This window comes from Callorhinchus milii, unplaced genomic scaffold (genome assembly GCF_018977255.1).
Source record: "Callorhinchus milii isolate IMCB2004 unplaced genomic scaffold, IMCB_Cmil_1.0 Scaffold7, whole genome shotgun sequence".
NCBI lineage: Eukaryota > Metazoa > Chordata > Chondrichthyes > Chimaeriformes > Callorhinchidae > Callorhinchus > Callorhinchus milii.
This window is the reverse complement of record NW_024704748.1, coordinates 20,349,233-20,576,732: the sequence shown is the minus strand read 5'-3', so window position 1 is coordinate 20,576,732 and position 227,500 is coordinate 20,349,233. Positions and strand designations below refer to the sequence as shown.

Sequence of the window (227,500 nt, the reverse complement as noted above, 5' to 3'; positions counted from 1 at the left end):
AACTGGATACCTCAGATGTCTCAACAATGTTTGCCTTTGACTTGTGTCGAATTAAGAATGTGAATGGCTAATGAGTAATAGCAACAAAAGGTGCAAGTATGATGACGTTTGCTTCACTTCAGGAAATAAGTTGCAATATGTTGTACTTTGATGTCATGACCTGTGTCTTCAGAAAGTTTATGTATCATGATTTCTTCAATTATGTGTCCATTATCAAATTGAATACATTTTAAATGCAACATTTTGTTGTGTTATCCATATTTTGCATGTAACCTTAATCAACTCTTGAAATAATTTTTGTATTTTTTTTTAAACCACCACATTTAATCAATAACAAACTCCTTTACATTTCATTATCACACTTGGCAACACAACAATAGGACTACTCAGACCAAGGTTTATCTTTTTCCCTTTTTTGATTTCAAACGTGATGGTTTGTAACAACTATTATTTAATCGCATGCCAGAATTGTAATGGTTCAATGGTGCATCTAAATTACTTAATATTTTTCTCTTTTGTTCAATGGTGCATCTAAATTACTTTTTTCCTTGTCTGGAATATTTAAGACTCTTTAAAGCTCATTGTCTTACAGTTTTAAAATGGTGTGCTCTGTTTTCTACTTTTTACAAAGCCTTCTGTTGATTTCTAAAATTACTGCTTTCTTACCAGTCCCTGAACAATTCTGAAATTCCACCTTACTTGAAATGTTAAGCATTAAACACTAAATTAAAATACTGTTTCTATAAAAAGTAGCAAAACATTCTAATCTGCTCATTCTAATCTAGTATTTATAAGGCATACTGTTCAATGCCAAAGACTCAAAATAATACAAAATGCTACACTTTTCTTGTTACTTACACAACAGATTGTTTGCATACTCAAATGGCAACAGATTATTTTATTAGCTGCACCACAAGTTGCTAAAAATTGAACTTTTGGAAGTTGTCAATAGTTTTTAAATCAAACTTTCCACTAATTATTTTGATTTGTTTATTCTAATTTATAATTAGTGTATTGAGGTATTCAAGTATTTCAAGCTATCAATGCAGGAAAAGCAAAATATTCAAATTAAATAAACCATTTACTGTTAATTGGTTTAAGGACACTGTTGGCTTTATACTAATTAAACTTAAATGTACAATTTAGGATTCCTTTTGACAGTCGTTTAGTACATTTTTAGGAAACTACTATGCCATAAAATGTTACCAGTTCCTATAGCATTAATTTCTGGTCTTAAACATGCCATCAAGGAGAGGTACTGTTTGGTGGCCAGACATTTCAATTATATAATAGGGAAAGGTGTTAAATTCCAGGACTGGTTGCACTTGAGAACCTGCTATTGGCCAAATGTAAAGGTGAGTAGGCAGAGCTTGGGTGTAATGTTTTCAGTTCCTCCTGTCAGCAAGGGATGTAGCATTGATTAAAAGGGGCAAAATAATTTCAGTCAGTTCACTTTCAGTTTATTAAACTGTATTTGAATACTACAAATATTACTGATTACAATCAATCTTCCAAACACATTAATTCTATATATCTGGAAACAACGATGCTACATAGATCCACACAGACAATATGTTGTTGGGGTATGGATGAATATATACTGCAAGAGCAAACTCAATGTTCGGTAGGTCTATATTATGGACACCTGTGCTGTTGACTTTCTCAATTATCATCTGTAATTCTGTGTATCGCATCTGAATTGGAAATCCTGAAACCTATGAAGGGCAAATAGCAAGAAATATCATCTAAAATACCTGTGTCATAATCAACCATTTTCCCAGCAATAGAAGTATGGTTTAGCTCTTTAAATATAATTGTTAAAATTAAAACAGCGTTCATTTCAGTGGATTACTGTTTCTACCTCTTTTTAAAATCTATATTTGAGATTCATAAAATCTGTCATCTTTGTTCCGCCCACAAATATATAGTCAATTCTCTTTACAGTATATTCCGTGAAGCGCTTTGAGACGTCTAGAAGAAGTGAAAAGCGCTATATCAAATGGAAGGATTATTATTTCCCATGTACTTTGAAAAAAAAATGGTAACTACATAACATAGTACATGTCCAACAAGGAATGCATTTTGGTTCACATGGTTGAAGACCTATTTATAATGACCCAGTCTCATTATGAGTAAGATAGGCTAGTCAACAATGAACAGTGACTATTAAATCCTCATCACAAGGTAGAAACTGCTTAATCCCTTTCAAGTTTAATGAGCTCTCACTTTCCTGTTAGGCCCAAGCCTGCAGAATGCAACATGAACAAATGTACTGTACTTCACTAGCCAAATTTGCTCATGACAACAAAACAAGCTTAATTGGAAATTATCAGCATGATATAATATTAAAGATATTCAATCACATCAATACAAACCTTGTAATCTTTTAACAAAGATTCTATTTCTATATTGTACTCTTCACTCACAGGTTGTCCAAGGTTTTGTTCTAATATAGGAAGAGCATTGTAAAGCACCGTGGCACAGTAACGATTCCACCGAGTTGGTTGATGAGCTCTCCATTCCATAATTTTGTTTTTTAGTGCCCATTCAATTCTAAGTTACAGTAAATAGTAATCAAAGCATTCAACCAAACTTTTTTTAGAGCAACAATCAGCAGTATTTATCATTACCTTACTGCTAAGATAGTGTTGTGATAAAACTAGAGATCACTAAAATAATAAATCTATAACAAATATTCAGATTTTTTTCTACTGTGTGATACCAACAGAAAATCTGAAGTCAGCAGGATGGGCTGAAACAATTCTATTTTTATTATTGTTGCTGAATGTGTGATAAAGATGGTCAGACATAATGGATCTGACTGGCTTACCCTTATAAAATGTACATATTAATTTTGAGAAATTGATTGCTATATTTTCTGATATGTGAAATTTATAATTAGCTTAGCTGATTGGGTCTGCATCATTTTGAACCTTAGGGTTGAATGATCTACTATCAATAGAAATTCATGTTTAGTGTCCAAAAAGCAATAGTTAAATTGGATTTTACCTGTTTTGTAATTTTATCACGATGCTTCTTTCTGTAGAGTAGTAGACTAATTCTTGTGGCTAGAAAAGATTATTTTACAAGTACATCAAGTTCTGAATCAGATATTAAGTCTTAGTTTTAATAAATCAATCTATTCCATACTAAAGTAACAATATCTTAAAAATAAAATTAATTTAACAATAAAATGAATGAATACTGGCAAATATATCTAATGTTAAGGTCCATAAAACCTATGTTTTGTGAGTCGAGTAGACGAGTATTCTCAAACACAAAATTTATCAACCCAGAAAATTAACAATATTAATAAATTACCTGCACACTCGTAAGCACACGATGGGATGAACTCTTTCTGAAGAATGGGTGCCAATTATTTTCCCTCGAGACGTCAAAACTTACATTCATAAGATTGTTATTCTTTTGAACATTAAACCAGATCTGCAAGAGTACATCTTTATAGATATCACGTATGGCAACAAATATTCCATAATTTTCTTGTACACAAATAATATAAATCCTAATCATTCTTACATTCGATACAGCACTTTTCACATCGGAAGAACATCCTAAAGTGCTTCATATGATTTACTAGAGTATAGTGAACTGCATTTTGTAGGCAAAAGTTAGGCAACAATTATTAATTATGTTCAGAAATTATGTTCACTCAACCAATTTTAGTTCTTAATCTTCATCAGGCCTTTCTTGTAATACACATAGCTGCCTTAATATAATAATAATCCTTGCATTTGATACAGCGCAAAAATGTATTATTTTCTGATGTATGTGAAATTCATAAGAAAGATTGCTTATCTGATGGGATCTGCAGCATTTTGAATCATAGTGTCTATAACTACATTATTTCTGGGTCTGTAATTGTTGTGGTGATGTCCCATTATCTTTCTGTTGATGTAGTTGAATTTTTTTAAAACTTCTATCTTCAATGCCAGTAAATCTTTTTGGTCCTTTTGCTAAAATTCTCTGTTAATTCAAATAGCTTTCAAACAGTGTGTTGCCTGCATTTCTTCCTAGGTCCCTTCATCTTGATGTTTGAAATGGAAGCAGATATGTACCCCCTTGACAAATAATTCTGCCTTCCTTGACAGTACTGCTTATAAACCAAGGGTAAGATCATCAGTCTCAATAAATAAATTTCCTGTTTAATGCTTGTAATTTTCTTAACCACATGTCTGGATTACTATCCATCTGATTTCTTATGGAGGTTATAGGTTCATTTCCTAATTGTTGAAAGTGAAAATCGGAATTTAAATGCTATCTGTAAATGTTACGCATGTTCATTGGAATTTGCAGTAAGATTTTAAGTTTCCTTACTCCACACGTCTAATAATAATCGCTCCAAAACAAAACAATAATAAATTGGTCATTTTTCAATCCACGGCTGTTTGTGGGACGCTGCTGTGCGCAATTGGCTGCTGCGTTTCACCCACAAATATACAGTCAATTCAATTTACAGCATAATCTGTAAAGCGCTTTGAGACATCTAGAAGAAGTGAAAAGTGCTATATCAAATGCAAGGATTATTATTATAATTATATTAAGGCAGGTATGTGTAATATAAGAAAGGCCTGATGAAGATTAAGAACTAAAATCGGTTGAGTGTGTAGATAATAGATTGGAAAGAAAAGCACTATTAATGAATATTATTTTTGTTGGTAACCTGTGTCTTGAGTCTATTCTAAAGCAACCCTAACACAGCAACCCCAAATATATCTCCATAGGCAATACGACCTTACTATTCACTTTAACATGAAGGCCTTTTGCAGCACCATATATTCTATGGTGATAGGTTTGAGAGGCACACAGATGGTGGCTGTGTTAAGTGCACCGAGACACTACCCTGCGTGAAGGGCGCTAGATAAATGTGAGTTGTTGTTGGTAGTAGTCAATAATCAGGACACTGGATTTGAAATGCAGCTTGATGTTGTGTTGGGAGGATGGTAGGGATGAGATAAGATGAGTCAAATAGCCTTCTTCATGCAAACTGAACTTGTGAATAAGCATATACAGTTTAAGACAATCTTTACGAAATATGCTAACAATTTATCAGCCTGTAGATGACAGAGCTTGTTTAGAATGTTTTCAATTCTCAATTATTTTCATATTCCAATGAAACTTACATTTTCATTATTGATCAAGGAACCAACAGTTTGCAATGAACAAAATGCATTAAATTGCTCAAAACATTCCCCAGTTTCAGGATTCCAGATCATAGTGTTTGTTTTTTCTTGAGTAATCACATTCACTGTTGCTCCCTTCAATATAAAAATTGATAAAACGTTGTCAGATATGTCAGAAGAGCAGCTGCATCAACAATTCAAAAGCCAAGGAAAGCAACAATTACAAGAAACAACCACATTTTGCTCATGAATTTAGCCTAAAAAGACAAGACAAACATATAATACAATACAAGGAAATAAGCACAAAATATATCATACTAGTAATTGATAGCAACAAGAGTCATTTCACAAACATAAAAGTTTGATTTACACAAGTAAATTAGGGAACAATTTGTAAATACTGTACTTACTGCAAAAATTGAGTTTCCTAAGATTATAAAAGCCTTCATCCCCATGTGCAAGAAGTAATTACAAAGAAGGACTGCATGTTCTGCTTCATCTCCAACAGCCAGATTAAGAAATTGCTAAATGGAAGCCACAATAATTTGAGATGTTATTTGATTTTCTTCATGTAAATAATATATACTGTCAGAATCTTTTAAATTTTTCAAGATTCTGTTATTTTTCATCTTATTTTTCTTCTCTGTTCCTTTGAAAAATCTTCCAATGTTTTAAGTGTACTATCATAACAATACCCCTTTATTCCTAATCTCATCCTTGTATATCTATGCTATATCTTTTTCATGACACCAATGACTTTGCTATAATGGAATGATCAGAACTGCATCCAAAATTCTAACTGTGGCTTAAGCACCCTCTTGCATAAAATGAATATTATTATTTCACTTTGTATTCACAATATAAAATCAAGAATCCCATTTGCTTTTTTATAATCCTTTTGACCTGCTGGATGGTGCTTTCAGCAGTGGACTATTACTAAGCAACTGAACTGGCACAAAAAAATAAGCTACTGAAATAGCACAAAATTTACATTTCCTTTTATTCTTTAGCCATTAGATAATGTTAAACTATATCTAATGTTTGTTTGAGAACTCACAAAGTATATTTTATTTACCTGTGATGTTAACCAAATATTGCAACTATTAGAAATTTTCAGACTACTTGGAATAAATGGAATCAAGGACACAAATCTAGCTATAAGTCTCTGAAATGTAAAACAAAACACACAGTTTAAGTAATACTAATGCTGACCACATTTAGACATTAAATAAATAAGAGTAACTATCCATTTACTTTCACTGGACTGCTTAAAAGGTATTGTTTTACATTGACTCAAATATCAAAGAAACAACACAGACTGTTAAAGAACTATTGATGCATCATAATTCTGGTACAGTAATACATTTTGTTAAAATATTCATATAAATAAATTGAAAGGTTAAATCAGAGGGAGTAACTTATTCTAAAACTTAAATATACAGACAAATGGGATGTCAGAGCATTACATTCTATTAATTTCTTAAGAAATAAAAATTTGATATACCAAAGTTGCTTGTGAATTCTTAGGGAAAGCCTCTAACAATTGTGGTGATGGGGCCAGTGGCCTAATGTATCTTGTGACAAACCCAACTCTGCATTCACTATCGATGACACTGGTAATAAGACTTCTCTTTGGAAAAAGATCTTCACATTCCTTTTGAAATTGATAGGCCAATTGTATAATCTTCTCATCTTCAATTGTTTCCAGCTAAAATAAAGGTCAATACACTTTAATAGAACAAAATCCTGTATTAACAAGTATTACATAAATTACATAAATGAGTTGGCATATATATTAGAAATGTGATTTTTAAATGTTACTCACCTGCAACAAAGGTGATTGTTGATTTCCCTGAAGCAAAATAAAATATACTTAAAGCATACTCAGAAAACCAGATAATTGAAATTCCAGTCAAGATGATATCACACTTATGTCAAATACTTCTCTGCTACAAAAGGTATGAATGGCATCATTATGTTACTTGGTGATCTAAAAGGTCATACATATTCCAATTTAGTAATTTTTCCAAATGTAGAAACGTGTGAGGTGGTACATTTTGGTAGAAGGAATAAGGAAGTCACATACATCCTGGAAAATAAAAACCTAAATGGGGTAGAGGAGCAAAGGGACCTAGCAGTATACATACACAATTCAGTAAAAGTAGCATCCCAAATTAATAAGGCCATAAAAAAAGTAAACCAGGCATTGGGGTTAATTTCTAGAGGGATAGAAATGAAAAGCAGGGAAGTTACAGTAAACTTCTATTGAACTTTGGTTAGTCCACACTTAGAATACTGTGTGCAGTTCGGATCTCCACATTATAGAAGGGATGTAGAGGCACTGGAGAGGGTGCAAAGAAGATTCACAAGGATGATCCCAAAACTGAGAATTATACCTATCAGGAAAGGCTGAACATACTTGGATTCATTTCTCTTGAAAAGAGGAGGGTAAGGGGTGACCTGATAGAGGTCTTTCAAATGATGAAAGGTTTTGATAGGGTAGGCATAGGGAAGTTGTTTCCACTTGTGGGGAGACCAAAACCAGGGACATTCAACATAAAATAGTCACAAATAGATCAAATACAGAAGTTAGAAGAATTTTTTTTACACAGAGTATTGGAAATGTAGAACATGCTACCACAAGGAGGACAAATAGCATAGATGTATTTAAGGGAAAGCTAGATAGGTACATGAGGGAGAAAGGAATAGAAGGTTATGCTGGAAGGCTTAGTTGACAAAAGGCAGGAGAAAGCTCATGTGGAGCATAGACACCGGCGTAGATCGGTTGGGCCAAATGACCTGTTTCTATGCTGTATTCTAATGTAAATGTTTTCAAATGTTACTTCTTCCACAATGAAATGGAAACTTACCTCATCTAGACATGAAATCTGAGGGTCCAGAGTAATAAACAATGTTAAAAGGGATCCCTCTGTAAGACCAAATTCAAAATATTCTTCACAAGACCCTGCCTCTTTTTTCTTCCAGGTATATCCGAGTAACATTGGTGGGGTATTCATTTTGAATGTCCCACTGACCTGAAATTGTGCAGCAAGTATAACAATTTATATACATTCACATTTTACCATAAAATGTTTCTATAAGGGTTATTCTGTTGTAATTCTATTACAACCAGTACCTTTGATTGCTGAAGGATAGTATTAAATGGGATAGTAATGGACCCCAGCCAATGTTTAATACGTGGCTTAACAGTGCAACTCTTGTAGCAGTCATTCTATGAATTAAAAAAAAAGTGTCTATTAGTTCCATACAATAACAGTGACGTGTTGAAATGTGGTCATAAACTGGGTATGGAAAAAGATGGATAACAGAATATAAGTTGCACTACAATCAGGCAGGAGCACAATATTGTAATCGCTATTCACATGGAGATTTTGGCATAAACTGCCTATAGTGAAGAAATGTTGTGATCTCCAGCTGTTTATCAATAACTTTTGACAATAACCTTTGTACTTAGGCAACTCTTTAGTTTAGAAAAGATTTACTACATACAAAATAAGAGTTAACATCCTTAATACATTTGACTTGTTACTCAAAGTATATTGAATTACCTCTATGTTTTCCAAAATTACACTATCAAATACATTGATGAATATTTTATCCTTCATTTTGCATAACATTGCACCATTGTAATCTCCATTAGGGGATCTGTAATCAAATACATTTATTTTTATTAAAATTGGAAACATTTCAATTATATTGCATTGTTGGATTAGCTCAATCTGCTTGAATATTTGTATTTAATGATTTAAATTTCAAGATATCTGGATAGCTTCTGCATGATGATGATATGTGCTTGTCCATAATCAAGCAAAAATTGGGTGATAACCAGCCTTATTCTCCAGCAGGTATAAGTGAAATTATTTGTATATAATTGTATTCCTTCAAAAACAAAATTAATAATAATTTAGTCACTTAATCCACGACTGTTTGTGGGACCCGTTGAGCGCAATTGGCTGCCGCATTTTGCCCACAAAACACACAGTCAATTAGTTCACTTTACAGTATATTCTGTGAAGCGCTTTGAGACGTTTAGCAGACGTGATCAAGCGCTATATTAAATGCAAGGATTATTACTATTATTATAATCAGAATCTCTTAGTGAGCTGAGGGGACTATTGGTTCACTTTTTGCAAAAGCTCTTCCAACAACACCACCTTGCATTTAGATTTAGTACCCTCCATACAGGGTAGCATCTCAGAGCACTCCCAGGAGCTTTTTAAGCTTCACTTTCATAATTTGGTGACTCAGCCTGATCAAACAACCAAACAAAATGAATAACCAAAATTACTCAGAGTTCTTTTTGTTCAAATATTTGATCTTAGTGATACAATGTTAGAATTATTGAATTATTAATCATAGAACAGTTATAATTTAAAATATTGAAGAAAATAAGCGTCTGGAGCAAACAGAATACATATACATTACTTGAAATCAACTTCAAGTTTTTGATTCCAACATGGCTGGGTTCCATCAGCAATACTTGTCTGATATGTTGATCGTTGAAATGTTACTTCTACAAAGGGTTGGACTCGAATCTGCAGAAGGTAAAGAATAAATTTGATCTATTGAAAGCAATGTCATCATTCTCTCTAACAGTACATTTTGAAGTAAGCCCTGTTAATGCTTTAATAAGAAGTTTGTAAAATGCTTTAGGCTAGAATTTATCCAGGTGAAGATAAAATATAACTATCTGGGGGAAAAAATTATTAAAGCAATGATAAATGAAAAACAATGATTATCAAATTCCACACAATATATTAGGCATTGCTAAAAAATTTTTACTAGTTATGTCCAAGTTAACTATAAGAAAAACTGTCAAAGCAAAGCCTTAAGACATCTGAGTCCAGATTTGTTCCCCATTGCTTTAATCTCCCACTCTCTTTACTCCCCATTCCCTTTTGATTAACAGATTTTGAACCTGATGAAAAGGATCCTCTTCACCCGCAGACTTGTTGTAATGGCCCCCGGAGGCAATTCCAGCCATTGGGGAGAATGATCGGTATGGTACCCTGAAACAAAAGTAAACTACTACATGGCCATGCACAAAACCAAAAAGAATAACTACAGTCCATCTGGCCAATCACAAAGATTAAAGCATTTTGGTAATGAACAAATTGAATATGTTCATTTAAGTATGTAATATATAAAGTATACTTTCCGACAATCACAATAACAACAATTAGTACTTATACGATAGAACATCTGATCAGTCTTTCTTCATATCTATTTCAAAAAGAAATGTTCAAAAATGAGAATACGGATCAATTTTATGGTATTTCTTAATTAAGGGATTTCTTAATCACAAGATATACTATAAAGTGGAGTGACTGTTTACTTTGTGGGCAAACACAGCAGCCAATTGTGTGCACAACATCCCAACGGCCTTGAAGGGAATGACCAATTTTAGTTTGTAGCTACATTTTCTGTCTTATACATTTCTTGGTGAATGTCTAGAATGGGAAATGATACCAATCAGCATAATTTGCTATGAAAACACTGACTTTGCATCAAACTAGATACATTTTGTGCATTTTTTTTTACCTGGAAATGCATTTCCTCATTGGTATATTATATGCTGTTATTATGTTGATGAGCATTTTGATATCACCATCAGAGAGGGTCTGTACAGGTACTTTTTTTCTCTCCTTTCTCAGCGGTTTCAAATTTTGTCGAGGTGTAATCAAATTAAGGATGGCTTTACTTATTATGCTTTTGACAAAATTAAAATATAATATTACTAAACATTTAAGTAACATCATTTTGATATAGACTTAGTACATTAATTTCCACAAAGAAAAAACAGTAGGTCTTGTTTTAAAAAACAGTACGACCAATTGTTACACCAAACCTATTTATACTGAATTCACATATAGTAAACATCCTTTAAGTGCTTTGAATCGTGCTGAAATAAAAAACCTGATTTCAACAATCTACACATATACATCAAATCATTCACAATAATCATGAAATAAAAAGTTACAAGCATTTTATCCAGTAACAGTTGTTAAAATAAAGGACACATTTATTTGAACCAATTAGACTAAAATAATTTTGTCAGTTTTTTTCATGATTCAACAAATACATGAAGATCTTACCTTATGGTGGAAACTTCAGCACTTTCAACAACAATATCAGCTAATGTGTATTGATGTTTAACCGTTAAAAGTCGTTTTACAACAGTTGCTTTTACCTTTAATGTAATAATATAAATAGTTATAAAAACTGCACACCAAACTCTGAAAGAATATGTCATAATAAAAAAGATATGAAATTTCCTATCTGTTTTATATCAAGACTATCTTTGATAGTTTATCTAGGGCATGTAGCTTTTATTATCTTTAAATTATTCATCAAAATATTGAAAATATTTCAAAAGTATCAGCTGGGAGTTAAAAGGAATAATTTCCATGAAATGCTGCATTATTTACAATCTTCTCTTGACTTTTTCCAACATTACTGCTTCTTTTTCAGTTGAACAGAAATACACATACTCAGTTTATACTGCACATTTTGCAGCAAATCACTAGAATCACCATGATATCTGCGATGATTCATCCCAAATAGCACAATATAGATTAACTCTGAACAGTGTGATAAATATGTAGGTGAATGGTTCTGAAGCTCTTGAGTCTGGCCTTCAGAAAGATTTTGGTCAAAACAATACACCTACAGGTGGAATGAATTCTTAAAGAATTTCTATGGAAATTTTAAAGGACCATTTTTTAAAACAATCATATGTATTACTCTATAATAGAAATTTAAAAATACTGTTTAATGGAGTTCCATGCTTACACACTTAGTTAAGAATGAACAGAACTATTTTCAAGTCAGCCACTGGAATTAGAATTGTCAAATCTAAAATGTTTTCTATTATACTTTTTATAGCGTTAAAAAAGTATTGCATGAAATTCTTTTGTTGGATTACAAGTTACAAACGATGAATTTTATCCACACAGTTTACTACCTTTTCCAAGTATTTAATGGCCATTATTCTTTGTTCTCCCACTGTGTCTTCACCACTAATAATAAAAACTTCATCTTTTTGGCTTTCAACATCCTAAAAAATAATATAAAACGCTATTTTATCTCAATGAAATTTACTATAAAAGGGATAAATAATAAATGATACTAAAAGAGAGCATCGCAACTCTTTCAAAAAAAATCTTATCTTTTTCAAACTTGTTTTCACATGGACACATCTTATATTAAAATGTTTCTATTATGCTTTATAGATATTTTAAATGTTTTCACACATTTTAATTTTATTAAATCAGAATCATAAGTCCTCGTGTACCATGCAAGTATTCATAATCGATTTATGACTTACTCCCAGGTAACTTCATTTTATGTTGGTATACGATTGGTCCACAATCTTATGAACATTTCAAAAAATATATACTTTATAGATTTTTTATGTTTTGGAAAAAATTATACCTGAAAAATGCTGTCAGGTATCTCTTTATCATACGGAGGCACTTGCTTAAAGTAAGAATATTCAGAAACTCCAGAATCTCTAAGTATTAACAACAGAAAACGTTTAGATTTCTCCATCTCTTTATCTGTAACAAAGTTAAACTCTTCTTGCATTTGTTCCAATCGAAAGTATTGAAGAGCATGTTGATCTGCATCACTTTTGTACTGTAGTGAAAGAAAAACACCAATTGAAAACACAACAGACAAAAATCAAGTTAATGAATGTAATTTGTGTATTTTTATAAATTTTACAGCATAGATTATTATTTACAGAATCTTACAGTAAGCTTAATTATGAATGGAAAGCAATATATATATCATAATGTTAATATTTTAACATAAGGAAATACAGAGGATTTGTTTTGCTATTTAATAAATGACACACTAACCTCAATTAATTGCATCAGGCTTGAATTCTGGGGATCATGGGGATCAATTCTAGCTTTTTTTGCCCATTCAGCAAGTTTCTGTATATCGTTCAACCAGGACACCCCAATTGATGCAATAGCATCAATGGTGTTTAGGTCACTGAAATTAGATATAATTTACAATTGTTTTCAGAACATACATTTGTTTTTCTCCTTTTTTGTAGCTGTCTGTTAAACACTCTCTTCCTCTGTCTCTTAATTTGTTTGCCTGACTTCCCTGACTCATTCTCTATCTTTCTGACAGACTCTTTCCCTCTGTTTGACTCTGTTTCTCTATTTGCACTCGCTTTGCAAGCGAGAGACCTGAGTTCAATTCCAGGCAGAGGGCGAAACCTTGGGCAAGTTTCCTTACTCCACATAGAGCCTAATAATAATCCCTCCAAAACCCAAAACAATAATAAATTGGTCATATTCAATCTACGACTGTTTGTGGGACATTGCTGTGCGCAATTGGCTGCCGCGTTCGCCCACAAATATACAGTCAATTCACTTTACAGTATGTTCTGTGAAGCGCTTTGGGACGTCCTCCCGACGTGAAAAGCGCTATATCAAATGCAAGGATTATTATTATTATTATTATTTGTGTGTTTATCTCTCTGTCTCTCTAATCCAGTATGTATCTCTAAAAATGTCCATCTCGTGCTGTTGGATCACAGTGACGCTGAAGTAAAATTGTGTTATAAATAATAATAATCCTTAAATATATTGAGCTTCATATCAATAAGACATTAGGAGTCCTGTAGCTCAGTGGTTAGAGCGCTCGACTCGCAAGCGGGAGACCTGAGTTTGATTTCCTTAAGGGTGAAACCTTGGGCAAGTTTCCTTACTCCACATGCCTGATAATAATCCCTCAAGAAAAAAAAGCAATAATAATTTGGTCACTCAATCCACGACTGTTTGTGGGACACTGCAGTGCGCAATTGGCTGCCGTGTTTCGCTAACAGAATATACAGTCAATTCATTTTACAAGTGAAGTGCTTTGAGACGTCTAGAAGATGTGAAAAGTGCTATAACGAATGCAAGGATTATTATTTTATTATATCTCAAAGTGCTTTATAGGATATAGTTAAAAGTGTAGTGACTATATATTTGTAGGCAAACATATCTAGGTCTAACTAAAACAATTTCCAATGTTTCTGCATTTCAACCCTGTTATACATTCAGAACAATAACATGTGAGATACATCTTTGTAAATTGAAATGAAGAATTATTTTACAATTATTTGATATGCAGACTTACCTCTCTATAAAGGATTTTGGCCTTGGTGCAGGTGGTGAAAGAGCATTGCCATTTTTATCGATTCCCCATGATACAGCACATATTATTATTCCAGATGTCATTAATAAAACTGGTTCAGAATTATATTCATCCAAAAATAAAAGAGTATCTATGCATTGAAAACATGAGTTAATGAATGACAAAATACTAGATCTGTTCAGTTATTTAATATGTCATGCCTAAAATGAAAATGTGAATATTACTAATTTAAACAGAAGGATCTTGGATCTTGAAACATGTTTTCAACAAAATTAATGCAATTGTTTAGTCTACTTGATTTAATTCTTGACTAGTACTTCTATACTGTGTTTGAATTATTCTGAGATCAGAAATTAGATCCAAAATTTTGTGGAGTCCACACGCCTAATAATAATCCCTCCAAAAAACCAAAATAATAATAAATTGGTCATTTTCAATCCACGACTGTTTGTGGGACACTGCTGTGTGCAATTGGCTGCCATGTTTCGCCCACAAATGTACAGTCAATTCACTTTACAGTATATTCTGTGAAGCGCTTTGAGACGGCCAGAAGATGTGAAAATGCAAGGATTATATTATTATACATTATCCAGTCATCTGACTTGCTCGGGTGATCATGAAGACAGGCATCAGGTTCACATTGTTCTTTGACAATTTGGGGCTTAGAGAGTTTGGATAGTATAAGCAGTCTCGGACGCTACCCTACATGAGGGGCGGTGTCTAACCAACAAGTTATTGTTGTTGTTGTCTGCGGGGACACCCTCATTCTCTCGTGGAACATGATTCAGTTTAATTCGGTTAATGGGGGTGAGTGGAGCTTAACCTCACTCAACCCCCAAAAATCAAAAAAGTTGCAATTTCTAGGTGTATGGGGAAAAGGCAGGATAGTATTTCTTTCAAAGAACCATTATACAAACATTGAGCCAAATGACCTTCTTCTTTGCTGTAAAACATCAAGATTCTACACAGTCAGCAACATCTTAAGAATTCACTTACTGCTTCCAACTCCTTCATGACTAGGTGAAACTGTTTCCGCACTGCTAAATTCTATCTCTTCCAAAACAGCACTGCCAGTAAGCAATGTTACTTCAGGAATAGGTACAAACACATTTGCTAATATATTGTTCATTTTGCTTGTGATCTCGTGTATCTAAAATGTAAAACAATTAGGCCAGTGAGAAATATCAAAGCGTGTTTTTAGTTTTTTCATGGTCCTCGTCCTTAAGTCCTTAAACAACAACAACAAAAGTACATTTGTAAAGCGCCTTTCATGTCGGGAGGACGTCCCAAGGCACTGGACAGACAGAGTTTCGTATCTGAGCTGGGGGTTGGGGTCGGGGACGGTAGGGGGCAGGGGGGGAAGCAGGGAGATCAAAAAATGCACAATCGAAGAGGGTCTTGAGATGGGACTTGAAGGTGGCAAGGGAGGCGGTGAGGTGGAGGGACTGCAGGATGGAGTTCTAGAGAGTGGGGGCAGAGTGGCAGAAGGCCTGCCTGCCAATAGTGGGGCGAGCGAGGCGGAGGATGTGAAGCAGGCTGGAGCCTGCTGAGCGGAAGGAGCGAGTAGGATGTTAGGGTTCTCAGCGCTTTGGGACATCCTCTTGACGTGAAAGGCACTCTATAAATGTCATTTTGTTGTTGTTGTTTAGGAGGTCGCAGAGGTAGGGGGCAGCAAGACCATGGAGGGCTTTGAAGGTGAGGACCAGGATCTTGAACTGTATCCTCTGTGTGATGGGAAGCCAGTGGAGTTGGGTGAGGATGGGGATGAGAATATGTTTAAAGAGCATTAAACATGTATTTATTGATATACCTTACTGTTCTTTTATATAAATCTAGTAAACCCAACTTATGACTTTCAGGGGATGAAAGGGAAGAGCAAGCAAGGTCTCTCTGGATTTGAGCTAACTCAGATGTGCCACAAATAGCAAAAAAAAATAGAGTCTGGTCAACATTTGCCATCAGTGCAGATTCTCGGAAATCATGCTGCAGCTCTACAATGGTCAATTCCCTAAAAATAAATACAAGTTGAACAATGATAAATGAAACATTATTTTTAACACAAAAATTTTCTGTTCAAATTAATTACAGTATATGTTGTATTAAACTTTGTGTCACTTATAAAATACTGGAGTACTACATCCGGTTATAGTTCCAGTTGCCACAACAGATAATTCTAAAAGTCTACTTTCTTATCGTGGGATAAGACATGACAGTATTCCATTCTGCTCCTTAGTGAACAAATGCCATAACTACCCAAAAATATATATAGGAAGAAATTCTATTTGCAGCTTTCAAAACTAGTTTCGTTGGCTCTAAATTCTGTACATCCAGGAATATTGTAAATGTATTAAGAAAATCATGTTAAGTGTACAATAAGCAAACTGTTTCCAATTTGTAACTTAGTTTGCAGATTTCAGGATTGTTCAGAAACATATTCCACCCAGGTCAATGCAGTACAGATGATTTGAACAGGTAGAAATTGGGTTATAACTTGGATTTCTGCCCAAAATATTAAATATTACTTTCTGCCTGTTGAAAAACAAACACTTGGAACATTTTTTACAAAAGTGTATATTGTAATATACAATGGTAAACTTTAAAATTTAACTGGAACACTTAAAAAATTCAAAGGCAATTACCTCCAGTCTAATACTTTCAGGATCATGAATTATCTGAATGTTGAATATCTGCTTAAATTGAACATGAAAATCTAACTGTAATTTACAGACAGCAGTGGAAGAAACAAGTTTTTCATTGTAGAAAATATTAATAAAGAATTTATGTTCTTCTATTTCCATCCTTCTCTGTACTTCCTCCCTAAAAGTAAATACAAGTTGAACAATGGTAAATGAAAGATCATTTGCAGCAGGGTTTCTGTTCAAATTAATTACTCAGAATATGTTGTATTAAACATTGTGTCACTTATAAAATATTTACCAATTTACTTGCAAGAAACAAATGTTAAAAAACGGAGAACTCCTCAAATGTATTATTTGAGTTAGCTATGGATCTGATAAAGAATGTTAACCTCTTCAAAATAGTGAAAGACAATGCTACATTTCCGGTATGTTCAGTTTCCAACTTTGAGTTGTATCTTATCTATACAAAATTTAGTGCCATCGTCATTGTTCACTTCTGTTTTGCTTCTAGATCTTGGGCAGCCCTAACTCACCCATGTCACAGAAAACAGAACTGCATACAGTATTCCAAGTGTGACTTAATAAACACTGTACAGCTTAAAGATGTCTTTTGTGTGCTTTACAAAGATGAGTGGTAATAGTGGGACTTTTGAATACAATGAAGAAATGAATCAGGTGACAACTAGATATGTGGTAGGGCAAAGGAGATTGGAGGCGGACCAGTTGGTAAAATACTCTTTAGACTCTTGCCTTCCACGATTTTCAGAATATTTTGTAACCGCACTTGGTTCTATGAAGTTCTTAACTACATTGCAAGCCTTAATTTTATGAACCAGCAAAGATGATAAAAATGAGAACAAAAATGATGTAAAACATTGCTAAGAGACTTACTGAAAAACAATGCAATTGAAGGTACAGTTCTTGAAGACATGGTGAACATGCCTCCAAACAAATCAACTGTGCTTAGGAGAAGCTTTCCTTCATACCATGGAGACGCAGGGAAAACTCATATAGGTGACCCCAATAGCATAACACATGATGCCATATGAAAGAGAAATATGTTTTTTTTTCCCAGCAATTACATTACCTTATGTGCCAGCAAAGCTGGATAATTAAGCAATATTTCTAGATCTGGAAATGAAGTTGATTAATAGCAAAATTATCAAAATAGTTGAAAAGGGAGCATTAACTGAGAATACAAATAAACACACAGTACCAAAAACACTTTGATATTAGTGTTACATCTGCTGTCAGTGAAAGTTCAGGAATTAGAATCAGCTCATCACGTTGTCTAGAAATCAACTTATATCTTCTTTTCACCATAGCTTCGATTGCTGCTCTATCGAGTGGAGCAGATGGTTCCGGTGTTTTTTCTAGATCATAGTCTGTATATTCATCAACTGATTTCTCTCCTTTTCCATATCCTGTGGTTCCCTGGCAATACATTAACATTTTTTATTTTTTTTAAGTTATTACTGAACCATTACATTTCTTATTCATTTATTGTATAAATATTTCACAGTGGTCCAATGCTTCATGCTAAACAGCAGCTGCTGGCTAACATAAAAGGATGGAAATATAAATTACAAGGTTGTACACCAGTCTAGCTTCATTTCCTAAAGTGAAAAATTTGATTTCCACTTTAGAAAATCAAGCTGGACTGGTGTGCCACCTTGTAACTCGATTCACAACACGTAAATCAGGACACATACACATCCTGTTACTGAGATGTAAAAAGTGCTCCTGAATGGGGAATTGGGATTCAAATTAATGCATTCTAAATTCATTTACTGAAACAGTAAAACAAACTTAAATCTATGTAAGATAGTAAAGGGGTTCCTTGTCACTAATTTATTAAAATCAAGTGTTACAAATGATTAAAGGATTAATATGAAGTGATCTGCATTCTTGTCAGCTTGAACATTGCTTGAACATTGTTTAAATCAAGCAACCATTACAAAGTCAGATGTACAATATTCTGATCTGCATACAATTGAAGCTGTCAATCAGACCACTCGGTCTCACTGTAGGAAGTTGTATAAAGAAATAACAGACAAATAGAAGGGAAATAAAACAAACAAAAATGAATCTTCCTGTAACCAGAAGTAAAACTATTCTGTTGACATAGTATAAAAATCTTAGGTCTGAACACCATAAATGCTATTTTTGTTTTATAATTTATACCTGTTTCTTTTTCCATAATTGCATTTTTTCTTTATACACCTCCATTTCTTTCCTGTAAGTTTCTTGAAGTTCCTGTTCCTGTTCAATTACTTCTGCAAATAATTCCACTTTATATTGGCTTTCAATTTTGTTACGGTTCACTTTCATCCTGTTTATAACAAATCAACTTGTATTTATAGCATACTAATATAGTTTAGAAATTGATATTGTACTGGGTATGAGAAAAGATCTGACTCGTCTAATCTATAAAGTATATTCACATTACAGCTAGTTTTAATAATTTTAAAATGATTGATTACAAAAAAATTAAATACACGGATTTTAAAACTATATTGAACAAACTTGAATTTCTATAGTGCTTTTCACTTAAGACATTACGATGAATGTTTCAAAAATGTTTTATGCAACCTGTTGGTGCATCACTACTAAATTGGTTCTATAATTGGTCTGTAATTCAATTATTGGGTCTATGATTCTCTTGAATGAAAAAGAGAAAGACTAGAAAAGTTGAAAAAAATTGGAACCTGAAGGCACATTAGATGGCACGATGTTTCTTGTATTTCATTCACCTACTCATGTTGCAAATTTATAGACTACAAACTCTACCATTAAGAACATCAACTGTTATTGATATTAGTGACAGACTATGGATAGAACCTATCAAATGCAGCAAGTGCATATTGAACAATAACACCTGGTTCTCAAACCTAGACATAGAATAAACAAAACTAAGTAAATAACCAAATTATTTTATTTGTGCACAGAAAGTAATTAAGATTACTAAAGGAAAACAAACTTACTTTTGCACTTGTAGTTTTACTGGAGTACAAATACACTGTTGAAATTTACGCAAAGACTTGATCTGTTTCCAGACCGTCAAAATGTTTTTAATCAGAGTATGATCTTTTTCCCGTTCAACAGCCAGCAGTCTCCTCGTTTCTCTAAAATACATACATTCAAAATCTATTGCAACAACTTATATACAATTTTGATTCAACAATTTACAAAATGGTTTACTCAAAGTGTAATTAACAACTGCAACAGGTTGCCAGGAAGGCTGGTTGAGGCCAAGAAATTGAACGCATTTAAAAGTCGCTCGATGCTGTGATGGGGGGATGGTCAGGTGAGTATTCTGGTGGGTTGAGGTCAGATGGACTGAAGGGACTTCTTCATCTAAATCAATCTTATAATCTTGTGAAATCTCAGCAAATACAATGATGGGGCTCTTATGACTGATATCAGTATCCCTGATTTAGGGAGGGAAACAAAATTTATGCTGTTGCTGATTGCTCTCCTTTAACCCTCTGCTACATATCAGGATGAATGTTTCGAAATGTTTTGCCCAACCTATTACTACAGAGGGTTTTATTGTACAGGCAGCAAATGAAGATAGTATTTGATATTGCTGTGAGGAGAACTTTAAAATTTAGTCCTGTTAATTTTGGTCACTTCTAGCTGTAAAAGGTTGTGAGATTTTACTAGTTAGAAAACAACAACAACAAATTACATTTGTTTAGCGCTTTTCATGTTGGGAGGACGTCCCAATACACATATAAGATGATGCCATGATGAGTTTGATTATCTGTATTTGTCCACATCCACAAATCAAACAGATGCTAAAAGGGAAGAAATTGTGGAATAAGTTCTTCTCAAATGCAAACCTCCATATTTGTGGAGTCCTGTAGCTCAGTGGTTAGAGCACTTACTTTGCAAGCGAGAGACCAGCGTTCGATTCCCGGCAGGGTGAAACCTTGAGCAAGTTTCCTTACTCCACACGCCTGATAATAATCCCTCAAAAAAAAACAATAATAAATTGGCAATTTCAATCCACGACTGTTTGTGGGACACTGCTGTGCACAATTGGCTGCCACATTTCACCCACAAATATACAATCAATTCACTTTACAGTCTATTCTGTGAAGAACTTTGAGACGTCTAGAAGAGTTATATCAAATGCAAGGATTATTATTATTATAAGGAAGCAGGAGACTGAAGAATAAATAGATATTTGAACACATACCTTATATGTTTCTTTAAATCTTCAATTTTACCAATATTTATAGAATTTCTTTCCAAGTGACTTTCTAAATTCTTTATGGTATTTTCCAGTGTTTGAAGCTATGAAAAAATACCATTGTGGAAAGCATCATAGATAGTTTTAAATCATTATATATACATCTTTCAAATCATATATAATACTCCTTTAATTATTTGGGGATTTTGAGCTCATAGTGAAGGATGACGTGGTAGTGCAGTGCTATAGAGATGCTGCATTGTAAGAGGTGCCACTCTCCAGATGAGATATTAAACTGAAGTCTGATACTTATCCAGACTTTTCCCAGACACGTTTGAAATTGTATAAATGGTTAAAAGGTTTATTCTATAATTTAAATTATTCTCCATCCTTAAATTATTTCAAATTTCTTTTCTTAAACAGTCTCAAATGCGATAGCTTACTTTTTCTGTTAGGACCTCAGTGACATTTTGTTGTTGTCTGTGTTGATAATTGTTATAAAGCTGTGTAAGCCTAGCTGCCAGAACATGTTCTTTGCTAAATAATGGATGGTGAGTAAAACGCAAGCTTGAAATATCAATATCCAATTGGTAGATATGAGTGGCTCTTATAGTTGTCACAATATGATGACCTGAGTCACTCTTGACAGCCTATAAAAACAATAAATATAAAAAAACGAATAATTTTAAGTACTTATTTGTAACAGAAATTCAGTCCTTGTATAAAGAAATAAGTTATTTTATATTAACTAAGGCAATTAATAAGCAATAACCAGTAATTTTAAAGGTATGAATTCTAGAAGACAGATGATTTAGATTTAAAGAGGATAATTAATTTGGATCTTGAAAGCAAAACTAAGATAATAATGTTTGTATCAAGATTAATGGATACGTAAAGCTCACTCCATTTGGTAGCCAAACTGAAAAGAGTGGGGAGGTAACCGAAAGCACAGTCGAAGAGTAAAGTCTTCAGATGGTTTAGAAAAATGAGCAAATAGGGAGCAAAACCGAAGAATTGAGGCAGGGAGTTCCAGAGATTCAGAGCACAGTGGCTGAAAGCCCAGTGGCCAATAGTGGAAGTGTAGTCGACGAGGGGAGTGCAGAAGATCCGAGCCAGCGGAGCAAAGGCGGTGGATGGGTAGTGGAGTGCAAGCAGATCAGAGATGTAGGGAGGTGCCAGAGCATGAAGTGATTTCCAAATGTGAACGAGGATCTTGAATCGATAAATATCCATTTGAGAACAGTACTGAAGAACAATGGATAGGGGCAAACTGTTAAATTCGATTTTGAAAAATTGTAATCATGAAGGCTTGCACTTTGCGGCTTAGCATTTTACTTCTTGAGCTTTCTGACAATATAGATTTAAATTAATTTAAGTAATCTGAAATAAATATTATACATTTTAATATAAACAGATCTGTAGGCTCCATTGTATTTTTCAAAGCAGTATTTATTTTGTTAGGATCTGTAAAATTATAGCCTGAACAACAGAAGGGAAGAGAATGATCACATACTTTCCTGTATACCGTCTCTAATTTTGATTCAAAATCATCTGAAAGATACGATGTTGGTAGTGTATAGTTCCAGAGTTTTTTAATTGGGTCTGGTAAAGCAATCATATTCCCATCTTCACCAAACCAGTCCTCTTTCTGTCATAAACATATTGCAGATACACTGTAAAGTCTTTTGAATTCCTGCTATATCAGTAATCATAATATCTGTATTAAAGTACTAAATAAATATCCATTAATTCAATTGCAAACAGTGGAAGTAGTTACTTCTTAATCCCACTTCTCTTAAAAACAACCAGATTGTCAGACTCAACCCTAAATTTGAAATCCCAATGTGGAACTTTGATATGAGGGTTGTTAACTACAAATGGAATTAACAGTTATATAGCTGCAGTGATTTGTTTTACATTTCAATTAGTTTTCCTTCCATTTTTATATTGTTTTCTTATTTTAGGTCTATCTTCCATACTACAGACACTTCCCAGACTCAGCTGGCTCATAGTGAACCATCTAGCCCTCTGCAATGCCATTCTGTCAATTCAAACCCAACAAAAGGTGTTGGGGTGGTCAGGCTGATTTGCATAACAATTTTCTTGCTTTTACTTGACATCTTGCTACGACACTTCCTTCTGAACCCACAAAATGCTGTAATTGTTTATATACTTCCTATACTTCCAAACTTCGTATATTTACAGAGAATACCAGATCAGTTTATAGTTGTAAAATTACCTCTGTTTGTTTAAGAAGGCGATTCTCCATTTTGTTCAAATTTTTCTTCAACACATAAGGTTTGTGACAAATATGGAAGCCCTCCTCCTCTAGATAACGGGGTTCAACATTTTCTGGCAGTTTACTACTTGAAGGCACTAAGAATAGAATTTGTTTTGATATATCAAGCAATTTCTGGAAAATCAGGCCACATAAAAAACTTTAAAAAGAAATTACAGTTCTGCAGTAAATATGTTTTTTACAATACCCTGTAATGATAACTATTGGTGGGTTATTGTAATAAAAATGTAACTATTGTACTTTGCAAATGATAATGCTGTACAAATTATTTTTAAAATCTAGTTATGCTACCTAGTGACATTCTGGGATTGAAAAGGTTTTGTGTTTGCTTTTCTCGCTCTTTTCTTGATTCATATGCAGCAGGTACCCTTTCTAGTATATCGGAAAGTAAATAGTCACTCAAGTATAAATCAAGTTTGCTTTCACTTTCTGATAGATCACCAGTTTCTTGGATTGGCTTTTCCAGCTCTTCCTAAACAGAAAAACATAAATATTTGCAAAATCAAATCTGACATCCAGTAAATGAAGTCATTACCATTTTTCTAATACCTAATAGTAAAGGAGAAATATCAAACTGAATTGTGAAAACACAAAGTATTTTTTTAAACATAAGAATTGAATCTAATGAGGGCGACTTTGAGTTTAGATGTACCTGCCCCCAATGTGGTACCCATACATAAATGAATAACATGTCCTAGAGGCTATACAGCTTCTGCATCTGACTTGGACTGTACTCTATCTTGTCCTTGTTGATAATGAGTGTCAAAAGTGGTCCATTAACCATCACTAAATTGGTGAGCAAAATGATCAATGCTTAAAATTATTCTCTGTGGGTGTGTACGAGAGAGAAAGTACTATTGTTTGTAGAGTTGTCCATCACCAGACAGCATGCAGGTGCTACAGTACTGATAGAGCAATCAAGGAAAGTAAATTCAAACCAGTTAAATGGTCACAAGGTCAAAAGTCATTAATTTGAGCAAAAGAATACATAATGAATTTTAAGTACGTTTTACTAATAATTTTATAAACATTTTACTGCAGATGGAAATATGTTTAAAAGGCATGAAAGCTTGCTAACAAATCTAATTATGTCTATTATCTTGACTGTCTAATTAACATTATACAGTTTAGATAATTTTACTTTGCTAAAGTAACTTGTGCAATAGATACTGCATTTACAGTCCTGAATCCTAAAAATACCTTGTCTTGTTTTACCATTCTTTGTGAAGTGGAACTTCTAGCTGTTTCCAATCCAGTAACATGATCATCAGATAACTCATTTAGTTGTGTCATTTGGTCTTCTGCTCCTGAATCAGATGCGTCTTCAAAAGTACCAGTAAAAAATGTAGATCCTTCCTCGTCGAGCTCAGTATCATGCTGAAATTTAGGATAGTGTACTAAAACAAATGTAAAACTTTATTTTTGCTTCAAACGTATCATATAAATTGTTCAGCCCTAAATGTATTGGGTATCATTCTTCAAATGAAGGTGTATTCTATGCCATGGATATATATCCAAATTAGAAATATCTTAAAGGGATAGTGAGAGATTTAAGCTTTAAATACATGATCTGCTCATTTCAGGAATATGTAAGAACAGAATATGAACTTGGAGGAAGAATATTAACTTTAAATACTACCAAATGAAAAATTGGTAGAATTCTTCAGGATAATAATATATAGCCCTGCATGGTCTTGCTCCCCCTTACCTCTACGACCTCATAACCCCTTACCATCCTGCCCGCTCCCTCCACTCAGCGGGCTCCGGTCTACTTCACAACCCCCACCTCACCCACCCGGCTTCTTCCTCCCTGCTCCCACCCCCCTGAACTCCATCCCACAGATCCTCCACCTCGTCCCCTCCCTTGCCTCCTTCAAGACCCATCTCAAGACCCTCCTCTTCGACTGTGCTTTCGATCACCCTGCTTACCCACCTGCCCTCCACCTCCCCAATCCCGACCCCCAGCTCGGGTCTGAAAGTCTGACTTCCAGCGCCTTGGTACATCATCCCGACATGAAAAGCGCCATACAAATGTAATTTTGTGTTTTTTTGTATATATATATTTTGCGTTTGATACAGCACCAATAATGTCCAAATATCTTGAAACACTTTGCAGCACAAACAGCCATGAAGTGAATTATCAATTAATTTGGAGGATAGTTGGTCAAGGAGAATCTCAAGCAAGAAAAACTGGCACACTCTTGGAATCTTGAAGATTCTACTGATTGTCAATTTTAAAGGAATATCTACATTATAAATGATCAGTCTGTGAACTCAGAAGTACACAATTCACCATATAAACTGAGTGACCAATGTAAAATAGTTTGTCAAACTTATATAATAATAATAATCCTTGCCTTTGATATAGCGCTTTTCACGTCTTCTAGACGTCTCAAAGCGCTTCACAGAATATGCTGTAAAGTGAATTGACTGTATATTTGTGGGCGAAACGTCCTATAATATATATAGTGCCCCTTCCGAAGGTTGATGTGACATTGTTCTATCTATACAGTCTTTAAGAATTTTGTTTAAACTTACTGTCCTGTTAAATCTCGTCACTGGGTCTTTACCACTAAGGGGCTGTAGAGTCTGTGCAGATGTTATTGATTCTTGTACAGTGAATGAACTTGCAATCCCTGCCTGTAGAAACAGTACACATCAGAACATATAATTTCTCTAAGAAGTACATTTGTTGAATATTCTAATAAGCACTATACTGATATTCTCACCTTTACAGCTTTCAGTTTATCTCTCACTCGGTCTCGTATCATATTAGCTAGATGATTTTCACTTCCACTTGGATCTGTTGAAGAATATCCAAACGAACCAGCATATTTATTATAAAATTTGCAATGTGTAATATAGTTAGTCAAAGCAAGTGAAACACATTAAAACTACACACAGTTAATATGTGAGCTAAGGTAGAAGACATACATTCCTGTATGTTGGAATCATTGTATCCTTCAATCTGTTCAAGTGGTCTACGTTCAGACTCTTCAGCAAACTAAAATCAAATGACACATTAAAATCACATTTTTAGTTGTTGTAGTAAAATTCAATGCAAATATAGCACAAATTGTACAGTTTCACATTTCAAATAAACAATTCTGAAATCGGCCCACAGCCAATTTTAATTAATTGTGTTGATAAAAGCAGAACGAACATCCTCATCACATACATTTTACAATTTTATCATTGTAATCACACAACTGAAAATCACTATATACCCTTTTCCTAATATTTTCTCTTCTAGATGAAATCCTTCTTCTTAGATGCTCTTCTTGAGCCTCCTCGTCCTGCAAAAACATTTTTTTAAGAAATTAAAATGAAGGCAAGACTGCATATAGAGGGTAATTAATGACCTGGAACACATTACCAGTAAGGGTGGTTACGGCCAGGATACTGAACTCAATTAAGCCACAGCTCGATATTGTTATGGGAAAACAGTAGAGTGGGTATTCTGGGAGGATGAGCTCAAATGCACTGAAGAGCCTTCTTCATCCAAAGGTCTCTTGTGATCATATAATTTGAATAGTCTTATTTCAAATACTAAAGAGTTTGAAGTTTGCACCTTGCCTAGTTCTGGATAGCAAGCTAATTCGCAGCATAAGCATGCCATTCACTCAGCTCACTCCAGCAGCTTTTGTATAAAATCTCAAAGTTCCCGATTTAGTCTTTTGATAAATATTGACCCCCAGCATGTTGGAACAACCATAACTCACAATGTGCCATGTACCAGGACCTTGTGTATGGGGCTTTGATAAAAGGCATCTTGCTGTAAATCCAACACTGCATCTAGCATGCAGAGTAATACTAATAATAATCCTTGCATTTAATAGAGGGTCTTATCACGTCGTTGAGATAATTCAAAGCACTTCCCAAGAAACATTGTACTTGTATCCTGGGAAGGGGGCAAACACAGCAGTTGCGAACACCAAATAGATCAACATAAACAAGAAGTCAAACTCCCTGCAAATATTTTATGTGTTAAGATTTATCAAACATTGTACAAAATATTTGATACATACCCATGTTGCATGCTTAGGCATATTTTCACTTTGAGTGTCTTCAGATTTTGTTTCTGCAGGATCCTTCCTCCTTAAGAACAAAGGAAAAAACTATTATCATGAAAATTAATAAATAATTAAGAATGAAAGTTACTAAATATATTAGTAGCACATTTAAATGTCGCTAAGCTAGTAAACAACATAGTAAATGGAAACAAAGAGTATAACATTACCTGCTTGAAACATCAACAATGCAGATATTATTGGTATAAAATACAAACAGTTGGTACAAAAAAGCAACAATTTTATCAAAACTTTAAAGAACATACTTACTGTGACATATTGGTGAGCCCAGTTTACAGTTCATACAGAGAATAATGTGGTAGTATCACATTTGGTCTGGTCTTGCTGCAAAAGAGTATTTGAATGGATTATAATTTTTTAAAAATTATCAAAATTGAATTTCTAATGAAATAGTCTAACTTAAAATGTCTACGCAAGTGCCTATTATTGTCTCAACTCATTATAATTGGATTACTTTCCCATCATAATCATATAACAGTGCTAAGAAACATTTCCAGAAACCTCAGACACCTGACCTCACCTCCCCTTCCAGTGTAGTAGATTAATGGAAAGTCTTCTTGGTTAAATAATGCAAACAAGTACATATTTTCATAATACAGAAATATATCCAAAGTTGGTATTGTACTGATAGCAGTTGGCAACATAAGAATACTGTTTTCTGTTCTCCAAAGAAACGCCTTATAATTGATCAACAATCCGTGCTACATGAACCGTCATTTGATCTCCCTGAAGTGCAAGAAATACTGTGATCGTATTTATGTAATACAATATATAATGCATAATAATTATATATTTATATACTGTGATTGTATGTACGTAAGTAGGGTACTGTGATTGTGTTGGGGAATTGTTGACACTGGGAATAAATTCCTGTCCATTTTGAAACGGCCATGAAATCTTTAACATCCACCTGAACAAGCGGTCGGGGTCGTGATCTGATTTAAATCTCGTAAGATGGGAAGAGATACTGTATTTGTTTGCTATTTAATAGTTAGTTACACCTTCCCTTTGGGGTTGCAATTCGGGGATTTAAGGCATCATCAGATTCTAACCAACCGACATAATAATAACCCTCGCACTTGGTATCGCGCCTCATCACGTCCACCAGACGTCTCAAAGCGCTTCACGGAATACACTGCAAAGTGAATTAATCGACCGCCTGTTTCGCGGGCGAAGCCGCGGTGGCCGATCGAGCCCGGCGGGCGCTTGCCCGCAAACAGTGGCGGATTTAAGCCACCGCATCATTATTAATTTGTTGTCGTGTGTGTGTGTTGTGTGTGTTGTGTGTGTGGGTGTGTGTGTGTGTGGGTGGGTGTGGGGTTGAAGGAAATACAACCGTGTCATTGCCGTACAGGCGTCGGTGTGGTCGATATTTTTTTTTACGCGCGTGTGTGTGGTTGTGTGTTGGCTTCTTAATCCGTAAAGGGAGTGTAGGTTCAACGCCTACTGAAGCCGGGGAGGGGTAGGGGGCTGGGACTGGGGCTGCTCCCCCTCCTCCTCCTCGAGGCTGTGGCTGAGGTGACGGTTGGGTTCCGTCTCTTGTTTTGAACGGACAATGTGCCGCTCAGTAGCGTCGCGCGCCCGAGCATGCGCACTGACATGTTCTGGAAATTTCCGCCCCCCCCCCCCCCGGTTGTTCAGGGCGCAAGTGTAGGGAGTAGAGGACAGACGCACACACGCAGACGGACACACACACAGACAGATAGACAGCGGAGAGCGTTGCTAATAAATAACGCCAGCAATTTATATTTTTTTTAAAAAAAAGGACCTGAGGTGTGGGGCTGGTGGTGGGCGTGGGGGGGGGGGGTGTGAGCGGGAGGGGAGGAGGTTGTGGGGGAGAGGGAGTGGGAGGGTTTCTTTTCTTTCAACTGATTTCAAAAGAAAATACAATCTTTATATTAAAGAGAACCAACCCACTTCTGGAATGATCTTTGGAGTCTAAACGCTGTTCACTGAGCCGATGGTTTTTTTTTGTGTGAGAGGATCAAGGCCTAGTCTGGTGGCTGAACAAAATCGGGAGTTAAAACGTTTAAACAGCGCGATTTTTTCTATCTATTTGCTGCAGTGACTTACTTATCAGCGGTTCCCTTCTTAAACCATGGTGAAGAAGAATACTGTCCCCGATGGGTAAGTATGATGAGTCTTGACGATTTAGACGGATTTAGTTACAGAAGTATAATATTAGGTGAGTTCCAGGGCCTGAAATATCTACCAACAACAGGGTAAGTACGAGCGTCGCCATGTTAACGCGGCGATTAAACAATTATTGGTAAGTAAACGAAACCCCTTCACCATTGTAAGTATCGCCGTTAGGAGTTTCGGATATTTTTTTTGGAGGATGAGTCCTACATAGAAGGTGGTATATATTTCGTAGTTTGCCATGTTCTGCACGTTTTTAAGCTTTTACAACACTGAATTTCAATACCATTTTCGAGAGTCATCAAATACCTTCTCGGGAACAGGTCTGAAATGCCACGAAAAATAGCACGGTTTAATGGGCTCAAGACTAACTGCGGTTCCTGAGTACTTTGAAGCCTGGATTTTACGCGTCAATGATAAGTAAGCAAATAAACAAATGTAGCTATCATTATTTAAGGATAAAAACAACAAGATTACATTCGTATATAGCGCCTTTCACGTCGGGACGACGTCCCAAGGCGCTGGACAGTGTACAAGGGGGGCAAACTCACAAAACTGCATCATTGCCTGCATTTTGGGCCTATATTGGTGAAAACAAAGATCCCAAGCTTTTTCCTGCTTAGTTGGTGCCCTGGGATGGGAATAAAGCTTCTCTCAAATCCATCTTATTTTACATGTCGAAGGATTTCTATTTTAACCACTTATTTCAGCTAGTCCTGCAATATAATGCATAAAATTGTGCCTTAATACATCTTCCAACTTCCAACTTCTTTGGTGTAGAAGTTAATCGTAGATTTTAAATCATCTGTATAAGAAGCTGAATACTAGATTCCACTTGGGGGAGATTCAAGGACAAGAGAAACAATGCAGTATTCACAAATGCTGTTCCTTGTAGATATAAATAAATGGATGAATACAGAATGCTGAGATAATGGTGCACACTTCATCCGTTCTTGGTTGAAAGCAGCTCTTCTGGCCATAATCTTGCAAAGCTCTGGCTACATATCTACAATGTTTCTGGAGGTGGAATTGAGCAACTTAATCTTCTGCTTTGCATTTTACGCCAAGGATATTGTGCTGATGGTTTGAATTAAAGAGCATAAAAAGAAAGGAATTAATCTGCTAATCTGCAGCAATATTGGAACATTATGGTTGGACTGTCAGCCTTCTCCAACATTTACAAGCATTCTGATTGTTTTAAGGCAAGCCTTCATGTTTATACTAGAAATGCAAGACAGACATATGGCAATTCAACATTCTGCATCAGTCCAAAAGGAACACGCTAGAATTCTGGTGGTGAAAATTCACACACTTCTCATCTTTGCACGCCTGTGGAACTTTTGACTGTGTCACCTAGAATTCACAATCCTTCATCTTAATTGGTTCATTCACCTTCTAGCTTTTTAGGTGGTGTTATCCTGTCACCTCCAATTGAGGTTGTGGGTTCAGGCCCCACAATATGGGACTTTGCTGTCCTGCATTGTTTAAGGTACAATCTTTTGGATGGACGGTAAAAGATTCCATGCCACTGTTCCAAACAATCCTGTTAAATTGGTCATTCACTTCATAGCCCTTGTGCACAAATTGACTGCCGTGTTTGCCTATCTAATTACTACGCTGTAATGTAGTCTTGTATCCTAAGGCACTATATCAAATGGAAGGAGTATTATAATCCTTGATTTGATATCGCACCTGATCACATGGTTGAGACGTCGCAAAGCTCGTCACAGAATATATTGTAAAGTAGATTGATTGTGTATTTTGTGATCAAACTGTTTATTATAATTAATAATTCACAAATGACTGTTTGCCTACAAAAGCAGTCAGTATTCTTCAAGGTAATTATTGTGAAACACTTTTGAGATATTTTGATGTAATAAAAAAAGTTTAAATTTTTTAAAACGCAAAGAGAGTTGAATGAAAAAGGACAATGTGGAAATAAAATTATTGATAGAAATTATAACATTTTGGAAGAAATAAAAAGCAGTTCAAATCAGCCGACAGTTAAAATGATAGTGTTTCACTAAATGAAGATTGTACAGCAGCTGAGAAGTTAGAACTGCTATATGGAACCTGCTTCCCAACAGGATTAAAATTTGGGAAAGGATTGTGGTATAACAAAACTAAGAAATATGAGAAATTCCAGAAGAAAAAGTTCAAATCTCTTGCTTAAAAAATCTTTAGACTTCATAGATTCCACTGGAGGTTTAATGGAACAGTTCAATAAAAAGCATTTTGTAGTATTTCTCAAACATCAATGGAAGTTTCTTCCAATTATAAACATACTTGGACATCTAGTAGGTAAATTGCACTTGCATGAATAAAAATAGTCATACACTTACAGGTGTGATTGGTGTGTAATTCTATTTTTTTAAGCTTCAATGCAACCAGATAGCTTGAATCAACTCTAGCATTTTCTGACTCTTCACAAGAAGACTCACATTTGGCGCTCATGATTTCTCGATTACTGCCAACAAGTTATGCATTTCTACAAGCATGTTGAATACCCAGTAACCAGTTCTGTGGTAACTGGCATGACCATTTATTCTCCTGTATAGGATGTGCTAATTGAAATTCTACATTTGCAGTATTCACATCTGTTGCAATATGTCTCCCTGGCACTTGCAACTGTTGTCCTTTTGAATCTTTCCTTCAGATTTTCTACAAAACTGAATTTTGTTTTAATCCATATAACTGCACCATTTCAAGATTGTAAACATGTTTTCAGGTTAACTGAATGGGTCTAATTTTGATTTTTGTTTAGTTGGCATTATCTCTTATTCCCCTTCCCTAACGTATAGGTCATTTGTAATACACTTTCATACAAAGATTAAAAAATTAAAATTTTCATGACATTTGCAGTAATATCACAATATATTTTTTAATTGATTGTCATAATCGTATGTAGACAATATAGAACATACTGATTGTTGGAATAGAACTGCTATCAGCACAATGAAGAATCTTAAACAAAATCTAAACACCTTAACATTGAAGGAATGCTTGCTCCCTTGGGCCTTCAACAAAAAACGAAGGGTCACGTCTCATTTTTTGCAGAATGGTCAGAAAGGCATCAAATTGTGTTGCTCAGGTAATGTAACCAGACCAGGTTTCAATATTCAGACTTCTAATCATTCATTCCAAAGACTGGTTTTACAGCCAGTAAGGGACCAAATGTAATAAGTTGTGGGCTCCATCTCCAGAATGGAAGACAGGTTCAATCAGGCAAATGAAAATGGTGAAATTCAAGATTTTAAACATAAAAATTAGCCTAAGTGTATAGGTAAGTAACATCATAGTTAATAATGATTTGGAAAAAGAAAAATGAGGCAGAGCAGAAATGATTATAATCATTTAAAATGTCTTCAAATACTACTTCTTACTGTAGTACTGGTATTTTTTCAGCATTAGGGGTATGAGTTCAAAATTAGATTCACTGGCTATACAGAATCTTTAAATCACTTACCCTGAAGTAGTTGCACAGATTAGTGGATACCTTCGTTTAATTATAAGACGGTAATTGTAGCATGGGATTCATACGACTCAGAATGGCAAGTTTCATGCCAAATAGAGTTATGTAGTTAAGTTATCAACACTGGTGTAAATATTCAGATTTAGTTGATTAGAGAGACCTTTGATCTTGATTAAAAATTATAATCATGGATGTTCAGGTGACCATTCAAATAGGCCTTGCAAGATCTAGTTTTAATTCTATTTAAAGTGAAATCTATCAAACTCTGACAAATGCATATATTTTCAAACTATCGAAGAACATTTATTTCTGTAAATGCTTCCAAACAGTCACCACTATAATGACTAAGAACACCTGCTTGTCTAGATAGCTGTTATATAATTTATTTTTGTCTCACAAATGTGCAGACACTTACACTCATACAAGGTTCTATAGCTCATTGTATACCATAAAAAATCAATCTCAACTAAAGACCCAGTGCAGTTTTAACACTTGCGTATTAAGCAACATTTTTCTTTGTTGTATTTCCTGTTTACTTTAGATAACTTGCAAATATATAGGTGGAATTGTGGGGGGAATCACTTTTTAAAAAAAGTATATTCTACCTTGCAAAATTCTCAGTCAACTGCAACATTTTTATCCAAACCAATCTTGCAATCAAAATTTTGTATTTTCTTTTACCTAGTTATATTTGGATGGTCATACAGTGAGCTTAAAATCTGTTTTCAGCAGTGGCCCCATAACCAAAATGCTCAAATAATATGTCATTCGGGTTAAATTGTACATTTTGACAACTTTATTTTCCCATAAATGTCAGATTCACAATGAAAAATGCACATTTGAAATAAATGTTGAAAGCACACTTGCTCTAATTAGAAAATGCTTTGTTTGATATCCGAACCTCTGTATTAGATTACTGCTTCATAATCTATTATTCTCCATGATTAGTACAACAGTTATCTCCCTTCTAACATACAGGATAATAGATACCTTGGGAATATTACAAGGCAGTAATACATTAAACAGTTCACAGAATTGTACAGCACAGAAGGAGGCCATTCGGCCCATCGTGTCTGTGCCGTTGGAACAAAATATAAATACAAGAACAATAGATTATGATCCTTATGTATCCCCTGCTAAGTACAAGTTTGGATTTTGTTCTTAATATATGCAGTAGAAACTTTGCTCCATCGATGAGGAGGAATAACCATTGTGGGGAGAAAAGACGATTAATGTGCATTGCATATCACAAACTAAAATAAATCTTTGTTTTTAAATAAATACTGAGACACTTATGGAGAGAAGTTCCACCTGGGTATAGATTGACTCTTAATATAACATTTCACATCATAGAGAATTTATCAAATTCTTGAATATAGCCTCAATTTTGAAGCTAGATCTGTAAGATCTACAAAAAACAACTTCAAAAGTGAGACTGAATTCAACAATTTGCCAAATTCTGGCCATTCTAAAACGCTAGGTCAATCGAGTGAATCTAGACTCAGGTGCAATTTATAACCAAAGGTACCTTTTGGGTATTCTGTTATCAATCAATGAAAGAATAGGCATCAAGACATACTTTCTGACACCACAGACAGGTACTTCTTGATATGAGGAGCGTAACATTCTACTTTTAGGTTTGTGGAAAGATTTTTTTGGCTGCACCCCCTTGATACACAATTTGCTGCAAAGCGATTTAAACATCCACGAAGGAATGAACTGACTGTGACAATTTCCTTGGAGTAGGAAATATTAATTTCTGCTCAGTAAAAATTGGGTCCAGCTGGGTACATGAACTCTCAATGAAGAGGGAGCTAATATGATTTTCACTCTTAAATCATTCACAAGTTCCGGTTTAAGCACTCTGGGATGCTACCCCGCGTGAAGGGCGCTATATAAATGCAAGTTGTACCAGCCGCAGGAAAGCACAGACAACTTGTGTTCCTTCTATTCCTTCTGGGTCTTCAGAAATTTGGAGGCTCCAGTAACTGAGAAGTGCTTTGCACAAGTTTAAAACATTGTTGGAGTTGGTTTCAGGGCTTAAACTCCAGCGATTGTGGAGAGTACTTGTAAGAAGAGTAATGCTGAAATACAGGAGAGAATAAGTGAAGTTTTGAATGGATCAATAGTTGAATCCCTTTTGGATACCATACTAAGTAAAACCGTTTTGATAAGACTCAATCGTACAAAGAAGTTGAGAATGAGGTTAAATTGGCAGAATTCTTTGAAAGAGATAGAGAGATAGATACATAGATAGATAAACAGTAGACTCATGTTAATGTTAGCTAATGTGAACAAATCAAAAGGGCAAACTAAATGCTGGCATATAAAGCCAGAATAGAGTGCGTGTTTCCAGAAGTTATATTAGACACCATTGGAGTATTGGCCTTGTTACAAAAAAACAAATGGAAACATTGGAGAAGGTGCTGAGAAAAGCAATAAGATTGATCTCAAGTGTGAAGGGGATGAGCAAGGTTGTATTTGACCTGTCAGCTAATATTTCCTTACTCAGCAATTCAGATTTGAGGAAAACAACAAAATATACTTTTGATACAAAAGTGATCAGACGTTGAAGTGCATTATCGTCTCTTGTGAAATATAGCAATGGCTTGATTACTTCCTAACTGCGTGCTGACACAAATTGTTCTGACACAAATATGCTGTTTATCTTATCCAACACAAATATGCTGCTGTACATATAAATATCTTTGCCTATCTTAAGAAGTTTAACATCTCATTCAAAAGAACACTCTCCAACATTGCAGTATTCCCATCAGGCTCATTTGAGTTTCAGAGCTAGGAGAGGCTATGTTAACTGGGAATGTCTCCTGAGTTTCGGGGAATCATCAGGGAAGTTAGATTTCAAATAATGTATGCTGATTATAATGATCTAGCATTGATTCCTGGGAACACCGGGTGTTGGACACACTATTCTCTTTTGTCAGACCTGTTTTGGTTAATAGTTGGTTAGGATTGGTTTATATTCTAAGTGCAATTGAAAATTTTCCCTAAAATCCACTGATTCCCTAAATTCACTAATGGTCTGTTGCCTCTTTTGGGTGACGAATGTACATCCTGACATTTTTGTAGATATTGGTGTGATTTACAAGATGTGTTTCCGAGCAACAAAACATCAGAGCTTGGTCTTATGCCTTAAGAATCCTTCAATCTATCCAATATTTGTATATGCGTTGTTGTATACTGTATCTTGTAATTTTTCCAGTGTAAACAAAAACTTAATGGTGAGGGAAATAAAAGTGTATGTGTGTATGTTTATAAAAATATTTATATTTTTAAAATTCTCCAATGGTGAAATATTAGTTTTGATTTGTTGTCCATATTTTGAAAACTCTTGCTTATTTCTGTTTATTTCTTTCATTGATTATTATATGGAGTGCAATCTAGGAATAATAATTATAAGTTTTTTTTTAAAATGTTGTGTATCTGATAATGCATTTCTTAACTTAATTTCATATTTGATAATTGTCTCTGCATGGTGTAGCTTTTAAATTATTTGAATTGTGTCTATTAATGCAAAACAACGTTTCTTGAATTTATTTGGTGGTAAGCGTTTGAGGTGATTTTTAGTTTTTTTTTCTTTTTCCTTAATGCCCGTTATCTCATTCTCGTGCATATTCTCAAAAGAATGCCAGCATAGTTTTAGCTAATTCTAAAGGCCTGTTCAAAATTTGTCTTTTTGGTGTCTGTGGTCTTTCATTCACGTTTGAAAACGTTTGTAAACTGTTGCATACAGAATAGTATATGTCAACAGTAGGTCAATTCTGCCTATTGCTTTAAATACTGTTGTTTTAGTTCCTCTAAGTGTTTCTCACATTAACACTGACACCCAATATTACTTTTGTATGGATTGATCTGTTGAGAGTTTTTTTTTACTTAGCCTTGTTACTTAATGTGTATTTTGGGGTACCTAATAATTAGTAAAATGTAATTCCACTACCATCCATTCCTATTCTGTTTCCTCTTTCTCACACACACTGACTGCTACTGATCTTTATAACTAAATATTTTTCCAAGACCTGTTGTAAAATATTTTGCATTTCGATAGGAACTAATGATTCAAAGAAGGGTTTATTTTGTCTGTTGTAGGCTTTACCGTTCAACTTCAGGGAAACTGAAAACATAAGGGAGGTTTAAGATTTTTTTTCTGTACGCATTAGCTTAAGGATATAGGAATAATAAAAAGGATGAGGATGAAAGATGATGAAAAAACAATGAATTAAATATTTTGAAAGTAAATAAATAAAATATTAAAGTTTCTTATAAAAATCATATATGAGTAGCAGTGCAGAAATGAAGAATTGGTGAGTCTGCTAAGATTAAACGATGGAATGAAGAGCCTGAAGAGAATCAGTGCATTGAAAAGAAGACTGCAAAAATAGTTTATATTACTATAGTGTAAGCTATACTTCTGTTGTAAATCTTTTCCTTTTGAAAGGATCTATCAGGATTAATGGGTTTTCTGGTTTCATGTAAATCAGTTTGTTGAATTCATTTGATGTATTTGAGTGCATCAATGGAATGTACATCTTTATGTAGCATGTGTATGTTTACAAATAAAATCTATTATATCCAGGTATGCTGTTATGCTTTACTGTCGAATCAATTTCACAAGAACTTCTTTAAAATTACCTTTTCTAAGTAGTGTGACAAATTTTTACTTCTTTAATATTATATTTTACCACAATGTTTAAACGTTGGTATCAATAGTTGCTGGAGATAGAAACTTTTGTATGGCTCTCAAATTAATTTTGTGCTTGAAATAGTACTGTATGCAAACAATATGTTGTTTAATACAGATAAATATAATGTGATATACAATATATTGGAATAGGACACACTAAATAAGGTAATTACTGATTGACGAAGAGTTTTCAGTTAGTGTGAAACATTTTATAAAGTGGATCAAAGTACTGGAATACATTTCAGCAGTGTTTGTTTAAGTAAAAAGAGTACAGTTCTAATTTTGTATAAGTAACTGAAAAGGCCATTTTTGGAATCCAGAGTGCAGTTTTAGGCATCCTAGTTTCAAAAGGGTATTGATGCTTTATTCAAAAAGCCGGCACAAACTCGATGGACTGAATGGCCTCTTTTTGTGCTGTACAATTCTATGATTGATGCATTGGGGAATATACAAAAAAATTGTTCTAAATTGTCGAGCAAGTAACAACTGAATTTATTTCCTGTGGTGGTATTTCCTGTGATGGAATTTATTTCTAGATAGATAGTGGAGAAGAAAACTGGTTGAGGACTTTGTCCCTCTTGATATTTTAATCAACATTAAGCAGGCTTAGTTGTTATTTGTAGAACTGTTGACAGTGGTCTAAAATTAACAAGCGACAAAGTGAAGCTAGCGATTCATCAGTTACAATGCAATTTATGTTCCCCTTGTTCTGAAAGAACTGTCCTTATAATAATGGGTTTTAATTTTGCTTATCACAAGCAATACAATTTCCTTAGTAGTGGATATATAAAAGAAACTAGTTAGTAATTAGTAATGTCAATTTAAACTTTCAAAAAGGCTGCATAAATATCTGCTTTGAATTGAAGGTTTGGGGGTTCCCAATATGTTCCCAATTTTGCATACAACACTATTAATTCCATATTGCTGCAGTCAACAGAAATGTGCACAATTAAGCAATGGCTATGGATAGCTAGGCTTACTTGATCTTAATTGGAAGGGAGAAATTGTGAATGATAATTCTCAGAGGATGAGAGGGGAGTTTGAGGTGAGGAGTGCTTGCTAACTGAGCAAACTGACATTGGAAGGATGTTATAGTGCTTTGACTATTCCGAAGTTAAAAGGTAAATCCAATCCTCGACCCATATTTAACAGCAAATACACAATAATGGCCAATAATAGACAAATCTAACCAATGTTCAAAGACTACAATTTATGTTCCCCTTGTTTCTGAAAGAACTGTCCTTATAATAATGGGTTTTACTTTTGCTTCTCACAATATAGAAACAGAAATGTTTAGCACTGAAAGGAGATCTTTTGGCCCTTCGTGTCTGCCACTGCTACCTGTTTTTGTAAATCACTCTTTTATTAATCCCATTTCCCAAATCACTTAAATGTTTTTACTATATAGGTTCTTGACCAATTCCTCTTTGAATTATTATAGTCTCAATCTGTTCAACATGTGGCCAAATACAATTAGAGCAGTAAAAAAAAGCCACGGTGAAAAAATACAATTAAATTAGATTCAAAGTTTTGTTATGGAAGTTATTAGCTCCATATTACACTGACCAGGATTGTGCACAATATTCAAAGAGGGCTGTGCTAGTGGTCTACGACCATATTCACATCCTAAGAAATGTGTTCTAATCCTATGGCTATGTTCATTCACTAACATATTGTTTCCTTTATTGCGTATCCACACAAACTGTTAGTATCAGGAAGCAATGTAACAGTATTCCTAGATTACTTTTCCAAAGCATACTTTATACATCTTACATAAACCTTTATTGGCCATAAATAATTTTGAAAGCTGCAACAGAAAATCTGTACTCCGAGTGGGGATAGTTTATTTTATTAACAATCATCCTTGCATTTGATATAGCACCTTATCACGTCATCGGGACGTCTCAAAGCGCTTCACAGAATATACCGTAAAGTAAATTGACTATATTTTGTGGGTGAAACGCAGCAGCCAATTGCGCACAGCAGTGTCCCACAAACAGTCGTGGATTGAGTGACCACATTTTTTTAAAGTGAATATTACCCCCGGAAAAGCAATCTTCCAATTGACTAACAACCGGGTTCTTACTTACTGCTAGATAAACAGAGGCGTGTGGAGTAAGGAAACTTGCCCAACGTTTCACTCAGTAATCAAACCCAGTAACCGCAGGTAAGGCAAGTTATCTAACCACCAAGCTACAGGACTCAAAGGCAATAATTTTTAATTTCAAAATGAACCCACACCAGAAGCTAGTAACTCAGTACATGAAACAAAGTAGTAAAATGTGGCATATGATGCTTTTAGTTTACTCGGAATTCACAGCACAAATTTTTTATGTATATTAGAAATTGGGGTGGGTGATAAGTAAGGATATGCAAAATTCTAAGTTCATTTGATTCTGAATTCCACGGTTTCCATCTAAAATCAGTCAAGAGTTTGAATCTAAAAGTGATCGCTTATTAAAATAATTTAAATTCTGATCTGACTTGTACAATGCTAGCTGAAGTCAAATCTCAGATGTTTTGTTGGGTGTAGAGAAGAAAAAAAGGCTATTCACTTGTGTTATAACCATTTCAGAGGGATTTAATTAATGTCATTGAAAACGAACATCTTGTGCTTTAGGTACACAGCCACTTTTGCCAAGAAGGCCTACCTGGTGTTGCTCAATTTAGTTTAAAAATGTAACTCATTTTGTTGAATAATACTTTTCAAAATAAACTACTTACATATTTTATTTTCAATCTGTAGTTCCTCACATTTTACACAACAGTTCTACATCTCTAGGTATAATTTACGGAATGCTCAAATAATCTAATCACAACTACCTGTATTAAATATATTCCAGTGATGGCAAATTAGATGGAATGCATATGGCTATTGACAAGGTGTCTGGTCATTAGGTCTGATGATTGACTGCTCTAGTTAAGAGAATTAAGAGATAATCATCTGATGATAAGTCTTACATATCCCCTAACTGCAAAATTTCTAGTACTAAATGAAGAAATCGATTGCAATTGCTGTTAAGGCAAGTTAACTACCAACACCAATATTTTAGAAGATCTGATTTAAACTGTTTTCTGATCTACTGAGATCAGCTTCAGTGGAGAGAGTATTGCTCATGGCTTCATTTTCAGTAAATTCTTCATTAGCTCATTGTCCACAGCAAAAAAAGCCTGAACCAACTTCAAACATGATTGCTATCCCTCTCCCAATGGTCATATCACTAATCTAACTATGATGATCTTACTGAGCTTTGACGATACCTAGGGATATGTAAGACTGAGCAACAGATGATTTTATTCTTTACGGTTAAGAAAAAAATATTTGGAGAGTCCGGGATATGGAAGATACTATTTTGTAGAAAGCACATGAAGTTTTGATCTTTTTGAGTCTAAATGAAATATGCCAAGACAATGCCAAAGGAAAAGCCCCAGCTCTTCCAGAAAATGTATTTAAACAAGCTTTACTGAGCAGGAATGCTTATGTAATTGGCCTCTTCCCAGACGTAATGATGAAATTTATGCAATAGACATCAAATTAATTTTGCTGTTTTCTACAACCAAGCATCAGATGTGAAACAATGCAGATAGCACCATCCAGGCAATGAAACTGCTACAGCAATCAATTTATCTAGCCACAGAAGTTCCCCGATCTAAAGCTGAGGAAAAACAGGAATGCTGAATCCATCTTGCTCTTCTGGTTGGGCAAGCTGAGCCCCCACCAAAAAAGACAACCAGTACAGCAGCCACATTCTATTGTCTTCAGAAGTGAAATTATAGTTCAGTAGATGATATTAACTAGCGTCTTCTGACTTGCCTTCTTACAACCCTTTCTCCTAAGGAAAGACTCCCACCAGAGGCAGTTGCTGTAACCTAAATAAGAATAGATTAAAAACTTTACAAACCATCTTCATTAATTGCATAGCAAATGCAAATGATTATATATAATACATACACCCCTGCCACATAAAAGGCATTAAGAATGCTTTGAATGAACTGTAGAAATTATAATTAAAGGTTTCAAGAATGCAGCAATAGGATATTACATTTGTCTATCTTTGTCCAATGTTTTGCCTACCCAATTGCTCGGACTGCTGACCTGTGACTCTTACTATATAATGCATAGGAGGACAGGATTTGTCTGTTGTGATTTAACCCCCCCCTCCAAACTCTCTGGTCAATTTCATATCCAACCACTTACATGTATGTAAGAGAAGGAGGGGAACGGGTTTTCAATTATTCTTCCAACCTTCACTCACGATTAACAAATACTATATACACTAGGCTTTTTGCTTATGGATTATTGTATCAATATTATATCATTATTGTATTACTGTGAACAGTATTGTAATAAAAATATCTTTGAATTATATATTATACATTATATGTCCAGATCTCAAGGTACTTTGCAGTATATTTTGTATGCAAAGCAAACACAATTTGGCACAGAATAACTGGCATGAAGTGAATGACCAATTTTGTCCGGAGGATTGTTGGCCAGGATACTGGAGAAAAATTATCTTTCTTTGATTAGTGCCGTGGGATCTTCAAGATCTAAACAGCAGATAGGACCTTGATTTTAAAACCTCATCCAAAGGACAGCAACTCCCATCAATAGAGCAGTTCCCTGCATTGACATGTTATGAACTATATATATTGGATCACCTAGGTGTTCAAATTATGCAAATTAGGCTACTCACTACAAATTTGTTTGGAAAAGATCACATCTTGCTACCAAATCAAACAGTTTGCTTTATTCTGCTGTGAAGATTATTGTACTTCATGAACATGTACAATTCTGGAGCCTTTTCAGACCAAAGTTACTTTACAATAGATAACTCACATCTCCTCTTCAGTTCACCACTTTTGTTCAATTTTTCAATTTCTGGGTATAAAATAGCTATTTTCAGCAATGCAGAACAGGTTAGAAAAATGTTACCTGCGCTTTGTGACCACAAAAATAAACCTTGATAATCCTTAGGGTACAGTTGTTTTTAAGGAATAGTAAAAGTATCAAGGTACCTATATCCCAGAGGCAGTTTACTTCTATCATCATCTTACATCCTGAAAGATTTGCATTTTTCTTCCATGCCAGCCTTCAACAATAAATAAATCTTTAACATTGCATATCAAAATACAGTGCGTGATTTGTGTTCTATATCCTTTTGTAATACTTCCTAAGGGAAATAATGGTCCATATAATATTCATATGCCTATTAGATCATATTCTAAGTAGATTTAGTGTATTTGATTTAATGTTGCTTCTTAGTGTTCCACTTTCACTAAATATAAATTTGCTGTTTCACTTGCTGCAAATATTTATTCTTCATATAGCAATCTCTTGCATTCTAAGCAGGAGAAAGATGAATTTAGTCAAGGTTTACTTGCTTTTATTTGCTGGTATGGTTGATGGGAAGAAGACTCAAAAGGATTAAAATATATTCTACCGGAGTGTTATTACAATATGCTTTAAAATTAGTGTGTGTGTTTCATTTAATGTCTCTAACAAATTAGTGAACCATATATCTTACAACACCTTTTTTTGCCTTATTTTGATATAGATGGAGAGGCATTATTCCTGTTGGGAAACGTCTGTCAGGAACTAGATTTGTTGCTTTTAAAGTGCCTCTGAAAGGGGTAAGCATATTTTGATTGTTTATATTTAAAATCATATCTATCTTAAAAAAATGTAACTGTTAAAGATGAACTGACATCCTCCTCCACTCTTTCCCTTGCCTGGTGTAAAGATGTATTGTATCATTTCATAATCTGGACAGGCCTGCAGCAAAAAATATTTTCCATTCCATGAACTGTGTTCGATATTGTTCCATAGCATGCTCTCCAGTAACTTTGCACAAATAACTATTTGACAGCGATATATATGTTGACCATATAATGCTTTGTTGCATTCTTTCTTTTACAGGCAATAAGCCAAAGGCTCACAGCAAAACAAAAGTTTTCTCCAAAAGATCTTATAGCTAAAATCAAAGAACAGAGTGAGGAGCTTGGATTAATTGTTGACTTGACATATACAACTCGCTACTACACAGAAAAAGTAAACTAGATAAGAGTTTACCTTAAGCACAATTGATAATCATTACATTGACTTTTAATGATATGTTCCTTAAAAAATATTTTATACATTTAGGATTTGCCTAAAAGTGTACAGTATAAAAAACTCTATACTGTGGGGCATGAAGTTCCAGATGATGCTACCATTCTTCAATTTAAACGAATGGTCAGAAAATTCTTGTGGGAAAACGCAGATAATGGTAATTATTCACCTTACTTAAATTTTATTAATTGAATAATCTGTCGTCTTTAGGTGTTAGGTCTGTAGGTATCAGTGTAGGTAAGCACTGTTTTTTGTGGGGGAAGATGGAGAACAGTGAAAATGCAATCCACTTTTTATCATTGTTAGTGTATTTTACGTCAATTCTGAAGTTTAAAAAGCAATTATCTTGTAATAGTGAGAGTTGCTGCCTTTCATTAAAAATATCTGGGTATTCACTACTCTTATCTGTTTATGCTATAAAATGCGACAGCAATATAACGCACTTCACAAAGATTTTGGGGCGCTTCACTGCAACAATGTCAAGCAAGAGAGGAAGAGTGGGAAAAGGCAATGGTAGAAGCGGTTGAAGAGAGAGATTTCTAAATGGGATTTAAGGAAAAATAGCATCATAGAGGAGTAGAGAAAGGGGGTTCCAAGGGGTTTAGTTGCTGAAGGCTCAGCTTCAAATATATAGTGATTTATTGAATGGCGAATGCATTGGCATTTGCAATTACATTTTTCTACCAAGTGAGTAAAAATATGTTGTAAATATTAGGTTGAAAATTATTTTGGAATTGTGCTGAAATTCATGTGTCAAATTGGTAAAATATTTAATAGATCTGTATTCTTGTATACATGCTTATTTTTCCAGTTGAAAATTGTAAGATTCAAATATAATCTGTATTTTGATATATTCTTTGGAATTTATTTTTAGATGTTATTATTGGAGTTCATTGTACTAGTGGAGTTAATAGAACTGGATACCTTATCTGCAGGTAAATATTGGCAATTCTGAATGTTTTGAAATGTAGTTGGGGTTAATTAATCAATAAAATATGTTAACTTAAATCTACATGTATCAATTTAGATTAGAAAACCAAACTAATACCTAATGCAACTCAAATATAAGCCTTTTTTTACTTTGCCTTCCTACAGAAAAGCTGTGAGGTCAACCATTCACATCTTGATTTATAAATTGAAAGAGTGCCCAATTTTAATAAAACTAGAGAGCTAATGAGGGAGGTATTGACATTTGAGAAACAGTACATGATAATTGATCATTGATATACATGTTAAGTCCTACATAATTGTAACTTTAGAAATTTCTTTTGCACACCAAAAAGCCAACCTATTTTATTAAAATGAATGGTACTTTGCCTGTCAACATAATTTTGTATTGAAATAAACCTTTTTATTTTCCAAAATAAAGGTACCTAATTGATGTAGAAGGAATGGAACCAGAAGCTACCATTGAGCGTACGTACTTTGAATGTTCTGCCCTAAAGACATTTGTTTTCTATCAAAAAAAAGTTTAATACACAAGTGACACTTCCTCATCCTATTTATTTTAAGTTTTCAACATAGCTCGTGGTCACAAAATGGATGGAGCTGTATATTTGACTGATATTCGAAGTGGACCAATGAGAAGGTAATTTTGCAGCTTTTCAAAATTATTTGGTTCTATTATATTGTATTGTTCAAGCAGACATTGAAAATCCTATGGAACTATTCAAAAACAGAAGGCATTCCTGATGTCTTGGCCAATAATCCCCAGTTAAATTTGTCATTTACTTCATGGCTGCTTGTGGGACATATGGCTGTGTGCATGTGGCTGTTATATAAGCCTATAAAATACAAACTCACTACACTTTACAGAAAATCTTAATGAAGTGCTTTGAGATGTCTTCCCTATAATGAAGGCAAGGATTATTATTTATTGCAATTTAGTGAAAAATGCACTGGAACAATTTTAGCAGTTTTATGATTAGTAACTCAAGTGGAACACATGATTCTGTATAGAAGGTATACAATAATAACAAGATTACATCTGTATAGCGCCTTTCACGTCAGGAGGACGTCCCAAGGCACTGGACACTCTGCAGCATTTCAGACCCAAGCTGGAGTCAGGGAGGGAGAAGGGAGGGGAGGGAAAGGGGAGTGGCCGATGGCATGGTCGAAGATGAGGGTCTTGAGGCGGGACTTGAAGGAGGCTAAGAAGGCGGCGAGGCAGATTGATTGGGGGATGGAATTCCAGAGGTTGGGGGCAGAATGGCTAAAGGCTATTCCACCAATGGTGAGGCGGGGGACGTGGAGCAGGCCAGAGCCGGCTGAGTGGAGGGAGCGGGCGGGTTGGTAGGGGTTTAGGAGGTCACAGAGGTAGGATGGGGCGAGACCACAGAAAGCTTTGTAAGTGAGGACCAGGATCTTGAACTGGATCCTCTGAAGGATAGGGAGCCAATGGAGTCGGGCGAGAATGGGGGAGATGGGGTCACGGAGTTTGGTGCGGGAGAGGTGCTGGTGCCTCAGCACCTCAGGCTCTGGCAGAATCAACCTCCATGGCTGCACACTACAACTCACCAAGCCAGTCAGGAACCTAGGTGTCTTGTTCGACCCTCAACTGTCTTTTCTCCTCCACATTCAAGTCGCGACCCGCTCTGCCTTCCCTCACCTCCTTTACATCGCCCGACTCCGCCACTACCTCACCCCTCAGGCCGCTGAAACTCTTGTTCATGCCTTCATCACCTCCAGGCTCGACTATGCAAACGACTATGCTTGTCGGCCTTCCCAACTCCACCCTCCACAGGCTGCAGATAATCCAAAACTCTGCAGCTCGTGTCCTCTCCCACACCAAACTCCGTGACCCCATCTCCCCCATTCTCGCCCAACTCCACTGGCTCCCTATCCTTCAGAGGATCCAGTTCAAGATCCTGGTCCTCACATACAAAGTCCTCCATGGCCTCGCCCCACCCTACCTCTGCGACCTCCTAACCCTCTACCAAACCTCCCGTTCCCTCCGTTCTGCCGGCTCTGGCCTGCTCCACGTCCCCCGACCCATCCGCCCCACCATTGGCAGGAGAGCCTTCAGCCACTCTGCCCCCAACCTCTGGAATTCCATCCCCCAGTCACTCCATCTCGCCCCCTCTTTAACCTCCTTCACTTCCCGGCTCAAGACCCTCCTCTTCGACCATGCGATCGGCCACCCCCCTTCCCCTCCCCTCCCCAACCTGAGACCCAACTTGGGTCTGAAATGCTGTACTCTGTCCAGCCCCTTGGGACGTCCTCCCGACGTGAAAGGCGCTATACAAATGTAATCTTGTTGTTGGTTGTTGTTGCTCACCATCATCCTATTCCCAGCTAAAAGGGTGGGATGGTCTAGTTTGTGGTTTTCTCCTCCTCTGTCTTTCCTGTTCTGTTATTAAGTGAGAAAGATTTCAGCTAGATTAAAACCAAATGGGAATGTACTACTTTTTTTTTGCTTTACTCACTGCTAATTTCTGGCACATGGTTCTCTTCATCACAAGCCTGCATTAGCACAGTGGAACAATTTTAGGCTGCATCCTCTTTATCTTGAGCATGTTTCCTCTTATCTATATCCTTATCTATATGCTCCCTCTGGGCAACGTCATCTGTAAACTTCCACATGTATGCGGATGACACACAAATCAGCTTTGCCTCCTCCAGTACCAACTCCAGCTCCACCAATGTTCTATCAGCTTATCTGGCAGAGATCAGGGCCTGGATGAATGCAAACTTCCTGCAGTTGAATGTGGACAAGACGGAAGCCATACTCCTTGGCTCCTGTCAACCTCTTCATTCTTACGGATCTGAACTCTTCAACCTCCCTGGGCTCTCCCTCACACTCACAGTATCAGTGTACAATCTAGGCATCTGGTTCTGCTGTCTTCCTCCCCCACATCCTGTCTCTAACCAGGATCGTCTTTTGCCACCTCTGCTACATTGCTCGCCTTCGATAGTACCTTACCCCAAATGCAGCCAAATTCCTTGTTCATGCGTTTGTCACCTCCCGCTTGGATTACTCAACTATTCAAAAGATCCAGCTCATTCAGAACTCTGCCGCCCACATTCTTACCTGGACCCAACTTCGTACCCACATCCCACCAGTTCTGGCCAGGCTCCACTGGCTCTCCATCACCGAACGGATCGACTTCAAGATCCTCACATTCGTGTTCAAATCTCTTCACTCTCTGGCACCTCCCTACCTCTCCGACCTCCTCACTCCCCAACCCACCACTCGGCGCCTTTGATCGACTGGCACCGGCCTCCTGCTCATCCCTCGCATCCTCCGCCCCACCATCGGAGGTCGCGCTTTCAGCTACTATGCCACGAAACTCTGGAACACTTTCTCAATCCCTCCGCCTTGCCCCCTCCCATTTTTCAAGTCCCGCCTGAAAACCTTGCTCTTCAACCGTGCTTACGACCAGCTCTGAGACGTTACTCTGCATGGAGGATGCTACATAAGTGCAAGTTGTTGTTGTTGTTATCTTTCACAAATATTTCACCAAGATATTTTGCCAATTTTTTTCTCATTCAAAAATAAGACAAATATTTCAGTACAAAACTTATGCAAAAATTATGGGAGGTGAAGACTAGAATTGACACTAACCTGTACTTGCTTATCTTTGTTTAATCTTTTGCAGTAATTTAGGAATGGACGTGTTTGATCCAGAGCCAGAACCTTCACCAATGGATCCATATTCGCCATATTCATATGAAGGACCACATGGTCCAAGACCTTTACTCGATGATTATCCCGGGTAAAGAACCAAATCTCCTTTTTATATGTAGCATAGAGATACTAATATGAACTACTTCAACCAAAATTGTATTTGATCACTGGTTAATTTTAAGCTATGTTTACAGGAGAATGTGTAGGAGAGAAAGAGGATGGAAATACTTGCATTTGTATTAGCCTTTGGACAGCAGTCCTGTTGTGAATGTCTGGTCTGCTGCTGCTGGTGAACAGACATTTTATGAACATATGTAGATAATTGAGGAATTGGCAATTTATAGCAACTATGAAGTTGTAAATTTAGATTTGGAGTCTCAATTTTGCACCATAACCTTTACTTTGTTTATAACCAATATGGATTTATGTCATGGTTTCCATTTAGCTCTGAGACCTGGCTGGTAAGTGGTAAGAAGGCTTCTGTCCATACCAATATTATCCTTTAATCGCCTTATATTTGTAGACAAGTCTTACTCAAAAAGTCATACTGGTCTTTCGTAATCTGCAAAAAGTTGTGGATTTGTAATCGACTGGTTTGTGTTTATTTTTGTCTTTGAATTTATAGTTTGTGCAGAAAATAATAAAACATGATTATTGCTTTTCCCCGCTTTCTCCTGAATTCAGGCCTGGTTCAAGACACGGGCCCTCTTATGGACGCCTACCTCTTCCTTCTCGAGACTTTGATGCTCCCCCTTATAACAGGTGGCATGAAAGGTAACTTGCATTTAAGACTTTACATTTTTATTTCAATTGTTGATTTTGTATATTTTAAGCTCACACACTAATGCTAATAAATGTTATTCAAACGTGAGAATATCAACCCTGTACAATTAAAACACTTAAAATACAATACCCAGTATTAGCTTTCCCCATTTCTCTCTTTTTCACTCTTCCTATCCTTTATTTTAGATTTTTTTCTCTGTTTTCTTTGTCTTTTTTTTCTTAACAGCTAACCTTAAAATACTTTAATACAGTGGGTTGTTTTTTCTCTCTCTCCCTGTCCGTTTTAGGGGAGGAGACAAATTCCAGCAAGGCTTCCATTAGCTGAAAAACAGCTCGAAAAGCCAGTTTTCAGCCAATGGTAAGTCTGAGCACTGAAGATTCTAAAAGCAAAGCAGGTCAATTTTGCAATGTATAGCAAACTTTAAAACTATATTAATTTTTAACAGATATATTTAATAAACTCCAGCTACATCTTAGAGTGTATTACCCAGGGTCTGATGGGAATTTGATTGGTAGGATGTTTTCTGATTGTGATGCTTCTTTTTCAGTATCATTATGGTTGCACTTTATACATTATTATTGTCTTTACGGTGTCATGTTTTGCCCTCCTCTATCCCCTCCTGTGTCTCCCTGAATCACGACGACAAAATGGTCCAGCTCTTGGACAACATTGCTAATAATAATTGCTAATTTTTGGTTAACCTTTGAAGAAACACACTTCATTGTAATATTCTTTAGTAAGAAAGCAAACGAATCTCATGTTTTCTATTTTTTTGGGGGTGGAGGTGGTGAGGATATTAATGTGAATGTTATTCAAACTAGAATGTTTGCTTGATGGACCAGTTTGTATATTAGGAGAAACTAAGCAGTGTTACATTTATTATTCTTTTTTCTGCATAATGTTTTAAGCATTTGCTGAAGAATTCCACTCTGGATCAAGTACTATTAATCCACATTTGAATGGAATGGAATCTTGTTGAAAGATTTTTTTTAGTGTCAGATTTTATTTCTGAAATTTGTTCTCGGTAATTTAATTTCTAGACCAAGACCTCTTCCTCCACCACTTCCACCTCCTCCTCCTTCACTTCTTTATGGGGAGCGCAGACCTCTTCCCCACTTTGATGACTACCCTCCAGAGGAATATAATGGACGTTCAAGGTACTTGAGCATTAAAAATGTGAATGAGTCAAACTGGACATTGGTTTGAAACTTTCACACAAAAGTAGATGCAGAAAAATCTGTATATAATACAGTTGCATTTGAGTGATTTGGTTCTTTTTGACTCCCCCACTCCCAGGTCCAACCATTTCAACGAACATAGAGCGATACGTAACTCAGAAGAAAGTTCACGTGTGCACAGTAGATATGCACCATATTCCAACAGACCACCCGCACCTCAAGATCGTTTTAGAGACGATTTTGAGAGAAAATCGTATTCCATTTCAGGCAGAAGAGAATTAGAACCACAGCGGTCTGCAAGTTTTCCGGCCTTTACACGTGATTATAATCATGGTCACCCAATTGACCACGGTCCCAGCCTAAGTGAAGTAGGCAGCGATTGCTATGATAATTTTGATAGATTTCATGAATATGAATGGAACTAAATCACTAACTTTAATGTATATTCAACTTTTTTATTTTGAGTATGGTAAAGACTTCTCATATTTTTCATTACAGTTCTAGGCTTTTTCCATACTGTTTTTTTTCAAAAATGAATATTGAAGGACCATGAACCCTCTAAAATGCCTTTTACTTGTTACATGGACATAGAACTGTGTAGATGTAAAGATGTGCTGGTTTTATTAGTACGAAGTAAGATGAAAGTAGAAATGTACACTCATTTTTTGTAAAATCAGTATGAATATAGACTCATTGTCTGTGTCCAGTTTGTTTCTATTCAAGCACAACTGATTGTAGACATTTTTTAAAATAAAAATCATTAGACTTTTAGTGTATCTAATATTGTATATTGCTTGTGTGTCTGGAACTCACTGTCCATCACAAATGTTCAGTCAACTTTAATGTTATTTTGTACATGAACTGAAAGGCAATATACAGTACCCTGTGAAAGGTTACTTCTGTAATTCCATTCAATTCTTACTGTCAATCAAATTGATTTTTATCATTATAATATTCTAAGTTGACCAAATCAATGAACTAATCCTGTTGAGTTTCATAGGGACCCACTAGTCAAGTAATATTACAATAAATTCCTTAAAATAAATCAGCCTGTGCAATTTTTTTTCTTCCCTCTCCCCAGAATCTAGTTGACTTTGTTTAGATGGGCTGTGATATCACACACGAAATGAAGCTTCAACAACAATCTTCCACTTTGCACCTATGATGGAAAGCATCAAGAGAATCTCAAATTAATTTGAATTCTGGTTAAAAAAAAAAATCAAAAAATTGTTGAAGCATACTGCTTGTGTGCATCCTGGTGCGCACTATGTTAATCCAGAAAGGGTTAAACATAGAAAGTTAGAAATTAGCATGTGAGACGATTTTATAAAATTTATGATTGCTCAGAATTGTGGAAAATTCTTAAATTCTGTCTTAATTTGGAACAGATTATTTTTAAAAACTGCAGAAAAACGTGAGATAAAATGAATGAAGAAATCACATCAGACAAGCTCTAGATTTTTTCAAGAAAGGCACACATCGGGTCCTCTGGTCTCTGTCGCTTTATCTGGTAGGCTTCAATTTCTGCTTCCATTGATTGCTTGCCATCATGCATGCAATTGTAAGGCCGTTTTCGCTCATCTAGTCTCATTAGCTTATCCACTTTCTTTAACTGTTCTTCCTCTGCAGGAAAAGCCTACAAATCAAACAAATGCAAAACATATTTTAAGAAAATTATTTAGTTTACTTTTTTAAAAATTAATTTTTTTTAAAAAAAGAAACATCTTCAAAAGCTGAAGCACAACATACACAGACATTCCACTCTATTATACATTCTGTAATGTGTATAAACATTTACTGAAGGGAATATGAGGAATGTAAAACTATGATTTGAAAAATGATTACACTGCTCAAAGAGGGACTAACTTCCAGTGAACATTTAGTTGTCAAATGTTGCTTCACCACACATGGAAAACTTTCTTGAGAAGTCATCAGGTCAATTATCTCCTGCAAAGAAACAAGATTTTACTATAAAGTAAGCTGGCCTGATTTTAAATATAATATGCAGTTTTATGTACAGTTTCATACCTGTGCTTTTCTACCACTTTCATCAGAGCAGTATGAATGCTTGACAAAAGAATGGCAGCACTTGTATCCCCAGTTTCCATTTTTCCAATATGAACCCCATATAGTCTAAACAGAAAATAACAGTATATTTGGTTAACTATGCCACAAAACATTATGTGATTATGTAATGGAGCAGAAGTGAATATTAATAAAATATGTCGAGCTTTAGGGTATTGACTGTGAACTGGAGACTTCTCACACTGATAGCCAATCACAAAACAGGATGCAGTTACTAACCACACATAGTTTTGTAACCGATATTACAGACACATCGTTCAAATCTTTGCAGGATTTGTTTCATTCATTCATATCTTTACAAGATTAGACTATCATTTTTCTACAACATTGGACCCTCTTGGTAACACTCTTGGTAAATCTGTTCTTTCTTGGACTGAAAATTGAGATGTATCTTTTTGAATTGATGACATTGAACTGACATTGTTGTTGTACTGATGTATCAGGCAGAGACAGATCAGCTTCAGGAAGCAGAAACATCAAACATAACCTAAATCAATGCTCTATTTTTAGTTCTGTTTACTATTATTAATCTTATAATTCATTGTAAAATGCATTCAGCACAAAAATCTTGCTTACTGTATGATTGTTAACGTACACATCCTCTTCATATTTTGACTTAGCAATAGCCTTTAAATGCCCTTTAATGGGAAATCCATGCTTGGAGTATTCTGTGTACTCCTCGGTCTGAGCCAACAGCAGCATTCTTGAGGGTGGTTCCAAATAATCTTGCGCTCCATACTAAAAAACACACCAAAAACATTTGTCTTTTTTCTTGAATAAACTTTTTTTTTTAAAAATGAAATATCTTAATATTATTATATCAAACCCTCAACTGTCGACAGCCTTGGGATATCCTCCGATGTGAAAGACACTACATAAATGCAATTTATTGTTATTGCTAATAATGTAACAGTAAGAATTAAACTGCACATCTACTTGCCTTTTCAATAATGCTTTCCCGTTGACCCTTTTTAAACTCTTCATCTTTCATTATGAATGATTTATGCAACATCTCAAGTTTGGTGGGATCTGACTGGAGATGCACGTCCACTCCATGCTCATAGGCTTCCCAGGCAAATACTTAAAGAGAAACATAAGTGTTGATTCAGATCTAAATTACATATGGTACGCAAGGAAGAATGAAATTCATTTAAGTTTCATACATACATTGTGACTGAGCCATCGTGGAGGCGTCACCCATTAATCGCAAAACATTTTCAGCAATGTATCCATTTCTATGAAAGTATAAATTCATGTCAATGTACTTTGTAAAATCATTATGCTTACATATAAGATGCTTGACACTGTAGCTTATACAATGCCTAATTATTGGGTTTTACATCCATAATTATTCTGTATTCCTAAACCATGTATAAAAGCATGGCTTAACAGTAGCCATGTATAAAAATGAATGGACTGAAACACAGTTCCTTCACATGATGGTATACAATAAAAAGCCATTATGGAACTTTCTAACTTTCAATCGGTAAAGACACTGTCTAGTTTACTTGCAATGTTACTGACAGAGAAGTTAATTAATGGTAGGTATTAAATCAGCCATTCTCAGAGAATGCAGTAGTAAGCTTGCTTCAACTTGCTTCAGTGTCACTAGCTTAGGGTGTAAAAAATACAGCCATAGATCCTTCCTACCTTCAAGGCCCATCTCAAAACCCTCCTCAATCTCCCTGCTTCCCCCCCTGCCCTCCAACCTCCCTGACCCTGACCCCCAGCTCACATCCATAACTGTCTATCCAGCGCCTTGGGACGCCCTCCGATGTGAAAAGCGCTTTACAAATGTAACTGTTGTTGTTATTTACTGACCCCCAGCTGTAAAGTGCACATGAACAGCGATGTCAACAAGGTGTGACTTTAATGGAGAAAGTCCTATTAGAAGCTGACATCACCAATGTTGTTCCTCTTAACAAGGATTTTTTAACCAGGCTCCTGCTTCCGATTGCTGCTCAATATCAATGCTATTGTGCTATTCAATATCAAGTACTTCCAGGCCGGATATCACCAATGCTAACAGAGTCAAAATGTTGCATTCTCCAGCAATGACCTCCCTCACATTTTAAATAATAAGTCACTTTTTCAAGGGAAGGCCATTCACATATGACACAAGACATCGAATGCCAGCAGGCTGATAAAATGATATTGCTTTTAGGTCTACCCGTTTGAAGAACCAAAATATATTTTACACATTTAAAAATACTATCAAAACAATCCATAAGAAACATGAAAAGAAAATCTAATAACACACTCATTGGAGTTCTTTCCCGAAGCAGCATATGGGTTCTCTCTCATTGATCTGGAATAAGGGTCATAATAAGCAGAGTTCAAATCCAAGTTCTTTAGGTACTGCAATTAAAAAAACAAAAATAGTGAAGTAGCTTCTATTATTGTGGGAGACTGCTGTGCGTAATTGGCTGCTGCGTTTCCCCCATGATCAATTAATTTACAATATATTCTGTGAAGCGCTTTGAGACGACTCGAAGACCTGATAAGGCACCATATCAAATGCAAGAATTATTATTATCAATTGGAGCATTTAAAAAAGCATTCCTAACTTAAAATGAATCTACCAACCTTAGCTGTATCTTCACGGATTCGTAGATTTCGGACAGTAATTCTCATTTTGGAATCTACTTTTTGCCCAGGCATATCAAACTCATCTGCATATTTATCTTCATCCTTATCTTTGTCATCCGCATCCTGAAGGTGCAATACAAATAATAAATGTCATCACCCAATTAGTAAAATACAAGTAACCTGAATTAATTTGTGAGGAAGAATGTAAATGAAAAAAGGAGGGGCCCAAGGATAGGGCCTTAGGGTACGCCACAAGTGACTGTGAGGGTGGGTGGGAGGGGAAACCATTTCCCGAGACAAAGTATAAAACTTTCATTCATTTTACTTGCAATCTCAGGTAAAACCCAGGATGAAGATAGATTATTGTCCAAAATACAGAATAACATTTAGTGGTGTAAGTTACCTCTTCTTCCTCCTCCTCGTGACTGATTTGCTATAGGAGAAAAAGATACAAAATTACCGAATAATTCACATTCCACAAAAAGATACCTGGATCCAGATAAGAATTAAGATATGATTCTAATATGGCAACAAAACCACCAATATTTGCTGATACGCAATAGTTGCTAAACAAAATTTAGTTAGCTAAAAGTTTATTCAAAGCTTCGAAATGCAGGGAAAATGATGCATTACTTTTACCAGAGTATAAGGGACTAATATTTTAATAATATTAACTAAATTTTAAAAAATTGCAGGTATGCAATAAAGGATCATTTTACCAATAAGTTTAATTGATTGATTCCCAACACTAAACTCCTAACTTTGGAGCAAGGACCAACCAGAATTTTAATTTCAAGACTATGTTTTCACTAACAAATACTGCTTATTCCATTTTAGAAGGAAAATTCAATTAAAAATAACATTCAAAAAAGTACTCACCACTGATTTGAAATAGGCTGGAAGCCTGGACAGATGGTAAAATGTAGAATTGCAGAAAAATAATCTTTCATTAAGAATTCGTAAACACTCACCACTTTGTTTGGTACATTGTCACTTGACACCTCTTCCTGAATTTTCCTTGTTTTTAACTCTCTCCTAGTCTGCCACATAAAATCCAGATATGAGACGAATGAAATATTTACGCGTCTAATTTGATAAACTACCCATATTTTTAATTACACGAAATTTACTGAGGCTACTTGAGCCAAAATTAATCCAACTGAAAGGAAAAGGATGTAATTATGTACTATAGATAACAAAATAAAGATTTATCTGTAAAAATGTAAGACTTCCATTGAGTTTGTTTTAATGTGAAATCAATGTATCTATGTTTTTATTAAAATTATTAGTTAATAATACATTTATTTACAGTTTTTTTTAATAATGAAAGATTTGACTGCAGAATTTATTCAGAGACCAAAAGTTGTCAGAGAAAGGTGTCATTTTTCGTGATTGTATTTGTACAAAGATCACAAAGACAAGACAATAATAGAACTAGTAACAAATAATAAAGATTTCTGAAGTTTGTAAATTGCTAATTTCCATAATTTTCTTACAATGTTAATTTTTTCATATTCTGCTATGATCTTCTTCTGTTGCTCAGGATCAAAACCATTCCATCTGTCTCTCTTGCCATCGTAATCAAAGAATAGCTGTGGCTGAGTGTATTCATCTGGAGCTATATTTGTTGCAGTGTACTTCGCTCCCACTTTTCTTGGCCTCTGCAAGAATGCAGCTATTTTCAGAATTTCCCATGTTACTTCATCTAAATTTCTCTTGTGATGTAGAGCCAGTGAACGAAAGAGAGAGAGAGAGAGAGAGAAGCGAAATGGACAGAAAGACAAACGGAGAGATTGTTGGAGGGACAGATGGAGAAACAGAGCTGCACTGGCACAATATGTGGGAAGAGAGAAGGGATGACAGTATGTGTGGGCGGGGAGAGAGAAGAATATGGTGTAATAGTAACAGTACAAATCCTGATGAAAGAAATTTTGGTTAGTGCATTTTATTTTGCACAATGTGCACTGATTCCAATCAACAAAGGTGCCAATTAGCGAAGGTAAAGGTCTCTCAACAGAAATTTGAAAAATGCTATTTAACTTCTAGCTTTACGCAACTCTAGTTGTACTTAACCAACCTGGATAAATCTGATCACAAAATGGAGTAGATATCCTATATACGCTTTGCTCACAGGTCTTGTGATTCACTAACCAGGTACAGAATGCATTACAGGCACTCAATATCCTGTCCAGTAAATGCCTTCATTTCAACTAATCGTCATATCCAATTTCAACACGTCTTAACGCCCACAGAGAGCAGCAGCAGCATGGGTTGACTTCAATAGAAAAACTGCAGAGGACAACAAATGTAAATGAACGTACATCTAAACCAATAGCTGAATTTTTGTAACATGCAAATTAATAAAAGAAAATGAAGCCGTCTACCTCCATACATTCTTTCTTCATGTGTGTAATAGCACCACAATTTTCACACGCCCCTCTCCTGTATCTGGTTGTTTGATTACCCTAAACAAATTAAACAAAAATTTTATGTTTCTGCTACCAGGTTTAGACTTTTTCCCCATTAGCAACTTTGTATTCACAATGCAAAGAAGAGAAGTATCTGGACAGGAAAGAATTAAGACATTGTTTATGGATACAGGGTACCTACATGGTATAACAATATATGATTTAGTGTGGTAGATATTTTATCTGCAATTTGCATTTATATACAGTAATCTGCTCATACTCACCTTCAAATTGTGTATGTACCAATCTTTTATGGTATTATAGTTGTTTTGTTTCTCCAGGTGAGGGCGTTGATGCTTCAGAGAAGGTATGTTTGTGCTGTCTACATACCATGGTACAGTCGAAATATACTCAGGAATATGTGGATTTATATCCCTTAATTAGAAAAAAGATTATTTCATTGAAAAGCTAAAGAGCAAAATCCAAACATTAATTGTCAAGTTCTTTGAACAATCACTGAAGTGTAAATTTTGCTTTTGACCTAAATAGTGTTGATAATAATAATAATAATATAATGATGCCTAAAACCTGAATCATGAACCTAATCTAAATGAACTCTCCCTTTTACAACCTCAGAATGTCTATCTACAAAATACACAGTCACTAGACTTTACAGTAAAATTTTATTGCTCTTGTTATCAATAAGATTTTCAAAAATGTTGTGAGCCTCGCAGATTTGTAAAGAATGGGCTATATTTTAAGCAAAGATAATAGCAGTATTTAAATTAAAATAAAGATTCTGAAATAGGTCACTTTATTGTATACTATCTCCTATATTAAAACATCTCCAACCAGAAAGTAAGTATAAATTACCTGCCATCCTCGTCAGTTTCAGCTGGTACCAAGCCCAGCTTTCTCTGTTCTTCTACCTCTTTCTTTTTCCTCCGAGTTTCTTTTAATCTTTGAGCTTCAGCAGATACTGTCAAAGTGGAAGCTGCCATTTCAAAAGAACTTCTTCCCAATCACATCAGAAATTGGCACACACTGAAAACTGTATATGCTTAATTTCTAAGATACTAAAGAAAAAGTGGGGAGAGAACAAGTTGAATAATTCATTTTGAAGCTCCTCAAAAGGAAGACTTGTGACATAAGCATAACAATGCCCTAAACAAGATTTGTATTGTATTTTGGGCAAATCTACCCAGTAGTTGATATTGGGAAACAAACAGAAAAATTGATGTGTTCCTCCTCCATTTCGACCAAAAAATATAGTCAATTCACTTTACAGTATATTTTGTAAAGCGCATTGAGACGTCTTGCAGACGTGATAAGGCGCTATATCAAATGCAAGGATTATTATTAGTATTGTACAAATTCAACTTGTATAACTTAGGACAGTCTGTCCAAACAGATTTTTAAAGAAAAAAACAGAGCAACACATTTAATTGCACAACAAGGTATAGTACAGCTACATACCTGACATAGGGTTATCCACCAGTTCCAGAAGGCATCAAGTGGCTAGTGGATACCAAAGTTTTCTGGGTACAATCTAGGAAGAGTTCATATACGCTGCCTGGTGAACCCAAGCAAAAAAAAATGATTTAGAATAGCATATTTCGCAAAGCCGAGGAACAGCCCCACTGGATACTAGGAAGTCAGTTAATCTGCTGCCCCTGTGAACTTGGCATGTAAAAATCAAACAAACCGGTTTGGAAGAACAACCAAAAAATTAACAAAACCATACAATCGCTAAGAATGGTGCTGGGTTTATTGGGTGCTCGCCAACAACGCTGGTCTTTTTTTTAAAATTAAAATAAAGCCATTGGTTGAGAAATAAAAGCAAATTAAGTAACTGAACATGAAACTACCAGACATAAACAAGTAGAGATAGGCTTCAGTGCATCCTGAACATGAACTTTTACCTGCCGGTTTCAATCTTTTTAGGCAAACTTTTTTGCGATCGCCTTTGGAAACTCACAGCACCAAATCCAAGGCTCCAAGACGCAGCAGTAAGAAGCTCCTGTTACTGCTCCCGTTACCATTGACGCTACTTGATCATTTTGTTGCTGCTTTTCAAGGTTGCCTTGGGATTTTGTTTTCGTTGTTTCTTCTTGAAAAGGAGGTTAATACTCATCGGAGTAATTTAGAACAGGTTCCCAAGATTACATTTTAAATAAAATGTTACATAATTTCCGGCCTTGGCACTTTCACCTCCAATTTAACGTTTATTGTTTTCTTCGGAGTGGTATTTTGATTGAAAACACAGAATACATTTCTGAGCAGGAGGACAGGGCCTCCCAGTGGAGGAGCTGGTACCAGCAACGGCACTTTAGGCCAAATGAATTGCTTATGTGCTGTACTATCAATAATTCAGTTCCATGTTCGAATACAATTCTTTTGCTCAAACGTCCCATATTTGCTCCTGGTCCCGAGATACACTCAATGAATTACACCCCTCAACATAGTTCGCTGCTCTTTCTTAAACTTGCCATATTTATATGAGCAAATAAGTTATTCAATTTAGCCAGAAAACCAGTAACTCCTCCTCGTTTTCAGGGAGATGATGCTTGTGAAATGAAGTTCAATGTGCCTTTCGTTCAATGAAGATTGATTCATCTTTTGCGAATACAGTGTAATAACAAAAAAAAGAAAATTGATATGAGGCATCAGTTGAGCTATCCGTAGGCAGGTGTCTCACATTACAAAGCTCACTGTACATTTGAGACAATGTACCCCAAATTGAAGCTCAAAATACACCGGGCAGAATCCAACCAAACCAGGAATGAGGTATCTGACATGCAGAATTAGACTGTGTCGTATAAACCACCGTTAAGGTTTTACACGGGGTTTATGTATTATCTTTAGAATAGGTGATGATGACGCAAGACCACCTTGACCAGAAGGGCAGTCTTAAGTCGAGAAAATTATCGCACGTTATACAATAATATAATAATCATAATCATAATCCTTGCAAGTGACGGAGCGCTTTTACAGGTCTTCCAGACGTCTCAAAGCGCTTCGCAGAATAGACTGCAAAGGGAATTGACCGCCTATTCGTCATCGATTTTCTGCAGTTGTTCTTCTTATCACACGGTCTCGTTGGTTCACTTAGTAATCCCGAGTAATAATAATAATAATAATATTATTATTATTATTATTATAATCCCGAGTACGGGTGAGTCCCACAGGAACTTTAAACATCCCACCCGAAGGCGAATGAATGGCAGTCAGTTTCTCGGGCTGCAGCAGCGCTTCCCCCCCCCACCACACCCCCAGCACAGGATGGGGAGGGAGTGACAGCCCAGGCGGCGGCGGCGGCGGCTCTCTCAAGGCCTTAATCTCCGAGGGAGTGCAGCTCGACCTATTCGGTCCCCGTTCTTCAAGGTCTCCTTCCCCCCCCCACCCCCTCCGGTCACTCCGAACGAGCAGCTTCGCCCACCGGATGGCCACAGCCTCCTTCTGCATCACGTTGGCAGCTCCCGTCGTGTCACCAGAAGAGAGAGCGAGCGACGTGCGCGCAACCAACCACCACCACTCCCCACCCCCAGCACCGTGTGCCCTGGTGGCCGCTCACCGCCAGGCGGCGGGGGCGGCGGCGGCGGCTCCCCTCCCCTCTCTCAGCCGCTTTGCCAAGGAAGGCGAGCCGCTCTCGGGAGAGACGCCGATCCTGATTGGGCGCCGGAACCCGGCGCGACCAATCAGACGCGAGGAGGCATACCGGGTAAGAATAAATGCAAGATGGCTCCTCATATAAAACCAAGCGCCGAGCCGCTCCGCCCGCCTCGCAAAAAGCACGATTTTCGGCAATTTTTAAACCCCTTTCTGTTCAGGCCGATCCCCGAGGGTGAGCCGGTGGTCTCGGTGCGATAGAGCAGCCGTTCGAAGTTTGATACCGATCGGAAATAAAGGGTATTTTCTTTTTTTTGGGTGTGGTGGTGGTGGTGGGGGGGGGGAGAGAAAAGGGGAAAAAAAAACACGCCCTCTCTGTCTTCTGCCACGAAGGGATGAATTAAAGCGCCGCTCGGGCCTGGGCTGAGCTGAGCTGAGCAGCGCGGCCTGGTCGAGGGCATCGAACCAGGCGCCTGGCGCTCGAGTCCCGGCGGATGGTGGGATCGCGGCCTCGGAACAAGTCGGCGGCGGCGTTTTTGTTTCATGCCATAAAGCCCACATGGCGGTGTCGAGGTGGGTTGGCGGATCGCTCTGCCTTCGTGAGGTTGAAATACAAGGCGAGCGGTTGTGTGTGTGTGTGTGTGGGGGGGGGGGGGGGGGGGTGGGGGAGAGGTTGTTTAAAGGCCTCTCTCTGCTCGTTTCTGAGCCCGGCGTCCAGTGACAGTTTGAACCGTGGGGGGAGGGGGGGGGTGGGTGTGGATGGTGAGGCGGCGGCGGTGTGGCCGCTCACCACAGACACGTCTTTGTGGCCTTTGCGGGACTCCCGCACGTTAGTTGTTAAAAGTGTGAGTCGAAACTTTTATTGAGAGTGTCTGAGCTTCTGGACGATCCCCGTCGTGGGGGCCTTGGCCGGGAATGCCGACCGGCCACGGCGGTGGCAGCCGGAGGAGGAGGGGGAGGGGGGGGGACGGGGACTTAGTGCACTTTTCAAAGAAACTGCCTCGGAGTTGATTTGATTTTTTTTATTTTTTTTTAAAAAAAAATTTTAAAATTTTTTTTTGGATGAGCCACTTAGATTTTTTTTACGGTCTACTTGAGATCTCAGCCTTTCGGCGGCTGTGTGGGGGGTGGAAGTCCACTGGTTTCTAACGTTTTAAAATCATTTGGGGTCCGGCGTCGTGTTGACGTCTTGTCCTTTGTTGTTTCTTCCGCTGACGGAAAAAAAAACTCGTAGAGATCGATCGATCGATCGGTCAATCAATCAATCAATCAATCCATGTGTGTGGAAATAGGGTCTCGCAGAAGAGTCCTGTGTAACGTTTTCACGTCGAATGCTCTCAGACGAGGAAACCGAATGCTCCCGTGTGTTAATTGGGATGGACTGAATCTTCATTTGTGTTTGAAGTGCTGGACAGCCGGAATAACAGACTCCAGGACATGCACTGTCTGCTCTGGGAAACTTGTTGGTTTCCAGCCTGAGTCGTCGGAACGGAAGGGATGGTCCGGAGAGGTCCAGTTTTTTAAAAAAAAATTCTAATCTCCCTCTCCCCCCTCTCTCCCCCACCCCTCCTCTCCTCCCCATGGTTCTGCGTGTCATTGTAGCAGAAGATGTCATTACCTTTCTATTGCAACTCCTTTGTGATTCTTCAGTTAGTTGCTAGGATGTGGACAAAAAGGGACTACTGTAATACTTGTTTCCTCCCCCCCCCCCTCCCCCTTTGCGAGGAGGCAGTGATTTATCTCGCTTTTACGGTTCACCTTGACAATCCGATAGATTAAAAATGCATGTAGTGATTCCTGTCAAATTCTTTTGTCAAAATGCTGGATACAAATGTCATTCTCCACCTAACTTTTTCCTTTGTCTTTCTTTCCCTGCCCCCTTTCCTGTTTGTCCCTATAAGTTGCTCCCATCCAGTATCCCCCAGTTCTGACGAAAGGTTATCGACCTGAAACGTTAACTGGCTTTCTTCTCACCATAGATGCTGCCTGACCTGCTAAGTGTTCCGAGCAACTTATATTTTTATTTCAGATGTCCAGCATCTGCAGTATTTTGCCTTTTGTTTACTCGATACAGATATTTGATTGCTGAAGCTACAATACTAACTTATGAATCTGGAGACTTTATTTTTAAAACCATGAATTTGATATTTAAAAAAATCTGTCAGTAACTTATTTACAGTATTAAATCTTCTTTGTTTGGTAGTTGTACTGTGACTGACATGATGTAATTTCACCCTCAATTATTATTATTATTTAAATCACTTAGTTTATAAAGGCATAAATACATGAAATGATGCATAACTGGAAGTAATGAACCTGTAAAATATTCTAGGCGTTCAGATGAATCAAATCGCAAGACAGAAGTTATATGGATGATGTATAAATATGAAATATTAAATTGCAGCCTTGTTTTCTATAATCTGTTTTATTTAAGGAAACCTAGTTGAGTCCAAGGATCATATAGTGCCAGACATTGAAAAGTGCTGAAGAGAAATAAAACTAGTTGAGAGTATTGGCTTGGTGATACCTAGCTTTGCTTTGGAAAATCGTGGGAGGAAAGGAAGAATGGGGAGTTTGGAGTTCTACAACTTAAGTCTTACAACACTGCAGAAGAACTTATGGTTATGTCAACACATGATGCCAGAAGAAAGTTGTAGTTGGAGCTTGGCAGCAGTAAAAGAGTAAAATTTTGAGGAGGAATTATGTGTTTTTTAATGCAGAAACAGATTGAACGCCAAAGGTTTGCTGATTGTTACTTTATAATAATAATCCTTGCATTTGGTATAGTGCCTTATCACGTCCTTGAGACGTCTCAAAGTGCTTCACAGAATATACTGTAAAGTGCTGTAAGACTATATTTTGTGGGCAGATGTGGCAGCCAACTGTGCACAGCAGTGTCCCACAAACAGTTGTGGATTGAAGTGACCAATTCATTATGTATTTATTTTATTTTTTTGAAGGAATTATTACCCCTGGAAAAGCAATCCGCCAATCGACTAATAACTGAGTTCCTATTTACTGCTAGGTAAACAGAGGCGTGTGAAGTAAGGAAACTTACTTCAGCCAGGAATCGAACCCAGGTTGCAAGACGAGTGCTCTAACCACTGAGCTACAGGACTCCACATTTTATTTTAAAGAATGCATTCATCAGTTTAAAAGTTATAAAATCCTTACCTATCTAAGTGAATGTGTTTTAGCTTCTCATTTGAGGAAAAGTGGCGATGGTGTGCCTATGTTTGAAAATATTGGTCAAAATAGTTCAGACAGTTTTCAGGAATGCTGTTCAGCAAAGTATTTTATTAAACCAAAGAGCAGAGACATGTTTGACTTTGTTCCACATAGTTCTTTGACTATTGGTTTACTAATCACTGTCTATTGAGTACAAGCGTTGTCTTCTCGTTATCATTCACTATTAAAAAGAAGCCCATTTCAGCAGTATTTCCGATTGTTGTCCTTGCTGTGCCAGCTATTGTTTCAAGAGCCTTACAAATTGACAAAAATCCTGTTTATAAAACAGCACTTGATGTTAGTTGTGTTAATGCCTTGCAGAACATTTTCTATAAAATAATTAACTATGAAATGTGTCATGTCAGATTAAAACACTTTTTTGCTGACTATGTATGTTTCTTTTTAAATAGACTTGACCGTCTCTTTATTTTACTGGACACCGGCACCACACCAGTAACTAGAAAAGCAGCAGCTCAACAGTTGGGTGAAGTAGTTAAGTTACATCCTCATGAATTGCACAACCTGTTATCCAAAGTAAGTAATTTTGATCCCTCTAATCTTACACACTACTGGCTTATTTCTAACTTGCCCTTCCTTGCTAAAGTTCTGGAACACGTTGTCGATAATCAACTTTGCTCACACCTTTCCTTCCACTCCCTACTTGAGTCCACCAGTACAGTTTCCGACCTGCCCAAAATTCCCTCTGCCTTGCATCCTCCCCTGTTTTCAGATCATGCTTGGAGTACTTCATCTTCGACCGTGCCTATCCTGTGACGTTTGTCTGCTGAAATGTGCTCAGCGTCAAGTTTCGCCACTGTCTCTACCCTAAGTGAAAGCACTATATAAATGCAAGTTGTTGTTGCTCTTAAAATATGTGCATGTATATTTAATGTTGCAATACCTTTACAGGTGAAGAATATATTTTGCTAAAGGGTCAGTGATTTGGAAACATGCTTATTTATAGAATTTGGAGCGTTCTGCATTCCTCTGTCTGATTTTGGGGTGTTTAATGTTAGCATGGATTAAACTACAGTAGAACATTTATGCTTATACATAATTTTATTAGTATCATCAAATTAATCTTAAAGAATATAGTTGCAGCTATGGATAAAAATCTTTTCAGCTTCCGCCTTGCCTATGTTTTGTTTTCTTAGCTTCATTTGACATTTTCTTTGTACCCAGATTTGATTGTGTACAGTTACCCCATCTGGAAATTCCTGGTATCTAGCCAGTCTGTGCCTGAAAAAAAACATTTCTGTGGGCCCAAAATTTTCACAGGCCATGTGTAGACCTCTCACCTCTCTGACCTAGCACTTCCCCACCACTTCAGTCTTTGCTGGCCTTCAGTGTCCAGGGAGATCGACTTTGACTCCGTTTTAATCTCGCGAGCAGAATATAACGTATTCGCTATCGTCTGCTCATGGGATTCAGACAACTACAATACTGGTACCAGCATTTTGCACTGAGAAAAATCTAGATGTGACTTTTGTCTGCTTTGTTGACTTTTGTTCCTGATTTCCTTCATGATTTAAAATATTGATGCAACACCAGTTTAAATTGAAAACGAAGATTTGGAAGTATTTGATTTAAGTCATATTTTCCTTGTAGCATTGCTCCAGTTGGAGCTCCCAACTCCAGCAACACTATTAATATGTGCCACAGTATTTAATGTAACTGAGGCAGCATTATGAGGCAGTATGTCACTGGAAGGCAGGCTGCTATTTTTTTTCTGGCTGAAATAGGGTGGAGTTCTCAGTTTCTCTTCTACAGACCTTTATTATCTTGTCAGCCAGAAATGAAAATCGCATACTGCAGTATGTATTTGGTGCTGGCACTAAAGTTGGCCTTGCAGAAAAATTGGGTTGAATTCTACTTCAAGCAGTTCTCTAATATAAATATGGCATCATGTTTCCATAATTGGAATAGCAGTTACAATGCAACAAAAGCAAGTCTGTCTATTTGCATTGTCATTGACCAAGTATTGTGATCCTTTGTGTTGTTTTTAATTAACAATAGCTGTGAAGTCATTTTGATTTTTGTGTTTTATATGTGCTACTGCACTTACAACTTTATAGTCTGAGTTCATTGGACCAATCTTGTAACCCAAATGATAGCTTGCTGTTCAAGATTGGCCAATTAAATTGAATCAGATTAGTACTATATTAGAAGTTTAATTTTCATCAAATTAATATTTTCCTCAAATAGGTGACTATGTAAACTTGGGACTGAGGAGAAAAACAGTTCTGCCTTTATGGTCAGTCTAAAACTAAAACTGAGGAGATGTCAGAAAAAACTGAGAAAGAGATGAGATCGCAGACAGGTGTAATCTTGAATGTTTACAGCAGCAAAGAAAGAGGTTATTCGGTCCATTGTCTGTTCTGGTGTTTGATGCCTACTGCAGTAATCTATGGCACCCCATTCCCCTACTCTTTCCCGCTTACTGCTGTCTTTCTGTAATAATGTTTTTTAGTGTTTGTCCTTCCCCATGTCTTTCCAATAATATTCTTCTTTAATTATGAGTTAAAATTTTCATTACGAACAGATGTAGGAATTATGTATGATTTGTATACACTGGAGCATCCACCTGAAATGCTTGGGAATAGGCCCATTTCTACAGCTGAGAGGCCGTGATGTGAGCAGGAAAATCTGAGAGAATTGTTGCAGTCTACAATTGGGCTCCTCGAATGAATGTGTCTTTCTTCCTCCCCACCATGGCAGAGTGAATACATTTGAAATACATGGAGCTTAAAAAATTCTATGAACAGTAATTTGTGTAAATATTTAAACTTCTGTTTTGTTTAATCCAGGTGTTAACATATTTACGTAGTCCTAATTGGGATACGCGCATTGCAGCTGGTCAAGCAGTAGAAGCTATCGTGAAGAATGTGCCAGAATGGAACCCTACTCCAAAGCAAGGTATATATTTTTCCCTTTTATGATGGAATGAAGGCAGCTATTTATCTTTGACTTGTAAAATCAATATTTAATAAAAATCAAGAATCTCCCACAATAAAACTAATCACTGGAGTAAGTTGCATAATTAAAGCCTTGTATTTTACTACAAATATAGAATGAATTAATTCCTGTTTTGAAGTGCAAGCTACAGTTGTGCATTTTTATAGCTTTGGATGCAAACACAAAATTTGAAAATTGATGAATGAGATGCTGAGTGGAATGGAATTGAAGTACTGCATCCTATTTTTCTGGAATATTTTTCCTATACTTTTGAATTTACTCTTAGAGCCTGGTTCAGAAACTCAAATGGAAGAAGCGTCTTCAGATCGTTTGAGCTTTACCCGGTTTGATATTTCACGTCTCTTGAAACATGGAGCATCTCTTCTTGGTTCTGCTGGTGTAGAGTTTGAGATTCAACATGAGAAATCAGGTATGTTTATCACAATTAAATTAGTACAGACACAGTGACGTGAAAATAGTACTTGTATGATTTATCCTGATATGATTTGTGGAGTCCTGTAGTATATTGGTTAGAGCACTCGCATTGCAAGCCAGAGTACTTGGATTTGATTCCTGGGCAAGACGAAACATTGGGCAAGTTTCTTACTCCACACATCTCTGTTTACCTAGCTGTAAATAGGATCCCGGTTGTTAGTTGATTGGCGGATCACATTGCCAGGGGTAATAATCCCTTTTTTTAAAAAAAAATCATAATTTGGTCAAATGTCATATTGGAAAGAAGAGTAGTGTCAGCTTATTTGCTTATGTTCTGCTTTTCTCACCTTCAAAGGCATAGGCGATAAAAGGAACTTTTCAGATGCATTGTAGACTTTTCACTCTTTATGATGGTGGTTGTTTATAAAATTATGTCTTTTGACAAAATACTTATTTGCCATTCCATTTCACTCAATTAGTGGAAATCATTATCTTTCTTGAGGTTTTGGAAGTCTCCACTGTTATAAAGTCTACTCTATGAATTTTGGCTAGTATGCCAGTACAATGTATCATAATTTTAGTTTAATGAACTTATTTTATAAGGTGAGATTTGGTAAATGTCCTTAAAGCTACTACTAATATTTGTTTTGTTGCAGGAGAAGTTGACCCAAAGGAGAGAATAGCGCATCAGAGAAAACTGTTGCAGAAGAAGTTGGGTCTTGATATGGGAGCAGCTCTAGGAATGAACACGGAGGAGCTCTTTAATGATGAAGATCTCATTTATAATCCTCCTCCAGCTCCACCAGTAATAAAACAACCTGTAGGTAGAACCACAGGCTGTTTGACTTCAAGGAATCATGCAGTGGGTTTGGCTTTCCTTTGTGCTTCTAAATTATCATCCGCATGCCCGTCATGCTCTTGTATTCTGTAGTTTATTTTTAATACTGAAGACTGCATAGTCCATTTTCTATCGATTCTCTTTTGTGAGACAGTCTTCCCCATTGTAGAAAATGTGCTCCTAAGTTTATGAGCTCAAGCTATTGGGATTGACGAATGCTCAGTTTGCCATATGTTTATCCATGGCATGCTCCTGGAGAAATAACTGATTTCAAAGCCACGTATGCAGATTTGGTCGGTGGTACATCTGCCACGAATTAAACTATGTAATCAAATACAGCATCTAAATACAGTCTTTTTTAAAAGAATATCATTGATTTATGTAATGCACATATGATGGATTGCAAGTGTTACTGCACTTGGCTTTGAGGCCTGATGTATTTGGGTCCAGAAAAAAATGTTTTCAGATGGAGGCATTTTGCAGTTGCCTTTTGTTTTGGCCTTTGACTTAACACAACACCCAAGGCCTTTAGTTATAGTAGAATTCTTTGCATATATTTCTTTGTCATTATAGTGGCTGCTGAGGATATACAAACCCAATTTATTTTCCTGAAGGTGTACTGTGATGAAATCTTGTACTTGTGAGGAATAAGCCTTTAATATAGTCTCTGAGTCCAATAACAAATTATTGCATGTCACCTGTTTACCTGAATTGAATCAATTTTATCTTCCTGTTAAATATTTTGCTTTCAATGCTGAGTTGTGTTACTCAACAACAGCAACTTGAATTTATATAGTGTCCATCAGTTTGGGCACTTGAGGACTGCTTCACATGGGTTTGGATACTCAGTAGGTGAGAGGGAGATGGTCATAGGCATGTTCGAAGAGGTGGGAATTGAGGCAAGACTTGCAGCAAAACAGAGGGGCCAAGGCAGATTGATAGAGGAAAGGAATTCCAGAGGTTTTGAGGGGTGGAAACTAAGTGCTCTGCACAACGGTAGCCCCGAGAAGACAGAATGCACCTGTCTGGGTTATGGTAGGAGGAGATCAGAGAGATAAAGAGTGAGTGATGAGTTTTGTGGGGATGATGTCTTCTCCCAGAGGTGAGTTATCAGAATTTCTAATACAGTACTATGTTGAACTTGTATTTTGAAGAATGCATTATATTTAAGTTTTTGGTAATATCTTAATGTTGTCTAAGAATATAAGGCTTAATATATACTATATAGACTCTCTTAGTGAGTTAATAATAGAGGTTAGCTTGAAATCCCTGGCTAATGCAGAGTTTTTTTTAAAATAAAGCTTGTGCAAGCTGCTGACCTGATTGAAGCTGAATTTCAGCCAGGTATGAGTAGTCGGCAGAAAAATAAAGCAAAGAGAATGGCTAAATTGTTCGCTAAGCAACGATCCAGAGATACAGTGGAAGGAAATGCAAACAATGAAAAATGGTATGTCTTGTTGTAAATAATATTACAGATTTGCAGTGTATCTAAGTCTTATTTATAGATACAGAATATTTTTGAATATGTGTTGGATAACTTCTATTGAATTTCATGATGAATAATATATCAATAATAACATTTAGTATTTTAATTCTACTTGGAAAAAATCTGAAATTATGTAGTATTCAGTAATCTGGATATTTTGCTATGATATGAGAATGTAACTTCAATAATTCTGTAAGACAAATTTCATACAGTATATTCCTTGCAATCTTTATAAATGCCAATGTACAAGCAAAAAAAATTAAAATGGTATACAGTGGTAAACGTTTTCAGCTATAAAGATAATATTGCATTTGTAAAGAAGATGAAAAGGATTTTTTTTTATCTTGCAGTATAATTTTCACAATTCTACCCTTAAAACCTTCAGAATTATTTATATAGTCTTTTGCAGAAGGAATTTTGAGTTTTTATTTAAAAGGTGATTGAATATACACTGTAGAGTAGAAAATACAATTAAAATGATTAGCTACCTGAAATGTTCTTGTTTAGAAACACTTTATTAAATTTAATAAGGGAAATGTCAAACTAACCTGTTTTATGAAATTGAAAATATACATCAGCAGTTGTAATTAAATTTGCCTCAAGTGTATTATACTGTTTTGCAGCAATGATAATATTGATGGGGAGCCTGAGGAAAAGCGTAGGAAACTTACAAATGTTGTAATTGATCAGTCAGCAACTGAATCAAAGGTGTTGGTGGATAATGTACCACACAACTCTTCATTGTTTGATGAGGTGAGAAGAATGTCATGGTGTTGCTATAAACAATATTCATATTAAATGTTTCTGAACAGAAAACATCTTCTACATTGATGCTCTTACTGTGAGACCATGATAATATTAAATCTATCTGCTTGCTATGTGGAACAATTTAATTAGCTAATATGAAGAATGATGACCCACTAACGTTCAATATTGATTAATTGTATGAAACGAAGGAAAATGTTGATATGCTTTTGCAAACAAATCTCATATTTTTCTCCCCCAACAGTCAAATGAATGGCCTTTGGAAAGCCTTTGTGAAGAACTTTGTAATGACCTTTTCAACCCTTCATGGGAGGTAAGAAAGATGTTAGTTTTAAAAATATACCTGGTTGAATGTTATAAAGTTTGCTGAATATTGTTGTAGCTTGTCTCAAATCTTGCATTAAATAACCACAAACTGTATGCAAGTTTAAATTGGTATCGTTTTAAAGTTAAAAGTGGGAACTTGTGTACAGTCTTCTTGGAATGGTACTGTTGTGAGCTTGTTGAGGGGGGGGGTGATGTTCCACAATGAATAACTCAAGAAATTTGTACTACTTTGTATGTAAACTTGAATTCAGTCTTAGATTATAGAACCGTGTATTTTGTTTGACACAAGACTGTCCATGTACCCCTAACTAATGTTTCAGTTTCTTCATCCCTAGTGTTATTAAACTATCACTTCAACAATGTATTGCATGGAATCACTTTATAACTGTATTGTCTTGCTGGCAGATTCGTCATGGTGCAGGAACAGGGTTGAGAGAGATTCTGAAAGCTCATGGGAAGAGTGGAGGTAAAATGGGAGACAGCACTCTGGAAGAGGTAAAACTACAGATGTGGCTCATGTGGTATTTTTGATAACTAAGTTCATGTTTTGCTTGTGGTATGTTGTTATAGTAAAATAACTTTTTATAGTGATTATGATTTCAACCCTTCATAAGGATTTTATGAAGGATTAAATTCTTGCCTTGGTCATAACTCAGTACCTGGTGAAAATTGAGGTAAAATAATACTTATAATAGGTTTGACTTTAGTTTGGCCCTAAGTGAATAATATATTTTTTATTGATGGAATGTTCAAGATAAGTATATGGGTAAGGTTATTGCTCTGCTTCTCTTAACACCCCCCTCCACTGTCAAGACATGAAACATTATACTGTAGTAAGATTTGACTTTATTATGGGCTTTGTATTTTACAGATTGAACAGCAGCATCAGGAATGGTTAGAAGACTTGGCGATCCGTCTACTTTGTGTATTTGCACTTGACAGATTTGGAGATTTTGTGTCTGATGAGGTATGTAATTGTATTTTGTTTTAAACTTTGAGTGAAGAGGGAGTTGAGAATTTATCAAAGCTATAAGTCTCAAGGCTATTGTAGATGTGAATGTATTTCAGTCGTCTAACACTACTATCTGTGTTTCAAATGTTTTTTTAACCTGTATTAATGAAGCAGTACTGCTGGATATTTTTGGGGTGAAACAGGTTGAAGCTCTTTATGAAATACTGGGATCTAAATAAGCACTATTCCTATAGCTAGTGAACATTTTGTTCTTCACTTAATTTGGATTTTATGTTTTAAGTAGGAACATCTTCCACCTGCGTGGTTTTGGCTTCAGTGTGTTTCGTGTCCAAAATAGTATACTGTTAATTCGTTTCAATACAAAGTTGATGATTTTCAAGTTGAAGTTAAGAACAAAAGTATGTTCATTGAGTCTTCTGTGCCATTTTATTGCATCGTGGCAACTCTTTACATTTGTCCCTATTCATTTTTACGTCTATAAATCTTTATTTTGTGACTAACCAATAAGACTTTTAAACTCTGTCCTTTGTGATGTATATTCAGAGGAAGCAAAGATTTTTTATATATATATATATATATACACCAACGGAACTCAAATCCCTGACGACCGCTTGTATTTTGCTTCTCCAGGAAGTAATTTTTTTTCCATTTGGAGGAAGGAAAAGCAATTGATCAGGGAGGAGTGAAATCCTGAATTGTTAAAGCTTACTTGTAATAAGATTGATGTAGAATCCTAAATAAAGGTGGGAGGAAAAAGGAGAAACTCTTCTCAATCTATACTCGGTTTTATCTTACAGGTTGTTGCACCTGTGCGGGAGACTTGTGCTCAAACTCTTGGAGTTGTGTTAAAGTACATGAATGAGGTGAGAGTGCATGGAACTGTTGATGTGCTTCTAAAACTGCTGGAACAGGAACAGTGGGAAGTGAGACATGGTGGACTTCTAGGAATAAAATATGCTTTGGCAATTCGTCAAGTAAGTTAACTTGTTTCTCTGGCATTTACGAAAAAAATCAGTAACATTTGAATATGCATGTGGATAACCAAATTTAATACATTATTTTACCCCTGAATTTATATGAATTCCAACACAGGTCATTTGGGTAGTAAAATGCTGGTGCTTGTATTTTATAGGACCTAATTGAGACATTGTTACCAAAAGTACTTCCTGCTATAATCGAAGGCTTACAGGACTTGGATGATGATGTTCGAGCAGTAGCAGCAGCTGCGCTCGTACCAGTTGTGGAAAGTCTAGTAGATCTGAAAGCATCTGAGGTGAGCGCTGAATGTGGAGCGTATGAGCTTGATGCTCACAAGGTAGAGATGAGCCAAGTGAGCTGCCTATTCTCTAATGCTCATTATGATTGTAATGCCATCAGTGACGTGTTACTTCTGCTAGAATCTCACCCAACCTTTCATTCGTCCGTTTCATCCTGGAGAGTTAGTTTTGACAGCTATTCAACTGTGGACTGACCCATTTCCTGCTGTCACCTGATGTCCACAAGTACACTTTCTGTAGGGGTCATTGTACAGCAGTCGAGTGGGAACATGAATATTTTCTCCTTTCTTGCCCCTACCCCAAAGATGGGAAATATTGAAGGCAATTCCATTACTACCCCAGGCCAGATATCAAATCATGGTAGTTGCCCACTGAGCCAACAGGAAGGCTTACATAAGAATCTACAGGCAATAGCATTTTGGTTAGAAAATCTATCAAACTATAAATATTTCTAATTATTTAACCAAGTGACCTTATTTATGTAAAATAGTTGTGCTGTCCCAGGTTTACGTAAACTCAGTTGGTATAGTAAGATTTAAAAGAAAATTAAAATACTTTTGGAGCCATGTCTACTACACTTTTGAACAAAGCTAATAATTTATAAAGACCATGCAGCTGCTGCCTTTAGATTGCCAGCTTGGCTAGAAAGATATTTTATCCCTGTATATTTTCAATTTGTGCATTCCAATCTTCAAAATACCAATATTGCAGCAATATAGATAATCAAACTTCAGATATCATCCAAACCTACAAAAGTTTAAAATAATATAATTCTAAATAAACCACTTTAAAAATGTTTGCAACCACATAGATCATTGATGCGATATTTATGTTGAAATAGGAAGTAGGCAGCTTCTTCGGTGGCTTAGTGGGTAAAGTGCAGTAAATTCAGTGCAGCACTAAGCCAGACAGACTAGAAGGTTGCAGATTAGAATCCTGGTGAGTTAGTTGATCTCAGCAAGGGCAGTAGCTGGACTTCAAGCAGCCCCTAGATTAGGGAGGAAAAAAATGAGTCCGTATTCTTGTTTGCTTTCCTGTGATCCCTGCTTGACGGTACAATATATGGCCATTGGGTAAGAACAGTAATTTTTTTTCTGCCATCAGTCTACAATTGAATAATCCACTGGCACTCATTAACAGCACTTGAGCAAGGAACCTGATCTGTGCGACCACAGCCGGAGAAAATAGTTGAATGTCTTGAAAAGTGGGGAAGAGAAAAGCTTTGGCAAGAGTTTTGATAGCTCCAAGGGAAAGATTACACCAACTGATTACACTTGTCCAGTTCTATAAGAGTTTCCTTATAAAACAAAAGTAAGAAACTGCATGAAGTGGAAATACCTGGAGTTCATTTTATTTTCACCGTTCTTGCCCTTCTCCATATCTGAACATTTTTCTCTAACAGGGAGGATTAATAAAAAGCACTGTACTTGTACAAATAGGTCCTTCTTACCAACATGCATGTGTTTCTCTTTCCCCAGTGACTCGCCTCTGCTGAATATTAATGTTTATTGATTCAAAGTCAGCTGCTTGATCCAAAGCATTTCAACTAGCTAATTAGGCGTGTTCGTATAACTGAAACGGCAAATGCTTAGTATTGAGTCATGGTGCATTTATTTTTTTATTTAATTGAAGGCACATTGGCCAGTAAAGCTTGTTTTGCCTTTAATGCTAAAAGTAAATTTACTGTTTTATGAGAGAACATTGCTTGAAACTTATTATCCATTTGTCATTAGGTACCATTTATTATCAATACGTTATGGAATGCCCTTTTGGACTTAGATGATCTTACAGCTTCTACGAATAGCATTATGACTTTATTGTCATCCTTATTGACATATCGGCAAGTTCAACAGCACAGGTAATGAGCAGAATGTAAAAATGTAAATTTGTTGTATAACAGTAGATTTTTCAATAAATTGTAAATCAGGTTAATCAGGTTAAAAATTTATTTTTGCTTTTCATTTTGAGTCACCTTATTTTAAATCTTATCAAAATGTAAAACCTGTTGAGCAGTGCTTTAATGATCTGTTTGTAGTTCTGGGATATAGATAATATAAACTATAAAAGAAAGTAGTTCTTCCTGCAGCCAAGAAGACTATAATCCTTTTAATGCTTGCATTTGTTATAGTGCCTTTTATATACAAAATTACTGTATGCATTTTGTACCAATGTATTAGAATGCTTTTTTTGTCATGTGAACTGATTTTTTTTATCATGTAAACTGACTTTCTTATTGCCAGTATCCAGCAATCGCTCACTGTTTTGGTTCCCCGTGTTTGGCCATTTTTGCGTCATACTATTTCTTCTGTTCGTAAAGCAGCTTTGGAAACATTATTCACTCTTCTGTCTACACAAGATGAGGTAAGTATTCCTTTATTATATTGACTGAGAATATATAACCGATTATTTTGCCATTGGTGTATTTAATTCTATTGTACAGATGGCATTGCTATTCATGTACATGAAACATACATCCAGCAATTTCTTTTCATGTTTCAGAGCTGTGTGACATGGTTGACTCCAATTTTGCAAGATATGCTACGACATATCTATCAATCCTGTATTTTGGAAAGCAGTCATGAAATTTTGGAACTTATTCAAAAGGTACTATTTTCTACTCCTAGTTACTGACAAAATAAGAATTGGCTAAATGTTAGCTGATTTATTTGATATGAAAAGTGTTTTGTCTCTCTGAAGTCATTAAAAATTATAGTTGGTGTGCAAGATCAGGCAAGACCATTTGGGTCCATCTGATCAGTACCAAAATAATTTAATTGCTGCAGATGAATTTCTGCATCTGCAGTTAAAAGTTCTCTTGTTTATTATACAAACAAACTTTCAAATATAATTGTTTGAAACCTGTGAGCAGAAGATAGAGAATAAGTTATCTTCTGCTTGTGGGATTCAAACAATCCGAGCCACTGTGAAGGCCAGCAAGAATGGTGAGGTGCTCATCATGACAATAGTGCTGCTAGGAGAGAGGCAGGAGTCTACGTCTGCTCTGCCCCACGGAAATATTTTTTTTTGGTGTCCAGCTAAATCTGAATTCAGATACCTGGAGTCTGGTAAGATGGGGGTTTGATGTATTTCTATTTAGTTTAATTAAACTGATTTATGTTTAAAAAGAATCAGCTAATTCTTCCAATTTTCTTACTTCTAGGTGTGGCTGGAGTTGCTGAAAAAGGCCCCTGTCCAGTATGTGGTGGCCGCTGCTTGTCCTTGGATGGGGGCTTGGCTTTGCTTAATGATGCAACCTTCTCTTATGCCAATTGATTCAAACATGCTGCTAGAGGTCAAAGCCAAATCAAAGGTAAACTATTGTACGTGACTTGGGTGCCCTCAGTCTTTTTAAAATCAATTAATTGACAGGATTGGGCTCTGCTGTGATGCCCTTCAATTAAACAGCCTGTTGAGATTCAAAACATCACAAGAAGGGTTTGGATGATGAAGAAGACACTTTGGTCCATTTGATCCATAATATTAACCCAGTATAGCATTGAGCTGCTTAAATGTTCTGATTTCAGCCACCGTTCCTGCTGATCTAGTTGAGTTGTTGAATAAAACAGAAACTTCTGGTGTCAGTCCTAAAGTTTTCTTCACCAAAAATGTCCACTCCCTCCAGGAGAGGATGTGATAAACAGATTTCCATTCTTATGTAGAATTCTCAGTTCATGTTGGTACTCTTAAGCATGGTGATGAATTGGAGTGTTAGACACCCAGTTGACCAATAAAAATTACTCTCGCTATACTGAGTGTCTGTTCTCTTCTCTGCCTTGGTTTATCTGAATTTGTGTTGTGTAACCAATTTTCTTCGATGCAGGATAAATCTTGCAGTAAACAGCGACAATGGCAAGCTCCAACAAAAGAAGTAACACAGGAGTCTATTGCTGGTTCAGATACCATCAATGAGGACCAAGCAACCAGAGATTATGTTGTAACTCGAACACGTCTTATGGCAGCCAAGTAATAACCTCAACCATATTTCAAAATTTACAGGGAATTGCACAGTTATACAGTATACTTTTTATTTGTTTCCATGAACAAGGTGTTTCACATAGGTTTATTAGAACCTGAATCCTTTGCAATATATATTTGCTGCTTTTTAACTTCAGAAGAATGTGAAAGTTCAGATTTTAGGAATATTTCAAAGGGAATTTGATTTAGTTAGACTTGTTTGAAGAGAAACCATATAAAAATGTGGGGAAAGAGCAGGGAATTGGGATTAAGGTAAATAATAATAATCCTTTCATTTGATATTGCACTTTGTCATTGAGAAGTCTTGAAGTGCTTCTCAGGATATACTGTAAAGTGGATCGACTGTATTTTGTGAGTTAAGCGTAATACGATATACAGCCTGAGGGATAGTTTGAAATCGATAACTAGGTAATCTTTGGATAGTTTGGCTTCATTATTAAATTGGTTCTAATTTTATTCAAAATACCAAATTTTGTATGCTACCAAAATTATTTCTGAAAATGTAATTAATTACAATGTTTAACGTGTGTTTCTTTCATATTTTAAAGGTTACTTGGAGCCCTCTGCTGTTCTATGTGTGATTCTACTGTTAATTCTACCATCCAGGAAGTAAAACCAGCTGAATCCCTAGCCCAGCTTTTGCTGTTCCATTTAAATTCAAAATCTGCTTTGCAGAGAATTGCTGTGGCGTTAGTTATTTCTGAATGGGCTGTATTGCAAAAGGTAAGATATCAATCCCTTGAGGGTAAAACTGATTTTTAGTCTGTTTTAAAAGAAAATGGTCTTAAGAGTAACTTTCTTTGCCCCTGAGCCTATTGTCTATCTTCCCATTATGGTGGAATAATGAACTCTGAAGACCCTCTTTTACAAATGCCTTGGCAGAGAGAGTGTGTGTTGTATGAATGTGATATAACTCGGTCATCTCACCACAAACCTATGGATGAAAAACACCTGTGTGAGATTTGCTACTTAGAACAAATAACTTGTCAGAGTCTGAAGCTGCATAAATGTTCATTGCAGGATAGTTTCTACAGATCTGTTTTCTTGCTCTCTTTCTTTCTGTATTTCTCTATAGTTTAATCAATACTGGGAATGATTTATGTGCATTAATCCCTTTCATATTTCTATGTAAGCAAAAAAATGTAGTACATTAAAAATTAAGCTATTGCAGACATGTATGTGCTACTGTAACATTGCAGCTTTTGAACTTATAGCTAGATTTGCATTTTATGCTCTTGGAATACATTTTCCTACATATTTTCTTCACTTTTTGTCAGATTGACTTCATGCGAAACGTTATTGACTTTTGACTAAATCTCAAGATGATTTGAATTCCAGGATTGCAGCATTGTGTCCAATGCAGCACAGCCGCGATTGATGGCAATTTTATCAGAACATCTTTATTATGATGAGATAGCCATTCCATTCACACGAATGCAGAATGAATGCAAACAGCTGATAACATCATTGGCTGATGCAAACTGTGATGTTGGAAACCGAGTGAATAATAATGTGCTTACAATAGACCAAGCAAATGAATTGGTAAGTTGTTTGTATATGGTTTTATGGAACCATTTTTTTTAAGGTTGGAAAAAGACTGAGAACTTGGCTGCAAAGACAGCGTTCTTGAGGCAAAGTGAAGATTTACACAGGATACACCACTTGCACAAATTAAATATTTTCAACACATCTTGGTTTACTCAAGCCTAATGAATCAGCTAAATTAATGTTAATGTATACAAGTTAGATGTAAATGACACAAAAGATGGCATTTAATTGATGTAGATGTAATTTTTAAAAAAACACTCCAGCTCTGGTTGATCTTCAAAACTTAAGTTTGATTTCACTCCAGGATTTTTAAATGTATTCCATAATTTTAGATTTTAAGAAAATTGGAAGTTTTTTTAAGTTTAAACCAAAAAATTCATAAAAGTAATTGGAATTGCGTGGCCTAGCCTTCCCACTTACCAGGGCAAGCTGCAGGAACATAAAGCCTTTTTTAAAAAAAATCCATTGGGACCCTCCTTGTTGTTGACATTTTGCCATTCCTGACTTTGTAATTGAGTGTAGTCATCAATTGAAATAATATTTTTCTCATTGGATAGGAGTGTAGATGTGAAAGACGTTTAAAAAGAATTAAGACAATGTTTAACTTTCTAATGTTTATTGCAGTAGTGTTCCATTTAAATTCTTGTGATTTTTAAAGTTACATATTTTTACATTTTTAAGGTCACAACTATATTCAATGAAGTAACCTCAAATTGTAGTTTGATGCCCAACGTGCTGCAGCTGTTGGATGGTAAACGACAGCAGGTCCAGATGACTGTAGCAGAGACCAATCAAGAATGGCAAACTCTTCATCTCAGGGTTCACATGTTTGCTGCCTGTGCAGTTATTAATTTGCAGCAACTTCCAGAAAAACTGAATCCAGTTATAAAACCCTTAATGGAAGCAGCAAAGAAAGAAGAAAACATACTTGTCCAGAATTATGCAGCCTCTTCCATTGCCAAGCTCTTACAGCAGTGCACATCCAGATGTCCTTGCCCTAATCCCAAAATAGTGAAAAACCTTTGTAACTCTGTGTGTGTGGACTCTACAGTCACTCCTTCAGCAATCTCTCCAGTAGCCTTGCCCAACAGTCTGGAAAACTCTAAAGGTACTTCAGTATGTATGCACCTTTATTAAGTGAACAATTGTGAAACTCGGTATGTTTTCTAATCTCAGTGTAATGTGATAACAAGCAATTCAAATGAAATGTAAGTACTTACAGGAACATCCAATACTGGGCAGAGAAAATTGAATGCTTACTGTATAAAAACAGTATGCAATAAAAATGACATAATGGTATTTGGTGTTAGAGGCATTAGTCATTCAGGATTCATCAAAAAGAGGTGAATAGGCCAGGCTTTAATGAATGATCAGTTCACATTGTCAGTACCCAGGAAGAGGTTGTTGAGTGGGGAGGGGAGAAGGTGACCAGAAGTAATTCCTTTTCATATGTACCAAAGGGATGGGTCTTAAGGCAGGCTTAAAAGGTGGGGAGGTAGAGGGACTCCAGGGTGGAGTACCAGAGAGCAGAGATAGAATGAATGGCTGAAAGCTCAACCAATGAAGGTGGGATGGATTGGGCGGAGGAAATTAGTTGAGTAGAGGTAGCTGCAAGTAATAAAGTTACACAAAGTCCAAGGTAAGTTGGGGCGAGTCTGTGGAGAGAATTCAAAGTGATTTCAAGATTGTAGGTGTAATATGAGTAACACCGCCTGAATTTCAATTTGCTGCCACGGTTGTGGCTATCTGCATAAAAATCTGCTGATAGCCACAACTATCTGCTGAACTTGGATCACCTCAGCTATTGAACAACACTCAAGATACTGAAAGATGACCAGAAGCATAATTCTAAGTCTTAAAACTGAGAATCTTTGCTTAATGACTTTTAATTACAATGTGTATTCCAGCAATTTAATATCCTATTTATATTGGTCATGTCACAGAGCGCAAACATGGGCGCTCTGAGTGGAAGTGCCTTCAGCATAAAATGTTTTTCTAAAAAGGAAGTTGGCCTTGAATGCATAGTTGGTTTTATTCAAATATTAACAAGCTTATTATTCCATGGCTTTATTTCAGGACCAAATTCCGAAAAAGATGGAATGCACCACACTGTAAATAAGACTAGGGGAATTATTACACTTTACAGGCATCAGCAAGCTGCCTTTGCTTTAACCAGCAGGCGAGGGCCAACTCCCAAAGCACTCAAAGGATCATCTGCAGATATGTCTCAGGGAATTGCAGGGATTAACTTGTGTGAACATGATGAGGTAAGTGAATACGTTTGAAATATAAATTTCAAAGTGAATGTCTTACCTGATTAGAAAATAATGTTCTTGCTGTTTCAATGAGGCAGCAAAAAAGGAGACTTTTTGGCAGTGTTTTTTTTTTATCCCCCTCTATATAGATTTTTAACTTTTGGCAAAGGAGGAACAACATTTACTTATTTTTATTTTGCTTCAGGCCCAGAAGCCGAACTTGATTCAGAGGAGAGGAGCTGAATATGCACTTACTACCATAGGAAAACATTTTGGTGCTGAAATGGCCACATCATTGCCATATCTCTGGGATTCTATGGTTGGACCATTGAAGAATCATATCGATGTACAGAATTTCAGTATGTAGTTCTTCCTAAGTATGTTTTTATTTGGGCGAAATTCTTGTTTGGTGTGAGAAACTGAGCTGTGTTTGCATATCTTTACAGATGGAAATCTTGTCCTTGAGAAAGGAGATGTTGCTGCTCAAGATTTAGTAAATTCATTGCAGGTGTTAGAAATTACTGCAGCAGCAATGGCTTCTGATATCCATGCCCAGGTCTGTTTTTTTTTAAAAAAGCTGTTCTGTTTAGTCAAACTAGCTTCAAAATGTATCCAAGTAACTGGAGATGTGATTTCATAATTAATGAATTTTCCATTCCTGGCAAAGATTGCTCAGACAGTATGTAATACAGATGCAAATATATTAACTAACACGATTTGTAAGCAAAATAGTTTATAAAATACTAAGCTTTGTAAAGATTTTAAATTGATTCTGGAGTTGAGGATTATTAAAATTACTAGAATTTTCCAGGTAATACATTGTCCTGCATTTACTGTTAAAGTATGCTTTTAAATTCTGGCTTCCTGAAATATAGTGGACTTTGTTTTCAGCTGTTGGAACATCTTCCTCATCTTTGCACATGTTTACGGCACCCGTACACTGCAGTCAGGCATGTGGCGGCTAGATGCGTGGGTGTCATGAGCAAAATGGCTACTATGGAAACTGTGAGCATTTTCCTGGAGAAAGTTCTTCCATGGCTAGGAGCAATTGATGATAATGCAAAACAGGAAGGAGCGATCGAAGCATTGGCATGTATCCTTCACATTGCATATTAATCTTCTGTGTGTGTGTACGTGCTCACTTCAGTCTTGGGTATGCTTTGCAAATCTGGAATCGGGGGCTTGCATTTATAGTCTGGTCTGGAGGATATCAAGTGGCTTCCATGATGTCCATGAGGATTTAATTCCTAAGATATCAGAATTATGACTAAGTTTAAATTTATTTTTGGGGTCTCCCTGATGATTGATCAAACATCAGATTAGAATGAATATTAAATACTCTTACAGGCTGTTCTAAAAGCTATTTATGATGATCATTATAGGTCTAGTTCCAGGTCTAGTATGAATAAGAGTTGAAGTCACTTCCAGATGTTAGTATCTTGGATGTCTGTGAAACATTCCTTAGCTAAAATATCTACAGGTATGATGGAGCAGCTTGATGTAGACATTGTCCCATACATTGTCCTCTTGGTGGTGCCTGTGCTGGGCAGGATGAGTGACCAAACGGACAGTGTCAGGTTCATGGCTACCCAGTGCTTTGCAACCCTTATCAGATTAATGCCACTTGAAGTAAGTTGTTTGTTTGCTACCGTTTATGTATTTTCAGACACCATTAGTAAAGAGGTATGTATGCACTGTAGAACAAATAAGATTATTATACCCAGTATAATGTCTTTGGTTAAAGTTATTCTTTGGTGTATTCTTGCTCACTTTGATCCAGTAGTACTTATTTTGTCCATAGTTGATATTTCCCTAATTGAAGTAATTGATTATTAGTAAGAACTTGTTTCAGATGTAATGTATATAACAAGGACTCTGCTGTTCTACATTTTACCAGCAGGTGGTACTGGTGTGTTGTAAGCCATGATTGATAATTGAAAGAAATATAGAGTGTGGCTACTGAGCCAGTCAGCCTGGCTCAGTGGCCACACTCTCGCCTCTGAAGACTGTGGGTCAAGCCACACATCAGGACTTGGAAACACATGGTCTAAGCAGTGCTGGGGGAGGGTGGGTGTTGAATTGGCAGAGGTGCTATCCTTTGGATGAGACGCAAAACTGAAGTCCCGTCTGCCTGTCCAGTTGGATGTTAAAGATCCCATGGCACTATTTGAAAAGAGAAGGGAGTTTCTTCCAGTTTTCTGGCCAACAAATCCCCCAAATAAAATTGGTCACATGTCATGACTGTTTGTGGAACACTGTTGTGTGCAATTGGCTGCTGAGATTTATTCACAAAATACAGTCAAATCTACTTTACAGTATACGCTGTGAAGTGCTTTGAGACATCGACAAAGTGATAAGGTGCTATGTATTAAATACAAGGATTATTACTACTGTTTGTAATATAAAGGTTATAATGTGGGTTTGTGACATTTGTTTAATCTCGTCTCACACTTAGATTTACTGTTAGAACTCATTTTTTAAAGACTTTCTTCATAAATATATCTTCTCATTCCTGTAATTATTTATATTGCACCCTCACGGTTCTGAAGGCTCAGTTAAATTGTCTTGAAAGAAACACTTTCACTGTTTCTAAGATGTATTCTAGTAATTGGTTAGTTTTGTTAATGTTTTTATACATGGAAAACAAATTTAAAATTACACTCAAACTTGGCATTCCAGGCTGGTATTCCAGATCCACCAAATATGTCAGAAGAATTAATCAGACAAAAAGCAAGAGAACGTCATTTCTTGGAACAGTTGTTGGATGGGAGGAAATTGGAAAACTACAAAATTCCTGTTCCTATCCAAGCTGAACTCAGAAAATACCAACAGGTGGGAAATCTGAGCTCAAATATTTAAAGCTGGATTTTTTTAAAGTTTGTTTGGTTTGATACATTTTAATTGATGTGGTTATTTAAATGTTGAATTTAATTGACTTTTTTATAGGATGGTGTAAATTGGTTGGCATTCCTTAACAAATACAAGCTTCATGGCATTCTTTGTGATGATATGGGTTTGGGAAAGACTTTACAATCTATATGCATTCTTGCAGGAGATCATTACCACAGGTAATATTACCACACTAGTTGTGAATCATTATTACCTACTTTGTTAAAGATGTACAATCCATGATAACCTTGTGAAGGTAGTCCTCAATTTGATGGAAAGATCATTGTGTTCAATTCCCTGCTTTCTATTTTCACAGGACTCAGGATTATGTAAAAAATCAAGCAGAAAATTGCTTTCCTCTCCCTTCTTTAGTTGTGTGTCCTCCAACACTGACAGGACATTGGGTAGATGAAGTTGGGAAATTCTGCGCTAAAGAATTTTTGAATCCTTTGCACTATACGGGGCCCCCTACTGAAAGGGCAAGGTAAGTTCTGAATGCTACAGAATTGTAAACCATAGCAGGTTGTATGAATCCATATTTTTAGCATATTTGCATATCCTAAATGGACCATGACAAAGCTAGATCGTATTTATGCTTTGTTCACATTAACTGTATTTTTTAAAAAGAAATTGTACTACCAGGAACCTAAATTTCCATATTCAGCCCATGTTCAAATGTAAGGAATATTCTATGCTCTCCTCCTGTTTCACTGCTAAATGTCAGCATTTGGTTGTAAATATAGTGACTATTTGCATTTTTCTTTCCCTCTCATCGAGCTAAAATTACTAGAATCAGAGTCTTGTCATGACAATATTTTATAAAGAACTGATTTTATACTCTACTGTGTGTTTTAGGTTACAGCACCTTATAAAAAAACACAATCTTGTTGTAGCATCATATGATGTTGTACGGAATGACATTGACTTTTTCAAGTAAGTCTGTAAATGCTTTGTTCTTAAGTTTATTTTTGGCCAAAGTAATCAAATTGTCTTTCGTATTCCAGAATTTAATTAATTAGATATAGTGCATAACTTAATTAGTTTTCATTTTGTTTTCAGAAATATTAAATGGAACTATTGTATTCTTGATGAAGGCCACGTCATCAAGAATGGCAAGACAAAACTATCGAAAGCAGTTAAGCAGCTAACTGCAAACTACAGGTTGATTCTGTCTGGTACACCAATACAGGTATTATATTCTTCTGAAAGATTTATTACATTTTATGGAGATGCTTCCTAGTCGCCAAGTGTGTAAAGGCACAGTACTATGTTGTGTGTCTGCCTGACTTGATTTCTGCACAGTGCCAAGTTTGACAATCAAGTTTCCTCTTCCTGGTCACTAAATCATTGATTAGTGCTATGCATACGTTGAGTGGGGACAGCAATACTGATCATGATCGAAAACAAACCAGGTGGCATTATGGGCTGTAGGTGTCAGCCTGGCTTAATTGGCCTCCATCCTTATTCATGAGACGTCATCCCAACAAATTGGCAAAAGCTCAAATACCCAGTTGGGAGAATGGCTTTTTAACTTAAATTATACTTTTTGACTAGCTTTTAATAATCTTTGGATTTGATACAGTGCCGGACGTCTCAAATTGCTTAACAGGATGTGCTGTAAAGTGCATTTTGTAGGTGAACACAACTGCCAGTTCGCCCACGACAATGGACAACAAGCAGCCCAGTTTAAAAGTTCCCACTTTAAAATCTTGCACAGGATACAGAAAGATCTGAATAACTAAATGTTTGCAGATCATCAAGCTCATTTCATCATTTATTGCAATGATGGCAAAACAGATTAAAAAATGTAATTGGAAGACATTGTAGAAACGTAATATAATGCGAAACTGAATCCGTGTACAAACCAACCAGTCTGTTTGTATATTGCAGAATAACGTCTTGGAACTATGGTCATTGTTTGACTTCCTGATGCCAGGATTCTTGGGTACTGAGCGACAATTTGCAGCTCGTTATGGAAAGCCCATATTAGCTAGCAGAGATGCCAGGAGTTCTTCACGGGAGCAAGAGGCGGGTAAGAAAGCATTTGCATATAGTTTGAACCCGTGTAAAGTGCAACCTGATATCTAAGACAGCATTTCTATTTAGTCTTATGTGTAATTTAAGTCCCTATATCAAGACTACCAAATAGTCTATTGGGTAATCCTGTTATGTCATAGTGCGTATTGTCATAGTGTGTGTACATATGAGAAAATACATTATTCTTTGGACTTTAGATATAAATGTTCTTGCCACAAAATTCTCCCACATTTTTCATGCTACAATCCATGCATACAATACAGTAATAAACATTAAAGAAAAAAACTATCCTGTATAAATGTTTATTTTCTTACCATAGGTGTTCTTGCAATGGAAGCATTACATCGACAGGTACTTCCATTCCTGTTACGCAGAATGAAGGAAGATGTTCTTCAAGATCTTCCACCCAAGATAATTCAAGATTATTACTGTGTTCTCAGTAGTTTACAGGTTTGTTTTTAATATTACCAGTGTAATCTTAAATGAGCATCAATAACCTTCCCCCTTGATTAGTATTTATTTCAATTTACATTTATATAAAGCACTTCACATAATTGACTTAGTCAGAGCAACAGAGGGGGTATAACTGTGAAGGTGTTTTCAACTGGACTTTCTGGGATGAATCTCACTGGAAATTAACTATGTTGAAAACTATTATATTTGAAAGCGCAATGCTCAATGAGATATCTTGATAATAATAATAATCCTTGCATTTGATATAGCGCTTTTCACGTCGGGAGGACGTCCCAAAGCGCTTCACGGAACACACTGTAAAGTGAATTGACTGTATATTTGTGGGCAAACACGGCAGCCAATTGCGCACAGCAATGTCCCACAAACAGTCGTAGATTGAAAATGACCAATTTATTATTGTTTTTGGTTTTGGAGGGATTATTATTAGGCTCTGTGTGGAGTAAGGAAACTTGCTCAAGGTTTCGCCCTGCCTGGAATTGAACTCAGGTCTCACGCTTGCAAAGCGAGTGCGCTAACTGAGCTACAGGACATAAGGAAGTATATCAAATGCAAAGATTATTGTATATAATGGAGTTTAGGGCAGAGTGATGACGATGATTCCTTAGATTTGGGTTTACAACTCAATAGAGATTCTCAAAACTTTTCATTAAAGAAATTTAAAGTAGAAAACAGGTATAATATTAAGCTTCCCAAAAGATGCAATTAAAGGATTTTATGTTCCTTGCGTTGTTGAGGAGATGTGGACTTTGTTATGCATTTTAGCACTACTTATTAAACACGATAATGTATACTTTTGACAGGTACAACTTTATGAAGATTTTGCCAAATCTCGTGCTAAGTGCGATGTTGACGAAACCATATCCACAGGTACAGTCACTGAGGAAAATGAAAAACCCAAACTGAAGGCTACAGGGCATGTATTCCAGGTAAATATTTATAGAGATTCTCAGTTATCTATTCGAAATCTGAGTTGTACTCTTGCACTCTATGTCAGCCTTGTTACATTAGTACATTATGGTTGATTTATAATTGGATCTATTTCTGGATTTCTATTCTAAATTATTTATAGTTTCATATGGTCTGTATAACATTTTGAAATTAACATTTGTTTCTAGGCTTTACAGTACCTGAGAAAACTATGCAATCATCCAGCACTCGTGCTAACATCACAGCATCCAGAATTCCAACATATTTCAGAGCAACTTGCTGCTCAAGGTTCATCTCTTCATGATATTCAACATGCTCCAAAGCTCTCTGCTTTAAAACAGGTAATAAACTCCTGATACCTGTCACTCTGAGGGAAAATGGCTCGGTGACGAGTTATCTGGGATTGAGAGTTAGGCCTATGTATAAATACATAAGTGAATGTGGCTGATATACTGACAATATGATGACTTAAATGGTAGACAAGTTTTAAACCAGGAGTTTACCGTACTTAATATTTAGTGCTTTAAATGTTAATTTCTGCGTATATTGCTTAGATTATTAGAGATGTAGACTATTTAGTAGAGGGTTTTAATGTGCATTAAATTTCCACAAGAAACTAGCTATTCAAAGACCCTCCTCGCCGGCCTCCCCTCCACTACCATTCACAAAATCCAGATTATTCAAAACTCCGGGTCTGGCCTCCTCCTTGTCCCCCGAGTCCTCCGCTCCACCCTTGGTGGCCGTGCCTTCAGCCACTATGCCCCGAGGCTCTGGAACTCTCTTCCTCACACCCTTCGCCTCGCCCCTTCTCTTCCTATTTTCAGGTCTCTGCTGAAGACTTTTTTTTCGACCGCGCCTTTGGTCACTCCCCTCCCCGTGGCTCGGCCCTGGGATCTGTTACTGTGAAGTGCTCTGAGGCGCTGTTCGGCGTGGAGGGCGCTCTATAAATCCGAGTTGTTGCTGTTGTTGTAGCTCTACTGATCTGAGCACAGTTGAATTGCTGGAGAGAGGGGGATTCTAAGGGAAAGGTGATACCAGCGCAGGACTGTACCACTTAAAGCTGGTTACAGATCAGCAAAGGATTATTATTATTTCAATGTTGCATTCCCCGAAGGCTGAGCAAATCTAGCTGGTATAAAATTGCTGACTTGTTTTAGATAAAGGTTTAGGACTGTCAACAGATTGTCCAAGAGCTTGAAGTAAAGTGAAACTGAATTGACTTGCAATCTGCATTTATATTGCAGATATTGACTGCATATTAATATCCGAACAAACCCACTGCCACTTAGTCACCAGATAGATAAGATTATAACTCTTTTTAGTATGGACTTTAGTGTTGACACTACAATGTGTTTAGTTAATACAGTAGTGTTACCTGTGAGAGGAGGGGAAGGGGTCACATAATTCCCTAAGTCCACACTGCTGTCTAGTTATGCTATACTTTCACCATTGATTGGAATTAAAAAAAGATATTCTTAATATTATTTGATGATAGTGAGCATTATTTTGTATATAGCAGCACCAAAATGCAGTATTTTACAGGAAAAAACAATGTGGCGAAGCCAAGCTAAGATAGAACTAGTCAGTAGTTCAAACTCCTGATTACTGCCATGGAGAATCTTCACCATGATATTGGGTTATTTTTTTTCCATACAATTTTTGAAATGTTCTGACTGATTCTGCAATGGAATAAATAATATTCTCTTAAATTTGTTTTCTTAGCTACTGCTTGACTGTGGACTTGGCAATAGTGGCACTTCAGAAAGTGGTACTGAGTCTGTTGTAGCACAACATCGCATTCTCATATTCTGTCAGCTGAAGAGTATGTTGGATATTGTAGAACATGATTTGCTCAAACCGCAAATGCCAAGCGTTACTTACTTAAGACTGGATGGCAGTGTACCTGCAGGCCAGAGACATTCCATTGTGGCAAGGTAGGTAAGATGACAGTAAAGTAATAAGGCTACAGAATATCACTTAAAATTTCTGCATATCTAAATTTTTTGACAACCGAACAAATTAACATTTTTAAATGGTAAGAATATACTGACTCATTGTGGGATACATTTCCAATGATGGTCTCTTCCCCAGTGGATTTTATGTAATAACCTGCATTACAGGCAAACCCATTCCTGTCTCACCCATTATGATATTATTAAATGCATGCATACACATACTTTTCAGGAGGGAGCCCATTCGATAGCAATTTAAGAGCAGGCATCTTTCACCACTACACACCTCAGTCGTCTAAGACCCATTGTGGCCCGCTAACCACCAACTCGGCTGTGATCGGATAACTCAACACAGACCAGGAATTGAGCTTGTACAGTTTCACAATGGTTAATATCTAGAGCAAATCAAACATGGAATGAGGCCCTGAAGAGGGTTTGTCCTTTTTGCACACTACAGACATATCAGCTTGGGAGCTGGTTATACTAGCTGTCATGTGGCTTTAAAAGTAGATCTTAATCAGTAATTCTGTTACATTACATTCATTGCTGTATTGATTTAAACATAATATCTATAATCGTTCAAGTTGCACCTCTTCTGGCGTTTGTAAATTGAATTCCTCTATTACAGTGCGATAATTCTTATTTTTTTAGGTTTAATAATGACCCGTCTATAGATGTCTTGCTGCTAACGACTCACGTTGGTGGCCTAGGTCTCAATCTTACTGGGGCAGATACAGTAGTGTTCGTGGAGCATGACTGGAACCCAATGCGTGATCTGCAGGCAATGGATCGAGCACATCGCATTGGACAGGTAGCATCTCTACTAAAATTTTAAAGATGCAAGATCAGAGATTTTTGAAATAACATTTTATGATATTGTCTGAATCAGTGATATTTCCTGAATGTTACCTGAAGTACTGTATGCAGTGGTACCAATGCCCCATCACTACATCCTGTGAATTATATTCTATCCTTTTTCTAACTACACTAATATTCTGTTGGCCTCCCTTGTCTCTGCTGCACATTACCCTCAAAGCTATCAACCTGTCACTGATCCTATTTCTTGTCCTTTTAGCCTCCACTATCTTAGTTCATATTCCAAATCCTGTCTTGTCGCATGACTTTCTGTCTCTCCATATTTTATGGGTTGAGGCCCCATGTTGGAGGAGCTCATAGGTCCAGGATGACATTCCAGTCTGTAACTATTTCAAACAATTGTGAATACAGTCTGAGTAGTTCACAATAAATGGAAAAATATTTCTTTTTTTGATGCCTAAGTATGAAAATGCGAAATAACTCCAAACCCGTTTGACAAACCACTCTTTTTTTTCTGGCTGTCAGTATTGACTGATCATGCACAAGTGTGCAATTGGCTCCTCTTGAAAGATGTTGTTTGGATTGGGGAAGAGAAGGGAATATAGTCATCCATTTAACTGATAGATTATTTAATTTCTCCTTCCTAATGTTTTAATCCAATTAAATTTGTCAAATTTCCTCTGAGTAGTCCTGTATGTGTTAAGTCAGTTGAGTATTAATATTTTTCCTTGTCTCCTAGAAACGTGTGGTTAATGTTTACCGATTAATAACAAAAGGAACCTTGGAGGAAAAAATCATGGGATTACAGAAATTCAAGATGAATATTGCAAATACAGTGATTAGCCAAGAGAATGCAAGTCTTCAGAGCATGGGGACAGATCAGCTTCTGGATCTTTTCACTCTTGATAAGGTAAAGTAGAAAACTATGAATTGTTTATTGTTTGCATACATGCATTAACCCCTCATTTGACAACCTTGTTTGTGACTAGAATCCTGAGTGTTGGGTGTGGTGGGAAATGCATACCATTGGAGATGGTATTTGTATTAAAGCATAAATGCCCATCTTATGAACATTATATTTGAATATTTAGAGCTAATGTTTAATGCACACCTGCCATAAAGTTGTATGCAAATGTATTTTTTAAAGCTTGTTAATAACTTCCAGTTACATTTTCCAGACAATTGTAAAGAATCTCTGCACAATGATGCATTTTATTGATTTTTTTTAAAAACATGAGAATTTGATCTGACAGCAATCTTCACCTACAGACAAATGTATCCTTGACTATCTCGCTAATGTCTTAGGTGCAGTTTGAATTTTAAAAAATCAGATCCTTAGTTTGTTACTTTTTAGAGGTGTAACATTTCTGAAAAAAACTCAATTGATACTATGTTTGATAATCTTTTTTAGGAGAGCCACGAAGACCGGGGATCTTGTTCCACTGAAAAGTCATCTATGAAGGCAATGCTGGAAAATCTTGGAGAACTTTGGGATCAGCAACAATATGACACAGAATATGACTTGGATACATTTATGCATTCTCTGAAGTAAAATGTGCTTACAATATGCAGATAAGCCTTGTCATTGTTCCAGGATTGCCCTGCTGATATTCAGCATTTTTCCTAGGCATGTAGTGAACTGCTGAGAACATTGATGTGTAAATACAGGGATTGGAAAGGAATAACCAAAAGCTGGTACTTTAAAAATGGTGAAAGCGGTTCACAAAAAAGGTAGAGCAAGTAGTTACTCTGTCTTAGTTATTTGCACTGTTTTACAGTTTTAAACCTTTATTCAGAGCAGGTTTACTTGAAGCGTAATTCTTTGTCTTAAGAAACAAAGAACTTTTGAATTACATTTTCTTAGAGTTTAAAAGAAATTATGCCCTTGTGACATATGTATGTGAGACAGTAGCTTGCTGTGCACATCAGTGCACAGTTTGAACTTAATTAAAAACACAGGTCTCTTACACTTTCCACAGTGGAAACTGAGTGTTTTATTTTGCTGCATATTAGAGTGGAAGCTTTCAATTATTTGCAAATTTTATTTTCTGTAACTATTGTAGGATTTAAACCCAATCAACTTGTACTTGGGTTTTTTTTAAAAAATCTTTTAAGTTGAGTATTATGGCATTCCATGGGTCAAAAAAATAAAATTCAGTTGAAATACTTTATTGCATGAATATTTAATGTTAGTTTGTTTTTAAAAAAAACAATTGTGTATATAGGCAGCTGTAATACTTAATGTGCAAGAATCTAAACTATTAAATTTAAGAATGCTGAGATGTCTATTTTCTTATAAAATAGATTGTATCAGATGGTAGTAATTTAATTCTATTTTAAAGTTCCTTTGATCTATTCCAATTACCATGTTAACTAATAAAATGTTGCACTTTACACCATGTTCCCCATTTTATGTATGAAACCAAAAGTGGACCATGTTAATTTACTTCTATTTTAATCATCCCCTCTTACAGGAAATGTCTTAAGAATTTTTTAAAGAGGAAAACTAATCTGTAAATTTTAAGAAATGTTGATGTGCCTTCTTAGAACTGAGATTCCAGACTTTTTTTAAAAAGTCAAGGATTTTTTTAAAAAAAAGTCTAGAGGAAGAAGTAAAGGCCTTTCAGGCCTTCAGACCAACAAGCCATCCCACTTATCTTGCATATCCTAATTAAGTCGCTCCATGACAGATCAAGAAACGAGTATCTGCTTAAAATAATGAGTGCAGCTGTCCCCAAATTAATGTATGGTCTAAGTATTACAATTATTCCAAATATCCATGCCTTAACCAGCCTAGATTGCTTACCTTTACACTACTCACCCCCTGAGCCAGATTGGTAAATTTTAACTCAGGACAAACTGTAGAAAGAGAACACAAGGTGCATTGTTTTTCAGTCAGTTTTTCAAGTGCCTGCACATGCAACAGTTGCAGCCAATTGAGTGGAAAGATTTGTAGTTCTGAAACCAAGTGAAATTATTAGCCCTTGAGAGTGTAACTTTTTTTAATGCTGCAGTAAAGTTCATTTTTTACTGTTTGAGGAACTGATGATTCATATTTGCATCATTAGCAGAGATTCCTCCTTGCATTGTTTGAATTACTTTCTCCAAGACTAAGAAGAGCTCTGGATATTCAAAACTAAGTACAGATCAGGGCTTTTTGAATACTTTTTAAATAAAATAAAGTTAAGAATTCTAACAATATTCAGAAGCTTAAGATTGTTACAATGGGTTTGTTGGACATGTCTTCTTAATAGTGTAGCTGAATGCATTTCATTCTTTGTCCTTTGAGTGAGATGTTAAACCAAGGTCCTGTCTACCTTTTCAGGTGAATGTTAGATCCCATACCACTATTTGAAAAAGAGAATTTTCTCCTAGTATCTGAGCCAACAATACCCCAAATAATATTGGTCCCTTATTTTACAATTGTTTATGGGACATTGCTTTGCACAATTGTGCAGTCATGTTATACAAATCCACAGTTGCTTCATTTCACAGTAAATTCTGTGAAGTGCTTCGAGATGTCCTTATGATATAAGGTGCTGAATTCAATTATTCCAAAATCACCTGGAGCATTTCAGGAGAGGGGCTCAGAATTGCTCTTGAAACAAGATTTATGCTTTTATACAGGGTATAAAAGTACTTACTATATAGGGCTGTTACTGTCACATCATTTACTTAATGATTTTCAGCTTCTTTTGCATGTTTATGGGCATAACATCATCCTGTTCTGTATGAGAGAATGAGCTGTGCCTTTATACCATTTAATCATACAAATGTTTACAACTATACAATCTGCTAACCATGGAGAAGATCGTTCAAGACCGACCACAAGCTTCTACTGGCTGTTTTCAGAGCTACAAAGCAGAAAGACTCTTTTAAGTTCCATCCCAATTCTGTGCTACATTAGCTGATCTTAACTGGGATGGAATTGCAATTGACATGAGTTCTCTGCACAAGAAAAGGAGAAGAGCAATGTAGGTTGTGATTTTTCCTGTTGTCAAAATGCTGCTAACACAGTCAAAGCTCCCATATCAATAATGATCACATAGCAGAGGTAGGGGAGGGCACTATATAGATCTGTGCCCTTGTAGAAGGAAACCAGGAAACTGAATTGGCAGATTACAATATCAGTTTAAAAAGACTCAAATCATTGGTATAACTCTGGTAGATTAAGTTATATGGTTTTACAAGTGTATCATGTACTATAAAATATAACTACTTAGCTCATTTCTCTTCAACTCTACACAGAAGGCAGCCGTGCACTTCTAAAATGCTGTCAGGAAGTAGTTTGGGAAACATATCACCATGGAAGGACATATTGAGAAGGTGATCTTGGTGCAAAAGTCCATTTTATAAAACTAGATTTCATTGCACTCGACATCTGAGACACAAATGGAGAGGCAAAACCATTTCAGAACTCAGTGAATTTAATCAGCAAGAAATATACAATCTCTTAACTGGACATTGCAACCCATATTGTTTAGTCTCATCAGTTCAATTAAATTTGAATTAGGTTGTCTGAGATCAGTCAAATCCACTGACCTAGGCAGTATTTATTATTAGAAACAATAAAGATACCAAACCACTATTCTAATCTATGATACCTGACACACTGCTTAACTTTCTCAACTAGATTTTAGAAGAAAGGGGAAGTGGTAGAGTTACATTCTCAAAGGGGATAAAACCATTCAGCTATAATAACAAAGTGGCCAGAGAGACTCCAAAAATAAACCTGAATGCAAAGCTCCTGACTTCAACCAATCTTCTACACTCTACAATTGTAACCAGCTGCATTCCAGAGACAGCTCATTATATCATCCCTGTAATTATGTTCCACTGAATATTTTGTATGGTTGGGCTGGGATAGTGAGTGATGATTAATCAAAAGGAATGATTCAGGTAGATTTTATAAAGTATTTTGATCTGACATCAGACTTGTTAAATTTCTTTATAACTGGTGATAATTAGGTTTCTAACCCTTTAACACATATCCTTTTGAAAATAGAGTCTAGAATTGCATATGCTTTAAAAGTGGCCTTAACAATCGGGTACATAAAAATAAATAATTTTAATATGATTAACTACCTTCCATGTGAAATGTTACTAAATGCTTTCTAAAAGTTCAATTCTAATCCTTTCATATCTAGCACAACTCTTTAACATTAAAATAAACTGGGTTGGTAGTACTCCTCAGAATACTATATATTTACTTAGTTTTGGTTACATCCTCTAACAAGTCCAATTTTGGAATGGGAAATATAAATCCAGTTTTGTATTCTGAATTACTTGAGCAGTAAGACATAAAAGTACAGTAGGAACTTGCCATAGAGTCCCATGTTATTTTATATAATTCATCAAATTGCTTCCAGATGTTTGATTTAGTTATTTTGCACACCACAACATTTTTAAGCCAATGTGTGAAGGAAATATGAGAGCAGGGCAAAAAAGATGAGAATAGATAGTTGCAGTGGGACATTTGTCTGAATGGGCTTCTGTGCTGCAAATCAGTTCCCCCAAACAAACCACAGATGAAGAATTTGTTTTATGCATCTACTTCATGGCCCTCCAAAATATTACCACAGATATCTTTAAATAAACAAGCTCAGTGAGTGTCAAGTGTTACATTCACTTTTAAACAAAACTACCAAAGATGAATAAGGGTAAATCTGAATTGGTCATTCTACCAATTCATTTCTGCAACAGTAAGCACTTAATAAAAATGTGTCTCAAAGTCGGCCCTTCAATTTGATTTACAGAAATGCTGGAAGGAAACAATTTACAAGAACAATTCTTGAATCTGATCTCATTCAGATAATTTTCTCTTCAATTAAATTCAGAATAACTGGTCTATAAAATGTTATTTCATAATTGGCATGAAACTCGAATGTCAATTTTCCTATTTGAATAGTGCACAGTACTAGTGAATAGAATACTGAATCCTTAATATCAATTCATCCAATGATGGCCAGCATAATGAATCTCCAGTCAATGTGCTTCCAGTAGCTGTCAAATAAGTAATTGCAGCTCTAAAAATATTCTAAAAATGAGTCATATTGTAGTGTTCTTAACAAGGAAAACAATATTTTACTCTTAAGGAATTAGGGGCAGTTCCTTTATGATACGGTACCTCAACAAGATTCTTTAATAAGTACTTTTTTTTTAAAAAAGTTGATTTTTCTTGCAACAAAAGGAGTGAATAGAATTCTTCTGAAAATGCATAATAGCTGCCACTCTTTAGTGTGTAAACTTTGTGTTCAGTTACACATCTCATTTATTTCATATTAGCATATCATTTGGCAATGGTCTAACTATTTGCATGCGAGTGATTGCTATATTGTGCCTTCTTTCTGGAATGCCAAAGGAATGCCCAATATGGTCTTCAGAAGAAAGTTTTTTTTTAAAAAAAGTCCTGCTCAGGAGAAAGATTTTTAAAAAATCCAAGCTATTTCACGATAATTCTTGTAGAACATGAAAGAATATCTATGATCTTCACTTATGCTGAAACATTTTTCATTGTGCTTGTTATTTTAGAAGAATTAGGTGCAATGATTCTGTGATCAAACTGCCAAGTTTTAAAATAAAGTATTGTAAATATTAATTATGTGACTGACTGTAGATGATTGCAGTAGATGTGCTCTCCTGTAGATGGTGTCGTTTTGTAAATTCAACGGTTTATTTTCCCAAGGTCCTTGGGAGGAAATGTGATTTGCTATTAGAAATGTTTAGCCAATCAAGACTTCAGTCGGTTTCTGTGGTTTTAATAAATGTTGCAAATCATGCCAACAGTCGCCAATGATCATGCAAAATCATGACAAGTGTTACTGATTCATACAACTAAGTTTAATAAGGTTTACTTGTTAGTACAGAAAAAAATAAAGTCCAAACTACAAACTTAAGCATTGGTAAGCAATAGCAGCATTGAGCTCCATGTTTAGTCACAGTACTGCAGTTCCGTACAAGCATCAGTCCAAGCCAAAATGTATATGCTGTGTAAGAGTACTAGCTAAACAATCTAGGAGAACAGTAAAAGATACATTTAAAATTAGTAGTTTGTTTGGAAACAAACACAGACATCCTAGCTTTGAACACTCTAAAAATGATGTTTTCCATTATTTAACAGCAAAGTTACAAATACCTGTACTGTATACCCCAATACAACTACGTCCAGAAAAGTTTGGCTATATTGTGTTTATTTAGTATTAGCACCTTAATGTTAAGTAAACTAACTGAATACTAAAATTGGTGCATTTACTATGAATTTTGTGCAAAACAAATTTGCAGAATTACCACATTTACCTATAATTTCCGGCTAGCTACCCATTTGGGGTATATAGTAATTGCTTGCATTTATAAATACTTGGTGGCATTTTTCAACACTGTAGCAGCTAACTGAGACTGAGAGGAAAGTTTGGTTAGTAAATAGAAAGAAGGAACAAGTTAGTGTACAAAGTAGTACAAAAACCGGTTGCTACATACAAGCCAGCCTCAACAACAAAAAATGCATTTCCCCATCTGAAATTCCATGGCTTATCGCTCAGCAAGACAGGTAGACTCCCCATGTACAACTTGGATTTCCCCCTCCCCTCACAATAGCACAACATTATTTTGTCTGTTCCATTCTGATAGTTTATTGCCCATTCATCCAATTACATTGTCAATCACTCTACATTTTCAGCCGTTTGTCATTACCACACTACTGTAAACCACTTCAGCAAGTTAATACATGAAGCTTTGCATTTCAAAACTAGACACTTTAGTTACAATATTACAAAGGTTTCAGCTCCAAAAATAACAAAACTGAAAATAAACTTTAAAGAATTAGCATCATAAAATTAATTTATTCCAAGTAAAAATACAAAATAATATTGATGACATTGACCAGATATGAAAGTCTCTCCCCGAAATGACTTATGGTTGAGAAAAGCCGTCTGTAAAGAAAAATAACTAAATAAAAATGAAAAATATGTAAATATGTTTAAATCCTCTGGTTTTAGCAAAAATCTCTCTAAAAATAACAATGAATATTTGTATCAGTACAAAGGCTACGTTACTATTGAAAAAATACTAGCATGAAGAAAAGGTACACATTTGACAGTAGAAAAATGATTTAGTGAATCACAATGTCTAAAGTTTGCAATGAAAATAAATCTGCGATAAAGATTTATGCTTTTTTGTTTTTTTTACAAACAGTACAAACAGTATTGCACATTACAACAAAGAGTCGAGGTTAAGTTAGCCTTCAAAATTGACTAATTCAAGTCTCCAACATCAAGAGAAGGCCACAAATGGACCTGATGCACCAGGGGCTCTTAGTCAAGTTACAATTTGAACATCTTAGAAACAACATTCTCAATCTGAAGGACCTCATTTATATTCATTGACAAGTAAACAAATTGGGGCTCGTTATAATTTAACAAAAGGGAGCATGTTGTTATAACTTAACATAAAAAGGTATTCATACAAAAATAATGAACAGAAGATTTCTTTCACAATTCTGGTCAGTCGTACTTAAAGGATTAATGATAAATACACAAATTAAGTGAAAAATATTTTAATTTTTACGTCCTACTAACAGCTTCCAGCACCAATGGAGATGTGTCTATCCCAAGCCGTTTAATTATTTCTTTACATTCCAGCTTTTAAATTCATACATTAAACTATACGAAGAAGGGGAAAACTGTTTATAAATGTTCACTTTTCCACATTTAGGTAGATTTTTTTTTAAAGTCTTGTACTGTAGCTAACTACAATTCTCCATATTAAAGTTATAAAGCTCTAGCTCCTTCAATTTCCAAAAAAGCAAATAAGCATGAAAAAAATAAAATTACCCATCTGTTAAATCATTTCCTTGCAGAATTAAATTAATATATATTTTTAGAATAAACTTACTTAGAAAATATCAATTTCTTTCCTATATTTCAAAATTGAGGTATTGCAAAAGATCATGTCAGTCAGAAAGCACGCTTAAAAAATCAGCTGACTGTTGAAAACCGTCCAGATACAAAAAGTAGTGCATAACAAATGTCTTATACAGATAATGAAAAAACATAGAAAAACATGCCTGGGCAGGAAAGCAATATCACAAAAAGCCCAGAAGTAACCTCCAAAGGGATAATAAGCGATTTACTGGTAAAAAAGTAATTTCTTTTTCTTTTTTCAAAAAAAATCCATTTCAATGCCAATACTTGCAACTAAACACTGAAAAGAAAACTAAAAAGTAAAATAAAGACTTACTGGACACAAACAGGACATCACAACACACAAATGACTCAACAATTAGTATCAAATCTACTATGCGGTGTCATATCCAGTCAGATTGTCCCCAGAGCTGCTGAAGGTTACTGTGTACAAACCCCCACTGTTGGTACACTTGTTGCCTGTGTTTGGTTGAAATCTGCAGCCCCACTATACATGCTAAAAAATGTCCACTAATTAGCAGATCTTATTAGAATTCAAGCTTTGCAGGATATACCCAGGGATTGGGGAGTTTATTCTGAACCAGAAAGCAGACATCTCCATTTTGACTTTGTGCAGACAGTTCTTTTGCATTAGTTTCCTTTCCTAATGTGCCTACTTGTCAGTCCGACAAATATATTGGTAGTGTATGAGCTCTTTGGTTTTCTGGACAAGGTCTGAAGCTATGTAAATGGTGCAAGCAGCAGAGAAATTTAACTGAGCTCACTTGTTTATACACTGGTTATGAAGCATCACATACTTCTATGTCAGACATTACAACAGTTAACTTTATCACAGTACTATACATAATCACCTTACTATATAAAAATTGCACAATAAGTGATCACCGCAGAGTACTTCACCTACCATCAACATAACTTCAAGATATCCTACATCTAGTTAAGTATTTGTGATATCTGTAATGCTTTAACAGACACAGATTCAAACTCCATAAGCATTTACATTACTGAGGCAAGCCTTCCTCAGGATTAGCCAATTCTCTTTTGTACGGAGATTTTTTTTTGTAGCCTACATAATTATTTTTGTGCACTGGTGGGCAGGTTGTCAGCAGATATAAGAGACATGATACACAAAATTTATTGCATGCAGCAACCTGGATAAGTAAACATGCAGTCAAAAACTACTGACCTTCCTGTGGAGCCTCTCCATGCTATACTGCATCTTTCCAGCAGCATTATGCTCCACATTTATTTATAACCCTAGCCTGAATAAAGTACTGTGGTATCTGCAATACCATTTATATAGCAGCAAAAGCTATTGCAGCATACATTTACATAACACTAACAAAGACCTAACCAAAAAAACCCCAGCAAAATCAGATTGAGCTTATGAGGTATTATTCTTGCAAGTCAAAATGGAGAGCAAAAAAAGGCTTATTTTAGGGTAACTGGTATTCTAAATGACCCAAAATTAGAATTGCTGAATATTTGAGAAGAATGTTTGCTACATATGCCACCTACAGTGTGTTACCTTTGGTAAGTCTTCTAGGGGCAAGTCTAAGTTTCTGAAAATAAGTGCATGTTCCTTTCACAGGAAACAGTCACATGAGTGCCAAGCTGGCAGTGGCTGACGGGATATCAGCTACTAATTGTAAATCACAATGCAATGTCCAATATTGAACAAACAAAGGTACCCAAGCAGATGTTTGCGAGCCAAAGTGCAGAGTCATTACAGATACTCTTAAAATTGTATATACCAGACAATCTTGGATGAGTTCAGTGACTTTAAACAAAAACATTCTTTATCTGAGGAAGAATGCACCAATTTCCAGAACCCTCTCAGCCCTGAGGCAGCGCTCTGCGCTCCAGTACGTGTCGGTGATTATAAGACGGTTCAGCTCCAGCGGAAGGGGACGTGGCGCGGGCGATCACCTCCTTCTTTCACGAGGGGCTTGTGAAATTCCCTGCCAGCGCGCGAGTGTATGCTTGCCCAGCAGTATTCACAGTAATACTGCAAACAGGTAACATTGGCACAGAAGAACGGGGCAAATTTTCCACCACAGCGTGCACCCTGGCATTCGTCACACATCTGATCATCCAGGACATATGGCTTAACTTCCACCTGCAGCAGAAAATGGATATAATATTTGCACATTTCAAACAATAAAGATAAACTTCAGCAAACACTCCAGTGTCTGTAAATCAGAGAAAATAATTCACCGTATAGAGACTAATTCAGAAGACTGTAGGTTTTCCATTTGTATGAGTCAAATACTATTTAGTTATTGCATTGGTTCGGATACTTTCCGCTGCATTTACTTTTCTTCTCTGAAATATCCACTTTTATGTATAATAAGGCAGAGTTAAAGTAATATGAAAATGCTAAAAGGAAATGAGTCCAAACAAATGTCCTTTAAAGGCAAAGCTGAGTAATTAAAAATTAGCAAGATACAAACCTTCAATCTTAATGAGTCATTTGAAGTACTTTATTTCATGAATATATATAAAAATGCATGCATCAAAGAAGCTATCCAAGATGCAGGTCATTTTCCAAGGGCATTTGTAATGCTGTATTAGCAGATCTATGGCCAATTCTGTTTTTCTGCAATATTTGAAGTCTTAAAACATCCTGAGAGAATCTGCATACTTTGGCATGCAACACAATAGTGAAAGGTTCCATTAGAAGTGGCTTCCAATAAACGGGGGCGGGGGGAAGAGGCTATTTTCCTATTATGTGGCTCAACCCACGTTCATGCATTTTCAACAATTTACAATCAATGGAATGGGCTAATTAATAATTGTTGCATTGTATGACTAAAAATCCTTTTTCACGTTAATAGGATTAAGAACATTTGAGCTCTGTGCCTATATGGTTCAGTGCAACTTGAAAAATATACAAGTGTCATTGGAAAAAAAAACAAGTGTTAATAATATTAGGATTGCATGTTGTCCCAATATCCAATCTAGCAGAAGGGATTTGTGAAATTCATAATTTTCATTGGAGAAGGTTGAGGAGTATTTTTCTTACACAATGTACCCCATCTCACTGGTTTTCCTTAAAGCAACAACTGCCAAATCTCAATTAGAGGGGGGTATTTTTATCCTTGCAGAAACCTGCCATTTCAGATCTCATCTCCCCTCTTGTGACTCTGCTTATAGGGGAAGCCAGGCCAAAGAGAAACATTTCATTTGAACCTGTACTGACCCTAAAGGGGACAAGAAAACCTTATAGCTGATTGGTAGGACAACTATGTTTTTTTTTGAGTAACACATTTTAGTTAAGGTTTTTTCCCAAGTGTCAGCCGTTTCCAGATCAAACATCATGCCAATAAGCAGTGTCGGCTCCAATTAAAAATAGAGCCTCTTTGCAGCACACATGGCCCCTGTAACATATGCCACCAGAGCAGCTCTGGAGATCCAAAAAGGTTTGAACAAGGATACCCCCTAATGGTTACAGGGTATCTTGACAGCCAACAATCTTCCAGATAAATTGATCATTCACCACTTGGTAGTTTATGAGACTTTGTTGTGCACAAAATGGCTGTTTTGTTCACCTACACATGGGCACTTTATTTGCTAATTACACCTGGCTCTTCATTGTAATTACTCTACATTTAATCCAGCATCACTGTCCTTCAAATTAAGACAGAGCAGGTTTACTCACCCACCTTTCATACAGAACTTTATCAGGTGTTTCAGGTGGGGAGAGGGGAAGGGGTGAAAGGACAGAGGATTTCACTTGCTTTATTATATTTATACAAATGTGTTATGTAACAATAAGATTTACTTTATCAATAGATGCTTTTTAGATGTGACAGAGATTTCTCAAAGATTCTTTTCATTCTGCTTAAGGTAATGAAAGATTAGCTGCTTGCTGGAGAAGAAAGAGAAAGCATTTTACTGAGCACCTTATAGCTATGCCCATTACCCTTCAATGTTGGCAAGATCAAATATAACCACGGAAAATCCAATTAGTCGTGATATGTGCATTTTTCTTGTTTATATGCAAATGAAAACAATTTAAGCAATCTGACTATTACTACATATTCTGACTGTACTTATAAATGGAGACCTATTGTTCAAGAATGGAGAGCAGATGCCCTACAAATAAAAGCAGCTACATGAAAATAGCATTTGCTTAGCAACCCACGTCAGCAATTTGCACTTTTCTCCAAGCCTGTTGATAATTTTATGCATTACATTTGGTATACACATCTACATCAAGTGATCAGTTGTCCAGCATTACATTTTACAGCTATGATTTTTTGTTACAGTGTCTTCTGCTCAAAATCATAATTCCAAGTAATAATAAATTTGACAAACTAACTGCATTAACCTATGTACACCAATCGGAGCACTATGAACACTAATCGTCCTCATCCTTCAACTCTCTCCCATCCCCCACTGAATAATAATTGTTTTCATAGGAACAAATGGAGAAAAGGTTTTAAAAAATGCACACTCATGGAACCAAATAACTCAATTATATTTAAGTTTTGTAGTAGAAATGAGGCCCCATTGCTATATATTACAATTCACAATAGATTAACCTTTGATTGAAACTAAATAGGTCATGATAGAATAGAAGCTTGCTATGTATACAATAGTCTAGGCAGGCAAATGTAAAAGTTCTATATTGCTATGTTTGTGTGCAGCAGAAGTTTATATAATAGGGGGAGGGCAAGAAGTACATCATTATTTCAGCAATATTGCAGATCACTGTCCAATACACAATACTGTGTACTGTAATATTACATTTAAATTATTTGTATTTGTCTAGAAAAAGTTGTTCTAATACAAGTTACATAATGTTGCATATTTTCTCCTTTACGTCTTATCGCCACCACATAGGTATTAAATATAGATTTCTAACAGTTTTTATTAAAAAAAAAGTCTGGGAATAATATTAACATAGTAATTCAATCTCAGTATTCTACTGATGGACTGTTATCAGAAGGTCTAACTACTGTCTTTTAGCTAACAGCTGTTATTTATCATTCTCTCTACATGTGCTGCGTTGTGCATAGCGAGCTGAACCGGTGATTGAAAAAATAGAAAAGCAGAGATTCAGGTCACAATCTAAGTATAAAGGATAACAATAAGACTAATGTCACCTTAGAGTAAGTGGGGCACATAGCAGCAAAATCATTTGACACCGTATAAGGTTTATGATTTGAATAAAAGCTGCATAATAAATATTCATACTTATTAAATTGGATGAAAATCAGATATCTGAATGGTATGCATTTGCTGACACCAGAATAGTTAGGAAGGAAGAAAGGAATAATCTCACATCCTTGTTTTTTTAAAAAAGGATTCAATGTTGATAATGTGATAAGTAGTGAAATATCAACAATTCTTCAAATCATTGAGCAAACACTGAAAGCCTAATGGAAATGAAAAGGAAACAAACTTATTATATAGTCTTTCGCCCAACAAAAAAAAGAAAAGCAAAGGCTTTTTCACTCAATAGACTTGAGTGAAGCGAGCAAGTTTTGTTAATAAATTCGATCATAGCAGATATTTAAACCTGCCTTTTCTCAATATTCTTGAATACCCTAACTTTACATATTTATCGATGTTCCTTTGATTGAGAGCACAAAAATGAAACCATAAATCACAGGTAATATTTTGGGCAATATTGGAAATATACATTAAAATATATATACATGTTAAGATTAGTGACGAATTTGCCAAATAAGTAGATTATTTCAATAGAATTAAGATATTTTAATATTCTTTTGACTACACGAATATGAAAATAACTTCAGATCCAGAGTGGGCATTTACATTTCCCCTCTTTAAAAAAATTATTGTTCCAAATCCTCAAAACAAATTTGTGAAGAACAAGACTGCTCACTCCCTAAAATGTATAGAGATTTCAAATGCGACTACACAGTGAATATCTAAAATTTATTTTCGAAAGGATAGATACTTTGCCCTGTTGTTTGCAATGCACTGATTGCCTATTCAATGTAAGCTAGAAAAGGGTCGAAAGGAACTGCTCTGATTTTTTCACAGAGAGACAGACAGAGCCAAATTATAACCGCCAGCTCAATAGAAATAATTTCAACTCAGAAAATAATAAACCCAGAACTTGATTTTGCCCCAATATATCAGAATAAGCAGCAAGTCTTAGAAGCAAATGTGAAAGAAACAGCTAGAGCATTTATTGAAGTCATATCCACCATAGTACAATAATTACAGTGCTATTTCCACAAACTGTTTTGGTTTTAAAATAAAAGCGCTGGCTACACAGAATCATTGTAAAGGCAATGATCCTGCTGTCAAATCTCATCACAAAACAAATGAGCTGATTTTATAATGGGTTTCAAAAAACAGTATGATCAGGCATTCAATACCCTAGTGGTTCAACAAATGCTGCCAGCTTCTATTTACTTTTATTCGTGTATTAGATTTGTGAGCACAGTGATAATGTCAACTCTCTCAGAAACCATGTTTCGAAAAATGTGTTCTCAGAAGCAATCAAGCTGAATGTGTTTATTTTTTTAAATATTTTTTTAAAATGCAGATTTATCAAAAACAATAGACTTGAGTGGAAATGTCTAGAAATTGTTAAAACTCTTCGAAAATTACTTTTTGATTAGTCACTTTTAGTGTTATGGGTAAAAATGCAGTCTTCAAATCATTTTATTCTTATGCATGCCCTTCCATTTATGGAAGAATAGGCTGATAAACTAAAGAGGTAAAATTCATAGATTCACAAATAATACAAGACGTCATCCACACGAAATGCACTCCCAGCTCGAAATCAATTATAACAGAACAAATATGGAGTCAGTATATACAAATGTATAGTGAATTGGGTCAAAATTGAGATTAGATAAAGCACGTTGAGATTAGATAAGGATAAAGCACACCTTTATCTAAGATCTGCATCTTTTGTTTTGAAAATTTCCAATTTGGATAAAAGACATAAAAATATAATAATAATCCTTGCATTTGATAGGAAACAAAAAGCATTGATTGAACCAAAATATTTTTAAATGATTATTTGTGGGTAGAATTGCAATTAGTTTGGCTCATTCAGTAATTAAATCAATAGCATCAGGAACAGTATAGTGGGGAAAAAGATTTATTTGTAGCATTAAGAAATTGTTCCAATTCCAGCAAATCTTACAGATTTATAGAAAGCAACAATCTCAGCCTAACATTTCCGCAGTAAGTGTGCTAGATACAATCCAATTTACAGGCAGTACTGTAATATAAAAGGGGGTAAAATCTGAAAATTTTAGCATACTAACAAAGTGCTGAATTTCTTCTTTTTAAGTCCTCTGGCACGCGTCATAACCCAGAATCAAAGAATCTGATAATTAACTGCAGTAAAAATAAAAATGGCAGCTGCAATTAATTATCACCTCGCTGTCTGCACCACATGACATGCTCCTGTGCATAAAACTAGATTCATAGCGTAAGCTCATCATACCACTGACAAGGTGTTTGAGCTTTCCTTTATTTGAGTGAAAGATGATCAGAATTCACTCATTCTCTGTTGCTCATGACATGTGCAAATTCCCATCATGTTCCATCATTATTTGGTGTCCAGTTTAACAAGTTAGTCATTTTATCTGAATCTAGAAGTTTTATTAAGGTGTTTGCTCAGTTGTAAATACTGAAGATTTATGTAAATATTAGCTTTTTGGTAACATGCTTGACTCAAGATTTCTTTTTGTAAATTAATGAAAATGATCCCAGGTGACACACATTGAATCCATGAAATCAGATGAGACTGAGATTCGTATTAGGTTAGTTGAAATAAGAGAACAGTGGAGTCCTGTAGCTCAGTGGTTAGAGCACTTGCTTTGCAAGCAAGACACCTGGGTTCAATTCCAGGCAGGGCGAAACCTTGGGCAAGTTTCCTTACTCCACACGCCTAATAATAATCCCTCCAAAAAACCCAAAACAATAATAAATTGGTCATTTTCAATCTACGACTGTTTGTGGGACATTGCTGTGCGCAATTGGCTGCCGCGTTCGCCCACAAATATACAGTCAATTCACTTTACAGTATATTCTGTGAAGCGCTTTGGGACGTCCTCCCGACGTGAAAAGCGCTATATCAAATGCAAGGATTATTATTATTATTTATAATATGAAAAACAAACAAAATCATAGGCTGTAAATTATGAACCACAGCAGACAGATTATGATCTTCAGAATAGCAAAACAAGGAGGCTTCAAAACAGAAATTGCTGCGACTAAACTGTCAAGGACAGAATTTATCGAACGGCATTTCTCTGGCAAAACAGTTCTGTTCCTTAATAGTTCCACATTCTCAATTTCCACGCTCATATTAAAGAAATTCAATTTTTAAAAGTTAAATACATCCACGTTTAGGCTGACACCAAATGATTTTTTAAACTAAAAAGTATAACTGCTATTTGAACATGAAAAGAAACTGTTCAAACAGAAATACAAAAACAGATCCATATCTATTTTATAAGTCCAGTTTTATTAATGTATCCCAAATAACATTTGGATACTAATTATAGAAAAGGTCAAATATTCTGTAGGAGAACAAATCTCACTCTAACCATAACGCAAAATACTGCAGATGCTGGAAATCTGAAACAAAAACCGAAGTCGCTGGGAACACTCAGCAGGTCAGACAGCATCTATGGAGAAAGGAAAGTGAGTCAATGTTTCGGGTCCCGAAATATTGACTCACTTTCCTTTCTCCATAGATGCTGCCTGACCTGCTGAGTGTTCCCAGCGTCTTCTGGTTTTGTCTCACTCTAACCATACTGGGTCATCACTGGGAATAAGCTTGTACAGCAATAATGCACTTACCCGTTTATCAATGTCTCCATGCTGGAGCTGTACAAAGCGAGCACTGATAGCAGCAATGTAGCTCTGCTGATTGGAGAAAGCCACTCTGCCAGCACCCTTTGGATACTTTAACTCAGGGTCTGTATCAATGCCAGCATAGCAAACACCTCCATACAGCCGATCCATGATCATAGCCAATTCAACTACAAGATAAAACATTTAAGTCATAGAGCCAATTCATAACATCATATATATTAAAAGCAACTATAAAAGAAATGCAACATACATACCTATGACTGCTGCTCCACACACATATATATATACATATATATACATATATACACATATATATACATATATACACATATATATACATATATATATACATATATATACACACATATATATACACACAGAACAGATTTCTATACACAATTGGCATCAAGCTACATGAATTCCACTCACACAAACAAACATGCCAGGAATCTTGTTCAATTCCCCTTTGTATTCTGCATTACAGACATTGATCAAATTGGGAAATTACTGCATATCTTAACTTACCAGCTCGGAGAGGTCTGGGAACTCCTCCTACAAAGATAGTCTTCCTGGGGTCCAGAGGTTGAGAACCATCCATCACAAAATCACTATCACTTAGGTTCCATGGTCGAATTTGCACCTTTAAAGAAAGACAGTCAAGATTTAGTTCTGCTCAGTTTTAGAAATGATTTAAGATTTTTTTTAAAAAAATGAATATTTTAAACTAAAACGTATAACTGCTATGCAATGGCCAGTTCAAGTTTTAAAATGACAAGCTAATATGCTTGTTTATACAACATTTTGTACTACTCAGTCAGAACATGTTTGTATTTCATTCTACAAACAGAAAAAATAAAATGTTTTCATTTTCTGAGTCAAAATAACAAGGCTTGCTTTACTACAAACATCTGAGACACAAAATAATGTTGAAAACTGCTAGTGCAAGACTAAATATCAGGCGCCATTGTCTGTTTGGTTTTCATTTTCTGGAAAACCAGGGATTAGGGTATGATTAGCACAAAAAGGCTGATACAGTGATCACCTACAGGAAACAAACACCATGTTGCATTGCATTTGCTCATGTCACTGGAAGCTCTGTTCACAAAGGCTTAATCAAGCAGCTCAGCCTTTGTTAACAGCTTCCCAAAACTCAACCTTTCAATGCTACTAAATATAAAAGCTCCACTTGTAAATGAATCATTGAAATGATATTGCACACATTTTGGATTATAGTTTTGGAGGGGAGAGCACAGCAAAGGATGCGGAAAAAAGCAACCTGAATAATTCGAGTCTAGCAACTTAGGAAATGACAAAGGGAACAGATGGTTAGCAGCAACACACAGGAGCTCCATTTACCGGTTTATCCTTGATGGTGGGGCTTGAAACACACAGGTATAGTTTTCCATCTTCTTCAATACATGCATCTATTAGAGCTTGCACAGAGCTTTCCTCTTGGAACAGCAGGAAAGCATAGCCTGAGTATGGAGGGAAATCACAAAGAAAAACATTAAACCAGCTGTGAAAGAGTCAAGACCAAATTACAACTGTGCAATTTATTGTAAATTTTGTAGAAGGATGGTTAGATGGGTTTTGTGGTTTTACCAAACACAAGATGCAAAACAGTTTGTTGGTTTTAGGTTTGGATTTATGGTAAGTAATAAAATTAACATATGCTTGAACTTGCCTACAGCTCTCAATTAGGTTCAGTAGTGCTGCTCTACACAAACTAATCTTCCCTACAGCAATTTAGTGGTTGAAAGAAGAAAAAGATTATTTCTGTCAAGTGAGGACTGCTTTTTGTTGGTAAATGAAGAAGGTACTTGTACCAGCAGAATCCATTGATTTTGTACTTACTTAGCACTTTACTACTGTGATTTAGTACATAGAACACTAAAGTTAGAACCTTCCAAAAGAAAAACAGAACCACAGATTCTATACTTAGAAGTTATATTTTTCAATAATCAAAATGTCCTTCACATGCTTGCTGGAAAAAAACTCCAAGGACATCAACATTATGTATTCAGATGTAGAGCAAAGCATGCCTGGGCAAAAAGTGTGTAGTTACAGAGGTCTTGCAGGCAATATAATAATAATCCTTGTATTTGATATAACACCTTTTATCACATCGTTGAGATGTCTCAAAGCACTTCATAGATTATATTGTAAAGTGGAATGGCTGTGTATTTGGTAGATGAAACATAGCAGCCAGTTGTACATAGCAGTGTCCCACAGTCGTGGTTTGAGTGACCACATTTTTTTGGTGGAGGGATTACCATCCCTGGAAAGTGATCTACCAATCGACTAAAAACCGGGTTCCTACTCACTGCTAGATAAACGGAGGTGTGTGGCGTAAGGTCACTTGTCCACGGTTTCAGCCCATCCGGGAATCGAACCCGGGTCCTCTCACTTATGAGGCAAATGCGCCAACCATTGCGCTATGGAACTCCGTATATATAGAAAAGGGGCATCAAACCAAATACATCATAAATAACCTAAAACAGCCATTGTCCAAAATGAGATTTGCAAGCACAAACCATCCCATAGCAATCTAATGGCAAATTCAACAAAATGGGAATTTTGGTCTTCATAACTATTTCTGGTGAAGCATCAGTTATCTTTTCCCAATAGATTTCTCATTCCCCAAAAACTATATACTTAGATTCAGTAGCGAACTATGTATCCAACTGGATGTTATGCTTCTTTTTCCAGCTTCCTTTTAAAAACAATATTTGACTGCCTTCCACAATTTGTCCTGTGCTTTACATTATTGCTTCATTGTGCTTGTACCAAGGACATTACATTTCAATCACGTTTTTAAATATGTTGATGTGGCTGCCATTTCCTATGCTCACCAAGGTCAGGGATTCTGGCAATTCATATTATTTAGCACAGCTAATCATTTAATAACGAACGCCATTTCATTGCGCATGGGCTCACATGCTGCAAAATTGTGGCTTCACAAACATCATGATGCACAAGTTATAGCAAATAAATGAATCTATTTTAGTGAGCAAGAGAGAGGGAGAATGGGCAACAACCATTTTAAATTTTATCTTCTACCAAATGATCACAGAACACCATGGACAACAGTCATGGAGTGAAGCTACTAGTTTGGGGCATATGTGCACTCAACCGCCAGGAAAGATGGAAGTCGAACTAGATGGAATTTGGTCTTTTATTGTTTAGCATTTCTTACGTTCCAGTCCATAATTGTTGCAGCCTATACATGCTGATAAACATTTAGTTAAATGAAACACACTCCAACATGTTAAAACCTGGGCCCAAAGTCATAACATTCCCTTACAATAAGTTCCTAATCGCAGATAAAATGACTTTTTGTGGCTTTGAGTGAGCAGAATCGAAGCACTTTTGCTCATATTTGGGATCTGAAAGCCACATCCTGTGGATTGAAAACTCAATTCAATGCCAATTGGGCAATTTGTACCCAATGTGTAGTATATTTGGGGGCATTCAAGTGTTATCAACAATGCAGATTGGAATATGTTAAGGTATCTGTATGTAGATGTGGTCCATTCCATTAGCAAGGAAGCATCAAGTTTAAGAGATGATAGTAACCAATAAAAAAATTTCTACATTAATACAGTAGTTTGTTTCTTAGCTCAATCAGCACCGAACTAAGATTGTTGCGCAACTATACAAATGTTGTCCCCACCTACAGGTGTAAAGTTGGTAGAAACATAATTGAAGCATTCCAGAATAAACTAAACAACTTTCTTCAATAATGTGACTTACGCTAAACTTCTAATCATGTCAGAAGTTCGAAGTAGTCATTGTATTTAAAAATTCCTATTTTGTATGTTACCATTGAAACCAATTCGACACCTTCAATTTGAAGCAATTTATATAACACCTACCCAACCAGTAAGGCATTAGTCACGGGGAGTTGTCCCTCACTGTGCTTCTATATTGCTGTTAAACTGCACTGTTTCCTCCCTTCACATCTCCCTTCACTACCTTACTTTCTGCATTTCCATCTTTGATTGTGTACATAACATGGATGTTATTCACTTCTGAAAACAGAAACACTAAAGTACCCTAAATTATGATCAAATGCTTCAATTCAAAAAAGCTGATAGGTTAAAAAAATGCAGTTAAACATTAGCCCCGCAAAATCTTATGGTCTTAACATTTTATTTTGAAATTGCTAGCAACCAACTTATTTTTTAATTTGCATACCTCTTTTCTAGGTTTTGATACATTCTCTCTACAAAGGTGCAACTTTTGCCAATGATGTCAGTAACTAGAAACTATATTCTTTTTATTTCTTCTATGAAATTACCCTCCCTCCATCCTGAACTTCGGTCAACAACAACAAGATTACATTTGTAGAGCGCCTTTCACATAAGGAAGACGTCCCAAAGCGCTGAACACTGTACAGCATTTCAGACCCGAGCTGGGGTCAGGAAGGGAGAAGGGAGGGGAGGGGAAGGGGGGTGGCCGATAGCATGGTCGAAGAGGAGGGTCTTGAGGCTGGACTTGAAGGAGGCTAAGGAGGGGGCGAGGCAAAGTGATTGGGGGATGGAATTCCAGTGGTTGGGGGCAGAGTGCGTGAAGGCTCTCCCACCAACGGTGGGGTGGGTGGGTCGGGGGACGTGGAGCAGGCCGGAGCTGGCTGAGCGGAGGGAGAGAGCGGGTTGGTAGGGGTTTAGGAGGTCGCAGAGGTAGGGTGGGGCGAGGTCATAGAGGGCTTTGTAGGTGAGGACCAGGATCTTGAACTGGATCCCCTGAAGGAGAGGGAGCCAATGGAGTTGGGCGAGAATGGGGGAGATGGGGTCACGAAGTTTGATGCGGGAGAGGACACAACAACATGCACTTATATAGAGCCCTCCAAGCAAGATAGTGTCTCAGAGCGCTTAACAGTGCCTGACTCTGATCTGGGGGGGGTGGGGGGGAAGAGGTGGCCGTAAGCACGGTTGAAAAGGAAGGTTTTCAAGCGGGATATGATAAAGGGGATAGAGGGGGCAAAGCAGAAGGATTGAGGGAGAATGTTCCAGAGTTTTGGGGTGTAGTGGCTGAAAGCACGACCTCCGATGATGGTCAGACACTTAAATGAGGCTGGGAAGTCAACTTATACATCACAGGTACTGTGACACCTTCAGGACTGTGTAAATTGGGGGTATGAATTCAGTCAATCTACCCCAGAATCTACACAAATTGTGGGGTTTTAGAAATTAAATTTACATTTCGAAAGCTGTTTTGCTTTTCTTCTCCCTTATTTGAAAACATGTGGTACAGAATATTTGGATTTGTAACACATGTAACAAATACGTTCAAAAACAAATACATTTACTAAGTTATTCCATAAAAGTAAAATTGACCAACACACAGTCAGCAACACTGTCCAATACGAAATTCTCCAAAAAGAAATCAGCTGTCAAGTCTTTAGCTGTAGGGTTACCCAAAAGATAGGTAGTTATCTATGGGAAAATACAAAAAGATGCAGAGAAGCCTGAGCTACTGAGCCTTCTTCCTAGTCTGATTAATTACCTGGCTTCAGTTTTTCACATGCATGGGACTTGCAACACGACTGACTTCCACAAATGAATGGAAACATGACGTAAATGTATCACCTGTAGCGACAGTTTATGATGAATTTGCATCAAGGTTCCACTTATTTATGTTCGGTGCTGAAACCACTATCAAACCTGGGCTGTAGAGCAAATAATGGTCATGAAGGTTAAGCATCGCAGCTGACAACACTCTCAGCATTCACCACAGGCTCAGTTTCTAATGGCAAACACCACGCATGGAATGTACAGCATCATCACACGTGTGCAGGAATCTGTGAACATCAATTCCTCTTTTAGCAACATGAATGTTTATCAGCCAGAAGTAGCGACACTGCGGGTCAGGTACAGGTCTGGGAGCCACTGGGAAACAACATGCTTTTGCCAATGGCCCAAACAAGACCATATCTTTCAACTTTCAGTAAAAGTGATGCTGCCAGATCAGTAACCCACAGCTAGAACCCAGAATTAATTGCATTTCCCTCGATTTAATGCAGCCGGTAAATGCAGAGGTTACTGGTTAGGAGATGATTTGCTGACAAATACAACTGGTGCAAAGAAATCCAAGTGGTTTTGAAAGGAAATTGACTGGTTCTTGGTTGCATGTACGAATTAGGCGATTACACGATTTGTAAAGTTTTACTATGAACTTCACAGCTATCAAAGTAAAATTTTACTTCATACAATGAATAAACATTCCTGCTTATTAAAGTAGGTCACGAGCCACATTTTCGCAAAATGTGGATACCATTAATAAACATTGTGGTCATTCAACAGCTTGTACCTTCAGTCTCCAGCATGTCACTGACAGCAAGAGACATTCTGTCCAATGGTAATTGTGTTAATTTAGTCCACAGTGGCTATAATAAATAATTGTATGTTGAAAGCATTAGCGTACTCAACAGACTTGGTTTGGCTGCTTGATTAGGTGATCCAATTTAAATTTCTCATTTAAGAGGAATATATTAATACACAGAGAAGGCTGCAATGCTCAATACACAATGTGTCAAGGAATCACATGACCCAGCAGCTTTCGTCAGTATTCCAGATTGCCACAGCAGGGTCCCAGATGGTAGCCAGGTCTGAATCTCCAATGAAACACCATAATATTTGGCAGTGTTTGTTATTCAATTCTCAAAAAAACCAACTTCAAACCTTGGCACAGCTCAGTTATGAACTGTATTCACCCCAGCAGTATTGCCTAACTGGTGTCTCCTTTCAAAAGTCACAGTTAATTTAAATTATGAAACTGAAATATCACCAGTAGTAGTTGTGATCAATAATCTGTCATGTTGAGTGGTATATATTTTCTCTATCTAGTCTTCCAGGACAAGATTACTTCTGAAATTTCACAAACTAAATAGAGAATTCCGAATGCAGACTTCCAAATCAGTCGTTCTGTTGATGAAGTCAGTCTCCATTCAGAGTAGCTGAATTTGACCATCCCTAAAGCAGAGACTAACAACAATCATTTTGACATTGGAACTAATTTTCAATGACCTACATGCACCTGTTTGGGCCATCAGCTGACACAGAAGCTCTAAATTGTGCCAGTGGTATATCAAAACACATTAATCAAAGCGTTACAACATTACATTTTAAAGAACTCAGCACTTACTACAATACTTTATGAGAAGTTGGGAAGAGCTGGGTACTTGGCTTGCTCTAGACATTTTCCAATAATAGTCTAGAGCTGGGTATAGATCATGGATCGAGTATACTGACTTATGAACTATTTTTTTCAATCACATAAAGCTTGATCACTTTTAAATGTTTCATAGGTATCTCAAACTTGCAATTCTAGAATACACTATATAGCGCACAACTTCTCCGAAAGGATAATAGTTGCACTCTCCACATAAACATTTAACCAAAGGAAAACTTTTGATTTGCAACAAACAATGTTGACTATAGTTTACACACAGAGTTACTAGGCAACTCCCATTTATGTTTAACCTGAACAAGCTAGTCAGTTTGACGGGTCACTTTATTTAAATGTCGCATGAAATCTTAAATGTCACTATTTTAGACAACAAACCTTTTGAATTTGAGATCTTATAATCTGAAATGACAAGTTGCACAAAGCACACCAACTCCATGGACATTAGCCATATTAATTTATGAAGTCTAACATGCTTTATATTTGAATAGAAGCTTGGGTCCTACAAAGAGACAAATATTCAATTTCCACTTCAAAATGGGTTCTCAAATGTATCCAGAAAGAGAAGGTGTATTCCTACATACAGTCAAATTAGTCTCTTTTGGCTTCATGATCACAATACTAAACAGCACTGGAGGTCGGTGATAGAATCACAAGCCTTTAATCTCCCCATTTATCTCCAGGGACAAAAGAAAGCAATGTGGTGACCTGAAGTCACTGCATTACTGTCCCTTCTCCACACTTACATAATTGGATTGCAGAGATCTCAAGTCAGCCGAGAAAAAATGGTGAAAGCAAACAACAGGCAAGATCATCATTCAGAATTTCAAATAAACTCCAAATTAGCACTTTATCCAACTGATTGGTATTATCTACGTCAAGCAATATTTTAAATCCTAAAATATCAGATGCTTTTTAAAATATAGAATACATTTCTGTATTTCGCTAAATATTTAGAAAAATATTTTCTTCATAATTGAAGTTCCATTAACTCAGGTAGATTGTGCAATGAATTCATAACATCTTAAAATATCCTGTGCTATTTTTCTCTAATCAAGTTTTCCACTTGAGAAAAACTCAGATGCTAGAATAAGCAACAGTAGTATACAGAACAAATGATCTACTTCAACAGACTGAAAGAAAATAACCATCTCCCACGGGATAATCTCTTCATTTTAAAACAAAAATTAACTTGAAATATTTATCACAACATAATTTCAGTAGATATGATCAAGATCACAACAATTAAATTGTATACGCTTCTAAGTATATAAGTTTAAAAACAGGGCTTATTGCTTTTCAAGATTAAAGCCACTAAAAAAGGTAAATTAAATTTGCACAAAACGGTTTGAAATAAATGAAAGAAACTAAAGTGTTATTTAAAGCTTCATTGGGATACAAATCTGGTTGAAAAGATCAGTGAAATGCCTTAATCAGCTGTGTATATATACTATATTACTGGGATGATAAAGTCAGGCAGTAACTTCAGAAGGTCAGTGAAAATATCACCCATATCAACAGACCTGTTGCTTACCCAGCAATATACTTAGAAGCAGCAAAGCCAGCCAAAATGTTCACTCTTGTAGATTTAGGGAGCTAATAAGGAATCGTGTGGTTTTCCATGATTAGTATCTTATGAGCATCTTATTAACACTTTAATTCCCTGATGTCCTACATTTCCCTAGCGACCTGCTAGAACCTCAGGTTTCATTAAAAATTCCAAACCGTGCAAGAAAATACTTCATCCTAGGTTGGTAATCTGGGTGTCTGCACTGCAAATTATAAGCATGTGACTGAACAGAAGCTTCAAAGTTCGAAAGCCATTTGTACATCTGTGTATCAGATGTAGAGGTTGGAAGCACGCATGCAATTCTACACGCTACAGCCAAGCTTCAGTATTTTAGCCACATTGGAAATGCTACGAATTGTTTCTACTCAAATCCGAATAACCTGGAACACCGGCAGACCACCATATGAGCAACTGAATCATGTTAACACCAATAAATTCTAAGATTTTGTGCAGGCCTAATACAGTCAGTCAACAATATTCACAAAACACTCAATGGCAGACTTAAATAAGAGCTATTCATGATGTTTGTCATCTGGTAGCAGTTCATTGAGTGCAAATGCATGATGTTTTTATTTAATAGCACATCAGTTGGAATAAACCTAATGAACTCAAGTTGTTTTAAAGTATATTATTGAGGACGAGACTGTAGAGAAGGCTGTTCTGTAAAGACACTACTATAAAAAGACTCAATGACATGCAGTGGCATACTAGTCACCAGATAAATATGGAAGTTTATCACTGTTTTAATATTAGTCATTAAATTTTAAAATATTACTTCTGTTCAGTAAGCTTTCTGAATGAAAGCATTCCTGCATGACAACAAAACATGCAGAGAGCTGAATCCTCCAATGGATTTTAACAGCAACTGAACACAGTTATAAATAATCCAGATCATTTGGGACGATCTGCCCATACATCCTCCCATTTTAAATTAGCAACACTAGCAACTGGTGACTATGGTAGAAGTTGCTTTCCATATCACATTCATCACCAGAATAGAATATTGCATTGCATTTCAGTCTCCAATTACCAAATGGAAATCCTCATCCAAAACCTTCTGATATCCTCAATTGAAATGTTCGCCATTGTACAACTAATAGACAGGAGTTCATGAACCAATATATTAGTAAATTTAACTTTAATTTCACAGATAGAACCTTTTTTTATTCCAATATTTCCTGAACAACAAATGAAGGGCACTATCCAACAAATGCCACATTACAGCCCAGTCATATGTCTAACTAAATCAAACTGCTTGCATTTAGGCCTTTAGAATTTGAAAAATTCACATATTGTGTGATAAAGTAATGGTGGCACCACATGCTGGGAATGCACACCACGGACAATAGCAGTGATGTAACAAGTCTATTTGACAATCAGACGACCACAGTGATACATGTTCCAGCAAGTCATTGGAATAAGAGTAGAAATACTAGCAAGTTTTCTTTCCACATCCAAGGACACAAAGGTCATAATGCATGTCCTTCCTGCCCAATCCAAGATCAGCTAACTCAGAAAATAACATGACCAGGAACCTTCTTGGTTTTACAGCTTCGAATGACACCAGACAGTACATTTACTCCACACAATGACCCTTTTAATCATTAACTTGCATTTTAGAAACTTCAAAATTTTACACAAGATTTGAAAATTTGACGCCATCAATTAGAAGTGGCACATACAACTTTACTTTTTTATTCTCATCTTATAATTATAGTCAAATTACTGGGTTTTTTCATACAATTAAGCACTTACCTTTGGGTGGAAAATATGATTTGCTTTCAGCTTTGTGAGGCCAATCCACCACAAGAGGTCCAAAACGACGAAAACTAGCTGTGATTTCATCTATCAGAGAAATCACATCAAGTATTTCAGAGTTGTGTAAAAAAATATCAAAAACAATGAAAGCATAAAAACTGTTTGATATGAAGCATTTATTTCAAATAATTATACCTTCATCAATGTCCGGAGGAAGACCTCCTACAAAGACCTTTCGTGAATAACGTTCCACCCTCTCACCATTCTGACAACGGGTTGGAGAGTTCAAACCAGATGTCAGAGACTGATCTCCGTGACCATCATCAAGGAAACCATCTTCAATAGGAAAGAGCGATGAACGGCCTGAAAAACAGTTTACACTTCTATCTAGTGAAAAGGAAGCAAAATGTTCTTTATTGTAATATAAAACGTGTGGAGGAGACGTACTGTAATCAAGACAATAACATATCCCATTCCAGATTCGCACAGGAATCGTCAATGTTGCTGTCAGATGAACAAGCCATATATGCAACTGACCATGTTTTACAAAAACAAAAAATCGAATGGTTGGGCTAAAAAGGTTCAGCTTAGTTTCATATTATACACTATATTCAATAATATATTAGTAATGCAAATTATATGAGCAGAATTTTTTTTAAAAAAAGGAATATTTTCTATTTGTTGGCCCTCAAGAAAGAAGAGGAAGCCTCTGCAATCTACTGTCAAAGATTATATAAACTCAATTTATTTTATGGAATAGCCTTGTACAGCCTTATGCAGGTAATGGATAAGAGAATCATTATATTTTAAACAAAAACCTTTCCCTTGTTGTAAGTCAAGTGTTTACTGCAATTCACTCAATATGAAGTTAGTGTTATCTATTGGATAACTTATATTAAATACACACACTATTTGACCAAGATGATTTGTACATAATACAAGGGCAATCATACAAAATGGCTCTGCCAGTTGAAGCATTAAGACATCTTAAGAGATCCTTCGTGCATTAATAATAATGGTCACAGGTATTAAAGGCCCAGGAGTTGGTTTGATATTGAAGAGCTTTATCATAGGAAGCTTTTCAATCCTCTTCCTCCCACCCTCACCAATAGAATTTTTAAAGATGTTCTCTTCTGATTTTTCCCACACCGTTCATCAAACCCTGGAGAAACCCAGGCTTCTGCCAGTAATATTCTCGATCTAGTCAGGAGATTTGCAATCGTAGCTCTGGGTAACTTTCCCCAGGTGTCTCCCTTCCCCACCCTGCACCCGTTTTGCGTGAAGAAGCACCTGCCGCCTACTTATCACTCATCGTGGCTATCAAGAAGGAGGAGATCTGAAAAAACACTCAGATTAAAAACAAATTACTTGCACTAAGGAAAACACCAGGTTCAAAGGAGAGAATATAATTTCCACAGCAGCTGATCCCGAGCAAGATTTAAAATAGACAGTACCACATCCATGTTTTTAACCTATTAAGAGAAAATGGCTACCTCTGTCAAGAATTATGAAAGAGGTACCAAGAAACTGCGAAGCTACTAATTTGAACATTTAGATGATCTACTACAATAATAGGTCAGCACGAGATTCAGTAGCCACCACAAAAGGAAACCAAAAGACAAAGTAACTATTGGTAATCATTGGCTTAACCAACCAAAATTTTAAAAAGCAATTGTTAATCATTGCAAGAATGGGGCTGCAAAAATCAATACTCTATTTGACAAACAAATGCTGAATATTAAATAATTCTTTACCTCTTCGCCGCCCAAATGTCCTTGCTGCATGTAAACAAAGAGAGAGAAAAGGTGTTTCCTGTCACTGTAAATCTTTAAAAATATTGTACACTTGCCAATGAGAACTAAAAATTATATGTATGCACAGCAAGTTTTGGAGACGTGGTTGTTCATTATTAGAACTCTACCTTATGTAGACCTTAAAACAAAAAAAATAAAAAGTATGAATTGTTTTTGCAACATACTAATTTTGCCAATGTTCCATTGGTCAGTAAGGTACTTTCCTCACTTTCCCCAGCAAACCATTTTATAAACTATTTTCTCCTTTAATTGGGTCTGCTCCAGCACAGAGTATTCTACAATGAAGTTTATGAAATTAAAATATTTATCCATGTATGTATATTAATAAACATTCATAAGGAAGAGAGGATGCTGAAATAATCCAGAATTAAATATGTTCTGCTGGTTTCTGTATTGGATTCCGACATTTAGCAGTCAAACAGTTCAAATTTTGATCAGGATTCTGTGTTCTTAATTTTTTTTATGTGCGGTAGCCAACATCGATGTACAGACTGCTCAGGTCTTCTTGCAAAGCTACAAGTTTTGTGTGATCCACACAAGTGCAAATGACAGTTCTATTTCAACTCCCCACACACACATTATTGTGAAGATGCTGACTCATTTATAGCTAACAAAAAGATGCTCAGTATTATACGTACTAGCTAACTAAGTTTGCTAAGAAACAGTGTCAGACCAGAATCTTTTCCTTCTTTATAAGGAATGAGGAAAATCTTTATAAATGTTTGCTCCCACCTCTGACAGAAAGCATTTTTTGTATTGTAAGTAAAATGGATGTAATTTCTAAACCACAGAAGAGAATTTGTTGATCCTCATTGATATACAGAGGCACATTTTTTAAAATATCCTTTTAAAAATAGGATTGTATCCAATTTGATTAAAAGCTGACATAAACATCAGGTGCAATGGTCAAGAAAACAAATTGCACATTCAGCAGAATCCAAGTTCCAAAGATCGAGAAGCTATTAATAATCATCTCAAATATGAACAAGAGTTTCGCCATCAAGATTGAACTATGTAAAGATTCAGCAGTTTAAGATCTTCAAGAACTTTTACCTTACGATCTGTTAAATTCTGGATAGTATCATCACATCTGCTAACAACCTGGATCCTATTAGTATTATGCATTATGCTTCACTTCAACAGGGTGCGATAGCGTGACCAGGCTGGCAAAAAGCAGTGATCATATGGTTATTTCTACGAATCAATCATTAACCACAGACTTGGAATTGTATATCTTAGGACAATACACATTATTGAAAATATCAGTTAATTAGTACTTGAAATACTTGTATATTACTCCATTAGCACCAAATCTTCAATAGTATTCAAGAGCTCTACACGGTTGCTTTTAGAAAATCAATGTGGAAGACAATTTTTACTCATTAGGTCAGTCACACACATGCTCATGGCTTATTTTATTTTGGATCTAGCATTCTTCCATATTTATATGAAAATAGATACAATTCTGCATAACTCAAAGTAGTTTATTAAAATCAAAACCTTGCAATACTTCATTTGTGCTGTTGTGTAATCCATCACATCAAGTAGTGTATAAATGACAGATCTAATTTAAATTGTATGACCAATATTAACCCAGTGTATCATTTCTCCAAAATATTCTAGATTCAATTTCATGAGTATGGAAACACAACTAATTTTGAAATGCATTTTTAATTTGAATTATAACTAATAAAAAAATTAGTTACTCAAAAACTCTAAGAGATAAACTCTTATCAGCATACAGCAGATGACAGGAAACTTAACTGAAGAGTTTGAGAATATTTAACAGACACATGTTTTGGGGGAAAAAAAACTTGAAGAGCCCATCTCCTACTGTTAAAACTAAAATAAAGAGCTCTAAAAGTCCTAAAGTGAATACATCTTGGGTTTTCACTACTTTAATATTTTAGTTACTGATGGGAAGCATTTTAATACCATCTATGAATTCACATCTTTTTCAGAGGTGACTCGTTATCTTAGAAACCTCAGCATTTGATAAGAAAACATTATATTTTAAGGGCCATCTCACCAACATATAATTATCAAATGAAAAAAGTCTCAATTTACTCGGTACTAAAAGGAAACAAATCTCACACTTATCCCTTCACACAGCAGGCAACACATGTATAAATAGTCCTGGTCAGACAACCAATTACATCAAAAGTGTGGAAAACATTTCCACACTTCACAATCCATTTAAATGTAATTACACATGCATTCCTGAACACCTGGTTTAATTTCTTGTTCTGAATACTTTCCCCTTTTGCTAAACCAAAAACCAATTCAGAAGCATTTAACTTAAGCTTTTTCTCATGCCTTTCACTTCAAAGAAAGAATAGAGCGTTATCCCGTTAAAGGGTCTGGCACTGAAATTGATTCAGGCTTTAGCTTGCACGTGCACTTGCACCAGTGCCCAAATTGGGGATGCTGACAATAAAGAACCTTTCAGGTAAAATTTCACTTCTAGATTTTCTCCATTTAAGTTGCATTTTAGAATGTCCAGAATTGATGAATTCAGTCTCAACTTTGAAGCCAGTTTTCTGCAGTTCTTAAAATAACTTGAACAGAAAACATCTTCAGAGTACAGAGAGTTTGCTAAATTCTGGACACTCTGATATGATACATGAATAAGAGTAAACCTAATCATGGAGAAATGTTACCCCTCAGGCCTCTTGCTGTCCCTTCCATCTTTGCATGAAGGCATGATAGCTCATTACACACATGATGTGTCATGGGAGACAATGCACATGGGTCCCTTGAATTGTGGATGTTTTCTGGACTCAGTGGCTTTCATTTAATTTTAGGCTTGTTCCCAGACAGGCTCCAGAATAATCATGTGCGTAATGTCATCACATTTCATAGGCAATAATGGCTCCACATCAGTGACGTCAACATATTTGTAAGCTTTCTGCCCTGTCAAAGGCAACAGTTCAGTTCAAAGACCCAACCTTCTGACTCAGTGCAAGATATTCTTAAGGCTCTATGAATCAGCAGTTTTGTATATACAATGATTTGAGAATGGCAGCCAATTAATGTTGGTTTTATAGCTAAACATATATTACTAATATATATAATAATCCAATAATATACAATTGTTGACTTCCACATATCCTGTATCCAGGAGATTAGATCACACTTAGATTACAATATCACCATAATAATTGATTGACACAGGAGCAGTTGAAGGCCTTTGCTTGAAGGCTGAGTGCGTTAACTTCTATGACACCAAACCCCAAGGACAAAGTGATGTAAAGCTAGTATTTCTTTGTTGCTCCTGAATGAATTTCCCTAAACCAAACTTATTGTAAATTGGCTACCGTGCAAACAAATTGTTCTCATTTCATAGGGTTTGTGTACATATTGCACAAGATTAAATGGTGGTTGGACTAGCCACAGATGCAAAATGTGGAAAAATCTAACAGCAAGAAAGAAGAATGCTGCCCTGTACTTAGCAAACAGAAACAGAATAATAACTGGATTATGTACAAAACAAAATGATGGGGATGCAAAACATTAAATAGTTTGTATAGCCACAAGCAGCATTGCTCCATAGCAGCACATTCAAGCTCAAAAAGGGATCATATTTACTGAGATGGAGTCGATAAACTGTCAACAAGTGTATAGTACACAGGTGACAGATTGATACAGCACAAAATCAGAAAGACAAAGAAAAATGATTATTGTAAAATAGTTAACATTCTGTTAGGATAGTTTTATACTATAACTCCTTCTATACTTGTGTTGGCATGTTTAGAATATCAGACATATTAAAATTAGTTTTGAAAAGAGAGCCAATATTCTATTGCACCTTCTTATCAATTGCTTGCTTTCTCCATTATTCTACTGCTAAAGGTTGTGATTTCTGATTTGTAAGGCTCCAAGGGCACCTTCGGCTCTTTTATTCTCCCAGGATGACATCTCAAAGCACTTCACAGGATTCACTGTAAAGCCTATTGAATGCATTTTTGTAGGCAACTTTGCACACAACAATGCCTCCAAATAGCTATGAAATCAATGACCAATTTGGTCTGGCTGATTGTTGGCTAGGACATCAGGAGAAACTCCCTTTTTTTGACAATGCCATGGGTTATTCAATGCTCACCTGAACAAGCAGAATGATGGCACCTTTATCAAAGCAGCACTTTAACAGCAATGTATTGGGAGTGTCAGCCTGAATGTGAGCTCAAAGCCTCGACATGGGGTTTGAAGCCAAACTTCTGACTCGGAGGCAAAAGTGCTACCCACTGAGTCAGAATGATGAGAAAGTAGAAATAATCACAGTTGGGTGAATAGAAAGTGCATCAGTAACTGACAACTTACAGAAAATAAACCACTTTATCGTGCCAGATACTCACTTTGCAGGGCACATAAGTTATATCACCAGGTTCACTTTTATTTGTGATAAATCACTATTCTAATGTTTATATGGCATGAAATATGTGTCAAAATAATTCTGAAATATGTGCATATATTGTAGTCACTGAAACAAGGTCATCATTTTGCAAAGTTTCTAATCTACATAAATTACCTGGATACTGAAAGGATTAAACTGGTCAAATTGGCTCAAAATTGGCGCACAAGAGACAGATGCAGCAGAACAATTTAAATTGGTTATGCAATTGAGAAAAAACCATGGTGAATTAAATTTAAGAGCCACAAATGCAAAGTATTACACAAACGTACAAAAGAACATAATATGCAATCTAAAAGCAGACAAATATAGGTATGCTGAAGCTTTAAATACCAAATCAGCAGTGTGAGGGGCACACCCAGAAACCCAGAACCATACTCACAAAATCTCCAAATTAAACTACTGACAATAATAATAATAATCCTTGCATTTGATATAGCGCTTTTCATGTCTTCTAGATCTCTCTTTTCACATCTTCTAGACAATTCCACCTGCATATGGTTTCCTTGGTTCTGGTATGGATGGCGTCACGTTCCACATGAAAACGTGTCAGTGCATAGGGTGCATTTTTCCACTAAACCATCCCAGAAGGTGCAAATATGTGTCAGCTTTACCACATTAATTAAATGGGAAAATATTGTGGTTTTCTTCGAATTCAGGGGTCAACACTTCTGGAGATCTAATTTAATATAAAGCATAAATGCAACTGATCTTCTTTCCAGCCTTATCACACACATTTGTAAGTAACATGATTGGTTTAATTCTTCAATTGCTTTAAGAGTAACTGAGGACACTATTGTACATAAATAAGTCTTGCAAAAAGCATTCCATTTGAATGATAAATTAATGAGTTATTCATAATGTGTTACTTATGGTCTTAAGACTGCACAGTCAATCAATTCATTATTTTCTCAGCAGCAAGCAGGGTTGCATGAAATTGTCTTCCATGTTGGATTTCATAGATGTGTTTCATTCATTCGAGAACACCTGGTGTCCTTTGCTTTCAGACCCAGTATGACCATAGCTATCAGAACTGAACATCTCAATAGAATCACTTGACACATTTAGAACAGCATTAAAATAAATGACCCTGAACATTACTGTCCTGCAATATCACTACTGCAACAAATGTACTATTTTGCCATCCTCAACAAAATTTTATGCAACTGTCTTTGGAGGTTACAAAACAGATAAGTCATGATGATAGATCTGATACAGATAATTATTAAGGTGGATACTAAAAGACTGTTTCTCCTTTTGAGGTATCCAAAACAAGGGGCCACAGATATAAGATAACAGCAGATCTGAAGAGGAATTTAGCAGGAACTTTGCAATGCAGAGAGCGGTGACAATATGGAACTCACTGCCAGAAACTGTGATTGAAGAGGAAACATACAAGAGCGATAAGTGAATAGAAGTGGTATGGAGGAGGAAGAGGGAGGAAGGATTAGGAGGATTGGAGGCTCATGTTGAGTATAAATGCTGGCAAGGACTAGTTGGGTTAAATGATCAGTTTCCTTGCTGTATCATTTTATGTAATTCCGCATATATAATGTAGGCTTGGAAATTCAAGGTAAATTTGACAGCATGTGGAGATATCAGTAGTCTGAATTTCCTCACGTTTCGACCATTTTCCCCTTAGTGGTTATAAATTATTTGGCCCACGGGTGAGTTTCATGTAAGGGTAGTAAACGCATTTTATTTTGTTCAACACATTTATAGAGTATAGGCCAATCATAGGTCTGACATTTGTCTAAAATTTCATTCAAGTTTAATTTATTATAGGAAATTACAACAATGACATTTAATGGCAGAGCACAGCAGAACACTACTTATTTTGAAACAAAAACATATTTTCTCCCCAAATCGTTTTGGGTAAGAGAACACATTATCATCTTGGTTTTGCACCTGTCATATGGTTGAGCAAATGAACAAGCAAAAATCAATTTAAAATAAAGTACTTCAATAAAATTTGATTTAAAAATGTACTCAAAATTAGTCCCCAAGTTGCCATATTTTTGTAAAATAAAACCTTCCACCTCTAAATTGTTGGGATACCAGATTGGAAATATGAGAATAACAAGAAATGCTAACCTTTCTGGAACAGAAACAATTCTTCGTGAATATTTACAATTATTGTGTAAAAGAAAACATTACTTACTATTATTTAGTGCCACAAGGTTATCGGTTCCTGGATGAGGGAAATTTAGGCCCAAGCGTCCTGTAAAATAAAAGAGCTACTAAAATGGTTGCAAGTGCATTTCAGATAAACTTGTTCCAAAAAAAAACGCAAGCCTCTGCCTGTAACCATAAAAGGCTTGCCTAGCAAAATGTATCATTAACATGTTGAAGCACATTCTGCTAGTTTTGATAGCTAAATATAACCTCTACACTGTAACATTAAAAGATAGGGAGTGTACCTTGGTACTACAACAGACCGATCTATGAAGATAATTTGATCAGGAACGGGCCACATTGTATCACTGGGTCATTATATATTATGAAGGAACAAAAAATAAATTGATGTAAATTCAACACCAACTAATTTTAGTAACATAGGAAAAATATTTTACTTGTAAACCAGTTGTTGCCTCGGTTGAGTTGAAAGGTTAATGTTTAGGCAAGGTGACCAAATATGAGTGTATTTTGTCCCAAAGAAAACAAACCGACTCAGCTTTATTTGATATTGCATTAAACTGTAATAAATCATGTAGTGCGGGTACAAAGGATTCAGTCTGAATATTTTTACTTTTTTGTATTAATTCTAAATACAATCACTTATCAATTATATATTTTATACTTTAATCATCTTGTAGGTGGGCTGCTCTTGAAATACTGAATGTGAATTTAAATTTGGTGCAAACCAGCCAAGGATCTATTATTACATTCATATATGCAGCTTATTTGAAATTTGAATTTGCAATGAACAGCATTCACATATAAAATCCTCAAAAGGTCTTACTTAGTAAGGTCACTTGTGGATGAGTTATAAAACTCAAAACGTCAAGTACAAATATCGCTAGGTATCACATTTAAAGAGATTTGGTCCACAAACAATTCAGAATGGATTTCTACCATTAACCACCGTTACATTGTGCAAATAAAGTATACAAACATACAAATTGTATCTAGTCCATAATTAAAAGAAGCTATAGAAACTTCACAAAATGGGTTCAAATTGAAAGAATTCTTGAATATATTGATATTCAGTTTGCAGTCAGTTATTCAATATTTTGATCAGATATCCCAATAGGATGTTTATTAAAAATCAATTAACATATTTTATGGAGGTGACAGAGTGTGTGTATATATATATTACACACATATTTTTAAATCGCTCTTTAAATTTACAAAAAATTCAGTTAATTATTGGAGGATTATAATCATTTACAATAATTTCTTGTTGAAAAAAAACTTCTATTTTCTTCGTGCTGCGCTGAATTATCACGAAGGGAACTTCTTACCCATCTCAGATGTCTATTGCAAATAACTGATAATCCTTGTGCTGAATGCGAGTGCTAAATAAAACCTCAGACCTGGGAACAGGCTATTTTGGCATGGAGCACCATTTTTAACATAAGAGGTTAATCTCCTACACAACTGAAATGCTTTAGTACTACTACGGGTCCACAAAAATACCTGCCATAACAGAAAATGTATTATAGTCCAAAACAATGATAGAACACAATCAACACTATTAAATGGTGCCCTTTTTAAAAAAAATTATCTTTGACCTCCCTTTTAAATAATTTACCCCCACCCCAGGGAAAGGCTGGAGAACACTAGTCATCATGATGTGCAGTTTGAGTGGCAGGCAACGCTGGGACTCAAATGTCCAATCTTCTGATTGGGACTTCAGCATTCAACTGCTTCGGGTACTGAGCCAAAATGTCAAACCTTGTATGGTTTTACTGATGCACAAGTTTTAGTACAGCTGTCAAAAGATTCAAGTACTTAGCTGGATCCAGTCAAAGTGAATAACAGAATGGTATGATCAAAGTATCTTTCAGTAATAAGGGTCCCTGTAGTTTGAACCCTCTGCAGCATAGATTAATTTTTATAAAGACCAAATCTATTAAAAAAAATATCCTCCCCAATAGAGAAATCAGACATCTTCTGTTCTTGTTAATTCCCCTTTAATCTACAAGTTTAAAATGCTACTCTAATCAGATACTAAAATAGCATTCCAAGCATGCGCATGTGGGGGATGATACAGCTTATGCTAGTGCTGCCTACTTGATATTCAATCACCTTCCCGTGGCTCACCATAGTGCAAGGTCATAAGAATTATACTGCAAACTTTGTTACAAACTAGTCCAACATTTCCAACAATGCTGCAATGAAACCTGGAAAGACTTCCAAGGTGCATTCCCATAAAAATTCTACAGAAGTTTACAATGCAGGATTGAAACACTCATTTCTGAAACTTGGTAAGGAAATTCTCTCAACTGCAACCAAATTTAAAATCAAGACAGGAAGACATCCTGGTTGAGGTTTTGAAAATGCAGTTTATATTTTGTTGGTGTAAATGCTTGGAATAAAAACATAGTATGCACTTTTTTTATCAAGTAGAAAAGTTTAAAGGGGAACTCACTGTAATAGGGAAGACAAAACATTAAATTACTAAAACTTTCTTTCAGCCAATAATGTTAAAGGTCATGCTTGACAGTTTTACAAGTTGAGTTTTCCATTTCTTAGAAGAATAAGCACATTTCAAAATTATTTGCACAACATAACTATAAAGGTATTAGGATCAACTCCAGTTGTTTTTTGGATAGCATAATAATAATGGTTGAATTAAATCAAGTTGAGGTTGTGTTAGTTGATTAGTTTATAATATAGAGGAGTGCAGGATCAGATGCATATAAAAGATATAAAACATCTTACATAACATTTTCACTATCAGAAAATTGTTTCATAATTTCACGGCTATAAATTCAGCAAAATTTCCTTCCCCTCCCCCATCCAGCTCAAGGAATGGACATATTTATCAGCAGGCTCCAGGTATTGAGGTACCATTGTGCAAGCAAGACCCGATTTTATTCAGAATTGAGTGACTAGTTATCTACTGCACACTTCATAATTTTGTAAACTTTCCTCCAACCATCACCACCACACAAGGCCTAATGCTACTCTGAAACAGATCACTTAACCACTGATTTTCTCTCCCTCCATAGAAGAGGTGGATTCAAGGAGGTGGATTCGCACCATGTAACATAAACAGATTGGGTGTGAATCACACAGAGATTATTTTTTTTTAAAATTGAGCCATGGATGGCCCAGGTACTTTGACCATTTAGTTTAGTCAAGACTGATTGGCCAAACATTAAACAATTTGTGCACTCTATAAATACATATGCTGGTGCATTCATAGAATAATCAGGCATTTGCCTTTTTCAGACCTAATTTGAAGCAATACGGAATGGCTTAAATATAACATTAAAAATGAACATTTGCTGTGGTTCATTAAAGGGAAAATAAATTGCTTCGTAGGCAGGAACCTTACGTAGTCCCTTAAATGATTTACAACTTGATTAGTTGTCAGTTTAGTTTAATACTTGCATAAAATTACTGAAATCCTGAGAAAATACAAAAACTCTAAATGGATGGCTATTGATCCTACAGATGACTTGTTCCATTTCCTATTACTGCTTTAGGCTAAAGGATGAATAATTAAAATACTATACCAGCAGAGGGTTAAAACAAAATTCACACTCAATGTGTTCCAGGAAATCAAAGCAAGGCAATTTGTCTCAACATGATCATTTCTACTATGTTAGCAGGACCATAGTTTGTATTCTGAGATCTGATCCATTTACCTCACAATAGGCCTAGAATTTTAGATGCTGGTCAACTTGAGTGATTTTTCTTAATGTTTAAGGATCCCTAGCAAGTTGCAAATCATAAACTGTTCGCATTAGTGGAGGGAAGCAGCACATTAGTCGCACGGAAGACGTATATAATTAATGTGCTTGTGTAAGTATGGAAAACAACATTAACATCACATATGTTTTCTTGGAACTGTAATTTAAAATTATGATTGATTTCCAACTTTTCTAGGGGTTTTTAAAGGGGGAAAAAAACAGACCTAAAATGCAGACATTTCGAATGTGAATTAGTTCACCTTAACAGAGAGAAAACAAAAATTACAAGTTGGCTGAGGGTAAACTTAATTATGACCTTGAAGAATTGATCAGCCAAGGTGAACCCACTCTCTATGATATGCAGGTCTGATTACAAGTCAGTTTTGTCCATCAATTGTTTAAACAACTGAAGAGAGCGTCTTCCCTCATTAGATTCATATTTAAATGATTGCAATTTAAATTTAGTTTAATTCAATTCAAATTTAAGTCCAGGTTTGTTTTCACACTACTACAGAACCTGGATGAGGAAAAACAACAAATTTTGATGTGATTGAACTCAATAAAAAGAAGTTTTTTTTCTGTAAGTGTCACAACCACATTTGTTAAACAAAATCTCATATAACTGTAGCAGAAAACAGGTTAAGTAACTTCTAATCTGTTTGCATTTGACTTACCAATACATTCTGCCCATGTGAACAAACCCAACTTAGTACAATTATCCTTTGCTACTCACCAAACCTTTGCATTTAACGTGCTTGTATAGTTTGCCTTGGATGCATAAGTGATCGCACCAGGGATTCCAATTATTCGGATAAATTCAGTCTTATCAAAATTGCTGAGTTAACTAATCGCTCAAGCCCTCAACCCCACTGAACCAAAGTAACTTCCAAAGACCCCAACAGGAAATGTGATTTCTTTTCAAAACATCCAGAACAAATTACTGAAGACAGGATAAATACAGCCTCCTTAAAAGCCCTTACAACTCCTCTTATGTAAAGCTCATCAGTTTCATTACCTAGGGTTTAATACTACAGATTTGGGGGAGAAAACAAAGATTGAATACATGTGCTTTCTTAACTGCACTGTGTCGCTTTTGTTCTTGCTTTTCCGGCTGGAATTCCATCATTTTTCAATGGGTCAAGTTCAGAGCCAAAACTAATGCTACACACGTGATCTCAGTTGACTGGAGTTGAGTAGTTCTTGCATTCCATTACAAACACTTGCTGAGTTGTTTTATTCTTCTCATCTTTGCCATCATGCAGTCATTTTGAATGGATTAACATTAACACACTGTTTAAATTAATTGAAATACTAGTGTATAAAAATATATAACGGCTTGATTTAAATTGTGTACTTTTCACAGTGCTTTGAAAGATTAGCCGATTAAAATATTTTGTACGATTGTTCAAGGAATGAAGTAATAAGCAGTCATTTCTCCACCCTGAATACATTGGTTCAATGGATGCTTCATTGTAATATATACTACAGCTCACCAATTCATCTACAGAATAAACTTTTGAGTGTTTCCAAATTTTTGGTAAATGTGGCAAGTCAACCTCTTTTCTATATTGTTAATGCTGGTGCATTTGTTTGTAACATATATGGTCAATTATAAATGAGTGAGTATTTCAGTGCGTTTCTTCGCAAGAATTTACAAGCTCGACATAAACAGATATCTCGTCCTTTTTGGATCTTGACCTGATGCAAGAACACTCTGTATTTCCATTCCCCAACACTTATCCTCCACGACAGTACAAGCACTATTAGGTGTGAGAATAAGTAGCAGATAAGAGGAAGGTCTCAGGCTTGTTCCCTGGTCTGCAAAGATTTAATTAATTAGTCAACTTCAGATGAGGTGACATAACAAGGAGACTACTACAGTTGGCTCAGCGTTGTTGGCCGGGGGTGGGGGGAAGAGGAGGAGAAATTCTAGCAGAAAGCAGGATAACTGATTATAATTGGGAGAGAACAATGCTGGGTGTAGGTAGGATTGAGTAATCAGTCAGCATGAATGTACAATTCTGGAAAAAAAAGCATCCAACAGGTTTTAAAACACGTTTCTAACTCAAATCTTAAAATTTAGCGATAATCCATCACGATGAGCATTTTCAATTAAATACCCAAGATACAAATCACATCAAAATAGGGATTCAAATATCTAATTAAAAATGTAAACTATGCAATAATGAAAACACATTGTAAATATCCACTAAATGGCAACTGATGAGTTGTTTTCCTTTAACTTGAAGGAAACATTAAAATATTCCTACACTCGTTGAACTCACCAACCCTTACATTCTCATAACTCAATCTCAAAAAAGAAATAATCAATACCTTTAAAACATAACTGTATAAAGATACAAAAGGGGAATACCACAAATGAAAAAAAACCAAGCTGGTTTTGTTTAAATCTTTAATAAAGACCTGACTTCATAAACAAGATGACAGGCATTAACAACAATGGGGACTGAGTGGTAAAATCAGTTAGACATAAGCCTCTCACTTCTGATTTCAAATTGATAAATCCATCAATTGGCTTTAGGTGTACTGGCAAAAATCACCAAAACTATATTCAAGAACTGAAACATATATATTCTAATATCCAGCTATTTTGAAATTATATACAGTAAATAAAGCTCATCTATAAACACATGACTTCCAAAGCTCAGTTGTTTTTTAAAAAAATAATTGTGTAAGAGGAGTAGGTTTGTAAACGAGGAGAACAAGATATAAAACGTCACATAGTGCAACAAATAATCCCTTGGAAAATTTCAGGTGACAAATTAACAAATTGATTAAATTCCTTGCTAATACTGTACTTTATCACTAAAAGTCTTTTTAATGGCTTTCAAGGGATGACACCTGCTGTGCGAGTTCTGCACAATAGTCAAGCAGCTCAGAGAACCACAATAGGTCAGCGGTACTCTTTTGTGGGGTTCTGGGAGGGGGGAGGGTATGTGCAAGAAACATACACTGTATGGAATTACAAGGTTCTAATTGGCATCTTAATCCCAAATTCTACTTTGGCCTTGCAACTCCCTCAAGGGCATCGAAACACATTAGAGGCAGCGTGTCGAAAGAGCCTGGAAAATTTTCCACGCAGCATCGATGACCGAAATAAAGTGGAAACACAATAAATAATTCAGCTCTCAGCGTTTTGTGAGAAAATACAAAAAACAACTTACTGAACTGTTTTAAATCTCCATTTTGTAAATTGTGACATGAAAAAGAACACTAGAATAGCTTTGTAATCCACAAATGTTGCATATTAAAAGGCAAATAAGTATATTATTCCAGGAACGTCGCATATTAGTGTTGGGCTTTACTCCGCATGGAAGAGGGGGGGTGGGGGAGAAGAGATGATTTCTGATAGCACTATTTGTGAAATCCCTCAATGACTGCCTACAAGGGAATTAATGATGGCCTAGAAACGGAAGGTTACAAGTCCTATTTCTTAGCTTTCTTGAAAGGAGCTGGACAGAATAAAAATGGATTCATAAAACACTAGGTTAAAAAACATAGCTGGTAAAATTAAATAGTTATAATGTTGTGGCAAAATTACAGATGCTTTTGGAGTTACTAATTAAACATAACATTGAAATGCTAAATGTGTTCTATAGATTACAGAAATTCTCCCAACATCATGATACATTCTCTACAAGCTGATGTGCCATTAATGGTTAATATGGCTTGATAAAAATACTCCACACTTATCTAAAGGGTTTGTAAATATTGTTTTGGATAATGAGAATGTTCCTCTTCATCTCCTTAATCAAACTGCAATAGAATTTAAATTCCCAGTATATTCGAATGCATCAAAACATACATAAAATCCAAATTTGTACACAAGGTTGTAATTTATCACCTTTAGAATTAGTCTTTCTCAAAATAACATCCAGTGTAATGTTACACTATTTTGAAGCAGCTTTTTTCAGTTCCCAAATGTATTTTGTTTTAGAAAAAGGCAGTAGCAACAGCACATCTTATCCCACTTAATACAAATAGTCATGTGGGACTAGTAAATACAATTGGACCATAATCCCAAAGGGATTAAAGCAAATTTCCAAAATAAACCCACAAATGTTTTTTTACAGTCCAAATATCATTCAACATGACTTCATCATTTCTAACGTGTTATTTCCTGGGCAATACTTAATACTCAATTAGGAATGTAATTTTTCAACAAGATTTCATATTAGGAAATATCTCTATTTTTCTAACGTACTCAGATTTGGAAGATAACAAAGAATTTGTACAATTTGTACACAGGTTTCATACCCCGGTGCAGTGTTATAATGACATTTTACTGGCAATCGAGTCCCAAGAGGTTGGACTGTGCTCTGAATTTTTTTTAAAAAATCACACACTGCATTAGGGTGCACACACTGCACCCTACTTCCTATTTATACTCCCAAAACACACTAATCTTGTAACAATATGCTCATCCTTTGTCCCATGATTTGCATTGAACACATACATTTACATTATGGCTTGCAATAAACACTGTGACACAAAATCATTTTTTTATCATTAATCATCAATTTGCATACATTTAGACAGTCACAAAGAAAAGTAGTAAGCAACAAAATTTTATGCCATTGTTTCAGTAGTATCTCAGACATATTTTTGCGTCCCTGAGATTTTGGAGTAAAATGTCTACACCAGCACAAGTTACTAATTATCAGAAGATTTTTTTCAACTCAGTTTAATCCAGCGGGTCTACTGTAGGACTACATTTTGTTTAGTGGAATGAATTTAGATTATGTAGCAGTATTAATACTCTATATAATTAGTGACAGATATCATTAAGAATTCATTCCTGATCCAAGCATAACATATCTGCAAACTCATTATGAATTGAACAAAATAACTTTAAAGCTAATCAATTACCTCTGAGTTTATGATCCCTTTGGACTATTACTATGCATGGTTGGAGAAACGCATACACATTGCAGTCCAAGAAAATTTAAATAGCTTTATTATTCAAACTACAGATCAATGTCTACGTAAACCTCCCACAATGTATTCTGCTTGGTTCAAATAGCAAGCTACCTATTTGACATTTTATAGACGTCCTACTCTTGAAAGATGCTCAAGGGTACGTACATATCCTTCCTCAAGCAGAAAGCATTTTCTGAGCTAAAGAATTCCATAGAAGTATCATGAAGATCACCCTAAGAAAATGGCAGGTACATCCATTCATGGCACGATACAATCCCCGAATTCTTCCCCCACATCCCCCCATCCACTCCACCCTCCTAAAAAGAACACAGCAGAAGATCCAGCATCTGTGGAAGCTTTTAATAATTTATCAGTTAATCATTCCATAGTAATTAATCCTGAAGTTGTCCCTAACTGTATTAAGAAGTGGAACTCTTACCACTGCATTCTGTTGCCTATTCTTGAATTATGATTGGCTAGGTTAATCCATCCATTTGTTTCTGGATCCTTTTGATACATAGGTGCCATTCACCACAGGAGCTTTTCAATCTCCCCCACATTCGTACCCTTCCACACTGCCTCGTATATCTTAAAAGAGTTTTATTCAACTTTGTATCCACAGAAAGTTATACTGAAATGTTTTACTTATAATTGATTGTTCTGTAACTCAACCCATAAACCTTTGCTGAAAGTAAGCCATGATTCATTTTATATCTAATGTAAGAGAAATTTTCACATACTGACATCTTCCTCAGTCTTTGCAATTATTCTCATCTTTAGTTATTCAGCAACACTGAAAACAAGAATACATTTCTCTATACTGAAACGCACAAGTCAAAATAGGAGCCAAATTATTAGATAGTCTTGAGGTCACTTGTAATAGGAGATTCTGCAAATATAAAACACATGTTGTACTAATCCATAGTACAGAATACCAACATTACACAAATTCATCTATTTGAGCTTACATAAACAGAAACTACATCTGTACATATGAAATTGTTTTCTTAAATCCATTGATAGGTATCAAAAATGTAATAGAGATTTAAATCTTAACACCATTAAAATATATTACAAAGTCAACACCAAATAGCGATGAAGGAATATTCCTAACCTGCAAAATGATTCCTCCACATTATATCAGCGATAGTCATTGGTGGGCCACTGGGAGGATAGTGTTTACCTTTCAGAGGCTCATGGTCACTCCTCATAATATCCATTAAGGAACTCTCCAAAGAGTGCAAGTTAAATGCATCATAGGGCCGATTCCGGTCCTGTAAAAGAAAATACAGGTCCTTGGAAGTAATTCACCTGGTGTTATCTTGAATTTATTACTTTGTAACACTGACAAGTACATAACCAGCAAGATTAATGTGAAAGATTAGCAATTTCAAAATACTACTAAATTTCAATGTTTCAAACACAAAATCTGGGTTGTTTGCAACTCTGATGTGTATTTTAAATTCTGAGAACAAAGCAAGCGCATTTTCACTTGGATTACACAATCCTTTTTATACTTAGGGTTAATGGACATGTACTATTGAAACAGTTAAACTTCCTCAGCTTCAGATTGTACAATATAGAACAAGGCTACTTATTAAAAGACCACAAAAGCTCCTTGTGACATCCTGTTCTCTAAAAATGAAAGCTTATTCCTTTTTATTCCACATACCCTGCCCCTCACATCTCCTCCTTTTTAAGGGACTTGTCCCAAATTCCATAGGCACAAGCAACATTCCAGAAATTAATATTAGTTGTCGTATTTTATGCCTAGATGGTGAATATTCACAGACTACTTGACAGTGAAAGGCATCACAATTGAGCCTGATTGTATCTGCACACTTACGCTTTCTAGTCAGGAAAACAAAACCATTCAGAAGTGGAAACCCTGTGTTTTTTCTCCTACTCTAGCCCAAGATGACCAAAATCCAATTGCAATGTCCTACCTTTGGCCAGGCTAATTCAGTATATATCAAAGATTTATCATAGATCATTTATGGCTTGCGTAATTCACTGAATCATTGTGAGCATCTAAATGTTCTAAAAGGTTAGAATTAAATTATCATCTTTTTGGCAATTCTGCTAAGGAAGACCATAAATGTAAACCTCAGAAAATCTACATCTAGCATGTTATGATTTATGAAGTGATTTATTTAGATTTAAGGTAAAGGTACATCTATAGTTACACATAAACAAAATATACAACAAATAATCTCCATAAATCTAAAATGAAAATCAAGAGCAAATGTGAACTAAAGTCAAAAGTAATCATTAAAATCTTCAGCAGCTATACCAAAGAGGGTGATGCTCTATTTGGTGGTATGTTTAACAAACTGATTATGAGCACCAATGGGAAACAAAAAGAACACAAAGCTTGTTAAACATCCTGAAGCCCGTAGCATCATCCCCTAAATATATTATTTAACCAATAGATGTCTCTGCCATAGTATCGTAAAAATTAACTGTCAAGAGTTAGGTTTTTGGTATACTGGTGAAGGCTACACCATCTATTTTCATATGACGTTAGTGAGGTAGTGAAGGTTAGTATGCATTGAAAACACAAGAGCAATCATAGCAAACCTCAAATTTGTTAGTTATCGATGCAATTTACATTCATATAGTGCCTTTCATGTCAGGAGGAAGCCTAAATGCTCCTTACAGTGCTGGATGGGCACTCAAGCTGAAGGTAGGAATTCTCACGCAAACTGGTGCGTTTCTCGCAAAAAATATGGTCAAATCCACGATACAGTATACTGTGAAGTGCTTTGAAACATCGACGAATCAAGGCACTGTATCAAATGCAAGAATTACTATTTCTTTGTTGTGGTCAAGCAGTCATATTGTTGATATACTTTGTTGCAGAGATGACTGAATTAAAACAAAACATAAAAGCTGTTTTTGTGATATTTTCTCTCGTTTGATCATAAACTTGTCTGGAAAGAAGGGAAACAGCTTGCTGACAGACTTCTGACAATGCTCTTTCAACAAAAGGAGGTGCATATGATACCTTGTAAATCATTAAAGGCCCTTTTCTTTGGTGAAGACCCAACCATGGCTTACTGTATCCCTTCAATGGGAGAGACAGCATTTTAAACCCACATCCTACCATTCCACAGCACAGATGTTGAGCTGCAGCTCACCAACCCACAGTGCTGTCATTTTCAATCTTAACATTACATTTAAAATGTTAGGCTCCATCTGTGCCTTCCTAAATTGGTCAGCAGTTTATTTTTAACATTCTATTTTCTAACAGGAATCAAGCATCGTTTGCTGCTTTAACCTCATGTACCTTCACTGTCCCAACAATGTCAGACATATAAATAATAATACTTGCATTTGATATAGCGCTTTCCACGTCTTCGAGACATCTCAAAGCGCTTCACAGAATATACTGCAAAGTGAATTGACCGTGGGTGAAACGCGACAGCCAATTGTGCGCAGCAGTGTCCCACAAACAGTCGTGGATTGAAAATGACCAATTTATTATTATTTTTTGTTTTGGAGGGAATATTATTAGGCGTGTGGAGTAAGGAAACTTGCCCAAGGTTTTGCCCTGCCTGCAATTGAACCTAGGTGTCTCGCTATAACAATCCTTGCATTTGATATAGCACCTTACCACATCTTCGAGACGTCTCAAATATACTGTATAGTGAATTGATTGTGTGTTTTGTGGGCTGTACCTCTGATTGTTCACAGTGAAAATAGTTGTTGGGCAGATAACCCTTCAGAAATGCTTGCATCAAATTATTTGCAAAGGATTGATATTAATTCAAATACTCTTAAATGATTAAGACCATATGGACAGCGAACACCCTTTCATCAGTTTACAAACCTGACAGCAGATGTATCAAAATGGTGACATTTGCACCCTCAAAATTGCCGACAACATATTTTCCTTGATTTCTACCCTGCACTTTTTTTTGCAATGCAGAAACTCCAAACTAAATATAAATTATAATACAAGCATGATCAAGCATGTATTGTGTTACAAATAAATGATTTAAACATTATATGCAGATTTTTCCCCTCTGGTTATAAACAAATTTATTTTCAGCACGAATATCCTTTTGATACTCAAAAAAGGTTTGAGGCTTCCCTGTACTTCTTATTGAATTATGCAAATATCTCCCTTGTGCAAATAAATTATATTGATATACATGGTGATAACATCCAAGATCATAAAATAAATATTCTAACCATGTAAAAATTACAGCATTTTTTCCATTTCTATTGTTTTATGTGTGTTTTTATAAAAAACTCAACATCTACATGGAATAACCAGCTTCATATTTCAAATATAATCTTATTTAACATCAAGTACATCTATAACCTCACTCCACACCCATTATTCTCATGTGGTACTAGATACTACATTTCTAAAATGGATTCCGACTCAAATAGTTCATCAATAAATAAAATTGCCCTTTCCTCTACCAAAGACCACAACCTTAGCAAATAAGATTTCTCATTCTCCTGCCTAACCCCCAAAAAACACTGCTGCAAAACTAGATTCTGCAACGTCAACTAAAGCTACTGTATAGAGGATGAACTGTAGCCTAATTTACATATTCAGTATGCTGACACAGTATTCTCATTCTTAGAGCAACACACACAGAAAATTTTGATGGTCATGTACATTGCCTTTGCATATAAAAGGATCTTTGTTGTCAGGTATGAAGTTTTAAAAGTAGAGCAATGAAGCTGTTTAGTTGAGCTATTCGAAAAGCCACAATAAGGTGTAACAGTTCTTTGTAATAATTAGGCCATCTTCCCACTAGCTTTGTGTCTTAACGAGAACATTCCCTTAACTACCAATGGGAAATTTTGCAATAGTTAAGCAGTAATGCATCCACAACTCTTAACCTCATGCATACATATTTAAGGGCTGTACTCTCAATGCCACTTCAGATTCTAAAACTTGCTTGTGACCTAAATTTTTTTAAAAAACAGAATGTAATTTATTGTTCTTTCTTATCTACTTTGGCACACGTTAGCCACTAATGGGTAATAAAGACACACAACACGCAATTCCGTACCCTATGATATAATCCCAAAGTGTTTTGAGGCCCATCATACAGATGAGTGCACATGATTTATAGAAAAGCCTAGAAAGTATTTTTTCAATTAAATAGTTTCCTTTAATTCTCTGCTGATAAGAAAACTCGAGCCACCTGAATACTAGTTTTCCTTTCCTCGACTGGACACTTCTACCATGACGTTCCCTGTGAATTTCAATAAGGTCCAGTGGGAGCTGACAAACCTCCTGCATAAATGTCTGCAGACGATCAACAGCATTTGATTGCTCTGAACCTTCAAGCAGACCAAATTATTTAACACAATTTGCAACCTCCAGTTATTTGACGTGCATCTTAAGGCTCGCTTTTTTCAGCAACGCTCCTCGGTTCATCAATAAATTGAAGTTTGTGGATTTGCCTCAGTGAATTAGTTTGCCATTAATCCAACATCATTTTCTATGCTTAGCAAAGCTTGAAGAATTCACAAATTAAAAATTACAGCCCTGCATCCTTTACACTTTGACAATGTCCTGTAGCTCAGTGGTTAGAGCACTCGCTTTGCAAGTGAGAGACCTGAGTTCAATTCCAGGCAGAGGGCGAAACCTTGGGCAAGTTTCCTTACTCCACACAGAGCCTAATAATAATCCCTCCAAAAAAACAAAACAATAATAAATTGGTCATTTTCAATCCATGACTGTTTGTGGGACATTGCTGTGCGCAATTGGCTGCCGCGTTCGCCCACAAATATACAGTCAATTCACTTTACAGTGTGTTCTGTGAAGCGCTTTGGGACGTCCTCCTGACGTGAAAAGCGCTATATCAAATGCAAGGATTATTATTATTATTATTATTAATGTCAGCCCTTTACGATAACCATTACCTACCATTTCCTAATTGATTTGATCCATTTGGGGATCCTAATTTGAATCTTGAATGCTTGAAAAGTAATACAACTTTAAAACTCGGATCCCAAAAAAGCAAAAGATCTAGCAAAGGATGCTTCGACTGAAAGCAGTAGGAACATCAGATGAACTCTTGACATCTGCTCAAGACCTCATAAAAACAAAAAAAATGTTGCCCAAGAATTAGGTTAAAGAGAACTAACATTAGTATAAACTCAGTAAAAAGTAGCAAAGTAAAAAAAACTCTACATTGTGCAGCAGACGTACTCCTTACAACGCACAATGCATGCTCTCCTTCATCTGTGGTTGATTAGCCCCTGACTGCCAGAAACCAGATGGAAGGGCATTGATTTGACGGTGATGGTCTTCATGGCTAATTAAATAGCATAAACCTCCCCATCCCTAAAAACAAAGCTCAACATAATACTTTTACAACGACATTTCCAGGTGCTTACTCAACACTTAGAGTGCCTTCAGGGCTTACTTTTAAGTGCCATCATAAAAGTTTTATTCTAGAGGTGGCATTCAAACTGCATATTCAGTGTATATTTCAAGCACATCTCGATTCACAAAGAGCATCTTTGGAGGACTTAAATGGTTGGTTGGTTGCTCCTTAGCAGCACCATAACAAATTGCAATGTCATAACAGCTACCTCTCGATGATTCTGAATGCAATAATCAAGTCGAGGGATTCTGATAACAAACAGGTAAGTTTGAATAATTTATAGTTGCTACCTATATTTTAAGAAAGTTTTTATACATAGAGGAATTTAATTTTTTGGTGCCTGATACAGATTGGAAACGCTGACCACATGACAGAGAACCAGAAATTGACTGTGTATTGGTTTGATGATACAGGCCAAACAAGCCATTATGATCTTGTTTTGACAGTGAATTATGGGGAAAAAAACGACTCCACTGTATTTTGTTTTTACTGTGGTGTTATTTACAAGGTCAATCAATTTAAAGTTTTACTTATTCTATCATCAAAGGTGGCTCTGTGTATCGTTGCACAGACATCTGCACTGTACAGACTATTTAGCACATGTGTTTTGCCCTACAAACCCACAAGCAACAACTTTCTGGTCTCAGCCAGAAACTCTTGGGAGAAATTGGAGAATGTTTTTGTTTAGTAAACCTTCCCCCTAGTGAGAGCAAGGTCAGCTGTAGCCTCGCAGAACATCACCTGCTTGCAATGTTGGGTCAGAAAATTATTTAAGGGGAACAAAAAAACACACACCCAAACTATGCCTTATTCATTTTCTGATAAGAATTTAGTGACAAACAGAACAGTGAAAAACTATAAGGAGCAAATATTTGTTACCTGCTTCATATTATATCATATACCTATCATGCTGTACTGTTGACTGACCCAAGGATTCATACTCACACAATGGTAGATATAAATGGCAACTTTGATGCCTTACACTGAAGTCAACATCTTACACCAACTAACAGACAATCGCTTTGTGTACTTTTCAGTGAAGTTGATCCAGATGGAGACCTTTGGATTCAGTGACTCAATACTACCACTGTAAGTGTAAACACTAGTGCAAGAAAGCAACTATAATAAGGGCATGGAGGAGTGGAAGAGACTATAAAACCAGTCAGCTGTTCATGAAGCAGCACAAATATGATACGTAATGAAATCCATGGTTCAGATTTTCCCAACCATCTTTGGATAGATACTTGGCAAATTAGAAAATGAAGCGATATGGAAAAAGACAGGGAAGTTGAATTAACAAGAGTTGTCATAGACATAAATTGCAAAATAATAACCTCGATGGTGCAAATGTCCTATTCCTAATGAAAATTCTAATTTTCTTTGCGTCTTGGTTTGAAATTATTTCAGTTCTTGTCTTCATAAAAATGAAATGGTATTCATTTTTAGTTTGCGAAGGAAAGAGGAGCATAAAAGCTGTGCAGCCTTTTCACTGCAATGTCACATGCAAATGTTACAAATTACATGTTTCAAATCAATTTACATTTACAAACAAGTGATGCAGTGACAAATGAGGAAAGATTTGTCCAACACTTAAGTCAATGAAGGCACAGTCTCTTCAATTTTCTTAGCCGATTTTCATATTATTCTTTAAAACCTTGCTACTAATAAAGCAAAGGAAACATTTTTGTAGCACCTAGAACATCATAATATCTAAAAAGGCAGTAATTGTTTTCTGAAGGCATGCACAGCAGCCATTTTGCACACAGCAACGTCCGACAAACAGACGTGAGATGAATAACCAATTAATCTGGTGGTTTAATGGCCAAAACAGATTTTTGTTCCCTTTTGTTTCGTGCCATGCTATCTTAATAATTACCTGAAGAACAGGCAGATGGACACTGGTTTATGGAGTGTGCATTGTACTTCAATGAACAGATCACTGCAGTGTATTTATGGATAATATGAAAGGATCTCAATCTTTCTTTTTCCCCATGGCATAATTTAAAAGAGAAGGGAGTTTCTCCCTGGGTACAAGCCAACAATTCCCTAGATAAAGAAAATTGGTCATTTACTTCATGGCTGATATGGGATATTGTTTTGCGCAAATTGGGTGCTGCATTTGCCTACACAACACAGAACTGCTACACTTTACAGCAAGTCTTATGATGGCTTTGAGCCCGTTACCTTTCCATAAGCCTATTTATTACCTGTCCTCGCTGAAATGTTAGCTCCTTATTCCTCAGTGCATTGGTCACCACCCTCTTACCTACCTCCCCCCACATCTTCCATCTTGCAAGGGTCCCCATTCAACCTCTGAGAACCATTTTTCCAAGTGAAATGCTCTATATGAATGTAAGTTGTTGTTGGCTACTGGACTCAGTCTTAGTTTGCCCATGTTATTCCCTGTACATTTTATAATAGAAAACAACATATATTCTTTATCCTTATAGACAGTCTATTGGGCCCCGTCTTTCTATCCCTGAATAGGATTCTATCGGAAACCTCTCCCTCCTTTGTTAAGTGAAGAAACAGAGGCCTCAAATCAGGTATTGTACCCTGAGTGAGAGGCACTATATAAATGCAAGTGTTGTTAATTCTTTAAAAAGTAACATTGCAGTGAATTTTAAAAATTTGATGAGATTAATTTTTGTACGAAACAGGAACAGTAAAATTTGGTAAGACTCATGAATTTGACATGAATCGGATAAAAGTCATGAATCTGCCACAGTGACTGTTTTATTTGGTATGGCACTAGTAATTATTTTCCACCAGTCACCATAACCAAAGAAACAAGGAATTATATAATAGAAAAAAAACAGATCTCTCAATATCCTCAAGTTACACTGATTCATACAGATATACAACAGAAAATCACCTCCATAAAATACCAGTCAATCAGTTTTATTGACGTCTGCTTCTCGTAGAGGTCACAGAATCCTTTAAGGAAATTTGATTGAATGACTGAAGTCACATCCTTCAAATGCACAAAGTCTAAATTGACGAGGAATTTAATGTAGCCATTCCATTTGAAGGACCTCTCAGTTCACATCATCAGAATCCTTTAATTGAATTATTACTGATTTTAATTAAGTTAACATTTCTTTTAAAAATAGATTTCCATACAATACCTTGTATTAGGAAATACTGATTATAACGCCCATCTGACTTGTCATTCAGTTTGGTATTTCCTTATTGCACATACTTAATGCATCTTTCAGGCTCGCACTTCATTTAGCAAATAGGCTCAAAAACTGAACCGACAGAAAACTGAAAAACTGGTTAATCCAGCAGTGCAAGTATGAATCAGCCAATGTATTAAAAAACACTTAATTGGTCATTTAGATCCTGTTCGGCCAACAGCTGACAGCTTTGTTGCAGTTACAAAACCATCTTAAAATATACATTCACTACATATGTTTCATATATATAGTATATACATATATATTCAACCAACTATCTAATGAAACATATTTAATTACCTTCAATTCTTAATTAGTTGGTTGCCCAATCAACTATTTGCTGAAAATACAAAACACCGGCTACCTAGGGTTAGTTTAACATCAGTATTTTATGCAAAACAGTGTAATAATATCTAAGTGAGAACCTTGTGTAAACCTGTATAACTTGCTTTCAATAGATTTAATTTTTGGCCCAAAAAATCTGCATGACTAAATTCAGCCAGTCAAGTATTTAAATCTATCACAATCCGCGTTTTAAAACAATTTAAAGGCTTTCAAGTTGAAAATAAGATTCTGCTATAGATGAAGAAAAAGCAGGCCAGGCTCCAAACCACAATTCTTAATTACAAAATTAATCAGGGTGTGGTGAAACCTGCATCCAACTGTAACAATAATACATGGTCTCCATTTCCTCATCCTCCATTTTGCATAAGTGAGCAGAGTGGCTTTGTACAGCAGAACATATGGTCCAAACGGCTTATAGATGTACCATTTTCAATAAAAAAAATGCAAAGGTGACTTTTTTTGCATCCATTCATATAACCCTGCTAACATTAATTATGAAGAAGGTTGTGATATCTATTAAGTTAATTAATCAGGTACAGAACAAAAACTATAGGTTAAATCAGAAATATCAGCATTTTTTTGCGTTTCCTATTGGAAGACTTGAATGTACGGAACCTAGTTTCCCAGCATTTTAAACGCTTTTCATCTTAGAACAGAGTTAATATTTGGGAACGTACCGTGCAAAGGGGTGCTTTGCACAAGTAAAAGGAAAAAAGGATCAGATTCTAGAGGCAAAACGCAGCTATATAAAATCAGCATTGAGGGGCTAAAAATTATTTTTATGGTGCGTCACCATATTTTAATATGTTCAGAACGGAAAAATCTCTAGTGTATTGGTCATGAGATTTATTCAATAGGATTATTTAGAGGCATTAATATTCTGCCATACTGCTGGAGGGCACCTGAGTTCTGCGTTTCCCTGTGTCCGTGAACAAGCACATGCAACTCAGAATTTGGTTTCTTCATTCTGCTGCCACACAATGGTACAGGGAGTTGGTCTCTCCACAATCCTGCTGTTCATATTTGTTATAACAAGTAAATATGTCGCAACACCAAATACTTAAGTGAGCAACGTTTTACCTTCTGACTAAAGCGTTATTGGGACCGCAACGGTGCCGTGTTTTTTTAAAAAAATACAGAAACAGTAAGTTTGATGAATGAACATAAAATAGAACAAGAGCCAATTCCCAGAAATACCGCTCCAAAATGAACCAGTGTATGTATAACGGATGGACGGACTAACACCCTAATCTGTGTGTGTGTGTGTTTTTTTTCTTACGTAGTTTCTTAGCATTTTCAAGTAGCCCTGAATATTTCACATCATGTTGGTTCAAATGTGTACTGCGAACAATTGGGACAGCTGTAGCATGGAAAATGAAACGCTGGACTGAGGGTGGCTGGAAATTTGACAAGTCACATTAGGATAAGATTTTTTTTTTTTTCCTTTTTGCTCCACCTCTTCAGTGCTTGACGTCAAGACAATTGTCCAAACAAAGCGGCCTTTAAAAAAGGGATGAGGCGATGATTTAGCTCAATAATACGAAAGGTAATAACTCAGTCAGAATGAAAACACTCTCAAGATTTTTTTTTGGTGGTGGGGGAGTGGGGGGGGAGAAAGAGGAGAGAGAGAAAAAAAAGAGACAAAAAAATAAAGATCGCCTTTGACTGATGTCCAGGGCAATTGGGTGATGGTCTCATCCATAGCTAATGGTTCTAAATTTAGGCAGCCCCCACCCAACACCCCACCCCCTGTGTCTTGTCTTAAATTATACAGAAATGCTGCACATCATCCGAGAGAAACTGCAGAAGGCAATGATCCAGAGGAGCATGTTTTAATCAGTCGGGAACTGCGGTGATATTCTTAATTCCAGCAATGCTAAACAACCACCAATCCCTCTCCCTCTCTCTATATATATATCTATAGATATATATTTATACACACACACACACACAAATAGCCACACGCGTAAAGATTACATATAATCGAATTAACATTGCGGGACGTGTCTCAGCTCCGCGCATTCGCTGTCTGTATTAAAATGAATAAGGTGATGGAGGTGGTGGGTGGTGGTCGTGGTGGTGGTGGTTGGGGGGGGGGGGGGGAGAGAAATCTACACATCTGCTTTGCGTCAGTCTTTCAAGCAAAGGGCAGGAGACCTTCGTACTCAGGAAGCCTAGAAAGGTGTTTTTTTTTAAATAAATAAAAATAAAAATAAACTTAAAATATATAAAAATCGACCAGACCAAAACATAAAGCCGCAACTGTTTTTCTGTATATATATATATATACATATATAAAAAAACATGCCTGGCCGTAAGTGCACATAGATATAGATATATACTTACGACACCGCCTGCAATGCACTGTGAAAAGATCGCAGCAGTGAGGGCGATATCGGGCTCTAATGTGAAGGTCACGTCCGTCCGCTGCGCCTTTTTTTTAAAAAAACGCATCGACCTTTAATGAATGGGAACGGGACCGGGGGACCGCAAACCGACTGCGTTACCTGAAACTGCAACATGCCGTTGCTGTTGTCCGTCCTGAAGGCGTTGTCCTCCATCCACGACTTGGGCAGTGCGGGGGCAGTGCGGGGGAACTTAGGCGGAGCGATCACATTGCTGGAAAAGGGCTTCTTGAGCGGGGAGATGGGGTTGAGAGGGGAGGGCACCCCGACGGCTCGCCGGGGATCCCGGGCTTGTAAGCCGCTCCAGGGGTTGGGGGCAGCGCTCCAGGTGGTGTTCTGGTGGTTGTTCCAGGCCGAGGAGGGTTTGCTTGTCATGATCGGCTGATGGCTGTAGGCGCTGCGTTGGGCGAACGGGGCTTGTGGACTGACGGGAGACCGTCTCTGCTGCTGTTGCTGCTGCTGCTGTTGTTGCTGCTGCTGCTGCTGTTGCTGCTGCTGCTGATGGTGCTGCGTCTGCTGAGCCAGACCGATCTGGGGCGAGAAGGTGCCGCCGAAGACCGGGTTGACGTGGGCGAAATTCTGGAACAGCATCGTGCCGTTCACGGGCGGGATCCCCTGGAAAAAGCTGTCGTCCGCCGCCGCGTTGGTGGTGCCCGTCGACCACGTACTGAACGACGGCGACAGGGAGCTGCCGGCTTCCTGGGGCTGGAAGCTCAAACCGGGCAGGATCGGCGATTCCATCGGGGGGGCTGGCTCTTGGCTCGGGGCGGGGGCCGGGCTGGCGGCGGCGGCGGCGGCGGCGGCGGGGGGGTGGGCACTCGCACCGCTCTCGTCGGAGGTCGGGTTCTCTCTGGCTTCGCTGCTGCTCTGCTCTGACCTTGGTGGAAGCTGCTGGGGTTTGCTTTTGTCCATCAGTAAATCATCCTGCATGGTTTGCGTGGCTGAAACAGGGGGTGGGGAGGGTGGGGAGGGGGTGGGGGTGGGGGGGGGGGGGTTGGGGAGGGGGTGTGGGGTTGGTGGGGGTGGGGGGGGGGGGGTGGGAGAGAGAGAGAGAAAAAAAAAACACACACACACACAAAGACGCGTTATTATTATTATTAGCTGTGTTCTGATGCTCCACCGCTGGCCGAAAAATCCTACATTATTATTATTATTATTAGTATTATTATTATTGCGAGGTGTCCGTAAAACAAGGAGAGGAGAGGGGTGGGTGTGTGTGTGGGGGGTATGTGTGTGTGTGTGTGTGTGGGGTGTGTGTGTGTGTGGGGAAGAAGAGAAGGAGAGAGAGAGAGAGAGAGAGAAAAAAAATACACAATATTACAGCTCTATCTCTTTCGAAACGAGCAGCAGCTTCGCCCCTCTCGTGTTCTGGTGTCCCCCTCAGAGTGAGAGGTTTGGGATGCGGGCACTGATATTCACCGATTTCGCCACGTCTTTCCTTACACCGGAACTTCAGCTCTCACCCGCAATGTGAAACTGATTCTTGTTCCTGTTCGGGAGCTTTCAAAGCCCTTCACTCATTTACATACGTCAATAAATAGTGCTGCGTCCTTCAGAAGGTTAAAATGCCTCTCTCTCTCTCTCTTTCTCTCTCTCTCTCTCTCTCTATAAATATATATATATATTGATATATATATATAAATATGGCCACTGAAAAAGCTGGATATTAAAAATGCGCACTCTCGCACTCTATTGACTGTCATTAAATCAGTTTTTTTTTAAAAGAGAGAGAGAAAAGGGAAATAAACCAAACGCGTCTCGTGCTACAGCTGTAGGCACCGCATTGCATTTCATTTAAAACCCCACCACCACCCCCCACACACCCCCCCACACACACACACACGAGGGGGGGAAGGGATGAGCAAACAGCAATCTACAATTTTAAAGAAACACGCCTGGGTTTTACCCCCAAAAAATCTATCTGAACACGTTAAGGTACATTTAAAGTCCATTTGGGATTTGATTTAATTTTTTTTATTTTGAACTGTCACTGCTGAATCAACCCCTGAAAGAAGTGCAATCCTATTTAACATGATAACTGGTGAGTGACCTTGTCATTTTTTTTTTCACCTCCCCAAATGATATTGACCAATATTGTCACGGCGTTTCTGGAACCAAGACCAAACATGGACTAAAATAGCCTCATAGTACTTAGAATTTGTTTTTTTTTTGGGGGGGGGTTATACAATATGTGCTTACTCACTGATGGCTTATTTATAAAATGGCTACTTGTTTCGCATTTGTTCTTGCAAAGCCAGCAAACAGGCGATTGATTGCACAACTCAGAATATTCCACGTTTTATAAATGGTGTTAATTACGTTTAATGAAAACGACTGATCCAAACAGAACTACATGGCTGAAGCGACGTTACCAGAGCAAAAAAAAACCTACAAACCGATTTTACTCTGCTGCCAATATTTCAGCAAATATTTGTTAAATTAGAAAGTACACAGGTGTAATACTCTAATTTCAAACGTGCATTTGAATAAAACAATTGCATCTATTATTGCCAAACTTGGATCCATACTTTTAACATTCAGGTTGCATCCACATCCATTTCCATGTTTGTACTGCAAATAGAAAATCAACAAAGCCCACAAAAGATGGCGAACCTCAACTAAAAGTAACGAGACACATCTTAAATATTGTTCCCTGCATTTTATCCTATGGGTAAACATCAGGCCAGGAAACAAAATCAGCATTTCAAGTTGAAACAAAACGTTTTTTTTTGGAAGAATGGATCATTAGGGTAGCCGTATCCATATGTTTCCTTCTCCATTAAAATAGCAAAGGAAAGCCAAGCCACTTAAGGCAGTAAATATTATTAACACTATAGATTTGGCACTTACTATCTTACATACACAAATCAGCTTTTGTAGTATAAATGGCAAACGCAACGTTACAACGAATAATCGCATAATTGTACATACATTAAATTAATATCTAAATTCTGACAGCTTTTTTTTACTTACTCACTTCATAAGATCACATGCAACATTGCTTTACCAGGGGAAGGTCAATGTGAGACCTTGCAGTAGTCAAGGTCAAAAACCAAGCGTATCTATTATCAATATTAAGTTTAATGACATGTGAATAATTCATTCTGTCGGGGCCAGTGGGAGTAAAAGAGAACATAACAACCCTGATTTTCTTGCGGCACAATTAACATCTGATTGATAGACCGCTGCCTTTTAATTCAATCTGTAGTTTTGTCATTTGCTGGGAAGGGAGGGAGGGTGGGTGGGTGGGGGAAGGGATTTGGGTTGCAACACTCGTATTATTATTATTATTATTTTTTTTTTTTAAAAATTCTCGGATACCCGAAACAGTATTACCTGAGTGTGAACCTTTGAAATATTTTGGAAAATTGTGCCAATTGTTTTCCTTTCTGTCTGTGTCTCTCTCTCTCTCTCTGTGTGTGTGTGTGTGTTGCGCGCAATCAAAACTTGCAAAGCGCTCCAGCTGATCGGCTCAGCTCAGCTCAGCGCGAGCTCGGGTCTGACTGGAGGGACCGCGGCGCGCCGCGCGGCATGGCGGGAGTTGCAGTCCTGGCGGTGACCTCGCGGCTCAGGGGAAGAGTCCCGGCGGCGCTGGAACTACATTACCCAGAATCCTCCCCCTTCCCCCCCCCCGCCACTGCGCCGGTCGCCCGCCGCACAATGGGCATCGCACTTCCGGCTGCCTCCGCGCGGTTGTTATTGTTACCTCAGAGCCGCTGAATGGAGGTTTTAGTTCGCGAGTCGTAGTTGGTGTTTGGGAAAGGATTTTTTTTTCTTTGTACGCACACGCCGAGACCCCCCCCCCCCCACACACACACAGCCGTCCTGCGGCGGGTTTTTATCATTTATATATCTATATAACAAAAACCCCGCGCAGGTTCAACGCGCTGAGCCGCGGAGTGTTCGGAATCACATTTATTTCCTTTTTTTTAAAAAAAAACTTTGGCGCTGGGCTTCCTCCCAACCTTCCTCCGTGTGTGAGTGTGTGTGAGTGAGTGGGTGTGCGTGTGTGTGTGTGGCTCAGGCCGACCCGGGGCCTAGTCCGACTCCGCATGAGCGAGAGTCTCGTCTGGTCGCGCCCGCGAGCACTTTTTCGCCCGAACTGAAGTGGACGACGCGACTTCGTTTCGAAAATGTCGGGCGGCGCAGAGCTCTCCTCCAGTGCTTCAGCCCACATGTACCCGGACAGGTGAGTCTGTGCGAAGTGCGAGCGAGCGAACGGGCGAGTTTCGGTGGCTCGGGAATTGGCCCCGAACGTGGCCCAAGTCGGCAGTGCCCCACAGACAGAGGGGCCTTCGCCAAGTGTTTTTGATGCGTAAAGCGGCGGCGTCTCTCTTTATGGATTTTTTTTTGTTTGTTTTTTGTTTTTTTTTCCCCCCGAAAAAAGGTGAAGGCAGTTTGTCGCTCCGCGCGCGCACCGCCACACACGCCGCCGCGCGCGCGCGCGCGTACAGGCGCACAACGTGTTTGAGGTGGATTTAGTGATCCGTAGCATTTTTGTTTCGCTTCGGTGAGACGTTTTGCTCGCAGAGGTGGTGTATTTTTCATCTACGGGGGGGGGTCGTTTACATATCCACTGCTTATGTGCAAGTGGGGACAACGGTCGTTCGTAGGTTTGCTTCTGCGCTCCAGTGATTTGTAGACTTGTCTTGTCCTTTACTTTCCGTTTTATTTTCACGACGATCGATGATTTACCAAAACTTAGTTGGAAACTTCTCTCTTTGCAAGTATTCTTCACGTCAGGCCGTCCCAGTGGGTTGGGATCCAAATGTTTTTTTGGCAACCATAGTTTTCGTGAATAGTATTTCATTGTTACGTTTGTTTATGTTACCAGTTGTTCTGGTGAAATTGACAATCCATCATCGGTGCACGGAAATTGATGTTTACAATTCATTTGTGTCAGTTTGACAATCCATTATTCCCAGAACAAAGATAGAAAAACAACATTTCTAGCGAAGTCTGTGCTTCATCAGTAGAGACCTACTTTTTCCCTATTTTGCTTATTTTTCATAGAATTCCATAGAATGATATGGCACAGAAGTAGGCCATTTGACCCAACTAATCCATGCCAAACCTCATCTTTTATACATGTGACAGTTATTCATTCAGTTGGTGTTTCAGTCTAGGGTCAAGTCTTCCCACAGCAAAAAGATAAAAAACATTTACGTCTGCCCACAGTGAATAAACCAGATGTATGTATGTCTATCTAATCTCTATCTGTATATATCTACAAAAATTTGCAGGTCTGTAGTGACTGTTGGATGTTTTTGACACATCAGTCTGACACATATGAAAACCCATCACTGTGCTTAAGAGTATCCAAACGAAACTGGGAATTCCATGCATCCCACCTACACATCGAAATTCCAGGGAGTGACTGTCACATAGAGTAGCCACTTAAGGTGCTTTTAGAAAGGAGGGGTAGGAACCCGACCAAGGTAGGAAATAGGCTGAGTTGGAGGAAAGTGACTGAAGGCTTGGGTGTCAATATTGGAGCAATGGGGCGGCAGTCCTCATTTAGTGGAGTGGAACTGGAGGAGACCACAGAGGTATTAGGGCTGGAGGCATTTGGAAATCAAAACAAGGATCTTGAATAGGGAGCCAATTGAACTTGGTGAAGATGTGGAGATGTGGTACACAATCGAGTGGGGAAAAGGATACAGCAGAGTTTTGATTAATAATAATAATAATAATAATAATCCTTGCATTTGATATAGCGCTTTTCACGTCGGGAGGACGTCCCAAAGCGCTTCACAGAATATACTGTAAAGTGAGTTGACTGTATATTTGTGGGCGAACGCGGCAGCCAATTGCGCACAGCAATGTCCCACAAACAGTCATAGATTGAAAATGACCAATTTATTATTGTTTTTTGGTTTTGGAGGGATTATTATTAGGCGTGTGGAGTAAGGAAACTTGCCCAAGGTTTCGCCCTGCCTGGAATTGAACTCAGGTCTCTCGCTTGCAAAGCGAGTGCTCTAACCACTGAGCTACAGGACTCCACAAGTTGGAGGTCTGTATGTAATGCAGGTACAGAAGCTGGAACTTGTACAAAACTTGAAGATTAATTATACAACAGATTGTGAGGTTTTTTTTGCATTTAATACAAATTTTGTACAACTCCTAAGTTTTGAACATTTGACATCTTATTCAGTAAAGGGGTATGTCATTGCCTAAGGGGCAAATCTTTCCATAGCAAAAAGATAAAAAATGTTTTCATTTGCCCATAGTGTATAAACCAAATATACATTCTGTCTGAGGGATAGTTTCATATCTGTAGTAGAACTCCATTTGACTGGACTGAGTTTAAAACAACATTTTAAAATAGAAATTAAACTTATAAATTTAACCATTCCAGGAGAGGTCAACTATTCTTCTTCTATTAACATTTTTCAGTTAGATAGTTAAATCTAGAGCCTGACACTAGAGCTTAATATGTCAGGTTAGTGTAGCTCATCAGAGCCCAAGAAGTATTATGGTACATAGGCTTTTATGCAGTTTTCCCCACACAATGAGTTCTCAAACGTCTCCTGGAAAGGAAATGGCAATTTGGCAAGTCTGCTATCCTCTTTTTGCTGGAGAGGCTGCTTAATACTGTAAATCCATTGAATGGGAAATGGGTAAAATAACACACATGGGTACTACTTTTAAATATTGATTGTTCTGTACCAAAATTGTTAAATATTTCCCATTCTCATATGATTGTATCCTGATCATGTAATTCTTGGAATGAAGTAATACAACGTGGTCCAGTATCTTCTTACTATTCTGCTTCTTAATAATCGATACCTCAATTTCAGAGAAACGCAGATCAGCTTGTACTTACATTATAAAACAGCAGTTTCAAAGCAACTTCAGTCCTCAAATGGGCTAAAATTGTGCTGATGAACAGATATAAACAAAATCCACTTCATTATTTATTTTGAACCACTGTTAAAACATAGTTCAGTACACTCTATTTATGTGTATGTATTTATTGAATTCTTTCTGTGTTTTTATACACACATTCTGCTGCAGCTGGTGACTGCAACACTGTAGAGTGGTAATACAGTTGGGTGATGTGTCTAAGATATCAATGTGTTACATCAGTGTAATGGCCAGGACATGTTTGTAGCATTTCAGTACATACATTGCAACATTAACAAGACATTTGAAGCATTTCATGTATCTAAAGAATTGGAGTTCGTCTATTTGTTTAAATGGTTTATCTACAGCAGGGTCGTCCCAACATTTTAGCTGCAGAGGGCTGGATGCCGGATTTGAGAAACGTCCGCGGGCCACATAGCAGTATTTTTGCGTTTCCCTTCCAGAAACCTAATCTGTAAGAATCATATAGAAATCCTGTTTTAAAATGTGCAATTGTATCACTTACTAAATGGGAATATAAAAATTCAAACAAATTTTAAAACAATAATACAACCAGTCTCCCTATATGGCTGAGTGTGTGTATGTGTGTCTCACTGTCTGCGTCTCTGTACCGGTTTCTCTCTGTTTTTGTATCTGTCTCTCTGTCTGCATGAGTCTCTGTATCTGTCTCTCTCTTTGTTTGTGCGTGTCTATGTAACTCTACAGCTGTCCTGTAAAGGTCCTCCCACCACGCTGAAGGCAGATGCCCGACAGATAGTTGATGAGGAAACTTTAAGGCTTGGGGCGACTGCTGCTGGATGGTCGTGAACACGTGTCTGTACATCCAGCACCTGGAATCCACCTTGATTGGCCTACAAAGAGGCAAGCAGCTGCTGCTTAAACTCCGCACCTCCAATTGTTGGAACCAGTGCTCAGTGGGAAGGGATGCGTGCCCGAGCTGCGGACAGGAAGGTGGTGACAATGCTCTCACACATTTCATGCTGAAATGCGTAGGTACCAGGAAGCTCGCAGGGAATTCTCTTGTACCTACTAGCCACCTAGAAAGGGCTCAAACCCACATTTGTCAGATGTTGAACGACCAACTAGTGACTATCCTCCTGGGTGGACGGGGCCTCCTTGGAGTTGAACTGGCTCCTGCGTGACATGCCTAGCAGCAGAATGTCGGAATCAAGCCAGCCCTCTTTAGTGGTCTCGGTTGTCTGGTTCCTGAGCCAGGTGGGTCTGCAGTATTCCAGGGCACTGCTGATGACAGCACAGCTAGCCTGGCTCATTAACAGGACCTGGAAGGGTAGACCAGACACTGGGGGCAGGGAGTCGTCCCAATCAGCTCCTGTTACCCCTGCAAGCCAAAGCCCTTACGGGTAGGGTGTGCCTAGCTGGATAAGCAGCAAGAAAGCTTGCTGGTTAGCAATATCAATGGCAAGCTATGCATTTTTAGCTGGTTATACTCCCAGCAGTACCCCAGTGCACACTCAGGTCTCCAAGCCTTGGCTCTTTCTAACCTGTGCCTAAAACTTTCTGGAATTAGGTAAGCAGGATTCCTCTCTCCAGGGAGAGAATGCGCATTGCATTCCAACAATCTATCTCTGGGATTTCCATGTGTTGGTGGGATACGTGGAAATCTTAGCTTGGTTTGGATACGCTTAAGAAAGGTGATGGACCACATGAGTCGGACACCCGATTGACCCCCAAAAATCTAAAACTTATCTCCGCCTTTGACTCTCTCTTTCTATTTGTGTCTCTGTCTCTCCCTGTCTCTGTGTCTCTGCATCTCTCTGTTTGGATCTGTCTTTCTCCTGTTATCGTTTTGACAAGTTTTGCTGCTAACCGACATCTCGAGTTGCGATTTTTCTTGGCGGGTCAGACCAGGCCTGGGCTCCAGATACACAGTATGACTGCTCTCGGACCAGATAAAATCATCCCTTGGGCCGACAGTTGGCTGTCACCTTGATCTAGAGTATAAATAGTGACGATTTGTTAAACCTAATTGGATGCAATAATTATTCAAAGGTGAAGTTGACCAAATAAAATAGCGCAACTGTCCCAAGGGCAATAGAATACAGGTTCCACCTTTTGGATAAATATAATATTTAACAGGATCCTATTCCATTCTGTTTATATCCTAGTTCTAAAGAGATAAATGCTAACAAAGGTGCAGTACATTTACCAAAGATTAATGTACTGCAGCAATGGAATATGATGCAATAGACATTTTATCAAAGCAGCCAAAAATTGATTCAGTAGTACAGGCAGCAGTCACGACTAGTAAGTACATGGACTATTTTTAATTGATTAATTTAATTGGTTATACTGTTGACTTTTAGTGAACATTTGTTAGATCAGGCTGCATTTTTTGTAGACCATTATAAGAGAGAATAGTATTGAACAGGAAGCCATAGTTTAAAGTATCTTCAATACTTTCGCTTAACAACATTATTCACAGCTTTCAACAATCTTTTGTCAAGCTGAAAAATGGTAGAAATGAAGTTACATTGTCTTTGTTGTTAATAACCATATGGACATCCTTCCAAGGATCAATTAATGTATCCTGTGAACGTATGACTGAATTCGATGCAAGCGACTTCCAACTTATGAAGCTTAACTGCATTGAAATTAGATACAAAGGTTTGTGTAAACAATGGTACCTTGGCCCATGTGTCAGAGAGGGAATGTTCAAGCATTCTGAGATGGAGAACATGGAACATTAAAAGCACCTCTAAAAATTAGAATTTTAATTCCTTATCTCAATGTTTCTGGGTGGCCCATCAATTTATAATTGCAAAGACAAAGTCTATGCCTTTTATTTCAAACCTGGAAGATGTGCTTATAACCTGCAGGTGAGTTTCTTCAATTTGTGATATCAAAGTGTATGTTGCTGACATTATTTGAGAGGGGTATAGAGCCATAATAATCCGTTTGGAGTTTTGTTGTTGGCTTATTTGGTTTTCTACATTTCAGATTTTCCAAGTGTTCATAGGTTTCCATAATTATCTCAATTAGACTATTTTAAAAATCTAGGTAAGTGCAACGTGCAATAAAGAACTAGTTGTTTTTTCTATTATAGCTATGGTCTCTTGAGTTCTTATACAATAAATTATTTTACCATGGAAATTGTGATCTACAGATAAAAATGAACATAGAAAATGCATTAGAAAAGGAGTGGGGAAAGAAACTTAACTGTGCAAACTCATAAATGTGTCATTTTATGTGCTTGTCAAGATGTGGAATGTTAGTGCTGAGAATGGCACAATACTGCTGAATAGTGATCAGGAGTGGAAACTTGACTGATTTTTCTCCCCCCCCCCCTTTCCAGTCCCAAAACACTAAGCACAATTATTAGAGCTCCATTGCTGATCCTGTTGAGATCATCTAACTCAATACAGACTGGAAATTGAACCTTTGGCTGAATGGTTTAAGGCTATTCTGGGCAGTGCCTTTACTCTTAAGGCCATTAGGAGTATCTTAGTTTTCAAGTTTTATCTGTTGAATTCGAGAGTGCAGTAGATTTGCATGGAAGTCCTTTTTGATGAGTTGGAAATCGTATGCTCTAATTGAAACGTGTGCTTCAACTATAATGCATCCTTTCCAATTCTAGTCAAGTTAGTCAGAGATCAGGATTAAATTTAATGGGAAAAGTGAAAGAATTATACAGACTGTTACAGCACAGAAAAGATCATTCAGGTAAAATGGCCTGTACTTGTGTGTATATTCAACAGGAGCCTTCATTCCACCTTATCCCCTCTCCCATATCCTTCTATTCTGTTTCCATCTTAGAGTCAGAGGAGAGAAGAGAAATGCAATGTAAGGTGCTCATATGGCTACAGCCAAGGACATCTTTGGTGCAGAAAAGTAATCAAAAAAAATGCGGAAGACAGAAAATACAGTATATATTTAAGGAGCGTGTTTTATTACCATCACTGTATTCAAGTTTAGATTCCTTTAATTGTTAGGTTACATTTTTTAATATATTTATGAAATTGTTTCAAACCTGTATGAATAGTGAATCTCACTAACTCCCACCAATAACCCTTTGGTTAAAAAAATCTGTCATTTTCAACGTGCGATGCATTGATATCAAAGGTACATTTAAGACAGATGAATTTCTAGGGATCTGAAAGTCCCATCACATTTTTATTTATTTTATTGCTAAAGTAAATTTGTTTTTAAATGAAGAATGGTGTACCCTAATCAGAGGATGACATTTTTACTTGTACAGTGCGTCTCTAATCCCAATTGGTTGCACGTCCAGCTACCCTGGGCATTTTAATGAGCCCAGTGCATCCATCTCTACCATTTGTAGCCTTTATGTAACAAGCACGATTTTTAATTGTCAGGTTGGTGATCAAATTACAATAATAATAATCCTTGCATTTGATATAGTGCTTTTCACGTCTTCTGGACGTCTCAAAGCGCTTCACAGAATATCCTGTAAAGTGAATTTACTCATATTTGTGGAAAATGCGGCAGCCAATTGCGCACAGCAGTGTCCCACAAACATTTGTGGATTGAAGTGACCAATTTATTATTATTTTTTTTCTTGAGGGATTATTATTATTAAGAGTGTGGAGTAAGGAAACTTGCCCAAGGTTTCGCCCTGCTGGGAATCGACCTGTCAGGTCTCTCGCTTGCGAGGCGAGTGCTCTAATCACTGAGCTACAGGATATATGAGTGATATTTTGTTCCTTGAGATATTTTAGAACATCAGCTTTAATAGAACTAAATGGGCTTCTTTCAAAGAAAAGACCCCAGTTATCAAGATGGTGATATCTTGGTGGCAGTGATAAAATTGGGTTCACGTAGCTTTAAATCATAGCTGTTTGTGTATTCCAAAGCTGTTCTGTAATGATGTAAAAACTTTGTAAGCAAGAGGATTTATCTGAACCACCTGGTGCTTGTTTGGTTGTGGAAGAAGAATTCAACTTTTCAATTTGACAATAATAATTTTTACCAACTATTAATAAATTAAGTTACAGCACTTTGCTTATAAATTTGTGTTCAAATTCTTGCTTTGAGTTAATTTGAGTAAATTAAATGAAATAGTAAAGAAAAACAATTTTTCTGGAAAAAGGCTCTTGGCTAAAACAGTTTAGAAGATCTGTCATTTAAAAATGTATGTAAATATGAGTGTCAATCTTGCTCAGTAGTAGCACCCTTGCATCTGAATCAGAAGATTCAAGCTCCACGTCTGCACTTGGAGTCACATAGTCTAAGCTGACATTCCAGTGCAGTTCTATTATCTGTTTGTCATCAATATTGATCAAATTGGTACTATAAATGTGTATTGCCTTGATATTTGATTAATCCACAAATTCCTGTATCTTTGTATGCATCAATTTCAAGTTGATCAGTTTGAAGGACTATATAGCTACTCGTGGTAGTTACTCAGTAAAAATATTAAATGTGTGGACAATTTGTGTCAGTATGGCTCAGTTGGAGTCAGAAGGTTGTGAGTTCAAGTCCCATAGTAAACCTGGTGAAGTGCTGTGAGACTTCCTCTGCATGTAAAAGACAAATGCAAGGATTTTATTATTACTGTATTGTTGCCCAAACTTTTTACGAACAACATAGAACATCAGTTCATTGATATTCTTATGAAATAGGAATGTCAAATTCTTCATGTTATTGACAGACTTCTATTTTTTGTTAAAGTGGAATGTATACAGTAGCAGTGAGACTTTGTGCACAAGTACTATACTGTTCAGTGTTTTATTGAAGGGCATAGGTCACAAATGTAGTTATTTATTGACTATCGTGAATTATTTTTAAATCCCTGTGGTGATTCCAAAAAATATCATCAGGAATTTCTGGATTGCAGTTTTTAATATGATGATATTGCTTCTGACTGATGGGTCTAATAATGACATTTAACAATGAATAAAATATGTTAATTCTATTTTCATCTGATTTGTCAGATAATTGCAAATATTTTCTTTTTAAAAGGCAGTACTGGTGCACTTTCTTTCTCAATTCTCTTCTGTCACTGGAAGCGGCAGTAGAAATGTCTTCTACAGTCACCATCTCCATTTAAGTGGGGGGTTGTGATAGATTCCAATATGTAATTTTTCAAGTTGGGTGAGAAGCAGGTCTGCTCTGAGCTGATGTCACTCACCTCTCTTCTCACCTAAAAATTCTTTTAAACATACACATGAAGAATGTCCACTTCAATGTGATATGAGAAGAGTGAATGTTTAAGTCAGTATCTTGAAGAAGTGAAAAATTGGGGCAGACAAGAAACAAAATGTCTTCAAGAGCACGATATAAAATATTGTCAGCTGTTGAAAATTTGCTATTCAGGTGAACACAATTCAATTTGTTTTGTTGGCATAGCAGAGTTATGATGCTTTGGTTAAATCATTGTCACAATTCACAAGAGTTTAAAGTGGATCTGTATATATAATCCTATATGTACATGTTTTTAAGTTCTTGTATGTTCTTGCTGCATGATCTGAGTTCAATATGATGATCAATTATTCACATGAAACACATTTTAATTTGTAATGTGGCTGCTGAAATAGAATAGATTTCAAGGAGTTAGTCTGTACTCTAAGATTAAAGCTGTTCTGAGGAAATGAGTACATTAAACATAGATCTAAATGAATGTAATTTGACCTATACTGTAAAATCAATATTGGGGAGGGGTTAAAAGGTAGAAGCTCTCAAAGACTTGGATAACAATTCTCAACCACAAGAAGGACATTTGAGTGGATTTTTTGAAAATGATCTGAACTCAGAGATTGGCTTACAGCCTTTTTTTAAATATTTAATCGGTTGAGACTGATGGAAGCTTGGGCTTTGTCTGTTTGTATGGCTTGAATGGTGTAATGCGTCCCGTGAGGTGTGGGTAGTCCATTGATGGCTTGTCAGTAGCTTAGGAAATAATCAGCCTGTTCAGATCTGGAAAAAAAAACTTTGGACTTAAAGCTCTGGAAATATAATTATCTTGACTCTTCCAAGCATGAGTGGGTAATGAAATCAGAATTGTCCCAGCAAATTGAATGTGAGCAATTGCTGAGATCCAAAGTTAGTTGAAAAAATAAGTCACTCATGTTTGGAGTGGTAAGGTGACAATCCTGATTAGGTAGATAGTTGTGCCATGATGAGCGTTTCAACAGAACAGTTTAGCAATCTTGCAAGCAGTAAAATAAATATCTAGAACCATTATGTAAGGTTTCAATATTATTATTACTAACTATGTTCCAGGTGCAGTTGGAATCACCTGATAATGTGAGAATTGGGCAGTTATTTTTTTCCATACTTAAGGGTGAAGTTCTGTGTTTTTAAATTGTAATTTTCCCCCCTTCCATTGTTTTTGTCCCTCATCCTCACTGTGTAGAGATCAGCCAATGATTTTTGGAAGTGTAACAGCAGCCTGAAGATGAATCCTTCTTCTCCCCCCCCCCCCCCATCCCCCCTGAGAAGTGTCTGACCTTCACTTTGTGCCTCCTCACAATATTACTGATGAGATTAGAGATGCAGCCTGCATGGAATAATTGGTGCAAGCACAAATCCTTGCATTCAGAGCGCTCCATTGTGTGGTGACACCCGAACAGATTATTCTTCAGATGTTGTATACCTACCTTGTGCTGCCAATTTTTAAAATAATCCAAAATAAGAACTTTTCCTTAACAAATTTCCTAATAAGAAGAAATAAAAAATATTCGTACATTCTTATGTTTTTATTAAGTTTCTTTTAAAGGCAAAATGTCTGAAGAAATTTTAATCCAATGACACTACGAAACAAAACCTTTGCTCTTGCTCATCTGGCCAGTTCTCAGATTCACAGACAATAATCCCTGTGTTTCTTTTTCTCACTACCTGCGCTTCTCTCTTTCTCTCTCTCTCCATATCTCACACACGCACGCACGCACGTATCAATAGATCCACCTGAAAACATTCAAGCAATGCTGTTGAAACAAAACAGTTTTCTCTGTACATACCTCCCAATAATTTTCTTGCTGTATATCAGTCCAATCAGGCTATGAAGAAACAGTTGTCTGTATACACCCAGAATTGATGCATTCAATTGAATATGGAAGTATTCACATGATGAATACTTCTACATTGGCATTGAGTTCCCTGTCACTGGGCCGTTTAGAACACAGTGGGAGGCATATTGTGGACAAGTGCATTGGAAAGATTCCAGAACCTGATTCAGGTGCATAGCTCTGTTCTCAAAACAGATGAGCAACCGGTGAAAGCACATTCTCTCCAATGATGTTCAGGGTGAGGCTGACAATGAGTTGGCGTTCACCTCCTAAGGCAGTGGCAGTTCTGGGCCATTATCCAGCCCTCCATTGGCTGCTTGAAAATTTGCAAAAAACACCAAGAACTTCAGAACCAAGGCCATCTGGTACTGATGCTTGGCTGTCAGTTGGAATTGCTTATATTTACGCTAGGCCTTCTGCACCTTTGCTAAAATGCAGATGGCATGACAGCCGTCCCCCAAGGTTTCACCTTCTAATGGTAAATCATTACGTGGTAGATTAACATCATAACCTAGAAGAAGTAACATACAGCACACTTGTGCACAAAAAATATAACTTGCATTCATGAAGTGCCAGCAGTGCAAAATAATGGCCTCTGTATGTGATTCATAGCTTGTATGCTTTTTTTAAAATAAAACCAACTAACTTGACAACATATAGGTTAACAGATATTAGATTTGAACCAAACATTAAGAGAAAACACAACAAACCATACAACAACCACCAAAATGGTTGAAAAACATGGTAACTACAGTAAACTCCTGATAACTCAACCCTGGATTAACTTGTCACTACCACATAAGCCATCATGGTGTCAATAACCTGGCCGCATTTATTTATGTATTTATACATATATATGTACTTCTCTGGATAACTCGTCACTAAGCCCTTTCTTCCTTGGAGCAACGGGTTATCAGAGATTTGCGGTATGAGCATCAATTAGATTGATTTGAAAATAAATGCATATACTGTCTACTTCTAATACATTCATGGAAATGAACAGTTGTACAATACTTGTCCTCTTTGTTGATTGATGCATGACAAGATCTGGATATAATTGAGCATTTGAGGCCTTATAGGCATGTAGTGTGGGGGTTATCAGACATGGCTGCAGAGCCCAAAGCCACTGAGCAATCCCTCTAGGCCTTTTCCCTCCTAAATCTATCTGGGATGAGGTTTTCTGGATTTGGCATTCACATACATTATGCAACTTTGATATTGCGTAACTATTGCACATTTAGTGCAATATTCAGTAGTATTCAATTGTAGTAGCCCAAGTCATTCCCATGGAGAACCGTAAGGCTTACATGCTTGCAACCAGTGACCGATTGTACATGCAGAATCCTGATAATAATGAAGTTGTCGTTGTGGCAAATTTTGTATGTACTGTTTAGGTTCAGTCTTGTTCAGTTGGTAACATGCTCGTCTCTGCGTCAGAAGGTTGTGGACTGCACTTTAGGATTTTGAGCTCAGTCTCAGCTGACATTCCATTACAATGCAAAAGAGCACTGCATTTTCAGAGGTGCCATATTTTGGATAAGATGTTAAACCGAAGTCCTGTCTGTTTGTTCAAGGGGACGTTAAAGATCCCATGGTACGATTCAAAAAAAGATGGATTTTCTCCCAAGATCTATGTAAACAATTCCTCAGAAAAAAATAGTCATTCACTTCATGGATGTTTATGGGCCATTGCTATGTGTTTGCTACAATTACAGACACCACTCTTACACAAAACCCTGAAGTGCTTTGAGAAGTTTCCATATGATGAATCAAATGTAATCATTACAAGATGTGTATTTAACATAAAGCATGTGATATGGCAATCATTGATATGACAAGCAACTGATGACTGATTTAACAGAGTAATTGTTTTTCACAGCTGGACGTATTGCTGTGCTCACTGATGTAGTCCCTTCTATACCAGCTCTAGCAGTTTGTTACAGCGTCTCGACAACCTCTGTCATTGTTCCTTTGCTACAGACTCCAGAGCACTCGGTTCCTGTAATGGCACTGTCTTGTCTACACATAGAACATGACCTTAATCATCCCATATATATTTTATATGTATATTGCAAAAGTTTTCACCTTGGTGAAAATACAGGGTGGAGTATTGGATGTCAATTAATGTAGTTTTTAAACATTAACCACCTAATTTCTGTTGTCATTAATGCACACTGCATGCTCAAGTGAATTTGGCCTACTGAAAAATAGCACCCCGTGGATTTAATCCTATGCAATAAAATGGTGATCTAAATGGCACCAACAGAATTTTTGTTATTAGAACAGAATTAGTTCCAAATAAAATGGGTTCTATGTGAAGTTTTTGCATACTGATTCTATTAATTTAAATGAATCAAGTCACTATTTTTATTTGACCTGATTTGTTCAGAATAAACTGTTTAAATGCTGAGAATATCTTAGAATGGTAGTTATCTCACTCAGTAATGTAATAGTTTTAGTTTTGGGCCTTTCATAGTCCTAGGCAGACAATAAGTACAAAGCATTTGATTCCTGAGCATTCTTTGCTTTCATCATTTGCATAAAATGGATTCTTTGTTGTAGTAATTACCGACCTCCACATCATGTCATCAATTTGGTGAGTAAAGTGCCATTGAATACAAATTCAGAAAATTGTGAGTAGTGCATTTAAGTGCAAGTATTACTCATTTGTTATATCATATAGGAAAGCTGAGTTTGTTGTATAATATTTTCTCACAGTGCTAAAATACATAATATTTCCTTTGGAGCTCTACTCTTGAATATTCATACTACAGTGTTGTACCTATAGAGGGTTAGTTGTTTGCTACTTGTGTACCTTGAAGCAGTCGGATATCTGAGAGACCAATTTATTGGCAAATATAGAGGATGTAATTTGGATTTACCAGAAGATAAAAGGAAGGCATAGTTTTCAGTCTATGCATATTTTCTATAAAATCTTCTGTTTGCTTTCTGTATCCCAATTTTTTATCAGTAGCCCGTAAAATATTGTAGTATTAGTGTATGACAGAACTTAATATTTGTAATTTTCTGTTGATAGCAACTTGCAATTATCTTAAAGTAGACTGAAATGTTTAGCTGACAAGTGAATTCTGTATGCACCAGTTATATAAGGAATTTTTTGTGGGTTGAACAGCAAAAATGTCATCATCATCCTCTTTGAAGCTACTGAGTATACAGCAGAACAAAATACATTAAGGGTATTGATTTTTTTCATCCAGGAAGGAGGTTTGAGTTACCATAAGAAATGAAGCTTTGTTTTCACAAAAGGTTTCACCTAGCGGGTTTTTCCTGTTTCACTTTGTTATCCGAGTACTGACCTAATTCAGTTACTGTATCAAGGTCATGTTTTATTCAATGCAAGAAAATGGAAAATCTGGCAAGAGCTGAGGTGCTTGGGTTGAAAAGGTTTTATCTAGCGAAAGTACTCCTCTCTTTTATTCCCCTCACCACTGTTAACAGAATGAGATAAGCATGATGACAGAATGCTACAGATTTTCTATTCATTATTTACAATCCTTTCTGGGATTAATTATACACACAACATCATGTGATTCAATTCTAAGCTGTTTCATGGCCTTCCCGAGAACTAAACTACAGTGTATAATTTGTATAAACCAGTTTGAATAAGTCCAGCCTCCTACCAGAGTATTTTGGTTCTTTGTTTTAAGTTTTCTTTAATGACAGATAAACATTGAGAAGGGTTCCTTTTATATAAAGCAGTTGCTTTACTGTGCAATGTATGTATAACAGATCAAATCATAATTAGTTCATGAAAATTAAATATACTATCTGTTTTATTAATACACCAGATTTATTGCTGGTAAAGAAATTTTATCCAATGTTTAAGATTATGACCTTTTTAAAATTATGGCATTAAAATATCCATTGTTTTAATATTGCTCATAAAATATTTTCTCGCTTTTTTTAAAACAAATGTCATGAAGCTAAAATATTATTGCTTAAACTGCATCAAGATTTTACATGTGATTTTGTTTTTCGATCTGCCTTACATAATCAAAATGAAACAGGAGAGAAAAACAAGACCAATGATAGATCATCCTTTACATCTCCATCCTCCAATACAATCTTTCTTGTCTTTATTGAATACCATTATGCTCATTACTTCTCTGGGCTAACTTTTTTGTCTCTCCAAACTTCAAATATGCCTTTTTTACATGTTCATTTTCTAGGGTCTCAAAGCTTTGGAACTAATTTCTTCCCTCCATCTTAGAATCTACAGGCTTTGTTTTTGTTTTTTCCTCTAACTCTCTTCCACCTTCATGATGTGCTCTGAGTTTTGCCTTAACCCTTCATGTTGTCTCCTGAATTTAAAGCAAGTAGAACAAAACTGACAATATTTTTTGTCATAATATGTTTTAGAATATGTGAGAGTGTTGGTTCCAGGCAATTTAAACCTTTAAAATAGCTTTAGTTTTAGTTTGAAAGACAGTGTCTCTTAACTTGCAAAATAGAATATAATATATTATAATGTATGTAGAGATATAGACTATTAAGGCTCTGAAATTATGTGATTAAATTATTATGGGGCTCATGTAAATGTCTTTATTTTATTGAGTCCTGTAGCTCAGTGGTTAGAACACTCGCCTCACAAGCGAGTGACTTAGGTTCTATTCCTGGCAGGATGAAATGTTGGTCAAGATTTCTTACTCCACATACCTCAATTTACCTAGCAATAAGTAGGGACCCGGTTGTTAGTCGATTGGCGGATCGCTTTTCCGGAGATAATAATCCCTAAATAAAACAATAAAAATTTGGTCACTCATTCCACGACTGTTTGTGGGACACTGCTGTGCGCAATTTGCTGCGCATTTCACCCACAAATAGTCAATTCACTTGACAGTATATTCTGTGAAGCGCTTTGAGCCGTCTAGAAGACGTGAAAATCTCTTTATCAAATGCAAGGATTATTATTATTTTAAATATTATTTTGGGGGTCGATCATAATGAATTATCAGCGGTAAAGCCATCAGATGGTACTCATTTTACACCTTTAAATTTCTGTAATATGTACAAATATAGTAAGATAGAGCTAAAACGTTACATTGACTTCCTGATCAATTGTTGTAACTGTATCTACACTTAATTTCTAACTTTAGTGCCTTATGGGATTTTCAAAATGGTTGTCTTCTTTTTGGTCTTATGGTCTGACCCATGTGGAAACCTATCATGATGTTTAAGTATCCAAACCAGACTGTAAGTTCCATTTATGGTTCCAAAATGGTTGCCTAATGTATAAAAAGTTAATTCCCAGCACTAACATTTAGAAGATCATTTCAGATTTGCAACACACTTTCAGGCATCTGTTGTTTTGTATATAATTGGTTATAGTCGAGGCTCTGAGTACATTACTGTATTACTGCCTCAATATTTAGTAAAGTTTTAATATTTTATTTAAAATGTTCCAGATGCCTGTAAATATTTTGAATACAAGTTTTAAAACCCCATTTTAGATTTCATTCAAAGCAGATATATCAAAATAGCAGCAATGAAATTGGTAAACTTTTTCTGCAAAACTGATATAGTAATGATATTGATCATTATTTGATCAGTTAGCATAGAAAACTGTTGAAGCATAATTTTGCAGAGGATTTTTTAAGGGGGCAAAAGATCACCTTTGTGTTTGAATATGAATTATGCCGTGCGCTTTCATAGTTTGTTAAATTGCCCGTGGAGATTATTTTTACCATAGTAATTTTTTCACCCGTGTGCCTTTTAATTGTTTTATGTTAAACGAGTGACATATGTCTATGAATTAATGTTCAGTCCTTATTCCTCAAAGTACAGGTGTCAATATTTGTAGAAAGTAGATTGGGAGGGAGGGTGGGTCTTTGGCTTGCACGATTGACAGGAGCTGGGGGGCAAAGCATCCCACTCATTGACTGGTCTGCACTTCCAAGTCTTGCCAATGAGCCAGACTGGTTGAAGTAAAGTGGACCCACATATAGCTCAGTAACTGGACTATTGAGACTGCCACAGAGGGTTAGCTTGATTCTGACATTCCAATGTCAAACATGTTGCCTTGTAGCCAATTCAGCTCCAAGGAGATACCACTTTACCCCCTCCCCTGGGAGGATAATCACTAGTTGGTCATTTGACATCCAATAAGCATGAGTTTGAACCCTCGCAAGGTGGATGGCAGATGCCAGAAAATATTCTATCTTGATTTGAATTTACTGTGTTTAAGTAGCTTCAAATCATCCACAGTTTGGTAAATTGTTAAATTTAGCCTTCATTTTGAAGCCCATTTTGTATAGCTCTCAAAGTAAGTTAAAGAAAGCAGCTTCAAAATCAAAATTTAGACAAGATTTAGAAATTTGTTAAGATCTGGAACTTCTGAAATGCTAATAAACTGAGTACATCCAGACTGAGGAGAGGTTCCTCCCCCGTACCCCCATATATTTGTGTATCATAGTATGCATCTCACTCCAACTAGTGCATTTTACAATTTAAAATGTTTTGCATTTCAGTTTACTATAGTTTTTTGTTTAAACCTAAATGATTTTGGTTTCTTTTAAGTGTACAGATTATGCAAATTTGAACTTATATTAATTAGTTATGCATTTATCATGTTGTCCATTGTAGATTTTTCTTCTTTATAATAATATATTAGCACAACATTAAAAATTAACAAATTATCTTCATGTATTTCAACTCCATTCCTGCTAAATCAACAGGAATTGATTATTGGTAAAGGAACGGAAGCTCAACATCAATATTTCTTTCCAGAAATATAAATGTTTTTTCTTCATTTAGGAGTTGCTGGGTGTGTTTTGCTACTGATGAAGATGATCGGACGGCTGAATGGGTGAGGCCTTGCAGGTGCAGAGGATCCACCAAATGGGTTCATCAGACTTGTCTTCAGCGATGGGTAGATGAGAAGCAAAGAGGAAACAGCACCGCAAGAGTAGCATGTCCACAGTGCAATGCTGAATATTTGATTGTCTTTCCGAAATTAGGTAAGATCAATGGAGTATGCCTTGAAACAGTTTACTATAAAAGATTCAAGTCATTTTATTATCTTTGATGCAGTGATCAACAACAACAACTTGGATTTATATAGCGTCCTCTACGCAGGATGGCGTCTCAGAACGCTTTACAGTAATGGTTCCCGGGGCCGAGCCAGGGGGAGGGGGAGGAAGGTGACCAAAGGCGCGGTCGAACAGAAAGTTCTTCAGCAGAGACCTGAAAATGGGAAGGGAGGAAGCGAGACAAAGGGAATGAGGAAGGCAGTTCCAGAGCCTTGGGGCATAGTGGCTGAAGGCACGGCCGCCGAGGGTGGAGCGGAGGACTCGGGGGACGAGGAGGAGGCCAGACCCGGAGGAACGAAGGCAACGGGTACTGTTTTGAGGAGAGAGGAGGTCAGAGAGGTAGGGGAGTGCAGAGGAGTGCAGGGACTTGAATACAAGGGTGAGGATCTTGAAATCAATCCTCTCTGGGATAGGCAGCCAATGCAGTCTGGCAAGAACTGGGGTGATCGGGGAGCGGAGTTTCGTGCGGGTGAGAATGTGGGTGGCAGAGTTTTAAATGATTTGGATTTTATGGATGGTAATGGATGGGAGACCGTTGAGGAGGGTGTTAGAGTAATCCAGCCGAGAGGTGACAAAGGCATGGACCAGGGTTTCAGCGGCTTTTGGGGAGAGGTATTGGCGGAGATGGGCGATGCGTCGGAGGTGAAAGAAAGTAGTGCTGGTGAGGGACCGGATGTGGAGGAGGAAGGATAATTGGGGTTGAACCTGTCGCCTAGGTTGCGTACGGGTTCGGAGAGTTTTAGGAGGAAGTGGAGGAGGTGAGAGCCGTGAGATTTTAGACGTTGACGAGAGCCAAAGAGTATGGCTTCCATCTTGTCAGTGTTCAGCTGAAGGAAGTTTGCGTTCATCCAGCCCCTGAGATCTGACAGGCAGGCTGTCGGAACATCAGGGGACTGGGAATCGCAAAGAGAGGTGGAAAAATAGAGTTGGGTGTCATCTGCATACATGTGGAAATGTACCCCATGTCTGCGGATGACATCCCCAAGAGGGAGCATGTAGATCAGAAAGAAGGGGGGGCCAAGGATGGATCCTTGGGGTACCCCGCAGGTGACCGGGTGAGAGCGGGAGGAGAAGCCGTTTGTGCAGATGTACTGCTGGCGGTTTGTGAGGTAGGACTCGAACCAGGCGAGTGCAGTCCCACTGAGGTGGATGACGGAGGAAAGGCAGTGGAGGAGGATGGCATAATCGACTGTGTCGAACACAGCGGAGAGGTCCAGGAGGACAAGGAGGCAGAGGGAGCCATGGTCACAGATAGAGAGGATGTCGTTTGTGACTTTCACAAGCGCAGTGTCTGTTCTGTGGGCAGGGCGGAAACCGGACTGGAGGGGTTCGAAGAGGGAGTGGGAGGAGAGGTGTGCGCGACGTTGGTTGGCAACAGTGCGTTCTAGAACTTTTGATCATTACCTTACGCATGCACAAAAACAGTTTTAACTGCCAACAGTAACCATTTTTAGGATTTTTTTTCCCCAAAAAGGGTAAAAAAAAGATTAAACTACTAGCCCCTTTTTCCAAAGAACAAATTTACATGATCTAGTTCTAGAACGTATAATATGGCAAGATATTGTCCTCTGAATTATTTCACTAACATTTCTGTATCTCATTTAAATAATTTGAACAATAAAAGTCTAACTATTTGAAATGTTGTTTAAATCTCTCCAGGTCCAATCTGCTAGATTAAAATGATAGATAGTATTCTGAGAACATGGAAACTTTGTGGTTTTTGCAATGAACACATTGAGTTGAAAATTCTTCAGAAAAGGATTGAATGTATTGTCTGCAATTGATTTCTGATATACAGAAGGTCTGGTATTAAATGGGCTGATGCAAAGAGCTGTATCCCATAATTAGATTTCCCAAGATTAATTATCTCAATTTTCTCCCCTTTGGTATGGTTGGTATGGGTTGAATGGGCACTGAAGCCTCCAACAGTAAACCCAGTTAATTTTCTTAATTTATAAACTTAGGAAGTGATTCTCATCAGGTACCTCACTCGATTGGACATTTCTTCACATGTGAGCCTAGACGGCCAGTGTCAGCAAAATATGTGACCATTGGGAGATATTAAAATTCATTCCAGTCCTGATCCCACTGGATATATGCCCAAGTGAGTTTTCCTACACCAATCATTACATAATAGTTATAGGAGTGAGAAGTCAGACCAATAGCTCTATAAATGCAATCTTCTTGTTGTTGTCTGTTCAGAGGGATACTAAATATCCAATGGCATTATTCCAAAAAAAAATACAGAATCAGTGCCTCCTGTGAGATTGCGGATTTGAGAACAGACTCAAAAGTAAAAACAGTTAATGGTATGTTAATTAACTCCTTCAAAGATAGATAAATGACATTTTGGGAATTATCTTGAAGTGATATAAGTTTAGGTGTAGACTAAAATGATCAAATACTTCCTATGTGCTGGTTACGTGTGATCAAAGTGGTCAAAATTTGAAATTGATTGCAGGTCAATTAGAACAGGATATATACATTTACATCAGAGGAGAATGTTTGTAGAGGAGAATGCTTCTGGACGGTAGCAATCCAGAACTGAAAAATACAAATGAACAAATCTTCTGGAGCTTTGTTTTGATTTACCTTTGGATTGAGGAACCAATTGTGAAAAAAATTCCCTTGGAACAATGAGTGGTTGGATAGAGTTTGTTTGGGTAATCACAATCTTTGAAAGGGTTTTTAAATGGCCAAATTGCCATTTCTTGTTTTTCTTGAGTGTCCAACCAGCATTACAAACATAATGAAACGTGATAAGAGTGTTAGAAGCCCATAAACAAATCTGTTATGCAGTATAATAATTTGTGCCTTCAGCTGATGAAGATGCTAGAAGTGTTTGAGGTAAAAAGAAATTTAAATTGCATTTGTCTGCTGATTTCAATTTTCTTTGCTTGTGGAATGAGAATACTGCATTACCGTGTGCTCTGATTAATCATGCCTACTTGGTGCCTCTACACATTTTATAGTCCTTTTCTGCATTGTACATAATTTTATGGGACATCTCAAGATATTTGAATTCTGTATAATTCAAGTGGATGCTGATCTTTTAAAATTAAATATTTAGCTATACAAAACTATATTTGCTGCCTTAGCTTCCATATGCACATTATCTTTTCCAGTTTTTGTAGGATAAGCAAAGTGGAGCTTTCAGTGGTCGGATTGACCAAAATTTAAATCTGCATCTTTACTGAACTTTTTCTTCCTTTAGAAAAATACAAAATGAACTGAACATGCTAATGCTGGTGTCTTCAAAAGCCAAATTTAGACACAAAAGCATATTCCTGCTTTAAACGTATTAACTAAAGGGACTAAAATTGGTTTAGTTAAGAGAAAGGGATCATTATACCAATCTGAGCACTTTTAGTTTATTAACTGATTCAGTAGTGTCTGTTTGATCTCACTTCATGTTGTCCATTGTAGATTTTTCTCTCTCTTTCCATCTCAATATCATTGTGTTAGTTTTTCAACTGTGTTTCTGTTCTTCAGCAAACAAATGTGCAGTCTCGTCAATCATTAACTCTAATCCATTTAATCTGTTAAAAGATTTTGCAAAGTTTCTTCCTTCGTCTGGACCAGTTTTGGCTTGTCATGACGTTTCCTAGTTCTTAGCAGTTCAGGAACAATCATGTTCCACACCACATTCAAGTATTACCAACTGTACTTATCTTTGTAATCATTGCTGACCTTCTACAATTTATCAATGTCTTTTTGAAGCTAAAATTACTTATAGCATTTTAAATCTGACCTTCATCAAAGATTAGTATTTCCTTGCATATTGAGTAGTTCCAGTTCTGGGATTGTGGAACCCTTTACATCAGAAATTTCCAACCGACCAGTACATGGGTGGGGCTCGTAATTCTGATTGTCATCCTTCTTTGAAACTGTTGTGTTGAGAAGTTAATTGAGAAAAATACCGAAGAAATTATATAATTCACGAAGTCCTCATGTGGGGCGAAACTTGTTTTTTAAAAAAAATATTACAGCAAGAAGACAAAGAGGTAGGGAGTTCTTCCAAAGGATAGTTAGAGTTGGAGGATCTTAGATTTTACTTAGAAATGACTCCAAAAAAGAATATCACATTATACTTAAGTTTTACTATTGTATTCATTTACTTCAGCTTGCTCATTGAGAACAGAATTTATCTGCACATCTGCAGCTATGAATTGAGATATTGTACATATGGACTGAAAAAACTGTTAATGTTATCACTAATGGTCTGGTCTTTCACATGAAGAACAGCTGCTTGGGCAAGATACCAGGAGGCATTTGTAGAACTAGGCTTTGGTGTATATATAGTAACAAAAATGTGGATTTCTGTTTTGAGTGTTCTTTCAATTTAATGATGAAATAGAGTTGTTTGTCATGTGAAAAAAATTACACATGTAATCTTGACTAAGTGATAAATGGGTGTTAGTTGCAAGATGTAATCTTTCGGTGAGAATTCGCTCTAGGTAAGAATTATTGCTTAAATATATGAATTAAATTTCAGAGCCTACCTATTTCAAAGAGGTTTTGGGTCCAGGATGTGTTACTGTCATGGGCAATAGATATTCGTAAATTGCTAAGTGCTGCTTTCTCAAGTCAAATTTGTTACCGGCACCTAATCCAGAAGAGCAGTCCATCGCTGCCATTCACCTTTATTGCTGAATTCTGCTGGAAGGAGTAACTTCAATTCTAAAAGGTTAATTCTAACACAAATACTGTATTTTACACACACAAGAAACATTGTTCTACCGGTCCTGTTAGTCAGCCAGCACAATAGATAGCTGACAGCTATACATATATCGAATCACTGTGTACCAGAAATGTTGCTTAATTTGACCCTGAATTTGATTTCTGAATGAAATGATTGGAAGTTACTGATTTATTCATACTGGTACAATATTTAAGCAAGAGGCAGCTACAGTAGATTTGTGTTGTATCTGTATTGAGGTTGAAAATAAAAAGCAATCAGCAATGTTGAGCCTTAAAGGCCCTTTCCTGCTTCAAAATGCTGTTAGGTTAAAAGTTTTCAGTATATGAATTTCTTTATGGTGCATGCATTTTTACAACACATTTCTTTATATTAATGGGTTGCAGAAGGAACTTTATAAGGAATAGCTCTTGTTTGCAATCTTGTTAATTTTGCTATTGAGGTTAAACACAAGCTTGGTGTTGCAAAGAAGATAGATTTCTAGAGCAAGAAGAGGTGTTAATATCATGTGTCGGCTAAGTAATTATCCCTATATAAAATTAGCTTATTTATTTGGGTGACAATATAAGTTTGCTATTTTCTACTCTTAGTCTTTAAACAATTATAATGCAACTGTATTAATAGTAAAAGACAAGGAAAACGATTTTGTTATTGGAAAGCATTGTTGTTCCAATTCAATTCTGTTCCATAGATGCATTCTTTTCTATTTTCCTTAAATCTCTTGGGGTGCACTATTTCATCATTCACCAACCACGTTAAACTGCCTTGCACAAAGTTATGTACAATATATTTGAACTAATTTACAATGCAAATTTCAGAAACCATTTTCAATATATATTATATATATATGCACACACACCAGAGTTATTGCCGGATTAGACTGCAGGTTATTCATACTTTGGGATATTCAGTATGTATTTTAAAGGTCATGAAAACCTCTTTATAGCTCCTCTTGTTACTAACCAGCTTTTGAATAACATGATTTCAAGGTCAAAGATGCAAAGCCTCATTCTATTAATACCATGATTGCGTCTGCTGCAGGCAAATCATTGTGTGCCTTGTGGAAGGTGAGGATTTTAGATGTTCCATTAACCAACTTTGTTGAGGATCTAATATTTCAGCAATACATTTTTATTTGAACACTAATAGATTTTTATATAAATATATATATATATATTCGTCTGTACTAACTTCCAATGTTCAGCCATGGTAGTATTTTGAACAAATAAAAATTGGTGTTCTCAAGCTAAAGTTATCATTATTAGTATTTTTGCGACTTGATAAATTTATACCAATTGCAGTGATGCTACCATTTAGAGCCTCAGCTTTAGGTGTGCTGCAATATAGAGTAAAGAGAGTAGTCCTGCTTTCAAATGAACTGGGATCAGCCTCAACAAAATATTTTTCAGAACTCTTCTGGAGACAGTAACACCTTAGTGGCAAATCTAACGGTTTGCTGTACGTGGCAGCTGCTGCATAAAGGCTAAAGGCTGGCTTATTAGGAGAGGTTTGCAGCAAGAAAAAAAGTCACCGTTCCCGATTTACAAACAGAAACTCGGTGTGACTTTGGAAATGTGCACTCAGCCTCGAATAAATGGAGTGAATTCCAAACCACCAGATGCTCCAGCATTGGAAAGATGCTCTGATTTTTTTAAAAAGGCCTTAGGCTCATTTTTGTGCTGTTTACACTGACAGAAGCTTCTTATAAGCCTTTTCTTGTGAAGAAAAGTGGGCATAGGAGCTGAGCTCAGTCAAAACACCGTGAATGCTCAACTACTCCTTGTTTATTGCTTTTGGAAGATGTACATTTTCTGTAATCAGTCTTAAACCAGTTGGGCTAGTCAAGTCCAAGTTATGATGAAGTTTCTATTCCTGTTCTTTGTCTCTTGCTTTCCTTTTTAAAAAAATTTTGTTTACAATGTTTACAAATGGCATTTTCTTTGAAAGGATTGGCAAACGTTGTCTGTTGAGGGACAGAACACTCTTGCTACTTTGCAAGGATAACCAGTCACTTTGCTTTAGGCCTTTTATGCAGTGCAGTTATTATTATAATTCTGTCTGCATTGAAACCATCTCTTATCAACTTTATAATCCTCCCAGGGTATGCAGTGGCTTTTTGCTCAGTAGCCACACCTTAATTCCTTAAGGCATTGCCTGTTTAAGGCACTATAATGAGGTGAAGGTTACATTCTCATGAACAATGTACATGCTACACTTCTCACCTTCCTTTATTCAAGAGTGTGAAGCTCTGTGACAAGAGACATTTGTAGGACTGCTGTGAATACTGCTGCATCATGTTTATTGGATCACATTTACTGCTATGCGAACTGTATGGTCTATTTTCTTCCGATGAGGTAAGGCTCTATCCTATTAGAAGGCAGTCGATCATCTGTGAACAGATGAAACTCATCTCAATAGTGGTTGTCAGATAAACCTAAAATTGAAGTGCTGTGCACTGGATTGTGAACAGAATGTTCTTTACATTAAACTAGCTGCCTGGATTTATTATTCATGCTTTATAATGTGAATCCTACATATTCTGTCAATTTAAAATGTTTCATGAATTAAAATTCTGTTACAAAATGCTTCTACTGATGCTCTGTCTTGTCTTGTTGAAGACAGAGCATCAATAGCAGCATTTTAATCCAGCGTTATTTGCAATTTATTAACCTGGCTCATTATTAAAAGCAACTGAAGGAAAATCTAATTAAAATTTAATTTGAGGATTCATTTAATGTACTATGATGGCACCAGGTCCAATCCTGATATTTTTTAAAATTGTGGTCAGGTAAAATCATCCATCTTCTGTTGAATTAAAATCATAAATGTCCTGATTGTGATATCCAGGTTGCAAAAATATTGATTTATATTGTTTACCATTATCATTGATATTTTACAGCATTAAGGTATGATTCTGTATTTCTATAAAGATGTGTGTAGTATTTGAATTGTTTATTAAGTACTTTACACAATGATTACAGAGAAGGGGTGGGTCTGGACTGTTTGGCAGGAAGTGTTCAGTTTGCAGGGTCAGCTGTCCTGCTGAGCTAAATAAACTGGATGCCTAGCAGTGAAACTAGCAGTGCCCGAGGGACAGTGGAGGGTTGGGAAAATAAAACTCAGCAGTTCTGGTGTTGGAATTTAGCTGAAGGTTACTCTTTATTGTTGTCCTTGGTACATTATTCTAATGATGTATCAGCAACATTGTCTACTTAAAAAAAAGTGAATAAAATTGGTTTGTTCAGATTCATATATTTTACAGGAAGTTCTAAAAGGAATTTGATGCAATTTTACAGTTTGCTTCAGGAGTACAACTCTGGTCTGCTTCTTGTTCCTCACTCCTTCTGACCTGCAATTGAAGACCTAGCTTTCAGCCCTTGTTAACTGGAACTCTCTTCCTAGATCACTTTGCATTGTTGCTTCTCTCCCTGCCTTCAAACTGACCACTTAAAAAATATATTTTGAGTTTATCTTCAATTAACACCCTTAAGGAACACCTAGAATGGAAAAAATAACAAATTGTATTTATATAAGCGCCCTACACACAGGGTGCCTTCTCGGGGAAAAACTGATAGCTAGAAAATATAATGGTGTAGGGATGTGTTATAAGCACATTTATACCTTTTTAATGTTGAAAACCTCCCAAAAGTGCATTTTCAAGCCTTTTTTTAAAAGAAGATGGTTTTTCAGAATTTTCTCTCAGTCCAAAACATGATTTCATAAACTGGACAGAGAAGAATGAGGAGAGAACAACATTGATTGTAACAAAACTGAGAACATAGTAGAATAAGGGGATTACGATAGTAAGGCATTTCACTACCTTTCCAGTCATTTTAGGATATTCAAATAACTTATGGATACATTTTGATATTTTCAGATTTAGCATCTCACAGAATAAAATATTTTCACGTGGCTTGATCAAAATATAATACATTTTTAAACAAACTTTTTTTCTTTTTTACCAATTGAAAAACTTCATGTCATGTTTAATCTTGTTTGCCGTATCTTCCTTTATTTTAAATATTGAAACATAGGAGCCAGAATACTGATTGGAGTTTGATGGCATCACGCACTATCCTTATCAAAGTGTGACCCACTTTTTGAGCTGAAAGTATAATGTGAGATAACACGCAGTGCCAGATTTCATTATAGAGAAAGAACAATAAGCTGTACTTGCTCTACTGTGTAATATGCGGAGATATCTCTGGTAGTTGGAGTCTGTCTTTGATACATTTGCAAAATTTACCACGTTTGCCAACAAAAACGTCTTCTGATGTAATAAGGTGCTATACCAAATGCAAGAATTAATATTATTAATTCAGATAGACCCAGTGAATTTAGGAGTATTATGCAGTAATATAATTGTTGAAATTAGGCTTTTTTTTGTAAGCACAGAAGACTTGCAAACATTTTGTCTTAAATATATTCTCATTCTAAGAAGCTGAAATTTTTGCAAGGCCTCTGTTATAGGCTGAAGAGGTGAGAGATGAATATCCTATTGAATATTGTAACTTTTCTATTTTTGGGAACAGGTACATTGGAAATTATTTGTTTAGTTTCACAATCATTTACGATAAACTAAATACATTATTTTTGTAGGCATTCCCTAATTTTTGTTGGTTTAATTGAAAAATATACTGTGGAAAAATTGAGCTAAGCAGATTTCATTGTGGCTCAGTTTATGCTCTCGTAGTGAGGAGGGGAATAAAATATAATGTTTTGTTATGTATATACTGCTGATTCATTGTAAAACTATCACTGATTTACTTTTTTTGAATGTATTTATAGTTGTACAAACCCAGTCCAGGATATTTTCATTTTCCTACTTATTAAATATCTTATAATTTGTTTTGCAATCCATTGTAAGGAGCCAATACAATTCGTTAACAATTTTATCAAGACTTTAGAATAAAGACTCGGCTTCGAGATAGGAAATTGGATAAATGTGATGAGTCATGTGTTTGTTTTTCAGTGAGCATCAGGAAGCAATGTTAGCTCTTTAGGCTCTCTGTGACCCCTACTGGATGGAATTAAATAGCATTAGTTCAGCATACATGAAACTATATGCTGAACTAATGTACATATGCGCTCTATATGTAGAGAGATTAGATTTAGTATTTATATTTGAACCATAAATGTTCTTGATAACTTTCATACCTTGTGACAGAAATCCATGTGTATTTTTGTAGAATGTCATACCCAGTGGACATGAACAACAACAACAAAATTACATTTGTATAGTGCCTTTCACATCAGGGGGAACGTCATGGTATTCTTTCTGTACAAAACAGCAGGCTTCAACTAGGAAAGATCTTGTTCATGAGTTAATGGATATTAGGGAATTGAGTTTTGTAAAAAAAAATCAACAAACTCTGACCCCAAGATTCTTATTTGCTTTTTAAAAAATGATTAACCACTGTGGAACAACATTGTGCAGGGGGCAAAATGTGACCTTGTCTAGGATGTTGTGGGTAAATGTAGTCAAACTTTTATGATGCTTGACTAGTTTACCAAAAACTTGTTTGCTTGGCTAGAGATATTGCAGATTGCATATAAAGCGAAGTAACTTATTTGTAATACAGTCCTGCCCAGTTATCTCAAACCTGTTTATGTCGACATCCCGCTTATATCTACAAAACAGTAAAGTCCTGGTTACTTCTCCGCACATTAATAATACAATCTTACCGTCTATGTCGAGGTCAACATAAACTCAGGCAACTTATGTTGATAAATTTTTTAGATCCCTAACAGTACTAAAGACCGTGTTTTATTACCACTTTTGTCAACAATATACTCTTAAATTACTTTTTTTTACTATTTTTCTAAATAAGTTAATTAATTTTTTGTCGAAAATGCACATAAATAAATGGTTCAGGAATTTTAATTAAGTGTATAACTTTTTAAAAATAAATCAATGAAAATGCATGTAATGCATAGTTCAGAAATTGTAACTACAGAATAACTATTGTCTGCTTGTGACCCCCTATGTTGACAAACTACCTATATCGGCAAAACTCAAATAGTCCCCAACATGTAAGTGGATAGGAACTGTATGTATTTTTACCTCAACCTGTTTATTCATTCATTTAGCAATTGGACCTGCAATACAAATCACCTGTATGCTTTTTTTATCCAATATTTTCTTATTTCTGGATCACAGATCACAAACCATTCTTCAGCTCAGGGTGCAAGGAGGAGGCTGCTTGCTATTAGCAGGTACTCCCCAGTGCTGCACAAGAATCAACTGCCAGAATATTTTGAATGACATCCTCTGACTTTCCCACTCTTTGTAGAAAACAAATAGTCTATGCTTTCTACAATGTTGTCATTCAGGTTATTAAAAATAATCCTTGCATTTGATATTGTGTCCTGTGACGTCAGAAGTCTCAAAACACTTCACAGTACTTTACTTCTGTAAAGTGTAGTGACTATTTGTAGGTGCACATGACAGTTAATTTATGCATAGAAGTGTCCTACACACCATGAAGTGAATTACTTTTTTTATTGGATGGATTGTTGGTTGCACTCTTGTCTCCGAGTCAGAAGGTTGTAGGCTCAAACTCCATGTCAAAACTTTGAGCCTCACAGTCTATGCTGACACTCCAATGAAGTATTGGAGTGCTGCATTATCAGGCATGTTGTCCTTCAATGTCTGTGAACTAAAAGTCCTGAGATGTGACATGAACCCACAACCTTTGTCCTTCAAATGAGTTTTACTATATTATTAGAGCTAGATGGCCAACATTATGTTCAGTAAGGGTGTTGACCTGCTCAAGGTCACAGGTTTTTCTGACCATTGCCCTCATAGGTTTATAATCTGTATGCAGTGAAGAGGTCACTGTTTGTCTTTAAAATCAAGTAGGAGATATCGTCATCATGAGTATGCTACTTTTGATGACCTCTATCAGTCAAAGAATGATTATGCCTTTCTTCCAATTAACTGAGACTTTTAATTGAGTCCCACACTGTCAGGAGGAATTTGTTAAGCTACTTGATCATTTGGGTTCCATTGTATTTTAGTAAAATATCACAATACTTTTCTGCCTTATTATACATATTTGGGGTTGTTTAATTGCCTCAGTTCCAAAATATCCTTCCTGGTGATGTAGAGCAGCCCTATTGGGGTTTAGCACAAAGATATACAAGCCTTCATAATACGCTATATTTTCACACTCCATCTCAGAATTACCTTCACACTGCATACTATCACATGGTAAATGCCTTCCTATTGACTTCCTGATGATCCAGATTGAAATGGGATGCTTTTGTTCAGTTCCCTTCTACTCTTGAAGAAACTTGTTTTTTGGAAATTATTATTGTACTATTTTTTCCTGCAGAAACTGCTTATTTTTGCTGTATATTAGTGATACTTTGTCAATAAGTATAGAATAATGAGTGAAAATAGTGGAGCAACTGCATTGAAAAAATAAAGATTTAGCAAGGTAGCATGTAATTAAGCATAATTCCTCCAATTATCTGTGGGTTTTTATCTAAAGAGGATATCACTATTGCGGGTGACCAAAAGTGAGGGCTACACACAGGGAGACAAAGGGAGAATTATTTGGATATTGTGTCTTGGAAGAGACGGGAATCTAGTCAGAGAAGAAATGTTTATGATTTAGTCAAGTGTTAAAAATCCTCAGCAGAATGTTTTATCTAATTATGTAATATTCTATTGAATTTGGAACATGTGAAATTACACCTGCAGTAACTGTCTCAAGCACAAAGGAGAAGAAATGACCCATATATCCTGATTTTTTTTGTTGCTCAAATCAAGAGTCGATGATTTTGCAAGTTCATTTTCCATGGCATATGTACACAATAGCAATGTAATTCATATCTAAGAGGAATAAGCAACACCCTATTTCTTCAGTGTTACCTGAACTGGGAGAATGAGCAAATACTATCAGTAATCTACCTGTTGATGTCTATAATGCCCTGTATCAAATTTTCTGATTCAGCCCATTTACTGAAACCTTTGCAACATTTAATGAGATCTAATATTCAGCGCATTCATCAAAAAAAATGTTTTCATTTGACTCACAGGACACCTTGTAGTGTTAGTGTAATTAACTTTTGTGGTTTAATGGTTTAGTTACATTAGCAGTGATCAAAGAACAATTTTACTTTCAGATGAGACGTTAAACCGAAGTCTTGTCTCCCTGTTAAAAATCGCATGGTATTATTAGAAAAGAGAAGGGAGTTTCTCCCAGTGTTGTTGCTAACAAATCCACCAAGTAAAATTGGTCACCCACTCCATGATTGTTTGTAGGACAATGTGGTGCACAAACAGGCTGCCTGCCACGTTTTGCCCTCAAAATACAGAGTCAATCTACTTGACTGTATACAGCCTCCACCCTGAACTCCAGGACAACTGGCGTCCTGACTGACTGCCTGTCTGACATCAAGTCCTGGACGAGGGCCAACTTTCTCCAACTCAACGTCAGCAAGACCGAGGCCCTCTTGATTGGCTCACGCCAACGTCTCCGCACCTCAGGCGCTGGCAGCATCAGCCTCCATGGCTGCACACTCAACCTCACTAAGCCAGACAGGAACCTGGGTATCTTGTTTGACCCTGAACTGTTCCTTTCTCCCCCACATCCGTGCCATGACCGGCACTGTCTATCACCACCTCCGCAACATTGCCAAACTCCATCACTGCCTCATCCTTCAGGCTGCTGAAACCCTCACCCACGCATTCGTCACATCAAGGCTTGATTACGGGAACTCCCTCCTCATCGGCCTTCCCAACCTTTCCCATCACAAGCTGCAGATTATCCAAAACTCTGCAGCTCATGTACTCTCATGCACCAGACTCCGTGACCCCATTGCTCCCACCCTCGCCCGACTCCACTGGCTCCCCATCCCCCAGAGGACCGAGTTCAAGATCCTCGTCCTCACCTTCCTCCCACCTCTCTGACTTGCTGACTCCCTACCATCCTGTCCACTCCCTCCGTTCGTCGAGCTCCAGCCTGCTCCATGTCTCCCACCCTACCATCGGTGGCCGGGCTTTCAGCCTCTCTGCCCCCACACTCTGGATCTCCATCCCACGGTCCCTTCGCCTTGCTTCTTCCCTTGCCTCCTTCAAGACCCTTCTCTTCGACCGGGCCTTTGGTTTCCCTCCCACCTCTCTGCCTTCCCTCACCCCTACACCACATCCTTCCGACATAAATGGCGCTCTATAAATGTAATTTTGTTGTTGTTGTATCGTGTGATGAACTTTGGGATGTCTCAAAGACGTGATAAAGCATTATATCAAATTCAAGGATTATTATTCAATGTTAATTAGCTGCCAGGAAACAAAACTCCTCCGGGAAAAATAAAACCAAAACATTTGTTGACAATTAGCTTCACTAGCATAACTACTGTACAGAAATATATTAATGTATTTTCCTAAACCTAAGCTTCACAGAAATTCATCTATTATTACAGTTAAAGAGGTGAACTTTATTGCAGTTCCTAACTAAAGTTTTTTTGCCCTTTTAGGTCCAGTTGTTTATGTTTTGGACCTGGCAGACCGCCTCATCTCTAAAGCATGTCCATTTGCTGCAGCTGGAATCATGGTGGGTTCTATCTACTGGACAGCGGTCACCTATGGAGCTGTGACTGTTATGCAGGTAATTGATTGAAAAGGAGCATATTGGTATATAATTATTTTGTTTTTCTTTGATTATGTGTTTGTGGTTTTGCAAATATTGTGCAGAGGTCAAAATAAATTTGAAATTTGGATATACACACTTTAATTTATAAACATTCTTAGGTTACAGGTTTTCTTTTTAAAATCTCATAATACTATATTTGGTCAGTATCAGTATGAGTGGAATGGTTTTGAACCTGAACTATGGTATATTTTGACTCAATTCTCAGCCCTTACAATTAGTTAAGCAAGGTTTACGTGGACTTAATATGCACATAAAATCTTTTATATGTTTGCCCACAAAAAACACAGAGTCACTCCACTTTACAGTAAATCCTGTGAAGTGCTTTGAGACATCCTCCTGGCGTGAAAGGTGCAATATCAAATGTAAGGGTTATTATTTTATTCTTCTTCTTCCTTTGCTTTTTATATATGTTTTATGACAGTTTTTTTCAAATACTGTAATTACAATAAAAGAACATCTAGTTGGAAACATAGAATCTTAGAGCAATTTTACATACAGAAACTGGCCAGTTGTGAAACCTGTTTAACTTTGAAAATTAAAATCTGCACTAATTATATCCATGTTTCTTTCAAGTGTTTGCTCTATTCTGTGTAATTTTTGAGTCAAATACTGTAATGGGTAATATGGATTTTTTGTTTGCATTTCTAAGGTTGTAGGACACAAGGAAGGCCTGGATATCATGGAGAGAGCTGACCCTCTGTTTCTTTTGATTGGACTTCCAACTATTCCAGTTATGCTGATTTTAGGCAAGATGATTCGTTGGGAAGACTACGTGCTGAGACTGTGGCGAAAGTATTCGACTAAATTACAGATTTTAAACAGCATATTTCCAGGTAATCTAATTACATCTCGCAGCTCATTTCCGAGTAATTGGATTATGTTTCAGATACCTGTAGAGATTTAATGAATGATACTTTTAATTGAAACAAATTCACATAGTTTCTTTAAAAAAAGGCTTAAGAAATGTTAGTTGCCATATTGTTGTTATAGGTTGCCAGTATTTAGCTAATTTTAATGTAAAATATTAAGTTTTAATAAGTCACAATAAATATTTTAATGGTATTTTGGATGTTTCTTCATAACCTTTATGCAAATAATGTCTTATAACAATGTGTGGAATTAGCAAGCCACGAACAGAAAATAAATAAAATGAGCTGTGAGAGCCTAGTTAGTGTCAGCAAGCATGCAACTGTAACCATAGAAACTTAATTCTTATAAACTGCTGCTGAGGAGCTTCATATTGTGTGAGTAGCACAAACAAAGCATGTTTCTGCTGCATAGCTGACAATGAAATAAATATCTTCACACTGGCTCTCAGAATTCATGATCATTGTACCTGTTATCATAGCAACCATGGTACTATTTTATAGTGATCTACTAACCTACTGGCAAAAGGTAAGTTAATTTTAGTTGTTAAGCTAAGGAATGAGAAATTGGAACAGATATATTGTATAAATAGAATACTGCATAGGAAGCCGTTCATCATTTGTGAATTATGAGGTCAATTTCACTTGTGGAATAAACCTGGTGTTCAACTTCCTAAATGGTACGCTATGTTTAAGGAGTCGTGAAAGATAAATGTAGTAACTTACATTGTGTTAGATATTTGGAATAATAGATTAAAATAAATAAAAAGGGTTTGAGAAAAACACTTTTGTATTTGAAACGGTTTAATTTTTTTGTACTTTGGGTCGTGTTCTGGTCACATGCAGTGCATAGACACTCTTTCTTGGGTATCATTACAAAGAGATGGAAAAACCTGGACTAGTTCTTTCATGATTATCCCACAGTATTGCTGATTGCTTAACTAAACAACGCTTGCCCATCAGAAAATATTTGAAGTTCTCACTATAAGCAGAGTGTGTGCTTGCCATTCCTCCCTTCCTTAAAAATGGAACTGATTAGATGATAACGTGATTTTTCTTTTAATGATCTTCCTCTTTTTATCTTTATAGGAATAGGCAGTCCTGTTCCTCGAATTCCAGCTGAGGCCAGTCCACTTGCAGATCATGTGTCAGCCACTCGCATTCTTTGTGGGGCTCTGGTGTTCCCTACCATTGCAACTATAGTTGGTAAACTTATGTTCAGCAGTGTCAACTCAAACCTGCAAAGGACAATTTTGGTGAGAAGTCTTTCAAAAAATCTTCACTATAGAATCTGCTGCTAAAGATCAAAATAATTTATGCATTCTCAGCTTCTGCTAGACACTGTAGAATTCTCTCCACCTAGATACAGACTTTAGGAATGTCCAAAGGGATGATTCTCCTTTAAGAAATTCCTAATCAATCATGTAATACCCTTGTAACAGTTTTTTTGTTAGAGAAATTCAAGATTGGATTACTGCTCAAGACGAGCTGTCAGCAATAGTTTTGAAGGATACTTTTGTATCACCATCTTCAGAGTCCACAGGAAGTGTCTTGGGTTCCATTTCAAGGGTTGCATGTGTCTCTTCACATAAACCTACCCGTTTTTAGACAACTGATTCATGAGAGCTCCATGTCAGAAACAGAGCAAGGTGACAATCTATCAAATCCTCCAGTAACTGGTTCCTGATCAATTACACACAACTTCATTTGGAATCTCTTGTGGGTCACAACCTACAGAGGAGCCCTATTTGTGCACAGCCGAGAAAATTATTTGTATTTCAAGACCCCTTTTCTATTCTACTGATGTCATCACTTCATTAAGAATCTATAACCCAAACAGAGTTCTATTAAAATATCCTAAGTCTCATGACTATGTCTATGTTTGTAGACCCTTACCCCAGACTAAATATCTAATATCTTCAGTTGAACCTCTACAAATAGCGATTCCCTCACAGGGGCTTTCTATATTGACCAGTCACTATCAACCAAATGTGATTTGAGAATACTCAAGGCTGGACCATAGGGAACAATGTTCTCCAAGAAGTTCCATTGTGGCCTGCCCCTCTTTAGTTTACCATGGTAACTAGTGCCTCCCTCACCTCTGAAACTATTGAATGGAAAGAACTCTGAAAAATGTTTCAAGAAATAGCATTCGTCAGGCTACAACTTGGAAAGCTCCTTCTACATTTACAAAGCATAGCTGGAAACTTTCTACACCTAGTGCTGGTGATTTGGTTATTCCTCCAGGTACTTTCACCTCCAGATCTTAAAGCACTGGTAGCATCTTGCAGTGTATGCTGAAGGTTGAGTGATGAAGAAAGAACAATTACCAGCAGGGTTAGGCTTTCCTCATTAGTTCAGCATGATGACATCCCCCTCACATTGAGGACCCTCCAATTAATCCCCCAGGACTTGCATTCATAAAGAATTGACCCACAATTTGGTGGTATGTGGTATAGGAATTTCTTAAAGAGGACATGTCCATTTCAAAAACCCAAAGTCCAAATCTTAGACTTAATATAGTCTGTGGAGGATGATATAAAAAAAGAAGACAATTGCTGGCAAGTAATTTTTCTTTTTACGTTTGTCTTTGTGTGCAAGGATTTTTAGACTGCATATGTTCCCTTATCAGTGACTATTAAGAAAACATCTAAGATATATTAATAGTTAAGTTCAATTATATAAAGTCATTACTGCGTTCGTTTATCACAAGTGCAGCAAAAATGCTTTGGAAATGCAGGTTATATTTTGAATAATTTAGAATATAAGATCGTTGATGGAAAGACATTGAATATAGAGTTTATCTGTGGGTGCAAATCGTACTACTGAAATACATCCAGACAGTGCAACAAATATGATGAAACAAACTACATGTATAAACAACAGTCAACTTAATAAAACAATTAATTTGCAACGCTTCAGTTATTCAGATAAAATCCACATTTAGCACCTTTCCGCTGGCCATAAATTATTTAAAATATACCATGAATTTCTGAAACATCCTTTGCTACTTCTGTAATTAGGGAACGTAGTATTAACCTTGTATAATTCAACTTCATTAGTGCTGGGTTTCAGAATTGTGAATATTCAATAGCAAAAGGATTTTAATGTTCATAAATATATGGTAACACAGTAGTTTTTATTGAGAGGCCTTGATAAAGAGCCTGTAGTTCCTTACATTAAGGTTGAAAAGAACAGAAGAAAAAAAAGAGAAGCCAAGAAAAAACATGTGGTTAGGTTTTACAAGATTATTTTTAAAAACCTATAGATTGTAGGAAAAAGGGGATACTCCGTGCTGTGAGGAGTCTCACAGACTAAGAAAGAGTAAAGTTAGACGTTTCAGTAGTGAATTTGAGTAACAATCTCTCATCAAAACAAACTAAATTTCTTCTGAGTACAATTACTGTTGCTGAAAAATGGCAGTTTAATTGATAATGTTGTGTGCATTTTCCATGCAAATTTAGTTTTCAGGTTTGAATGACTAGTTTTATAGCAATATCACTAACTAAACAGAAAAGGAGAAACATTGAATGGTAAAACTGTCTTTTTGGAGTAATATGATTTTACAACATTGGAATTTCTTTAACTATGGAGTAAATGTTTGTTTGTTTAAACAGGGTGGTATTGCGTTTGTGGCCATCAAAGGAGCTTTTAAAGTATATTTCAAGCAGCAACAGTATTTGCGTCAGGCCCATCGCAAAATATTGAATTTTCCAGATCAAGAGGAGGCATGAGGAGAACTTAGTATGAATCAACAAACTTGGTTAATGTGCTCTCATTCTTATCTAGCAGTTGTGCATTATTGGTTCTATCAAATTGTGCTGTTATATGGTATTGTGATATGCTGCTGGTGCAGACTAATGTACACATTTTTAAAAATAAAATAAAGCACTTTCACTCAGCAGAAACTGATGGGAAATGCCATCAGCAATCATTGAACCCAGGAATGTGATTTGATTTGGTTACTTTTAAAGTACTTTCTTTAAACTGATATGACAGCATAACATTTAATTCATAATAATGTAACGTTGCCGACTGGGAAATCTTACATAATTTTACTGAACCCTGCATTTTAAAAAAAATGCTGAACAAGTTTAGGTCCTTTAGCTATTTTCTAAACAAGTTGCCTTGTTGCACCTTTGTTTTGCAACAAATCTTATTTTTTTAATCAATCCCTCAGTTAAACAATTTCTCCNTTTTTTTCTATTGTGATGGCATTGTGTTCTTTACACACTAATGAAAATACAAGATTGAGTAGCCTTTTCATGGCTGAAAAATAATTTATTCAAGTTCATACTAGCAGCTTTCTTAGGTTACAGAATTTTTTTTAAGAGTTTACTAGTTTTGACATAATCTGCTAAACATTTTGAGGTGCAATGGATACTTTTAAATATCTTTGGCGAAAACATACAGACTTTATTCTTCAACAATGCTATATTGGGTCCCCCTCCCAAAGTTGGAATGTACCTTTCATTGCAAGCTTTTTTGTATTTCCTCATGCTGTTTTTTGTTTGACAGCAGCAGGTGAATGATATTGGTTCATAAAGTACTATATAAATTATTCTGTTTCGAGTTGTTTTACTGTACAGTATTGTCAATTGATCTGTAGAACTCATTGCCCATAATGTATTATAAATAAAAATTTATATTAAAATTAATTTTCTGGTGCTAATTTCAACTCAATGAGTTACACAGCTAACTACTGTCACTGAAGCTTTGTTTAATTGCAATTCCACATTTTTTAAAAAAGTAAGAACACTGGCTGTTCAAATTATTCAAATTTTGTTCATTTTGTTTATCCCCAGGAGTAAATCTTCAGTGCAATTAGCAGTCGCATTTGCCTGCACCTTGCAACCACAAAACATAATGCTTCAAATGCATACAAGTACACTAACCTATTCTTTGTTTATTTCGATATAAATGGGTATTAGAAGCTTGACAAGGATGTCAATCTTTGCATTGCAATCAAGATGCTCTGATGAAACTGATTCTGTTCTTAGAATTATGTTGTGATATCTTTCTAATCTTTTTAAAAGATTATAGTAATGTTTATTTACCATATTTTAAAATATTGTACTAATGCTCTTCCACTGAAAAAGAAATAAGCAGTATAGACCAGTGAAGGCCCTGGTGCTAGGGAACTACAATTGCACCTAACTAACAAAACCAAACAAGCTACCCACTCTTGATTGATATCCAATGAACCATGTTGGAGTGCACATTCATGGATGTCGATGAGGGCCGGAATGGCATGCAGTTGAAGAATCCATCAACACACTGTTAAAACCCACTTGGGCAAGGTACCAGAGAGAATGCACAGCCATGGACCTGCGTCCTCAATAACAAGGAAAGAGTAGACGTCAGGAGAGGAGAAAAAAATGGTAAGAAAAAAAAGTAAAATGTAAGTGCAATTAAGAGTTATTGCAAGCTTTGTATATTTGCCCCTATGATCGCTTGTTAGCAAACAGCAAGTTAGTTATGTTAGTATGTTAAGCACTAAAGAAACATTTGTTGGTTATACCCTATTAGTTGTAAAGTTCTTGACCAAAACATTGTAAATAACATTTGTTTCAGCTAAATATTGGATGAGTTCTATTGATAATTAAATTGATACATATTGAACACAATATCAGTTCCTTTGTGCAAAGAAAAATGGCATTCATTCTTGACCTTGATAGTTATTAAAGAATCTTGTGTTGAACTGGTATTTTCAGCTTTACTTTTTTCGAATTTCATGTACATCACCTTACCACAGAGCACTTCAGAATACAGCAGATTCAAATAAACCGTAATTTGATTATTGCAAATGCTAACTTATCTTGAAACAAGTCAGTGTTATAAATGAATGGGTAATGGTTCTGTTGGATTGTGTACTCGGAGAATCCCATGAGAGAGTATGCATCTACGAAGAAAAGAATGAAATTTGGGTGAGTGGGTTTTGGTGATCTATAAAACAAAAATCAACAGTTTAATTTAAAAAAAGATACAAGATGTGCAGGTAGTTTATTCGGAGGTGCTCCAGAATCATTGTAATTGTTCTACAGCCATAGATGTCTATCCCTGAGAGAACACAAAATACTGCAGATGCTGGAATCTGAAACAAAAACAGAGAGAGCTGGGAAAACTCAGCAGGTCAGGCAGCATCTATAGAGAAAGGAAAGTGAGTCAACGTTTTGGGTTCACGACACTTCGTCAGAAAGTCGTGGACCCGAAACGTTGACTCACTTTCATTCTCTATAGATGCTGCCTGACCTGCTGAGTTTTCCCAGTTCTCTCTGTTTTTGTTTCTATCCCTGAGAGTTTCATTATCTCAATCCCTTAAACCAGGCATTTATACTGCATGTTTTTACTAAGTTGGAAGAACGTGAAAGATATTTGTTATCCATGAACAAAGAAATGTTAAAGTAATGGAGTTTGCTGTAAATGTACAGCTGTGAGGAATGTGCAGAGGTGAGGTTAATGTGAAGTGTCCTAACCAACAAAACAAGCCAACAATGTCACCCACAAACTAGGCAACCTTATACAGAATGTCATGATATTGGTATCTTCAATTCAAGGCCAGAGAGGGGGACAGACTGGGTTCATTTGACCAGAAAAATTCTTCAAATCTGGACCTTGATGACATGATGTAAATGTAAAAGTGCATTGGGTACAAACTGAATTGCTAATGAGTTCCTAATTGCTACATTTGCAAGAATAATCTGATTGGAGCGTCTCTTAATTGCATGGCAAGGTGCACTTCAGTGTTCTACTGTTGCCTTAACTGGTTATTACAATAATAATAATCCTTGCATTTCATGTCTTCTAGATATCTCAAAGTGCTTCACAGAATAGACTGTAAAGTGAATTGACTATATTTGTGGGTGAAACCTGGCAGCCAATTGCACACAGCAGTGTCCCACAAACAGTCGTGGATTGAAAATGACCATTTTTTATTGTTTTGTTTTCTGGAGGGATTATTATTAGGCGTGTGGCGTAAGGAAACTTCCCCAAGGTTTTGCCCTGCCTGGAATTGAACCCAGGTGTCTCGCTGAGCTACAGGACTCCATTGGTTAATAAGCGTGAAGCCTTCAATGCAATTAAAACCACTGGCAGAATCGCACTGGGCTTTGAAAGATGTACTTAGAATTTTTTTGATTTCCTAACTAAAATCTTTTTAGCTGTCTTAAAATAAACTTGAATACCCACAGAAAAGGAATCCCTCTTTAGTCATTTGTGCAACAATGACAGCCACGAGTATCTACAATAATCTTATTTGATATGCATCAGCTGGTTCATTGCAGCAGACCAATCCACGCAACCACCTTGTTTTCAGTGCTGGACATTTTTATTTGGAGCCCTGAAGCAGTAAAGTGAGAACTTGTTTTAATTGTAGAAGACTTTCTTGGCATAATATTTGATGAGCGCATTGTATGAACGTATTGAGCACATTTCTGATTGTATACAGTACTTTGGGTCTAGTGGGTTTCAGTATTTTTGGGAAGCCAACGACAGTAAGTGGTTGGACCAAGGAAGGAATGGATCCAAAATACTGGTTATAACGGTTTTGCCTGTACATTGTCAGTAAACTTGACAGCAGTTACTTGTGAAACACATACTTTGAGGTTCAGGCACTATAATAAAATGCAAGGATTATTAATGACAGTCATGACACCATCATGTGGTTACTTGCTTTCCAATGTTCTCTTGATATAGAGCCTAATTTTGACTTGACATATCCCTGAGTTTCTAGCTAAGATTGTATTATACTATGCAAGAAATTTTCCAAACAAATTAATCAGCCACAATGCAGTGCAATACAAAAGGGGGATCAATATGTTATACCAAAAGGAATACATTTTGCAAATTTTGTAGAATAAGTTTAGACCTACAAAAATCGAAGCTAAATAAAACAGTCTTGGTGGCAAAAAAGTTTGAATATTATCCTTTCACTTATGCAATACACATTTAAATTCCTCTACTGTATATACTATCACTGCAATTTAGGTTATTTTGAACAGGAGTGCTGTTCTTCTGCGTTCAGCCTTCTACCATTACAATAAAATGGCATCAGTATTATTGTATAATGGGCTAATCTGCATTGCAGTGCTAATGTGCATATCAGCATACTCCATCACCAAACTACCTATCAACCTATACTGTGATTTAATAATATCTCTATCCCTTGTCAAGAACTACCAATGTGTGATGGGCCTGAAAGAATGGGCAGTGTTCACAAAAGAATCCAGGTTTCAATTAATCAAATTTAAAGGATGTAGAAAAAGTAGTTTCTTGAACTCTACAGAATTGTCTTAAACAAGAATGTTAACAATCATGTAAAAGCACTGTTCGTAAATCAAGGGAGACCATTTGGCTAGCCTTGCATCCCAATCAAATTTTTCCTCATGAGTACTACTTTCTCTGATCATTTATGCTTTCAAAATGAATGAAGAATCAAGCAGGAAACAATTGGGTTAAAATTGAAATATTATTTGAAATTTGAAAAAATTATTTGAAAATATTTTAACTTAGATAGATAGGGTTGGTTGAATTTTTCTTTCTGATTGTCTGACGCCAGGTGTGATTGAGGCAAAACCCATTTTAGCTTTCAAGAGGGAATGAGATAGATACTTAAAAATCAGTAATTTCCATGTGTGGGGAAAATGAAATAAATGAGACTAAATGGATTGCTTTTGCAAAGAACCAGCACAGAGTTGATGGGCTGAATGGCCTTATGTGCTGTAAATTTCAAACGTTCTGTATTCTGCAATTGACAAAGCAAAAGTTTCATTCCACAGAGGCCCTCAGGAACATTGAGGGCTATAATTGCCTTCAATTTATTTTTGGAAAGCTGAAGCATAGGCCTCCGTTGCAGGTGACAGGGATTGTCTTTTGGAGTCTATTGTCTGAGTTCCAGTTCCTTCACAGCACTTTTGTAATCAATGACTACATTGGGGTCAGCTAATCAGTGTCTTGAGGGGATGCGTCAGCAATGCTTTCTCCGTGTGCACTTGGTTGGTTCAAGGATGCACACTCCATCTTACTAAGCCAGTCAAGAACCTTGGCATCTTGTTTGACCCTCAACTATGCTTTCTACCCCCCATCCATGCCATGGCCCGTTTCTGCCACTGTCTCACACTGCAGGCCGCCGAGATCCTCATACACACATTCATAACATCCAGGCTCGACTACGCAAACTACCTAATTGTTGGCCTTCCCAACTCCTTCCACTTGGTGATCTGCAGCCCGTGTTCTCTCCCACACCAGGCTCCATGACCCTATCACCCCCATCTGACTCCACTGGCTTCCCATCACACAGGATACAATTCAAGATCCTGGTCCTCATCTTCAAAGCCCTCCATGGCCTTGCTCCCCCCTATTTATGCAACCTCCTACCAACCTGCCCACTCCCACTCAGCGGGCTCTGGCCCACTTCACATCCCCTGTCCCACCATCTGCCATTCTGCCCCCACTGTGGAACTCCATCCCACAGTCCTTCCACCTCGCCGCCTCCTTCAAGACCTGTCTCAAGACCCTCCTCTTTGACCGTACCTTCAGCCACCCTCCCAGATCTTGATTCCTAAATCGGGTCCGAAACACTGACTGTCCAGCGGCTTGGGCCATCCTCCCAACGTGAAAAGCGCTATACAAATGTAATTTTGTTGGTGGTGGAATTTCAAAGAGAAAAGGTTAATTTGCAATGCTCCTCTCGATCACCTTTGAGTCTAAGCCTACTCAGACAAGTTGTATGCATAACCATTTCCAATATATCTTTTCACCAGATAAAAATGATAAGATGATATAACAGGCGCAAATCTTATATTCATTAGTTAGTAAAATTATATTTATAGATGCAATATGGTTCCTCGTTTAAGAAAATGATGCAAAACAAACTTGTTAAAAGTGCAAACCAGTGTGGTAATTTTGTAGTATGGTTTCAGATGTACAGTCATCATTTCTGTGGGCCATAATTGCCAGTCAAAACATTCAACTGTCTTTGTCAGTACATAAAATCAAAGTTGAAAAACTGGACAATGGACTTCAGGAATGAGGATGATTAAAATTTTTATTGCAAACAGGAAAATCCTGCCAGTATACACTGGTTATATATATGAATCCAGTTCTACATCAACAGCACCAAAGTCTTAAAATTAAATTAGTCTAAGTCATTTATGCTCAATTCAACAAAAAAGGTTACATCTATTCACAAGCCATAAAAATGTGTTGAATGTTAACGATACTCTGGCTCTTATTGCTTGGAAAAGCTACATCCTCAGAATTCATATACAGAATCTATGGATATGCCTGAGTCAAACTGCACAAATGCTGGAAATGTAGAAAAACATGTTTCAACAGTATAGTGGAACCTACTGTAAACCTTAGTTTTAATATAAAGTTTTTTTTGCTTTTAAGTTTTGCTTGGTTGATCTGGTGTGTAATTGTCACATTTAGATAAAATTCTGATACAATTCTAATACTAATGGAAGAAGTTCTGTAGGGTTTTGAAGTATTCAATATGGATAACAAGATACGATTTCTGATGGTATTATATTGCAGATAATGCCCATAACGTCCCCTATGTACCAACTTTCAAAATTCTGTAAAATTACAATCCTAAGAGCAATATGAACAGCTAAAATGTTCCAACACTACCCAATGAAATATCGTAAAAGGTGGCAAACTGCTGAAAAGACTGGTGTACTATGGTAGGCTAAACAAATTACTTTCTAACAATTGTATCCATTTGAATCTTATTATTCACTACCTATTGGTTTCCATTAAGAAACTACATTACAATGTATTTTGAAATCCAATATAGCACTTGACCTGTGAAACATTTGAAATGTTTCATCGTAATTTTTTTTGTGGATCAAGAACTAAGATTTTTTAAATTACTGAAATAATATGCATTTTTCACCATTAAGAAAAGTTAACATTCTGCTGTTTCCTTCAGATTTTCTTAATGGTGCTTGGAAAAAATTGCATATAGTAATACAAAAGAGTAACATTGTAAAACCACACTAACAGAATCATTAATTTGTTGTCAGGGCTTGCAATAATGCAGCTTGTAAATTAATTTATACACCAGAAGAAATATGGGAAGTTATTTGAAAACATTATGGAGCTTGCTAAATTTATAGAGGTTTCAAAAGCAGAATGAGGGGAGCAACAGATTTAGTTAGTACTTTTTCCAATAGTGTTTTTAAATACAGTATTTAAATTAGAACACATTTTAATTAAAGGAAAAAGGAAGTCCTGCAACTGGAAAAGGACTGAATAAGTTACAAAATGTATCTTTTATTGAGGAAAAATTAAATAAAACAGCCTTTTGATGACCATTACTTCTTCAAACCAGAGAATCTTCCATTTTTAATCAGTATTGTACCAAAATGTTGCAATTCAGTCTTCGAGATGATATACATCCTAAAGTGAGGAATATTATCCACAGAAGAGATGGAACATAAGTGAAACTGGAAGCTATTTGACAATTTAAACTGTTTTCTGCAATTTTGAATAGAGTGTTTTGCGAAAAGTATTTAAAACCAAAAAAAACTAGTTTCCAGCATCTTACTGCTTGTGTTTGCACATAAAATGTAAAAACTACAAAACTTGCCTACAAGATAAAAATGTATTCATTTTAGTTATAACCACCAGAAAAAAATGTTCTAGCCGCATGCCTTGTAATAATCTTACAATTTCTTGTTACTATAGTAAATAAAAGGCATTTTATTTTCTGGTGTTCTATTTCAAAAGAATTTCACCTCAACTATATTACACATGTCTAACATTACTGGTTTATACATTACTGTTTTGTAGGATTCCAATTTTATGTGCAGTTTTATGGACAAATAATCTAACCATACCACTCAACTACCTGCTATCTGAACCATTAACATGCAGAAGTACACAAAATTATTTTACTTTGAACACTGCTGACTGTAAATCGTTCATCAAAAGAAATTAGATTTGAAAGTTCCTCCTCAATGTGGTTTAATTTTTCTTTTTTTATTCAGGTCTTCTTGCCCTCTGTCAGTGTTCTCGACCTCAGAGTTTTGCAGCCATGAAGTTGATGTGAGGCTTTGCCAGTGGAAAGAGTGGTAGACTGCGTTTGAATGCAGTCATGTCTTCAATTACATGTGGCTAAATAAAAAAGCCAAAAGGTATATTTTTCAGTTGACATAAAAACAGGCAATATTCTGACTACACAATCATATCAAAGTATTAGGAAATGCATAGGTTTAATTTATTTTGGCTAACGAACATGAATGACGTACATGTAAATTAAAGTAAGCTGCACCTTTGCAGAGCTATTTGAGCCCTTGTTTATTAACACAGGTACTCTTGTATTCTTTCAGCCTGTACCCTATACGTTTAACAAAGCAATGGGGCTTTTTTTTAAAAAAAGTTCTAACCACATGCCTTTTAATAATCTTACAATGTCTTGTTACTGTAGTAAATGTAACAAGGCATTTCATTTTCTGGGGGTTTTAATTACAAATTCTTATTGCTACCCATGACTAAATACAATTTTTTACCCATTTTTTCTCTAGTATGCACGTCCCACTTTTCAACCTGGTCCACCTTCCCCTCAAGCGAACAGAACAATGTAAATGTTGGAAAAATGCAAATACTGCATTCAGGCTGAACAATGCAAATTTAGTATGCAGCAGCAGGAGAGATTCGTATCAACTTTTCAATAATGTAAATAATTCTGCAAGGATACACCAAAGAGGTGTGAGGATGGAACTCCTGTGTCTCTCTTTTATATAAAAAAAATTTGAATCACTATCTGTGCTCCAATGAATTAAAATGATGGTTTAAAAATTTTGAGCATTTAAAAATTGTAATTATCTGCTCATTCTTGTGAAATGGCAGAGGTGCCCTCATCCAGACCTTTGCTAATTATGCTATGTAACTGGCCATAATGATGCATAGGAATGCGGTCCACCATTCTCTCATTCCAAAAATGCACATGGCTATGGCAGCCAATGCACAATTTCTATAGAATGTACATAAGAGAAATATCAATGTAATTAACTTACCTGTGGCAAGGTTGGTGCAGGAGATAGATTGACATCATTTTGAGATAGAAATTGACCAACAACAGGGCCTAGAATAAATCAATCGTGACATCAGCAACAAATTGAAAAAGCTAATCATTACTCATACAGCAATGTGAATTAATCTAAAATAGTCAAGGGATAGAAAAGCTTGATTTCAAATGCAGTCATTAATATTTGCACTTCAGATATTGAACTAAGATCCTCAGTGATACCTTTTACAACAACAAATTGCATTTATATAGCACCTTTCAAGTCGGGAGGATGTCCCAAGGCACTGGAATAGCAAATTCATAAGTATTAAATGGGGAAGGGAAAGCAGATGCCATATACTACAAGATATAAAACTGGCTCTACTGTAAATGAGGTTTACACACTATTTTCAAAATGAAACATTTTTCTAGCATGTGACATGCCGACATGACTTGCAGGTATTTAAATGACAGGCAACACCACGCATTCATTCGTTGAAACAAAAAGGGATTTATTGCAGCCAATACATGAACATAAAAGATTGGGTCATAAAGTTGGCTAATTGACTCTTGAGCTTACAAGCTTACCGCGAAGGAAAACCAACCCAGTCTCTCAAGGGGCAAGTGTATTAAATAGATATTATCCAAACCCCGCAAATAAAGCAAAGTTTCTAGAATATTGATTCATCTCCTCTCTTGGCCTCTTTTCTTTCATGCACAAACTCACTACCTAAAGCAACAGGATCTAAAGTGAGAGAGTTCCAAATGATTTGTAAATTGAGAATCCAGATATATTGCAAGTGTGCAAATCAGTCCTTTGGTGAGCAACATGTGATCAAGCCAAGAAAGGTAACATTTACATGGATAATAAACAAATAGGCTGGATGGGAAAAAAACTTGCACTGTAATAGAAATTCATACTTTATGCTACAGGCTAATGAAAATAGCTGAATGTTGCAGAAATTTTTAAATGCAAGATATTAACCCAACATGTTCTATTAATCATCAGTTCTGACCACCACAAATACTCACAAGAATCCATATCCCTGGACAAAACATGTACCGAGATCTTGTGCCTCCTTGAACCATCAACATCCAGCAGATTCTGGAAATATAGGAGGATTCAGATTATTATGAGCATTGTATCCTGCACATGAACATGTTGTTTAAAGGAAAACCTCCAAATTTATATGAACTGTTAAACATTGTTGTATATATCTTTAGATATAAATGGGCTCTGTTCAATGTTGCTTGGTAACAATTCAAATTATTTTATAGTTTCATCTTTCATTAATGTGCAATCTGCTATATTTGTATCTGAATTGTGAATTCAAATCCTTTCCTGTCAAGAATAAATTTGAAACCATTATTTAGTTTTGACAAAATATTGCCCCAATGTATAAGAAAATTACATTAACACAATAAACGACTGCTCTGACCACACATTAATATATATATGTATTAAGTATACACATAATCACAGCTGTTGCCAATTTATTCACTCTGAACAATGACAGGAGTCAGATATATTATAAATTCAAGCATCAAATGTTACACAACTGTTAGATTGTGGTAGCTTTAGAACGATGAAGAGCACAAAGCTGAAGAAAAATACAAGACTTGATTTTTCAGAAAACTACAGCATGTAATTATAGAAAGAAATCTGCATATTATAATCCTCATATTATCACATACGTTATTCTGCAAATCTCAAAGGTCTACATGTATTTATTCCTTTCGAGCAAACCTTGGACCTCAGCAAATATTGACTACTTAGAAACCCCAAAGATTAAAATATGTAAAAACAATTTTAAAAGAAGCTGGATGAGAAAATAGGGTTGAAAAAAGTGATGACAGGAAAGTGCGTAGGTTAAAATAATATTTGGGGGGGGACGGGCAAATTGAGGTCAATATCTTGGTTTCTGAATACACTTTCCTTTGTGCTTCACTCAGCAATCTTAAGGGCTAAATTAATAGTTTTTTGATTGCAGTATTATTTGACCCCAAAATAAACCATATCTTATTAAAGATAAGCAGCCTACATGCAACCATATCTTGGTTGGTTTAGCTGGTGATGTAATGCGATGTAACTATTCCCCAAAATGTAATCCGTAATGACATTAAGCTTGCTCCATTATGAATCAATTTTATACAGTCCTCAATATTAATTAACATTCATGATTATACAGAAACTTAATTTGAGATTTGGCAATAAAAGATCAGACTTACTCTATAGAAATTCATTATATCCTCTTTAGTCAGTATCTTTAGATGTGCTACTTCAGTGTTATCTGAAACAAAATTACAAGCACTATTATATACCTTATTCGCAAACAAGTAAGCTTGGCCATTAGTTAATGCTTTCCATCTCAGCAAACAATTGCAGCAGGTTACCTCGATACGCCAACAAAGCCTCAGGTACCCAACTAAACAGAAATGTCTTACAGATTCCTTAAGTGATTAATCACTGTATTCAATTGATAAGAGCCCAACACCTGTTTTTTTTTAAGCAGTTATTTTTAAAATAATTGCAGTCGTGCTCAGTCCCACACCAGTCAAAGTACTAACATGCTGTTCCGCAACGGTAGGATCTATTAGGTTTGCAATTACAATTACAGCTCCCCACACATTAAGTACCTCATCAATGGCAAGCTGTGCGGTTTTAAGCTGGTTAAACTCCAGCAGTACCCCAACGCACACTCTGAGGTCCCCGAGCCTTGCCAACCTGCGCCTAATACTTTGCGGAAATAGGTAAGCAGGATGCATCCCTCCAGGGAGAGAGTGCGCATTCCATTCCAACAATCTGCCTCTGGGATTTCCATGTGTATGCATGTATTTGTGGTGCATGGAAATATCAGCTTGGTTTGGATACTTCTCAGATTGGTGATGGGTTTCTGCATGTGTCAGACACCCAGCTGACCAATAAAAAAACTCACCTCTACTAGGTCACCAGAGAAAAAGATTGTTTTCCTCTCCTCTTGGCTGCATAACTGAGTGACATAGAGGAATGTTCTTTGGAAACTGATTTTTGATGCACTATAGAATACAAATAATGTGGGCTTGTTTATATAAAATTCGATTCGAGTCCTATAGACAAGTGGGTGGGGTGGGGGTGCTTTTCATAACATTACCAGGATTAAGAAGATTTAAACAAGTTTCCACTATGCATTTTATACTAACCTCGGTCAAAGTTGTATTGCTGGGAGATGATTTCGCTCCAGTGCTTAGCACACTCAGCAGAGAGTTTTTTGGGTTTATCAAGTCGCTTTATTGCCAGAGCTTGGATATGTTTCTGAAAGGCTTCCTCGGGCATCTCCTCAATAGACTTTTCCATCATTTTTAAGAAAGCCTCGATCCTGCTCTCCAGGTAACTGGGGTCCTTTTCAGACTGAATGATGAAACGTAAACCCTGTACACCATTTGCTCTGCGTGGACCACTGAACACAATGTAACCTGCCGTGAGGAGAAATAGTAAGTGGAACACTTCAATAATTGCTCTCAAACTTTTTTTTAAGACCGAGTCAATATTTAAATTTGTCAGTACATATTTTCCCCCCTTTCCTATATTTAAATAAAGATTGTGTGGTTCTATTACTGTTAAAATAGGACTATCCGAATCATTGTCTTGATCTTCACAAACACAATCACCACCCTTTAGCGATACCCTGTAAAGTCGTTTGAGGTTTCCTTCCGACATGAAAGGCACTATATCAGATGCAAGGATTAGCATTATTTTTATTGTTATGAATAACAGGATAAATGACACACCAAGCTGCTCCTTAGTCCGCAATGTGTTGAAGCACGGCTCCGATATGATTTGACAGAGAAGTTCCAGCAACATATTTTCATTGGTGTTCTGCATGTCTGTCTGATAGTAGATCTCAATCCCACAGTTGTTGTGAACCTCATTTCTCTGCTGGTACACAAACCATCCTCCTGCAGAGAAGAAAAGGAATTGAGCACAGAAATGGTTTTCTTCGTCATATGTCCTGTTTTTCCCATGAATTATGAAGTATAATATGGTTCAATGGGTAATCAAACTAGACCCACCTGCCTGACTACTGAGAAAGTGGTTTCGACAGCACATAATTCATAGCCACACTAAAGGCAGTCTGAATCAGTCCGTGCTCTATTGGAGATGGTGGTAAATTAAGAATCCTTGGATAGTGCAATGGACAGTTCAAAAATGCTTGAGGACCCATTTTGGTATTATCAAGATGGTTGTGCAACCAATCTTAATAATTGTGACCAGTTGTCTCAAATATATGGCAATTCTTTAAAAAATACAAGATTGTCTATTAAAACCGTGAACAGATACAAGCACAGAACTCGCCTCAGCCTTGCACCGATGCAAGATATTGAGAAGTACAACAGACTTCTGGTTGCTAATTGCTTCACTTTTACGGTTCAGCATAAAATAGGAACAAATGTTTGAAAATTCATTATTAGAACTACAATGAGACAAAGAATACTGCATTCATTTAAAAAACAGCTTGATGGTATAATAGGACCACAGGTTGGGTGTTTTGAAAGGATGTGATCTTGTGCGTTGTCACAAACGCTGCTTTAAAACCTTATCCTACAGTGTTCCTTTGAATAACATTTGCCTTTTCAATGAAGCGATTTGAGACATCTCAGTGACGTGATATGGCGTGATATCAAACGCAAGGATTATTATTAACCACACCGTAAGAAAATCACATCAGAATGCCTTAAAATGATTAATTACTTTGATGTGTAGTGAATGTAGTTAAGTAGGCAATATTACATTAATCCAAAATATATAAAAATTACAGAAAGAGGGATTGATAACAAAACCACAAAACAAACTAGAGTAAACTGCAAAATGAAACCTACTGTCTGGAAGTTGTACCTCTCTGTACCGGATCAGTTGACTAGGAAGAAGAGGTTTAGTATGAGCGTGCTCAATAAGGGTGTCTTCAACCATTTGCGTGATATTCAAAGCAGTCTAGATTCAAAGGGACAGATTACAATTTAAAAGTTAAATCATCTGCACACCTATTTCTTAGATTGTTTCTATATTAAAAAGACAAACAGCAGAAAGGTAAGCCTTCACTTGTATCTAGAAAAACTCCAATGACTTTAAAAAGTGCAAATGGTTTTATTGTAGGGTCCGTGGACTCTTTGCATCACTTCTTATTGAGAAGCTAACTCAAAATTATTATGTTCAAAAATTTATTTTATTGTTTGTGCATGATTGCATAAAAGCAATAGATTTTAGTCAGGGCAAGTAATACAAAGAAATGTCCAAATGCACAAAAGATGCATTACTTTTCTATTCAAACCAAATGGTTAACTTTCCAATGAATAACACCCGGAGTAAGGAACAACTGATACTATCTGCTTTGCTCAGCAAGTGACAATGAATAATGTAGTGAGCGAGCTTTTCGCTCAGCTGAACTTTGCAATATGTTGGTAATAGCAGGTATATCAATGTGCACAAGTTTTGTTTTAAAAAATGAGATCAAAGATGGACAATTCCCTAGCAACATGTAACATTTCATCACCAATAACACAAATTACTTGGTGTACCTACAAATGGTCTGAAAACACTAGGCCCTGGCTACTCAGCAGCAAAATTGTTTAAAAAGATATAAACTGATTAAGTACCACATGCTCCTTTTCATAATTCACAGGTATAATCTCAGCAGGGTGTAATTCAAATCGTAGCTTCCTTTATTAGAAGTTTAATCAATGCTAAAATTAAGTTAATTCCTGGTTTTTGCTTTGGTACTGCATATATTCAACATCTTCAATTGGTGACCAGCCAATATATCTATTTGAGTTATGTATTGAAGCTCATATGAGAAAGAACATCACAGAATGTTCCTGGCATTTTTAAAAGATGTTCATCAATACACAGCTCAAAAACTAGCATTTGTGGCACAAGAACACCTTAAGTACTTGCAAGAGATTCCATTTTAACTAAGCTGTTCTGCCGCTCTTTTGGACTCCTCTCTTCTCTGAAACAACAGTCCATTTAAACATTCAAGCAAACCAAAGGTTTATAACAGTCACTCACAACTAGATGCCAGCGGATGAAGCAATTTTAGAATTTCTTGAAACACATGCAACATACCTTTAACCAATATGAGGATTAAGACCCAAATTATATATTTTTTTACAAATAAAGAGAATTTTGATGATAGAAATAGTTATTTTGCTTTGGATATGATTTACAGACTTATGAATCGTCTTTACTGAAACACAAGGCAACAGAGAATACAGTGAACACTTAATCAGCTTCATCGTTGTTGGAACAAAATAGCTACTGAATCATTTATGTTTCAGTGGAACTGTAAAAACAGATGAGCTTTGAATAAATTAATCAGTATTTTACTAAAAACTTTGGCCCTGGAATGATGGGTACTGTGAAAACATACAGCAGACAATGCTGCATTTTACAAATATTTATTTCAATATATCTAATTTGGAGGCGCAAGTATTTTTTCCTCCTCTTAAACTAACATTCTAACACATTTGACCTTCAATATTTCAGGCTAACTGTGATTAGGATTCATGCCAATGTATGTATTTGTAACTGAAAATAAATTATTAAATTTATGGTACACTTAAAATATTTAAGCGTAATGTAAATTTAATATTTTGGGGAATTCAGTGCAATATTGGCAACAATTTCAATAAAAACACTTAGTTTTATATCTCAGAAAACTAACCAACCTGTCTTGTTATATTGCCATGGAGAAGTGCTTCAATGTGTAGCCTTGACAACAGTTGAGGTATAAAGGCCTTGAGGCGTGGGAGAGTGACATCTGGAACAGATTGTTAGACAGCTGAATCAATCTTTTTTTATTGGACAGTATCTCTGGAGAACTAATACAGTGGATCATAATGCATTATGTACTGTAGCAAGAATAGAAATCTACCATAAAAAAGATTTTCTTCCAATGTACCTTACCTCATGCACTATACAACTGCACGTATTCATTTGATAACTACATTACGTTCTGGATTCATACAACACTTGGCCCAGATTCAATGGTGATTGATTTTACAGAAGCAGAAACAGAAGTGCAAAACAAACTGGAACTATAGGTGAAGTCATTTTGAGGTAGAGGGGAGGGAAGGGATCGTTTTATACTTTTATACCTTAGCTCTGACTGATGCACAAAAAAAAGGAAGCCTCGTTCTATTGGTCCTTCAATCAGCAATCAAGAATATTTATTATCAAAGGTTTAAATGTTTACTTTGTCCCAAAGGATGACCATGATCATTTACCACCCTCACCTCCTACCTGTCCAAGATCGATTGAGCTGTTTTCACATGGAGAACTTAATAATAATAATCCATGCATTTGATATACCGCCTTATCACATCGTTGAGACATCTCAAAGTGCTTCACAGAATATATTGCAAATTGCAAAGACTGTATAATGTGTGCACAAAATGCAGCAGCCAATTGCACACGGCTGTTTCCCACAGTCGTGGATTATTATCCCCGGAAAGCAATTTGCTAATCGACTAACTGGGTTCTTCCTCAGTGCTAAATAAACAGAGGTATGTGGAGTAAGGAAACTTGTCTACGGTTTTGCTCCACCCGAGAAACAAACCCGGGTCCTCTTGCTTGAGAGGCAAGTGCTCTAATCACTTCACTACAGGACTCCACTAAAGACATTACTCTGACGTAGGCAGCCATCTGCTGCCTTTCTCTGAGACCACAAAGTACTGGATTGGTATGTCAAGACTCTGGATACCAAATATGTGCATCGTCAATGGAAAATCTAGGAAGCAAATCCCATCCAGGTTGCAGATGTAGCCACAGCCACCGTACAACATATGGAAACACCATACAACTGTGTTTCCATTTGCTTCTCCTACGTCAGCTCACTTCTGTTCTAATTAAAATTCTGTAATTAAGCCCATTTGGATGTTTCAACATCATTCTGAATTGGTTTTGAAAATTTTAGTTAATTTGTTTTCATTCCAACAGATTTTTATTTATTTACTTATACTAGTCTGTTCTGAAGATGTTTTACGAAATTTAGTGAAAAAGGCAGCATTCTTACCTTCCAAAGCTTCCTTAAGTTCATCTTTAGTCCAGGCTACCTCAGTCATTAGCAATCTGAGGTAATACATGGCATGTTGGTGAGGCTGCTCTGCTCTGAAGTTACTCAGGGATCGCATGTACTGAAATAAAAATGTTTAAAATTATCTACAAATAAGTTTCATAGTGTCTAACCCACTCTTGCCCACTGCAATTTCAGTGAACTCATTCACTGAATGTGCACTCTTTTCCATTTCCCCTCCCATTTGTTTTCAATGTTAGCAAATTAGTATCAGCAATTATCAACCTAGCCATGAACATGAATAATCTCACTAATTTAATTTATATCTGGCTGGATCACTGGGACGTGACCAAACTTTAATATAAGATTTGTATTACCAGTGGAAAACAAACATATAATGTATTACTTACTGCTTCCTTGATTATCTCAAATCGCTTCTCATCAATCTCAAAGTTTGCCATCTTCTCAACTATCTTCCTGAGAAGGATGTGCTGCTTGTCACTGTACCCCTTCACTGACAACTGTTGCAGAGTAAGGAGCACAAAAACTTTTTATATACGAGAAGCAATATTTTGCATACAAGACACATTTTTGGGTTTCCATATATCAACAAAATTCACAGGATAAGTGAAATCCACTGAAATTCTCAGAAGTTAGGCAAAAGCAGTAGTATAAAGTGTTTATGCAACTTCATAACAAATCCAACTTTCCTGAGATGGAAAATTTGCTGTGTGTGTTTTTTTTAAAAAAATCAACTTAGGACGTATGTCTTTTTAAGTGCTAAGTGGCTCGTGTCAAATCAAGTGTATATGATTAGTGGATCAAATTCACACAAGTGGACTGAAAATCCAACTGTAGATCTGGTGTGTGAATGAAAACCAAGAACATTCTGCAATCCCTGAAATTGAATGATTGATGAAAGTCACAATGCAGCTTCCTTCACAGTTAGAGAATCCAAGATAGATTTCTCCACAATTGGGCTCCAACCTATCTCAGGTGGTGTAGGGGAAGGACACTTCAGAACATTTACCCTGCAATCTTAGAGTGTACTTTCGGTGCTGGTGGAGGATTCACCTCAAACATAAGCTTGTCAATAGTTTATAAAAGATCTTTTTTGAAATATTGTTTTGTGAGGAGGAGCTGTTGGGAGGGGCTGTACATGTTAACTCCAGTATTAGAGAATCAGAAGATAATCTGCAAGTAGTTTCACAGCTATTAGTGCTTTAGAGCTGTGAATGGAATTTTGGTTGATTAGCAATAATTCTATTACCCCTCCCTTCCTTGAACAACAGCAGTTTAACTTTGCTGAAGCAAACAGGCTTTCACACATATTAGTGAAAAATCCTCAAATCGCTTATAATTCAATATTAGGTTTCATGTGGTGAAAACATCAAATGTAAACCTTTTGATAATGGGTATTAACCAAATCAAATTACTCAAATAAAATAATGTAATCTCATTCTCAGAAACATTGTATATTGTAAATGTACCACCAAATACTGAATTTAGATCTTGCAGAAAAAAAAATTACTATTAAACCATTATGATTATTGTCTCAATTTTATACTATCAGGAAAATCAATATTGGAAATTGATTCTGTGTAATCTGAAGAAGCTACATGAATTCAACAGCTCTGTACATAAAACAAAGAATCCCATTTGTCTTTTGATGTCTTTCTCTACCTCTAGCAAAAATTTATTTGTACACCTAGATCCGTCAATTTTAAATTTTAACTGTACCACTTTTTGCATTCTCTATTCCTGCCAACATGTACTATAAAACTTCACACTTTGCTGCACTGAATGTCTTTCCCTCTCTCTTCTCAATGTGCCATCTATTTTTCAAAAGGAGAGGATACCAACCTTATTTTTTTGTACTTTAAGAAAGCTCAGAATGTAGTAGTTAACAACAGCAAAGTTGAATTGCAATTATAGATAAAACATTATTTCATGACAGATTTATTTCTCTTATAACAGATATCAACCAGAACATTGGTATTTTTACTATTCTGGGTCAAAGATTTTTTTCAAAGAGGACCATAATTGAGATATCTAAAGCTTTACACAACAATTATTGGCACAATTCACTCCATGCAGTAGTGAACAAGGCTTCAATTTCAAACAGTGGGATAGGAATAGGATTAGAACATTTGAGTATTAATGCACTCTATTAATGGGTTTAATGATACCTGAGCAGTTAATTTAAGAAAAAGTGCACAACTCACTTTAGTGATAGTCAAGAACAACTTCAGAAACCACACAATGCAAGATTGTGAGTGAGTTGAGGTCTCTCAAGTGGGACAACCCATGGAATGAACGGCTCCCCATTAAAGAAAACTTCACATCACAAGTAAAATGATGCATTCCAAATTTGTTGAAAGTTGCAACATATGGCAGGCCAACTATTGCCATATAAAATAAATTGCCAGTTATGTCAACAAATAACTGGTTCATTGAAAAAATTACTCAACCTGCAACCAGTTGTGGTATAAACACATGTACTTAATAATTACACAAAACAAATCCTTCATTCTTAAGATAACTAATAATTGTAGGTGCACTACAAATCAGTCTTATTAGTCAATTTAAAAATGCAATATCAAACACATGTACATGTAAGAAGTGCATTAAGCTTGTGCACCTGCGAACACTTCACTTTCAAGCTGTATTCCTCTCCTGCTCGTCTACTTACAAGAATCGAATTCATTGCTGGAACTAGTGAATACACCAAGCCTGAGAGGCGAGCTGCATATGTATACTCTTTTAAATCATCCCTCAACAACCTGATATAGAGGTATGTCATGTTGCAATGAAGAGGGTCAGCATAAATGTAGCGACTAACAGAAAGAAAACAAAATATAAGTCGAGAATAAACCTCTAGAAGGTAATTAATATTTAAGCAGTGATATTACAAAGGGTAAAAAAAAAAACTTGTTGAAGAGTATGTATATGCAGCCTCTTAGATAACTAATAATCTTAGTTGATGGAAGGAGGAGAGAAATATTTCAACTGATCATATGGAAGGGGGAGTACAAACCAAAAATAGCTAACTTTTGAAGGAGAGAATTCTGCAGCTTTGTTTCCCTGAACTTGGGTACTTACATACATTCCATAGATCGTATTTTGTAGGTCATAGTTCAAGCCAGCTAGCTCTGCTGCATATGCATACTCGTTGAGAGAATCTTTCAGCAGTTCAATATATAAATAGGCCATATTACAATGTAATGGATCCACATAAGCAAATGGGCTGGAAGAGAACATGTCAACAATTAAAATCCTGTTGCCATAAATTGCTACTTAGTAAAACAGAAGGCTGAATTCACTTTTACAAGATCACGATGACTTTGTAGTTTCCTCCAGATAGCCAAACCCCATCATAAACATTGCATAAACACACACATCACGTAATGTTTGCTTATTGCAGTCCGAGTGAAATTGTCACCAAAAAGATTTAATTACTCCCCGCGACCCCACCCCAAAACTTTTAATTATGAAGGGACATTAGATAGAGGCAAGTATAAAATTGGAGAAAGATATATACACACACACACACACACACACAGAGAAAGACAGATGAACAGAGTAAGGCAGAGAGAGAGACAGAGAAAGATAGAAAGAGAGGGAAAGTGAATGTGTGTGGGGGCAGAGGGGAAAGACAAAAGGTCCAGCTCTGTGAGGAAAGACCTGTGAGAGAGAGAGAGAAAGATACAGAGAGATCTGAAGTTGTTGGTACTACAGTGACACTACAAATCCTGATTGAAAACTTGGGTTATATATATATCAAGTCCAACGCTTAGAAGGCGCCCCTACAATAAAAAGTTTTGAAGAACTGGGCCCTATTCACACAGGAGCCGAGGAGACTCAGGAGTGATCTTGTCAAGGTATTCAAGTTCCTGCAAGAAACTGATGTGATGACAAATAGATAATTAGACCCTCTTAGATAATACACATTCTAAAATGAGAGGTCACACCTTCAAGGTGGTGAAAATTTACTTCCGAACACATGTGATGACTTCTCACCAACGGTGGTGTTCCATCTAAACAAGCCCTGAAGTAATACTATGGTTTACTTGTCCAAAAGAAGTCCAAGTAGATTTCTAGGAGCCAACCAGTAGCCAACAACCAGACAGATGACTAGTTGAATATTGCATGGGAGGTGGAATTACTCCTGTACACAATTTGACTCTACTAGTCAGTTGGCAAACAGTATGAATTTCTCAAACCCACAGCACAATTAAACTAAATAGAAGTTCTTTAGCCATAAGTTGGCCAATGCTGCTCTGTGGCTCAGGCAAGTGAAACTTAAAACAACCCCCTGCAGCAGCCCAGCTGAAGATGGAATATTTTACTCATCTATGTAGATTGTATCCACTGTTAAGCTTTGTGGAAAACCCAAGTAACTCCATTTATAACGGTGGTGGTGGAGGGATGGTTGTCAAAAAAGTCTCCATTTTACGGTATATCCTGTGAAGAGCTTTGAGATGTTCTCCTAACACGAAAGGCACTATACTAAATGTAAGCATTATTATTAAACATCTAAACAGCTATCCACTCATCGTCTTTGCTATATTTATTTACAACAAGAACAAGATTACATTTGTATAGTGCCTTTCACATCGGGAGGACGCCCCACATTAAAAGCCATACTAAAATTCACCTCATTATAAGTGATACGTGCAAGTCTGTTGCAAATATAAATTTGCAACATGCAGTACACGATAATTATTAGCTCCTTTGCTTATATTTTACACAATATGAATTTGTTTCCACTAAGAATTCCATCAATTTAAAAGAACATACCTGAACACTTCAAAATTTAAGCAAGCTTTTGGCAGAAAGAATTTGTCGTCTTGTTTAAACCATACTTTGCTCATGGCCGTGTCCTGCAAACATAAAATGCATCTGTAACTAATTTCAAAATTATATAACATATGAAGTTCCTTTTAACTGTAGCACTTTCAATCCTGTCAATCGTAAAACCTCCCAATGATGCGCTCATAGGTACACCAGGCTGCTTCACAGCAAACATTTCTAATTCCAGTATTTAGTTCTTTAGAATAAGAAATTATGCATCTCTACTGAGTATTTCCATCACTGGTTCTTTGTCTGCAATGCAGCTTTCTGCTGTTTCTGTAGCCCGTGTCCTCTCCCACACCAAACTCCGTGACCCCATCTCCCCCATTCTCGCCCGACTCCATTGGCTCCCTTTCTTCAGAGGATCCAGTTCAAGATCCCGGTCCTCACCTACAAAGCCCTCCATGGCCTTGCCCCACCCTACCTTTGCGACCTCCTAACCCCCTACCAACCCGCCCTCTCCCTCCACTAAGCCGACTCCGGCCTGCTCCACGTCCCACGAACCCACCCGCCCCACCATTGGTGGGAGAGCCTTCGGCCATTCTGCCCCCAACCTCTGGAACTCCATCCCCCAATCACTCCACCTCGCCCCCTCTTTAGCCTCCTTCAAGTCCGCCACAAAACCCGCCTCTTCGACCATTGGTCACCCCCTTTCACTCCCTTCTCCCTCCCAGCTCAAGTCTGAAATACTATACACTGTCCAGCACCTTGGGACGCCTTCCCAACATGAAAGGCGCTATACAAATGTAATCTTGTTGTTGTTGTTTAACTACTCACTTCACACGTTTGCTAAATTTGGGTGATGGTGATTAGATTAAACAAATGTGGGAATACCTGAATTCCTGATCTTGCCCCAAACTGAAGTAGCACATCACTTAACGTTTATCAGGGTGGTGTGACATTACATGCAGAGCCAATAGACTTTTCAATTTGAGTAAAGATCTTTGCTAGTATATTCTATGCTCTGATCTGTTACCAAGTAGTACAGATGAAAATATTTCTTTCTAAAAATTTTTGATTTGACCACAACTATATACTTTTAACTACAGTGAATGGTGAACAAAGCCAAAGAAAATGTAAATGGATTTCAGTGCAGATTTTAAACAGAGCGTATTTGCAATAATAATAATAATCCTTGCATTTGATATAGCGCTTTTCACGTCGGGAGGACGGCCCAAAGCGCTTCACAGAACACACTGTAAAGGGAATTCGCTGTATATTTGTGGGCGAATGCAGCAGCCAATTGCGCACAGCAATGTCCCACAAACAGTCGTAGATTGAAAATGACCAATTTATTATTGTTTTGGAGGGATTATTATTATTAGGCTCTGTGTGGAGTAAGGAAACTTGCCCAAGGTTTCGCTCTGCCTGGAATTGAACTCAGGTCTCTCACTTGCAAAGCGAGTGCTCTAACCACTGAGCTACAGGACTCAACAATGAATTCTAATAAAGGCTACATTGTTGAAACTTGAAAAGACATATTCAAAGTTGCTGTAAACATTTTCTTCATGTACAGTATGTAGCATAATTAACAGATTTCAGTAGTCTATACTCTCATATGGGTGCCTCCCACCGTCCCAACTATTTACATTAAAATCCATACAGGTTTAGAATTACTTACCTTAATAAGAGAAGGGAATGAAGTAGCATCTTTTTCTAACGGTATAATCTCAAAATTTGTCGGAATAAACTCATTCTTATCTGGCAACTTAAATTTTCCATTTAGGTTGGCGTTTTTCCATTTCTGCAGAAGTAAACCAAGTTTCCTTTATTAAAACTCCTTTCATGTCCAGGATTTTACCTGGTGATCACCATTAAGATTTTTAAAATACTTGTTGTTAAATCATTTAAAGATATTTTTTCTAAATGTTGAATAGTTTCTCAATGTTAAAATTCAAGTATTATTATGTTAAGTATTTTTAATGGGTTTAATGTAAACTCAATTCATCAAAAACTTTCCTTTTGGATACAAACATATCCATTATTGCTTAGCAACATTCACTTCCATGATTCCTTAGCAGTTAACAATTTCAAAAACATTGCTATCTTTTTTCTTATGGAGTTAACACAAATCCAGCATTCAGATTACGGTGATAAACAGAAGTGATTGCTAAAAGTTCAAGATTGAATTAGAGTGCGTGTGCGGCCGGCCACAGGTTCAAACTCATAGAAAACATTTTCACAACTGACAGAATATTGAATTAAGTATTTTTCAGGACAGTTTGAAATCTTTGCAACATGGTCTCAAAACCATCAGTGAAAACTGTTTAGAATTGGTGCTGCACATGTTGCAGTTGGTTTCAAACAGCATAAGTGTCTGAGTGCACTGTGCAAAGAAGCTAAAAGAATGCTCAATCTTCAGTTAAGAATGATTGAATTTGCTGAAATAAAAATAATGCAAACGAGGAGGCTCACCTCAATAACATCCTCAGGAATACTTTCTTGTTTGTACTCTGTACCGTACCATTTCTCAGTCTTATCAGTTTTCCCTTCAAACGTTTTAGAAACCACTGCCACCCTTTAAGGGAAAACACATAGTATAACAGGAAGGAATTAGACAACAAGATTGTATCAGATATAATATTTCTTTCACACTATTGGTGCAGAAATGCATTTAATACCTGACATAAAACTGCTTATTCACTGAGTAACCTGGAAGCAAATATTTGAGACAGAAATAGCAAATTACAAAGGTGTCTGGTGGTAGCAATTCAAGCTTGCTTTCCTTTAAGAAAATGCTGGAATAAATGAAAAATATTAAATGAATAGCACTGGAGATGGTTATGTGTTTAAGAGCTTAAGTATAAAGTATATAAACAAATACATGGAAGGGCACCAATACCGTAACTCACCGCACATTCTCTGGTATCAGTTTGTCCAGGACCATTTCTATTAGTTCAGGCTGAAATTCTTCCAGCAAAAAATCAGCTGCCAGAACTTCCTCAATTGGATAGTACTGAAGGAGAGTGAGAAGAAAGGATGCAAGAGCACAGAGTTGATTCATGAACATGGAAATTATGGAATGACAAAATTACTATGTTGTTTACAATTTTTTTTAAAGAAAATCATAGATTGCATGAAAGGTTAACACATTATTGCTAACTGCCAAATCCCCCAAAAATTCTTCACACACCCAGGAACTAATTTCACTTCATAAATTAGTACTGATCAAAGATTTGGTTAACTAATTGTCTCCTAAATCACAAGTAGAAATGAAGTTTGAAATCCATGAACACAGATCATGACAAAATCTGATAGGGGTATCAGAGTGCACCACCTCTCAGTAAATGCTGGATTTGTTGTTGCTAAACTATGCAAAAAATGTGGAAAACAGATAAAGTACTTTTCCTGCCACAGTAATATTTTCTTAATTAAGGAGTCAGATTACTATAATTCTTATATTGTTAGAATACAGGATTTGATCCCAAAACACAGTTAAAAAGAAAATTTTGAAATGTAGTAGTAAATGAATGATAACTTTCACATACATGCAATGATCCGGCAAGTTTTGAAGTGTAGCCTCGTGGTCGCTCTTTATCTTTGAATCTAAAAGCCATGGCATTCAAATCCTAGATTTTAAAAAAAATAGCTTATTCAAGAAAGTTAAGATATTAAACATGCGCTCCTCTTATTAAAAAAATACATTTGATATTTGTTGATCCAAAGATTTGATACCAAAACAAAATCCCACTTTAGCAGTAAGATAATAATCAATTATTGTTCAAGAACCCAAAAAAATGTCACCTTCCATTTAATTTCCACACAACTTGTGTAGCCAGTGTCTGTCTGGACTACAAAGCAATTAAATTATTAAACCAATTGTCTTTCCTCATTACCTTACACTCCAGAAAAATCCATTTCTGAGGCCCTTCTGTACGCAGTTTAGTGATGTACTGGAACATGTGAAGAATTATATCATCCACGTGTACTATATGAAGCAAAGCCAGGGTAAGAAAGCAAGCATTACATACAATTATATTGGTTGAAAAGATCCTCAAACTGTTTCGAGTTTTATAACATATGTAGATACAATACGAAATTACATTTGGATAGTGCTTTTCATGTCGGGAGGACATCCCTAGGCGCTGATATAGGTACACCTGTTTATCAATTCCCTGCAACATTTAATAAAGTAAAACCCAACATTTAGAAAAACAATAATCAAAATCACTATTTCTTCACAGGAACTGGTCAATTTGCCAACTTGTGTTACTGCAGGTACAAAATGTCCCCACAAATTACACCATGCGTTATAGGTTGAGTGAATTTCAATGTTACAGAATTTGGCTGAAGTATATACAACTAGGATTCACTCTTACCATTTTAGATCATCTCAAGCCAAAGGCAGTTTAACATCCTCCAGTCTGTTTTATCATATGTATAACACATCCACCATCTATGTAATCTTTAGCAATACAATATATTCCAAGGCTTTAAATGATGATTGCATATTTGCCTACAAATACAGTCAGTACATTTTACAGAAAATCTCTGAAGCACTTGCCTAGAGAGCTATGAATGAACAAGGCCCAATTGATCTCATAATACCCACTCTACTTTCCTCCCATCACAACATCAAGCTTTTTTTTAAAAAAAATGAATCCAGCATTCAGGCCTCAAACAACTCCTGGTAACCAGTCAATAATTACTCTCTAGGTAAGTAAATACTTTCTGGCGTCTGTTCTGAAATGGCCCTTTGCAACCCAAACCAGTTGTTAAACCAATTGCTGTACTGATGCATCCAAGTGTTGTTCTGGGCTTCCTTTCTGAATCCTATTTAAAAAGGTGCCTTCTGAGACAGAAAAGCATCAGTCCTCTAATGCTATGGAGCATCCCAGTTTGCTCACCTCTGCACTGCTTTTATGGCCTCGGAAACCCTCTTGTATTGTGGCGACCAAAAGTGTACACAATACTCTAGGTGTAGGTTGACCAGAGCACAATACAGCTCGAGGATGACTGGAGTTCTGGACTCAACAAATGTAGCCCAGAATCTCATTTTGCTTTATTTGTTGATGCCTCGCACTGCTTTGACATGTTGAGCAGCATGTCAACTAACTACACAACTATGATGTTTTGATGTGATAATGCATTATACTAAATGCAAGAATTATAATATTGACAAAATGAAATTCGCAACATTATCCTCCCACTTTCCTTTGAAATAGGTTAAAACATTTGAGGTAATAAATTTAAATGTGATTTTACTGAAATCTCACATTATACTTCTGAAAGCAGTCATAGAAAGTAGTTGCGATTTTTTAAACAATAACACTTGGTTATTATAGATATAAATATCATGGTCCATGGAATGAGTAAAATGTACGTACCAAGTCCTTCCTCAGTAAGGTCCACATTAATGATGAAAAACATGAAGCCTTTGGCTCCTTCTTTTTGCCCTCCAACAAGTGTATTTACCCAGCCTAGAATACAAGAATACAGAAACTGGTTCATAAATCTTTAGGCATGGTAGTGTAGATTACTTTATAGGATGCTATCCTCCATATTAGACAATTTGATAATTGTAATAGATTACTTGAGGATTTTTTTTAAAAAATTCAAGTTTAGAAACTACTAAAAGGTTAACGAAATACTATGTCACATTGCTACATTAATACATTGCTCCATGCTTTGGTAAAATAGAGTTTCTATCCAATGCATATCATATGACAAGTTCTTGATCTAGCATGTGCTTCACAGAAAGAAAAAATGAGGGAAAAGCAGAGAAATAACAATACGGTAGAAAGTCATTTTTAAACTGTGGAGGGGGAGAGAAGACAAAAATAAGGATGCCAATGTTCAAAGGTAGAAAGCCTGACAAATAATTAAAAAATTCCAATTTAATTCATATTCATTTTGAACATTTTCCCAAAGTAATGAAGCATTTAACGATCCATTATACACTCAGGTGAAAGAACTTCACTGATGGTGTAGGTCAGGCTTGTTTTCATAACAGGAGAGGCAAATAATAATCTTAACAAGAACATTAATAATCTTAATTCAAAAGAGGTCAACAATGAAACAAGAAAAGGGAAAACATCTCTCTTTTTCTCACCTCACCTTCCCATCAAGAAAGCTACCCTTGACGAAAAATGATCGAGACTCTTGCCTACGCCTATTCAATTACTTGACTGAAGGGCTTGTAACATTGCACTCACTTTATGGAAATGAAAAATGAACCTTTATTTAATTATTACCTTTAGCTTTCAGTTCTGACAGAAGACTCCCTGGACCTTCATGACCAATCAAATGGCCAAGATAGTGACCTGGATTTGACTTGTAATATTTCTGAAGGTCCGGTATAGGAAAAGTGACATAAAGATTTCTGATATCCTTGATGGGCACCACCTTATACAGTTGCTGTAAAACAAGTGTAAATGTTATGAATAATTGTTTCTGGAGGTCAACTGGCAACCACTGAATCAGAATAGAGTATCTTTAGGGAAAAATAGAAAACAAGATTATAAACAGAAAATATTAATAAAATATTATTACAGAATATTGTTTCATATAACTTTGATCAAAAGCGCTATGATGGGTATTGTTGATACTGTACAAATCTGCAGCAATTAATTTTATACCTCTGAGCAGAAAAAGGAATGAAGTAGATACATATGCAACACATGCTAAACCCCTGATAAATATAATAGAGAATTAAAAAAACAGTATTTCTCAGTTGATACAGATGTATGCAGCTCAGTGTTATAATTGAATCCAGATTCAAATCTGCAGAGATATAGGGAACAGACAGATTGTCTTAATATCCCTCAAAAGCATTACTGATTAATATCTCACTCTGAACTCCTACACCAGTGTACAGCAAATTATTTTATACATGTTTTCTGTTAAGAATGTCATTCTGGCAAGAAAGCAATGGTGCTTTTTGTAAGTATGTCATTCCATATTAAGAAAATTGTATCAGTACAATTGCTTCTTTCTTTTATAAACTTGGTTTACAGAAATTCAGGTATCAATTAGTTGCCATGTTTTTGAGCCTCACAAAACAACAAGATTGCATTTATAGAGCGCTTTTCACGTTGTGAGGACGTCCCAAGGCGCTGGACAGTTATAATAATAATAATCCTTGCATTTGATATAGTGCTTTCCACGTCAGAGGACGGCCCAAAGCGCTTCACAGAACACACTGTAAAGTGAATTGATTGTATATTTGTGGGTGAACGCGGCAGCCAATTGCGCACAGCAATGTCCCACAAACAGTCGTAGATTGAAAATGAAAACAATTTAATTATTGTTTTTGGTGGGACTATTATTAGGCGTGTGGAGTAAGGAAACTTGCCCAAGGTTTCGCCCTGCCTGGAATTGAACTCAGGTCTCTCACTTGCAGAGCCTTTCCAGTTGGGTCGGGACCCGAGCAGGGGGGAAATGGTCAGGGTGAGGGGAGGGAAGGGAGGGAGCAAGGAGGGGGTAGAGAGTCGAGAGGGGAGGTGAAGGCACGGTTGAAGAGAAAGGTCTTGAGACCGGCCTTGAAAGAGGAAAGAAGGCGAAGGCACTGGGGGATGGAGTTCCAAAGTCAAAATAAGACACCAGTTTAGGATGTCCTCGGTTATCAAACATTCTGGAGCTTGCTGACAGCAAGTTTCTGAAAAAAATATTTCTCCCTTCCTTCTCTCATTATAAAAACATAGTGGCAAAAATCTGAAGGGGGAAAACCACTATTCACATAACTACCTTAAGGTGTTCTTTCTGAAAAGGATATTCCAAGAATTCTGTAACAGGTAGACTTTTGTTTACCACACCTCCAAATAGCTTCACTACCATATCGGTCAGTTCATCCAGGGATTCTGAAAACAAACAGATCATTTGAAAAACAATAAATCACCACCAGACAGCAAACAATATGAAACTCCAATAAGTCGCACAACAATCATCATAAGAACCAGATCAGCCTTGGTTGCATGGTTTAATGTCGACTCCCTATTCTAAATGGTTGGTCACGGGAGTGCATAAGGTGCAACACTGTACAAGAGGAGAGTCCAATGAGGTCGAAAGATACACAGGTCAAGGATAGAAATAGTTCAGGCTGTGTGTGTACACAGGTTGCACACCTGCGAATCTCTTGCTTGAAACTACTGTTTCAACCAAATATTATGACAATAAAAAAATCGACAGCTCCCTTGTTTTTTGCCATTGTGTACTTATTTCTATCCTCCTATGCTGGCTGCAAGTACAATATCCAATGGAATTAAAGAAATAATTTAAGCTTTGATGTCACATTTCTCACTTCAGTAAATTTTTAAAGAGAACAGCTAAAATTAGAATGTTACAGTATAGATCAATTGGCCCAATGTGGCTGTGGGAGCTTACAGCAGATATTGTATATGCTACAGGATTTCCAAACTGTTGGCTGTGCTTGACGATAATAAAATAATAATCCTTGCATTTGTTATAGTGCTTTTTATGCCTTCTAGATGTCTCAAAGCGCTTCACAGAATATACTGTGAAGTGAATTGACTGTATATTTGGGGGCAAAATGCGGCAGCCAATTGCGCACAGCAGTATCCCACAAACAGTCGTGGAATGAGTGACCAAATTATTATTTTTTTTCTTGAGGGATTATTATCAGACATGTGGAGTAAGGAAACTTGCCTTGATGATACAGATGTCTTCAAAACTTTCTCACGTGGCAGTAGACTATGATACACATTAGTTAAATACGTTTACCGCAAATTACCTACGTGAATTCACAATTTATTTGATACAATTGCTGTATACCAGCTATTGAAAAAGACAATTATTCAAAGATTACTCCAAACAAAACTACATAACCTAAAACAGTGCCAAATATAAGAATATACAATTTTAAATGTGATATTGATTCAGTTCAATATTCAGTTGATTTTGGTTTTTGATTACTTGCTCCCCACCCAGAGTTGATGACTCAAACTGCAGTACGATTTCACAAACACCAGTTACCTTCCAGAACTTAGCCCATAATAATCACTGTTCCTTTGAGTCTGTACTATGAGTGTTAGTAGCCTAATAACCCAAGGGGGTATGACAACAGAGCTTTATGCTTCTCACATCTTTCCAGCAGGTCATTAGATAATGCTAGGAATGTGAAGCTTGGCAGATCTTCCCCCTCTCTAGCCTAGTTGGACTGTGTTCAACTGTTGAGGCGCCACTTCACCGAGGTTATGATCGGCTAATTGGCAGACCATGGAGCAAACCTTAAACATGGTCTGTATGGCTCAGTTCTACACTAGAGAGTGAACTTACCAACTGAGCCATCGGGAGAGCTCCTTTGCTTGCTTTCTAAACACTTGATCATGCTATCTGTAGTTCAATTTTCTCATCCAGATTTTACAATTCAGAATCATTCTCTAACATCTGGAAGCCTGGTCCTTGATGTACGACTCCAGAGAGTTATCGTTCCCTACAGAAAATAGGATATGCAGGCATTTAATGCTTTTGATTTGCTCTTGAAGGTACTGGAATTAGGCTGCCAGCAAATCACCAAGTTATTGATTTACAGGTTCCAAATGTTTGAGAAACAATTGGTAGATGAGCGTATTTCAAAATACTGAATTCAAATTGATTTTGCACTGGTTAATTCCATGACGTAAGTGGCATTGTTATTGCTAATTACTTGTGCTTAATATAAACCACAAAAAAAGGTCAAAATCCCCCACTCTGTAACAAATTAGTTATAATGCAACAAAGAATTCCAGTATCAAAATATCTCAGTGGATTCATAACAGAACTAAATATTATAATAGAGTTTTTGAAGTTTTCTTCTCACTTCCATTGGGGCACCTCATTGATATTACTGACCCCCAGACATCCTTTCTCTCACTCTACTCCATCCTGATCACACACCTTTATTTTTCACATCTGCTTGGAGTCCCAATAATACATTCATCAAAAGTAACCAAGTTAGAAATGTTCAAGTTACAACAAAATTGTCAGCTTGCAACTTTAGGGTTCAGAACTTGCGATCACCAATTTGAAATACTAGACTGCTTAAGTATAAATTTGAATAATTATCAATAGCGACATAAAAATACAACAATCCAGTATCATGGCTTGGAATTCAACATATTTTCAAGGAAAAACAAAATGCATCTTCGGTTTGATCGGGCATTGCAGATAAAATTCAGAATTATATATTCCCCAAACTTTATCAAATACAGGACTTGCCTCTCCCCAAGACACAGAGAGCCATCAGATTTGATGAATAGTAAGACGAGTGGAACTTAAGCAGTTCTTGTCGCACATCAATGCCCATCTCTGCTGGCCTAGTTTCCAAGGTGAACTTGTTGCCTATTATTGAAAATATAAAGAGTAAGTTTCAGGTAGCATGACAAATTAGCTCATTATTTATAATTCCCATGCTTTATTTTTAACTAACGGCTGATGTGAAACTCAGTACCGGCTTGTTCCGAAGTTACACTTCAGCATCTGGTTTGGGATTTCAAAATTATGTGAAATTCTAAAAGGTGACATTAATAGGTTTACAAATTAACAACTCTACATGCATTACTATTTTGCTACCCACTCGGGAGCAGCATTAAAATAACAGTTCCTTCATATCATCCTTTCAGGATTTATTATAGAACAACATACTCAGCTGAACAATTACTGAATGCACCAAAGATTGTTTCAATGGTTCGTGGTGCTGGTGTCTGAGAACTTGGCAAATAGAACTTTATTAGCTTTCTGCAAGGTTCTCGTTTACCTGCAATTTCAGATGTACTCTCTCTTACACAGCAGTTCAATTCTAATTTGATACAGAATTTCATTTTACAAACACCAAGTTCAGTTCAGGAAGACTCTGTGGAATACTGACCTGTTCCAAATGTGCTAAATCGGTGCTCTGGATTGCCTGTAGACTTCTCTAACTGGAACAGTCTCCAAGCATCATTCATTATGTTCTTCTCATGCTCTGAATCAACAGCATTAACCTCTCTATCTTTCCAGTTGGCATCAAACAAAGGACACAAGAAAAACTGGGCAAACCTTAGCAAAAACAAAAAGTTGTTATGGAGTGAATAATAATAATAATAATCCTTGCATTTGATATAGCGCTTTTCACGTCGGGAGGACGTCCCAAAGCGCTTCACAGAACACACTGTAAAGTGAATTGACTGTATATTTGTGGGCAAACGCGGCAGCCAATTGCGCACAGCAATGTCCCACAAACAGCCGTGGATTGAAAATGACCAATTTATTATTGTTTTGGGTTTTATAGGGATTATCATTAAGGCTCTGGGTGGAGTAAGGAAAATTGCCCAAGGTTTCGCCCTGACCTGCCTGGGATTGAACTCAGGTCTCTCCCAGGCAGGTCAGGGCGAAACCTTGGGCAAGTTTCCTTACTCCACACAGAGCCTAATAATAATAGAAGGAACATCATTGCAGATTAACCAACACAATATTTAACAGATGATAGATTATAGTCCTGTCATGACTCAGGTGCCGAATGACTATCATCTCTCACAATAGTTTTCTTTTCCCAGGCCTTTTTCAATGTTGCAATTTATTTCTTTATGAAAAACCAAATAAACATGTGAAGAGATCAGGAAATCCCAGACAAGAAAGGAAAACTAATTTGCCATTTTATGTTATGATAAAGTAAATACAAAAAATATGATGTGCAAATATACACACATCTATCAAGAGCTGATAGGTATGGCAGAAGTAATGATTCAAAACTTGCAGGCAGGTACAGACAAATTTATGACTATTGGTGTAAAAACACAAGAAACCGTTACTGTATCAATGCAGAATTTACCGATCTAGGGCACCCTCCAAGTGTTCATTCGATACATCGAAATAGTAGTTGGTATGTTCGCCACTAGTGAATGCATTTGAGCTCCCTGCATGTTCACTAAGGAACTGACTGTACTCATTCTCCTTTGGGTATTTTTCTGTCCCCAAGAAAAGCATATGCTCACAAAAGTGGGCTAGTCCTTGGATGTCTTTTGGATCTGACAATGAGCCTGTAAAGAAACAAAAATCAGAACAGACAAATTTTAGGGACCAGTAAGCTCTTTAATCCATAGCATTTGATTCAAGTTCTATGTGTCTTCACCACTAATTTGTACTTAAAATGTGCAATAGGGAAACAAATTGCCTTCATCAACTTCATCAAACCCCTTTACTATCCTGACAATTGCCAAAAGGTACAATATCCAGCTTTTAACTAATTATTTTATTGAAAACAATTCTTTCCTAAAATGTGACAACCAATCTGGAATATCACGAGTATAACAGCAAGTGTATGATTAATATCAGTTTAACTACAGTTTTGAGTGCGTTAATTGTTAAAACAACAGTAATAACTGCCTCACAGGTTATTAGGAAAGTTAGTGTAGACGTAGTGAAAGTATTCAAATTTAGCACAGTAGCATTGTGCCGACTATTACTACTAAATTGAACTTTAGGTATGATATTGAATGCTTAATACCAATGTGAACATCCAGGGCAGCAGATGATTTGTCAGTGGTAGGGTCATGGATTAGTAATGCATTGATCCCATTTGCAAATTCCAATCCACAATATTCACGCTTGTCCTCAGGAGACTTAATAATATTGGGCACGGTTCTCACAATTGCTGGATTATTCATTCTCAAGCCTCTTGCTGGCTGCAGGCTGCAAATAGAGTACATTAATTACCAGACCATATTCTTAAGACAAATGGCATCACAAAGTCAACATACAGACAGATTACTGGTATTTGTTTTTACCCTGAAAAGGAAATAATAATCCTTGCATTTGATAAAAGAATCTTATTGCACTGTCAATATCTCAAAGCACATCCATCACATGATTTACATGTGAAGTGCAGTGACTAGTTCTCTTCAACCGTGCCTTCAGCTCCCCTCTCGACTCTCTACCCCCTTCCTCACTCCCTCCCTTCCCTCACCCTGACCATTTCCCCCCGGCTCGGGTCCCGACCCAACTGTCCAGCGCCTTGGGACGTCCTCCCGACGTGAAAGGCGCTCTATAAATGAAATCTTGTTGTAGTTCTAAGCAAAAATGGTAGCTAATTTGCACACACTCTCTCACATGCAACCATTCAGTGAATGGACATTTTTTATGACTATTTTATCTACAAGTATTACAATAAAATTGTCTAAATGAGTCATTGAAGCACAGTTCTTTTCCCATAATTATACATTATACATCATTAACCCAAAATGCTATAATTTTAATTCTGTTAGTGTTGAAGAAATATCAGACCAAACAACATTAATAGCTTCTAACAGTGTCAACTAGGTATCAACTAGGCATTTTGGTAGAGTATTTGATCCTTTGATTAAATACCATGAACACTTATTTGTGCCTTTCACATCAGGACGTCCGAAAGGGCTAAACCATTCTTGACTATGATGGTAATATTGAAATGCTTTATGTTGCCAGTCTTAATAATAATCCAGAGCAAGTTTATCTTGTTCTGCAGCCTTACAGAACTGAAAATATTCTTACACAATAATTTCCGTATTCTGTTACGTATCTTAGATAATTTTCCATAAGGCCTCTTTTTCGAAATCTCAATTTTCAAACCTGAAGGCTATTAATAAGCCCGAGTTAAATAATAATAATAATCCTTGCATTTGATATAGTGCTTTTCACGTCGGGAGGACGTCCCAAAGCGCTTCACAGAACACACTGCAAAGTGAATTGACTGTATATTTGTGGGCGAACGCGGCAGCCAATTGCGCGGAGCAGTGTCCCACAAACAGTCGTGGATTGAAAACGACCAATTTATTATTGTTTGGGGTTTTTGGAGGGATTATTATTAGGCTCTGTGTGGAGTAAGGAAACTTGCCCAAGGTTTGGCCCTGACCTGCCCGGAACTGAGCTCAGGTCTCTCGCTTGCAAAGCGAGTGCTCTAACCACTGAGCTACAGGACTCCACAAAATTATTAAACTGCTTCATTGTTTTTTAAAAAAAAACAACAACAACAGGGGTGCGGAAAGAGACCCATTTGGTCCTGGGACAGTAAGAGATTTACACCTGCCGGCTTCACAGGGCAGCAGCGAGCAGGTGAATCAAAGTCCTGCTGCCTGCACACCCCCCTCCCCAGAGGCCGGGCAGCGGGTGGCTGAATGTCTCCAGTAAATAAACCGCAGAAAATAAATGCAGGTGGAAATAAAAAAAAAGACCGAACGATTTAAGAGTGTTTAAGAGTGTAAAGGGTTTAAGTGTCGCTCAACAGCAGTCAGCTGGTTTGCTGCGCACAGTCAAGAGTGGGGATAAAATCTCCCCCCCACCCACACACACAGACCCCCCCCACCCACCCACCCACAGACCCCCCCCCACACAGACACCCACCCCCCCCACAGACCACCCACCCACAGACCCCCCACCCACCCACACACACACACACCCACAGACCCCCCCACCCCCCCCACACAGACACCCACCCACAGACCACCCCACCCACAGATCTCCCCCACCCACACAGACCCCCCCACCCACACCCACAGACCCCCCCCACACACACCCACCCCCACCCCCCCACACAGACACCCACCCCCACAGACCCCCCCCCCAGACCCCCCACCCCACAGACCCCCCACACAGCACCCCCCCACCCCTCTCTCTCTCTCTGTCTGCAGCGGAGAAACAGCCAAAGCTTCGGCCTCATTACAACCTTCACACGTGTGTGGTTAGTGAGGGAGACCCGCCATGGCTGAGAGCCCCCCCCACCCCCCCCCCACCACACACACACACGGGCCAGTCCGGCTACTGTGAGGCCGGGGCTCTGTCCCCGTGTGTCCGGCCACAGGCCCTGGGGGCCGCGGGGGGTGAGTTCCAAGGCCAGGGCCCAGCTCACGTTGGTGCTCCCCGTGACCTCCAGCCGCCGGGAGGCCACGACGCCCACGAACGACCAACCGCCGATTCAGAGACGCGGTCCCGGGGCCCTCGGGCTCGCACTTACTGGCGTTCTCCCCGGGTCAGGGCCTGGCTCAGGAGCTGCACGAAGCGGCCGACGTTTGGCATTCTTCCTGGCGCCCCTCCCCTCCCCGAGCCGGGCCTCCTCTCCCCGGGCCTCCCCTCCCCGAGCCTCCCCTCCCCGGGCCTCCCCGAGCCGACCCTCCCCTCCCCCGGGCCTCCCCGAGCCGACCCTCCCCTCCCCGGGCCTCCCCGAGCCTCCCCTCCCCGGGCCGGGCCTCCCCGAGCCTATCCTCCCCGAGCCTCCCCTCCCCGAGCTCACAGCGCCGCCATGTTCAGGCCTCGCGGTGAGAGTACAGCCGCGATGCTCTCCCACCCCACACACACACACCCACACACCCACCCTCGAGTGCCCACCCCTCCCCGCCCCTCACCTCCTGCAGCCCCCGCGGCCAATTCACTGTCTTCACACCGAGAGAGGGAGGGAAGGAAGGAGGAGGGAGAGAGAGGGAGGGAGAGAGAGAGAGAGGGAGGGACGGACTGCCGAGAGCGGGGGTGGAGTGGGGGTGGTGGGGGGGAGCGAGGGATCCTGTCTTTCACATCACCCGCCCCGTGTCCCTGGAGCAGCTGACGGCGAAACAGCACCGGCGCAGGCGTACACATGCCCTGCGCTCTCATCACCTCACACACAGCTCTCCTCCACCTCCCCTCACAGCTGGTAAATAATCCCCCTCCTCAGTCCACACCCAGAGAGCATTACCCCCTCTCTCTCTCTCTCTCTCTCCCACTCACCCACCCACCCCACTTGCAGGAAGAAGAGTTTCCAAAACAGTCACGACCGCAACGATTCGCGCTCGGATTCCGGAGCGCTTGACGGTCCCCGAGTCTGACGCCCGGGCCGGGGAGGGCCGGGGACGGTGGGCGACACTTGGCAGCCAATGTGCGCACAGCGGTGACCCGCCAAACGGTCACGGATTGAGCGACTAAATTGTTATTTATTTGCTGGAAGGGATTTTTTTTTACCCCCCCAATCGACTAAGCGGGTTTCCTGCTTACTGATAGGTAAACGCAGGCTTGTGGAATAAGGAAACTTGCCCAACGTTTTGCCCTGCCCAGGTCCTCGAGCTTGTGAGGCGAGCGCGCTCACCATTAATAATAGTAATAATAATCCTTGCATTTGATATAGCGTTTTTCACGTCGGGAGGACGTCCCAAAGCGCTTCACAGAACACACTGCAAAGTGAATTGACTGTATATTTGTGGGCGAACGCGGCAGCCAATTGCGCACAGCAATGTCCCACAAACAGTCGTGGATTGAAAATGACCAATTTATTATTGTTTTTTGGTTTTGGAGGGATTATTATTAGGCTCTGTGTGGAGTAAGGAAACTTGCCCAAGGTTTCGCCCTCTGTCTGGAATTGAACTCAGGTCTCTCGCTTGCAAAGCGAGTGCTCTAACCATTGAGCTACAGGACTTAACTCCATTAAGTTACAGATACGCAGGCAGAAGGATACGTGTTGTGAAGCGCATTCCAGGACATGTGCCAGAATGTAATTTTAACATTAATGTTTGCCGCACGCTACAGGCAAATATGGGAGAGCTCAGAATGATGGGA

General features: G+C 36.8%; 7 protein-coding genes across 12 annotated transcripts; 3 read left to right on the top strand and 4 right to left on the bottom strand.

Moving 5' to 3' along the window:
- Nucleotides 1–1,526: 1,526 nt before the first annotated feature.
- On the bottom strand, nt 1,527–29,671 carry LOC103182602 (protein CC2D2B). The gene is made up of 38 exons (XM_042336851.1): nt 29,622–29,671; nt 27,798–27,872; nt 27,486–27,555; nt 26,685–26,753; nt 26,392–26,461; nt 26,187–26,260; nt 25,996–26,097; nt 24,673–24,834; nt 23,749–23,929; nt 23,398–23,534; nt 22,672–22,800; nt 21,602–21,808; nt 21,165–21,262; nt 19,945–20,085; nt 19,145–19,292; nt 18,177–18,394; nt 16,961–17,138; nt 15,318–15,471; nt 14,304–14,451; nt 13,025–13,163; nt 12,597–12,800; nt 12,127–12,219; nt 11,258–11,352; nt 10,704–10,871; nt 10,081–10,171; nt 9,588–9,697; nt 8,711–8,807; nt 8,278–8,373; nt 8,012–8,176; nt 6,967–6,993; nt 6,646–6,849; nt 6,217–6,306; nt 5,552–5,665; nt 5,142–5,276; nt 3,322–3,444; nt 3,010–3,068; nt 2,376–2,553; nt 1,527–1,715 (listed from the first exon to the last, which is right to left on the bottom strand). Exons 2-38 carry the CDS (start codon nt 27,803–27,805, stop codon nt 1,527–1,529), a joined length of 4,671 nt encoding a protein of 1,556 aa, XP_042192785.1. The 5' UTR covers nt 27,806–27,872; nt 29,622–29,671.
- LOC103180524 (RNA/RNP complex-1-interacting phosphatase-like) lies at nt 29,386–51,607 on the top strand. 2 transcript variants are annotated; one of them, XM_007896450.2, is made up of 11 exons: nt 29,386–29,675; nt 43,420–43,495; nt 43,782–43,913; nt 44,007–44,130; nt 44,848–44,908; nt 45,343–45,389; nt 45,486–45,561; nt 48,572–48,688; nt 49,285–49,374; nt 50,425–50,541; nt 50,681–51,607. In XM_007896450.2, the coding sequence occupies exons 1-11, from the start codon at nt 29,647–29,649 to the stop codon at nt 50,985–50,987; spliced, it is 1,176 nt and encodes a 391-aa protein (XP_007894641.1). In that variant the 5' UTR covers nt 29,386–29,646; the 3' UTR covers nt 50,988–51,607. The 2 variants fall into 2 exon arrangements, with proteins under 2 accessions (XP_007894641.1, XP_007894649.1); XM_007896458.2 differs by lacking the exon at nt 50,681–51,607 and adding an exon at nt 49,671–49,741 and having other exon boundaries at nt 50,425–50,488.
- Nucleotides 51,608–51,827: 220 nt separating this feature from the next.
- LOC103180515 (pre-mRNA-splicing factor SLU7) lies at nt 51,828–59,840 on the bottom strand. Its single transcript, XM_007896437.2, has 16 exons — nt 59,567–59,840; nt 59,121–59,217; nt 58,518–58,720; nt 57,929–58,079; nt 57,621–57,701; nt 56,733–56,897; nt 56,208–56,276; nt 55,640–55,669; nt 55,234–55,359; nt 54,908–55,005; nt 53,815–53,882; nt 53,588–53,727; nt 53,224–53,385; nt 52,591–52,695; nt 52,429–52,509; nt 51,828–52,198 (listed from the first exon to the last, which is right to left on the bottom strand). The coding sequence occupies exons 3-16, from the start codon at nt 58,643–58,645 to the stop codon at nt 52,016–52,018; spliced, it is 1,587 nt and encodes a 528-aa protein (XP_007894628.1). The 5' UTR covers nt 58,646–58,720; nt 59,121–59,217; nt 59,567–59,840; the 3' UTR covers nt 51,828–52,015.
- Nucleotides 59,841–61,584: 1,744 nt separating this feature from the next.
- On the top strand, nt 61,585–92,690 carry btaf1 (BTAF1 RNA polymerase II, B-TFIID transcription factor-associated). 2 transcript variants are annotated; one of them, XM_007896488.2, is made up of 38 exons: nt 61,585–61,826; nt 64,892–65,015; nt 67,289–67,397; nt 67,723–67,866; nt 68,528–68,691; nt 70,011–70,156; nt 70,819–70,948; nt 71,205–71,273; nt 71,693–71,782; nt 72,159–72,254; nt 73,058–73,234; nt 73,393–73,533; nt 75,271–75,395; nt 75,778–75,898; nt 76,037–76,141; nt 76,698–76,847; nt 77,358–77,500; nt 78,061–78,235; nt 78,851–79,054; nt 79,742–80,168; nt 81,137–81,327; nt 81,521–81,674; nt 81,762–81,871; nt 82,207–82,408; nt 82,796–82,944; nt 83,995–84,147; nt 84,262–84,383; nt 84,521–84,688; nt 85,060–85,137; nt 85,264–85,393; nt 86,095–86,236; nt 86,561–86,691; nt 87,516–87,641; nt 87,831–87,983; nt 89,365–89,576; nt 90,246–90,405; nt 91,150–91,320; nt 91,822–92,690. In XM_007896488.2, exons 1-38 carry the CDS (start codon nt 61,813–61,815, stop codon nt 91,960–91,962), a joined length of 5,547 nt encoding a protein of 1,848 aa, XP_007894679.2. In that variant the 5' UTR covers nt 61,585–61,812; the 3' UTR covers nt 91,963–92,690. The 2 variants fall into 2 exon arrangements, with proteins under 2 accessions (XP_007894679.2, XP_007894671.2); XM_007896480.2 differs by having other exon boundaries at nt 68,528–68,733.
- A 4,462-nt stretch (nt 92,691–97,152) lies between these two features.
- On the bottom strand, nt 97,153–148,746 carry cpeb3 (cytoplasmic polyadenylation element binding protein 3). 3 transcript variants are annotated; one of them, XM_007896500.2, is made up of 10 exons: nt 148,091–148,746; nt 136,812–136,971; nt 127,054–127,113; nt 120,422–120,445; nt 118,863–119,030; nt 118,665–118,754; nt 109,508–109,626; nt 108,677–108,791; nt 108,137–108,318; nt 97,153–101,447 (listed from the first exon to the last, which is right to left on the bottom strand). In XM_007896500.2, exons 1-10 carry the CDS (start codon nt 148,727–148,729, stop codon nt 101,220–101,222), a joined length of 1,785 nt encoding a protein of 594 aa, XP_007894691.2. In that variant the 5' UTR covers nt 148,730–148,746; the 3' UTR covers nt 97,153–101,219. The 3 variants fall into 3 exon arrangements, with proteins under 3 accessions (XP_007894691.2, XP_042192546.1, XP_042192547.1); XM_042336612.1 differs by lacking the exon at nt 120,422–120,445; XM_042336613.1 differs by lacking the exons at nt 118,665–118,754; nt 118,863–119,030; nt 120,422–120,445.
- A 3,070-nt stretch (nt 148,747–151,816) lies between these two features.
- Nucleotides 151,817–189,770, top strand: march5 (membrane-associated ring finger (C3HC4) 5). Its single transcript, XM_007896513.2, has 6 exons — nt 151,817–152,177; nt 169,615–169,817; nt 184,075–184,205; nt 184,900–185,083; nt 186,206–186,372; nt 188,734–189,770. The coding sequence occupies exons 1-6, from the start codon at nt 152,122–152,124 to the stop codon at nt 188,848–188,850; spliced, it is 858 nt and encodes a 285-aa protein (XP_007894704.1). The 5' UTR covers nt 151,817–152,121; the 3' UTR covers nt 188,851–189,770.
- Nucleotides 189,771–195,143: 5,373 nt separating this feature from the next.
- Nucleotides 195,144–226,402, bottom strand: ide (insulin-degrading enzyme). Of its 2 annotated transcripts, none has more exons than XM_042336747.1 (25): nt 226,321–226,402; nt 223,452–223,636; nt 222,777–222,984; nt 221,835–222,004; nt 221,186–221,308; nt 218,717–218,829; nt 217,225–217,387; nt 216,358–216,450; nt 214,867–214,958; nt 214,519–214,599; nt 213,883–213,986; nt 213,446–213,548; nt 212,652–212,774; nt 210,977–211,059; nt 209,279–209,423; nt 206,587–206,697; nt 206,177–206,297; nt 204,831–204,922; nt 202,986–203,097; nt 201,897–202,064; nt 201,309–201,581; nt 200,358–200,419; nt 199,161–199,233; nt 198,139–198,206; nt 195,144–197,236 (listed from the first exon to the last, which is right to left on the bottom strand). In XM_042336747.1, exons 2-25 carry the CDS (start codon nt 223,609–223,611, stop codon nt 197,141–197,143), a joined length of 2,937 nt encoding a protein of 978 aa, XP_042192681.1. In that variant the 5' UTR covers nt 223,612–223,636; nt 226,321–226,402; the 3' UTR covers nt 195,144–197,140. The 2 variants fall into 2 exon arrangements, with proteins under 2 accessions (XP_042192681.1, XP_042192680.1); XM_042336746.1 differs by lacking the exon at nt 226,321–226,402 and adding an exon at nt 225,933–226,033.
- Nucleotides 226,403–227,500: the final 1,098 nt, after the last annotated feature.

Excerpts from the sequence above, each read along its gene's own strand:
- LOC103182602 (XM_042336851.1), bottom strand. Across the intron at positions 11,353-12,126 it reads CCATTAAATACTTGGAAAAG|GTAAAAGCAACTGTTGTAAA; the intron begins GTAGTAAACTGT and ends ATTACATTAAAG. Across the intron at positions 8,808-9,587 it reads AAACTTGAAGTTGATTTCAA|ATCCCCTAATGGAGATTACA; the intron begins GTAATGTATATG and ends ATTTGATTACAG.
- LOC103180524 (XM_007896450.2), top strand. The coding sequence starts at position 29,647 with ATGGTGAAGAAGAATACTGTCCCCGATGG. Across the intron at positions 29,676-43,419 it reads AAGAATACTGTCCCCGATGG|ATGGAGAGGCATTATTCCTG; the intron begins GTAAGTATGATG and ends ATTTTGATATAG. Across the intron at positions 45,562-48,571 it reads CGAAGTGGACCAATGAGAAG|TAATTTAGGAATGGACGTGT; the intron begins GTAATTTTGCAG and ends AATCTTTTGCAG.
- LOC103180515 (XM_007896437.2), bottom strand. The coding sequence starts at position 58,645 with ATGGCAGCTTCCACTTTGACAGTATCTGCTGAAGCTCAAAGATTAAAA. Across the intron at positions 58,080-58,517 it reads GAAACTGACGAGGATGGCAG|GGATATAAATCCACATATTC; the intron begins GTAATTTATACT and ends TTTCTAATTAAG. Across the intron at positions 56,277-56,732 it reads AATATGAAAAAATTAACATT|ACTAGGAGAGAGTTAAAAAC; the intron begins GTAAGAAAATTA and ends TTTATGTGGCAG.
- btaf1 (XM_007896480.2), top strand. Across the intron at positions 73,235-73,392 it reads ATGCTTTGGCAATTCGTCAA|GACCTAATTGAGACATTGTT; the intron begins GTAAGTTAACTT and ends TGTATTTTATAG. Across the intron at positions 75,396-75,777 it reads CGGCAAGTTCAACAGCACAG|TATCCAGCAATCGCTCACTG; the intron begins GTAATGAGCAGA and ends TCTTATTGCCAG.
- cpeb3 (XM_007896500.2), bottom strand. The coding sequence starts at position 148,729 with ATGGAATCGCCGATCCTGCCCGGTTTGAGCTTCCAGCCCCAGGAAGCC. Across the intron at positions 119,031-120,421 it reads GACATTTGGGCGGCGAAGAG|GCCGTTCATCGCTCTTTCCT; the intron begins GTAAAGAATTAT and ends ACTGTTTTTCAG. Across the intron at positions 118,755-118,862 it reads TCCTCCGGACATTGATGAAG|ATGAAATCACAGCTAGTTTT; the intron begins GTATAATTATTT and ends TTTCTCTGATAG.
- march5 (XM_007896513.2), top strand. The coding sequence starts at position 152,122 with ATGTCGGGCGGCGCAGAGCTCTCCTCCAGTGCTTCAGCCCACATGTAC. Across the intron at positions 185,084-186,205 it reads TTTAAACAGCATATTTCCAG|GAATAGGCAGTCCTGTTCCT; the intron begins GTAATCTAATTA and ends TTATCTTTATAG. Across the intron at positions 186,373-188,733 it reads ACCTGCAAAGGACAATTTTG|GGTGGTATTGCGTTTGTGGC; the intron begins GTGAGAAGTCTT and ends TTGTTTAAACAG.
- ide (XM_042336746.1), bottom strand. The coding sequence starts at position 225,994 with ATGCCAAACGTCGGCCGCTTCGTGCAGCTCCTGAGCCAGGCCCTGACC. Across the intron at positions 213,987-214,518 it reads AACTTGCCGGATCATTGCAT|TACTATCCAATTGAGGAAGT; the intron begins GTATGTGAAAGT and ends ACTCTCCTTCAG. Across the intron at positions 197,237-198,138 it reads CTGCACCAACCTTGCCACAG|CCACATGTAATTGAAGACAT; the intron begins GTAAGTTAATTA and ends TTTTTTATTTAG.